Consider the following 229,351-nt stretch of genomic DNA (forward strand, 5'->3'; position numbering starts at 1 on the left):
TTCGAGCACTAGTCCAACAGCCTGGTGAGGTCCTCATGGTACCAGTTTCCAAGATGGCCCCAAGGATCCCCACCTTCTGACCTTCACAGCCTCCATAGTCCTTCCAACATTAAATAGGGTTGGCCTGGGTAACCACTAGGATACTGCAGAAATGACAGCAGGGGTCTTCCAGGCTAGGTCATCCAAGTCATTGTGACTTCCACCTTGTCTCTGCTCTCAGATCAGTCACTCTGGGGGAAGCCAGCTGCCATGTGGGGAAAGCACTCAAGCAGCTCTAGGGAGAGGTCTGTGTAAAGAGGTGCTGAGGCCTCCTGCCAAAGCCTTGTGAATGAGCTATATTAGGTACGGATCCCCCATCCGTACCTCCAGCCCCCATCAGGCCTTCAAAGGGGAGCCACCCTGACCACAGCTTAACTGAGACCTGGAGGGAGAACCTGGCCAGAACACCAGCTTAGCCACACCAAAATAGATGTTGGACTGAGTGTTTGTGCCCTCCCTCACAACATCTATGAAGTAGATTTCATGATTCCCCCAAGCTACACAAAAGGAAACTGAGGCACAGACAGGACATGGCTAAGGTGAGATACAACAAAGCCGTCTCTTCAAGAATTAGGCTGGGAAAGCTTGCCTAGCTCTGCTCACCTGTATGCACCTCAGAGATTCCCTGTTCTATGCCACCTGCTAGAAGCTTCCACATCACTCAAGAGTGGGCCCGAGGAGAAATTCTGACACCACCCCACCCCACCACACCCCGGCTCACTAAATCTGCATCTGCACAGAACCCTGCTTGTGCCCTCATCCCCTGCCTGGCAACCCACTCTCCAAGTCTCATCAACAAACCCAGACAGTTCCTGGGCTGCGCAGGTGCACCTGAAGGCTGTATTTCCAGGAACAGTGATGCTTTGTTGGAAACAAAGGCACCCGGGGCATGATGCAACAGCCCCCGGGGGACTGTCCCCTTCCCCAGGCAGCCCCGGAGAAGTCCCCATAGCAGCAAGTCCCATTAACAGCTATTGCCAGCGACACCATCTGCGGCCGGGTTTCTCCTGGGGCTTTAGGCTTATGCAACTTTTCCTCAGATTTAATATCCTTTCTCTTTCTGGTCTGTATGTTCATTATTATTTCTGGATCTGAATGGATTTTGCGCCGCTCACACAGCTAAACAACTGGGGAGGTGGGGGGCAGAGGACGTGGGGCAGGCAGCCACCATTCCTTTAAAAACTCTTGGCTTTCAAATTGCTTTCTAGGAAGGGAATCACTTTATCAAGGGAAACAAAAGCAGGAACCACTGAAGCCTTTGGTGGGGGAGGCAGAAACCCCACCAGACTCCCGGGGGGCAGCCCCTGAGGCATCTTTGCAGAGGACTTTGCACATTTTCAGGTGGAACCCACCTTGCCACCACCCCACCACCCTCCCTCCCGTGCCTGGCAGCACACCAGAGCTGATTTCCAGCACCCTGGCATCCATCAAAGCTCTTGACCTATTTCTATACCATCCAGATTAGGTGTAGCTACAAGTGGCAGAAAACCCTACATAACAGAAGTTTGAACAAGATGGGCATTTCTTTTTCTCTCCAGTAAATGAAGCTCAGAGGGAATAACCAGTGATCCAGGCTCAGGTGATTCAGACTCAGGACAGTCTGAGTCACCTGGAGTCAAGGTGTCAGCACCGTCCAGTCCTATGTGATCCTCAGCCCGTGGCTGCACTTTGCAGGTCCAAAGCTGGCTGCTGTCCCACTCCCATGCTAGCCAGGAGGAAGGAGGAAGGGATGAGGAATGTGAGGTGACCAACTCTCCTGGTTCACCCAGGACTCAGGGACTTGCTGGGACATGGGACTCTCGGGGCTAAAATCAGGAGCGTCTCAGGCAAACCAGGAGTTGGTCATCCTAGAGGAAGGGCACAGATCCTCCCTTAAGGGTACTTTTTGGAAGTCATGCAACCTGTCTCTTTCATCTCATTGACCAAAACAGTCACATGACCTCATCTAGCTGCAAGGGAGGCCAGGAAATGTTGATTTTATTCTGGGGGGGTGTGGGGGCATATATTTAGTGAAATGCTAATTATAACAAAAGAGGAGGAAGCAGTTATTGGGATGAACAAGCAGTCTCTGCTGGGTTCCCTCTGTCATCCAAACCGGCTCCTGTCCCCAGAGCGTTTCCTGCTTCTGCTGCACCTACTACACGCGGGCTTTTCACTCGGCTGTGACCTTTATTTTTCTGCTTGGCTGTAGTTGAAATTTCCCTCCAGCAATGCAACTTCCAACTCTCTTGGGTATCTACACCCAGGCCTGTCCTAAGTCCAGAACAGAAGACTTCTAGGAAATAGTTTCTTTAACCACCCAACCAAACTGCCATCTAGCCACGGCACTGGGCTTCCTCATTGAGGCGCTTCAAAGGCAAGGAAATCTAAAGGCTGGTGGGCAACACCAAGAGGGCGACAACAACCTTCCCTATCCTCCCCACCACTCCCCCTCCTCCCTTCTCCCTTCTCCTTCTCCTTTCCTCTTCAGACACACCACATACCGGAGATACCATTGATTAGCAAAATGGGCACAGTTCCTGTATCCAAGAGCTTACAGTCTAGCTGAGGGGCCAGACAATTAAACAATCCTGTACAACAGGTATGGAAAGGACCAAGACAGGAAATCAAGGAGCTATGGGAGGCCTGGAACAGATTCCTAGTCCAGACTCGAGGATTCAGAGGGCTTCCTAGAGCTGGGTCCTGAGGGATGAGTAGGAGTTGGGTCCCAAGAGATAAGTAGAATGAGCCAAGCGAGAGGAAGGCATGTTAGACTATATGGAGCAGCCTGTAGAAGAGCCATAGGCAGGAGAGAAGGTGACTCCTTCATGGGCCTGGAAGCAGCTCAGTGGGGTTGGAGCTGGGTGAGGGGAGGGGATAGTGCTGGGGAGTGGCTAGAGATGAAATGAGGGGTATCATCAGGGGCCAAATTGGAACCATCCTCATGAGCTGTGATGAGGAGCTGGCATTTGCATAAAAGTACTAACTGGGTCATCTGCTTCTTAACCACTCAAATGCCCTTCCCCAGCCAGGCTGTCGTCTGGAGTGGTGTTGGGTGGGTCCCACCATCAATCTCTCTGGTGTGCAGCAGCTGAGAAAGACGAGGCTATAGCTGGGCCCCTGGGAAGCTGTCCTGCCTGGTCATACCAGAGTTGAAGATGAGCCAGCCTGCTCACTGCTACGTTGTGAGGCGACAGGCCACTTGGTGAAAGGATGTCCCAGCCCATGCCACATGCCCATCATCGGATACATACCTCCTCCCCCAGCTTCCAGAACTAGGTTCCTGCTTCCCTACCTCCCTCTGGCCAGGAAATGCTCTAATGGCCCATTCGAGCAGGACCTCAGGATAAAGGACTTGGGAGGCCTCCACCAGGGGAACACAAGTGGTGGACACCCACTCCTGGATGGAGGATGCATATCACTCCAGACCCTGGGTGACATGGAGCATCCCGTGCTGGTGGTGGCTGTTTGCTTGCTGGCAGGCCTGGGAGGGAGCTGTGTGGTTTAGGGGCTGCCTGAGCCATCGCAAAGCTGTCGTGGTTTGGCATATTTCTTTATTTTCTCTAATTCAATTGAAATCTGACTCCAGGCTACTATCCCACTGAGCTAGCAAGAAATTCAATCTCGGGCATATCACTGGGCTTCCCTCCCTCAACCTCAGTGTTTGGTCAAGGTCCCAAAGCCTGGACAATTCAGCCTCCCAGCCCTCATGCCCCTCAGGCTCTGGGGCTTGGCTGGTTAGGAGGGTGTAGGAATTGTGGGGGAGAGGTGTGAGCCCTGTGTCTCCCGTCCACCGTCCCTGAGTGTACCTGGCAGCCACTCCCTCCAAGGCCTTGTCACCTCCTGGACACTGCCTAGTGGATACTGCCTAGCAGAGACAGTGGAGACTGCCTAGCCTGTCCCCACCCTTGCCTCTTGTGTTACACGCTGCCCTCTTCCCTTCTCCGTGAAAACCTCTCCCTCTCCTTCCTGGCTCTTCTCAAAGGCCCACCCTTTCTTCCTTTTTCCGGAATATGTCCCAGAGTCTCCATAAAGAGTCCAGGTTATTGCAAAAGGCTAAAACAACCACCGACTTCCAGAAGCTCCAGTGCTCTGGCCACTAAAATACTCAAGGCAAGGAATATTCAAAGGACTGGATCCCTGCTCGGAAGAGCCAGAGGGAAGAGAAATACAAAGCCAGTGAGCGCCATTAAATATCTCAGTCATCGTGATGAAGAATATAGTTCTTGATGTAACGGGCACTGGAGTTGTCCATCTCCCTCACTGCCGGGCTCCCTCACCTGCTGGCTTTATCTGGCTCAAGCTCCCCTCACCCAACATCTCCCTGGGAATGGATCCCCCCCCCCCCCGAGATGCTGCTGTAAGAGAGACAAACTCAGAATCTTAGTGACTCACAACCACTGAGATTCATCTTCCACTCACAGCATAAGTCGGCTTGGGGGTTGCTCTGTTCCATGTGTCTTCTCCATCCTCAGGTCCAGGCTGGAAGCAAAGCTCCCCTGTGACTCCTGCTGTTCTCTAGGGAGGCCAGCTGGTTCAGCGGTTCAGAGCATGGCCTTGCACTCAGGCCCAGGAGGAAATCCCCGCGTCATCAGACTTAGTGCTTACAACACCTGTGTGAGTTAAGAAGCACTATTGCTCTCATTTTACCAATGAGAAATATGAAGCTCAGAGAGGTCAATTATCTTGCCCAAGGTCACACAGGGATGTGAAGAAATAGAACTAGAACTCGAGCGTGGATCTGTCTGGCTCCAGAGCCCATGCTCTTCCTTCGCTCTGCCATTCTCACCCTACAAAGGAGACTCATGCTCTGCCAGTTAACTGTGGTGGGCTGAGCACAGGCTTGCAGTACTCTTTTCTCTCCAAACCCCATGGAAAAGAGAGTAGAGAAATAAAATATTTATCAAACAAAAAGGACAAAGAGAATGAGAACAGCAACAATAGAGATGAGAGATGTTAACAAAGGTTTGGAAGATAAGAAGCAAGAGGGGCACCTGGGTGGCTCAGTTGTTTAAGGGTCTGTCTTTGGCTCAGGTCATGATCCCGGGGTCCTGGGATCAAGTCCTGTGTCGGGCTTCCTGCTCCTTGGGGAGCCTGCTTCTCCCTCTGCTTCTCTCTCTCTTTCTCTCTCTGTCTCTCATGAATAAATAAATGAAATCTTAATTTAAAAAAAAGAGAGAGAGAGAGAAATAGAGGAGGAAGACAGCCAATGCCAAGAAAGCTCAACACTGAGGAATCAGAAGAATCAGTTACTGCACAAGATGGGGCGGAGGTGGGATTCAAGACAGGAAGCTAGGTTGAAGGCCTGGAGTTAGCACCACCCCCACCCCTGGCCAGGTGACTGCCCCCCTCCCCATTCCAGGAAAGAGCCCTTTATTCTGAGATTGAATCAGAGAAATAGGCAGGTGGAGGGGAAGAGGCACTGTTTTTTTTATTTTTATTGTTTTTGTTTGTTTTGTGTTTATTTTATGCAGAACTAACTCCCAGACCATAAGTTTTTGTCTTTTCAGTTTCTTCTGGGATATCTTTTCCTGCTATGCAACCTCCTCTTCTGGTTTAGGAACAATCTGCTCTCTTTCAGTGAGGATCATCTTGATGCAGCAGGGAGAGCTCATGTAAGGGTGAATCTGACCTGGAGCCCTGTGAGTTCTATGCTGCATCTTGGGGCTTTGGTCACCTGGATGTGCTCAATGTGCAGAGGCTCTCCACCTAAACCCTTCCATTCAGCATTACTCTCCATTTTTAAAAAAGATTTTATTTATTTATTTATGAGAGACAGAGAGAGAGAGAGGCAGAGACACAGGCAGAGGGAGAAGCAGGCTCCATGCAGGGAGCCCGACGTGGGACTCGATCCCAGGACCCCAGGATCACACCCTCGGCTGAAGGTGGCGCTAAACCGCTGGGCCACCAGGGCTGCCCTTACTCTGCATTTTTAAGCATGTGCAGTAAGGTTCAGCGCTGTTGTGGGGCCACCCACCCGGTGTCCAGCCTGCTGTTTGGCCTGGCCACACCTGCCAGCTCCACCTCTGTAGCGACAGAATGGCACGCACTGCTTCTGCCAAGTGACAGCCTTCAGATACTCGATGGTTTTTTGGATATGCATACCCTTGATGGCCTGGGCAGTTTCGGGTGTGTTCTTGACATGAACACAAAGATATGAACCTCCTGATTTGCATGATTGTGTAGGGTTTTCTGGGTGTCAAGCAAATAGCGAACCATTTTCAGAGGTCACCTTGGGCTGCTTAGGGAAAGAGCAAGGCACTGTATTTGAACAGAGGGATTCAGTGTAAGTTTATACACTGAAGGCTGAGAACCACCTCTTCCCACTTTGTGTTGTTCTATTCCCAGTATTCTCCCCACCTTGGACCATTCCTGGACCTGGACCTCCCTGCCCTGGACCTGGAAACTAGACCATTGCTCTCTAGAGAAACATAATATCTCCCCTACCCCCCAAAAAAGAGATCTCTAAGTACTGTTGTTTGGGCATTGGGCATTCCCAAATGTGTGATCCTGGCTCAGTTACCCCACAGTCAGACCCATGCCTCATCCCTCGAAGCCCCCAGTATTCAAACAACTTTTCAGAGCCTCTTTGTTATGAATGAAGGAAAAACAAGGGATCACTCGATATCTGAGGAAAGCACCCAATATGGAAGACAGAAGTAAAAAGAAAAAAAAAAAAACAAAACATAACAAAAAAGAGTGGAAGGCCCAGAGACAAGGCAGATGGGCAGAGAAAAATGATGCCTGAAAACCATTAATGTCCTTACTGGCAGGGGCAACAATATTGCATCCCAGAAACAGAAAGATGTTAAAGATGAAGACAATCTCATCATAAGGAAAAAGCTTTTTAAATTTAAATTATGATGGAGAGAAAAAGTTGATAGAGCAGTTGGAAGATAAGCTTATGGGACAATTTCCAGAAGGGAACAAAACCACAAGGAAGAAAGGTGAGAAAAGTAGAAGGTAAACCCAGAAGGTCCAACATTTGAATAATAGGTCCAGAAAGAGAAGAGAGGAAGTGACCCAAGAAATTAATTAAAACTTCCCAGAACTCGGGGGAGGGGCAAGATGGCGGAAGAGCAGGGTCCCCAAATCACCTGTCCCCACCAAATTACCTAGATAACCTTCAAACCATCCTGAAAATTTACGAATTTGGCCTGAGATGTAAAGAGAGACCAGCTGGAGTGCTACAGTGAGAGGAGTTCGCGCTTCTATCAAGGTAGGAAGACGGGGAAAAAGAAATAAAGAAACAAAAGGCCTCCGAGGGGGAGGGGCCCCGTGAGGAGCCGGGCTGAGGCCGGGGCGAGTGTCCCCAGGACAGGAGAGCCCCGTCCCGGAGGAGCAGGAGCTGCACCAACCTTCCCGGACGGGCGGAAAGGGGCTCGCAGGGAGTTGGAGCAGGACCCGGGAGGGCGGGGATGCCCTCGGGCTCCCGGGGACACTAACAGACACCTGCGCCCCGGGAGAGTGCGCTGAGCTCCCTAAGGGCTGCAGCGAGCACGGCGGGGCCGGAGCAGCTCGGAGGGGCTCGGGCGGCGGCTCTGCGGAGGGAGCTGCGGGGCGGGAGCGCGAATCCCACAGCGCAGGCCCCGGAGCACAGGGCGCCGGGACACAGCCCAGGATCCGGCCTCCCCCGGGACAGGCAGAGGCCGGGAGGGCCCAGGACAGCGAGGACGCTCCTGCCCCGAGCTGAGCAGATCAGCGGCCCCGCCCCGGAGCCTCCAGGCCCTGCAGACGGGGAGAGCCGAGAGCCCCGAGCCCCGTAGTTCCTGCGGAGGCTGAATCCAGGCTTCCAGAGTTGCCATAGCAACTGCGACTGTTCCTCCTGGGGCCCCACGGGGTAAACAACCCCCGCTGAGCCCGGCAGCAGGCAGGGGCAGAGCAGCTCCCCCAAGTGCTAACACCTGAAAATCAGCACAGCAGGCCCCTCCCCCAGAAGACCAGCTAGACGGACCAGTGATACTCCCCCGTGTTCCAATACAACTTGTTTTTGGCCACTCTGCACTGAGCAAAATGACTAGAAGGAAAACCTCACCTCAAAAGAAAGAATCAGAAACAGCCCTCTCTCCCACAGAGTTACAAAATCTGGATTACACTTCAATGTCAGAAAGCCAATTCAGAAGCACTATTCTACAGCTACTGGTGGCTCTAGAAAAAAGCATTAAGGCCTCACGAGACTTCATGACTGCAGAATTTAGATCCAATCAGGCAGAAATTAAAAATCAATTGAATGAGATGCAATCCAAACTAGAAGTCCTAACGACGAGGGTTAACGAGGTGGAAGAACGAGTGAGTGACATAGAAGACAAGTTAATGGCAAAGAGGGAAACTGAGGAAAAAAGAGACAATCAATTAAGGGACCATGAAGACAGATTAAGGGAAATAAATGACAACCTAAGGAAGAAAAACCTACGCTTAATTGGGGTTCCCGAGGGCGCCGAAAGGGACAGAGGGCCAGAATATGTATTTGAACAAATCCTAGATGAAAACTTTCCCAATCTGGGAAGGGAAACAGGCATTCAGATCCAGGAAATAGAGAGATCCCCCCCTAAAATCAATAAAAACCGTTCAACACCTCGACATCTAATAGTGAAGCTTGCAAATTCCAAAGATAAAGAGAAGATCCTTAAAGCAGCAAGAGACAAGAAGTCCCTGACTTTCATGGGGAGGAATATTAGGGTAACAGCAGACCTCTCCACAGAGACGTGGCAGGCCAGAAAGGGCTGGCAGGATATATTCAGGGTCCTAAATGAGAAGAACCTGCAGCCAAGAATACTTTATCCAGCAAGGCTCTCATTCAAAATGGAAGGAGAGATAAAGAGCTTCCAAGACAGGCAGGAACTGAAAGAATATGTGACCTCCAAACCAGCTCTGCAAGAAATTTTAAGGGGGACTCTTAAAACTCCCCTTTAAGAAGAAGTTCAGTGGAACAATCCACAAAAACAAGGACTAAATAGATATCATGATGACACTAAACTCATATCTGTCAATAGTAACTCTGAACGTGAACGGGCTTAATGACCCCATCAAAAGGCGCAGGGTTTCAGACTGGATAAAAAAGCAGGACCCATCTATTTGCTGTCTACAAGAGACTCATTTTAGACAGAAGGACACCTACAACCTGAAAATAAAAGGTTGGAGAACCATTTACCATTCAAATGGTTCTCAAAATATACCCTAAAAACTATAGAACACTTCTGAAAGAAATTGAGGAAGACACAAAGAGATGGAAAAATATTCCATGCTCATGGATTGGCAGAATTAATATTGTGAAAATGTCAATGTTACCCAGGGCAATTTACACGTATAATGCAATCCCTATCAAAATACCATGGACTTTCTTCAGAGACTTAGAACAAATTATTTTAAGATTTGTGTGGAATCAGAAAAGACCCCAAACAGCCAGGGGAATTTTAAAAAAGAAAACCATATCTGGGGGCATCACAATGCCAGATTTCAGGTTGTACTACAAAGCTGTGTTCATCAAGACAGTGTGGTACTGGCACAAAAACAGACATATAGATCAATGGAACAGAACAGAGAACCCAGAAGTGGACCCTGAACTTTATGGTCAACTAATATACGATAAAGGAGGAAAGACGATCCACTGGAAGAAAGACACTCTCTTCAATAAATGGTGCTGGGAAAATTGGACATCCACATGCAGAAGAATGAAACTGGACCACTCTCTTGCACCATACACAAAGATAAACTCAAAATAGATGAAAGATCTAAATGTGAGACAAGATTCCATCAAAACCCCAGAGGAGAACTCAGGCAACACCCTTTTTGAACTTGGCCACAGTAACCGGAGAAGGACAAACAGTGTATGTTCTCATTCATTTGGGGAATATGAATAATAGTGAAAGGGAATATAAGGGAAGGGAGAAGAAATGTGTGAGAAATATCAGAAAGGGAGATAGAACATAAAGACTTCTAACTCTGGGAAATGAACTAGGGGTGGTGGAGGGGGAGGAGGGCGGGGGGTGGGGGTGAATGGGTGACGGGCACTGAGGGGTACACTTGACGGGATGAGCACTGGGTGTTATTCTGTATGTTGGTAAATTGAACACCAATAAAATTAATTTATAAAATTAAAAAAAAAACTTCCCAGAACTCAATGACATGGAATTGCAGATCCAAAGTCCCACCTAGAGCACCTGGGTGGCTCAGTGGTTGAACATTTGCTTTGGCTCAGGTCGTGATCCTGGAGTTCTGGGATCGAGTCCCATGTCAGGATCCCTACAGGGAGCTGCTTCTCCCTCTGCCTATGTCTCTGCCTCTCTCTGTGTGTCTTTCATGAGTAAATAAATAAAATCTTAAAAAAAAGTCCCACATAATTCCCAGCACAATGAATGTAAAAGAAATCCATTATGATATTAGAACACCAAGGATGAAGAAATTATCTAAAAGCTTCCAGAAAGGAAAAAACAGTCCATGCACAAGTGGCCAAGAATCAGAATGAATGGCATCAGATTTCTCAGTACCAACGCTGAAAGCTGGAACACAGATGCATAGTCTTCAAAACGGTAAAAGACAATGATTTCCAAAAGTAAATTCTATTCCCTGACAAACTAGCAACCCAGAGTAATGATAGAATAGAGACATTTTCAGATATGCAATGCTTTGGGAAAATTTTATCTCCTCCAAAGGGAGTAAACCAAGAAAAAGAAAGATAGGGAATCCAAAAGTAGGGGATCCAGGCAGGCAAACAGTGCAGGAAAGCTCTGGGAGCAGCCGTGCAGCAGATTGGAGGGGGAGGGGAGGGGAGGAGCGGGGAGGGGGGCTCTAGGAGGAACATCTCCAGGAAAAATGTGAATCAGACATGGGGTCTGAGCGTTTGAACCCACAGAAACTAGGTTTCTAGGTTTAGGATTTCTTTTTAAGATTTTATTTTTATTTATTCATGAGAGACACACAGAGAGGAGAGAGAGAGAGGCAGAGACACAGGCAGAGGGAGAAGCAGACTCCTTGCAGGGAGCCTGACATGGGACTCGATTCCAGGACTCCAGGATCACACCCTGGACTGAAGGCGGAGCTAATCCACTGAGCCACCTGGGCTGCCCTAGGATTTTTTTTTAGAAAAGAATAATATTCTTTAAACATTTGGGGAATGGGGTGCCTGGGTGGCTCAATGGTTAAACATCTGCCTTCAGCTCAGGTCATGATCTCAGGGTCCTGGGAATGAGTCCCATGTTGGGCTCCATGCTCAGGGGGGAGCCTGCTTCTCCCTCCCCCCTTCTCCCCTGCTCATGCTCTCTATCTCTCTGTGTGTGTCTCTCAGCTGATTAATAAATAAAATATATATTTTTTTAACTTTCAAAAAATTAAATCATGGAAGGGGAGGTGGACGGGGGGTGAGGGTGACTGGGTGATGGGCACTGAGGGGGGCACTTGTTGGGATGAGCACTGGGTGTTATTCTATATGTTGGCAAATTGAACACCAATAAAAAACAAATTTATAAATTAAAAAAAATTAAATCATGTGCATGTAGAAAGCTGATTTGAATGGAAGGAAAAAGGAAGTAAGTGAAGGTGGGAGGCAGTGAATCAGGGAAACTTCCCCCCACCCCTCGCCCAGCCATTCCAGCCCTGTTGGGGGCAATGACCCTTTCTGACATCTGATGCAATGGGAAAATGAGCAGTGCTAAAGAGAGGAGTCCCATTCTGGGGAGGACACCTTCCTGTGATGGCACAGTTGATAGGACCAGGATTATTTTGTTTTCAGGTCCTACCTTCCCTTTGAGCCCCTGTTCTCCTTGAAAGAAGGAGGCCCCCAGCAGCAGCAACACCCAGTCCCTCCTGGGGATCCGCTTTCTGCAGCCTTGGATCCCAGGATCCAGGCTGTGCTGGGGCCCTTCCCCTTTGAGCTGAGCCAGCTGCCTAGGTTACTCACTGCCCCTGGGAAAGGCTGAGAAGGAGCAGCCAAGGCATCCACCCCACCTGGTGGAGGAAGGCAGATTGCAGTCTGAAGTGTCTGGACTTTGGCCACCACTTCCCTGTTGGGAAGCATCACTATTTGCTACTTGGTGAATGTAGGACAGTCCTCAATTTTATCTTCCTCTTACTTCAACTGCTCCATGACTAGGTACCTTTGATTCCTACCCTGGAGCTCTTCCAGTTGTTCCCTGCTGTGTCATAAGCCATCCCAGACCTAGTTGCATCAACTAGGTTTGTTGATGCCACCATCTGTTATGGTCTAGGAGTCAGTGTGCCAGGGATTTGGATGGGGTACTGTAGGGCTGGCTTGTCTCTGTCCCACAACGTCGGAAGCCTCAGTGGGGAAGGCTCACGTGGCTAGGGGCTAGAACCAGCTGGAGGCTTTTCCATGCCTATCTAGCATTTTGGTTGGGATGACAAGAATGTGCCTCTCCACATGGCTCATGCTTCCTCAGAATAGTGGGACCTATGGTGGTAGATCAGAGTGTCAAGAGCAAGTATCCCAGTGAACAAGGCCAAACTGCCTGGCCTTTTATGACCTAGTACCACAGACTTGGATGGCTGTGTCCTCCCGAAGTTCATGTATTGAGATATTAATCCCCAGTGCGGTGGTATTTAGTTGTGGAGACTTTGAGAAGTAATTAGGCTTAAAGATTTTATCTATTCAATTTGAGAGAGAGAGAGAGAATGAGTCGGGGGAGAGGCAGAAAGAGAGAGTCCCAAGCAGACTCTGCTGAGTACAGAGCCAGACACAGGGCTGGATCTCATAACATTGAGATCAAGACCTGAGCTGAAATCAGATGCTCAAGGCGGAGCCACCCAGGCACCTTTGGGAGGTGATTAGGGTTAGATGAGGTCATGAGAGTGGGGCCCTCATGATGATATTGGTGCCCTTATAAGAAGACAAAGAGACCAGAGCTTTTTCTCTCCCTGTCGTGGGAGGACACAGCCAGAAGGCAGTCAGCCATCTGCAAAGACACCAAAGTCCTTGCCTTGGACTTAGCAGCTCTGGAACTGTGATAAATAAACATTTGTCATTTAAGCCAGTCTGTGGTGTTTGGTGATAGCAGCCCCAGTTGACTGGGACACCTGGACTCAGAAGGCCCATAGCACCATTTCACCAGACTCTATTGGTCTGAGTGGTCATGAGCCTACCTGAGAAAGAAGGAGGACACACGCTGGCCTCTGGATGGGAGCAGCGTGACAGAACGTGGAGCCGTCTTGTAAGACTCCTGCAGACACTCAATACTATTAGAATCAGAAAGATTTACTTAAAGTACTTTATACATATAACTGTTCACTAAGTAGATGAATGAGGAAACCAATGTATCATGATGGTTAAGAGTCTAAGATTAAGGGGCTCCTGGATAGCTCAGTTGGTTGAGCCTCTGACTCTCAATTTCAGCTCAGGTCACAATCTCAGGGTTGTGAGATTGAGCCCCCTGCTGGGCTCCACACTCAGTGGGGACTCTGCTTAGGATTCTCTCTCTCTCTCTCTCTCCCTCTGCCCCGCCCTGCCCTGTCTGCAAGTGCGCACACACATACTCTCTCTCTCTCTCTCTCTCTCTCTCTCTCAAAAAAAAAAAAAAGAGTCTAAAATTAAAATCAAACAGAACCAGGCTCAAACCCTCGTTCAGCCACTGAGCTGTGTGTCCTGGAACAGACACCTCACCTCTCCACATCTCAGTTTCTTTGCTGGCAAAATGAGAATAATAATACTTACCTTATAGGGCTTGGGTATGGGTTTTTGTTTTTGTTTTTCCTTGAGGATTACACAGGACAGCATATGTGAAGAATTTGTGCCACAGTAGGCATTCAGAAAATGGTAGTCTCTTTTTCCAAAGTTATTTCTGAAGATAAATTTCCCTTATTTCTCTTACCTCAGACTTACTTAGGTATATTACAACAGCACATTTTTACAGATAGATGGAAAGAATAGCTGCCTTTCAGGGGACAACACCCACATTCTTTGGGGGGAATGGCTCGTCCCCCTGCTGCCAACCAATGCGTCTAAATGGAAAATGCCATCTTCTGCCTCCCAGTCACAGTGATTGCTCAAGGAGTTGATAAAAGAGTCAGACTGGAGTAATCACATCCCACCTTCCATCTTCATGATTGGTCTGGAGAAGGGCACTGACCCCAGAATATCAATCATACCCTTGGAGATGTGCCCCTTTATTGTCAACTAGCTGTTAGGGAAGCAAGCTGCCATGTGAATCCATGACTTTCTGACAGCCACCATCCCAGCCATAGGGAGAAACCAATCCAGCAGAAAGAGGTCACCATGCAGCAAGACACAAACTCAATGAGAAGCAGGGATGAGAGGTAAACCGAGAGTGCTGGTGGCAGGAAGTCCCAGGGCCCAGTGCCCACACCTGTCTGCCTGCACCTTTCTGGTGACAGAGCCCATTCCTTCTATTGGTTTTCTGTCACTTGCAACCACAAGAATTCTGAGTCATATACAACTCTGATTCATATTTTTTTATTAGAAAGATAAATTGTTCATAAACCTCCATACTTCACTGATACAAGGAAACAATGTCATGACTCTGACACACCTTACAATGGATAAGAGCGTAGAGAGCTTACAGGATGGTACTGTCATCTGTTGAAAAAAAAATCTGTGTATAAGTAGGCTCCTATAGTTCAAATCCATGTTGTGCAAGGGTCAACTTTGATATATAAATATATATATCTTGGGACGCCTGGGTGACTCAGGGGTTGAGCATCTGCCTTTGGCTCAGGGTGTGATCCTGCGTCCTGGGATCAAGTCCTACATTGGGCTCCCTGCGGGGAGTCTGCTTCTCCGTCTACCTCTGTCTCTGCCTCTCTCTCTGTCTTTCATGAATAAATAAAATCTTAAATATATGTGTGTGTGTGTGTGTGTCTCAAGTCACTATATTGTATACCTTAAACTTATACAATATTATATGTCAATTATATCTCAATAAAACTGGGGGAAAATTGCAAAGTAATTTTGATACATTAAAAAAAAAAAAGGCAAGAGCTGCCCACCACCTTGAGCTTCCTGAACACTCTTTACAGCTCCAGTAGCTGAACATAATTCAGTGAGCAAGGAAACTCTTGCCCTTTTCAGGCTTTCTCACCTCTGGGCTCTGTCCTAACAGGATGACCCTGGGCCCAACTTGCAGCTTGGCCACCCTGCACTCAGGGCTGCTGTCCAGAACAGCACTGTCCCCTCCCTCCGGTGCCCCATCCCAGGCTCAAAGAAGATTTGAGGAGATTAGACAGGCGTACCCTCAGGGCACTGCCCAGAAAAGATCCCTTGAAAGCCCTGAGCTTTGATACAGTTCATTTCTCCTCTAATAGAGGCGTTGACTTTGGGGGAAAAAAAAGTTTGGTTAGAATATAAACAACCAATGTCTCTAAAAGTAGAAAAGAATCTTATTCAGAAGCTAAGCTTCAGAAGATAAAAGCAATCTTTAGTTTATAAAGTGAGTTTCCCATCCCATCCCTAAGTGACTTTTCTCTTTTTAATGGAAAGAAAAACAGAAAGGGTTTCCTTGGGGAAAACTGTGTCCTTGGTCAGCTGGAGCCCAAAGGCAGGAGCAGCCTCCTGTTAGAGCCCCTGGCTCACTCAGCTCGCTTCCGGGGCTCAGGGCAGGCAGTAGGGCCCTCCCCACCACGTGTTTCCTGACACCCAGCAGAGTTTTTGACATTCTGTATGCAGTCCGGGGAGCAGCTGTGACCTGTGCCTGTTCCCTGTCTCACTTCCAGGTGAGACACCTGTGCCACCTTGAAAAGATATGGAAAGCGTCTGTCCCAAAAGAAGGCAGAGAGCAACATAAGCCTGCAGAAGGAGGTGGGATCTGTTCCACAGTCTTTATGGGATGACCTCTGCCTTTTTCTTTTTTATGCTGTGAATATAATTTGTAATGTGTGGCGTGTGAACGGTGTTGGGGAGCTGGCTGGAGATGGGAAGAATGTCCTTCTAGCTCCATCATGCTGTTCTCCAAGAGGAGGGGATCAAGATCCATCTGGGCAGAGGCTGCATTTCAGCTGGAGCCACATTTACCGGTGGGCCAGGCTGTGAAACTCGGACAGGTTCCATGCGGCTCATCAGCCTCTTTCCTCTTTCCTGTTTCTGTGGGCCTGAGATGTGTTGATGCGACCCTATCTTGCTCCTTCCCTCCTTCTTTCTCTGGCTGGTGCTTTCTTGCCCTGAAGCTGTGAAAATTAACAGAGGGAGACCTCAGGAGAACAAGGGAGTCAGGGGGTGGGCACGGGGAGCTCTCATGCAAATCCAACAGCAAGAGAGGTACCTGGCTCACCTTGCACCCAGTTACTACTTTGTTGCTGCCCCAGCAGGAGGAAGAAAGGCTCTCCTCATCCCCCAGCCACAGCTCAGTCAATGACAAGCCTCCATACATCCACATCCCAGTCTACGCTGATGGACTTTGGTGTTTCAGCAGCCTTTCCTCTATAAAAGAACCTACTACCTCTCCTTTGTTCTTGCTGGTCCCGGATTGCAATTCTCTGCGCCTCTCAAATAAACCCATCTTCTGCTGGTAAAATAACTGGTGGTTTTATTTATAAGGTTGACAAAGCTAATTTGGAAAATTTTGCAGCTTGGCCACGTGGCTCTCTCTCCAGTTCCCTCTCACGTGTATTAGGACTCTCCTTCTTCTAAGTCTTGGTGGCAGGTGGGTGGTACATTCCAGATTTGGACTTTGTCGGAGGGAGCAGTCCTATTTAGGGCTCCAGTGGAATGCACCAGCTCCAAATTGCCAAAGAATCAGGAATGCTGGGGATTATTAGCACCTGGCTAATAATATCTTGTTTCCCATTTGTTCATCAGGAACCCCATGGGGAAGAGGCAAACTTGCTCTTTCTTCCCGCCTGCTTTGTTCTTCTTGTCCATTGGTAGGGTGTGTGTAATGAAGACACCAGGTGATGATGTAAACAAGAGAAACATCATTCTTGGACCACAGGGGGTCTGCACTGTCATGGCAGCCCCGCTCTACAAGGACACTAGAGACCCATATGCTTTCTAACCTGTGGCTGCCCCATCTTTAAGGATTGGAATTCGTCTCCATCTAAGTGGGCTCATCTTCCCATCTGTATTCCAAATGCTGTGGAGCAAAACTGAAACACACTGGGGACGTGGAAGATGAGCCCCTTCATCTAAGGCAGGGGTCAGCCAACTATAGACTTTGGGTTGACCAACTCTTTGTAAGCCCAGTTTGATCCAAGCATAGCCACTCTCATTTGCTCATTGCCTAATGGCTACTTTCAAACTACAAGGACAGAGTTGAGTAGTTGCAAGAGAGATACTATGGACCACAAAACCTAAAATATTTACTCTCTGGCCCTTTCAGAAAGTCTTCTGACCCTTTTTCTAACACACGATCCAGAGGCTGCCTACTTGACTCACATGCAGTTGACTAGATCCTAGTCCTGTGGCCACACCTAGTTGCAAGCAAAGCTGAGAAATGTAGTCTTTATGCTAGCTGTCCATTTGCCCAGCTAGACCTTTAGTGATTTCTAAAGGAAAACGTGGGGAGAAGAACTATGGGAGGACCACCAGCTATATTGCATATGCTGGGTCATGTGTCCTTTGGTCAGATCTTGGTGCCTCTTATTTTAATATTCTGAGCTTATAAACCGGGTTCCTGCTACTCATTCATGTTTGTGTTTGTTTCTTTTGTTATCTGTCTCCCTTTCTCATTGGGACATCTCCTACGGCAGAACCAGAGTTCCATTCAAGAGCCGACTTTCCTCTCAGAATCTTCTTCCAGAACGCCTTTATCTCCAAGTGTGGACTGAGTGCCTGGCCGTGCCAGCCCCCACTTCACTTTACATCACAAAGTCTCTGCTGCCATGGTTCCTCCCACTTCACCATTACACATCTTTGTCAGAACTTGGTCCAAAGCAGCAATTTCTGGGGCACCTGGCTGGTGCTGGCTCAGTCAGCAGAGCCCACAACTCTTGATCTGGGTTATAAGTTCAAGCCTCATATTGGGTGCAGAGATCACTTAAAAATAAAAATCTGGGGACTCCTGGGTGGCTCAGTGGTTGAGTATCTGCCTTTGGCTCAGGGTGTGATCCTGGGGTCCTGGGATCAAGTCCTGCATCGGGCTCCCTGCAGTGAGCCTAATTCTCCCTCTGCCTCTCTTTGTGTGTCTCTCGTGAATAAATAAAATTTTAAAATAAATAAAAACCTTTAAAAAAAGCAACAATTCCCTTTACCTCTGGGGATGGAAATCACCCCCCAGGCAAGTTATAAACTTGTTGTACCCTTGATGGTAGGCAAGTAGGAGTCCTAACAGATGTCCCAAGAGATCAGATCCCACCCACCCCATTCCTAGCCTATCTCTGGTCCCATCTGTGCTCTGGGACAGGACTTTCTCCTCTTCTCTCCCTCCTGACATTTCACCCTCAACACACAAAAGCCCTCAGCTTGGAGTGTTTCTGAAGCAGGCATGTAGATTCTTAACACTCTCCTCATAGGTCCGCCTCTTTTAAATATGCTCGCTAGGCTACATCCAATCTCTAATCCCATCACATCATCTTGGTTACACCCATGAGATCACATTTATCACCCGGTGTTCTGGCTTCAATATGAAACTTGCTCTTGACTCAACACTGTCTGCATATGAAGGTAGAACAGCTAAGAATCAGGTCTGGGGCAAATTTGTGTGCAAGGTGAGAAACAAATAAAAGGACTAAAGGTCCCAGCTCAGAAAAGGGAAGACTGGATGCTTGCCATCTTCAAACAGTTGAAGACCTGACATATGGAAAAGGGATTAGAACACGTCTATAAGGTTTTTATAAGATTTGACTTTTTAAGGCCTGTAAGCAAGTATTCCTTTGGTAAATAAATCTAAAATTAAACACATAAACAACCAACTAACCAACAATAAAGAGGTATCCATGAGATGGGACTTGTTCTGAATGGCCCAGAATGGCAAAACTGGGATCAAAGGGAAATACTTTTTGATGCAAAATCAAAAAGGGCCTTGTAAGAAGTGGAGCTGTCCAAATGGGTTGCTTGGACAGGTAGTGAGAGTCTGGTTTTGATGGTATCCAAGCAATAATAACCACTTGACTCCAAGCAGAATGAGGAGCTAAGCAAAGTGGCTGTCCTCCTGGGCAGTATCCTTTTTGATGACAAAGTAAAAGGAACCCTCTCACATTAGCTCAGGTTAGAGGGCACTTTTGTAAAGAATTCAGCTCTCATCAACTGTGAGGCAGAGCTGAGCAACTAGGCTCCAAGAGGTACAGGAATGAGATCAGCTCGGAGCCAGCCCCACTGTGGTGACTCAGCTCCTAGTTCTGTTTCTAGATTTCTTTCTTTTTTTTTTTTTTAGTTCAAATTCTTTCCTTGGAATCTGAAGGGTCATTGGCAAGACTATGGGTTTGGCTTCCCCCTGAGTCCGGTGTCCAGTCCTGGTTCAATCAGAGGTGGTCACAAGAGTGGAGTCTCATGATTTGAACATAAAATCATAGTGACAGAGACCATTCATGCACAGGGTGTAAAAATTCTCAGAAAAGTTGGGAAGGCAGACAGCCTCAAAGTGATCTTTAGGTTTCTGTCCAAACTCAGCATTCACAGATTCTGAGTCAAAAGTAATTCCAAGAAGATGATGTTCTTTATGCAGACTGTAAAGAGGGTGGGACTAATTCATCTTCAGCCAGAGCCATGAGCCGCAACCACAGTGAGGGGGGTGGCAGAGGTGACAGCAGGGCCTCGGGGAGAAGGGGTGGAAAAGGAAGAAATGCCCATGGTCACCTCGGTGACTTGGGTGGGCTGCCTGCTGGGATATGTATCATCCAGATTAGAGCCGCCCGCAGGCTGAATTACAAATCACCTTGCACTTGTGTCAATGCTGTCCTTAAAAGAAACCTATAAATGTTTAGAATGATTTTAGGTGGATAGAGGCTGCACAAACAGTACAGAACCCCCATGTAACCACTCCTCAGTTTCCCTCTTTCATTACTACAGTACATGGTCACAACTCATGAGCTGAGATTGATGTGTTTTTATCTAAACTCTGTACTCGATTTGGATTTCATTAGTTTTTCTCTAATGTCATTTTTCTGCTCTAGGATTCCATCCAAGACACCTGTATTTGTTTCTTGGTGCTGCCACAACAAATCACTGCAAACCTGGTAGCTTAAAACAACAGCAATGTATTCTCACGGTTCTGGAGGCCAGAAGTCCTAAATCTGTAGGGTGTGAGTACTCTGAAGGCTCCAAGGAAGAATCCTCACTGCTTCTTCTAGTTTCTGGTGGCTCAAGGTCATCCTTAGCTGGTCATCATGGTGGGGGTTGTGTCTTAGTATGATGACCCCAATCTCCACCTGCATCTTCACAAGGACTTCTTGGTGTATTTCAAATTTCCCTCTCCTTTCTCTTATGAAGACACCAGTCATTGGATTTAGGGCCCATCCTAAATTCAGGATGATCTCCTCTTGAGATCTTTTCATTATACCTGTAAGACCCTATTTCCCCTGGGGTCACATTCACAGGTTCTGGAAGTTGGGACTTGGACATATCTTTTGGTGGGGGGACATGATTTATCCACTACAATTCCACATTACACTGAGTCATCATGTCTCCTTAGGCTTCTTGGGACTGTGGCAGTTTCTCGGACTTTCCTTGCTTCTCATGACCCTGACAGCTTTGAGGATTACTGATCAGGTGTTCTGTAGACTGTTTCTCAATTTGAGTTTGTCTGATGTCTTTCTTATGGTTAGAGAGGGGTTCTGGGCCTTGGGGAGAAAGACCACAGACATGAAATGTTCCCAACATGTCAAGGGCATATGTTATCACCTGGATTTGTCACTGATGATGTTAACCATGATCACCTGGCTAAGGAAGCATTTATCAGGTTTCTCTAGAGCAAAGTTACTTTCTTACTCCCCTCATTTCCATACTCTTTGGAAGCAAGTCACTAAGCATAGCCCACACTTAAGGGGTAAGAAGCCCTGCTCCATCTCTTGAAGGGAGTATTTGTATAAATTATTTGAAATTCTTCTACTGTCCATGCAATTTTTCTCTTGTATGAAAGACAGGTGTCCTGGATTCCAACCAGAGTCCTGCTGCTTTTTCCCCAGGAGGAGTTGACATGCAGGACAGATCATCTGAGTAGATAATGGCAAGCTTTCATTAACAGAAAATACTAGAGGACAATGTTATTCAGAGTGTGGCTCACATGTGTTCCTCAGTCTGTAATCATGTAACAGATGCTGAAAGTGGCATAGAAGCTTCATAGCAACTTGACAGAGTAATTGTATGTTTGCTGAAGCTAACAATAAAGAACCAGGGTGTGGATGTCATGCGCCTTTAATTTGATGATGATTTTCCTAGTAGGTAACTTTTAGTGTCTTTTACCACAAGATTAGTCCAGGATGGATTGGGTGAGATGATCTCCAGCAGAGTGTGGGCTCTGGTGCTCCGGGCTGCTCCCTTCTCACTCACATCTGCTTGCTCCCCAGATGTGAGGCAGAGGCCAGGGCCCACCACTGGCCCACTGTCCAGATCTTATGCCACTGACCTCATGGTGTGACCTCTCCCTGTGGAGCATACTGTTCCTTCCTGCCCCCCCAACCCCCAGGCCGGACAGCCCCTCTGTGGCTCCCCAGGGATAGCATTTCCCTGTCTGCTCAGCCCCACTTGTTCCATCTGGGAGAGGTCTGCTCTCACCATGCTCTGGGCCTCAGACCTTTCCATGACTGAAGCCCATTCAATTCCTTTTGCTGGTGGTCAGGCACATGCAGGGGGCAGCAGGAGGACAGGAGGGTTTCCAATACAAACTTCTTTTCTTTTTTTTCCCCAGTGTAGACTTCTGGTGACATCTCCAAATTAGGTCATTCATATAGTCATGTTAGTGAAACAAGTTCATGAGGAGAGCCCCCCACCAGGACTTAGTTTAAAATAATAAGTATATCTTACATGTTGATTGTTCTTACACTTAATACAGAAGAGCACAGATTCTACATATTTCAAGAAACCTAATGCATAAAAACATGCAATCACAGTGCAATTTTTGATATTAATAAAAATGGCTTCTTATTCAATATGGGCTTTACTTGAAAATAAATCCTGTCATTAATCTTGTGAAGAACCCAATATTATAGTATATTCTATTAAAATATGACAATATAAAACACAATCTGTGTAATCCTATTCTGGCATATTTTCACTTTCTAATATACTAAAAGCCAAGAAAAATGCCATTGGCCAGGCCACCTATGGATGCCCAAGAAGCTCTGCTGAAGATCTTTTCCCCTTCCCTCCTCTCAATGTCATGTTACTGGGAGCCACCTTCTGTCTCTGGTGGGGCCTCCCTTCCCAGCTAACCTCTTCTTGAAGGTAGATTCCAGTTCTTTAGCTCATCAGATTTGAGTTCACTGATATTCCCTTGTCTAGCTCAGAATTTGGCACATAGTAGGTGTTATAGAATGAACTGTATCCCCCCCCACCCCAAATTTATGTTGAAGCCATCACCTCAAACGTATTTGCACATGGGGCCTCTGGGATGTAAGTAGAGTTACATGAGGTCATGAGGGTGGCATTCCCATGATGGGATTAGTGCCCTTATAAGAAGGAACACCAGAGAGCTCTCTGTCTCTCTCTCTCTCTGTCACATGAGGACACACTGACTGTGGCCATTTACAAGCTAGGAAGAGAGACATCACTAGAAATGGATCATGCTGGCACTCTGATCTTGAGTTTCTGGCCTCCGAAACTATGACAAAATCAATTTCCATTGCTTAAGCCACCCAGTCTGTGGTATATCGTTATGCAGCCCGAGCTGACTAATACTGCAGGTGCTCCATTTATATTCCTTAACTGAATAAATAAGCAGTGCATAATCCTGGAGTGGACAGATCACAGATAACAGGCCTCATTCTTGGAAAGGATCCTTCCCTATTTCAACACCCTTAATTTCCAGAGTCTTTTACAAAAACCCCAGCCCTTCCCAGGCCAGGGACATAAAATCAATGGTAGTTTGGGTTCTTAGTGTCTATTTCTTAGCACAGGGACAGCAAATAATTCTCTCCTGAAAAGGCACCCTGGATCACTTGGTGGTGAGCTCACCCAGCACCACACTGATGGGGATTCTGAACGCTTTTCCAGATCTAGTGCGGGGAACTGTGATTGATTAGCAATGTCTGTCATGGCCATGGAAGGGGCAAGTACAGGTGTCTGTGCCAGTCCTGACTTAGGATCCAGTTGAGCACAGGCATCTGGCCCCAGCATCGGTGACTTCTCTGAGCAGTATATGTCTGCAATCCCACCCTCAAAGGGCTCCCAACTTCTGCAGGTGCCCAATGAGGAGGAAGGCGCAGAGGGGTGGAGGGAAGGTCAATGACCAAAGAGAACTTAATCTGTGCCTGCACTCCGATCAGAGCAGAGAGCATGTGTGTGGGTCCTCAGGGTGCAGCACACACAATGGCACTGGCAGCTCTAAGAGAGCTTGCAGTTCATTTTCACCAGCATGTATTCATCACCTTTCATGGGTCCAGCCCTGTGCTGACTCTCACAGGTGGAGACAGAATCACTGGGAACCCCGTGGCCTAGGAGCTTACGATCTTCTGGGATGAGCGTGCAGGAAGTTCATGGAAGGAGGGTCTCAGTCCAGGTGTGTGTGTGTGGGTGCTCAGGTAGCAACAGGACCCAATGGACAGGCAGGAAAGGGGCTGGGGTCTGCCACATGGAGACAGTGGTGCAGCCCACATCAGAGGGTGGCCTGTGACAGTTTGGGGGAGATGGCACAGGGTAAGTGCTGCAGAGAGCAGGGCAAGAGCCTAGCTGTGGGGTGTGGGGGGTCAAGCCAAGACTCCAGTCTACAGAACGAAAGGAAAGAACTCAGGACCCGAGGAGAGCCTGTGGGGGTCCCAAGGAGCAAGGCCAGTGCCCAGGGAAACCAAACTCTATGACAGAGCAGAGTGCTGACCAGTCTCAGCCCAAGGCTGACTGCAGCTGGGAAGCCTGAGGTGACACAGGTGAGTGAGGGAGCAGCGGCTCGGTGGCCACAGGGACAGGTGCATCGCAAGTCACTCAGCCAAAGCCCCTGGGGAAGTGAGAATGAGGGAGGAGCAGCACAGGCAAAAGAGAGAGAGGGACAGGGCATGCCGGATGACAGGGACACCAGGAACGAAGGCTCAGAGGCAGGTAAAAATCAGAAGCCTGGCCCAGCAGAAGAGCAGGTATGCGCCAGGGAGAAACAGCAGGGGGAGGAGGTCAGGGCAAGTCACCCAACCGAGTTCCTTGAATGCAGGCAGCCTAGCCAAGAGTTAAACAAAGCTTATGAAGCTGCATGACCTGGGTTCAAATCTTGCCTCTTCCTCTTCCTAGTTGTATTACTTTGGGCAAGTTACTTAACTTCTCTGGGCCTCTGATTCCTCAGCCAGGGATAATAATAGTACCTGACTTCATAAGGTTGTTGTCAAGGTTGATTAGAATGTACAAAGTACCCAGAACAGTGCCTGGCACGCAGTGCTATGTAGAGAGTCATGAGAGTTAAAATTATGGAGTTGGAACATTAATCAGTATCTCCCAAATTGTGTTCCACGGGGTCCTCAACTAAGAGAAGCTCCCATCAAAAAGGTTCTTATGGTGGGATAAATTTGGAAAATGTCTCCTATAATCTCTGAATCAAGATTTGAGGAGCCCATAGTAAAACAAAAACAACCACAAAAGCAAAGCCCTTCTAAGTTTATTTAGCCCTTGTTTTCCAAGCCTGGTGAGTCATGGAATCTTCCAAACACCTTGTGGAGACAGTGTTCCATGGGATACCAGTTTGGGAAGTGCGGTGGGCAAAGGCAGCAGGGGAACCTCCAAAGAGGGTTCCCAGGAGAACCCATCTGACCAGGGCAAGCCAGGGCAAGATTCAAGTGCCAGCAGAAGAAGGGGGAGGCAGCTGCAAAGCCCAGGGGGAGGGACCCCATAACTGGAGGGAAGGGTGCATAGGAGAGATGCACAGTGGGGAGACAGAGAAGACCAGGGTGCTGTGGGGATGTGGAGGGGAGAGAAGAGGAGGCTGAGGTGGCTCCGAGAATTCATATTTCCAGAAGGAGCAGGAAGGGGGCAAGGATTGGGGGGCATCCCTCACTTCTCACCTGCCCGCTCACCCCATCACTCCTTTCCAACTGTATGACCGAGGGGAGTCTAAGTCCCGTGGCTTCCCCCAGGACAGGCCTGTAGAGAGAAAGGTGGGGACGGCCCCCAGAAGGCCAAAGACGGGCTGTCCCCGCTACGCACAGATCGTGTGGTTGTAAAATCGACAGCAGATGTCCAGAGCCCCTCGGCTGACCTCTGGGCTGGTGCTGAAAGGAAGCGAAGGTGGTCTGGGCTCCCGGCCCGGCTCTGCTGGCCACTGAGGGCTGTGCAGCCCTAGGAACCTTGCTCTGGGACTCCGATCCGCCCTCCTCCCCATGTCTGGTCGTCCAGCCCCGTGTCAGCCACAGCCGCGACACATCTAGCCCTTGCCTCGGAGCCAGAGGCAGCCATGGGGCACTTAGACCTTCCGCACCCCGTCACTCTCAGGGCCCCAGAGCCCCCCGGCCCGGGCTTCACCTCTGGAAGGCCTGGCGGCAGCACTGATACACCTCAAAGCTGCTGTTACTGAGGGTCGCGTTCAGGAGGGTCCTGCAATCAGCTGCAATCCACCGGGGCACATAGAGGATCCCTGTGCACAGAAGCCAGCGGTGGCAAGGTCCGTCCCCCTGACTCCCCACCCCCGGGAACTTCCAGAGGGGTCAGAGCCCTGGTTTCCAGCCCTGGATGGAGCTAGAAAATCAGGACTCACCTGCCACGCAGGCATTCACCAGGGACACACAGGTCCCCGTGCAGAGTGCCCGGAGCACTATTTGGGAGAAGTCGCTCTTCCGTCGGGGGGCCATGGAGGCTGCAAGAGGACAGGGTGCTGAAGGCCAGGAAGCCATCGGTCCTTCTGCCCAAACTCTGCACCCCTGGGTGCATCTGCTAACTATCCCCTTCCTCTTCTGGGCAGCGAGAGGGACAGATGGTGTCCTCCTGACTGCTTACTGAGTTTGGGAGTCCACCTTGGCCTGACCTGGGCCCCCAGGGAGTGCCCCACACCTGCCACCAGTGGAGGCAGATGTAGGAAAAGAAGGTGAGTTTGCTGTCGGGCAGACCTGGATTCAACACAGGCTCAGCCGCCAACTAGCAAGTGACTGGGGCCATAACTCCACTTCTCCAAGACTCTGTTTCTTTCTCTGTGAAATGGGATGGTTACAGCACCAGGCAGGGGGACTGGGAGGGGTGGACATGAGAGCTTGAAACTGTGCGAGGCCCTCCTCCCTAGGCCTTATAGGGCCACCAGTTCACTGTGGGTATAGGAGCCAGCAGTCCAAGGCCTCAGGGGACAGGCCAGTGCCTCACCTTCCGTCCCTCCCCAGACCCCTAAGCCAAGGTTGGCCTGCAAAGGCCACGATGCTGACTCTGGGCCACCCCCAGCAGCAGAGAAGTCCTTTGTCTGGGAGGGACCTCCTGAGCCATCTTGCTGAGGCCTTGCCCTGGACATACTGGGGAGTGGATCCCAGAAGTTGTTCCAGAGCCACGCCCCCAACTGCCCAGGATGCTGGGGAGGCCCCCAGGACTCACTCAGGCCTCCCAGCATGATCCCAATGGAACTGAAGTTGGCAAATCCACAGAGGGCGAACGTTGTGAGGATTTCTGCTCTGACCTGAAGATACAGAAGATGAGTGACAAAGGGGGTCATGGGCCCCCTTGCATGGGCGGGGCACCCCCACATCACCCTGGCTCCCTGGCCCTACTTTGACTCACTACTAGTATGTCTTTGGACACACTTATTTTGACCCCCCACTCACTCCTCCCCCCCCGCCCCAGGCCTCCTACACCTGAGCTAAGTCAGCTTAGCCTGCACCCCTGAGCAACAGCTTCCCTCCCATTGCCTTCAGCCCCCCCCCTTTTTTTTTTTAGATTTTACTTATTTATTCATGAGAGACACAGAGACAGAGGCAGAGACAGAGGCAGAGGGAGAAGCAGGCTTCCTGCAGGGAGCCCGATGTGGGACTCGATCCCAGGATCCGGGGATCACCCTCTGAGCCAAGGCAGATGCTCAACGACTGAGCTACACAGGCGTCCCCAGCACCAGCCTTTCCCGGTTTGATTCATGCTTGCCCTGCCCTCTGGCATTGGCCCTACTACGCTCTGTGCCCCGGGGGCACTTGGTGAATGGCCCTTCCCAACACGGCAGATCTGAGCCTGTTCCCTTCAGGGCTCTCAGGCATAGCCTCCTGAGGACAGTGAAGAACTGGGAGCCCAGCCAGCTGGGCTCCAGGCGTGTTCCCACCTATGACCAGATTGAGCAAGTCAATAGCCTCTTTCAGTGTTAGTTTCTCCATCTGCAATGTGGGAATAACAGTATCTGCCCAAGGTCACACACTCCAGGTGGAGAACCAGGCAGAGACTAGGTACTTAAGCAAAGTAAATCCCCTTCCCTTCACAATTAAACAGTTGTTTAATTTCCCAGAAAGTGGTGTTAAGAGCCAAATGGAACAATTTGGAATTAAAAAAGTGGCTTAGGTCATACCTCACACCGTAAAAAAAAATCAATCCTAGAGCTTTGAAGCAGATAAATACTGATATTTTAAACATCAAATAATAGAAAATATAGGAAAATAGTAATTATACTGATATGGTAGCATTATTACTCTTATTTTGGAGAGAAGCAAACAGAGGGTCAGAGAGGTTAAGTAATTGAGGAAGTTCACACAGCAAGAAGGTGGCTGTGTCAGAATTGGAATTCAGTTCCATCTGACCACAAAACTCATGCTTTTCAATATTTTACCATATTGTTCCAGGAATTTAACACTTACCAGATTTCTGGAATGGAGATAACTTTCTAAGTTTAGAAATAATAGAAGAAATCACAAAGGAAATGATTTGGTTAAAAGAAAAATCCCCAAATACAAAGTGAAGGGGAAAAAAGACTAGGAAATATATATGCATAAAATATAATAGAAAAAGGTTAACGTCTTTATAACATAAAGGGTTTATACAAATGGATGGAAAAATATTAAGGTTTCTGCATCCTGCTCGCTCACCTACAATCACCCTCTATACGGCAGCTCATGTAATCTTAAAACGTCAAATGTCAAATCTTTGAGAACTTTCTATGGCTCTTCGGCCTGTGCCAGTCTCTTCCACAATTACCACCTGCTCTAACTGTGCTTCTTTCAGGTCTCCAAAGAAGTGCTTTTCAACCTCAGGGCCTTTGCACCTGTCTTTTCTTTGTCTGGAATGCTCGTCCCAGCTGCACCTGGTCCCTTCTCCTTCCTCCAGGTCTTGGCCTGTTATACCTCAGGGGGCCTTTTCTGACTAGCCTGACCAAGGAAGACTCCTCTGTTTCTTCCTCTTGTTTCCTTTGTAGAACTTAATTCAAATTGTGGTTACTTTTTCTTCCTTCACTTTCTTGTGCTTTTCAGCAGGCCTAAATTTCATGACCCCAGGGACCATGTCTGTCTGCTTCGCCTTTCAATTTCTGGTGCCTAGCAGGGTGCCTAGCCGAGTGCCTGGCACCCTAGAGATCTCAAGCAATACTTGCTACAGGAATCAAGTTCTTAAAAAGGATCCTAGAGGAGCATTCCACCCATTATCTCTAGAGGAGCAACTGAGCCTGGGGGTGAGGGCAAGGAATAAGGGGGAAATCTGTGCTTTTGATATCACACAAACTTTTTTTAAAAACTGAAGGCTACATTCCCTTACAATTTAAAGCATAATTTAAAAGAGAAGAAAAAAAATATTTCCCCTTTCAAATACCTAGTAACCCCAGAAAGGCAAATTAAACAATGAGCTAGGGACGCCTGGGTGGCTCAGTGGTTGAGCATCTGCCTTCAGCTCAGGGCATTATCCCAGAGTCCCAGGATTGAGTCCTGTGTCGGGCTCCCTGCATGGAGCCTGCTTCTCCTCCCTCTGCCTATGTCTCTGCCTCTCTCTCTGTGTATCTTGTGAATAAATGAATAAAATCTTTTAAAAAATAAACAACGAGCTATTATTTGCCTGTGAAAGTAGCACAACTTTTTAAAAGGAGGCTGCTCAGTGCTGTTTAGTGTGTGGTGAAATCAGCGCTCACAGCACAGCCGGGGGTGATTGCAGTCCCTGCTACCCTTTGGGAAAAGTTAGTGGGATGCATGCAACCACACCAGGATGCATGCCATGTGATTCGGTCATCCCACATCTGGGAAAGCTCCCAAGGAAATGATCCGAGAGGAGGGAGAAGTTCTGTGCGCAGAGCTATTCATTTAGCAGCGTGTAAAATAGCCAAACGATGCAATTAACCCGATGAGCCCAACAGCAAGGGATTGGTTAAATATGTCAGAACTTGTACATCAAAAACAATGTTTCTGTCACTAGGTACGGAGAAAGCTGGCTCTGATACAGGGTGGATCTCCGTGATGACTACTGGAAACTCCGTCTTAAAGAAAGAATGGGAGAAAATGCATAAAACACCCCTAGCTGCTATTTTTGGATGGTAAGGGGACAGGTAATGGTTTTATTCTCAGTGATGCTATGTAGAGCTTTGATGTGTTTAGAAACATTCATTTTACAGAGCTTTTAGAGTTTTGTTTTGTTTTTTTAAGAGTGAGAGAGACAGAGCATACATGCTCGCAGGGTGGGGAGGAGCCTAGGGAGACAAAGAATCCCAACCAGACTCCCCGCTGAGCCAGAAGCCCAACACAGGACTTGATCTCACGACCCTGAGATCATGAACCAAGCAGAAACCAAGAGTCAGACCCTTAACTGATGGAGCCACCCAGGTGCCCCTAATTGTTAGAAATAGATTTTCACAGAAAAAGCCACCTCCTGAGCTGAATGCAGTATACTGGCAGTGAATGTGGTGGGGCCTCCCCATCTCGCTCCCTCTGCTCACTGGATGCTCACACGTGTCGCTCTAAGCGCAGCTGTGGCACGGATCACACTGGTTTCCAGTTAGGAGAGGCAAGGCGCCATGGCCGTCCCAAAGCCACACAGCATGGTGGCCCATCCAAAGTGAGATTGCAGGTCTCCCCAACAAACGAGGCCCTTTCCTTGCTGCTCAGCCTTCTAACAGGGCTTCGGGCAGGAAGCCTCCTAACAAGGCTTCGGTCTGTCTTGTCGCCCAGGGCAGTAGGACTGGGGGGCTGGGCACCACCTCGGTGTGTCCCCTGCCTATCTGGGAGCCCGGACAGCAGCTGCCAGGGGGCTCAGGAGCAGCTGCATCAAGCCCCAGGGGAAGGGACTGGGACACTCACAGAGATCCACTGCTTCTTGGGGCCGACCCACTCCTCAGCTCCAGAGAGGCGGCGCTGCTTGTACTGGGAGAGCCCCTGGTAGGCCACGAACTCGTTCAGGAACAGTTTGATTCCCAGCAGCTCAGCCACCACCGGGCAGTCCTCCCAGGCCACACCCATTAAGAAGGCCACAGGCCGCAGGGCGTAGGAGCAGATGAGCTGAGGCACAAGGCAAGGGCAGCTGCTGGGACCAGGGCCGCCCGGGGCTCTGTGGGGTGTCCACCCACCCCACCCCACACACCCCTCAAGGGCTACAGGGCAGCCCCGCTATACCTGGAAACTGAGCTCCTGGACACCCACCATGGCTCCCAGCCAAGAGAGGGCCGCATTGATGAAGGCCAGCAACGCCAGGAAGGCAATCAGGTTGGCTCCAATGTTGGCCACCAGCTTCACAGAGACAGCAGCTCCACTGCTGGCTGCTTCTAGGAGGTTCTGAGAATCTCTGTTTGGGGGGCCAAGAAGTACCATGATTGGCCTGTCTCCACAAACAGTGGGGCTCCTCATCCCATAGGCTCAGAGAGGACCCTTGAACAAAGTGTTTTGGAGCAGAGGGTCCTTGTTTTCTTTCTGAGACCCAGGGGGAGAAGGGGGCTGGTCCCAGCACTAGGATGAGACCTGGACTGCTGGCGCGCAGCTGTGTCCACACATAGGAGCCACCAGCCACATGTGGCTTCGGAGCACTTGAAAGGTGGCTGGATTGGATGGTGTTGAAGTATTATAAGTATAAACACTGACCAGATTTCAGAGATCGAGTACCAAAAAAAAAAAAAAAAAAAAAAAGAACATGAAATAGCTCGTTAATAATGTTTTATATTGATTACATGTTGAAATGATAGTTTGGACACACTGGATTAAAAATATTTTATTAAAATCGACCTGTTTCTTTTGACTTTTTAAAAGAACAACTAGCAGGGGCCACCTGGGTGGCTCAGTCGGTGAAGAGTCTGCCTTTGGCTCTAATTGTGATCCAGGGATCCCAGGTGGAGCTCACATGGGGGGGGGGGTCCTTGCTCAGCATGGTGCCTACTTCTCCCTCTGCCCCTCCCCCACCACTCCTCTCGTTCACTTTCTCAAATAAAAAATAAATAAAATCTTTAAAAACACAACTACTAGAAAATGTACAATTATGGATGTGGCTCACATTAGAGCTCTACAGGGCAGTGCTGCTGTAGACCTCCAGGAATTTGTGAGGTTGGGGCTACTCATCACATCCCCAAGCACATTTGTCAAAAGTGGTGCCTTTTCAACATTTCTAATGCTGTAAATGCCGCACAGTGGTTAAGGCTGCGAAGAAGAGGTGTTAGCAGTGCATGAGATCCAGGACCGTGCTGGGTCAGCGGGGGCCTGACACCCTGGTGGTGGGAGCTCAAGGCTCAGGGAACAGGTGGCCTGGAGCCTTCTCAGGACCCTTCCCAGGGCCCACGCAACAGGCTGCATCCCCAACCAGGGTGTCCCCCCTGGTCCCAGACTGGAAATTAAGATGCAGGACAGGAGTCCGAGTGTTTTGTGACTGAAGCCACAAGTGGGGCAGTGAACCAGGAGAGAGTCTGGGGCTGGATAGAGAGAAGCTGCGGTGCCGGTGCCGCCTGCCCGGGGCTCTGCTCCTGCTTCACCGTCTCCTGCTCCCTCCACGCCCACCACCGCCTTCCCCTTCCCCACCTCTCTCCCTCCCTCCCTCCCCCTCTGCTCCCCCAGACTCTCCTCCTGCTCTCCCCCAACCTCCCCCCTCCACTTCCTCTCCCCTCCCTACTTTCCCTCCCCCTTCCCCTGCCCTCCCCCCGCCCTTCTGTTTCCCCCTTCCCCCTCCCCCCTTCTACTGCCCTCCTCCCACCCCCATCCCCCTCCTCCCCCCCCACAGGCCGCAGCCCGCGGTGCTCACCCGCAGGTCAGTTCCACCCCTTCGGGGCTCCTGAACTTGGACTCCTCTACCTCGGGGTAGACCAGCTTGGAGAGGGCCAGGGCGCAAGGGGCAGCCATGACGGAGGCGGCAATCAGGGAGGCGGCATCGATCTGCAGGGTGGGAACAGGCCTCCTTACCCTCCCCTCCGGAGCCCGGACAGGGACACCGCAGGAGGGCGGCCCAGGGCAGGGGGGCCTCGTGTCGCCCTGACCACGGTCAGAATAACCTCTGCGTAAAGGGTCACGGGCTGTGCGCTGGGAACCTCGTGTTTCCCTCCAGCACCTTCTGTAAGTGAGCAGAGCAAGCAGTGTTACCCCACAGGGGTGAGTGTGACCTGCCCGAAGTGAAGACAGAGAAGGAATTAGAGTCTTTGGGCTCCAAGGCCAAAGTCCTTCCTTCCCTCCTGGGCTGCCTCTGTCGACAGTCATCTGGAGGCTGGTCCACCAGCGGCCAAAGGGTTTGTGATGGTTCCAGACAAAGCTCACAAAACAAGGGTTGGGATGGAGCCCAGACGTGACCTAATTTGACCTCATAATATAGGAATGTCTTTCCTCTATAGGATTCCTGTCTTGAACACTTACTGTGACAGGGAGCTCACCACTTCAAGGCAGCCCATCATCCCTCTCCTGTGGTCAGAGAGCTCTTAGGAAATCTGCTGCCTAGGACAGCCATCCTCTGGCCCTGGGTCTGTCTCTGGGAGCCATGCTGTAGAAGACCCTCCCAGCAGAGGACACAGCAACCTAGGTGAGCCCCTGGAACTCTTCCTTCCTGAATTTTTTTTTAAGATTTTATTTATTTATTTATTTATTTATTTATTTATTTATTTATTTATTTATTTATTTTATTTATGATAGTCACACACAGAGAGAGAGAGAGAGAGAGAGACAGACAGAGAGAGAGAGGGGCAGAGACACAGGCAGAGGGAGAAGCAGGCTCCATGCACTGGGAGCCCAACGTGGGATTCGATCCCGGGTCTCCAGGGTCGCGCCCTGGGCCAAAGGCAGGCGCTAAACTGCTGTGCCTCCTAGGGATCCCAAGATTTTATTTATTTTATTTGACAGAGAGAACAAGAGAGCACAAGCAAGTGGAGTAGTAGAGGGGGAGGGAAAAGCAGGCTCTTGGATGAGCGGGGAGCCAACATGGGGCTCCATCCCAGGACCCTGGGATCATGACTTGAGCCAAAGGCAGACGCTTCATGGACTGAGCCACCCAGGCGTACCCCCCCCTTCCTGAATTTTTATCCTCACTGTGGCCTCAAACCCTTTGCTTCCCTGTTTTCTTCCCCAGAGATAAATGGGACATTTTCCAACACCATCTTATTTATCAAGGGGAAAAATTAGAACCAACCCAAACATTTAACAAGGGAACAGCTAAGCATTGTCACACTGTCATCCAAAATGATGATCACCAAGGCTTTGTGATAACGTGGGGGTCTATTCACAAAATTACATGTAGAGCATAAACACAATGATAGGGAAGGGGGAGAAAACCCCCTCCAAAACTATGCATGAGAAGACCAGAAAGAAACACACCAAAATGTCAACCAGTTGTCTGTCCCTGGATCATGGGACCAGGGTGATTTTCTCTTCTTTCTGCTCTTTGGTGTAATTCTAAATGTCCACAATACTATGTGTCACTATTATTATAGGCAGAAAAATAAAATAGACTTTTTCCTCCCTAAAGTTTGTAACAAATCAACTATAGTTCTTTAATTTTATCTAAAAAGGGGGAAAGAAAGGAGAGGAGTTAAGTTAAAGCTACACGTTCAGGCTAATAAAAGCAGAGAGCCAAAGAAGCCCGTGGAGGTGCCAGGGACTGATGACGAGGAGCCAGGCCTGGGAGACCCTCTAAGGCTCTGAAACAGTGTGATGTCTGTCCTCCTTCCTGTTCTTTTCAACTTTCTTTGTTTCTTCTCAATGGGGAGTAGACACTCCTAAATATGAGTATCAGCACCAACACCCACCTCCTGCACACCCCATCCCAGATCCTGGGTGGGAGGCTCTGCTCCTTGTGGGAAGAGACCAGCCTCAGGGCTGGTGTCCTCTCTGGATGTTCTGGGCTGGGCTTTGGGACATCACTGGCCTCCTCGGGGCTGCCCAGTCCCCACATGGGACTCTGCCATACCTGGAATCTTGGGCTTTCCTCCTCTGTCAGGCAAGACCCTCCCCCTTCCTCTGCTTTGGAGGTTTGCCAACTTGAGCAGGGAATGCATCCTGCAGTTGTCACATTCCTGAGCACCATCTGAGTGGGCCAGTCATGGCCATAGCCTCAGATGTTCCAGCTGGTCACTTCAGCTTGTAAGGGGCTGAGTTCTGCCCAGGCTGGCCTCCCTGGGGCGCTGGGTCAGTCCACACACACCTCCTCACTGCCAGCTACTCCTCAGGCTGTGACACCCCCGGTCCTGCTTACAGGCATACAGTCAGGAATGCCTTCTGTCCCAGTATTGGGACATTGGGCTATTGCTGCTCTACCCAAAGGTGTCCCATGTGGAGAGGGATAGAGGGTATGAGCCCTCCATCAAAAGCAATTTTACTGGGGCACCTGGGTGGCTCAGTGGTTGAGCGTCTGCCTTTGGCTCAGGTCGTGATCCCGGAGTCCTGGGATGAAGTCCCACTTTGTGCTCCCCGCAGGGAGCCTGCTTCTTCCTCTGCCTATGTCTTTCTCTGTGTGTGTCTCTCATGAAAAAATAAAAAAATAAAATCTTAAAAAAAAACCTTTACGGAAAAAGGAAGAAGAAATCCATACAACTACAAAGCATAAAATGGACCAGTTTCAGAAGGATGGATTTCAGATCCTAATATGTCAGAGAAAGAACTCCCACTTTTTCAACACTGTGCTCTTTCCTCTTACTGCGTTTAATTCTTAAACTTCCATGAGGTGGGCAGTAATTCTGCCCATTTTACAGATGTGGAAACTAAGTAGTAGACTCTCGGGTGGCCCTGCTCAGAACCTCACAGACCCTATCCTAGGGGCCCTTGCTCTTGCCCTATTCTTTGAAGAGCATCAGTGGCTGATTCCCTCAGTGTGACCCTGCCTAGCCTGTGTTCACAGCTCCTCTCACAAGGGCCCCTGAGCCAAAGGGATGGGTAGAGAGACCAGTTTCTGGGGTTAGTGGAGAGGGCTGGGGCCTGCTTTAGAGTTTTGGGGAACTATGGTGAAAAGGCCGATGTATATGGAGATCACAGTGAAAGAATTCAGTGGAGCCCCGAGGCCTCAGAGCAGGGGAGGTCGAGACCAGTGTTGTCCAATACAAATATACTGAGAACCATGTCTATGACTTTAAATTCTCTAGTAGCCAATTAAAAAAGTAAAGAGAAACAGGTGAAATTATTTTTGGTAATGCGTTTTACTTAACATATTCAAAATATTATCTTTCCACTCATGTAATCGATATAAAACTTATTAATGAAATATACCCATTTTCTTCCATACGAAGTCTCATAGCACATCTCATTTCAGACTAGATATATTTCCAGGGCTCAGTAGCCACACATGGCTAGTGGTCACTGTATCGGACAGTACAGGTCTAGAAATATCCAGCAGGAGGAGTGCAGGGCAAAGGGAGCCGGTTGAGCAACAAAGAGGAGTGTGCAAGAGGGATCTTTCTGGAATTCAAGGGCTGAGGGCTGAGTCAGAGGTACAGTGAGGAGCTGCCTGAGGGAGGGAGTAAAAGGAAGGGGAGAGAGTGGGAAGCCCCCCCATTGCCCCCGAGAGCCCTGGGGCTGCAGTGGCAGCCAATAGCCAGGTGGGGGCAGAAGAGAGCTTCTCTGATACCAGATTAAAGGCCAGGGAGGGAAGGAGGGAAGGAAGGTCTTTAGGGTGCTTTTCACCTGGGGGGGCCATGGGGGGGCCATGGGGACTGGAGCTTCGTACCAGAGCCTGTGCATGGAGATCTGGTGGCTTCTGCACATTCTGTTGAGCTAAAGGGAAGTGGGCACCCAGGTCCCTTCAGGGGAGGCCTGACTACCTGGCCTGGCTGGGCCTGGACTCTGGCGTGAGACAAGAAGGAAAGGAAGCTAAGTTGCAAGGCAAATTGTGGAATAGGGAGAGTTCGCCCAGGATTTGATTTGATATTTTATTTATTTTATTTATTTTATTTTATTTTATTTTATTTTATTTATTTTTTTTACTATTTTTTTTTCTCCCAGGATTTTAGTCTTAAGTAATGGTACCAAGGGTTATGCAGTGGAGTGAATACCATTCTTTAAACTGGCTGTGGAGGGGCACCTGGGTGGCTCAGTGGTTGAGTATCTGCCTTGGGCTCAGGTCATGATCCTGGGGATCCTAGGATCAAGTCCCACATTGGGGTCCCTGCAGAGAACCTGCTTCTCCCTCTGTGTATGTCCCTGCCTTTCTCTCTGTGTTTTGAATGAATGAATGAATGAATGAATGAATGAATGAATGAATAAATAAATAAATAAATAAATAAATAAAATCTTTTAAAAAATAAAAAAATAAACTGAGCAACCCAGAGCAATGTCAAGACATGTAAAGGTGCTAAGTCCCAACAACACTATGGGACCTCTTCCCCCAACACACCACCATGAAAAAAGTTTCAGGAACAGAGTTTTGAGTTTCCATTTTTGAAATATCAAATTCCTTCCAAAATCAATTTGGGGTGGGGGTGGGGGCTGAGGCGGGGCACCAGCCCTGATGGGCTCTCTCCATGCCTTCGTGGTATAAGTGGGAACCAGACAATCTCTAAAATTCTGGTTGGGGGAATGCCAAGTGGAGAAGACCCAGAGCAGGAGGGGCCTTTTGGAAAAGTCACACAGCATCCACTCTGCTGGGGGCTGAGCAGCTCTGTATGTATCTGCAGCTGAGCTTAGCTGTGTGACCCCTGTGCCGAAGGAAGAAGGGACTTAGGGCAGGTTGGCTCAACTCCTTGCCCACTCCTGAGAACAGAAATGAAAAAGACAGGTAGGATTTGGGACCAGAGGAGGGGACAGTGTGGGTTATTCTAGCATCACTCCCCCCTACGCACACACAGGTGCATGCACGCACATACATACACACACACACACACAGAGCATCCCTCAGGAGACCCTGCAGACAGTGAAAAACAGTCCTCATTCTCCATCTGACCAAGGAGGCCCACCTCACTCTAGAGGGTGAGTGATGGTACATGATATGGATGTCACTTAGGTTGTTGCTCTTTCTTTCCTTTTTTGTTTGTTATTGCAAATAATGCTGGAATTTAACATTTTTTGACCACTTATAAAAATATTTCTTTTTTAAACAATATTTTATTTATTTATTTGACACAGAGAGCAAGAGCACAGGCAGGGGGAGCAGCAGGCAGAGGCAGAGGGAGAAGCAGACTCCCCACTGAGCATGGAGCCCTAGGTGGGACTTGATCCCAGGACCCTGAGATCATGACCTGATCTGAAGGCAAACGCCCAACTGACTGAGCCACCCAGGTGCCCCTGAAAATATTTCTGTATCATAATATTCCTAACTGGATCAAAGGGAAAGAGTTTTGTTTTTTTAAAGATTTTCTTTATCTACTTGAAAGAGAGAGAGAGAGCACAACCTGGGGTGGGGGGTGGGGGGAGGGTGCAGGAGGAGAAGGAGAAGCAGGCTCCCTGCCAAGCAGGAGAACCAATCCTGGGACCCCAGGATCACGACCTGAACCAAAGTTAGATGCTTAATTGACCGAGCCAGGGTATCCCTGGGTGGCTCAGCGGTTTGGCACCTGCCTTTGGCCCAGGGCGTGATCCTGGAGTCCTGGGATCGAGTCCCGTGTTGGGCTCCCGGCATGGAGCCTGCTTCTCCCTCCTCCTGTGTCTCTGCCTCTCTCTCTCTCTCTCTCTCTCTCTCTGTCTCATAAAAAAAAATCTTTAATTGAGTGAGCCACCCAGGTGCCCTGGGAAAGAGTATTTTAAAACTGACAGATGTTCTCCCAAAAGGTGACACGCATTACACTCCTGTCAAGAGTGTAAGGCCCCCATAGCCTTGCCATTTAGTGGCATATAAAATAATGCATATCTTCTAGAAGAAACAGAAGTCACTATTGTTTTAGTTTCTTTGAACTATCAGTGAGCTGGAATATCTTTTTATGATTTATGAACTATTTTCACCTGATCAATCTCAATCATTTAAACTTATTAAAAATTGTGACTTTCACCATACAGATATTTTTCATTTTTATTAGTAACTCTGTCAACCTTTTCCTTATACTTCTGGATTTTGTGCCATGCTCAGAATTTTGCAAGAAAAAGGCAAACTGCCTAAAAGCATTGGTAGAATTATCTCATTTTGAGTAAAAAAAGCAAAAGCAAATATGTGTGTATTCAGGTACATATACTTAAATGACTACACAGAAAGATCAAGAATGATGTATTTTAAGTCAGTGATTCTCATCTGAAGGCTTGTTGTAATACAGGATATGGGCCCCATCCCCAGCATTTCGGATTCAGCCAATTTAGGGTGGGGCCCAAGAATTTGCATTTCTAACAAGCTCCCAGTTAGAGACCTACCGTTCTAATCTTCTAATCTGGTAAAAGCAGTTCCCTTGAGAAGTGGATTTGAAGTGTTTTTTTTTTTCCTTTTTACTTCACTTCTGCAAGAAGCAAATATTTCTTTGATAGTTATGAAAAACAGTAAGGTCTTTAAAGATTTGCGTGTGATTGGGATCCCTGGGTGGCGCAGCGGTTTGGCGCCTGCCTTTGGCCCAGGGCGCCATCCTGGAGACCCGGGATCGAATCGCACGTCAGGCTCCCAGTGCATGGAGCCTGCTTCTCCCTCTGCCTATGTCTCTGCCTCTCTCTCTCTCTCTCTCTCTCTCTGTGTGTGTGTGTGACTATCATAAATAAATAAAAATTAAAAAAAAGATTTGTGTGTGAAAGTACAAAAAGTACAGAGCTTTAACAAATGCAGAGGCTATTACCAGGCACTTTGCAGGAGACACATTGGAAGATTCATCTCTGCTTGCCACGCAGTATTGGAATTGGTGTAAGGGCTCGAGTCACACCATTGGAATTTGACCTAGAAATGTATTGCGCTCAAAAGCTGCACAAGCAATTATTTTGGAACTGAGGGCGGATTTGTACCCAGCAAAGGCGTGGGGAAGCGGAGGGTAGAAGGAGTAGAACAGAGCTTCAGGAACAGCCCAGATGAGTGACTGTGTGTGTGTCTTACAGTCAGACAGATGTGGGCTCGAATCCTGGCTGGGGCATCTCACTTGTTCTCTGAGCCTCAACTTTCTCATCTGTAAAATGTGGATGCTGAGATACCAAGCAGTTTCCTGGTCCATAAGAAGTGTTCAGTAGGTGGAACACTGGGAACCCTTGCCCTCACTGGCCCACATGAGAACCCCGAAGGGTCCAGCTCACCTAGCTGGCCTTATTCGGGAGCATCACCACAGCCCAGGTTCCAGACAACCCAGGAGAGAAGACTCTAGGCTGCCTCTAGCCATGGGCTATGTGGGGCTCCCACAAAGGAGGGTTATGGGTTCTTGAGGTTTTCAGCAAGCAAAGGGAGAGCTCTCCATACCCCAAAGGAGATGTAGGCACCCAGCAGACTCCCAGCAATGGTGGCGTAGCCTCCGGTCATGACAGCATGGATTTCAGAGAGCGTCATGTCTGCCAAGTAGGGCTGGATCAGCAGAGGAGCCTCGGTCTGCAAACAGGAAAGATATTAGACAACCAAGAGCTGGCCAGGCCAGTGCGGGCACCAGAGTGTCCTCCCTCCCCCCAGGAGTGGGCATGTCACTGTGGGTCCTGGGGATCTCAGGGGCAGGGACAGCAAGGTGGGTTTGGGACCGTGGTCTGTGCTTGGTTGGGCCTCCCTGAACCTCGGCATTCATCTACCTCTATGGAAGGACCCCCAGCCCTTCCTGTTGGCCTGATGATGCTCCCCTGTGTCAAGTACTCACTACATCCTGCACCCCCACGAAGTACCCTGCATTCATCACTCATGACCTTCTGGGAAAGAAGTGGTCACCCCCATTTCCCGGGAGAGCAAGCAGAGAATTAGAGAGGTTCAGAGAATCACTCCTGTTCACGCAAAGGGCCAGAAGCAGATGTAACTCTGGGCCTGCGCTTTCAGTAAAGCCATGGGTTTGCCAGAAAGGGAATGGGCATTAGGTGATGTGTTTACTCCAGGGCATCTGAGGAAGCCTGGAGCCACTCATTTATCCACTTAATAAAATTATTGAGCACCTCCCGTGTTCCAGAATGTTCTATGGAATAGAGATGGTGGGGGTAAACAAGACAGAGCCCCTGTCCTCAAGGAGTTTTTATCCTGGGAGCTGTGGAGGACGGTGGGTTGTAGGAAGAAACAGATAATCAACAGGAACCAAGTAGATAAATAGCATATCTTTGTGCTAAAAGCTATGGAGATATGTGCAGGCGAATACCTAGTGGTTGCAGGGTATTTAGAACTGAGTAACAAGCAAAGACCTTCCTAGGAGGTGACATTAGAGCTGAGACCACAGGCGCCAGCTGTTGAGTTTGGTAGCACAGCAAGGGCCCTGTGGCAGATTTGAGCTGGGCAGTTTTGAGGACCTGGGAGCAGGCCAGTATGGAGTATGGCTGAAGCTGGGGGAAGAAGGGCAGGTGGGCCAGCCAGGGTAGGGAGTGCCCTTGCCTGGGAAGGAGTGGCATGATCTGGCTTGTGGGTTTTTAAAAACTTATTTATTTATATTTTAAATACTTTATTTATTTGACAGAGAGAGAGAGAGAGAGAGCCCAAGCAGGGGGAGCGGCAGAGGGAGAGAGAAGCAGACTCCCTGCTGAGCAGGGAGCCCAATGCAGGGCTTGATCCCAGGACCCTGGAATCATGACCTGAGCCAAAGGCAGACACTTAACCACTGAGGCACCCAGGTGCCCCTATTTTGCCTCATTTTAAACATCATAAGGGATTCAAGACAATTTAACTAAGAGCACATCTGTCTTAAATGGCTTAAAAAAAAAACCCTTTGAAAGCAACACACTGGTACTATAGCCAAAAAAGATGTAAATTTTCTCCAGTTTCCTAAACTGTCCAGTGAAATACGACATCCCTGGGGCAAGGATGTCTTTTGATGACTCCAGTGTTGGTCCCATGGGCTAGGTCCCCGGAATGGGCTTGGGAGTCTCACCCCTAGGAGGGCTGGGCCTTCTGAAAGGGGCTCAGGACTGACAGGTGCCTTCAGAGTCACATTTGCTTTGGAAAGTACATTTCAGAAAGAGGCGGGGGGAAAAAAGAAGATAATATGATGTCGTGTAAGGAACTCCGACCAGGAAGGGGAAAAGCTGGATTCTGAGTCCAGGCTTACATTGTGGGGTCCTGGCAAGTTCCTCCTGCCCTCAAGCCTGTTTCTATGGGAAGGCAGGAAGGTGGGGGCCACCTATAGGATTTATGAGTCTCTAAGCTGACCAGACCTCCGAGGCCTAGAGCCGTAGGAGGCACCACACAGAGGCCCGTCCTCCCTGGCATGACCCAGGCAGACGGTGCACCCCCACACAGAGCATCCCCGGTGGCCACCTTTGGTGATCCTGGCGGAATGTCTAAGCATCTCTTCCACAGACTGAATCAGAGCTCCGGGGACCCAGAACACCCGCCCTCTCTGGGGCTGATGCTGAGAGCAGGAGGGCAGGAGGCCGCAGTACCCACCTGGCTCACAAAGATGTTCCCCGCCACACTCAGGGTCTCAGTGGCCGTGGTGCCCATGGTGGTCTGCATCAGCCAGCTGATCTAGGAGGCAGAGTGGGATCAGCAGACCCTGAGTCGGAGAGGGTCGGAGTGGGTTGCAAGTGCTTGACAATCTTCCTTCCAACTTCCAGCCCAGCAGAGGAAACCCTCGCCTATGTGTTTCCTTCCACACCTCCATTTATGGGGGTTTACCACGTCCCAAGGCCACCCACTCCGCCTTAGGGTAGCTCTATTCATTATAGCAGCGCCTCTAAAATAGCACATCCTCTGTTTCCATACAGATGAATTCCAAAGGATTCCCTAGCCCAGTATACTTGAGAATTGCTGTACACACACCTCGGAGGTTACCAAATACTTATCAGCTTAGTAAAGGCTCTGAGAAGTCCTGCATACACACAAAATTGTTTAAATTTGTCTAGCCCAGCTTCCCAAAGCTATTTGACCACAGGATCCCTTTACCTAGTAACATGTGTTAACCCACTATGGAGCTGGAGTTTTGTGAAAAAGGCTTTGGGAAACATTGTATTAGAAAGTTCATCATTTCAATCAAGATGAAGTCGGCTTCCCTGGAATTTTTCCCCACTGCAGGAATGTCTCTAGCTGCCCTTTCACTAACCTTCCTTCTATACGAATTTGGAGACAGCTCTCCTACCCTAACCTCTTCTGCCCTAGCCTTCTTTTCCAGGCTCGCCAGCCCTCCTTCCTCCAACCATTCTGTGGAGAGCATGGTGTCTGGGCCTGTCATTGTTCCCCTGGTGCCTCAGTTGTCATAGCCCCTGGGCTAAACACATCCTCCAGATTTGGTGAGAGCTGCCTCCCTCCTGCCCTGCACTGTGCACTCTCACCATAACACAGGTGGTTTTTGCATTTCTGGCAGCCACCCGCTGCTTCTGGGTTATTCTGAGCTCAATCAGCTAAAACCTGACTCGCTCACTGCCAGGTCCAGTTGGCGTCCAGTGCTGCCTCCTGCATCTTGGATTTGTGCGGCAGTTTTATGAACATAAGCACAGGGTTTGACATTTATACCAGCTTAGTCTAGCCAACGTGGCCCACTGATCCAGTCTCTCAAGATCTTTCTGGTATAAGTGATTTTTTTCCCTGACATTCCTTCTCAAGGCAACCTCATTTCTGCAAACTTCCCTCACACAAACACCACATTGGATTTGGTGCCGTTTCTCCTGAGTTTCGTGACAAGAGACGCTGCGAAGGATGTTTGGCTAATGGTAGACTCTGAGTGGGAGGGTGTGGGCCTTTGTAGCAGGATTCTGGGAAGGTGCAGGCTCTAGGGGCCAGGGTGTTAGGGAAGGTTCGGGCTCTGGGTCCAAGGCCTCTGGGAGAGCATGAGCACCATGAGGAGGTAGGTCCTGGAGAGCCCAGGCCGTGGCTTTGGGGACTCACCTTCTGAATCACCCACTGCATGAGGCCCACATAGTACAGAACTGACATGACACAGCTGAAGAAGATGACAATGGGCAGAACCTGCCAGGGGGGAGAGCACAGGCGCTGGGGTTAGAGGCAGATCCCCGCATGGGACTCAGGGCCTAGGGGTCCTCAGGCAGCCCACTTTGTCCATGGCCTTGCCACTTGGAGATCTGACAGGGTCAAGGAAAAAGCTTCTCAGTTCTCAGGACCAATGAGCCAAGAACTAGACTCACAGGGGGCCTGTGGTCCTGTTACCCCGCTTCCAGTTACCAGGCTCGTCTCTGCCTCCTCCAGGCCTCATCTGTTCTTCCTTCATAACTTCCTTCATGTCCCTTCGCTCCCCACCAGTGGCCTGGCACCACCCCACTGCATCTCTGCTGCAGTCTGATTTATAATAGCAAGGATTGCCAACCCAGGGATGTCTGTCAGCAGAGGACTGGTTTCATAACCGCATGACCATGCAGCAGGGGACCAAGAGTCTGGAAACAAGAATGAGGAGGCTCTCCATGGGCAGTTAGGGAAGAATTTCCAAGACGGCATCTCATATGGGAAAGGGGAAGGTGTAAACAGGGTGTACGCTGTGCTGTTCTATGTGTAAGGAAGGCAGGGGGTGGTACTGTGCATGTGCTTGTGCTGCACGCAGTATCATTGAAATACATGCAAAGGAGGGAGTTGCCTTGGGGAGGGAATAGGTGTTGGTAGGGGAGGCAGACTTGCTTTTCACTACATCCTCTTTTGTACTGTTAGAATGCGTTATCTGTTCCAAACTTTTTTTTTAATTTTTATGTTTTTAAAGAATTTATTTATTTGAGAGAGAGAGAGAGAGAGAGCACAAGCAGGGGAGCAGCAGGCAGAGGGAGAGGAGGAAGCAGGCTCCCCGATAAGCAGGGAGCCCAATGCAGGACTGGATCCCAGGACCCTGGGATCAGGACCTGAGCCAAAGGCAGCTGCTTCACCGACTGAGCCACCAGGTGCCCCTCCAGTTTTAAAATAAGTTATGCAGAATCAATGATAGCAGGTGCATTCTTAAGCTAAAATGTTAAGTGGGGAAACTAGATATTAAAAGCATAGAAAGGCTGGAAGTCAGTACCTCCAAACAGTGAGTAGCTGCTGTGTGTGCTGGGACTATGGAAATTTGTTTTTTTTCTCTGTATTTCCAATTTCTCATCTGCTCCTGTCATTTTCTGTAATAGATGGACATCTCTCAAGGGAAGGAACATGGGTAGAGAGGAGGTTTGGGGAAGCTCATCAGTTGGGTTTTGAACTTGCTGGGTGTGAGATGCCTGGGGAACAGCCAGGGGGAGTTCTCAGTGGGCAGGCAGATAAAAGGGTCAGGAGCTCAGAGGAGAGGTCTGGGCCAGGCCTGGGTTGGGACTCTTGTGCACCAAAGCGTAGATTGGAGACCTTGGGACAGATGTACCTCTCTGAGGGAATCACCCTGAGTGAGCAGAGCAGTGAGGAAGGACAGGGCCCTGGGGTCATGTCACTGAAGGCTAATAGAGGAAGGCAGGGCATAGGGAGGGGACAGAGAAGATACAGAGAGGGGGGAGGACACCCAGGCCAGCAGTGTGATGGAAACTGAGGACAGGGATCCCTGGGTGGCGCAGCGGTTTGGCACGTGCCTTTGGCTCAGGGTGCGATCCTGGAGACCTGGGATCGAATCCCATATCAGGCTCCCGGTGCATGGAGCCTGCTTCTCCCTCTGCCTATGTCTCTGCCTCTCTCTCTCTCTCTGTGACTATCATAAATAAATAAATTTAAAAAAAATTAAAAAGAAACTGAGGACAGCTCTTCAAGTAGGAGGGCGAGTCAGCAGTGCCAGATGCATCAGAGCATTCCAGGAAATGCTGACAGCTAGGAAATCGGGGGTCCCTGGTGGAGACAACAGGAACAGGCAGCTCCCTGGAGAAGCTTAGCTCTGCCAGAAGGTAGGCCCTCAGAAGACGTAAGGGGTGATGGAAGAGCTGTTTTTGTGTTTAATAAGGGGAGTCTTGTGTGATCCCATTCAGGCTCCCCTTCAAAATGGATTGGGGCTGCAGGATGGCTCCAGACAACGACAGAGCCTCTGACCCAGGCAGCACCACCAGGGAGGAGAAGCAGGCCCTGCTGGGGTGTTTCCCGTCCCTGCCCAGCTGGACACTGCGGCTTCATCTGGACTGGCTCCGCTCCACGTCCCTGACCACCCCCGCAAGCCTCCCTGCGGGGGCGGGGGCTGCGCGGGGAGAAGCCCTCCTCCTGCCCCGTGACTGCGCTGGCTGCCTGGCGCCGGCACGCCCCCAACACGAGGTGCTGACGTCATCCGCCCTCCCTCGCAGCGAGACCCAGCGACAATCACGTACTGTCTAGACGGCTTGTCCAATTTATCACGAGAGTCACTGCCCGGCGGCGGCCTGGCAGGGCTGCAGACATGGCCCAGACCCGGGAGCAGAGAGCCCCGGCCGGCGGGACCTGGCTGCAGATCTGGGACTTTCTCCTGGCAGCAGGAGAGTTTCTCCCTGTGAGATGCAGGTTTTTGGTGCAAGGGAACCTGTGTTTTGCTTTAAAGGGTGACTGTCTTGGGAGGGAAGATAGATGGAAGACAAGTGACCTCCAATTTTCTAATGTGGGACATTTCATGCTAATAAGGTCCCTGAGGCCCACATGATCTCCCAGCCTGAGAAACAACCCCCAGGCTTATAGTGAGCGATGGCAAAAGACAGGAGAGGCAGCTGAAGACAGTGTTGCTGTAGTCGGGGAAAAGGATGCACCATTAAGTCCTACTATGTGTCTATATGCAGCCCTGCGTGCGATGTGCCAGTTGCAGTGCCCAGTGTGTGGCAACTCATCGATCCTCAAATCAACTGAGGTAGATGTAAATCCCCTTCACCAGTGGGAATGCTGAGAGTGTGAGGTGTTGCTTACCTGCTCAAGGTCACACACCTGCCAAAAGACAGAGCGCTTCCTAGTTGCTGTGCAGGTTGCCAAGACCCTGCCATGACCCTAAAGAGGTTTGCCCTGTTGCCAGTCCTGGACAGGCATTTCTCTGTCTGAGGAGAAGCATACATCTCCTACAGGAGTGAGCTTCCAGCTGGGAGCAGCCCTAAGTAAGTCCTGACCATTGCACTTCAGAACTTTAGAGCTGGCTGGTCCTAGTACCAATACTCATCAATAACTGTTGGAAGAGGGAATTTCTAGCTTGTCTAGGCCAATGGTTCTCAAAGTATAGTGCCTGGACCAGTAATACCACCTAAGAATTTGCTAGAAATGCAAATGTTGAGCCCCACACCCAGAGTTTCAGATTCAGGAGGTCTGGGGCAGGCCTGAGAATTTGGGCCTTAGAATTGCCAGATGCTGCTGGTGCTGCTGGTCTGGATGCTACACTCTTAGAACCACTGCTCTAGAGTTTAGACCATATACTCTGAGCGAATGTCAACTTTTTACCAGGAAACAGGCTCTAAAAGGCAGGACCAAACCCACTGAGGATGTGGCCCTGATGCTTCCTCTTCATGGAGGAAGCTGAGCCAGCTTTTAATGACTTCCTGATGAAGAACTCCCACACGCCAAGCCCCAAAGGCCTAAACACTCCAGAAAGGGCCCTGTCACCAGCCCCACAAAACCCCATAAAAATTCCAAACCACAAACTCCAAAGTTGGTCAACAGAACACTAAAAGGATCATACACCATCATCATTGGGGATTTATTCTAGGGAAGCAGGGATGGTTCAACATCCATGAGTCAATCAACTTGATATAGACATTAACAAAACAAGTGATAAAAATACATGGCAATCTCAAAGATGGACAGAAAGCATTTGACAAAATTCAACATCCATTCATGATAAGAACTCTCAGCAAAGTGGATGTAGAAGAGATGCACCTCAATATAATAAAGGCCACATATGACAAACCCATAGCTAACATCATACTCATTAATGAAAGGATGAGAACTTTTCCTCTGAGATGAGGAACAAGACAAGGATATCTACTCTCACAACTCCTATTCAATATACTATTGGAAGTCCTAGTCAGAACAATTAGTCAAGAAAAAAAAAAGGTATCCAAATTAGAAAGGAAGAAGTAAAATTGTCATTCTTTGCAGATAACATGATACTGTATATTTAAAAAAATCTAAATCTAAAGACTCTGCCGAACAACCACTAGAACTAATAAATGAATCAGTAAAGTTGCAGGATACAAAATTAACATACATAAATCAGCTGTGTTTCTATACACTAATGAGTTATCAGAAAGAGAAATTAAGGGAAAACAGCCCATTTACAATTGCATCAAAAGACTAAAATACCTAGGAATAAATTTAATCAAGGAGGTGAAAGACCTGTACTCTGAAAATTATAAACACTAGTGAGATGGGGCAGTTGGGTGACTCAGTTGGTGAAGTGTCTGCCTTCGGCTCAGGTCATGATCCCAGGGTCCTGGGATTGAGCCGTGTTGGGTTCCCTACTCAGTGGGGAATCTGCTTCTTCCTCTCCCTTAATCCCTCTCCCCAATTTGTGCTTGATCACTCTGCCTCTCTCAAATAAACTTTTTTTAAAAAGGCATTGGTGAAAGAAATTAAAGGTGACACAAATAAAAGATATCCCATGTGCATGGATTGGAAGAATTAATATTATTAAAATGTCCATACTACCCAAAGCATCAGAATATCAGTGGAATTTTTCATGGAACCAAAACAAATAATCCTAAAATTTATGTAGAACCACAGAAGACCCTGAATAGTCAAAGCAGTCTTGAGAAAGAAGAACAAAGCTGGATGTACCATGCTTCCTGATTTCAAGCTATACCACAAACCTCTAGTTATTACAACAGTCTGGTATTGCTACTAAAACAGACACATAGATCAAAGGAATAGAATAGAGAGCCAGAAATAAGCCCATGTTTGTATGATCAGTTAATTTACAACAAGGAGGCAAAAATATCCAATGGGAAAAAGACAATCTCTTCAGTAAATGGTGCTGAAAAAACTGGAGAGTTACATGCAGAAGAATGAAACTGGACCACTTTCTTACACCATACACAAAAATATATTCCAATGGATTAAAGACTTGAATGTAAAACCTGAAACCATAAACTCCTAGGAGAAAACATAGACAATGAGCTCTCTGACATAAGTGTTAGCGATGTTTTTTTGGATCAGTCCCCTCAGGCAAGGGCAACAAAAGCTAAAATAAACAAATGTGATTACATCCAATTAAAAAGCTTCTGTGCAGTGAAAGAAACCAACAACAAAACAAAGGGACAACCCACTGAATGGGAGAAGATATTTGCTAATCATATATCTGTTAAGGTGTTAACATCAAAAATATATAAAGAACTTAAATAACTAATATCCCCCAAAGGAACTCGATTAACAAATGGGCAGAGGACCTGAATAGACATTTTCCCAAAGAAGACATGCAGATGGCCAACAGATACATGAAAAGATGCTCAACATACAGATCACCAGGGAAATGCAAATCAAAACCACAATGAGAGATCACCTCACATTGGTCAGATTGACTATTATCAAAACCACAAAGGGGATCCCTGGATGGGTCAGTTGGTTTAGCATCTGACTCGATCTCAGCTCAGTCACGATCTCAGGGTCATGAGATAGGGCCCCACGTTGGGCTCCACAATGGGTGTGGAACCTGCTTGAAATAAATAGATAAATAAATAAAATTTTAAAAATTTCAAAAAGTACATAAGTCACAGGAATGCAATGTTCAGCATAGGGAATACAGTTGATAATATTGTAATAACTTTGTACAGCAACAGGTGACTTATAAGAAGACTTATTGTGGGGATCATTTCATAATGTCTAAGAATATCGAAGGACTATGATATATACCTGGAACTAATAGGATATTATGTTGGCTATATTTCAATAAAAATAAAGGGGAAAAAAAGGAGGAAAAAAGAGAGCATGTATGTGTGATACTAACCAAACAGGCACACAAAGCTGGAAGATCCCTCTGGGGGGGTGCCACAATGCCTACTCCACCACTCCCCTTACAGAAAGGCGGAGGGCACTTATTCCAAGGCCACGCCAAGGCCTCCTGACTTCCTGCTGCCACCACCCCTTGCCCTCAGTGCTCTAACCACTCTGCTTCTCATGCCCAACTGCCTGTCAAAGTCTCCTTCAGAGACCTTTGCAGGAATAGAGGGGAAAGGAGAAAAAATGAGTGGGAAATATCAGAAAGGGAGATGAGAGACTCCTAACTCTGGGAAACAAACAAGGGGTAGTGGAAAGGGAGGTGGGCGGAGGGTGGGGGTGACTGGGTGACGGGCACTGAGGGGGGCACTTGATGGGATGAGCACTGGGTGTTATGCTATATGTTGGCAAATTGAACACCAATAAAAAATAAATAAGAAAAAAAAGAGACCTTTGTAGATGCCAGGTTCTCACAAGATCTCTCCCAGTCCAATCACCCTATCCCCCTTCTCCTAGCTCCCCACCCTGGTTTCCACTTACTTCCCACACCTTGGTTTCCACTTCCCACACCCTTCCCTGAAAATCACACTCACTGAGGTTACCAGGGACCCCTTGATTCTTAAATCAACCATGTGCCTTTTAGCCCTTTTCTTATTTGCTTTTATTTTTGGTCAAATGTGGCATCACCAACCATGGGGATGGCTGAGGCTGCAACAGGCAGACACACTGAAACCCTTGGGAGATGAAAACATTTTCTTTCAGCTAGGTGGTCTTCAGGGAGAGAACACTGAGCAGCACTGCTGAGCTTCGTATGTGGGTGCATGTTCCAGAGGCTGGAGCCATGGTGAAGGAACAAGTGAGCATGCGCCACCAGGCCAGCCAGGTCCAGGAAGGATGCAGGAGCCTCGGGGGAGGTGACTATGTGGGTGGGAAATTACCAGAAGGGAGATGGAGCCAAGGTGGAACGATTACTCAAGAAGACACAGTCAAGAGGTGGCTGCCACGTCGACGGCGCTGGACTCCAGGGCAGGAGAGGTGGAGGGACAGAGAAGTCCCAGGCAGAGACTCAATTTCCTGGAGAAGTGATGAGCTGGACATGGCCCAGCAGGAAGCAGCTTGGATTTTGAAAATCTGAGTGAGCTCAGAGGAGACTTCCCCAGGCCATCAAGAGCCAAAGGCCTTGGACTCCATCCATGTGATCCATGGAAAGAAAGCAAAGAAAGCTCCTGAGTCTTCCATTCGACTTGGCGCCAACAAAACCACTCCCATCTTGAGGACCAGTCCCAAGCTTAGCAAGTGCCTGTGTGTGTGTGTGTGTGTGTGTGTGTGTGTGTGCATGTGTGAATGTGTGTGTGATGCAGGGAGGGGCGTGGTGCGGGAGAAGCTAATAGGCAAGTGGGTGAGTGAAATTTTGCAATTAATGAATCTTGTGAAGAAGGAAGTTCCAGGACCATGGGGCATTTGAGTCCTCCCTGATCTGGTCTGTCTTAGGGAAGGAGGCCACCATCTAATACACTAACCATGAGTTTGGCCAGAGGACAGGGCCTCCCAGGGGCCAAAAAAAAAAAAAAAGGTTAGCATTTGACTGGGAAATGCTGAGCCTGGCTAATGATAAACTCACCTCCCTTCTTTTTTCTCTCTTGGCTGAATATTCAAACTCAAAGTCTTTAGCAACCATTTAATAGGTTTTAAATTTAACATTAAATTAAGGTTACCTTTTGATTAAGGTTACCTTTTGAATTTGGAAGGGAGAGGTGATGTCCCTGACTTCAACTTACAGTATGAGAAGAAAACACCGCTTGGCTGGTAGTTCAAACACCCTGTCCTAGCCCTCACTCTGCCCTAACTCACTGGGTGCCTGAGCCACTGTTCCTCTGGAGTGTGGTTTGACCATCTGTAATATTGGGGTGGGGGGCAAAGATCAATGAGCTCCCTTCCAGCCCAACAGTCTTTGAAGCCATGCTTGTACAGGGTGATTTAGGGAGATAGGCAGGTAGCAGGTGTGCACATGTTCTTCCAGAAAGGGAGAAAAGATGGGAAGACACACAACTAACTTTCATAAGATGATGGACACCGCAGCAAGCCAGGGGATTGTTTCAGTGCTGGAATGGGAGAGAAGCAGGGTAGGGACATCCGTGGACTGCTGCTTGGCCTGCCCCCCGAACCCCTTCCCCTGCTGCTTTTGGTAACAAAGCCTTAGTTTTCCTTTGGGAAACCACCCCTCCTCCACTCTCACCCAATCGGCTCCAGGTTTGGTGGACCAAAGCCATTTACCCTCCCTGGCTCCAATTCAGAGATGGCTTGTACTCCAAGCCAGACCAAGAAATAGCCCACTCCTGGATTTCATGCTAGAATTGGTGAAAATCAGGTATGCTCTCTCTCTTTCCCTCCCTCTAGGTAAGGTTGCTCAGTTGTTTGGATGTAAGCCTGGTATCTCTTTGCCACCAGCTCAAAGGGAGCCTACCCAAGACCAAGACTGAGGCCAACATCAAGAACACAGAAGCAAGACATGGAGCAGGTGGATCCCAGGGGATGCTCAATATGTGGATCCAACAGGATCTGAGGCCCCTGGATTTCTCAGTTATAGAACTTAATCTTGATTTTTTTTAGTTCTGTTTTATTTTGGATTTTTTTGGCTTAAGTCAATTTGAGTTGTGTTTCTGTCACTTACCACTAAGTCAGGAGCTAAGCTAAGTCAGGAAGTATGGCCTAGACTCTCAAATGTGGCCCTGAGTTGTGGCCAGGAGGAACCGTCATTGCTGTTTCCCCCAACAGGAATGTTAGCTGTCATCTGGGTCCTGCTCCTATACCAGACCACAAACACTCACTTGGAACACAAGTGCACCCTGGAAATGCAGCAAATCACAGGTCCTATAGGACCTTCTATCACGGAGGAACAGTACTGCCTCTCCTGGGCAATGCTCCTTGGAATGATGAGCTTCTTAGGGCAGCTACCACTCAATCAGAGCATCTGACTCCCTGGCTTTGGGTGGGAGCACAAGACCCCAGTTTTTCCCATTGTAGCATCCCATGCACTGGACTTAGCATTTGGTCCAGAAATGGTCACATGACCTAAAGCAGAGCAATCTGAAGCTTGTCCCAGGATTTTCTTTCTTTCTTTCTTTCTTTCTTTCTTTCTTTCTTTCTTTCTTTCTTTCTTTCTTTCTTTCTTTCTTTCTTCTTTCTTTCTTTCTTTCTCTTTCTTCCTTTTTCCCCCCAGGATTTTCTAACTTGAGTTGGCAGAGAAGAGTTTCCCTCATTCTGGGAGAACATTGCTGTAAGAATGAGCACCTGATGTTGCTGGGGGCCAGGGGAAGATCTGGTATGCAAGAGCGAAGCTAATGTCCTGGCATATGCAGAAGTATGGGGCTGGGGGCCATGAACCTGACAGCCCAGGGTCCAGCCTGCACTAACTGTACCTTGCCTTCCAGTATGCAAGGCAAGAAACAGCCCTCCCCCTCTCCTCCCTTTAAAGCAACTGTTAAATGGGTTTCTGTCACTTGCAACCAAGCAATCCTAAAGAATATTCTTTTCTTCAAAAACAAAGGAAAAACAAACATCTAAGGTCGGGGCCCCTTTGTCACCACTGTCTATCAAGGAAAGTGCTTTGATATCAAGGCACAGAACCTAATAAACAAGAGCTTTGGACCTGGGTTCCAATCTGGATCCCAGCACTCATTAGCTTTGTGGCTTTCTGCAAGTAACAACCACTCTGAACCTCAGTATCCTCCTCTGTGAAAAAGAGGATAATGATAGCATTTCCCTCATGGGTGGTTGTGGAGGCAAAGTGAGTGCCAAGCACATGGTTCTTGCTCCACACCTAGGAGCTGTTATTATTTCCTTCTCCCTGTGCTTTTCTTCTCTGCTCCATCAAGATCTCAGATCTAGAGGTGGACAAAATGGTTTATGGCGGCCCTGGAACTTGCTGCAAAGATGCTGTGTAGCTCTTGGCTCCAGAGGGTTGGGAAGCTATGGGCTCTGCTGGGGAGGTTTGGAGAAGGAAGAGTTCAGCACTGGTCTTGGGCCAAAGGGAAAGCTGCTCAGGACCACACAGTCATGGGAATGACGGCCCAGCCAGGAAGAGGAGCCCAACCCACAGCCGTGGCTCACAAAGTCAGACCTTCCCAGCAGGCACAGAGGGACTTCCCACATGCAGGCACAGAAGAACCACCATTTGTTCCTCAAAGAGCAGTGTCCAGGCGCTGGGCAGGGGTTTGTAGGGCTCAGGGTCAGTTAAGGAACACAAGGATGAGTAAGACCAAGGCCCTGCCCTCAAATGGCTAAATGCAAACACAGCTACAAGATGCGGAACTAAACAATGTGCTTCCTGCAGGCCCCCTTGGCCTCCATTCCCCACAGTGACCTCTCTCCTGCACTGTGGCAGCCTGGTGGCCCCAGGTCACCACATGGGTATGGGGCAGCCTCCTCTGGCCCTCTATTCCAAACATCCCAGCTACAGCCCATCCTACCCACTATTGACATGATTACCGTCCCAAAGCTCCAAACAGTCCTTCCCTGCTCAAAAAATCTTCAATAGCTTCCATTTCCTGGGGACAAAACCCAGGTGCCCCCTCCCGGCATTAGGGCCCTTCCAGGTACTGTCCCACCAAACTTCTGGATTGAGCCCTAGCCTGTGCCTTCCTGCAAATAATTCCCATGCCACCAAAAGGAACTTAGCCCTATACCTGAGACACACCTGTGCTTTCTCACCTGGGTGCTTATCCCATGAACTTCCTCCTCTCGCCTATCTGTGTATCCAAATCTCTCCTGTCCTGCACATCCTGCAGCCCCACGTCAAACACCGCCTCCTTGGGGAGTCATCCTCACTGCCCCTGGCTTAAGCCACGCCTCCCTGCATAGACTCCCCCAGCACTTTCTGTTGTGCCCACTGCACTTGATCTCCCCACTGCCTGGGGAGGTCAAACCACAGAGTGTTGTATGTTTGTCTCTAAAGGAATGAGAAGATGCCGGCTGCTGTCTCTCTGGCGAGCACAAGAAGTCATGCTGGAGCCGGTCTTCCCTGCGTCTCCCTGGAACCTTGGGTGGCCCCCTCTTGCAAATGCCAATGTGAAGGGAGCAGCCCTCCCCCACCCTACAGGGATGGTGTCAGGGGACCTTCAGAGGGGGCTGGCAGAGGCTGCCCCTCCATCCCCCCTCTACACAGAGCTGGTCTGAGAAACGTGATGGACAAGCTCATCCCAGGGCACAAGACCCCTGAGAGGACAGGTCCCCTCCTTCATTCATCCTAGGATTGACATTATTAGAATGACTTGGATAAAGTAGAAGTTTTCCCAAGAGTTGCTGGCACAGACACTGTGACGCCAAAAGGACCTCACCACAAGCTGGTGGCAGGGGAAGTGGAGCTGGAGATGTCTAGACTCATAATCCAGCTCAACATCAGCCCAGAAATGCGCAGCCAAGCCTATGGCTCAGGCTGGAAGCCTCTGGGGCCCAACACCCACCATGGGATGGGAAGGCTCTAGAAATAATGGCCAGAGTAATAAAGAACAGAAACCTCCTGAACCTACACGTGGGATCCAGCACAGCAGTCTCGTGGTGACAGTGGTCTAGGGTGTCCTCCAGGAGGCAGCATGAGTTCCTGTCCATGGTGCCATGGCCACAGTGGCAGGAAGTCTCTCTCTCTACTTGGCATCAGAAGTGGAGCTTATGTCTGGAGGGGGCTTCAGGTTCAGGGTCCTTAGACAGCTTGGGTCAGGGAGGAGGCAGAAGGGAGCCATGCCAGAGGCTCCTTCCTTAGGGAAGGAGGCACGTGGGTGCTCAGGCCACCAACCAGAGAAAGAAGAAATGCAGCTGCACTTCCACTCAGAACAGTGGACAGGCTGCACCATGGCAAACTCAGTGCAGGCTGCACGTTAAAGTCAGGGTAGGGGCCCCGCCACACGCAATAAGGCCTTGGGGTCGGCAGTTTCCCCCATAGCATTTGCACTGCAGGAGGCACATTAAAAACTGGTTGGTTACTGGAAGGAGAGAAGGACAGAGGGAGGGAGGGAGGGAGGGCCTGCAGGCCCAGAAGAGTCCAGAGGAGAGTCATAGCTTGCAGCTGGCCAGCTTCCTGCAGGGGTGGCCCGAGAGGCCCTGGAAGTAGAAGCAGCCTGAGAAGGCCACTTGGGACTAAGGTTCCCTGCAGCATGGTGGGGGCTAAGGCAAAAGCAGGTGCTGGCCCCCTGCCCCCCACTTCTTGTCCTCAGTCTCACGTGATTCTATCATCTGGGGGTTGACTTTTAAGGAAAAGAATACAGACATATCTTACTTGGCAAATTTTACAAAATACACTGAAAACAGCGGCAGAGGAAAACACTGTGGGCTCCACCCCGACTCAGCACCCCAAGGTTTGTTCTTCCCCAGCATCCAGGCCGTGGCTCCCCCAGCAGGAGTCCTCCTGGCCCACCTGTTTGCCCAGACACCCCCCACCCCAGCTGGAGGCGCCCAGTGACCCCGGCTACAGGCCTCATGGGCCAAGAGTCGAGCTGACCTGAAATGCGAAGACACCCTTGACCATCGCCTCCCCAAACACGAAGCTGGAACCGACATCCGTGTAGCTCAGGAAGATCTGAAAGCAAAACACAAAACAAAGTAAAAATCTGGAGGGAGACAAGGAAGCTGGGCCGGGTGAGCTGGGGGGACCTTGCTGGCCACAGGGCTGTCCAGCAGCCCGGGGGTCAGGGGAGAGGGACCGCAGGCCTCCAGGGCGTCGCAGGGCCTGGGTACCACCTGGCACTGCACTCTGTGAAAGCACACTCACGGGTGCTTGCTCCCCTGAGCATATGCTCCCCAAGAGATCTTTTTTCAGTCGCTTCGCTTCACGGGAACACTTGGGGATGGGACCTTGGGAACAGCCCTAAAGAGGCAGTGGAGGAGGAACTCCCAAGACAGACGCACCTGAGGGCTCTCCTAGGTGGTGGCTTGTGTGCCTGCCCACTTCCCTCTGACCAATGACCTATCCCGTCCCATCCCAGGCTGGTGGCCTCATGTCCCTGTGCGACCACCCTTTTGCCAGAGCTGATTTTAGGTCTTGAACTTGCATTGTGACTACAGGGACAAGTCAGTGCTCTTGTCCAGACTCTGTGTTCCCATCTATAAAATGACAGTCATGACCAGAGCAGCAACGCTGTCTTTTCCCCCACAACCCACATGCAAGTGCCCTTGGTGTGGGTTGGGGGTCAGGGGAGAGGGACCGTGGGCCTCCTGGGCATCATGGGCCTGGGTACCATCTGGCACTGCACTCTGTGAAAGCACACTCACAAGTGCTTGCTCCCCTGAGCATATGCTCCCCAAGAGATCTTTTTCTTGGGGCAGGAAGACGGCAGAGCCGTGGGCGTGACATGGGATTTCTCGGCTCCACCCTCAACTTCCCACCAGACAGCACATGGAAATTCCAGACAGTGAGACCGGGGTGAGTGGAGGACTAACCATGTGCCCTCGATAACTTCTATTTTAAGAAGTGACTCGTGACAGTTGCACAACAGTGTGAATGAACTTCATGACACTTAAAAATGGTGAATATAGTAAATTTTGTGCCATGTGTATTTACTACAATAAACAATGGAATAAAAAACATGACTTCAAGAAACTGAACATTATTTGTAAGCATGCATGTACACAAAGTAAATCATTTGTATTTTTTTCTAGCACTTTTAACTATTATAAGTCCTATGTAACTTGTGACTGCCTAGGGCCACATGCCTTGTACCCGGGTATCCCAAGAAGCTTTCTGTCCTGAAATTCCCTTCCACATCATAACAGCCTCTGAAAGGACAGCTCCATCTGGGTAGGTGGTCCCAGGTCTGAGGGACATAGCAGCCACACTGCTTGGCCCCCAGCTGCTTACCCGGTCTGGGACCCAGGGCACACCCACTGCTCTGGTCCCAATCCCCCTCTACGGCCTCACCTCTATGTTCTGGCAACTCAAGACACCCTGGGCAGCTGGATCCTATGCACACACCTGGATCTGGTTGCCCATCCACTGGAATGCAATAAATCCTGGTTCTGTTCTGATGACGAAGAGTCCAAGCACAAACTGTAGTCCAAGGCCCCAGGACACAGCCCTCCAGGACACCTGCCACCGAATAGAAAGGTGCTGGCAAGCTCAGCTCGTTAGGGGACCCACAGGAAACTGCATGGGGTAAGGGCAGAGATCATGGTGCTACTGAGGGGAGGTGGGAGGTTTGGCCCATCTGGAGGAATGAGACTGGACCCAGCCAGAACTCTGGGCCTGTTGCCAATGGTCACAGCCCCCTGGAGTCGTAATAGGACACACACTAGCAGGAACAGGACTGGGGCCGTGGGCAGTGGTGGTGTGAGGTCTAAGGACCCATGCAGGACACCAGCAGCCTCCAGCCTGCCATGGCACTGGGTCCTGGTCATCACTGGGAGGGCATTGTGGCCTCAGGCTCTGGCTTTAGTGTAACCTCCATCTGCCTGGCCCTTCCCCTGCCCACCTCTCTGGGCAGGGCTCCCGACTGCCCCAACCCCACTCCCTTGGTGCCCACATTCCCAACAGAGGGTCACTGATGCCTCTCAGGTGTGCATGAGGATCTCCAGGCTTGACTGGAGGCTGTGGGGAGATGTTAACCACACAGTGAAACAGGGAGGGACCCTGGCTTCAGGGGGTGGTGGCCCTGTCCAGGCCTGACAACTAAGTACTCACTGCATAGTGATGCTTCGAGCAGGCAAAGAGGAGACCGATGAACACGCAAATTCCTGCAAAGGACACTAGCTGCTCAGGTCGCTGGGACGTGTCCAGAATCAGCCACAGGATCAAGCCCAGGAAAGCAGCGAGGGCCAGACCCCTGAAGGAGAGAGACAGAAATCTACCACTCTCAGCATTTCCTCCACCTGCTTCCCACCCCCACAATAGCACCCAGGGCCCCAGGGAAAGGGTACTTGGGGCTGGTGGGAGGAGAGCCATGTGACCTCACACAGACTATGTAGGCTTTCTGAGTTTAGTGCCCCCATTTGGGAGAATGAAGACAAAGACCTGCATGTCTCCAGGCTGCCAAGAGGACTAAATGGGAGAATGTGCGTGCTCAGCTTTACACGGTGCCAAGAACACAGCTCCAGCAAGGGGCAGGAACTCCCACAGCTTTTGGTGATGCTCAGCCCAGCCTCTGACCTTGTCAGGGTGAGGTGGGGCCTGGGTGGCCCAGGACACAGCAGTTGGGACCGTGGGCTCTGAGTCCCAGAGCAATAATGTCACTCTAGGCAGGTGAGCCAAGCGCCTGAGATTGAGGCCTGGAAGAAAGCTTCGAGGCCATGCTTCCCTCTCTGAGGCTGGAATTGGCTTATCCAGGAGGTTTGGGCATTGGGTGCTCGAGGTCTACCCCCAACCTGGTCATCAACTCATCCGGAACAACTGATGACAGCTAATGTTCACTGAAAATCTATCTACTACATGCCAGGAACTACACTGGATGCTGAGAGACATATAGTCACTGCCCTCACTATAGAAGCAAAGAAACTGAGGCACAGTGAGTTTCAATGACTTGCCCATGGCCATCTATTTGAACAGTAGCAGATCTGAGATTTTAACCCAGGCACCCGGGCAGCAAGCATATCCTCTTAACTAGCTCCATGCATGTCCAGCAGCTGGTAAAAGGCAGATCCAGGACCAGAGCTCACGGCTGGAGTTCACCACTTACTTCGGCCCGTGTCTCCAAGCACCTAACACCCCTGGTCCACGGGCACAGTTTCCACCTTGTCTCTGTACCACTCGCCTTACTATTTCTCTTGACATTAACTCACTTTATAAACACTTAAGTGCAGGGACACCTAGCTGTCTTAGTCTGTAGAACCTGTAACTCTTAGTCTCAGGGTCAGGAGTTCAAGCCCCACACTGGGTGTGGAAACAACTTAAAACAAAATAAAAATAACAAGCAAGTACATGTTTTGGGCTGGGTTTTTGTTGTTGTCATTTGTTTTTAACAGCTTTGGAGAGGTACAATTGACATGTAACAAATAGAATATGTTGAAATATACAATTTACAAAATTGAAAAAAAAGAAGGGCATCTGGGTGGCTCAGTCGATTGATATTCAACTCTTGATTTTGGCTCAGATCATTATCTCAGGGTTGTGAAATTGAGCCCCATGTTGGGCTCTGCACTGGGCATGGAGACTGCTTAAGATTCTCTCTCTCTCTCTCCCTCTGCTCCTCAACACCCCGCTTGCACACATGTGTACTCTCTCTAAAAAAAAAAGCATATAATTTGATAAGTTTTGATGTATGTAGGCACCTTGAAACCATCACTACAATTAAGAATTGAACTTATCGGGCAGCCCTGGTGGCACAGCGGTTTAGCACCACCTGCAGCCCAGGGTGTGATCCTGGAGACCCAGGATTGAGTCCCACGTCGGGCTCCCTGCATGGAGCCTGCTTCTCCCTCTGCCTGTGTCTCTGCCTCTCTGTGTATCTCTCATGAATAAATAAATAAAATATTTTTTAAAAAAAGAATTGAACTTATCATATCCATGGCTCCTTGGTAATTCCTGGCCTCCCTCCTTGTCCCCAGGCAACAACTGACCTGCTCTCTGTCACTAGATTAGTTTGCATTTTCTAGAATTTTATATAAATGAGATCATACCATACATATCCTTTATCTGACTTCTTTCACTCAGCATAACTATTTTTGAGATTCCTCCATGTTTTTGCACATATCAGTAACTCAATTATTGCTGAACAGTATTCCCTTGCATGGATGCACCACAATTGGCTTATCTGTTTGCCTGCTGATGGACATTAAGGTTGTTTCCACTGATGACTATGACAGATAAAGCTGCTGTGAACATTGAAACATTCATGTGCAAGTTTTTGTGTGGCTACACACTTTCATTTTCCTTGGGTCAATACTACCTGGGTAATACCTGGGTAAGTGGAATGGGTGGTCATATGGTAGGTCTAACTTTTTAGGAGACTGCCAAACTGTTTTCCAAAGTGACTGTACAATTTTACACTCCCACCAGCGTTCCAGTTCCTCTACATCTTTGCCACACTTCATATGGTCAATCTTTCAAATTCTAGTAATCTAATAGACATGCAGTAGTATTTCTTTGTGGTTTGCATTTCCCTAATAACTAATGATGTTGAGCATCTTTTCATGTGCTTATTCACCACTTGCATTTCTTCTTTAATGAAATGTCTGTTCACATCTTGAGCCCATTCTTCAATTGGGTTGTTTTTCTTATTATTGAGTTTTGAGAGAGCTTAATATACTTTGGATACAAGCTCTTTGTCAAACGTGTGATTTGTAAAACTTTTCTCATAGCCATGCCTTGTTTTTTTTATTCTCTTAACCATGTCTTTTGAAGAGAAGTTCTTAAATCTGCTGAAATTCAATTTGTCCAATTTTTTAATGGATTTTGATTTTGGTTTTGCATCTAAGAAATTTACTTAACTCAAGGTCACAAAGATTTTCTCCTACATTTTCTTATAGACGTTTTATGGTTTTAGGCTTTCAATTTACATTTATGATCTATTTTCAGTTAATTTTCTATAGTGGAAAATTATGTATAATTTTATAATTATAAATTATAATTATACTATAATTATATGAGGCATGAATTATTATACTATTATTTTGTTTCTCTTCTTCCTTTTGACAATGAATATACCATTGTTTTAACATAATATGTTGAGATGATTATTTCTCCATTGAATGGCTTTAGCGCTCTTGTCAAAAGTCAATTGGAGATATATGTGTGTATGTGTTTTTATATATATATAAAAATTCTGGGCTCTCTATTCAATTCTATTTATCTATTTGTCTTTTTTAATGCTGATACCATATTGTCTTGATTACTATAGCTTCACAGTAAGTCTTAAAGACAGATAGTATAAATTAATCATTTGAATTTTAGAATCATCTCATCAGTTTATACACCAAAAGTCTGCTATAATTTTGACTGAGCTATTGTAAGAATCAATAGATTAATTTGAGGAGAATTGATATATTGACAATACTGAGGCTTTTTTTTTTTAATTTACGATAGTCATACAGAGAGAGAGAGAGGCAGAGACACAGGCAGAGGGAGAAGCAGGCTCCATGCACCGGGAGCCTGACGTGGGATTCGATCCCGGGTCTCCAGGATCACGCCCTGGGCCAAAGGCAGGCGCCAAACCGCTGCGCCACCCAGGGATCCCAATACTGAGGCTTTTGATCCAGGAAACTGATTATTGTCCCACTATTTAAGTTTTAATTTCTCTCAGCAGTGTTTTTGCAAGTTTCAATGTACAAGTTTGCATATCTTTTGTCAGATTTTACTTTAAGTATTTTATGTTTCATGCTATTCTAAATGGCATTTACAATTTTAACTTATTACTGCTTATTCTTAGTATACTTAAATATATTTTTTGCCTGTTGATCTTGTATCCTGCAGCTTGTTAAACCCACTTATCAGTTCTATTAGCTTTTGGGGGTAGATTCCATAGGATTTTCTATGTAGACAATCATGTTGTCTGTGAATAAAGACAATTTGACTTCTTCTTTTTCAACCTACATGTCTTTCATTTCTTTTTCTTACCTTATCACACAAGCTAGAACCTCTAGTACAGTGTTGAATAAAAGTGGCGAGAAGGGGTATTCTTATATTCTTGATCTCAGTGGAAAATTATTCAGTTTTTCACAGTTCAGTATGACGTTAGCTGTAGATTTTGCTGTTGTTATTCCTACTCTGCTCAGAATTCTTATCAGGAATAAATGCTGAATTATGTCAAATGCTTTCTCTGAAGTCTATTGGCATTGATCATATGTTTTCTTTTTAGTCTATTAATATGACCTATGACACTTTTTAAATATTAAACCAACTTTGGGTTCCTGGGATAAACCCCATTCACTCATATATTATCCCTTTTGTATACTATTTTTTTTATAAATTAATTTTTATTGGTGTTCAATTTACCAACATACAGAATAACACCCAGTGCTCATCCCGTCAAGTGTACCCCTCAGTGCCCGTCACCCATTCACCCCCACCCCCCACCCTCCTCCCCCTCCACCACCCCCAGTTCATTTCCCAGAGTTAGGAGTCTCTATGTTCTGTCTCCCTTTCTGATATTTCTCACACATTTCTTCTCCCTTCCCTTATATTCCCTTTCACTATTATTCATATTCCCCAAATGAATGAGAACATACACTGTCCTTCTCCGGTTACTGTGGCCAAGTTCAAAAAGGGTGTTGCCTGAGTTCTTCTCTGGGATTTTGATGGAATCTTGTCTCACATTTAGATCTTTCATCTATTTTGAGTTTATCTTTGTGTATGGTGCAAGAGAGTGGTCCAGTTTCATTCTTCTGCATGTGGATGTCCAATTTTCCCAGCACCATTTATTGAAGAGACTGTCTTTCTTCTAGTGGATCGTCTTTCCTCCTTTATCGTATATTAGTTGAGCATAAAGTTCAGGGTCCACTTCTGGGTTCTCTGTTCTGTTCCATTGATCTATATGTCTGTTTTTGTGCCAGTACCACACTGTCTTGATGAACACAGCTTTGTAGTACAACCTGAAATCTGGCATTGTGATGCCCCCAGATATGGTTTTCTTTTTTTAAAATTCCCCTGGCTGTTTGGGGTCTTTTCTGATTCCACACAAATCTTAAAATAATTTGTTCTAAGTCTCTGAAGAAAGTCCATGGTATTTTGATAGGGATTGCATTATACGTGTAAATTGCCCTGGGTAACATTGACATTTTCACAATATTAATTCTGCCAATCCATGAGCATGGAATATTTTTCCAACTCTTTGTGTCTTCCTCAATTTCTTTCAGAAGTGTTCTGTAGTTTTTAGGGTATATTTTGAGAACCATTTGAATGGTAAATGGTTCTCCAACCTTTTATTTTCAGGTTGTAGGTGTCCTTCTGTCTAAAATGAGTCTCTTGTAGACAGCAAATAGATGGGTCCTGTTTTTTTATCCAGTCTGAAACTCTGCGCCTTTTGATGGGGTCATTAAGCCCATTCACGTTCAGAGTTACTTGAACTTCTTCTTAAAGGGGAGTTTTAAGAGTCCCCCTTAAAATTTCTTGCAGAGCTGGTTTGGAGGTCACATATTCTTTCAGTTCCTGCCTGTCTTGGAAGCTCTTTATCTCTCCTTCCATTTTGAATGAGAGCCTTGCTGGATAAAGTATTCTTGGCTGCAGGTTCTTCTCATTTAGGACCCTGAATATATCCTGCCAGCCCTTTCTGGCCTGCCACGTCTCTGTGGAGAGGTCTGCTGTTACCCTAATATTCCTCCCCATGAAAGTCAGGGACTTCTTGTCTCTTGCTGCTTTAAGGATCTTCTCTTTATCTTTGGAATTTGCAAGCTTCACTATTAGATGTCGAGGTGTTGAACGGTTTTTATTGATTTTAGGGGGGGATCTCTCTATTTCCTGGATCTGAATGCCTGTTTCCCTTCCCAGATTGGGAAAGTTTTCAGCTAGGATTTGTTCAAATACATATTCTGGCCCTCTGTCCCTTTCGGCGCCCTCGGGAACCCCAATTAAACGTAGGTTTTTCTTCCTTAGAGTGTCATTTATTTGCCTTAATCTGTCTTCATGGTTCTTTAATTGATTGTCTCTTTTTTCCTCAGTTTCCCTCTTTGCCATTAACTTGTCTTCTATGTCACTCACTCGTTCTTCCACCTCGTTAACCCTCGTCGTTAGGACTTCTAGTTTGGATTGCATCTCATTCAATTGATTTTTAATTTCTGCCTGATTGGATCTAAATTCTGCAGTCATGAAGTCTCGTGAGGCCTTAATGCTTTTTTCTAGAGCCACCAGTAGCTGTATAATAGTGCTTCTGAATTGGCTTTCTGACATTGAAGTGTAATCCAGATTTTGTAACTCTGTGGGAGAGAGGGCTGTTTCTGATTCTTTCTTTTGAGGTGAGGTTTTCCTTCTAGTCATTTTGCTCAGTGCAGAGTGGCCAAAAACAAGTTGTGTTGGAACACGGGGGAGTATCACTGGTCCGTCCAGCTGGTCTTCTGGGGGAGGGGCCTGTTGCGCTGATTCTCAGGTGTTAGCACTTGGGGGAGCTGCTCTGCCCCTGCCTGCTGCCGGGCTCAGCGGGGGTTGTTTACCCCGTGGGGCCCCAGGAGGAACAGTCGCAGTTGCTATGGCAACTCTGGAAGCCTGGATTCAGCCTCCGCAGGAACTACGGGGCTCGGGGCTCTCGGCTCTCCCCGTCTGCAGGGCCTGGAGGCTCCGGGGCGGGGCCGCTGATCTGCTCAGTTCGGGGCAGGAGCGTCCTTGCTGTCCTGGGCCCTCCCGGCCTCTGCCTGTCCCGGGGGGAGGCCGGATCCTGGGCTGTGTCCCGGCGCCCTGTGCTCCGGGGCCTGTGTTGTTGGATTTGCGCTCCCGCCCCGCAGCTCCCTCCCTGGAGCCGCTCCCGAGCCCCTCCGAGCTGCTCCGGTGCGCGCTGCAGCCCTTAGGGAGCTCGGAGCACTCCCCTGCGCTCGCAGGTGTCTGTTAGTGTCCCCGGGAGCCCGAGGGCATCCCCGCTCTCCTGGGTCCTGCTCCAACTCCCTGCGAGCCCCTTTCCGCCCGCCCGGGAAGGTTGGTGCAGCTCCTGCTCCTCCGGGACGGGGCTCTCCTGTCCTGGGGACACTCGCCCCGGCCTCAGCCCGGCTCCTCGCGGGCCCCTCCCCCTCGGAGGCCTTTTGTTCTTTATTTCTTTTTCCCCGTCTTCCTACCTTGATAGAAGCGCGGACTTTTCTCACTGTAGCATTCCAGCTGTTCTCTCTTTACATCTCAGGCCGAATTCGTAAATTTTCAGGATGGTTTGAAGGTTATCTAGGTAATTTGGTGGGGACAGGTGATTTGGGGACCCTGCTCTTCCGCCATCTTGCCCCTCCCCCCTTCCTTTTGTATACTATTGCACTTGGTTTTCTAACATTTTGTTAATAATTTTTACATCTTTATTCATGAAAGATACTGGTCTGTACACTTAATGTGATTATTGGTTCTGGAGGAAGGTTGTGTCTACCATCTTGCTATTTATTTTCTATTTGTCCCATCTGTTCTTCATTCCTCTTTTCCTATTTTTCTACCTTCTTTCAGACTATTTAAAAATGATTCTCCTTTATCTCTCTTACCTTTTTTTAAACTTGTTAGCTACAACACCCTTTCATGTTATTTTAGTAGTTGCTTTAGCATTTATAATATACATCTTTAACTTATCACAATCTACCTTTAAGTCATATTATACTACTTCATGCTCAGTATAAAAACTTTACAGCAATATAATTTCATTTCTTCCCTCCCAACTCTTGTTCTTCACTTCTACATATAAATTCCACAATATAATGTTATTCTTGCTTTATATATGGATTACCTTTGAAAGATATTTAAATGAAAATAGTCATTATATTTACCCATTCAATGCCCTTTACTCTTTTGTATAGATCTAGATTTCCCCCTCATATCAGTTTTCTTCTGGTTGAAGAATTTCCTTCAACATTTCTTGTAGTGCAGGTCTGCTTTTTATGTCTGAAAACTTCTTCCAGCTTTTGTATATCTAAAATAGTCCTGTTTCACCTTTTTGGAAGGATGTTTCACTGGTAAAGAACTCTAGATTTACACACTTTTGTTTTTATTGTTCCATTGCCTTTTCATTTGTATTGTTTTTAAGAAGAAATCTGCTGTCATCTGTATCTTTGTTCCTCTGCATAGGTTTTCTTCTCTAGTTGTTTTTAGAATTTTCTGTTTTATCACCAGTTTTAAGCAATTTGGTTATGATGTGTTTTGGTGTGGTTTTCTTCTTGTTTCTTGTACTGGAGGTCTGTGGAGTTTCTTTGGATTTATAATTTGCAACAAATTTGTTTTTTGGACATAAGTTCTTCAAGTATTTTTTTCTTCCCTCTTTCTCCTCTGGAGACTTCAGGTACATATACCAACTTAAAGTTTGGCCATGATTAATTGACATTTTGTTTGACTCAAGTTTTTTTTTTTCAAGATTTGCTATGCAGAGTCTGAGGAGGTTTTATTCTATGGTTAGTTTTTCTCTACTATTGACCCAAGATCTTTAGTACTCTAAATAATGCCCTGTGAAGTTATGAAGTTTCCACTCTATTGAGAATAAACACTATTTCTGGTCCCGTGTAGTTTCCAGGCACCGTTCCCTCTAATCCTTTCAGACGGGTCTTTCCTATGCTTTGGATGGTTTTCTCATTTACATTCACTGATCAAAACTCAATTACATAGTGAAAGAGGACCCTCTGTGAATTTCTGGAGTTTTCTCTCTCTGCCAACATTTTCTCTCATACTCTGCATTGTGAACGCTCACCACTTTGGCCTCCCTGCTTTCCAGCTCTATATTCTCAAGCTAGGAAATCCACTGGCCCACGTTGGCTCCCTTCGCCTGCACTGCAGCCTGGAAACTCTCTCAATGTGGTATGGGGGATGGCAACCATAGGGCTCATCTCCTTTGTTTCCTGTTTCTCCAGGATCACTGTCTTCTGGTACCTGATGTCAAATATTTTAAGAGCTATTGTTTCAAAAATTTATTCCAGTTCTTTAGTTGTTTCAGGTGGTCTCTGTTACCCCATCTTGATTGGAAGCCAATATCAAATAATGTATTTTTTAAATCAAGACAAAATTCACTACCATACATTTGCCCATTTAAAGTATACAGTGTAATGATCCTCAGTATATTCACAGATGTGTGTGACCATCACTATAATCAATTTTAGAATATCTTGCCAGTCCAAAGAATAACCTAGCACATCTAGCCATCACCCCCAGTCCTGCCATCTTCTCCCCTCAATCTTAGTTAATCACTAATCTACTGTCTCTATAGATTTGCCAATTTGGACATTTCATATAAATGGTTCCTTGTGGCTAGTTTCTTTCACTTAGCATAATGTTTTCTTTTTTTTTTCATTTTAAACAAGAAGTTTATTTAAACAACAAGACACTTGACTTGAAGGGAAAACTATCTAGGATTCATTTATTTTAGAGTAATTTATCCCTCCCTAAAGACAGATTGCCCTACATGTAATAGCTATGTACAAAAAAGCATAATGTTTTCAAGCTTTGTTATTATTCTAATATGTAGCTTTCCTTTTTGTGGCCAAATAGGATCCCATTATATGGATATACATATTTGAGTTATTCTCTTATCAGTTCATGGACACTTGGGTTGTTTCCACTTTTTGGCTATTATAAATAATGTTACTATGAACATTTGTGTACAAGTTTTTGAATGGACATATGTTTTCCTTTCTCTTAAGTATATACACTTCAGAGTGGAATTGCTATGTATGGTAACACCAGTTACTATGTAGTAACTCCATGTATAGTATTTTGAGGAACTGTTTTCTTTTTAAAGACTTATGAGAGAGAAAGAGAACACAAGGGGGGTGAGAGGGAAAGGGGAGAGGGAGAAGAAGACTCTCTGCTGAGCAGGAAGCCTGATGTGGAGCTCAATCTCAGGACCCCAGGATCATGACCTGAGCTGAAGGCAGCCATGTAACTGAGCTACCTAGGCCCCCCGGAACTAACTTTTCTAAAGCAACTGCACCATTGCACATTTCTACCCACAGTGGATGAGCGCTTCAAGTCTTCCACATCTGAGCCAAGTCTTGTTATCATCTATCTTTTTTGCTATTATCCCTGTAAATGTGAAGTAGTATCTCATGTGGTTTCGATTTGCATTTTTATGATGCTAATGATGTTAAGCATGTTTTCATGTACTTACTGGCTATTCATATATCTTTGGAGAAATGTCTATTCAAACCCTTTTCCCATTCTTCAATTAAGTTGTCTTTTAATTGTTAAGTTGTAATTCTAGAAGCAAGTCCTTCATCAAAATAAATAAATATTTTCTCCCATTCTGTGGGTTTTCTTTTTACTTTCTTGATGGTGTCCTTTGAATCAAAAAGTTTGCTTTTCATAAAGTCTAATTAATCTGCATATATTTTTTAAAGGAAACTTTGTATCAATACCTCAAAGGAAAGCCAGTATCAATGATTTGTCACAAATAGATTATTGTAAAAATAAATCCTTTTACAAATCTATTTAATTCTTTTTCTACTATTTAAGTGACACACTTTTGTGGGTTTTTTTTTTTTTTTAGTTTCTTAGCTGCTCCAGGGATTACAACGTGCATTTTATCATATCACAATCTACTTAGACTACTAATCTACTTAATACTGTGCTAGTTTAATAAAAGTCTAGCTGCAAAAAAAAACTATTTATAAATTTAATTACAAATTATAAATTTTTGGGCAGCCCCAGTGGCCCAGCAGTTTAGCGATGACTTCAGCCCAGGGTGTGATCCTGAAGACCTGGGATTGAGTCCCACTTCGGGCTCCCTACATGAAGCCTGCTTCTCCCTCTGACTATGTCTCTGCCTCTCTCTCCCTCTCTCTGTGTCTCTCATGAATAAATAAATAAAATCTTAAAAAAAAGGCCCTGCCTTTCAAAAAAATTATAAATTTTTAAATCTTACTCAAAGTTTATATAATTTTTTTTAAATTTTTTATTCAATGTATTTAAAATTATAAATTATAATTATGAATAATTATTCATTATATATTTATTTATAAATAAAATGAAAACAACGTGCTCACACATAGGCCTGCTCAAATCATTTTGCTGTAGTACCTCCCTAGCTCAGTCACTGGATATCCTTGAGCATCAGTTTCTTTATCAACAAAACGGAGTCCTAAAATAGACTGGGGGTCTTCAGAACTTTTTTAAGGCACAGAAACTTTTTTTTTCCTCAGTTAATTGTTTATTTTCATTTTAATTTTTTGCAAACCTCAGTTTATAAAACAGATTCAATAGAGCTTCCTGGTTGAAATGGAGATTTGGGGCAGGGTTTCTGATGCTCCCCCTCCAATCCCTCTCTCCTGCCCTATGGCACCTCCAAGGTTTCCAGACCTCTAAGGAAGCCAGTTTGAAAACCAGGGAATCACAAACTGTTGTCCAGGAACACGGCTGGCTGCACGAGAATCCCCTAGGGGCTACCTAAATGCATGGACACCTGGCCCCCAATGTGGCCTGCTGACTGAGTGCAGGGGTGGTCTGTCCCCTGTAACTGTCTGTCTGTCATACCCCAGGTGATCTGATAAGAGGCACTGACACAGGTCCTCCCTGTCTGAATGGGCTGGAACCTCTGAGCTCAGGAAACTGTGGAGTCCTGTTCTCAGATCATAGACACCTCCTATCACTGGGGCAGAGAACCAGAGATAGCTGCGGCCATCCAAGCCACCTGCCCCGGGGTTCCTGAGAGGCAAGCAGAGGGGAGTGGGTCCCACAGCCCAGGAACCCCCTGGTGGGACAGGGACAGAGGCCTTCCTCACCCAGGCCTGGTGGTGACCCTGGAGCTGACTCAGAGGCCTCCGCCGATGGCCTCCCCACCCTGCCTGGGGCTATAAGTTCACTCACCTCTCAACCCAGAAGCTCAGGCGGCAGTGCCGCAGGGGCTTGACACACCTCAGCAGTCGGGGCCCTAGCAGCCTCTTCAGCAGGCTATGGGCCAGGAAGGTAAGGACCACACAGGTAAGGACAAAGAGCGCCAGGGCCCTCTGGAAATCCAGGAGGCCAGCAGTCAGCAGGAAGGCAGCGAACGCTGGGAGTGGGTGGGAATGAAACACAGGAAAGGGATCACTGACAATGACAGGGGCCTGCCTCCCTGGCCTCCAGCTCCACCTTGTCCCATCCAAAGCACAGAGGATAGGACTGTTACTCAACCTCTCTGAGCCTCAACTTCTTCCTCTGGAGCTGGGGACAGTCATCCCTACTGTGCTGGAGGGTGGTTCTGGCGTAACAAGGAAGGTGTGCGGAGGGGCTTTGCACATCGTGGATGCACTGACCAGCTGTGAGGGATGAGGGTGTGGAGGAGGGGGCCAGACAACAGGAGTCTCTGAGCATCAGCACAGGGCCTGCTATGTCCCAGACGGCACAAGGTTCCATGGCGGGTGGAGGTGGACAGATCAGTCACTCCAGGGAGGAGTTCACTCTTGTGTGCAGGATCCTACTCTGAAAATACGGACCATTCTCTCCCTAGAATCTTTCTCCCCGCCTCCTCCTCTCCTCTTCGAGCAGCTGAGCCAATCTGTGTTCTGCCTCAAGAAAGGAAGATGACCGTGGATAGCAGAGGGGGAAATGTCTCTCCCTGCCTTGTGAACTTCAGAAGCCAGGGCCCTTGAAGGATGGAAATGACTTACAGCTTTTCCACTGGGTAAAAATGTGGGCTGTGACACTGAACAAGTGAAAGTCCTACCCTACCCCTCTGCTGTCAGACTAGTTAGAGGATACTCATTGGAGGACAGACTAGTTAAAGGACAGACTAACTGGAGGACAGACTAGCTGAAAGACACGGATGGGTTCCTGGGAACAGAGGAGCCTGGCCCCGGGAGGCAGCAAGATTTCAAAGACAGGAGCACCCGGGCACTTTGGGCAGTCAGAGCCACAGGAAGTTTCTGAGGTTCTACACACCAAAGCAGGCACCGAGGTGACAGGAGTGATCTCTGTGAGTATCTGGGAAGAGGATGGGGGAAGGAGAGCAGAATGAGGGGCCTCCATGGTGACCTGCCAGGATGGAGAACGGGGGCACCCGCAGAAGCGGGCAGGTGGGTACACTGCTGAGAATGGGGAGTGGACACGCCCCCTTGGGGACACTGGGAAAAAGGGTAATGGGATGTTCTCTATTGACAGAAACTCAGTCTCTATCACTCTTGGGCTGATGAAATTGAAAAAGGATATGAGTGGAGTTATATGAAATCAAGCTACCTTTCTCTCCCACATAAGTCTCAGGGCTGGCGTCCCAGAGGCATGCAGGGTGGCTCTGCAGGGCAGGGACCATGACACAGGCACAGGGTGCGGGAGGGGTGCTGTGCGGGAGGGGAGCTGTGCTCAGCACCTCTCAGCCCCGGCGGGGTTATTGCTCGGACCACCCACAGCTGGGTCTGTGCTGATCCCCATCTAGAGATGAGGCACCTGAGGCCAGCGAAGCATGATGACTCACAAGGGGAGGAAATTGAGCTAAAATCCCTACCCACATCTGTCTCTCCCGGGGCCGTGACTCAGGAGGTACTGGCATACGGTGCAGGAGAGGAGGCAGTGTGGACACGTCCCCCAGACGGGGCATGGAGAAACGTGTCTTGGGAATGATTTGTGTTCTTTGAGGATCTGTCCACCCCTCTGGTGACCGGACTTGTCTTTTCCTTTTGGGCACCTGCCACTCTCAACCCATATGGTCCTGCAGTATCCGGCCCACTTTAGCAGTGATAGGCACATGACCCAATCAAAGACCTCCCGCAACTTGGCCAGAAATATGGGTCTTCTTCTGAGACTGGGGACACCAAGGCCCTCTGCTGGTCAGTGACCAGGGTGATCTTTGCACCCTCGGAGAAAGGCCAAGTAAGGTGAGGACACCATTGCTACAGCTCAGGCACAAAGTGCTGAGAATGTGGGCTTTATTTCTCTACTGTGCCTACTCCCAGAAGCACATGAGGGGTCTCCCCATAGGAGACATGAAAGGAAAAGTTAGTAAAGAGCTGAAGGAGGGGTGCCTGGGTGGCTCAGTCAGTTAAGCATCTGCCTTTGGCTCAGGTCATGATCCTACCATCCTGGGATCGAGCCCTATGTTGGGCTCCCTGTTGAGCAGGGAGCCTGCTTCTCCCTCTGCCTGCTTGTGCTATCAAATAAATAATGTATTTTTTAAAAGAGCTGAAGGAAAGCAAGATCATGCAAACATGGAGAAAATGGAGATTGGCTATTATAAAGGATAACTCACTGACTACGTGGATGATTTACACCATGACAAAGTTGGAGATAGGATGAGATAGGTAATTTTCATGATCTATTGCAATCATTTCTTTTTGTTTTTAAGATTTATTTGAGAGAGAGAGAAAGTGGGCAAGATGGGCAGAGGCAGAGGGAGAATCTCAAGTGGACTCTGCATTGAGTGCTGAGTAGGACCGGGGCTCAATCTCACGACCCTGAGATCATGACCAGAGCTGAAACCAAGACTGAGCCGCCCAGGTGCTCCTACTTCAATCACTTCTTCAGGAGAAATCGGTCTGAGTGAGGGTGGAAGCATGGGGGCACGGAGAAGGCCTGGGCTCAGAACCTGCCAAAGGACTACTTCAGTGTCTCAGGCATCTCTAGAAGGAAGCAGCTCCGAGGGCCGTGAACCAGCCCATTTCAGCAGACCACCTCGCTTCTTTCACTATCCACATGGAGACCGGGGCCATTGCCATCATGGCGCTCACCGTCCTCTCCCTGCCTCGCCCCCTGTGGGGCAGGGTGCTCTGCAGCCACAGCCACACACCCCTCATCCCTCCCTCTCCTACCTGCAGGACAAGAGGACCCGCCCCTCCACCTGGCCCTTTGCCCCCCTTTCTCTGGCCTCCTCTGCCTCCTCATCTCTCTCCTTCTTTCCGTAACCCCCACGCCCTACCCCAGCTCACAAACATGGCCCAAGTGCTCCTGTCAGCAGCACACCCCTTCCTTGACACTGTCACACCCTCCTGGTTAATATTCCCACCTGTCCTCATAAAAAATCCCTCCAAAGAGCTGTCTACACTTGCTGTCTATACTGCCTCACCTCCCATTCAGTCCAATCCAGCCCCCCACCCCCAGGCCCTAGTGATGTTTGTCACTAAATCCCCTGTTCCACGGTTCCCCTCACTGCAGAGATGCTATTACCTCTCTTGAACCCCCTGCTCCCCCAATCTCCCGACCCCCCCATCTCCATGCCTCCTTGGGTTCACTCTGCGGCTTCCTCTGCCAGCACCCTCTGTGCAGCTGGTCCCAGGCTGCTGTCACTGAACCCACTTCTCAAATCATTCTTGGGGTGTCCCTGGGAACCCTCCTCAACGGCCTGGCTGTGGTACCTCCACCACCTTGTCCCAAACAACTGGCCATCCCTCTCTCTCCCAAGGGCTCTTCCTCCTGTGCTCCCTAGCCATGGAGGCCCCATCATGCACCCTAAGCAGATCCCCGAGGCACCCCAGATTCCAGGGTGTCCTTCCTCCTATACACTCACTGGGCTCCCAAGTTTGTGGGAGAAGTTTCCCGAAGGTCTCTCCTATCTGTGCCTTTCCATCCCCTACACTTTGTCTCTTCACACGTGTACTGCCACCCTCACCATCTCCTTGTCATCCTGCCTGCCCCCCCGCCCCCAGGCTTCCACAGTGTGCATTCAGCCCCAACGCTTGCCTGTTAAATCCTCCAATAGCTCTCTCCGGCTTTGAGGGTAAAATTCCAATCCCTGAGCTGCCTGCTCACATCTGCACCATGCCAGCTTCACCTTTACTCCTGGGGTTCCTGCATGGAGTTCCTTCTCACCCCTTATTGTCGTGCTGCTTTACCTGGCTAGCTCCTGCTCGACCTATGAGGCCTGAATGTCACCTCCTCCTGGAAGTCCTCCCTGATCACTCCCATCCTTCCTTGGTGTTCCTAGATGGCCGGCTGCATCATGTGGGAATACTAGGTCTCCTCTCTCTTACTGATCAGAGACTGTCTTGGGGATAAGACCTTATCTGGCTTCATTCTAATGTTCCAGCTTCTGGCACGGAGCTGGCCCTGAGTCGGTTGTTGAATCATTGGATATGTGAATGCCCTGAGACACGGATGGCTGGGGTGGAGGTGGCTGGGGGGAGGGGGCGGCACGCTGGGGTGGGAACAGCTGTCTCCCAGGTGGGGCTGGGCCCCTGGCTCACCAGTAGAGAGCAGGCCTGTGCAGATCCATTGAAACAGCTGTGCGTGCTCCCTGCAGAAGCGTCTGGTGGCCCTCAGGGCTGGCTGCAGGCTCCTCCTGCGGAGAGTACCAGCCTGGTCCATGAGTGGCCCCAGATTCCCACTGTCAGCACGTCAGGTAGAAGCCATTCAGGTGCATCCCCAGGAAAATGGAGACATGGGGCAAGCCCGACGCTGGCCCTGACACCACAGGACTGGGCAACCCCAAGCCAGAGCAGGCTAAGTGGCTCGGGCCCGCCAGGCCTGGAGAAGCACCACCGCCCTCCTGATACTTCTGTTCTCGGGCCTGGGAAGCAGTTAATTGAGCCAATAAGGAGGAGCCTGTGCCCGCACAGAGCGCCAACCCTGCCTCCCCCCCATCCACCTCCACCTGTCTGCGGAGCCAGGTGCAGAGGCTCCCAGCTCTGCATGCTTCCCCGGGGCGAGACTCACCCGCCGAGCCAGCAGCCCCTCCCGGCTTGTGGACAGCCTGCCCCACGCCCGCAGCACCCCCCTTCCCACCCCGCGCAGATGCCACTTCTCACCCGGCCGTCGGGCCACGTGCCTATCCCTGGAGGAAAAGCTGGCACCAGGACAGCCTTGGGGGCCCCATGGGCTCAGCTCATAGGAGGTGCTCACTGGGCACAGATCCAGCCACCGGCTGTTTTAGGGCGCCCCTCCCCTCGAGGTCCCCCCTCCTGCTTCCCATGGGAGGCATTCTTCCCCAACCTCCCACCCAAGGCAGACAGATGGACTCCCTCGCCTCCATCAGCCCTACTCTTCATGCTCTCGCGGCTCAGGATCTGGCCAGTGGGGCCCTGGTGAGCCCAGCCGTCGAGAGACCGAGTTCTAGGCTCATACTTGCTGCCTGTGTGACCAGGGCCTCTCTTCCTCTGGGGCTTCAGCCTTCCCGTGGGAAATGAGGGGACCACCGCAGTCCAGGGGTTTTCAAACTCAGCCTCGAGGTTCCCTGGGGTGCCCCCAGAGACTGAAAGGGGTAGAAGGCAGATGGGGAAGTTGAGGGAGGGTCAGGCTTGTTCAGTCAGAACAGCCCCACAGTAAATACTGAGGTTCCTGAGGGATTTCGTTTTGGCCACTTCAGAGCAGGTGGGAACCCCTGGCCTGGCTCAGCCCCAGGGTAGCACCCAACAGTGCCCATTTGTGGGCTAAAGCATATCTGCTCCTTTCTTCCACAAGAGAGGCCCCTACCCCTTGTCAGGAGGCCCGGTTCCCTGTCCCTGCTCCCCATGGTCGCCTCCTCCCCAGGCCAACCCTCGTCCCTGCTGGAGACCACCTACCATCCGGAGAAGGGCTCTGGGCTGGCCTCGTTCCGGCTGTCCCCACCCTCTTCGGGGCCTGAGTCATGGCCAGGGATCCGGCCTTCCTCCTAAAGCCACCAGAGAGTGACCAGAGTGTGAGTGGAGAGAGACCCCAGCTGCCAGCTGTGTGCACAGGCAGTAACTAGAGGACAACTTAATTACATTCTGCAAAGCACACCTGGAATGCCCACTGTGTGCGGGACTCAGTGCTAGACGCATCCTGCCCTCGGGGAGCTCATGGTCTGTGGGTGGAAGAGACACTGAGCCTCCGCTGTGACTGCTTGGGGGAGATCATTGTATGGCTCCAGGACACCACTTGCCCTCCATCTGTCCATGGAGTTGTGTTTCAGTGGCTGAGGGATGGTTGTTCTTGCAGATGACAGTGTGAAAGGCACACCCTGGGGTTGGGCAGTGAGGTGAAGGGGCAGGGGGCTTTGTCAGGGGAGGTTGGGAGGGCAAACGATGTCATATCAGGCTCCAAAGTTCTGATTGCTGGGCGTCTACTTGGCCATCCCAGAGCAAGGACAGGATGGCAGCTCCTTAAAGGCTGAGACTTCCCCAGAGATCCACCCCCATCCACCGCCAATCACTCCCTCTCTCCTTGTTTTTCAGATCTCGGCCTTTCTGACTAGGGGAGGCTATCGTGGCTCATCATAGGTGCCCAACACATGGTTAAGGAGCGAAATAAAGGGGCTGCTCTGCATTGAGGAGGCCAACATGTTGGGGAGTTTCCTAATTTTTCAAGCAAAGGGATAGGGAGGGTGCAGGAAGATGGTGAACGAAGGGCCCTCCCCGCAGGGGGCCAAAATGGGGAACTGACCAGGCTTTCCAAGAGCTCAACCCCCTTGTTCTCCAGACCATTGGCCACAAATGTGAGAGAGATGGACTCTCTTCGTCTGGGTGCGTCGTCCTCCATGTGCTGCACCTTCCGGCTGAAAGACAGAGTCAGAGCCCAAAGCTGAAAGCAGAAGGTGAGGCAGGACCCAGGCGAGGGGCCCAGAGAGGGCTAGAAGCGGGGAGCAGAAACTGGCGCAGCTTTCGTCATTCCAGGACTCAACCCTCCTTGTGCCTGGGGGCCACGGAGGAAGGTGCCACTTCCTGCACTCACTCCTGAATTTGTGGGACGCAAGTCCCTGCAAATCTGGGAGGCCAGCAGGAACAGGGCAAATTCTACCCACCTCAGAGGGAGGGCAAGATAGGGAATTATGTACAGCATGTGTATGTGTCTCATAGAGGCATTTTTCTGAAAAGAGGCTCTAGCTTTCCCAACTCTGAAAGAGGGAAAAACAATATCCCAAAGACTCTTCAGTCCCTGGATCCAACTAGACCTGAAGCCAGCACTGCCCCTGAACTTTTCAATTCTGAGAACCAATAGTCCTTTTTTTGCTAAAGTTCATAGGCCTAGCTCATCTGAATAAGAGCCCTAAGACCCCATCTCTCCCCACTCCTATTACTTCTCTGCTTCTTTCCCTTGGGGAGCACCCTACTCTATCCAGACTTGGCCTGGCTAAGCTCACATGTTCAGCAGCAGATACACGTGTGCACATGGGAGCAAGGAGACGTGTAGCAGTATACACACGGGCAGAGCCCAGGAATGCCTAGCTACCTGTGTGCACACACACACACACACAACTGCACAGAGAGAGGCGGGACCCCCTTCTTACTCACATCTTTGTGGTGAACGAGTTACTCTCAGGGATGGACAGAAGCGCGTTGTTTCCACGGGGACCGAATGAATTCAACCTGCTTGCACTTTGGCCTGTCTTCTCTTTTTAGTGCAAATTCCTGGGCAGAGTCCAGAGCCCGAGTAGGCTGGGCTTCCCCCCTCCAGCTCCGTCCAGCCCCCCTTCTAGAGTCCAGGACCACAGCCGGCACAGGGACCCCAACTCCTCTCAGGGAAAACAGGGCCAGTGGGCTCCTGCCTTAGAATGGGCCTTCCTCCTCCGAGAAGCCCTCCTCTCGCTTCTCCCCTGCTCCTACACAGGCCCACCTCTTCCAGGAAGCCCGTCTTTACTATTCTTACCCTATGTTATCCCCACCCCGGCCTCGCCCTGGAGGCTCCCCAGGCTGTAGGATCATTTTGCATCTTACCAGCCTCCCTGCCTCATGGAATCAGTGATTATGACAGCAGCCTGTTTTCCCCGTGCTGGAAGGTAAGGAAAGCAGAGTAGCTGTCATGAACCGCCACGGCCTTTCAAGTCTAAGCCTCAATAAAGTCAGAACAACAGAATAAAATCACTAGGTCTGCCTCCCTCCCTCCCTTCCTTCCTGCCTTTCTTTTCTTTTTTCTTTCTTCCATTTATCTTTTTATTTCAAGGTTTTGTTTAAATTCCACTTAGTTAACATACCGTGTAATAGTTTTTTTTTCCTCCCTCCCTCCCTTCCTTCCTGCCTTTCTTTTCTTTTTTCTTTCTTCCATTTATCTTTTTATTTCAAGGTTTTGTTTAAATTCCACTTAGTTAACATACCGTGTAATAGTTTTTTTTTATTATTTTTTTAACTGACACCTAAGCAACAGTGTGCAAAGTCAAGGGACAAATACTTGAGTTTCAGTCCTCCAACTAAACATTAAACTATTCTGACAGGGTGGACGACAACTCTTTAATAATTAATCACACGCGCTCAGGACAAAACCCCGAATGATGCATAAACATTTCTTGGGAACACAGGCTGTGGGATTACCTGCGTACACTGGTTGTTCTAGAAGTTTGGAGAGGTTGATGGATGGAGAGTGGGGGTGCCCTTCGCCCTTGAAAACTTTTTTTGTCCATCCCTCTGATTATGAAAGCCTTACACCTGCTTCCTGAAACATTGTGTACAGATACACAGAACACTGCGAGTTAAAAATCCCTCTGGGGGATCCCTGGGTGGCTCAGTGGTTTCCCACCTGCCTTTGGCCCAGGGTGCAATCCTGGAGTCCCGGGATCAAGTCCTGCATCAGGCTCCTGGCATGGAGCCTGCTTCTCCCTCTGCCTGTGTCTCTGCCTCTCTTTCTATGTCTATCATAAATAAAAAATAAATAAATAAATAAATCTTTAAAAAAAAAACCCTCTGGACAGCGCCCCCGGGAGTCAAGCACTGAGTTTGCAGACTGTTCCACAGACTTTTCCTTTATGTTACACATTTTACAAAGGAGGCTCATGCTACACCAGCTTTTTTGCAAAATGGGGCAGAGATCCGCACCCTGCACCGCTCACTCTGCCAGGACCCTGTGCTTCCTTGATCGTAAACTCAACGTCGGTCTGTGGTGTCACCTGGCTTATCCTAAGGGATGGCCCACCTCTGTGGGCAGCCCCCTCCTCCACCCAGGGGTGGGCTTGGAGCCGTCCTGGCAGAGGGCCTTGTCAAGCTGCAGTGAGGTTGCACCTGCTTCTCTGCTTTTGCCCGCTCCTAGTCTCTTCCCCTCCCCCTCTGCCTCCCCCTTTCCCCTCCCTCCTTGCCTGTGCCCTCCTCTCTTGGTTTCTTTGGTGCCAAGAGGGAAGGGGGGGAGGAAACAGCACACCCAGCAGCAGCCAAGTTTGCTTCAGAACATTCCCTATGTTGCACCGGAAGCCCTTGATGTTTTTGTGTGCCCTGATCTAAGAAACGGGTTTCATAGGCTGCATGTCATGGTTTAAACACTGAGCTAGAGCTTAAAGGTCTAGATTCAGTTCTGACTCTGCAAGTTAACTTGTTTCTTTCAAGTTGACAAGGTAGATAATAGTATCTACCCCGTCAATAAATATTTGTGAGGGATTCAATGAACTAAAGCAGGTGAAGTTTTTGGCAGAGAGCATGGCACGGCCAGGCTGGCAGGTGTCACCACTGTCATAGGGCCCATCTTGGGGATATCTTGATACTGCTCTCCTCTGAGTTTCTCCCCTGCTGCTCCCCTCAAGGAGAGACCCCAGATCCCTCAAGTGATCCTGGATCCCAGAAGCCAAATCAAATGCTTGGTGGAATTTGACTGAGAGCCACAGAATGGTGGTTGGGAGGCTGGATAGATTGGGATGAGCACCCCCACCCCTCTCCTCCACCCCAGAGAAAGACCTGGAGTGGAAGGACCTTGGGGATCCTGGCTGTATGCCATCTAGCTGAGTGACCTCAGCTATCCCCTGACCCTCTGTGTGCCTGTTTCCTGAGGAGATGGTCTCTGAGGCCTGTCCCACCCACAGGGTTGGTGGAGAGAGACCCAGGACTAAGCTGGGATAGGGGTGGGGCACTGGGTCCAAGGCAGAGGTGAGGACCATATCTATCTCATCTATCTGCTTTCTCATATCAGTGTGTATATGTATATATGCGTGTGTGTGTGGATATGTGTATGTGTGTGTATATCTCCTTTCCAATCGAAACAAAATAGCACTTAAAAGGATTTATAATGGGGTATCTGGGTGGCTCAGTGGTTGAGCGTCTGCCTTAGGCTCAGGTTGTGATCCTGGGTCCTGGGATTGAGTCCCGAATCGGGCTCCCTGCGAGGAGCCTGCTTCTCCCTCTACCTATGTCTCCACTCTCTGTGTCTCTCATGAATAAATACATAAAATCTTGAAGAAGGAGAAGGAGAAGAGGAGGAGGAAGAGGGGGAGGAAGAAGAAAAAGAAGAAGGATTTATAATGAAGAACCTGCTCCACCTCTCCCACCCCTGTTCCACTCCTCAGAGGCAACCACACACCTGTTTCTGGTTTCAGTTCTCTGGGGCCACTTCCTGTTTCAGGGGAATTCTTGGCCCCAGAGTAGAAGAGAATCCCTTCTCCTTGCCAGGCGCTGAGAGAATAAAGAGAATGTTTGTAGAGGTGGTGAGCGAACCATTCGGAACTGTCAGAGGCAGATATTATCAGAAGGGATGTTCAACAATCTCTTTACTTTCTTCACATGATTTTGCTCACACCTGTTCTCAGCTCTTTGCAGATGAGTCTCTTCTGTGGCTCGGTTTCCTGTGTGCAAGCAGTAGACAAAAAGAGAGGCTCTTGCTGGCAGGTTCCATAAACATGAGCTTATCATACTTTTCTCCTAAACCTGCTTCTGTCACTTAAACCTTGGCCAATTGACAGAAAGGACATCCACTAATCCAAAACGATGTTTCCTTTCTTATTTGGGTCATTGAAAGATGGGCTTCCTCTAGTCATAGCAGAAATATTCTAAACTCAAAAGCACATACAAATTCTGATGACATAGGGCAAAATACAAAAGCTGAAGAAATAGCTTAGGCTTTTATTTTCTTTAGTTATAACTCATATAAGTTTTATAAATTTAGGAATGGACTCTCCCAAGACTTACAGCACAGTGTTCTTCCTAGCACCTGTAAAGCAAGTCCAGGTGTTCCCAAGGGAAAGAGCAATCCAATGCCCCAAAGACCAAAACCCTTCCCCCTGACCATCCTGACCCACCACTACCCTAACTGGCTTGGCATGACCCTCCAAGGGCCCCCTGATATAGTCCACGCCTTGCCCCTGGCTATTCATTGGGAACAGATGGGCACAAATGGCCATTATCCAACAAAAAACAAAAGGATGACTCTGGAGCTCCTCTGTCTCAGCCACCATAAAGGGCAGGTAAGAGGACACCTGGTCCCACACCCAGGCTGGCCCAAGGCCACCAGGCAGGGGGACATTTCCCTAAACAGTGAAGAGATTACGGTCTCCAAATATTGAACTGGTTGCTCCTTTGTGAAGTCTGTTTCCCTTGTTGTTTTACGTTCTCTCCCTCTTGCCCTCCATCTCGTATCAGCTTCTTACATAATGAGAGACTGAGATGTTTCCTTTTCATTTGGATCCAAGTCAAGATTTAGATGTTCTACAGACCAAGCTAGGTAATAATTAATGTCATCCAGTTGGGTTTAAAGATGAATGTCCCTGGCTTTGGTGGGTTTTATACCAAAGGCTATATCCTCCCTCTGAGGTTTCCATGAGCCATTGGCAGGGGCTGGGGGGGTGCTAATAATTAGGATCTGCATTGCCTTGTTAGCCCAGAGCTGATACTGAGTCACAGTTGAGAAGCTAATTACATAGGCAAAAATAAGTCCTTTGTTGTTGTCTCCTCTCCCCATCAGAGAAGTGGTCCAATGTGACATCCACCGAGCTTCAGAGAAAAACCTGATTAAAAAAAGAAAAGATTTTTAATTTATTTATTTGAGAGAGAGCAGGGAGTGGGGGTGCAGAAGGAGAGGGAGAGAGAGGGACAAGCAGACTCCCCTCTGAGTGTGAAGCCTGACATGGGGCTCCATCCCAGGACCCTGAGATCATGACCTGAGCCAAAATCAAAAGTTAGATGCTTAACCAATTTGAGCCACCCAGGTGCCCCAAGGCTGATATTTTTATAGAAGTTTCCACGAGGAGGACTTTATGCCTTCTGGGAGCAGCCAATGAAATGAATCTACCACAGACTAGTAGTGTCTGTAGGAAAGGTATTGATCAGTGAGTAATCATAAATTACATACAATTGTTAGGAAGACTAAAACTGAACACCTCTGAGTGTCACATCTAGACATTGAAACTTTCCAGGCATATCTTGTCTCCCTCAACCCAGGTGAGTTTCCACCGATAACATGGAACTATAGAATGAAAGATATAGCCTCATTTCTGACTCTCCTCTGACTTGCACCAACCGTTCTTCCTGTGTAGACCTGCCAGTTACACACCATGACTCATTTTGAAACATTTCCTTTCCACTTCACTATGCCTGTAGAAGCAAGTTTCATTATTCCAAAGGCTGTGTCCAATTGTCTTCGCTCCATTACCACGGGGGTTTGTGGATAGCCTGACCCCATCACAAGAGCTGAACATCATGGGACACCTGGATGGCTCAGTGGTTGAGTGTCTGCCTTTGGCCCAGGGCATGATCCTGGGATCCGGGATCTAGTCCCACATCAGGCTCCTTGTGGGGAGCCTGCTTCTCCCTCTGCCTGTGTCTCTGTCTCTCTCTGTGTGTCTCTCATGAATAAATAAATTAAAAAAAAAAAGAGCTGAACATCATCCAGCTTGTGGGTCAGGAGGCAGTGCTGACTGTCTCCCATGGGATGAGAGTTGGAAAGATGGTTGTCAGGGGTAGGGGTAGGGATTTTGTGTTAGCTACCCCATCTTGAGGGAAGGGGGAAACACCAGGGTCTCCTACCTGGGAGAAGATCAGCATGTGAGTGGCCCTGAGATGGATCCTATAGTTTGAAGCGATGGTGACAATAATAGTACCAGCTGAAAGCTACACATCTAAGAGCTTGGCATGTCCCAGGCTGTGCTAAGAGCTCTACCTGCATGGTCTCAATTAACGGCTACAATGACCCAAGGAGGTAGGTACTGGTCACCATTTCCCTCCAGCTGTCCTCCATGGAGGTGTATGATGGAGGAACCAATGCTGTAAATAGAGCAACCATTGAGAAGTTGAACAGCCCGAAGTAGAACCATGGACCACTATGCTACTTGTTCGTATTTAGGAGTTCTGGGCTGGTACTCAAGCTGTCCACCCCATGTTTCCACCTCACCAGCTACTTGGCAGACAGATGATGGATTCTGGACCCACACTTAAACCTGATGGCTGTGAATTGTATGTTCTCTGGTTCAGACCCATGAAATCTGGGATACTGTGTCTCTGAGCAACTTCCTGAGTAGGACCCAAATTCTGCGGGAGCTGATCTACTGAGCAATCACCTGTATAATCTGAGTAATTTGACTCCAACTGCCCCAAGAACATACATTTTGCCCTGATAGAAAGGAAGAGCACCAATGAAATTCTTCTTGCAATGACAGAGTCTATACAGCAGGACACCTGAGTGTCAGGTACATTCATTCCTTAGCCTGAGATGGAGATTCTTGTTCAGGTGATTTATGAGGATAGGGGGTGCTCTTGGTAGAAGGGAAGTAAGGGATACAGAATAAGGCAGGGGTGAAAAGCAAGAGTGTGGTCTTAACTAGAGTCTGGCTTTCGGTGGATTCCACAGGAAAATTCTGGAACACAAACTTGCCCATAGGTTAGTCATACCTTGAGGCCAGGCCAGTCAGTCATGGGCTAAGGACTGGCAAAGGGATTAGGAGATGTTTTACCTCCCCAGGTGAAGCGGCTTCCACTTGACTCAGGACAATTCTTCGGATAAGAGGCAGCCGTGAGCTAACTAACTCACAGAACTTGGGAGATGGGGCCCCACAGTAAAGGGGGCCAGAACAGGACACCAGAAGCATCCACTGCAAAGCCATTAGCTCTGTTGGCCCTCCTCACTCCCACCTGCTGGATGCAGGGTGCAGGCTACTGGGGATTACTCCAGCCATGGGACCATGCCAAAACAGAGTCTCTTTTCCATAGGTACTCTGCCTGACTCAGAGGGGTCTCAGGACCCTGGGTTTGTCTGCAGCCTCGATCCAATTAGCATTCTCATGGGGGTTTGTTGGAACCAAGGAGATTTAGTATGAAACCAGGGTGTTTAGTTTGGTCAACAATGACAACAGCCAGTTGAATCCTCAGGGGCACATCTCATACTGGACCTGGATGTACTTACCATTCAAGTCATTAAAAAAGCCAGCTGCCAGAGCAGTTGACTAGACCATGACGTCAGGCCAGGAATCCATAGACTCATCTCCTGCTATAACTCTACCATCTGGGTATGTGCTACAAGTGCCAGGAGCGTCCCTTCATCAGCATGTGTGCCATGTCCCCTGAGGCCAAGTGTATAACAGCTGCTGCTCCTTAGTACCTTTTGGAAATAATAGGAAAGAGCCATTTGCGGGCCATATCCGTTCTGAGGCCAGAGGACGGGGCCTCCTGAGTTCCAGGACCTCATGCCCTGAGCTGGCTCCAGCCATACAACCAAACCTCCTGAAGATAGATACTCCTGAAGGCTGAATTCCATCAACCTCATATTTGCCATTGTAAATAAACAATGGAGCTCAAATTTGCCTGGTTGAATGGGATATGACCCAATTTCTGATAGCTGGTTCCTGAAGCAGAAGGAGTGGGTGTCCTTCTGTAGTAATTTTTGTTTCAAGTAAGAACCACATAAATGACCAATAAAGGAAATCTAAAGGAAAATTACCCTGGACAGTCTCAGGGAGACCAGAGCCAGGAAACCCAGAGACCAGCCCCACCCATACCCCATCTACAGACAGACTCTTCTTGTTATTCACTTCTGGTAGCAATCTCCATAAATAAAATAGATGAGTGATAGATAAATGGCTGGATAGATGGGTGGATGGATAGATAGAGGATTGATAGATAAAAACATATAGACACTATTTTTTATTTTCAACTTTTGGCATTCTCTGTTGACTCTACTATCTATATACAGTGAAGATTCAGCTCTGTGTTGTTTGACAGTGGTTTTATAAGGCAGACTACCATTCTTGACGTTGCACTTGGGGTCAGTTGCTACCACTTGGGTTAGCAGGGCAGAGCAGAGATCCAGAAGAGCCTTGGCTTTGACAATATCCTAGAGCTGCCATGTCAGCCCTCGGTGGGCCATGTCCAGATTTCCTAATGCCTACAGACTTCTTCCTGTGGAAGAAATAACCCTGTCTCCTTAACACTATTGTCATATGAGCGCTTCTCTATTATTTTTTCCAGTAACAGCTGATCCTAACTGATGCACCACTGCTCTTGGGGTTCAGTGCAAACGTCCTTCCAAGGTCTAGCCCTGCGCATCTCTGAACCTCGTATTGCAATGCCACAGTCTTATTTACCATGCACTATGCACCTGAGCGTTCATTCCGTCCCTCAGTTACAACCTAACACAGAACCCTTGCATGGATTGTTTCCTCTGCCTGGTACACTCTTCCTCTTCCCCGTTCTCTGGCCAACACCCTTCAGATCTCAGCTCAAGTATCAATGCCCTCAGATTGGCTCCTGAGAGCCCCAGTCTAATCTGGGTCCCACGCCCTGCTGGTATTCTCTTCCATTCTTCTGCTTTTGTGGTACTTAACATATATATTTGCCATTATGCATTTATTGGTGTATTTGTTTAATGTTCATTCCTCCTACTAGACTGTAAGCTCTTTGGGGGAGGAATCTATGTCTGTTTTGTTCACTATTGTGTACCTAGAACATATAATTGTCACATATGATAAGCGGTCTATAAGTACTAATAAAAGGATTTAAGCAACAATGAGGCAGCTCAGCTCAGGGAATTTAAGCAACAAGCTCCAACTCCTCTGGCTAGGAAAGCTGGATTTGCACTGAAGTTTGTTTCACTTGTTTTAAGCTTGCCAAACAACTTCTGGGTCATTTGGTTTCCCTTGAATTTTTCCTTCTAGAAGGATAAGGGAAGAATTTGCTTTTTAGTCTCCTGGATGGTTAAATGTCTCATTAAAAATTAGTGAGGTGGGGTTTTGGTGCCCAAACCCCATTTTCTCATAAGTAAATGAGAGAACCTTCCTGAGTTTTATAGCTCAAGGGTACTGACAGCATCAAGTTACAAAATTGAGACACAGACCCTGTCCCACATAACACTGTTGAGCTGCCAATAACCAGAATCCATACTCAACATAGCTCAGGAGCAGAATCAGACCAGGAAAAAGAGTTACACTTGGAAGAAACTGTATGCACTAGCTGATACACATTGTTAAAAACTATAGGGAAAATTTATGGAAACTTTTTAAAGGCTGTTTGACCAAAATAGGTGGAATATAATTGCTTCAAGTGATATTTATTAATGTTTGCTCACCAGAGAGTCTATATCTAATGCAGAAGCTCAAACAGCTAGGTACAGTTTTTATCATTGAGTGGGGGTGAATAATACAAACCTAGACCAAATGTTGACCCATGCTAAATTATATTAAAAAGACCATATATCCAAGAAAGCAGGAACTCACAGATTTCAGGAGAAAAGAATGCTTTATTGGGTCCCTTGCATGCATCCAGTCCCTCCACCCTCTTACTGTCCTCTGACAGGACCCAGAAGATGGTCTTACTCCTTGCCATGAGAAATAAATGGGTGAGGCTCTGCTGGCTTTCCTCTCTAGGCCTGGAATGCTGGTTGGAAGAGGGGCTATGAAAATAAGCAACCTGATCTCAGCAGCAGAGGAGTCATCAAAATAGTCATGGAAGGAGTCATTTCCATAGAGGCATGGAAACCAGACCTCTAGCTGTGGCTAATTAATCACTGGGTCCCAGGAATGAAGAAGGCCAGACAGTCCCTAAGATATTACCTAGTTATAACCATAACTAAAGACTTCTGGTTGGGCATCAGGTCTGTCTCAAGCTGCCAAGGTGGAGTCAACATCTCCCACTAATTTCCAGACCCTTGATAAAGAGAAAGTCAAATGTCTTTGAAAGGAAACCTTATTTTAATACTTAATATATAGGGTGAACCTTCCTTGGCCTTCCCCAAAGGGATCCATGTCCGTTTATCTGGGAATTATATAAGGAAAAGAAAAATATCCAAACATGGGGAGAGGAGATCTGTAGGATACTGGCTCCAAGTTAAGTCCAATTTCTGGGGACAATAGAAAAGCAAGCAATCTGCCAACCAATGGGGATGATTAATAGATCAAATTTGTACCACAGTAGACACAGTGGAATCTCAAAGCCAACCAAGGATTATTTTGAGTGAATAGCTGAAATGGATATATTTTGAAAGAGGCATCCTTCCCACAATGACGCTCTGAAATGTGGGATAGAAGGGACCATAGTAGGATAGGACAAGTACAAGCCATTAGGGAGGGCGGTGCCCTCCCCACCAAAATGGTAAATCAAAAGTAGAACCGTATTTCTAGGGGGAATGTAGAAATTAGTGTAACTATCAAAGACTTGGGAGTGAAGTCATGGTGATTCCTACCACAGCTCAGTTTGGCCAGTGCAAAACACCAGGTCTCTGGATTGCTGTTTTAAAAAGTGATATCTGGGATCCCTGGGTGGCGTAGCGGTTTAGCGCCTGCCTTTGGCCCAGGGCGCGATCCTGGAGACCCGGGATCGAATCCCACGTTGGGCTCCCGGTGCATGGAGCCTGCTTCTCCCTCTGCCTGTGTCTCTGCCTCTCTCTCTCTGTGTGTGTGCCTATCATAAATAAATAAAAATTTAAAAAAAAAGAAAAAAAACGTTTAAAAAAAAGTGATATCTCCAATTGCAGGTGCTGTTCCAGAGATGATCTCCTTGCTAAAGCAAATTCATCCAGCTCCTCACACTTGGTATGAATGCTTTGATCTAGTGAACTCATTTTTTTCTTCTATTTTGATGAGAGAAAAAACTTCAGAAACAGTTCATCTTCACCTGGCCTGCAGCAGTATAGAGTGTCTTAGCTGTCCAGCTCTGTGCCACAACCTGGCTCACAGGACACTACACTCCCTTACCACCACAGTGTTCCCTCACACTGATGGCATCATGCTTATAGAGCCTGGAGTCAGCACCTTCCCTAGATGCCTTGATAAGACATATATGAGTCAGAGGTGGGAAATAAATCATGTGAAAATGCAAAAAAAAAAAAAAAAGGTCTTGATAAAGTTCCTAGAGGTTGAAGGGTCTGATCAGGTCAGAATATTTCCTCCATAATGTAGAACAAATTACCACATTTTGAGTCCCTTACCACTAAGACCCAATTCCAGGCAAAAATGTAATTTTAAGGATTAAAATCCTTGTTCCAACCCATATACTGACTGACCTAGAAGGCCACCAGTTTGGGGTTGAGCCTAGAGCAAGTGAGGGTACTCCAGTTGGAAGAACCTTTAATACAAATGGTTCTCCTACCAGTCCCCATGATCTGCCAGATCTTCAAGGGGATGCTCCAGGGTAGGCCTCTGAAGTCACAGGCAGGCCATGTGTGTGAGTTCTTCATTCTTCCATGCTGCCTCCTCCTGCCCTGTGGCTGAGGCTCCCCTCAGCCTACACCTATCACTTAAAGAGAGCAGGAATCTGTCTTAACCACTATGGCCCTTCATCCAGATTTGGATTTGCTCTCCTTACCCATCATGCCTCTCCCACCATCAATATCCATGGACTTATCATATGCTGTACACATCACTGTGGTATCCCCACATAGTGCATCCAACCAAAGAATGCACTCTACAGCAAAAGTAAAGTAATGTGTTGACGCCTATGACATTTACTCATCTTGCCAGGATCCCCACAGTCCAGTAGCAGTCAGCTCCATAATATGGTGCAAGGGTTTGCTGAAAACTCAGTGAGGGTGTTAGCTGAGAAACAGCACCTTGACAGGTTGGGTCAGAGCCACAGGCTGTAGCACAAGCTCTGAACTGCAAACATCTTATGGTGCTCATTTGCCCTTACCAGCTGGAGTGCACGTTGGAGAGGGGCGTGCTATCACTACATCTCAATGCCTTTCACACATCTAAGGCCGGGGACCAGGCTGATACAAAGGTTTTAGTCTCCAAGGAGACACATCTTCAAAATGTCATGGTAATAAGTGAATTGGAAGCTGAGGCACACCTGGCTACTTCAGGCTCCTTATAGCTCTGAGCATCACACAGCAAGAGGACATGGGAGTGGCAGGATGATTAACCCTATCCAGGGAAAATATGATTGCTGTTGCATAGAAAGGGGGACAAGAGTTGGGGGATTCCAAGAGTGCTTCCTGTGCTTCCATGTCCTGTGGTAAATAAACACCCACCACCTAGGCAGGGCCATTGAGGAGCTGGGCTTTAGGACAGAAGCATGGGGTCACTCCAACAGACAAGTCCCTAGTCATAAACACTAGTCCTTGTGACCTGTTCTGGAAATGGACTCCAGCCTATACCCATACTTCCTTTCTTGCTGGGTTCAAGAATTGTGGTTGAATATAGTTAATTTTAATTCACAGGTTGCAGAATTTCACAATAGGATTGTGATAGAAGAGGGAAGAGTGTCACTAGTGACACTGGACTTTGGAGAATGGTAGCCCTGGTCACTACCCCTGGACTTAGTCATTGGACATGACCCTGAATGGTCTTCCCAAGCAGAGAGGAATTTGCTTTTCGGTGTAGGCAGGAGAGTTGTAATACATCAGGTGGGAATAACAGTGTGTATGTGTGTGTGTGTGTGCGTGCGTGCGTGCATGCGTGTGTGTATCTTCATTGTTGCCACCAAGTTCTTTCCACCCTCCACCTCTCCTCCATTCTTCTGGTAAGAATCTTCATCCTTTGGGAAAGCACCTCTGTCCCACTCCAAGATGCCCTGAGCTCTAGGACAGGAATTTGAATCTTGAGCGAAGGGCTTCCCACTGGAACCAGTGGCTGGTTGGTGTTGACCTGCCTGGAGGCAAGCTCTGGATCTGCCCTGGCTCCCACTCATCTCAAGGCCAATCATTCAGCTATTTCTTTGGTTCTAGGAGCTGCCCCAACACCCTTCCCACGAACCTTTTCTCCTTGCTCAAGTGGGTCTGAGTCCATTTCTGTTGCTCAAAACCCAAGAAACCTAATGGGAAGTCTCTTTTGAGACTACCTCATATAATTTTGCCTCCAAAAGCTGTCAACACGGGGTCTGGCATAAAGGAGGTGCTCAGTATATATCTGCCGAATAGATGGATGAATGAACAGATAATATTCCAACTCTCAGTTCACCAAGGCAGTCTGGATATGCAGACTGAGAGTTGGGGGCACACGGGAGCAGGAAGAAAAAGTGGGGGAGTCACCTGAGCACAAGAGGAGGTAGAGAAGTCTGAAATGTCAGAATGGAAGGGCATAAATGTCAGGCAAGGAAAGACCCCAGGGGGTGACACAGGTTGTTGAGAAGCCTCTGCAGCATGGGAAGAAGGAAACAGCCAGTGAGTAGCTGGGAGGCACACTCTGGCTGTCCCCAGGGCCAGCCTTGCTGCAATGGAGAGAACCAGAGACACTGGATATCTCTTCAGAGCCTCTAGCTCTGCTCTTCCTCCCTGGGTTCCCTCCTTTGTCTTCCTCTTCTGAAGGCCTAAGTCCCCAGATCCCTTCTGCAGGCACACAGGCCATCAGCCCCACTGTACAAGCAGCACAGACTGTGTACCTGTGGCCACAAAGGCTGAGACTGAATGTCCATCCAGGAGCCAAAGCCTGGATTTATTGTTGTGGTGGGCCCAGGGGCTAGAGGATGCCCCCAGAGAACCTGCCTGGGAAGGGGGAACCCTGGCTCCATATATCTACAACCACACCAGATGAATGGAGGGCAAGCAGGGTACACAGTGGCTGCCTTTATTGCATTCCAAGGGGAGCAGGCTAGCACCAGGCCCATCCCATCCCAGGCCTCAAGGAGGATCTCAGGAAGGACCCAGGGTGCTGGGCCGAGCACAGCAGTTCCTTGGGAGCCCATAGGTGAAGCCCCAGAGCTGGAGCCCCAGGATCAAGAGCTAATGGCTGGGCCAGGTCCTAATTCCCAGGCACAGAGACACACTCACCCCAGCACATGGGTGGGCTGCATCCTTCCTAGAACTCCCCTGTGCCTTCCCCTAGGCCCCCATCCGCAGGCTGGAGGGGATGTGAACTTCACTGTGACTGTACCTCCTTCTGTTATGAAACACAAGGTCCCTCAGAGTCAACATCTGCTCTCAGGCCACAGCTGCTGACACAACCCTCACCCACCTCTTGTCTCATGGGCAGAGAGCCTGAGAGAGGCAGGGGAGGGGTGGACTGGTGGGTAGGGTACAGAATCCAGCCAGGGAAGTGCCTCGGCAAGGGAATAAGCATGGAAGCAGCAAAGGAAAGGCAGCTCACTGGGGATGGGAGATGGGAAGCAGGTGAGTGAGTGCCTGCGTGCTGGGGGAAGGAGGTATGAACACACGTCACCAAAGACCACCACACAAGGACATGACAGGCTCTGGAAGGGCCCTGAGCCCCATCTGGGCTCAGTGACAGGTTAGTTGCAGGACAAGCCAGGATGTGTGAGGCCAAGTAGCCGGAAAGAAAAGGCTCCCTGAGAGTCACCAGGCCAGACACAGCACAAGAAGCCTGGAGCCCCGAGGACAGGGAAAGATCAGGGCTGAGCAAAGGGAAAGAGGGTAACGCTGGCTTGTGTGCCCCCAGGGTCTGGCAGGGCGAGGGGCTGGGTGCAGAGCTCATGCAGAGGACTTGGGGAGCCTCCAGCAGTGGCCAGTGTAAACTTCAAGGAGGGCCTAGGCCGCCAGGTACATGGATTGGGCCCTGGGAGCCCCGGCTGACAGTGGCACCAGGAAGGGTCATGCAGTGCCATGCACAAGAGCCATCTGATGAGGAGTGGATTGAAAAGAGGCCACTCAGAGAGGCCCCCAAGTGGCGCCTCCTCAGCGCACCTTCTCTGGTTAGTTCTGTAGTATCAGGAAAGTCTCCATCATTTCGAGCTGCTTCCTTGTTGGTCTGCTGCTGAGTGGAGGCCCCCAGCTTCTCGTGGGGGCTACCGCAGGCCCTGGGCCTTGGGGCCACCCTCTTGGGTGGGAGGCTGTCCCAATAACTGGGTAGCGACTGCCTCTGAGGCCTGAGGGGTGGCCTTGGAGCTTGGAGTACTCTTCCGGGTGCCCTGGGGACTGGGGAGGCCTTTCTTCTGGGGCTGAGGACTCAGCTGGCCACCCTTCCTGCCAGTAGATGGACTCTTAGAGCCTTTGGCCTTGGCTTGAGGGTGGGCAGCCTCAGGGCCCTTGAGCGGCTTGAGCCCCAGCATCTCACAGAAGGTGTTGCACTGGTGGGAAGAGGCAAACTGGTCCAGCAGGGCAGGGAAGCAGCTCTCCTTGAGGCCCTGGTACCTGCAGCCAAACAGTGAGAGCTGAGCAGGAGTCCCGCCCAGAGGGAGAGTCCTCAGGGAGCCTACTGTGGGGTGGTCATGGCCAGAGTGTCACGCCCTACCCTTTCGGGGATGCTGGGGAGTCCAGCTGGGCACTACCTCAGGTGGCAGCACCCCGAACCTCAATTCTAAACTGTGGCCTCAGGGGATCCCTGGGTGGCGCAGCGGTTTGGCGCCTGCCTTTGGCCCAGAGCGCGATCCTGGAGACCCGGGATCGAATCCCACGTCGGGCTCCCGGTGCATGGAGCCTGCTTCTCCCTCTGCCTGTGTCTCTGCCTCTCTCTCTCTCTGTGTGTGACTATCATAAATAAAAGTTAAAAAAAAAAATAAAATAAACTGTGGCCTCAGGCGACTGGAGGGCTCAGTCAGTTAAGCATGTGCCTTCAGCTCAGGTCATAAACCCAGGATCCTGGAATCGAGCCCCACACTGGGTTCCCTGCTCAGCAGGGAGCCTGCTTCTCTCTCTCCCTCTGCCTGCTGTTCCCCTCCACCTCTCTATCAAATAAATATATAAAATCTTTTAAAAACTAAAAAATAGGGATGTCTGGGTGGCTCAGTGGTTGAGCCTTTGACTCAGGGCATGATCCTGGGGTCCCGGATCAAGTCCCGCATTGGGCTCCTGCAGGGAGCCTACTGCTCCCTCTGCCTGTGTCTCTGCCTCTCTCTCATTCTCTCTCTCTCTCTCTCTCTCTCTCGAATAAATAAATAAATAAAATCTTAAAAAAAAATAAAATAAAAATTAATAAAAAATAAACTGAGGCCTCATTACACAGTGATGCAGGAATTCATCATGCCCGCATTCACTGGTGTGAGAATGATCTGCCTTGTTAGTATAAATTAGAGCAGCCTCCACGTCCCCACTTTATTCCCAGGGCCCTTCCTCATCTGCATCATGATGAGTTTCCTTCTCATGCAAGAAGGAAGAGGAGTCCAGGGTTGCAATGATCCTGTGTGGAGGTGTCAGTATTGCTGGTCCAGACCTGGGGTCAGGGGCACAGTGGATGGGGGTCAGTGGCCCCCCAGGACGTGGCTAAATGGCCACCAGTGCAACTGGGACCATCTGGCAACAGGCCCAATACCTTAGGGATGGAGAACCAGAAGAACTTGGACAACCCAAGAAGATTCTCAGAGGGCCCCTGTCCCTGAGAGCCACTCACCCTCGCAGTTTGGTAGCAATCTGCACATCCGTCATCTTCCAATCAACCCCTGGAAAGAGACAAAGCTGGAAGCTGAGGCGGCCGGGGCCAGCTTCAGGGCCCCACCTCTCCAAAACAGGTATATCACTAGACGGGAGCTTGTCAGGCAGGGTTCAGAGCATGTGGTTACTTCCAACCTGGCTCACAGGCAGTGCAGGCATCTCTGTGTTGTTAGTAGTAATAATAACCCATTTTTGCAGGCAAGGAGACAGGCTCAGAGGTAAGGGGCGAGCATAGTCACATTGATTCATTCATTTGCTAACTGAGCACTGACTATGTTCAGTGGTCACAGTGAGTCAAAGTTCAGTTGTTCTTACTGCTAGATCCTAAACTCTCCCAGCTGGGCAATCCTGCCTCTGCTAGATGACATTAGGCCATGGACTGGACTGGCCTCTGGCTTTGAGCTAGCATTTGCTCCTTCCTCTTACCAGGGGCCTATGTAGACAAGGGAGAGCAGGTGGGAATGCAAACATAAATCAGGCTGGACCAACAGAAAGAGACTTAAGACTGGCTTCCACATGCTCACACAGGCAGCAGGTGCGCACCCCAAGAAGCCGAGACTAGGGGAAGGTGTTGGGAGAACAGAGCCTGGCAAAATGGGCACAGGAGAGTGGCCTCTCCACCCTGGCTGGTCCACCCCAGCATCCCAGCATCCCAGCATTAGAATGGGACCCTTTCTCCCCACTTCCACAATGTCCGGTCACATCCTTCTGGAACCTGCCTTTCACCATCAGGGCTCAGTGTCGTGTATGACAGAAGGGGGCATGCATGGGCTTGAGATCAGGCACACCTGGGCTGATTTTGGTCCAGCCTTTCTGGAGCTAGAGCTGTGAGGACCAACTCTGGTCCTTAGCTCTCAGAGTAGGGTAACGCTGCCCACCTGACTTGCAGGGGGACTGGGAGCATCACAGGATGTGCTCAGTGTCTGAGGCCCAGTGGTCACGCAGTAGACCTTAATCCCTGTCATCTCTTGCTCAGGGTTGCCATCCTTCACTCTGTAACCCAGTAACTGTGGCCTCTTACGTTTGCACAGAATTTTAGTTTGCAGGAGGCACTCACGGCCACAGCCTTGCTGGGTCCTCACAGCCAGTCTGGGCGTAGGGATGATACTGTCACCCCTCAGGTGGGAGAGGGTGCAGAGCTCAGAGAGATGCAGGGAATCGCCCTGTCCAATTCCCTGAGTTTACAGAGACCAGCTGGAAGGCCAGGAGATGTAGACTGAAGCCGAATTTCTTTGAGTCTCAGGTCTTTCTACTGCATCACATTATCCTCTCATTCTAGAAACTGGCACACTTCTCACAGCTTCTTGAGGACAGTGAGCATTCCTGATTCACCTTTTTACCTTCCCAATATTGGGTAAATATTGAATGGATGGAGCCAACAATCAGAAGGAATGACATGGGTTTAATGTGCTACCAGCTTCCCCCTAATATATGGGGTCATATATATCATATTTATTGCCTGGTCCACCCCAATGAAAAGCACATTTACAGCAGTTCTCTATCTCTGGCCCTTGGTTTTCTCACTAATTCACATCGGGGACCAGATTAATGTCTGATAGTCCCAAAGTTCCTCTCCTCCCACTGCAGAAAAAATCTCCTTTCCTCCACCCTGTCCGGCTCTGGTTAGAGAGTAGGCCTGGGAAGGACTGATCAGAGAAAGGAGGAAGTTTCCTGCTTGCTGGCCTTTGTTGGGGGGAAATCTGAGGAGTGGGAGAGAGAGAAATAAGAAGTCACAGAGACTAAGTTGGTTTACATAATAAAAAGCTAACAAAAATGGAGGAGGAGGAGGAGGGTTGGGGGGAGGGGGAGGAGGAAGAGGAGGAAGAAGAGGAAAGGGGAAGGGAGGAGGGAAAAGGGGCTGTAAAGCCAGTAAGCTAGGATGAAGGGAGAGTCTGGGAAGTATGAAAAGGAGCAAAGTCCAGAGCAAAGCTGCCAGGAAGGAAGGAAGGGAGATTTTGAAAAGATTTTGGTTGTGGGTGTTTAGCTCCCATGTAATATTTTTTGAAATAAATTCCTTTTCAATTTTAACTGGGGCCTAGATTGTGCTCCTATAGATGCCACTGCGTTCTGGCCGAGGCTGGTGAGGCCGGTGTATATTAATGGCACCTGCCGGGTCCACCTGCCCAAGTTCCTGGGAAAAGCAAAGGAGAGGAAACACAAGAGCTCAGTGCAGACTAGCAAGCAAGCATCTGGGCTCCGCTCCCTCAGCCTGCTCTTATGCACACGTACTTGCGCACCCGCACACCCTTGTACCTGCCAAATCTGTGACAAGGAAGCTGCCATTTGTCCACAGGTACAGCCAGTGCTGGAAGGTCTGGCATTTCTGCCTGATCTCGGAGTTGCTAGATGCCTCCGGAGCCACAGCGCAGCCCCACTCCCGCGAACAGTAAGGCTGCAGGGGCTTGCCCAGGTCCTCCTCCAGGGTAGCATAGGGGATGTTGTTTGCAGGCCGGTAGATGAGATACAGTGGGAGGATCCTAAACACAGTTCCACTCAGCTGTGAGCAGGAAGTGCGGCCCCAGAGAGCCCCTCCCTCCATCTCAATTCTACACACTTGGATTGGAAAGGAGGGCCGTTCCAAGAATGGAATTCTCAGCTCTGAGACCCAAGGACAGAAAGGGAGGTGAGCTCCCCTCTGAGCTCAGGAAAGGAAATGGAGGCCATTGGCTTCAGAGTCCTGTCCATTTTCTGAGGTCAGTGGGATGAGAACTGAATGGTGCTATAGCCCCAGCAGGACCCTGCGTTTGGGTGAAGGGCCCAGACCAGTATGTGCCAAACAGAAAGAAACACTAGAGAGGATTTGGCCAGACCATGCTTAGTGCCAACCAGACCCCTTTGTTCAAGAGTTGAGAGCTCAGGTCTCCACATGGAAACAACTATCATTTATAATTGACTCCTACAAAAACTGACACAGACACTGGGGAAGAGTGTCCTGCTAGAGAAGAGTCCTAGCTGGTTGGCCTAGAAGTTTAGCCTCCCCATCACCTTCAGAGAGCCCGAGAATCTGCTGTGCTGCAAACACTGAGTTCAGGCGTGGGGAGTTAGGGGCGGAGCCTGCAGAGTGCCGAGGCTTTTCTAAAGTGGCCAGTTTATTTGGAGGTTTTTATGTCTAGATTTTGTGGGACCACTGAGCCAAGCTGTGGGCCCATGTACACATGGCCTTAACTCAGGATGCCCCTGATAGACCATGAGATCACTGTTCTTGGCAGGACTCAGTCAACTCAGAAGAACTTAAGTCAACAGGTCTGCACAGCACACGTCCCCCTTTCTGCACACTTACTCCGGCACCTCCCCAAAGCCGGGTGCCGCCTGGGCTTCAGCTGCAAAGATTTTGCAGTATTCCCGACTCATGTTCTGGATCTTGCATCCCTGTGGATTAAAGAGAACCAAGTCTGATCAGCAAGGAAGCTCCGCTGCTCTCCATCATGTCCAGCTTTAAGTGGGAGGGCAGTTTGCCAGGGGACTGCAAGGAGGATTCTGGGTCTGGGAAAGGTGGGGTTCACTCCTTCCCTGCTCCCTACTCTGCACCTGAGTTTTCTCATTTGCAAAACAAGAGGCTTTGGACTTGTTTTGTTTCTGTTTTTTAAAGATTTTATTTATTTATTCATGAGAGACACACAGAGAGAGAGGCAGAGGGAGAAGCAGGCTCTGCTGTGGGGAGCCTGATGAGGGACTAGACCCCGGAACCCTGGGATTATGACCTGAGCCGAAGGCAGACACTCAATTACTGAGCCACCCAGGCATCCCTGGACTTGTTTTCAAAGTAGTTTCCAAACTGTGTTTCCTGGAGCCCAGGTGGCAGCGCCCTGGGGGCCATACTCACCGTGGGGAGCAAGGGAGACACCGAGTAGGGGGAACACAGACCATCCACCCCACCTAGTCATTCTTCTTTTATTTCATACAGAGGCTCTGCACAAGATATGTGTGAGAGCAACAGGAAAGATTTCTGCTATAAAAATATGCTTTGAGAACTATGGCCCCGAAGACATAGCCAGGCTCTCCTCCAGACAGTTCCAGGAGCCTCATGAGGTGGACACAGACAACCTCTGCCTCCACACCAGGCTTCCTAGGTGGAGGACCCATGCTGCAGAAGGAGGGGAGGAGACAGAGTGGAAAGAGGGACTGGGGAGGGGACACAGTACCTGAATGGTGACGTCGTAGTTTCTACCCAGGAGAGAAGTCTCGCTGCTGGGCCCAAACACAAGTAGGCTGGACACCTTGATGATGCATGTGCGGCCTGACTCGAAGATGGGCTCCAGCCCATAGATGACCTTGGCCTGGGAGGCCTTCCGAAGGCCATACCCATGTCCACCCCCTCGTAGCTCCTCGCTCACCAGGCGCCCAAAGAGCTTGTCCCCCCAGCAGCCAGAGTCAGCCAGACCCTTAGCAAACACCATGGGCGTCATCTCAATCTCCTCTCCAACTGAAACGGAACAGGAAAGACATGGAAAACCAGAAGTTCCTGCCCCACTATGTGGGTCTGTTGGGCAGAAGAGTGGAGTGGTCTCCCACCCATAACTCTGGTGAGCTCATTCTCTGTCCAGGGCTGCTTTTTGGGTAGATGTACACCGCGGGTCCCAAACCAGCCAATGAGCTCTCCAGGATAGAACCAAGTCTGACATAAGCCCTGGTGTTTAACAGTGCCTGAGTGTGCCCACCACACAGCACAGACATAGTATCTATGCAAGCCAGGGCTTTTCTGTGGAAGCAGCAATAAGTACACGACGCCAGAATCACTTTGCTTCGGAATTAGGTTTTTCAATCAAATGAATAAATGTCTCCATCTCAACCAACATATTTGAGTGAAACAAAGAAGTCTGCAGGACCAATCTAGTAGCAGGGAGCTACCCTAGTGCTCAGATTGTGATCCCTAAAAACCATGTCCCTCTAAAAGGACCTGGAGCTCCCTAAAGAAACAGCTGATTCCAAGTCTGGGGCAGGAAGTGTATTCCATGGACTGGAAACATTGTGTCTGAGCAGAAAGCAAAGAAACTACAAATATGCCCAGAGGCTTGTCAGAAGGATGCAGGAGCCAACCTTCTGAAGGGGCTTCCAGTGGCCAAAATCAGACAATCTCATGCCCAAAATAATATGGTGAACATACAAAATATGTTTTAAAAATTACATTCATAATTGTAGTTGGAAAAAACTCACTCCTCCCTCCCAAAACAGAAACAAAAACAAAAACCCCAAACCTCACTGGTGACCTTTAGAAGATGCTAGGGACCAACTCAAGAAGAAATGACCACTTCTCTACAGAAGAAATTCAACTGATGAAGAAATGACAGAATCAAAATGCTCTGATTGTAAACTCTAATGAAATCATGGATTTAGGCAACAACTGGTAGCTGCTAAAATCCCTAGGTAACAGGTATCGGATACAGTTTTTAAACTTTTCCAAAGGATAGATTGGGCAGAAAACAACTGAATGAATGCAGGGACCACTCTTAACATTACTAATCAGACATCAGGTGCCCCCAAATAGGATGCTAAAGGGAAGACATAGCACACCTGTGAATTTCTCGCCTGCCCTACCCTCTAGAATTGCACCTAAATCTGACCAAGCCTCTCCATCTAATTACCAGTTTAGGGGAAGCACACAAGTAGAAGAACATGCTAAAAGGAGCTAAATCAACAAAATCTAGAGTGTAAGAAATTCTACGTATCAAGCGACTTCAACAAATAAAAAGGATAAACAATGACCAGGAAGAGTTACATACTAGAGAGACTTGAGATCAATCAGCCCACAGCAATGACTGGTTCCTAATCCAAGTAAACCAACACTTACCAGACAGTGGGTGGGAGGACGACTGGATGTTTGAGCGGATTACAGATCTACTACTCAGTGTTTAGATGTGAGGTTCTATTTGATACCAATTACATTTGACAACTGAATAAGAGACACTTGTTGAAGGACAGGGAGTGATTGAATGAGCAAATGAATGAATGGATGAAAAAATGCATTAGTTGGCAGTGAAGCTCTAAAAATCTATCACCAGCTGCCTTCACAGTCCTAATCCCTAGTGTGTTTCCTACAGAAGCAGCACAGGCTCTTCCTGTAATGTTCGGGAAATACCTTACGATTTGGGAATATCACAATCACCAGAGAGCCTACTACAAATGCAGTTGTTCTGGGTCCTTCCCCAGATGTTGTGATTGAGGATATCTATAGCGGGGCCCGAGAAACTGCATTTTTAGCAAGCTTGCTGTGTGAATCTGATGCAGGAACCCACAGCGCCCTGTGAGAGACTCTGAGAAGGGAGCTGGCAGGATAGGGTGTGCTCTAGTGGCCAGTCCTGCCCTTGACCAAGGGCTCTCTGACACAGGCCAGGGACACAAGGCTCAGTTAACTTCTTATGGAGGGGCCTCTTGGCCACTCCTTTCCCCACAATCTTCCACAATAGCAGTCCTCCCCATCCTCCATCCCAAGCCCAACCCTAAACTAGGAGGCAAAATATAGCTGGGTGTGGAGGTAAACAGGGCATTTGCAATGGATCCCACGTCCTTAAAGTAGGTCCATCCCTAAGATGGCAGGAATAGGGATGAAGGCCCACCCGCTCCTCCCCCAGAGGGGCATCATACCTTCACCTTCTTCTCTGGAGATAAATCCTGACAAAACTGTGGAGGAAAAGAAGCAGCTGCTCTCAGGCTGGCCTGCCTGGAAAGAGCACCATCTCTGCAGAGATGACCACTGCCCTCCCTCAGGAGCTGGGCTGGGCAGAGCGCCTGGGGGGTGGGGGGTGCACACTCACCCTCAGGGCTGAGGCAAAAGTCAGTAGAGGCGGAGCCGTGCTCATTGTGGATGGTGCATCGATACATGCCACAGTCTACAGGGGATGCCTGCACGATGGCCAAGGCCGCCGGCCCCTCGTCCCCTGCACTGCAGAGAAGAGAGACCCTCTCCGTGAGGGCCATTGCCATGCACAGCCCAGGGCCAGACTGTGGTCCTGAGGATCATCACACCCTTCCCTCAGAGGCTGCTGTGGACCCCTAGGAGCTTGGGCAGGTGGTGAGATGTACTGTGGTCAAGAGCTGGTCCTAGATCACACAGGCCTGGTTTGCTGTCCTGACACTCACTAGCAGTGTGACTCTGGCAAGTGATTTAATACCTCTGAGCTTCAACTTTCTCCTCTCTACTAAGGAAATACTAGAATGTCCCTCATAGGATTACTGTGAGCATTACATGAGGCCATAGATCCAAAGTGGGAGGACTATGCCCCACATTATTATTGCTGTCATTAGGCAACCAAGGGCAGGTGCAGGTGGTATCCAGCCGGCTTACCTCCTGCCCACCTCTCCCACTGGGCGCTGATCCTTGGCCCAAGTCAAGACTGAATCACTAAGAATGTTGAAAAACTGGCACCAGAGCTTCAGGCTGCCCGAGGCATCAGGAAACTGCTCTACCCGAATCTTCCGGATCACCTGTGGGGCTGAGAGCAGGGGCCTGGTTAAGAGGAGCAAGTCACCTCCCCACTACCTTGTGCCCTCCCTGTCCCCACCCCTGCTTCCCTGGGTGTTCTTGGCTGAGAGGAAAGAGGATTCTAGCCTCTGCACAAACCCACTGCTTCCTGGCCCCCTGCTGAAGCCCCCCTGTATCTCTGAGGCATTTGCTCAGATTCCAAAGCACACACCCTAGCTGGAAAGACCCCACCCTTGTGCCCCCACTGGGACCTGGGAGAGCTTCAGAGCCAAAGACACAGAGGGCAGCTAAGAGAGGTCAGGTGCACTTGTGGGGAGCACAGCATAATGTATATACTTGTTGAAAGACTTCAGGGTACACCTGGAACTAATGTAACATTGTGTTACATTATATTACACCCTAGTATCTATCTATCTATCTATCTACCTACCTATCTATCTATATACATATATATGTATACACTTTGTATTATATATACACTTTATATTACATTATTATACATTATATTACAACTATACTCAAAAAAGTTTTAAAACAAAATTTATGAGAGATTAAATGCATACATAGGAAAAAGAAACAATACAAATGACTAAAATCAGAAATTCCTAAGCTCAGGGCAGAACTTTCAGATTAAATGTATCACAGAGGACACTCTGGTAAATAATACCCTCCACATTTGTTTTACAGATGAAAAGGGAGAATTCACTGGATGCTGCTGGCTCGGAAAGAAGAAACAAATAACATGAATGGCCTCACATCGATTAAAAGAACTGAGTTCAGGTCGCCTGGGTGGCTCAGTGGTTGAGCATCTGCCCTTGGCTCAGGGTGTGATCCCAGGGTCCTGGGTTCGAGTCCCACATTGGGCTCCTGCATGGAGCCTGCTACTCCCTCTGCCTGTGTCTCTGCCTCTCTCCCTGTGTCTCTCATGAATAAATAAATAAAATCTTAAAAAAAGAAAGAAAGAAAGAAAGAAAGAGAAAGAAAGAAGAAAGAAAGAAAGAAGAAAGAAAGAAAGAAAGAAAGAAAGAAAGAAAGAAAGAAAGAAACTGAGCTCACTAAAAACAACAAACCTAAAGCTTTTCCTCAAATAAAATACAAGGCTCTTATGGCATAAAAGGGGGGCAGGGGTGGGGGGAGAAGGGAGGGAGAACCTCAGTTTGGGTTCTAGGCCCTAACTCCAAGAACCTGTGTCTGAATCTGACCCTGCTGCTGTCTCCTTGGGGGACAGGTCTGTGTGGAGTGACAAAAGAGTTGGTGGCGCCAGCCCTAGGACACTATGGGACACTATGGAAGCCAGCGCCGCGCTAAGGGCCTGATGTCCTCCGTTCCACTTCACTCTCACTGGTACACGGGTGCCGTTCCACTTCACTCTGACTGGTACACGGGTGTACTATTCCCAACAGAGCCCAGAAGGGGACCAGGCCCTCTGATGCCACAGTCCGTGGGGTCCTCACACAGGAATGCCTGCAGGAGGTGCTCTTCCAGGCAGCCCTCTCCTGGGAAGCCCTCCCTGCCCTCCCCGCCTTCCCTGTGGCTCACCTTTTAGCAAGTCTTTGGCTTTCCTGGGTTTGGCGGGAGTGTCCTGCTTGCCCTCGTCTGGGGCCAGCTCTGCGTCCACACTGCCGGCCTTGGGACTTGAGCCCAGGTCTCCTGCTGCCGGTTCCTCCTCCGCCCGGGGCACCTCCAGCATCCCTGCCTTTCTGCCCTGAGTTGGGGAGCGTTTCTCCCGCCCAGGAGTCCCCGGGGACCCGGGTGCAAGGCCCTTCCTGGGCCCCCGAGGGGAGACAGTGGGGCTCTCCCTTTCTTCAGCCTTGGCCGCCTCCCCGTCGCCCGCTGCTCTGACCTTGGGTAGAAATCTCTTCCTCCGGGCCCCCAGAGCTAGCTCCTCAGGGGTTGCTGCTGGCAGGCCTATCAGAGCCTCCCCGGGGGCCTCCTCCTGTTGGAAGGAGTCCTGGGCCCTCCTGTCTGCTGAGACTGGTCCCTGACCAGAGGCTGTCTGTCCACCTGCCTCCCCCAATGGCCCACCCACACTGCCCTCCTGGGATATCCCTGGGAACCCAGGCCCCTCGGTGGACGCCTCAGCCTCAGCCTCACCCTCACTGGATCCTCCCAAGGCCAGCCCAGGGCCCTCCTCCTCGCCCACCACAATGGCAGGAACGGTGAGGGTGCAGGGCCCAGGGCCCCGGGCTGCAGCCAGGGCCTGGCGGCCAGCCTGCACCTCACGATCCAGGAGGCCGGTGAGGCGGCGGGAAGTACAGGGGCTCAGCAGGAGGCTCTGTGCACTCTGCACCAGATGGTTGTTCTCCACACGCTCCAGGATGCGCCGGGATGTCCGGGGACTCAGACCAGCCACTTCCACGTTGGGGACCAAGGTAGGTGAGGGCCCCGGGGCCCCCGGGGCAGCTCGCTCCTGGGACTCTGCCCCTCCGCCCCCTGTTTCTGTGCTGGAGAGCTTCAGCAGCAGAAGCAGGTAGTTCTTCAGGGAGTCTATGAGGCCAGGGTCACAGCTCCGGGGGCCTGGGGGCCTCCCCTCCACATCCCGGCCCTGGGCACAGGCCCCCTCACCATCGCCTGCTGTGGTTGCTGATAGGTGATTCTGGGTAGGGGTCCCTGGCCCCAGGTGCGGTGGGGGCACCGACCTCAGAAAGGCCTGGTCCCCAGAGGGCAGGAAAGTAGCAGCACTCATGTGCTGAGAGGGCGGAGAGCTGGGCAGTGCCTCCCTGGAGCTCTTGGGCAGGCCCGGCCCAGGGAGCGAGGGCAGGATGGGCCTCTCGGGGCTCCAGCTGGCTGGGGGACAGCCACCCAGATCCATGGACAGCACTGTCCCCAGCTGCTCCTCCTTGGGGCATGGGATCAGGCCATCCTCCGGCTTGTCCTCGACCAGACCGAACCACTCAGACCCTTGGGATCTTGCCCCTCCCTGCTGCCCTGAACCATGACAGGGAGGCTGGGGTCCTGGAGGTGTGGGGCCACCAGCCGGGGCATCCAGCATAGCTGTCAGAGAGCTCCTGGGAACTGGCACTGCCGCCTCCTCAGATGTGAGCAGAAAACCAGATTCTTCTGGGACAGAGGACCCTTCTGGGGTCTGCTCAAAACACTCAATAGTCTGAGGAGACTGAGGACCCTCTGCAGGTAGCCGTTCAGGGACTCTGGACTGTGGGCTGAGGCTGGCCACGGATCCCTTCTCTGACTGACCTTTTGTGGCTATGCTCCCCTCTGACCGTGTCCCTCTGTCCTCCTGGATCCTTCCATCTTCCTGCATCCTCTCGTCTGTCTGTGTCCTTTCTGCCTGTGTCACTGCCCTTCCCTGTGCCACCACATTCTCCTGGGGACTCCTAGCTGATGCTGGACTCTCACTTTCTTTGGGCACAATGTCCACCTGTGTCTTCCTATCCACCTGTGTCCTCTGTGTTGTTTGTGTCCTGCCTCCCTGGGTCCTCCTATCCACCTGCGTCTTCCCATCTGCCTCTGTATTCTTGTTGCCTCCAGGTTTCTGGTCAGCAGATGTCCTCCGATCTTCCTGGGTGTCTGTATCCATGGGCTCAATGACACCCTGGCCTCTGGAGTTGCTGCATCCAGCAGAGACCGTATCAGCACTGTTGCTGGCCAACACAGTAGAAGCCAGGGTTGCCTGGGATTCCAGGACCTGAGAACATATGAACAAAAGCAAGAACTTGGCTACATGTACCTTAGGATCTCTTTCAACCTGGCATCCCAGGCGACTCTGACCTCATGCAGAAGTGCCCTGACGGGAATCCTGCCACCAGGTTTTCCAGGCCTGCCAGGGGTTGGGAGGCAAAGGACATGTGACAAAATCCCAAGCCCACCCATCCCAATCCCTGGTCCCACAGTCTAGATGAAGGAACATCCAGAATCCAGGTCTAGCTCTAGCCCTCTCACCTCTCCCTGAAGAAAACCTACCTTTCCTGAAAGATTCTGCTCATGTGTCATCCCACCATTTACCCCTGCCATTTGGAGGAAGGTGTCCTCTCTCCAGGGCTTCTGAGCAATAGATCTGTACCCACCCCCTTTTTTTTGGCTCTACCTACCACCAGATAGAATTATGGGTGAAATGGGAGAGAGCCAAAGAGCCTCCTGAAAATGGCCTCCATGATAGCATCCACCATTAACATTGAGTGAGTGGTAGTAATGTTATCCGATCCAAATGGAGAAGGTTAAAGTAATTAGTAATTCCACCAGTGCTGGAAAAATCAATGAAACATTACACTGTCACTCTTTTGAATACACACTAATTTGCAAAGCTCTATGCTAGGCCCCTATTTATCATACATACACTGCCTCACTTATACCTCACAACATGAAATAGTTGTGAACATTCTCTGCATTTTAGAGATAAGAATACCAGGGCACCTGGCTGGCACAGCCAGTAGAGTGTGCAACTCTTGATCTTGGGGTTGTGACTTCAAGTCCCCCATTGGGTGTAGAGATTATGTAAAAACAAAAATATTTTTTAAAAATGTTTAAAGTAATCTTAGAGATAAGAACACACCAATGTGGTCAAAAGAGAAATGCGATCATCCACTGTCACACAGTAAGTGGTATAGGTTAGCTCAGAAGCCACGTGTGTCTAGCTTCAAATCCTAGGCTCTCTGCCGTTACACTAGATGCCACCCAATCAAACATAATGAAAAGGACTTCCGGTCTAAACACAGTGGCACAAGATAGCAAGCTGCCTCTTTTTCTCCTGAACATAAACAAAACCAACAAAGTAAACAAAAATAAAAAAAAGGCAAACTCCATTATGAATGAAACTGGAGGCATAGAAAACCTACAGTCTCAAAAAAAAAAAAAGTAAAAGAAAAAACAAACACGCTGTCACAAGCAGATAGCTGAGCCCTGGGGAGCTGCTCAGGATTAAAAGCTGTGGGGAAGAGAAAAACAGTGAAACAGCTTGGCAGGTCTCAGAACACGACCGCCAAACACAGTTACTGTAGATGCAGGACTCATCCCAGTGTGATGACCCACCAAGTCCACATCTTACAAGAGCTATGGGATCATGGAGAGTCAGGTGGAAATCACACTGAAGACATTTCAGGTGGACATCCAGCGGATGCAGCCAGAGGAGAGTGCATCAGCCCATGGGCAGCATATCTCAGAAAACACTAGCAAACATATGCTACTGAAGAAACTTCCTGGGGGCAACTGGGTGGCTAAGTGGTTGAGTGTCTGCCTTCAGCTCAAATTGTGATCCTGGGGTCCCAGGATAGACTCCTGCATCAGGCTCCCCACAGGGAGCCTGCTTCTTCCTCTCCCTGTGTCTCTGCCTCTCTCTCTGTCTGTCATGAATAAATTTAAAAAAGAAAAAGAAACTTCCTGAAAATCTCTAAACTAGGAACACTGTTTCTGAACTTACAAGAATTTAGGGAATATCATTCCCATGAGCCCCACTTGAGGAAACTTCTGGAGAACATACTATGGTCAACCAAAAAGATGATTAGGGAAACCACAGCAAAATTCAAGCCAAGCATTAAATATGTATTAATTAAATAATCAAGACTAGAATCATGAGATGCCTGGGTGGCTCAGCGGTTGGGCATCTGCCTTTGACTCAGGGCGTGATCCTGGAGTCCTGGGATTGAGTTCTGCATCGGGCTCCCTGCATGGAGCCTGCTTCTCCCTCTACCTGTGTCTCTGCCTCTCTCTCTCTGTATCTCTCATGAATAAATAAATAAAATATTTTTTAAATTTTTTTTATTTACGATAGTCACAGAGAGACAGGCAGAGGGAGAAGCAGGCTCCATGCACCAGGAGCCCGACGTGGGATTCGATCCTGGGTCTCCAGGATCACGCCCTGGGCCAAAGGCAGGCGCTAAACCGCTGCGCCACCCAGGGATCCCAAATAAAATGTTTTTAAAAAGAAGACTAGAATCAAAAGGGTTTAGGGTAGCAGAGCAAAAATGTCAGTGTCCTGTGTACTGACCAGGCAGAAATGACACAACTCATACAAAAGGGGAAGGAGGTAGAAGGTGGCAAGTGGTCTAAATTCCTTGACTGTATCACCTATGCAAGCCAGGAATCAAAGATTTACTCAAAACTGAAAAACCAGGTAATAGAAATACAGGATATTGAACTACACAGAGATTATCACCTAGAAATAAAATATGGAGCTAATATGAGATAGAAAATGACAGTGGGAAAGGGGTAGTGGAAACACTGCATCATAGCCCATCATAAAAAATTAAGACATTGAACAGAGGAAATACTTAATGGTATCATATGAAACATAAAATATATATTATAAATTACCACGTACAAATATTCCCAGTTATCAGAAGAACCACATACAAAACCAAAGGAAACACATCATATAAAGAAAGACCTTAAAATATATATAATTAAGCTACATTTTAATTAAGTACAGAATTTAAAGTTACTGAATATGGAGTTTTAAATGAATGATGCCATTTATTCAAATATGGGAAAAATAAAAGTGTGGTGATGCTCAGAAGCCATCAAATAAAAGCCTGACTGGTCAAAGAATTTACTAAAAATGCTTCTCCAACATCTCTGACGACCAGTAAGATACTCTAACAGACAAAAAACCCTTGGAACCAACAAACAGCAATTAGAAATATAATAGAACACTTCTGTTAACTCCTGGTATTCTAGGATTAGGAAGCGTTAACATGGGCGTGAAATCTATAAGTTGACAAGGAAAATGCTGATTTTGCACAAGACTCATAAGAACAGAGATTTTTTGCCTTTTTTAAGATGTTATTTTTAAGTCATCTCAACACCCAACGTGCAGCTCAAACTTACAACCCAGAGATCAAGAGTCACATGCTCTACTGACTGAGCCAGCCAGGCGCCCCTAGAGCCTTTGATTAAAGGTATCTTCTCTCCCCCAACCCCAAGCCCAATCAGTCCCTGAGTCCTATCAAACCTACTTCCTCAGTGTCTCAATATCTATTCCCTTCTCTATTTCCACTGCCAACTGTCTAAACCAGGCTGCCAACAATTCTGTCTCTCCTGGACTGCTGTAAAGCCTCCCGACTGGCATCCATGACTCCAGCCTTTGCCTCTGCGTGACACTTACCCTCACTGCAGCCCAAGTGATCTTACTGAAATACAAATCCACTTGTGACACTCCCCTGCTTAAAAACCTCTCCAGGGCTTATCATCATTTACAGGATAAAGCCTAAAAGCCCAAGCCTCAAAGAGCAAAAAATTTAAAAACATTGCTGGCCAGAGTATGGGGAAACAGGTTGTCAGCACAGCCTCTATGGACGGCAGTTTGGCATATTTTAATAAAACTAAAAACACTTATACTCTTTGACCTAATAGTTCCAATACGAGGAATTTGTCCTCTAGATATATTTCCACGTGTAAATGGACTTACATACAAGGATAGTCACTGCAGCACAGTTTATAACAGTGAAAGACTAGAAATTACCCAAATTCTATCAACACAGAATTGATCCAGTGAATTACAGTACATCCATATTCCAAATAAATAAAATAAATATCCAAATAGGAAAGCAACGTGTGGATAGAAAGTATAACATGCAACCTTTGTGTAGCAAATATACAGACACACACATATTTCCAAACAAAGGGAAACTAGTTTTGGAAGTATGCCCAAGAAACTAGTTCTGGCAACTGATTTCAGGAGGAGAAATTGGGTTCAGGAGGAGGGTGCAGTTGAGGAAGACAATATTCTCCATATACCTTTTCTACTTTTTAAATTTTATACCATGTGCACATGACATATACCAACAATTTTCAATTTAAAGTGAAAATAAGTAATTTAAATCTTGTGTGATCAACAAAGCCCATCCTTCAACAAGGGTCCCAGGTCTCTCTTTCCAGGTTCACCTCTTGGGTTCCTCTGTCCACCCCCACTAAGTTACTATAGTGACCACTATGTTATTTTATTACTACTCTGTTATTTTCTCTCTGCTGGACAGTCTCAGCCTTCTCCTTGGTCAACTGAAAGACTCCTTCTCATCTTTGAGGATCTCACCCATGTTTTCTTCTTTTCTTGGAAAAGTTCTGAGTCTCCTTCACCCCCCACCCAAAAACATTAGTGGCTTCCTACCCTATGCACCCACAGCAAATGTACCTACCTGTATTGGTAAACACTCATTCTGTGTGGTAGTTATTTGTCTCATGCATGTGGCACCTCCTAATGTGTAAACTCTTCTCCTCCAAAGAGGTGGACCTAACACAGATCCAGGGTTAAAGGTGGTACTAGGTAACTACATGGTGAATGATCAATTGAGTACTTTCCATACACTTCTGTAAAGGCTGACCTCTCTAAACACTCTGGTGTGTGTGTATGTCTACATCAGGAACTGCGTGGAGATATGAGGACGGCCAAGTATTTCTTTAAAATAACCATGGTGCGAGCAGGGGTGAACCCTGCTGGTTCAGTGTGAGTTTCTTTCTTTCTTTCTTTCTTTCTTTCTTTCTTTCTTTCTTTCTTTCTTTCTTTCTTCTTCTTTCTTTCTTTCTTTCTTTCTTTCTCTTTCTTTCTTTCTTTCTTTCTTTCTTTCTTTCTTTCTTTCTTTCTTTCTTTCTTTCTTTCTTTCTTTCTTTCTTTCTTTCTTCTTCTTTTTCCCAGTGTGAGCTTTTTCACCACAAAGAACAGCAATATATTTAATTTTCCATCCTGTCTTACTGTCTTCCTCATAAATTCTCAGAGACTAAGAACACAGTCTGATTCACCTTTGCATCCTGCACAGGCCTGAGCACATAGATTCCAGGAATCAACTACTGACTGACAAGTACTATGGCTTCTAACTCTCAAGGCGGGACATGGTCCTGGAGTGTTGCTTTGGGAAACCAGGGGACAAAACCAGGAGTTTAACAGGAATGGTGAGGACAGTGCCTAGGACCTGGAATCTCCTTCCTCTGAAACCCAGACCCAGGGCTGATACGGAGGCTCTATTATCTTTAAATGTTTGGTAGAATTGTCAATAAAACTATCTGGCCAGAAAGATTTCCTTTGTGGATGATTTTTAACTACAAATTTTATTTCTGTAACAACTATAGGATTATTCAATTTATCTCATTGTTTGCAAGAGTTTGGTACTTTGTAGTTTTTAAAGAATTGGCCTATTTCATCTAAGTTGTTGAACTAAATGCATAGTTTTTCATGATGGTCCTTTATTACCCTTTTAATACTTGCAGAGTCTCTAGCGATATTATCTTTCATTCCTTTTTTTAAAAAATCTTTTTTAAAAGATTTATTTATTGGGACACCTGGGTGATTCAGTGGTTGAGCGTCACCCTTTGGCTCAGGTCATGATCCCGGGGTCCGAGTATCGAGTCCCACTTTGGGCTCCTTACAGGGATCCTGCTTCTCCCTCTGCCTATATCTCTGCCTCTCTCTTTCTGTGTCTCTCCTGGACAAATAAAATATTTTAATAAATAAATAAAAATAAAATATTTATTTGTTTGTTTCAGAGGGTTAAGAGAGAAAGCACAAGTAGGAGGGAGGGACAGGGGGGAAGAATCTTCAAGCAGACCCCCCATTGAGTGCAGAGCCAGCCACAGGGCTTGATTCCACGACCCAGGAGATCATGAACTGAGCCAAAACCAAGAGTCAGACATCCGACTGAGCTACCCAGGCACCTCTAAAAATCTTTCTTGAGGTATAATTGACAAAAATTGTATAATTTAAGGTTTACAACTTGATGTTTTGATATACCTATGTATACTGTGAAATCATCAACATGATTAAGCCCTTCTTTCATCCTTAATGCTAGTCATTTGTGTCTTGTCTCATTTTTTTTCCTTTGAGTCTTGCTAGGGGTTAATCAATATTACTGATTTCTTTTTTCAAATAACCAGATTTCAATTTAATTTGCGTTCTCCATAGTTTTTCTGTTCTCAGTGTCATTGTTTTCTGCTCTTTTCATTATTATGTCCTTCCTTCTCCTTGTTTTGGATTTATTTTGCTCTTTCCTTTTCTGGTTTCTCAACATGGGAGCTTAGATTATGGACTTCAGACCTTTCTTCTTTTTTTTTTTTTTTAATTTTTATTTATTTATGATAGTCACACAGAGAGAGAGAGAGAGGCAGAGACACAGGCAGAGGGAGAAGCAGGCTCCATGCACCGGGAGCCCGACGTGGGATTCAATCCCAGGTCTCCAGGATCGCGCCCTGGGCCAAAGGCAGGCGCCAAACCGCTGCGCCACCCAGGGATCCCCTTTCTTCTTTTTTTAATATAAATATTTTAATGCTATAACTTTTATTCAAAATATTTATCAGCATCCAAAATTTTGATGTGTTGTATTTTAATTTTCATTTAGTTAAAAATATTTTCCAACTGCCCTTAAGACTTTCCTCTTTGACCTATCAGAGAGTATTATAAATATTTTAAAGTATTTGGAGACTTTCCTATTATATTTTTTCATGAATTTGTAGCTTAAGTCCATTTTGGTCAGAAAACATACTTCGTGTAATTTCAATTATTTTATGTTTTTTAAAATTTGTTTATGACCTAAGATATTATCTCTTTTGGTGAATGTTTTACACGCACTTGAAAAGAACAAGTATTCTGGGGTTGTTACATGGAGTATCCTATGCATGTGTTAGGCCCAGTTGGTTGATAATGCTGTTTAGCTCTTTTCTATTCTTATTCTTACTGATTTTCAGTTTATTAGCTCAAGATGTTACTGAAAGAATGTCAAAGTGTCCAGCTATAATGGCTGATTTGTCTGTTTCTCCTTCCAGTTCTTCATCTATTTTGAAGCTCGTTGTTAGAGGCAAACACATTTTTTTTATTATGTTTTCTTAAGTGGATCCTTTTCTTATTATATAATTCACAATTTTGCGCTGGTAATTTTCTTTGCCCTGGAGTCTACATTGTCTGAAATTAATATGGTCACTCCAGTTTTCAATTGAATAGCGTTTGTATAGTGTATATTTTCTATCACTTTACTTTTGACCTACCTATAATATCATAGTTGAAATCAATTTCTTATAAAAAGCATAGAGTTAAGAATGGTTTTTGAATCATTATCACAATCTCTTTTTTTTTAAGATTTTATTTATTTATTCACGAGAGACACAGAGAGAGAAGTAGAGACATAGGCAAAAGAAGTGTCCTCTCAGGGAGCCCGATGTGGGACTCGATCCCTAGATCTGGGATCGGGACCCCAGATGAAGGCAGACGCTCAACTGCTGAGCCACCCAGGCATCCCCATCCCCACACTCACAATCTCTTGTGTGTTCAGACCATTTATATTTAATATAATTATTTATATGTTTGCATTTAGGTCAATTATTTTATTATTTGTTTTCTATTCGTTTCCTGTTTTTTCCTTCCTCTGTTTCCCCTTTCCTATCTTCTTTTAGTTTATTTGAACATTTTTAGTATTCCATTTTAATCTATATATTGTGATTTTTATTATATTTCTTTGTATAGTACTTTAATTGTTGCTTGAGGGCTTACTATATATACTTAACTTCCTGCAGTCTATTTGGAGTCAATATTTTACCTCTTCAACTGAAACATAGTAATTTTAGGTCTCTTTATCCTCTCCCCTTTATGTTGCATGTTTACCAAGATATTTACCATCTCTGTAGTTCTTCCTTCATTCCTGATGATACAAGTTCCCTTCTGGTATCATTTCCCTTCTAGAGGAAAAATGTACTTTAGCAATTCTTTCAGAACAGGTCTGCCAGTGATTTATCCTGAGTTTTCCTTTATCTGGTAATGTCTTTACTTCACCTTCATTACTGAAAGGCATTTTTGCTGAATGTAGACTTATAGATTGAAAGATCTTTTCTGTTAGCATGTCTATTATTCCACTTCCTTTTGACCTCCATTGTTTTGAATGAGAAATCTGCAGTCATTTGAATCATTGCTTTCCTATAATGTATTGTCACTGACTATTTTCAAGAGTTTTGTGTTGTCTTTAGTTCTCAGCAATTTGATTATTGTTTTTTGGCATGAAATTCTGCAGCCATATCTTATTTGGGATTGCTGAATTTCTTGTCTGTAGGTTTGTGTCTTTTGCCAATTTTGAGAAGTTTTCAGCCATTATTTATTTATATATTGTTTTCTGCATCATACTCTTCTCTACTTCTGGGTCTCCAATGACACAAACATTTGATATTTTGATTCTATACCACAGGTCCCTGAAGCTCTGTTTATTTATTTTTCCTAATTTTTTATTTTCCCTTATTCTGATTGAATAATTTCTATTGATCTATCTTTAAGTTTACTGACATTTTCCTGTCACCTTCATTCTGCTATTGTGCCTAGCCAGGAAGTGTTTTTATTTCAATTATTGCATTTTTCAGTTCTGAAATTAAAATTTAATTCTTTATGGGATCCCTGGGTGGTGCAGCGGTTTGGCGCCTGCCTTTGGCCCAGGGCGCGATCCTGGAGACCCGGGATCGAATCCCACGTCGGGCTCCCGGTGCATGGAGCCTGCTTCTCCCTCTGCCTATGTCTCTGCCTCTCTCTCTTTCTCTCTCTGTGACTATCATAAATAAATAAAAATTTAAAAAAATTTAATTCTTTATATTTTGCATTTCTTTGCAGAGACTTTCTATGTTTCCATTTATTTCCAGAGTGTTTACCCTTACATTTTAAAAAAGATTTTGTTTATTTATTTGAGAGACAGAGAGAGTGAGCATGGAGGGGCAGAGGGAGGAGAGCAGACCCCCCCATGGAGCAGGAAGCCTGAGGCAGAGTTTGATCACAGGACCTGGAGATCATGACCTGAACCAAATGCAGACACGCAAATTACTGAGCCACTCAGACACCCTTACCCTTATATTTTCTCACATTTTTATAGTATCTGATTTTAAGCCAGGTAATTCCAACATCTTTAGCTATTTTCCCATACAAGTTGAGATTTCCTGATTTTTCACATGTTAGGTAATTATTATTGTATCTAGACCTTTTGAATATCATGAGGTCACTTTTCAAAGACTTTGCAGTGCTATTCATATCTGTCCAGTGTATATGCACCCATGGGCCAGTCTGGGACCTAGAGGATGGTCTTTAAATTCCATTCTCAAATTTTTTGATACACTGTGCAGAACCAGATCCATGCATGCATGAATAGCTTCAAAACAAGCCCAGGAATTTATAAATAGCTTAGGAAGTCACTTTCTCAAATGTTCCTTCTCCATGATCTCCCCTGTACTTTCTGGGTTCATAGGACTCCCTTCTTCAGTCCTCTGCCCAGATAGCTGGGGTTTCATACTCTGTAACATACTTTCACACATGAACCTGTGTCCTAAGCCAAGGAAGAGACCCAAAAGAGAGAAAATTTTGAAAGTAACAGGAATTCATCCTACCCTCTTGGGGACCACAACTTCTCTGAATGGAGGGAAAGATTCCCCATCCTCAAAGTTTGACACCTGTGGACATTGCTGCCAACACCAGAAGATTCCTTTCCTTGTCCTCAAGTCTGATGTAGAGTAGAAGACTTCTTCTGAAGTAAAGCCAATGCTTACTTCTGAATTTCTGATTACATTAAGACCAGCCCAATAGAATATTAGATCTAAAAAACAAACAAACTGGTAAACACTCCTGGTTCTGGGGTACTTTGAAGTCTGGTCTTCTTCCCCAGTCTGCCTACTATTTGCTTATCAAAGTCATCAAATAGCTGCACCATGCATTTTGCCCAAGTTTTTAGCTGCATTCAATGAGAGATATAGGGTGAGTGGTTTTGCCCCATCTTATCCAGAACTGAAAATGTTATAACCATAACAACTAGCTTCATACTGCCTATTGTATTTTTCAGTTCTAGAGTTCCAGTTGGTTGATTTTTAAGTCTATCTCACTTTCTATAGCTTCTAGTTCTCTGAAATTTTCAATCTTTTTACTTTCTTTGAATACAGGAAAGTTTAGTTTTCATACTTCCAAAGGTGGAACCCCTAAGGACACATTTATATTGTCTGCTGTTTTGTTACTTCTTTTTCATGTTTTCCTCTCAGAGCGCTTCTTATCTTCACTTGAATGCCAAATATTATATTTGAAATGCTTTTTAAAAATTATTTGAAGGTTAAAGTCATGTTATCATCCTCCAGATGATTTTTGCTTCTTCCAGGTGCTTGGGGCACCAAGTATCTTGAATCACCTTAACCTAACTTCAGGGACTGAGATATTTCTTAGTCATCCGGGCAACTCAAGATAAGCCTCAGTCCCAGGGTACTTTGCTTCTGGCTCACTACTTCTTCAGGATCCCAACCTGAAGATCAGGGGTTTACCAGGGCTACTACTCTTAGACCATAGACTCCAATCTTTGCTCCCTAGTCCCACAAGGCTATCTAAAACACTGCTGAGTCTCTCATTCTCCTCTTCTGGAGTAGCAAATAGACACAGGATAAAAGTTATGCCAAATATTGGGCTCACCATTCTGGATTTCCATCTCCTTCCATATTCTGGACTAATAACTCTTCACCTTGTCCTTTACTAGTTGTCCTCTATAGGAAGTTGGTCTGAACAACCTAACCTAGCACTACTGGAAGCTTATATTCAATAAATGTTAGTTCTCCCCCCTTTCTGTCTCACCCCCAAGCCTGGATGATGTTACAGTTAATGCTAAACAAACCAAAGCAGAGCACAAGATATGGAAGAGAAGAAAAAGTGTTAAGAAGCTTTAAGAGCATCTGGGCATTACGACTAGGACAGGTAGGTTTGCATTCCTCGTCTAGCCCAACACCTTACTTTTGCTTCATGCTCCGTGTCCTTCCCAGAATGTTTTCCTTCCTCTCTACCACCTATTTTTCAAACTGGGGATATTATGGGCATTTTTCTATATTAAAACAACAATAATAATTTCTATTTGATGTTTTTCTACTATGATATTTCCAGTAATGAATCCTGTACATGCTACCAGCCAGTCTGGCCACTTCCCAGATCCCTTCCCTAGCAACTATGGACCACCCTACTCTCTTTCCCTGGAAACCTACAGCAGTAAACATTCACCACACCCTCTCTGTACTTAGGGTTTGGTGTAAGTCTAATCTCCTAGATTCACTATATAATTCCCTAAGGATCATGTCTCTCCTCAAGCCCTCTTCCCTTCAACAGCTCTCAGAAAATGCTTATATTCATGTGTTCTCTGAAAACAGAAGATCCCTTATTTGGGAGTGGAGTTACCAAATGGCAGGATGATCATCCTCAAGACTTATAGGTTTTCCCAAGAAGAGACACTCAGAGGTCTCAAGGCATTCAGCGGAGCTCTCTCATGTGTACACTGTCCCCCGCAAGGATGTGGGTGGATGGGGCATTCCACCATGTCCCCACAGTTGTACCTTAGCTCCAGAGATCTGAGCCAGTCTCAGAGAAGATCTTGGCCTAGAGCACTAAAAGCAGCATTTGAGGGCACTGATGGCCAGTTCCCCACTCATTAAGTACCTTCAGGGAAGATCACTTCTGCCCAGGGAGAGAGCTGTCTGCACAACATTTCTGGGCTTAAGAGGGGAGGAGGGTGTCTGGATATTCTCAACAACCCCAACATCTGCTCCTCATCCATAGCCAATATGGAAGCCTAATTTGAACTGCTGGAGACATCCATTATTTCCAGGAAAGGAAATCAAGACAGAGTCGAAGAGCAGCGGCATCATGTCCCACAGGCAGAGATACTTCAAGTACTGGACACTAAAAAGAGACGTGCTGGGCCCATATAAAAAAACAACAAGAACTTAAAAAGAGATATGAAAGGAGGATTAAATAATAGAAATGAATACCATGCTGTCAGACAAGAAAGCTAAATATTAAGATATGGGTTTTTCCAAATTAATTCTTATACTTATTCTAATCCTAACCAGAACACCAGTGATATAGAGACAGCACATTAGTGGTTGTCTGGGTCTGGGTGGGAATAAGGATGAACTGCAAAAAGGAACACGGATCTTTCTAGGGTGATGGAAATGTTCAAAAACTAGATTTTGGTAATGCCTGAATAACTCTAAATTGTGTACATTAAATTGCACATTTGAAAGAGGTGAATGTTATGGTATATATATAATATATACATATATAATATGTATATATATTATGCCTCCATAAAACTGTTTAAAACATATATCTAGCAAGTTTTACTAAAATATCATTCCAAATACAAATCGGACTTCAGTTTTCCATGAAAATATTTAACAGGTGTATGATCTTATTAAAAATAGCTTACCACTTTTTTTTTAATGTGATTTTTTAAAGTGGTAAATAGGGCAGCCCAGGTGGCTCAGCGGTTTAGCACCGCCTTCAGCCCAGGGCCTGATCTTGGAGACCCGGGATCAAGTCCCACGTTGGGCTCCCTGCATGGAGCCTGCCTCTCCCTCTACCTCTCTCTCTCTCTCTCTCTCTCTCTCTCTGTGTGTGTGTGTGTGTCTCTCTTGGATGAATGAATAAAATCTTTTTAAAAAGTAAAAAATAAAGTGGTAAATATAAAGGTACAAGGTAAACAAAACAAAACAGTGATATCTAAAAGTTTAAAGAATTTCAAACAATGATTTTTAAATTTCCCTACAAAAAATTTTTTTAAATAAAGTTTCCCTACAGGAATAAACAAGAGAAAATAGCAAAGAAAAATTTTAAAAGAAGCCTAAGAGGATTGGTCTGCCAGAAATTAAACTACAGTCATTAAAACAAGGTTATTCTGTTGTAAGAATCAATAAAATCAGATTAATGGATTATGATGGGTATACATAGGAACTAAAATAGGCTTCAGTGTGCCTCTGGACCTCGTGGTGGGCAGAGGGAAGGGGTGCTTCACAGACCATAGGGAGGGGCTGCCTTTTCCACGGAGAGAATTTCCATGGTAAAATTAGTATATAAAGAAAGAATCACAAACTAATATCTAAGAGTTAAATATTCCACAAATGATTTTGAAGGAAATTACCTACTTAATTAACCAAAAATTGAGCTGGAAACTAATGCTATACTATCTACTCAAATCAATTTCAGGTTAATTTTAAAGTCAAATTAAGAAAATCAAATAACAAAAATTTATTTTAAAAATGTAGATTAAGACTTAACAACCCTTAGAATAGGGAAGGATAGCATAAACTATGGAAGGAATGGTTAAAATATACATATTGGGGCACCTTATACAACTATTAAAGTTAATTTTTAGAAACTACAAGAAAATGCTCATGAAATAATGAGAAGTGAAGAAAGTAGGATATCAAAACTGAATCAGAAGCACTGCACACACACTAAATTTTTAAAATAATAAAACTGCATATACAGAAAGATTGGTAGACACTTCACAATGCTTTTCGATGCTAGAATTATAGGTGAACTGCTACTTTCCCCCACTGAATTGTTTAGGGTTACCCCCCATATTTTTCACCATGAGCATGGGTTTCTTTCATCATCAGAAAAATAGGATTTTTTTAAACATGTAGTAGAATGAGAATATGAAAAATCAACAAAATTCAGCCACTAACAAGCAGCAGCTTCAACATACACATAGATGTTAAATGCATTGTTCACATAAGTGATCTCTTTCCCAATCTTCTAAGTAGAGGAATATAAAAGCCACACCAGCATCTTGTAGGACTGGTGGAACTATGCAGGCAGCCTCTCCTGCGCCTGCCCGCCCTCCCCCGCCACCAGAGGCAAGGAGGGCCCTGCCAGGAAGCAGGCGAAGCAGTCGGCTGTCTGTCCCCACTGCTGTGGGCACTGAGGCCACCATCATCAGACTTGGCTGCTGGCCCAGTCACTTCCCAAATGGGCTCCCTTGGGGCCCCCGAAGGCCATCCCCGCAGCAAGGGACGTCCCCCTTCTGTCCAGGCTGTGGGCCGTCAGGCACACAGAGCGGCCCTGTCTGGGCCATGGGGAGCTCAGCACACCAGCTGCCAACACCTCCAGAGACCAAACTGGAGGGGTGAGTCACCCACTCCCAAACCCTCTGAACTACTGTCCCCACAGACTAACTCAGCACTACCTTGGAAATTGGTCTCTCCCTCCTTCTCCGACAGAGGTTCTCTCCGTGGAAAAGGCAGCCCCTCCCTGTGGTCTGTGAAGCACCCCTTCCCTCTGCCCACCGCGAGGTCCAGAGGCAGGCAGTTTGTCCCTTCCGCTTTCTGCCCCCACTCTTGAAATACTTTTCCTTTCTGCCATTCATAAGAAATACTGCCATTCTTCTGCCCACCATAAAACCGACTCCCAAAACTCCTGTGAAACACGACCTGCCCTCTTGGCTCAGCTGGTTAAGTGTCTGAATCTTGATTTTGGCTCAGGTCATGGTCTCAGGGTCCTGGGATCCAGTCCCCCTTGTTGAGACTTGCGTCAAATATGGAGCTCCCTGCTCAGCAGGGAGTCTGGTTCTCCCTCTCCCTCTGCTCTTCCCCCTGCTGATGTTCTCTCTCTCCCTCTAATAAATTGAAAAAATAAAAATAAAATACTTCCTACTCTCTGCCCCTGAGACATGCAGCACTGACCAAAGGGAACAACCTGTTTCCCTTTGTCACTCCTCTCAATCCTGTTCCTCCCTCCCTGCTTCCCAAATTCAATGCTGTCGCCCACCTCTTTTTTGAAAAGTGGATACCCTCATCCCTACCTTCACACAAAGCATCACCTCCCTGCTGTTGGCCACCAGACCCCCAGAAAATGATGGCATCCCTGCTCCCAGTAGATGGTTAGCCTCTACCTCTCACCATAGTAATGATCTTCTACCTCCTGCCATTTATTTAGTTCTTCATATGAACCAGGCCCTGTGCTGACTGCATATCCTATGGAGTAGGTAGTATTTTTATTCTGATTTTTACCACTTGCCCAAATCACAAAATGTTAAGCAGAGTCAGATTTGCACATAGGTATACCTGACCTCAAAATCTTAGACAAAAACTCAGATGAAGCCAGAATTTCCTGGAGAGTGGGATACTCTTAAAAATCTGATAAGCATCCAGGTCAAGACCCACCACACACTATAGCTCACCCCCACTCCTCAGTCTCCCCATGAAACACTGTTGCCTCAGTATAGCCCAAGAAATCCCTCCACTGGCTCTTTCCTCCCCCAGAGGACATTGTCTTCCTCCACCTCCCTCTGGGGCACTTTTCCCTTGGCCATGAGCTCCCAGGCTATCAGAGGATAGGGTCACAGTCAGGCTGTGCTGCCCTCATGCCTGGCATCTAGAGATTGGCTGGGGCAAAGGCCGAGCCTGTGGTCCCCTGCTCCTGGCTGGCACTCCATCACCACCTCATCCCCTTCTATAAATAGCCCACTGCTCACTGGCTACCGAGCTGTTAGAGCAAGAGTTTCCATGAGGTCAGCTTCCCAGAGCAGCCTCCAGGAACCCAACACCCACACTTACCTCTCCTGAAGTCCTGTGGCCTGCTTGCCCCTGTAGGGGGCTGTCCCGGGTGGTGTGTCTCCGCCGGGCAGGGGGTGTGGGCACCTGGGCAGAGGCCTGAGACGGGGCCTTCCCTAAGCTCTGGACCCCTGGTTCTGAGGCTTGGCTCAGGGAAGCATCAGGCTTGCTATTGGCAGTGGGCTCCCCTTTGGGCTTCGGAGGGGCAAATCTCTTCCTGTTGAAAGGCCTAGATGGCTGGGGGGCTGAGGACATGGACTGGCCAGGGGCAACAGGACTCCTTTCACCTCCAGCCTCACTGGATACCTTCCCTGAGGACATCTCTCCAGGTGCCCTGCCACTTGGTGCCTGGGACCCCTCCTCCCCCTTAGGCCTGCCTGCCCGGGTACTCTCCAGATACATGTCCTTCAGGGAGAAATACACCTGCTGGTCTGGGCCTGGAACAGGGCCTGGGGCAGGGGCTTTCTGGGCCTGGTCTTGAGTGCCCACAGCTGAAGCTGGCTTCCTGGTGCTATCGACTCCAGAGGACCCAGGCCCCCGTGCAGCCCTACCTCTGGGCCGGGCCTGGACCTGTTCCATGTCTGTGGGCCCCTGTGTCCCACAGGAGTCAGGCTGGTCTGAACTGGGGGCCCGGTTTTCAGAAGAATGGTGGCTTCGAGCTGCCTTCTCTAACTCTGGCTTCCGCAGACCTTGCTTCGATTCCTCATCTTTCTTTTTCTTCTTGGCCCCAGACTCCTTTTTGGGGGGTCTCTGAGGCCCCCGCTCCATGGCCTCACAGATGTATGTCAACAGGCCATGCTCCCCATCCTCCCCATTCTCAGGGGCAGCTTCCCCATTGGTGGTCACATCTCCAGGAGCAAAACTGTTGATCAGACCCAACCCTGGGTGCTGACCAGTCTCAGTCTCATCTTCTTGCCAAGCCGCTGGGGTCTCAGCCTCAGCCTCCTCAGTAGGGGCCAAGGGGGCTGACACCTCATCCCCACTCAGCCTCCGCTTCCGCTGGAAGCGGTCGGGGCTGAGCTTGCGCAGGGTGTCGACATCTCCCACCACCTCCTTCCTGGGCTTCCAGTTCTGCTCAATCTCTCGCATCTTTGCCGCAGCCTTGCGCTTCAGTTTGGCGAACCAGCGCTGGTGGATCTTGTACTCGGTCATAGTGCCCACCTCCAGGACCCCCGAGCAGGACACGATGCCCTTGGTATTGCGGGCAGAGGCCTGGTAGATGGCCGCATCTTCTTCTTGACACCTAAGTGTAGGAGCACAAGATGCAAATTCTCCCCTCAGGCAAGAATCTCCCCCAGTGGAGGATGCTGCCCTGCTCCCTGAGAGTCCTGCCCCAAGTGCCACACCCCACCTCAGACATCACCACATCCAACCATCCTGTTACAGTTGGGGAAACTGAGGCTGGCAACAGGGAGGGAGCTGGCCCAGGTTGTACTGTTCCAGAAGGGATTAGATCAGACTTGAGGCCCGGGAGAGCCTTCAGAAGCAGGTGACCCACACAGCCCCTTGTGAAGTAAGGATGACACAGGAGCTTTTTTCCGTAGCTGACCTCATGGAAAATGTTTCTATGGGGCAGGACCTCCTCTGGTTGTGCTTTACTCTCTGGCTGTCTGAAATACTCCCACCCTGGTCTTAGGAGATCTCAGACACCGGCAGCCAGATAGTTCACCAGCAGGTTCCACTCAGCAGCAGAAACCCATCCTCCGCCCCTAGATCCTGCCTGGACATCTGCATCCAACTGAGCCCATCTCTGTTGGGGCCACAGGACACACAGGAGAGCAGAGAGATCAGGACAGGCTGCTTTCCCCACCTGTAAAGCTGCAGTGTGTGGCGGTTGCCCTGGTGAGTGATCTCATACTTTGGTAAACCACAGTAGCGGTCCAACTCTATGTCATCCTTGTACCAGGTTACCTCTGGCTCTGGATATCCTAAGAAGGAAGCAGGAAATTGGGTTGTAGGAAGACCAGATTCCAAAATAGTGGAAGGAGAGAACAGGATGCCATGGCTTCCCCATACCACCTGCCCCCCTCGCTGGAAGCAAAGGGTTATCATTTGGCTCAGCTTATTTTTAGAAGCTAGTTCATGTCAAGGCTGAAAACAGTTTCCCTTTAGCATTTGGAAAGCAAATATGGAGTAGCAACTTCCCAGCTTCCTGGTAAGAAGGGAAACAAGAAGTTTCCAGAAAGCCCCATAGTAATAAGCCTCCTTCCTTCAGTGTTCTAATCTATATTCTCAACTGTGGTAACAGCTGTATCCGCAGAGGTCTCCCCACCAATACCCCAACTTAGAGGTCCCCCCAGTACCCCAAGGAGGAAGAGAACTTCTTCTTTTATCCCAGGTTGCTGAGCTGCTGGTATTATTTGGTGATACAGCTAAAATATCCATCCATCCATCCACCCATCCACCCACCCATTCATCCATCCATCCACCCACTCATCCATCCATCCATCCATCCACCCACTCATCCATTCATCCATCCACCCACAGACCAATCCATCCACCCATCTATCCATCCAACCATCCATTGACCCATCCATCCATCCATCCATCCATCCATCCATCCACCGACCGACCAATCCATCCACCCATCTATTCATCCATCCATCCACTCACCCATCCATCCATCATCCATCCATCCACAACTCCCTTACCCACTCATTCACTGCTGTGAGCTTGACCAAGGTGTCTCCCAGTACCTTCTCTCTGGGGACTTCCAGCCCTACCCACAAGGAGAGCTTCCAACTTTAAAGATTCTTTTAAATTTATTTATTCATGGGGGGGGGCACAGGCACAGGCAGAGGGAGAAGCAGGCTCCATGCAGGGAGCCTGACATGGGACTCGATCCTAGGTCTCCAGGATCAGGCCCTGGGCTGAAGGCGGCACTAAACCACTGAGCCACCCAGGCTGCCCAGCTTCCAACTTTAGAGTCATGTGTCCCTGGCTCCATCCCCACAAGGCTGATGGGTCCAGTAATGGACATCCTCAGTTAATCAAATCCAGTTATTTGACTGAGTTTAGGAATCAGGACCTAGAGACAGTCTACCCTTAGGCCTGGAGCTATAACTTCAAAGGGAGTGCAGCCCTGTTCTCCACATAGACTGGCCTGCAGAGAGATAGAAAAACGAAGTTGATATGCAGGATATCCTATCCTATTCAGATAGGAGACAGACAGTCCCAAAATCCTTCCAAACACTGCTCCATTCCTTGCCTGGGCACAGAGGCACTCCTACTCATCAGTTGCACAAGAAGCCCAGCTTCTTTCCAGTGAATGCCACTTCATTCCTTAAGCTGACTCCAAAAGGTCTCTGCTGTTTATCAGAATTCAAGGACCCCTTGTACACATTCCCTCCAACATATATATTAAGTGTGTGCTGAGTGCTGAGACAGGATTATAAAGCTCTAGAAGCCTGAATGGCAGAGTGTCTGCTCTCAAGGAACCCAGTGTACAGGAGAAAAGGTAAAACAGGTAGCACCTGCTCCACCTTTCCTGTGTCTGCAGATACCCTGCCCACATGCTTCACCAAAGCTGTACTGACTGGATCCCATCTACTCTTGCCTCATCAAGGACGTCTCTCCAACAATTATTCCTGCTCTCTCTTGTATCAGCAAACGGTTCCCCTCTGTTCTCTCATTACTATTGGCACACAAGCCTGCTGTATGAATTTTACAGGAAAGTTTTCTGCAAGAGCTGTCTGCACTCTGTCTTCATCTCCTCCCCTCCAATCAGGCTTTTGCACACACACAGCCCCAGAATCATGCCTGTGGAGGTCACTCATGACTCACATGTCACCAAATCTACTGGTGATACTTATACCTCATTTACTCAACCTGTTGGGTGTTGATGCCCACTCCTGGAACCATCTCCTTACTCCTTTGGAGGGCTCTTCCCACATCATGGGCCACTCCTTCTAATCTCCTTCATCTATCCCCCTCACACCAGGGCCTGTGAGTGTTTTTGTGCCCCAGGGCTCAGGCCCCAGAACCAATTCCCACGCTCTATCCAAATAACCCAAGGACCTGATCCTCCTTGGCTTTTAAAGATCTATATGCTCATAACCCCCACATTATTCAGCCCAACCTCCCCCTTGAACTCCTGGTTCCTAATTCTGACTGTGTGTCTGATGCCTCCACTTGGAGATCTACTAGGTCTCAGACTTATCATGCCCCAAGCCACGCTCCTCATTCCCCTCCAGGACAGTTCATACATACATAGCTCAATAAATGGCAACTTTATCCTTCTAAGTTGGTTCTGGGCCCAAATCTGGGGGTACTCCTTTATTCTTTTCTTTTTCTCATGTCCACTCCATCAGACAATCCCATGGGCCCTCCTTTCAGAATATATCCAGAACTCCAGCACTTCTTGCCACCTCCCACCACCAGCCAGTTCCCACCACCATCTCACACCTCAATTTCTGTAATTACCTCTCCTCTGACCTCACTACTTCCAGTCTGGCTTTGGTTCAGCCCATTGTCAGCAGACAGCCAGAGTGAATCTTTTAAAATCAAGTCAGGGCATGGCACTCCCCTGCCCCAAACACCCCAGAGCCCCCATTTCATGCAGGCCCTCCTGATCTGGAGTCTGCACCCCACTGCCTCCTCTCTCACCACTCAGGGCCCCGCTGTTTCCACACCAGCCATGGGTCCTCCCAGCTCACCTCTAACACACCGTGTGAGCAACACACCCCTCTATCCTCATGCTACCTCCTCAGAAGAGCCTTCTCTCCTGCCCTGCGTAAAACATAACTCTCCCTCCCCGTACCTCTGTCCCTCCCACCATGTTTAGTTTATAGAATGTATCACCATTGGACACATTATATACTTGGGAATTTGTTAGATTATGTCCATCCTCTCCAACCCCCCCAGTTGAATATCAGGTCCGTGACTTATCTGTGTTATTCACTGTTACGTCCTCAGCTCCTAGAATAGTGCCTGGTCTGGAATCAACACTCATTAAATATTTATAGATGAATCCACTAAGTGCTCAGGTGCCAAGAAGGGAGCAAGCCCTTCTGGCCAAGATATCAGGAAAGGCTTTGTGGCAGGAGTGGCATTTGAACTGGCCATGAACGGTGGGCAGAATTTCAGAAAATTCTGAAATCTTCAGGAGCAGTGCCTTCAGTTCCCCCTCCACAGCACTCATCATGCTACTAGAATTAAGTATTTCCCTGTCTGTCTCTTCTCCTAGATTCCCTGTCCTCTGTGGGCAGGAATTGTATCTTCTTTACTGTTACATCCCCAGCACCTAAGACAGAGGAATGCATAGTAGTGGTGCATAGTAGTGGCACATGGTAGTTACTTAATAAAACCCTGATGGCGGGGCACATGGGGGCTCAGTGTTTGAGCATCTGCCTTTGGCTCAGGGCATGATCCTGGGGTCTTGGGATCGAGTCCCGCATAGGGTTCCCCACAGGGGGTCTGCTTCTCTCTTTGCCTATGTCTCTGCCTCTCTCTGTGTCTCTCATGAATAAATAAATAAATAAAATCTTTAAAAAACAAAAACAAAAAACCCTGATGGATGAGTGAGTAAAGGAATAAGGAAATGAGCAAACAATCAAGGACAGGCTTGACACAGGAACCGTAACAGTAGAGAGTAGGGGTGGAAAGTAAAGGGCACGCTGGGGAACTGTGTACAGGAGCTGGGAGCAAGGGAGGCAACACTACAACTGAGCCGGCCAGGAACAAACTTTGGGCAGCCCCAACTGTAAAGCGAGCCCCATGTTTCCACTGTGAGCTAAAGCCCCTGGTTACATCACCGCATGTGGCCAGGGCCAGCACAGGTGTCCTCACCATCCTGTGTGATGATCTCATCCCTACAAGAGCCCAGCTCAGAGCCTCCCTGCCCCACAATCTGCCCAGTAGGGCCTCCATCTCCAGGGCCTCTGAATCCAGTCAACCTAGTGCAAGGAAGGAGATGTTGAATGGACCCCACTAACTCCAAGGCTAAGTCCTCAGCCCCCCATGCCATCCTCTGGTGCCTCTTCACAGAGTGGCAGCCAACCTGACAGCTCAGGGCTCCATGGCAACAATGGGCTTTAGAAACAGTTTGATTTGGACGGAAAACATTTCCGTGTGCCTTAGATAATACGAACTGAATTCTAAAACACACAAAAGCAAGAAAGGTCCTTCCCTCTCAGCTGCACACACATGCTGGCCCATGTGTGAATGTCCACCAGCAGGCATGCACACACATTCAGCTCTGGCCAGGAGAGCCCACAGTGGTCTCACAGCCTGTGGCTGCCACCTTTCCTCCTTCTGCCCTGAGACCTCTGCTCCACAGCCAGCAGGCTCGAGTCTGGAACCCAGCTTGGAGACTCAGAGCCAATCAACCCATTTGAGAAGCTCAGATGGAAGAGATCCATAATGATGAATATCAATGTAGACTTTTCAAAGAGCTTCAAATATAGTTTCATTTGAGGAACCTGGGTGGCTTAGTGGTTGAGCATCTGCCTTTGGCTCCTAGGATCCTGGGATCGAGTCCCCCATCCGGGCCCCCTGCATGGAGCCTGCTTCTCCCTCTGCCTATGTCTCTGCCTCTCTCTGTGTGTCTCTCATAAATGAATAAATAAAATCTTTAAAGAAAAAAACAAGCAAACAAAGCTGGCACCTGGCCTCCTTTTCCTTGTACAATTCTCTTTCTGATGAGGTTTCAGGGACCAATATGTAAGTTTCTATTCCCCTCATTCGTTATATTAAACTTATTTCTCTAAGAAAGGTGTTTCTCAGGAACTTGGTTCTGTCTAAAGGCTCAGTTGCTCTGTCCAGTGGCTTCCTGCATCTTCCTCCTCCCACCCCAACGTATATCCACACCTACACACACACTCCAACACAGATCCACAACGAGTTGAGGAGAGTGGAGGAATGGGGCCACCATGCTAGATGAAGCCAGGCAACCTCAGAGAGGGCAGTAGCATTCTGGCCAAGAGGAGCCCCTTGGGGAGACAGCAGCCAGAAGGCTGAGTCAAGGCCTGCTACCCACCCCATGCACCCATTCCAATAGGGAAGAGCCACAGGTTGTATATCCCCTCTCCAAGACCCCAAGTGCTTCCCTCAGAGCTCAGCCCTCAGGAGACTCAGTACAGACTCCATTCACTCATGTGGTCAATGTTCTGACCCATCAGAAAGCATCACCTGCTCCTGGCCAGGCCCTGATGGGGTTGACTCATCGATCTAGTTTAAGGAAGGCTACCAGCAGGGTGGGAGGAAGACAGATGTGTGGTCATTTTTATCTCCACAGACACTAGTTGGGATCACCATGGGAGTCTCCCATGGAGGTCAGTCTCAGCCATAGATCTCTCTACCATCTACATCTCCAGATCAGGAGATCCACCTCCTGTTTCCTTTGTTCTCTGGTTTCTCTGCATCCCTCTTCCCCTCCCCCTGTCTTCCTCATACAGTTTACATTCTCTCCTTGCTAATTGGAAATAGCTTATTTACAGTGTACCATGGTGAACCCAGAGACCTCCTCCTTAATCTGCTACATAAAACTCAAGTGACTTGAGTTTTTTATGTGTGTGGGGAGCAAGAAGTGGGGAAGGGGGGTTAGGTACAATAGGGGACTCAGGTATGGATGTTAGCAATACATAGAGCCCTGGAAATCTTCTAGCCCCAAGTGGGAGTGTTGCACACCTGAGCATGGCAGGTGCTCCTGAGCAGAATGAAGACCATGGCCCTGGTTGGTCATCACGAGACATGGATATTATTTCACTGAGAGGATAAAAGTTTGCTCCTTTGGGTTGGGCTTTAAACAGGGCAAAACTTCAGGATGACATTAGAGGTATTGAATAAAATGTCCCGAGATTCTGTAAGCCAGACTCCTGTCTGGCTTCTCCAACATTGCTCTCAGAGTCTATGGCTATAAAGGGCAGAATGGAAGAGGGACAGAGGGGTGAGCCATCCCTGTGCCTGACCCTTGCAGGTGGCCCAAGGCCTCAGCAGCAGCTGCAGCTGAAAGAAACAAGCATTTGACAAGTAGGTACTGAGTGCCTCCTTTGCGCTCGCTCCAGAGAGACACAATGTGCCAGGTTTGTGCTCTATCCTCACAGATCTCATCATCTTCCTGGAGGAAGAGATGTATGAATAGAGAAACAGATACAGCAAGAGCTTTCCGTGGAAGTGCTGGAGATGATGTCCTAGAGGATAAGCCATTTGGGCTTGGCTTTGAAAGATGAGAAGAAATTTTCCAGCAAAGGAGTAGGCTTCTAGGTAAAAAGATAGAATAAGCATATCACCTGTTTCCACTCTCTCCCCAGTACAAGTATACTCAAGAGATTTTTTTTAATTAAAAGATAGAAAACCACAGGGAAAGGAAGAACAGATGAGGCAACAGTTTGAAAGTTGGAAACTGAACGGACAAGTGGAAACACTCTCCAGACCCAGGATAGCTGAACCATAGGGTAGCAGTGGAGGAACTGAGAACTACCCTTTGAACACTGGATAGTCCCCCAAAGGGCATCATTGCTGGCAACCACTTGAGGGAAAGAGAAGGAGGAGATGTTATAATTTGTGTGAAAAACCATCAAATCTGTGGATCCCTTCACCCCCTCCACATCACTAGGTAACTATTCCTTCCCACCCTGCCCCCACAGCCAAAGGTGAGGATGATTATCTGGAAAAGTAAAACTTTACCCTGAGTATAAGCCAGCAGAGATGAGGGCATGACTACTCTATGGGAAACAGAAAAAAATGTAGTAACTGTGTGCATAAAATAAATGCTCTCTGATGAGAGCCCACCCAACCTATAATCTGTATAACTCCTGGAAAAATCTATACCATCCAGGCAAGATATGGGAAAAGTATTCCCTAGGGACTCTAGCTTGTCCAAAATGAAGGAATTAAAGAAACTTAGTCCCAACAGTGGCTGCCAGATCACCCTACAACGAAGCCCCAAGTTTTTGGGCCCCTCCTGCTGGCTCGGAACTGACAATGAGCTTTTTGGTCTTCACTCTTAACCATTATCTGACAGCCAAAGATCCCTAGGTGTCTGAAGGAAGCCTATACATAGAAGATTAAGGATCAAAACAATTATTTTAAAAAAAGAAAAAGAAAAAGCAAATTGGAAGGAACTCAAACTTTGCAGGGAGAAGGAAACTTCTAGAAAACTATCATTACTAGTCTCAGATAAGAGAAGATATTACATTCATGAAAAGAACAGGGTGCCACAGGAAAAATAAATTAAGGAGCTCTTAGAAAATAAAAACCCGGGATCCCTGGGTGGCGCAGCGGTTTGGCACCTGCCTTTGGCCCAGGGCGTGATCCTGGAGACCCGGGATCGAATCCCACGTCGGGCTCCCGGTGCATGGGGCCTGCTTCTCCCTCTGCCTGTGTCTCTGCCTCTCTCTCTCTCTCTCTCTGTGTGACTATCATAAATAAAAATTAAAAAAAAAGAAATTAAAAACCCAGTGGAAGAGAGGAAAGATAACACTGAGGAAATCTCCCAGAAAGTAGAGTGAAAAGACAGACAGAAGGGGAAGAAAGGAAAATAAGACGATGAGTCCAGGGGAGCAGACATCAACATAACTAGGGTTCCAGAAAGAGCAGAGTAAATAGGAGGAACAAACCAACATCAAAATAATCTCAAATTTCCCAGAACTAGAGGCCATCAGTTACCAGACTGAAAGAGTCCAAGCACGCCTCAGGATGAAAAGACACCCATATCAAGATACATCATTATGAAACATCAGAACATTCTTATAAGCTTCCAGAGAGAATGAGGAGTCAAACCATCTTCCTGCTTTGAACACTAACATTGGGAGCAAGAAGGCAATGAGCAATGTCTTCAAAATTCTCAAGGATAATTGTTTTCGACTTAGAATTCTATACTCAATCAAACACTCCATCAAGAGTAAAATAGAAAGAAAACCAAACCAAGTCAAATCAAAACAAAACAAAAACATTTTCAGACATAACATTTGCTTCCCATGTACTCTGCCTAGGAAGCTACCAAAACAAGAATGTAAATCAAGAAAAAGAAATATGTGGAATATAGAAACCAAGAAATCCAACACAGGTAAAGGGAATGTATAGGATGATGGTAAAGGGAGATCCCAAAACTCCAACCGTCCATCAGATGCATAGAAAAACTAAATCCCACTGGAGCTGAAAGGCTCAAAGGAGAGACAGATGGAGAGCTTGTCATCACAGTGCTTCTTATTGTCGCACCATCTCTGGCAGAATGTCTTTTTCACATGATGACACTACTGAAGAATGTAGTTCAGTAAAGCCAGAGAATAAACCAAGAAAAAGGACCACATGAGATCCAGGAAAGTGAATTAAACCCAAGAGAAAGGCAAAGGGAAACCCCAGGAATTGGGCGTAAAAGACCACCAGTTCAGACAGAAGAACAGAGATCTCCAAGAGACATGTCTCCAAGGAAAGCAGTTGACAGGAACACTGCTGGCAGTGACCTTGTAGAAAATTGTATTAAGAGGCTATTGGATGGGGATAAGAAAATTTTGAAGATGTGGTTTATGTATACAATGGAATATTGCTCAGTCATTAGAAATGACAAATACCCACCATTTGCTTCAACGTGGATGGAACTGGAGGGTATTATGCTGAGTGAAATAAGTCAATTGGAGAAGGACAAACATTATATGTTCTCATTCATTTGGGGAATATAAATAATAGTGAAAGGGAATAGAAGGGAAGGGAGAAGAAAGGGGTAGGAAATACCAGAAAGGGAGACCGAACATGAAGACTCAACTCTGGGAAACGAACTAGGGGTGGTGGAAGGGGAGGAGGGCGGGGAGTGGGGGTGAATGGGTGATGGGCACTGAGGGGGGCACTTGGCAGGATGAGCACTGGGTGTTATTCTGTATGATGGCAAATTGAACACCAATAAAAAATAAATTTATTATTAAAAAAAAGAAAATCTAGCAATGGATAGCAAAAAAAAATCAATTAAATGAAAAATTAGTACTAATTTGAGTAAAAACAGAAGAAAGAAATAGAATCACAGTATACTACAATCTTCAATTCTGAATAATATTGCATTGAAATAGGTAAACAGTAAATATGGATTTAAACAAAAATTATGATATAACCATACTGAGAAGATAAGTGAGGAGAAACAGAGAAAATGAAGATAAAGACAGCTAATTCCTTATCGACCATAACAGGAGGACCAGCTAGCATGAAAACCCGAAGTCCTAAAAGTTACCAACAGTCACATTATTACTCAGTATTGTGGAAATTTATACACCAGAAGAAATAGCTAAACGGTGAAAACAGTTGCTTCTGGAAAGACAAATTGGTGGGAGGGGTGAACTGCTGTATTTTGATACATGCCTTTTAGTATGGCTTGAAAACTTACATTATATGCATGCATTAATTTGATCAAATAAAAATTAATTCCCTTTAAAAAGAAGAATTAAGGACTTTCTATATAGGGAAAACAGTGTACATAAAAGCACAGATTTGTGAAAGAGCCAGGTTTTTCCAGAAAACTGTTAGTGTCATGGTCACAAAGTAGGGGTAAGCAAGCAGCATCAGATGCTATAGAGAGCAGAAGTAGTATCTCCTCCTCACCAGTGTTGTGGACTTTGGCAAGTCACCTAACCTATTTTGGTTTCCTTCTCCGTAAAATTTGACTAATAATAGCACTTACTTCACGAGGTTTTATAAGAATCCAATGACAATGGAAACAGATGAATGTTGCAAAATGTGTTACGCTGCACAAAAGTAAGAGATACACACACATGTCTGTGTGCCCTGGAACAGACAGGATTCTCAGCCTGGAGCTCAGAGGGTTCTGGTAAGGGTGAGAACTGTCCAGGGGAACACAGTTCCTGAAAAGCTATTTAGATGGCTTAGCAGACAGGTCCTCAAGAATCAGGATGTGTCAAAGCTAGAAACCACCAATGCCCTTATTTACTGGGAAAATAAGGGGTTCTTGGAAGGAGGCTTGACCTAGGCCCCTTGGTCTAGTGGCTGCATGGCTGGGTGGCAGTCTGGCAGGGCCACAAGCAGGTCATACTGGTGCAACAGGAGGTCTAAAGGAGAGGCAATGTTCAGGGCACCTTTCCAGTATTCTCACTGCACCATCCTTCCCTTCCAAGGACTATCACTCTGCTTCCTATTCTGCTAAACTCCTCCATGGACCTCAGGGAAATGCAAATAATAATAGCCTTATTTCTAACACTTATATGGTGCTAACTGTATGCTGGGCACTATTCCAAATGTTTTGCAAGTTTGATGCATTTGGTCTCACAATAATCCTAAGGGGTTCATACTATTATTATCCCCACTTTACAGATGAGGCGCTGCGAGGTCATGCAAGGTTATACAACCTCTTCTGTATCACATAACTGGAAAGGGGATGAATCAGCACTCCAGCCAGGCAGTCTGTCTCCAGAATCTACAGTTGGAATCACTATACATCACTGTCTCTCAGGCTTGACACTCAGAAGCCTCAAACCACTCAGCTCTAAAATGGGGATATTTAAATAAATAAATAAATAAATAAGTAAACAAATAAGTAAATAAATAAATAAAATGGGGATATTTAAGGAGATGGTTTCAAAAACCTCTTTCAAACAAAACAAAAACCTCTTTCAACTGAAGAGCCTCTTTCCTTGCAACTAAGATTCATTAGTCATATATGTATGCCTGAGGGTAAAGAACCTTTAGTGAAGATAGGTTTTGAAGAAGAGTAGGGTGTGTATGTGGCTCCAGAATGGGAGGAGAAGGGGACTTCAACCTACACAGGGAGATTAAACTGGAGAGAAAGCTAAGGAAACAAGGGTGAACTTGCACAGTTTTGTGCATACAGCTGACCCCTTCCATGCCTGTCCCCACAGTCCCCTGGACCCTCCCATGTGCCGTGACCCTGGTGTGGATCGTACAGAGGGCTTCATTACCTGTGACGATGCAGGTGAACCTGGCGTCGCTGTCCTCGGACACAGCCCGGGACTTGAGCGTGGTCTCAAATAGCGGCTGGGTCTCCTCTGTTAGCTGAGCAATGATGGAGCAGAAGGTGCTCCTAGGAGAGGCAAAGAACTATTCAGAGCAGCCTTCCCCCCGCCAAGATATGTGGTATTGCCCAGGTTGAACTGGTGTTGTCCAAAGCAACTTAAATCTTACCGTATCCATCCATCATCCTGTGGCCATGGCTCCAGTACCTGAGCAAGTCTTTCTTCAAGGGAGCCAGGTCTCTTGGCCAGGTTAGGGGCAGGGATGGTACCAAAGGGCTGAATGGAATCTTGACCCAGACCCATTGTAATAGGAAGGCTTCTGACCATGGGCCGGGCTCCTAAGCATGCCAAACCACCAGCCCTGGTGTCCCCTTCCCATCCTTATTGGAGTGCCTGGCTCTACCCTCTACATTATCTCCAGGAAAGCTCGTGCATGGGAGTGACACACATATGGATAGGTCCAGCCTCAGAGATACAGACCCCAGCACAGCAGAGCTTCCATTCATGCCAAAGAGGGGAAAGCCAATCAACCCTCAAGGATACACAGTTCAGGGGCCTCTCCTAAAGTCTGGGCTCACAAGAAAAGCCTCTGAATTTATGAGCACAGACCATAGTAGACAAAGAATAAGCCAGCCAATGCCAGGGGTCTAGACACAAAGGTAGACTCTAATTCATAGGGATATCAGAAAAGAGAGTCTACTCTTGGATCATCCCTGGATACCACATGCTCAAATGAATACATGGCTGCCAGCTCCAAGACCAACCAGCAGGACTGCCAAATCATAAATAGATCCATCCCTGCAAAAGCCAGGACTTTTAGCTCCATTGTGACAGTCTGCCTCCCAGAATTCAAGGGCATTTGCAGGTTTGCTGAGTCCAGCACAGACTCACCGACACTGTTTAGCATGTACAGTCCTCTCCTTCCTGGGCACAGGAAGCAAACCACCATGCCAAACCCTTTCATGGGCCAGCAGAGACACAATGCTTCCCTAGGCGTGAAGCGTAACCACACAGCCAGGTTGTGTGGTGCATAAGCCGTGCCCAGCCCTCCTCCCCCTCTGCACTCACACACCCCATTGTGAGAAGCAGTGAGCACCGTGAAGAGAGGAGTGAAGAGAGAAGCAGGAGCATCTGCCTTTCTCTGTGCCTCGGAGTAGGGGCCGTCACCCAGGCAATGCATGTCTGCTTGTAACCTCTCTGCCAGGGGCAGGGAAGGGTCTGTGGAAGCATAGCAACAAGGAACTACAACCCTGTGTTTTGTGGGGAGAGCTTCCACACCCAACTCGTCATTGCTGTGGATATCATTCTGGACTTGAGTTTGAGAAGAAATGTTCTATCCCAGGAAGGGCATCTGGAATCAGGTAAGACTTTTGAACCAACAGGGGTCCAGCCATAGTGTTTCCACAGGAATGCAGATGCCTGGGCCTTTGGGGCATTGACAGGAGCCCTCTCCAGCAAAGACTACCCAGAAAGGGGCCCCTAACCTCTCACACACTGAACGCTTGAACTGGGTCTGCACTTAGGCTTCCAGAACATTCCCTGTGATACACTCATCTAGAACTCCTCTCTCATACATGACTTTTTTTTTAACCTGCTCAGAAATAGAAGGTTCTTCATTCCCTGACACTCAGGAATACATCTGAAAATGTTTCTTGTTGTTCTCACACCAACAGCAAATTTCTGACTCTGGGGCATATGAAATCACAACCAAGAGTTTCCAGAGGAGACTGCTGTGCCAAAAGGAATTGGATTTCCAAGATTTTGCAGCTAATTCAAAACATTCCTAATTCTGTCCTCCCTCCATAACTTGAATCCTCTCTTACTCATGAACATGAGCCTGGATCCAATATTCGGCTCAGGCTCGTAAGGATGAAGCTGCTTGGACAAATCTAAGGAAATAAGCTACTGGAAATGCACTACCGTGAGAAAGCAGGAAAATTCTATTTCGAGGAAATTTTTAGACAGTGCTCTTACTAGATATTCAGCAAAAGGGGGTTATTTTATATCATTACCGATTTTGAATCGGAAAGAACACCTATCTTCTCGAACTTCTCACACTAGGTTCTAAGCTGTATTATAGAAAATGTTTATATTGGAAAATCATACATAAACTGTTAAAAGGCATGGCTGGCTAAAAGCCCTGTGGGAAGTTGGTCTGGGGTGCATTAGGGGAGACAGGGAGAGTCACTGCGTACGCTGTCACAGTCTGCTGAATGTCACCTACTTCCTGTCCCCATCCTCCAGACCACTGGGAGGGACTCTAAGCGTGCTGCTTCCAGGATCCTGGAAAGCAAAAAGTCCACACATCTGGAAACGGTCTGGTCCCACCCTGACACCTCCAAATCTTTCCAATTCTGTGACTTTATAAGGATATCACAGCCTAATTGTGTATTTCTAAAGAACACCAGAATCCCTGGCTTTCATGGTGTTCAAAGGAACCTAACTCTGCCTTTAGATTTGGTTCTTTACCTTGCTTTAAATAAACTTCCAAGATCCTGTCTCTTTTAGCACTTACCACTCCTCTCTGAGTTGACTGTGATGCCCTCTCTCCTACCCCTCCAGACCATGAACTAGCCCAGAACAAGGCTCCTCAGTGCTCTCCTCTATCAAAGGAAATGTACTCGGTAGGTCCTAGTCATATCTGTAGACATTATGAGCTATTCAGGGACTGCTTGGCTACTCAGGAATCTTTCAGTGTGTAAAGAAACTGTAGGCAACTCTCCCCAAGTCTACCGGAGTCTGGGATGAGGCCCAGTGGTGGGAGATAGCCAGGAAATGTTCCCACTCTGATTATAAAAGTCAGCTCAGCCAGTGGTAAAAAGCTGTCCCCAGTTCAGGAGGCAAGAGAACAGGCATTCCACTGGCAAAGCGCAGCTATGGGCCCGCTCAGGTCCTGCCCTCACTCAGGTCTAACCCATCCAGAGAACAAGCTAATGCAGGAACACACTAATATGTTATTCCCTGACCTCAAAGACTTCACAGTCCTGCAGGGGTGGAGAGCCAAAAGAGAGGGGAATCAGAGAAAGGGGTGGTAGAATAATGAAAGGGATTGGGGGGAAAGAAATGTAAGGCAGGAACCATGGTCAGGAGACAGATGCCACGGTGACCTAGGACTGGGAAGGGGGTCATGTGACCGGTGCCTCTCCTGGGGGCACAGAGACACAGTAGTAACAGGCACCTTGGGAAGCCTTGCCTATTTCTGGGTCCCTGGAAGTCTTTCAGTGGTCCATGCAGTCATCACCTCTGCCCCCGTGAGCCCCGTGCCCTCACACTTCCCCCTGCCCGCCCTCCAGCCCTCCCCACCCCACCCCATGCAGCCCGGTTAGTGCACAAGCTGTCACCCGGAGGCCCTTTTAGGCCCAGACCCAAGAAAAAAAAAAGCAGTCAGAGAAATGTAATGCAATGTGCATTTACCTTCCAGAGCTGGGGTGAGAGAACCGGTTGCTTGATAAGCTAAGCGAAAACAGCAAATGGAATCATTAGGCCAAAAAAGCAAGGAAAGGAGGCAAAACCAACAACATTCTGCAGAGTATTAATTGGCCACCATCTGGGGCCCAGAGGCCTTTCTATTAAAAGGGACCAGCTGTCTTAGTTGGCTTGCTCCAGTTAGCAAGTGGTCTCACCACCAGACACCACTGTATCTGAAACGGAGAGCTCGTTAAAGGCAGCAGAGTCCAGGGGAATGGTTAGGCAGAAAGGAGGCCCCTCAGGGTTGCGCTTTGAGAAAAATGTGTTCCAGGCACTTGGGTCACTGGCCCCCCGAGAGGGGCTCAGGGCTGACTGGCACACTTCCCCACCCAGCAGCACACCAGCCTGGAGGCAGCTCCTGCTTCAACCCTCGGCCTTTTGGGGAAGAAGAGCCCCCATTCCTAGAAACCTAACAGGCTGGGAAGGAGACAGGTGGCTTGGAGAACGCCCATTAATAGGTTAAAGTACGGTTAAAGGGGCCACACAAGGCAAACCAGCTGGAAGAGAGAAGAAGGGAAAAACAAAGCAGTTAATTCAGCAGGATCCAGGAGGCGCCCAGCTCTGTCAGCCCAGCACAAGGCCCATTATGCCTACAGGCCCTGATCACCCCTCCTGCCTGGGGCAGCTAAAAGTAGACACTAGCCAGGGGCTGTGCAGGCCACTGGGGGATGAGGACCCATGCAGGGAGACCACCTGCTTGCCTCTACCTCCACCTTTGCCAACACAAACACCTCCAGGGGAGTCTAGGGCCACTGTCCCACAGCCTCGAGAGACCTCAGGATTACCCCCTCCACATTGACCCCCTCCAGCTGTTCCCACCAGGATAGCTCTCCCTTTGTTCCCAGTGGCCCAGCCTGCTCTGTGGTACTTGTGTCTGCATCTCTAGCCACAAGAAGATGGACAGCCTGTCCATGGACAGTCTGTCCCTTTATAACCAAACCCCCAAACTCATCCTCTACCCCAAAAGCACAGCTATCACTCCAGCGCTCCTGGATCTGTGGCCACCTCCAGCATCCTCCCAAACTCCAAACTGCAAATCTGTCATTTGGGGCTCCTCCCTCTCCTCCAGCTCCCGAGTCCAGTCAGTTAACAGTTCTTGGACCTTCTTTCTCCCTTTCTCTCTACTCCTGCTGTTGTGTCCTGATCTATATGCTCACAACTCCATATCTGATGACCACCTCACCCTCACCCTCTTCTTCACCCCCTATATCACACCACTGAGTCTCAACTCCTTAACCGAGCACTTAAGGTCCTCCCTGATCTGCCCACCCCCCACTACCACCAGGGTTCTCGACTTCCCAACACCCATGGTCCACTGTGACTGGACCTGTCCCTAACTGGCACGTTTGAACCCATACATCCATCCTCCCTGCTTGGAAAGCCCTCCCTCCTTCCTTCTGCTCAACTAACCCCTGTCCACCCTGCCTTCAGACCTAGCCCTTTCTGTAGCCTCCATACTCCCCACACAGTGCTCAGCAGACAGCGGGCATTCAACAGCTGTTTTATGGAAGGGAGGACAGAGAGAGAAAGAAGGAAGACAGAGGGGAACACAAATGCATCTTTCAAACAGGAAGGGTGCTGCCCCCCAGAGGGAGCTGCTGCTCCAGAGAAGATGGGAAGAGCAAGGATGCAGCTGCCTTTGCTCAGAGCTTTAAAAATCCTCTGGAGGCCGTGTGGGCAGAACCTCCCATGGTTCCAAGACACTGGCCAACTCCATCCTTTCCTGACCATGAACTTCCTTTGCCTTTTTCCTCGTAATTGAGAGATTTCTCCTCTGTTGGGTCTGGATTTCTTCCCTGGGAAGGAGAGGGGAGAGAATCAGCTCTCTAATTCCAAGAGGAACATGACCGGTGCCACCTGCAAGTAGACAGGGACTGAACCGGGACAGTAACCTCTCCCTGGCACTCTGTAGGGTTGCTTGGGCTGCTCTGTTCCCTGCCCTGCTTCCTCTAGGCCTCACCCATATGCTGTGAGCCAGGTCAGGAGGAGTCCTGTGCCACCGAGGCACCTTGTCCTCGGAAGGTGGGAGTTTTCTGCCTGTGCCCTGCTGACCAGGCCAGAGCAAGGCTTAGGGCCTCACCTTGGCAGGAGCCCCTCCCTTAACTGACAGTGAGGGGGTCAGAATCTAGGGGCATCAAATATTGGTGCAGAAAAGCCTAAAAGAGTTCTTAATGTCATTGTCATTTTATAGAATGCAAATTCAGGGCATAGGAAGGAAAGGTATCTAAACAAGAAAAGCGAGCCTGGAGGTAGCCAGGTCTCACTGTAGAAGCCAGGGCCTCCCATTCTTCCTGGATTTTATATATTCTGGGACAAAAAGGGCCCTTGGAAAGTAGCCTGATGCCTCAGTTTCTCTGAAAGCCTGAGACAACCTGCCTGACCCAAGCAGAACAGAAGAGGTATTCCCAATCTGTCTGTGGTAAACATCATAGGTTCTGGGGCTCCTCTGAGCCCATGTGGGCCAAGGTTTCCAAGAAATGAGGGGGCGGGGACATCTGGAACTTCTGAGTGTCCCTCAGAATGTAGTGAGTCCTAATTCCATCCACCTGACTGTAGTTCCTTAACCCACTCTAGTACCCATGCCCCACCTTCTGATGGGGATGAGGTCCAAGAGGGTGGCTGTCCTAGGAGTCTTGACCTATAGGTTTGCTGGGACTATCTTCATGCCCAGGGGGCACCGGAAACATCCTTGAGCTGGCTACAGACTGGAAGCCACCTGAGGGTCATGGGGTTAAGTGAGGGAGCCAGGTTCTAGACCTGGGCCAAGGCTTCTGGTGGCCAGCCCCCAGTCCCACTGTCTATCAGCTCCCAGGGGCAGCCCACCCTCACAGGGCCCATGAGGATGATGCCTCGTGAGCTCCATGCAGAGAGGGAGACCCAGAAAATGTTGGAGCTAAGCCTCTCAGTCAAGGCTTAGCTCAGTCAAGGTCCAAGAGGACTCTTGGACCGTCAGGGTTCATATGGGCTGGTGCCAAGGACAGCTGGCAAAGTCCTCAAGGGACCCTCTTTCTCCTTCATTTCTTGGGCCCTCTTCCCATCCCCACAGGCAGCCAGGCCGTTGTGGGGGACAGAAGACTATATGGTTGTCTGCTCTAACACCAGTGTCAGGCCTTGCTAGGGGACTGGGAACTGTCACCCACTCCACTCCCCAACGCAGTCCATTCACATTCGCATTCTCCCCTCTTCTCCAGAGGCGAGGCAAATCTGTCCCTCCTTCCTCCTTGTCCCTGATGACCTGCAGGTGGTCTACAGCCAGATGGCAGGGGTAAAACAGAGCCCTTGCTCCCCCTGCCCCAGCCCTGCCTTCTCCAAATGCTTGATAGAAAGAATGTCCTTTGAAGAGCATTCTCATTTAGGTCCAAGGGAACTTGGACTGGCCACTTCTATGCCACCTGCAATTCTCTGGCTGGCACACTGCTCTGTGCTCATCGGGTAGGCAATAAAAATTTATCTACCATACACCTGCTCAGCCAGGTAGCTGTCCACCTTCCAGCTTTTTCTCTACCAGTCCAGATCCACTACCTTGCCCATTCTGCCTGGTTTTCAAGCCACTCCTGCTTCCCTCCCTCCATTGCTGCATCTCTTCTGTTTGTTCTGCTGGTATTGACAAAGGCCAGATGCAGGAGGCAAGACCCAGGGAAGTCACTGTGACAAGTGTGAGACAAGTGTGAGGCTCCTACCAGACAGTCAGCTCCATCACAGGCTGGAATAAATGCCCAACGTTCATTCCAGTTTTTCCATAGAGCCAATGGTTCGGGGGAAGGGGCATTCTTTCCTGGCAGCCAGGGGCCCTGTCCAGTCTGACTCAGTCACTAACACCAGCCCTCAGCCCTGCCCCAGACATGTGACACCATTTGACGAGTTTTATGCAGAAACCGGTTCCGGTTACATTTGAACTTTCCCAACTCCAAGGTCAACAGAACTCAGCCAATTCACGAGGAAGTGCCTGGGACTTTTCCTGAATGTCCTTGATGCCTGTTTTTGTGCCGTTTTAGGAATGGAGAACAAGAGGTCCCCACACGGCTTCTCAGATGAGTGGCTGTTTTCCGTAGAACCTACAATAAGCCAAGTCCTGGGCCTGTGACACCACCGCTGTCCCCATAGCCAACCATCACAATTCCCTTTGGAAAACAGGCTCCAGAGTTGGAGAGAGACGGAGCTGCCAGGGGCGAGCAGGAAATGTCCGTCTCCGTCGCAGCGCACATGTCCCTGGGTGTCTTGAGTGCCTCTGAGTGCCTGTATGCGTCTCTACTGACTATCTGTGTGTCTTTCCTATCTGCGGGCAATCCAGCTCCTCCAACAAAGCAACCACACCTCTAATTCTTGGCAAAGAGTAAAGGGCTCCGCAATAGGACCCCTCCCGTGGCATCCCAGTCCCCCAGACTGGGCAGGGCAATGGCTCCCTCAGAACCGCAAGCTCTGATTGTCCAGAGAGGGCCAACCAGCACCTCAGCCCACCCCTCACCTCCAGCCCCTACCGAGATCCTGGGGCCCACCACAGCTCTGGGCCCGAGAAAGAACCTTGTCTGCACAGAAATAAGGGCCTTATTTCTTTCTGGCGACGCCCCCCATCACGGCCCTGAGCTAAGGAGCCCCCACTCCGGCTGGTCCCCCAGCGTCCGCCCCCCACTCCCACTAAGCACCTACCCCGCCCTCCCAGCCCGGGAGGAATTTCAGCCGCGCTGGCTTCCCTTATCGCTCCCTGTGGAATCCGAGGCCAGGGAGTAGCTGGGTACGGGTGAGGGTGCTGAGGGGAAGAGGGGCCGGGGGGCGAGGCAGGGGAGATACGGAAGGCCTGCGGGCCCCTGTAAAGTCCCCCCGGGGCGGGGGGGCCCTTCCCGTCCCTTGGGCCCCGCGGGCCCTGAGGGGTCAGGAGGAGCGTGGAGGGGCCGGAGGGCCACCGCGCTCGCCCGGCCTCGGGCCTCGGCCTCGGGCCTCGGGCCTCGGGCCCCGGGCCCGGGGAAGAGGGCGCCAGGGTGCCCTCGAGGCATCCGCCCGCCGCCCTGCCGGGCCCCAGGGCGCGCCGCTCACCTGGTCTCGGGCCTCACGCTGAGCAGGTAGCTGCGGCTGGCCGGGCTGGGGATCCACACGGGCCCGTCGTCCTCGCCGTCGCCCCCCGCCCCCGCCCGCCCGCCCGCACCCCCGCCGCGCCCCGGGGCCCTGCGCGACCCCATCCCGCCGCCGCCGCCGCCGCCGCGCGCCCTCGCCAGGCCCCTGCCCCGCCGCTGCTCCCGCCCGCGCCTGACGCGCGCCCCTATTTATAGCCCCGAGGCCGGGCGCCGTCACCTGCTGCTGTCCCTCCCCCGGCCCCCGGCCCCGGCCCGGCCCGGCCGGCCCGGCCCCGGCCCCGCCGACCAGCGCGGCCGACCAGGCGCCGGGGGGCGCCGAGCCTCCCCCGAGGGGCCGACCCCGCCCGGAGCCCCCGGGGCGTCGGGGCCCTGCCCCGGAGGCCTCCCGCCGCACCCCGCTACCAGGCCGGGCCACCCCCGCCCCCCAACCCCCAACCCTCCAACCCCGCTTCCTGCCAGCCTGCCTTCCCCGCTCCCGCCCGCTTCGCAACCGTGGAGCGCGGCCGGCCGGTGGCCCTGGCTCAGCGCAAAGAGCAGGGGCCCCCCGGAGCTGGTGGGGCGGCCCGGCCGGGCCAGGGGACATCCAGGGGCTCGGAGCCCGGGCTCCGCCAGAGACCGGCCCCCCTTCCCGGCAGCAGCCCCATCCCCGGCTGACCCTCACCTTGCACTGCAGCTGGTCCGCCACTGAGACAAACCCACGCGTCTCCGTGGAGCTCCTTTGGACGTGTCTCGTGTTCTCTTCCATTATCTAGCATAGATTAAGGGCTCAAAAAACACTTGTAGAATATCTGGGCCTCTTACTCCACCCAGCCTGTTTCTCAGCACCTGAGAAGGAAATGGTGGAGTCCCAGTGCCCAGAAAACAATTCAACCATGCAACAATTTCTATGAGTGAGATTGTAAGCACTGCCTAAACCTGGTTCTAAATGTTGGGAGTGACCAATACTTATCCATTCTTTTTTCCCCCCTATATCCTTGAAAGCATCCGAGAGTGCCATGAGGTGGATGGCTACAATCATTAGGAAGTTAGAGCAAAGGAGCTCCATGCCTCTGTCCAAGATGCTGCACTCGTGTACCTTTCCACTCCATTTGGAAATGGCTCTAACCCCCCACCCTCACGGTGCAGTCCCCATGGCAACTGTCTCATTCCTACATGACCCCATCGCTGGCCTCAGTTGTTCATGGCATCCATCTCCCTGACCACAGAGGTAAGCGTCACGCCCAAGCTATGCCAATGGAAGTCCTTTACCAAAAATGTTTTTTTAACTGGAATTAGGAGAGAAAAGCAGTCTCTCTGTGCTGGAAAGCAATGAGCTGTGAGGTCTCTGCTTTCAGCAGGCATGTTTCCTGCCTGGTGGAGGAAGCCAGTCTGCAGTGAGGAAGAAGGAAGCTGACACAGACAGAAGCAAAAGCAAGGCACTCAGAGTCCTGATAGCTTCCAGGTACATCGCTGTAGGTGTTCCTGAAATCCAGCTTTATCCATGACTTTCTTGCAAGTTGGCAGTTCAATCATTTTGTTGAATCTGTGTACCAAAAAAGTTCTCCCTTTGCTCAACCTGTTTTGTTTTGTTTTTAAAAAGATTTATTTATTTATGATAGAGAGAGAGGGATCCCTGGGTGGCTTAGCGGTTTGGCGCTTGCCTTTGGCTCAGGGCGCGGTCCTGGAGACCCGGGATTGAATCCCATATCCGGCTCCCGGTGCATGGAGCCTGCTTCTCCCTCTGCCTGTGTCTCTGCCTCTCTCTCTCTGTGTGACTATCATAAATAAATAAATTTAAAAAATATGATAGAGAGAGAGAGAGAGAGAGAGAGAGAGAGGCAGAGACACAGGAGGAAGGAGAAGCAGGCTTCAGGCCAGGGGCCCGAGGTGGGACTCGATCCCGGGACTCCAGGATCGTGCCCTGGGCCAAAGGCAGGCGCCAAACCGCTAAGCCACCCAGGGATCCCCTCAACCTGTTTTGAATTAGGCTTCCATTGGTAAAATGTGAGTCTTGACCAGAAGCTAAGGAAGCTTCTCCCACTGAGCCCAAATCCATCTCCTGACCACATGCCCCCATGTATTTTGTCACTGGCTCTCTGGAGGTACACGTACTAAAATCTCTTCAGTCATCTACAGGACAGTCCTCCAAATATTTGAAGGCTTGCTTGAAGTTTTGGTTCATTTGTTTAAGTCATATGAACACCCATGGATCATGCTAGGCAGGAGTCACGGGATCTGTGCTTTCAAGAAACTTTTATCCAATAGGAGAGACTGGGATATAAGCAAAATACAATGAAGGTGAAATGCACAATTATAAAACTGAGAAGGGGAGCACAAAAATGTAGAGAAAAGAGTGGATGGCCTGGGGTTTTGGTTAGGTTGGTTTACAGAGCAGTAAACTTGACAAGGATTTTAAAAATTGCATGAGTGCTCATCAAGTAGACTGATGGACTAGGAAGGACAGGATAGATAGAATATTCCAGATGGAGGGAATAGTGTGGGCAGAGATGCAGAGATACAGAATAACATGGTGGGCGTGTTGTTCAAGTGTAAAGATGGGGAAATAGACAATTAGGACCATATCCAGAAGGATTTGTCTGGTACACAGGGAACCTAGACTTCCCTTTAAGGCCATCTCTCATATAACCACAGATACAGTAACGTTCATCATCCTAGTGACCCTCTAATTTATCAATTTCCTTTTGAAAATGTGACTCACACAGAGGCTGCCCCATAGCAGCCTGCAAACGAATTTGGACCTCTCTGGGTTTGGGCCCCGATCGTTAGCAACAGCTTTTTTACAGCCAGATTATTTCATAGGACTTGAGCCTGTGTATGTTCAGCATGAACCACTGTTCAACTGTCTTTCCCACTCCTGCTTGTAAAGTCTTTTTTATCCTCAGAGCAAACTTTGTACCTTTTTCCTTTTTTTTTTAACTTAAAGCTCCTCTTCTTGGGGCACCTGGGTAGCTCAGTGGTTGAGCATCTGCCTTTGGCTCAAGTCGTGATCCCAGAGTCCTGGGATCAAGTCCTGAATCAGGCTCAACATGGGGAGCCTGTTTCTCCCTCTCCCTATGTCTCTGCCTCTCTCCCTGTGTCTCTCATGAATAAATAAAATCTTTAAAAAAAAAAAAAGCTTCTCTTCTTAATCTCGCACTCCCTTTTCTTCATAAACATTTATGAGTTCTGCTCCTGTCACCTAGTGTGTGGTCTGTCCCTCCAGCAACTTCATAAGCAGACTGGCAAGCATAGAGACAGAGTGGAGAATGAAATGCCAAAGTGCTCAGGGAGGAAAAGGCCAGAAAGGCAGCCTCTTTCCTCTCTCAGCTTATAGTCTAGCAGGAGAAAGAGGACACGGTGAGTGGTGTCCCCTCAGCTGGGAGACCAGAGACTCAAGTTCTAATTCTCCTTTCCCACTGAGTGTGCCCTTGGGCAAATGGCTCCCCAAGTGTTAGCTTTCTCCTTTGGAAATACAAGGGAGGCATTCCCTTTAGGATCCTGTAGGTCATGGCTGTTCATTCAGCAAATGTTTATTAAGGAATTGCTAACGACTGCACGTCAGGCATTTTGCCAGGTGTTAAGGGTACAGAAGTGAATGTTATTATAGTCTGTACCTTGTAGAACCTCTCCAGCCCAAAAGAAAGATAGAACCTCTGTTAGAAGTTTGTGTGTGGTGCTGAAAGAACATGGACAAGTTCATGCTGTGGATCTGCATTTGGAAATAACCATAATCCAAGGTTTGCTAGTAGAGATGCGTACTGATGAAGCATTTTAGGAATTTGTTAAGTGGTGTTAGGATCCCCTCTCCCAGATGTTTCAAATTTCCCGGGGTCCTGGAGTAACTGGGTGCTCGTGGTAGGAAAATCTTGAGTAACTGGTAATTAACATACTTCCCCAGCTCAGCTGGGGAAGCTGGTACCCATCCTGGAATGGCAGGAGCTCCTGGGACCCTCTGGCCGAACCACCTGAGCCCCTCGAGTCGAGGTCTAGATGAGTTTGAACATGCCTTGTGTTTCCACTCAGTTTCATCTCTTCCCCTTCCATTCTTCTTGCTGTTACCCAACATTTACTAGCTGTCAGGACACCATTCCACGTGCCTCACCATCCTCCCAGTGAATTTGCTGAGTTCAGGCCACTGCACAGTGAGTGCCACTGGGTACCAGGCTCTGGCCCCCTGCCATCATCCCTGCCTTTCTAAGAACTCAGTCTACACACTGGCAGCAGGTCCACTGATCTCACCCTCTCAAAGACCTTCACGCCCACTTCCCTTTAGCAACCAAACCAAAAGCCCATCACTTGAACCTCGTCTGAAGAATTCTTCTACCTCTAAAGTACCATTTTGTTATCCTTCCACCTACTAAGCCTGGACTCTGCTTTAAGGCAACTCCACAGCCCTAACTTATCCACTCATGGGTTTCTCCTTCACTTCTTTATCCACCTCACTCCATCCCCATCTGGACACAGGCACAGTGGGGGGGGGCAGACAATAACCCCATCTCCAACTATACTTTCCTCAGAGGTCTTGTCTCACTTGACCCTTGACCTTCTACTAAATTTGCCTTGCTCATTCCTGACCTAGAATCTGGCTTCTGGCTCCAAGGCTGACCAACTCTGGTTTCTAACCTGAGTCTGGTCTCAGGCAGCTTGGCAATCATTTCCCAATCCCCCAAGCTGATCTTTTCTTTTCCCTATAGCAACTACTCCAAACAAGATTGCAACCTCCCCTTTGCCCTCCTCCCTTGCAATCATCCATGACTCCTTCAAAACACAGAGAAAAGTGAGACCGTATGACAAGAGCTTTGACTTTGAAGGAGGACAGGCTATCTAGCATCTCTGAGTCATACTAACCTCTGCTTCAAAACATACATTGTTCTTTAGAAGGCTCTCAAACTTCTGCTGTCAACCATCCCTGCCCTCCCCCACACAGCCTCCTTCCTCACCACCTGTGAGGATGACTATTTGCTTTTCCCTGACATATTTACTCCTTCTTTCCCTTCCTTCACTACCTCTGCTTCTCAAAAGAGCTCAAAGGAAATCAGTCACATTACCAAGCAGTAATGAATTACCAGAATTAGGTTATAAAGTGCAAACTTTGACCTTCTGAACAAGACAGAAGCAGCCCAATGACCAGAGCTGAAGCGGAGGTCAGAACCAGACCCACCCGGTAAAAGTGACCAGGTGCCAATCCCTGAGTGGTACAGTGGAGCTCCTAGGGGTCAGAACTGGTTCCCTGGCCCAGAGCAGGGAGAGGTCTGAATGGAAGAGCATGTGCCCCAGCTGTGTGGAAGGGAGGAAATGAGGGGGTGGGTATTGGCAGGGAGCAGGAACCACTCAGGGTTGGCAGGAAGGGGATTTGGTCATCGTGTAGCACTCCCTCCACCTCTCAATGGGAATAATACTCCTTTTAAATTTTTTTTATGATAGTCACAGAGAGAGAGAGAGAGAGGCAGAGACACAGGCAGAGGGAGAAGCAGGCTCCATGCACCGGGAGCCTGACATGGGATTCGATCCCGGGTCTCCAGGATCGTGCCCTGGGCCAAAGGCAGGCACCAAACCGCTGTGCCACCCAGGGATCCTCTTTTTTTATAAAAATTATTTTTTATTTTTTATTTATGGAATAATACTCCTTTAGGAAGCCCATTTCATTTCCAGGAAGACTTTCCTTTTATTGAGGCTAATTCTGTTCTGTCTTCTGAAGCCACACAGAGGAAAAGTCTAGAGTGGAAGTCTTTTTGATAGAATAGCCCTGTAAAGGTATGAAAATATGGATCACAGAACACCTCATTTCTTGATGAATTATCAAGTTCCTGCAATAGGTCCTTGGGTGAGATGGCATGGAAAGCCCTACACCATGCTGGATGCTCCCCCTGGGACCAAATCCACTTTGCCAATGCCCACCTTAAGCTGCTGTGCCGTGAACATCACGTTGCACATGTGAGCTCTTCCAGGCACAGTACAACTGTGATCAATGTCATTCTGGTCAATAGACTCAAGATCTTATTTTGCTTCTTGGCATCTGTGTAGACTCAGACTGAGGTAGCCTTTTTCCAGAAGCTATGGTGTAGGAATTGAGTTCAGAGGTCAGTGAGACCTTCCTGATGAAGCAACATCAGCTTCCACTCCACTCTTCAAAGCCCCCCAGCCTGTGGCCCATCTCAGGACAAGTCATTAGTAGCAGGGTATGTTAGTCAAACACGTGTCCACCCCTCCAGTTTCTTCTTTTGGTCTTTCCTTTTGATTCCACTCATTGAACCCTGAGCTCAACAAAGCCCTCGATTTCTGTTGGTCTTGCCCTCCCATGAGGACCTACTACTTTTTGCTGCAAGCTGCCTTTCCTGCTAGTGAATTTGCAGCACTCTGGAGTGCTTATGCGATCACCCTCCAAGGGTCCCCAGAGCTCCCAGCTCATGCAGCTGAGCCCCTGACCCTGGAGGGTGGAAACTCCAGGTCCTGCCACTCTGGGATGGGCTGGCCATTCTGGCACTCCAGGGACTGAAGATGTGGCCACATCTGTGCTGGGGTAAGTGAACACCTATTAAAGGATTATTGGCTGTAAGGAGCCACTCCTGATTCTGGTTTGATTGGAAGGGGAATTAGGGACTCAATTGCCCTAGCCAGGTGCCCTCCCCAATGTACCTACTATGATTCCACATCAGATTGGAGGAGTCAGGAATTTCAGCCACAACTGTAGGCCCCATCCAAAACAAAGCAATCATGAGATGAGAGGATGACTCTGCTGTCAGGGGACAGAGTTGTCACTCAGGCTCAGGACACAAGCTCCACACCCTCAGAGAGACCTGGGAAAGGCCCCTCTCAGCCCAGACCTTTCCTGATCTTCTTGTAGGGAGAACCAGTCCTTTTCCTCCCCTTCAGGTCTTTCTCTACCTCAGCCAGCCCTTCTTCCACAACAGCTACATCTTCTCATTTTTTTTTTTGCAACTGTTACTACCTCTCAGCAACAGCAGCTACAACCAGTCCCAATGACTGCTTACCCAAGGGGCACCACCAACAGATCATTTCCAAGCTTGCTGGCACCCACCATGCTTCCTCCTAATGTACTGCTCCTAGTAAGCCCAGCACCACCACCACCACCACCCACCCAAAAAGTCAAGTGCTATCCCAGGCTCTAAACCATCTACCTGTCAAAACTCTCCTGCCTGTCCTCTACAACTTTCTACCCTTTCTTTGCTGTCCCTTCCCCACTCCCCACCTGGTCTGTCACACCTTTTCCCTGTTTGGAAATCACATTCCAGACCAGCCTCCTGTAGAAATGCGAAACCTCCATCTCAAGCAAAGCAAAGTAGAACCTACCCTCCCTCTCAGATACAAAAAATATTTGGCCTTGTCTATGCACCATAGGTTCTAGGGAGAAATTCCAAGCAAATTGGTCCAAGAATCAGAATATTCCAGAGGAAAATAGGAATTGTATACAGTGCCCTGGGCTATATCTGAAAAAGGGAGGTGAGAAACAGTGGATTTTCTCAGTTTAATGAATGAACACCCCACCGGAGAATAGCTTAACAACTCTTCAAACATGAAAGACGTGATCAACTATCCCCATCTTCACAGAAAGTAGAGGCAAAAGGTGTGGGCCTAAGTTGTAGAAGTAAAGTCTAGTAGATTTTAGATTATCACTATGTATATAGAAATACCATTCCCACCCATGATGTGAGACGATGCTGCTGGCCTTCTTGAGGGCTCACTAAGATGGGGACTCTTCCCAGTTAGAACTGACTTAAATGGCATTATCATATCCTTTTGCCCCACTTTCCAGTTACATATATATTGACTTTCTTTTCTAGTATTCACTAAAAATTCAACTTCAATTTGCGATAATAAATATAAAAAATAAGAGCAGGGGCACCTGGGTGGCTCAGTTGGTTGAGCATTTGTCTTCAGTTCAACTCATGATCCCAGGGTCCTGGGATCAAGCCCCTCGTTAGGCTCCCTGCTCAGCAGGGAGTCTGCTTCTCCCTCTGCCCACTCCCCCAACCCGCTTATGCTGTCTCTCCCTCTCTCTCTGCCTCAAATGAATGGGTAAAATCTTTTTAAAATAATAATAAATAAGAGCATTTTAAAAGGCCAGTGCATGACACAATGAACTAGCTCAAGAATTCATCTGGACCCAGGTCCCTATTGAAAAGATGGATCTGAAGATGCTTTTGAATTATCAAGTCAACAGATAGTTCAAACTTGGAAAGGCCTGACAAAAGCCAAAAGAAATAGGAGCCATAACTCCATCTGAAAAAGCATAAATCTGATGCAAATGAAAGTGATACTGCCTTGGGGGGAGGAGGCAGAGAGGCAGAGAGGGATGTTTCTATTTCTGCATATGGTTAGACCAAAAGTCAATAAATAAAACAATTAATAGAAGAAGAAATCCGATTATAAGAGTGCTTGCCTCTAGGGAGGTCTCTTCTTCTCTTTTGTCATAAACATAAGGAACGAGAAGATAAAATCTAGCCAGGCTCAAGATCCCCAGAAATTTAAGCCAATACCCCTCCCCCATTTGACAGATGGGAGTCCTGAGGCCAAGAAAGATCAAACAACTTAGTTACAGAGTCCAGACTGAAACCCAGGGCCTCTGATTTCTAGTCACTGGCTTTCTTCATTCTATCACATTGCCAGGGAGTTCAGTCAAGAAAAATAGGGTTAACATCCTGAGGAAATAATTCTGCAGAAGCAAAAAGCTGTATGCCCAGGACTCTTCACTGTACTGATGAAGTGGGAAATTTGAATGTTAAACAGGAAATGGTTAAGTAAATTATGTTGCTTTGAAAGTGATTACAGTGATTGAAAATGAGGATTTAGGAGGCTTTGTAGAGACATAATGTCCAGATATAATGTTAAGTAGAAAAAAGTAGGGTACAAAATCAGAGGCAGGATAGTGCTAGTCACACCTGAGTGAATCTCAGTTCTGCCCCTTATGAGCTCTGTGGCCTCAGGGAAATTACTCAACTATTCTGAATCTCCAGAAGAATAGTAGTATCCATCTCATAGGATTGTTTTGCACCACCATAAGGGAATGAATGTGAGAATCACGTCTTCATATAGAAATGTTCGATTTCTGTTATCATAATCATATATTCAGCTTTGAACTGAACAAGAGTCCATTTGGAAAAGCAGTTGGAAAGGACTGGAAGCTGATAAACAAAAATGAAAACAACCGCAAAAGTAGAATGGGATTATAAATATGCATGTTTTTTATTTTCTCTAATAATGTGATAACCATTTTCCAATAAAAAGAAACACATTTTAAATAGGGACCTCAAAAAAAAAATCCCATTCTTGGGACCTGGCTCTTTTAGTCTGTTCTTTCCTCCAGAGGCACCCTAGATTCCCAGCACCTAGCTTCCTAAGATTGCTGTGGTATCTGTTGGTGGACAAGGTCAAGAAGGGCCTGGATCCCTTGGAAAAGGCAAGGTGGGGTGGGGTGGAGGGGTGACAGCACAACCCATTCTAGAATCTAGAATGCTTTGCTCAGACCAGACCCTGAGAGAACTTTGTAGCTACTAGTTGAATCAGATTCTTTCATTCACGTGTGCATACATGCATGCATTCACTCACTCATTCGAACACTCTTTGGGACCACTGCTGTATGCAAGGAACTGTGCTAGGGGCTTTTAAAGAATTAGACTGACCCACTGGATGAATTTGGAACAATCTCCATTACACAAGTGAAAAAAGCAAGCTTCAGAACACTGTGCATAGAATGCTACCATTTGTATTAAAAATAGATATATAAATATACATATTTATAAACTTGTAAATGCATAGAATTGCTCAGAAAGGGTACACAAGATCTAGATAACAGTGATTAATTCTGGAGGTGGGCTGGGGAGCTGAAGGCTGACCTCCGATAGGAAGCTTACTTTGCACTGTATATTCTTTTGTATTGTTTGGATGTCTTACCATGTATATGTATTAATTTTTTAAGAAAAACAACAAAATTTTTTTTAAAAAAACAAGGAAAAGAAAGTGCGCCCAGAGCTGAGTATACAGTGGTGAGCAGGGCAGGCAGGGGGTTCCTCTGTCTCGGGGAAGGCAAAGTGTGTCAAACTTGCTAAGCCACGACCATTAAGTTTTCAAAACCAGACTGTTTACATAAGTTAAGGGAACAGTTCTTTCTACACCAATTATAGTAATTCGGCACATCGTTTTACAGAGATAAAGCAGTTGGAAAATAAATACTAGTCATCTGTCAGGCCTTAGAGTGTATTAAGTTGTAGTTTCTACAAGGATGGGGAGCTTATCTGTTTAACTTGATCAGTAGAGCATTCACTCCAGCTAACATGTACATAAGCGCTTGTTACAGCATTTGCTGATGATAACAAATGATAATGATAGCACACTCATTAAAAACATCTTTAAAAAGAAAAGATCAGAAGATATTGGACCCTGAGGGAACCATACTTTCTGGGATGCCCCCCCCCCCAAAATGATGGTCTTCAAAGGCAAAACCCCAGTGTAAATGAAAGGTCATGGAAACACTGCCTGTGCTTCAGAACGTCACACACAGAGGTTTTGCACAAGGTTCTCCTTGGGATGACTAGGCACAGATGGACTCCAAGGAGAACCTGGCACCCCAACCACAGGAGAGGTAGGAAAGCAGGTGTCTGGATGGCTACAAAGTGCTGACATACTGGGAGCTGGCCAGAGCAGCCGGGTCACTAAGGCAGCACAGGGGTTGACGTTGTGGACTTTAGAACCAGAAGGCCTTGACTCAGCAGCAGCCCTTACAGGTGGCCCAGCAGGTTATTTTACCTCTCTGAGCCTCAGTTTTCTCTTGGGAAATGGAAGGGGGGGTAAGCTGTGAGAACCCTGTGGTTATGAAAATCACTGTGAAGTATTTAGCAAGATGACGTGCTAGAATTGTCACTACTGCTACACAGTGAATAGGTGTCCCAGATCAATAGTAACTGCTCACTCACGGGGATCCAAGTCTGATGGCAGGGGAGGTGCACTCCACTCTCCACACCTTGAAGGCAAGAATCTGTCACATTTATATAATTTCTCACAAACGGGGTGGGAGGAGCTTCCACCCTCACCATCTCACAAAGCCCATGAAGCGAGTGGGAAGGGAATTACTAGGACTATTTGGAGGGGAGGCGCGAAGTGAGGGGGTTTGTTAAGAGCTGGTTAAGGGCAGAATCCAGGTTGTGGGTCCCCCCTCTGCCCCCAGCGGGTTCCTGGTGAATAGCTTGGCACTCTTTCCACTCTGCATTCCCAGGAAGGAGAGGTAGATCCGGGTCAGGACAGGTGGTCGAGCCTGCAAGTTTACCTTCCCTTACCCACTACCCCCAACTCCAGCAACCACTGCTGGCAAGCAGGAAGTGATCCAACAATCCATTTCAAACCCTTCCCAGAGCCTCCTTGATAGTGTTTCTGTGAGTGGACCACAGGTTGGGGTGGGCACCTGTAGTGGAATTAGGAAAGGGCCAACAGCCAAGAGGGCATGAACTCAGGCTTTGCACATGGCCTCACTGCCTGCTTGGGAAAGTGGGACACAGTGGCCTTGCCAAGTGCAGCAATTCTTAAACAGCAGATTCTCTGAAACTGGGGCAAGCACTAACTGTTCCCGGTGCCATTAGCATCTCACTAAAAATCTGGCATTTGACAGAAAATGTACTTTTTCTTCTGTTGTGAAAAGGTCAGGTGTATTTATCTGACTTAACAACTTACAAGTGATATTCAATGACTTCCTTGAAAGAGCACCTCTAAGAACTCAGCCAGCACCCACTTGCCTTTGCTGCGCTAGATCCTGCTGAGCCCAGCCCCACACCCCTGGCCCTGCAGGGCTGTATCAGAGGCGTGGGCCAGAGGTCAGAGGGCACGCCCACACAGCCTGCCCCTGGTGCTTGGTCAGGCCCTAACTCTGCCACCAGTGAAGACAGCCCAACCTCCCGTCTAATCCTGAGAGTTCCCTGCAGCAGCAGCAGCAGTACCAAGGCATCTTGAATTCGGCAAGATATCACAGAATTCCTCCCCTCTATCCCTTCCCCCACCCACCACCACCAGTAAAGGGTTCTCTTAGGTGGAAAATCCATCTGTAGGAAAGAGGGAGGTGCCTGAAACATTTCAATAGGCCCTAATGCCAACTCTGCTAGCCCCAGGGAGACCTGGCAGGTGACCCTTGACCCTTCCCTCACGCCCTCAGAAGGTCTCTAGAAGGCTGAGGACCGAGCTCCTGGTTTCCTAACTACAGCTCCGGAATCTAGAGAGGACCTTTCTGGGACAGTAGGAACGTTGCTCTCCCTCAGAGATGGGACAGGAAGGGAAGTCTGGGAGAGACTCTCCAGGGGAGCAGGGTAGGGCCAGGCTCACTTGAAGAGGAATACAAGAGCCTACCTGCATGGTAAGAAGATTTTTTTTATTTGAAATATAGTCTGAGCAACATGAGTGTAGCCGAGAGGAGGAGGGGCTGGCCTGCCTGGGGCAGCAGCCTCTCTAATGGCACAGGAGAGAAAGAGTCCAAATATTCCAATGTCTGTGTACCCCCAACCTCACTCATCAGGAAAGGCAGAACAGCAGCAGAACAAAGACGCACAGCTCCTTCTGAAGGGTCTGCCTGCCCTGGCTGTATCTCCTGCTCTCCTGGGCTCCAGAGGTGTGCTGCAGAACCTTCTCCCACCCACACAGACAAGAGGAGCCAGTGTGACAATTAATTCTCCAGGACTACTTTTTGGGGAAAAGAATCAGAGAAGACAGGAAGGAAGGGCGAGGCGATTGAGGGCCCTCACCAAGCCAGCCTGGGCCCAGCTCTCTAAGAGGGACCGTGCCAGCACCCTCATCCCCCTTCTCCGGCTCTGCTGGCAGGAAGGAGAGCTGCTGTCTGCAGGCCAGGAGAGCTCCGAGGAGACCCCTGGCTGAAGGCAGCAAGCAGGAACCTTCCGGAAGTGCACAGCGCTGGGGGGGGGGCCTCAAGCCGAGTGGCCAGCATTGGGGCTGGGCCACTTAAGCAGCCTGGGGTTGGAAGGACACAGATAAGAGTTGGGGTAGCAAGAAGCAGCACAAAGCCATAAATAACAGAAGCAGATTTAGAACTGTGAGGGTCCTGGGTGATCGCACATTTTCTGGGGCCGGGGGACACCCAGCACCCCGCAGCTCGGGGCAGACACTGCTCCAGGGCATAGCTGGCCACACTCACACCGGGGCAGAGCCTTTTATTTCCCACTGTCCAAACAGCAGACGGAGGACGCTGTGGCATCACCCGGACACACGCACTGTAGAGCCTCTGGTCACAACTGAGGGGATGGTGCATGGCTGTCCTGGTCCTGAGAGGCCTGTGGTTGACTCTGAGCATCTTGGGTACCGTCCTCCTCAGAAGCTGGGCCTAGTGATCTCGCCTCTGGGTCACCCAACAAAGGCTCTCCAGCACATTCTTCTAGTCCGTTCTCCCTGGTCTCCATGGACACCTCCTCCCCGGAGCCCTCCTCTGGCTCTGCTGCCTCCACAGCCACCTCTGCTGCCTCCTCCTCCTCCTCCTCCTCCTCCTCCTGGTCTCTCACCTTGTGGACGATAAAGAGGTGGCGGCTGAGGGAGCTGGCAGAGGTGTAGCACAGGCCACAGAGGAGGCACTGAGCTGTGGAGTTGTCCGCTTGGTGCTGAGGTATGTGGCTCTGAAACTCGAGCCCTGAGTCTGTGGCAAAGCTACATTTCGCACACTGGAACAGGGACTTGTGCCTTTTGGTGGAAGAGACGGTTGTGCCATTGCTGGTGCCTGGAGTGTCCCCAGCTCCGCTGCCTGGTCTTTTCAGATGGCTCACCTGGAAAGGAAGATGGTGTGAGTCGGGGCCGAGCCCCAGACTGGACTCCCACACCTGCAGTGTGGCCCACGGACTTGCAGAATCACCACCCAGGCCAGGCTGCTTGCCCCAGCCCTGAACCATGGGTTTATATTTGGCTTCTTTCAGGTTTTTCAGTTTGCTTTTGTTTTTTTCTGATGTAAGATGTGTCACCACAATCTGAAGATATGGGAAGGATAGAAAGAAGACCAAGTCCCTCCTACCCCACTCCCCAGGCTGCTCTCCAGAGAACACCCTATCACCTAGGTTCTGTGGCTCCTCCTTTTTGCACGCACAAAGATAAAATTGCTGCCTTTTAAAAAATGATAGCATTACATGCACACTTTTCTTCACCCTGCTTTTCCTACTTAATGACATGTACTGGCTGTCGTTTCCATGAGGACATACAGACACTTCGTTCTCCTAATAGTTGCACACCGACTCGTCACAGGGGTGAATGGTCCCCACTGGCAGACGTTTAGGTGCGTCCTTCATTATTTGCTGGGCACAGCCCTGCAGTACAGTCCAAGTGAATCCTTGCGCATACCTTTTCATGCCCGAGGCCAAAGATATAGGACAGATAAATCCTAGGGACAGAATTGCTGGATCAAAAGGCATGTATGTTTGGAGGGTGGGGGTGTGCATTTTAATCACAGATGTTGCCAAAACGTCAACTGACAACCCACCTGCTATGTGTGAAAGGGCTTCTGCTGACCAACGCCCTTTTCTGAGTAGCCAAGAAGGAATGCCCTGAACTCCAGGCAGCTCTCAGAATTTCCCAGACATGTCTGACCCTCTGAGGAGCAGCTCTCCCTACCAGGGGGAGCCTACTGTGAGGAGGGAACTATGCTGTTTCAGAAGTTCACCAGAAATGGGAATAGGGCATGGAATAGGGATAAGGTAAAAAAAAAAAAAAAAAAAAAAAAGAGGGTCCAGGGTAGCAGGAATCTAGGCTGGCTCCACTCATAATGAGAGACAGAGAGAGAGAGCGTTTGTGTGTGTGTGTGTGTGTGTGTGTGTGTGTGTGTGTGTGTGTAAGAGAGAGAGCGCGCCACATGGCTAAGGAACATCACAGTGACAGGGAAGCCACAGGAACAAAAGACTACTGGGCAGTCTCCCGGGTCTCTGTCCCTGTCCTTTACCTGTGCACAGTCCCCAGGAGGGTCATGCCAGACTAGAGAATGACCACATCGAGGGAAGCTGTCAGTGCTGGTTGCTCCATGACCACCATTACCAGTGGGCTCCCTGTAACCCTCCTGCTGCCCCTCCAGCTCAAGGGGCTCACTGAACAAGCTATGCCAGTGGCAGGGCCCACACTCACCTGAGGGGAATGTCCACCCGGAGGTCTGACTTTGGACGTCTGGCTCAAATCAGGGTTTCTGATACCATGCATAAGGCTGATGTGGCTCTCTAGGAGGGAGGGCCGAGGAAAGCTAGGGCTGTCCTCTGTGCAGTACCTGCAGAGTACAGCCCCAGAGACATTGTGTAAGACGACAGGCTCCAGGGAGCCCAGTGCACACCTGGCAGGGAGGCAAAGTGGGAGTGGCTTCTGGCTCCAGAATAGAGTCTGGGGCAGGCAGAGAGCTGGCTGGGTGGTCATCAAGCTGGCTGAGTAGTGCTGGGCACTCCCCAGAGAAGTTTAGCTGACAAGGTGGCAGACAACAGCAAGTCAGAATATTTGTGCTGGTCCTAAGCCATGATCTTACTCTCCACTCCCTGATATCACTGCCCAGAAGTCCAGGTGATGCGCTAGTGGTCAGCAAGGAAGAGGTCAGGGTATGTCCTGAAGCAGAGACATGATGTCAAAGCCTCTTGGCCAGAGAGGACACATGGTCCCATCATCACCACACCTCCTAAACCTCAGAGCCCGTCACACTGACTAGCAGTGCAACCCACGGTGAGGGAGGTGGGAAAAGACTCAGGAGCTACCAGGTTCTAGAAGCTGGTTCCCAACCAGCCCTGCCTTCTGACGTAGCCACACCATCTTTCCATTAGAAACTTGCTTATCTCTTGCTTCCGACCCTTAATCTCCCAGCAGAGAAAAGCCCCAGTGATGCCATGAGCAGTCTCTGAATTTCAGGCTTCCTGGCTCCCATCTCCAGAGACTCACCCACAAGTGTAGACTTTCTTCACTGTGTCATGGTTGTTGCGGATGTGTTTGCGCAGGCTGTTGGGGGTGTGGAAGGACTGTTCACACTGCCGACATGGGTACCGCTTCAGCGTCTAGAGGAGATGACAGGATGCAAAGCATCAGAACTATAAAACAGGTCTGGGTGTATCTTTCTACTCAGGTGATGTAGGCAGAGAGGAGGATGCCCCCAAAGATCTCAAGAACTGTGGTACCCACCCTGCCCAGGCACCGGGAACCCTAAGGGGTCAGCCACACAGGGGGGCTCTGACCCCACAGGAGGCAAGTCCAGAGAATCTGGCACCGCACTGACTGTGTGAGGACACTTACCCGACCGTGGCTCTTTTTCATGTGGGACACATAGTTCTCCCGGTCAGGAACCCACTCCTGGCACTCCTGGCAGGTCCAGCCAGCGTTCCGCAGCCGGGGCCTGGCTTCAGCCCTGCGATGGGCCTCGGGCCGGCCCCAGCGGCTCGAGGGCAGGGAGCTGCCCCGAGCAGCCACACTTGTGGCCGGGGGCTCGGTGGGAACCCGAGAGCCAGGGCGGGTCGAGGACGTGTCCGATGAAGACTGGAGGCTTGACAGCTCGTCCACATTTCGGGGAACACCGTGAGTGCTCTGGGGATGGGGAGAGCGATTACTGACTGGGCAAGGGGAAAGATGCACAGAGTCAGACCCCCGACCTGAGGCATGTGCCCTCCTCCCCAGCCTCCTTCCCCTGGGCAGCCCACCTTGACATGCTGCATCAACTCTGGCTTCTGCAGGAACAAGAGTGGGCACTCGGGGCACTTGAAGACGCCCACCTGCGTCTTGCTAGCATTCTGGTAAAAATGCTGCTGAATGTGCCTCTTCTTGTTGAAGACCATTTCACAGGAGCACTTATAAATGAGCCTGATGAGACAAGCCCCAGGGAGTGAGATGGCCAGGCCCCCTGGGCAGAACCTCCACCCCATCTGTGCTCTCTCTGAACCAGGGTCAGGTCTGGGGAAGCACTACTCAGAGCCGATGTGTATACTCCCCTGGCTCAGGACGTCTTCAGTGAACCCTGGGCACCTCCACCACCAGCCCCAGCTCCCTGGTCCATCCCAACACCTCCCCCTATAGCACCCAGACCACTTAGCTCAAGCCCACAGGCCTGCTGGCCCTGGAGCTTCACTCACTGGGAGGGTTTGTGAGGTTGGGTGGGGTGCTGAGTGGCACTGTGGTCTGCAGTACTGCTCGCAGTCTTGAAGGCCATGGGACAGAATGCACATTTGTGGAAAACCTGGCAGTGTCGCTCCTGGATGTGGCTTTTCAGCAAGGCCAGGGTCAGATGGACAACCCCGCAGTGGATGCACCTGGATGATAGGAGTGGCAGGGTGTGGAAGGCATGTCAGACCCAGAAGTAGTGGTGGAAAAGGAGGGATGGAGGTCAAGAACAGAGCCATCTTGGGGACACCCTCTCCCTCTCCCTTGAGCACTCTATCCTCCACACATACATTCTGAGCTCCTGCTGCCATCTGGCATAGTGGGGTCACCCAGGCTCCCCAAGCCCAAGGCTATGCCTGGTATAGAAGGGGGAAGAAACCCACCCCAGTCCCACCCCACTCCTCAGTGAAACCAAAAATCTGAGCCCAGCTAAGAGAAGCTGGTGGGGAAGGCGGGGGGGGGGGGGTGATGTCCAAAATGACATAAACAGCATCCTTTGAAAGCCTGTGCCTTCCCACAGGCTGGTACCAAATGGGCAGCAATGGCCACTTAATAAAAGTGCTGTCAGGAAACACTGCGCTCACCATAGCAGGCCTTAAAGCCCAAGAAGGAATCCTCTGAAGCAGCGCTATCCAGTGGAACCTGTGGTAGCAGCTGGAATGTTCTATACTGTACTGGCCATGTGGCAATTTAGATTTAATAATATACAATGCAATAGCCAGTCATACTGGCCACATTTCAAGTGCTCAGCAGCCCAATGTGGTCGGTACAGCTTTGGATCACATAGCTCATAAGTGTTGGGAGGGTCTCCCTGCTGGCATTGTGTATAACTTTTTGCTTCTTTTTCTACCAAGTTGTATTTTTCAAGCTTTGTTTGGTGAATATACCACTTGCATGATGTAGGAACTGTCTTAAAGAATTTCTTCTGAAACTGAGGCATGTTGAACTCTTCTGCTGACTTCACAATCTCTAAGAATCTGGCCCTCTCCTTCCTCAGACTCATAGGCCTCCATGATCTCCATGCCATCCTCCATCCCTTCCAGGACCCAGACCACCCCCTCACGCGTTCCTTCTTTCCTCCTATCTACATCCTCCCCCACCCCACCCCCATCTCCCCTCCATGAGGAAACACCTTCCCTGTGCCCAGCCATTCCTCTCAGGACAACTCTGGTCTCCCTTTGGTTGCAATATTGCCTGACCCCATTACCCCGAATTCCCAGTAAACACTAGAAGAGGGGCTGTTGCTTCACTGAAAAAAGGCACATCTTCACTTAAAAATTCTTTGACTCCCAAATAGAAGCCTTCAATTCAGTACATTAGCCTGTTTTCACAGTCCACACACATCATCACAGAATCCTATCTGGTCCTTTTCGTTTTTCTTCCTTTTCTGTGTGTTGGGAGGGGTGGGAGATGGAACTACCTCTGCAAACTTAATTAGCAACAAGGAGCAACCCACAAAACCAGAAAGCTGTTTGCAATGATCTCTGATGTGCAATCATTACTAAATTTGTACATTCTCTAGAGCTTCTATACAAGCTACTGAATTATATTTTCTTTTCTCTCCTGCTGAACAAAATAGTGACCAACTTCTAGTACACAGAAGTACTGCCACACCACAATGTATTGTGAGGAGAAAAAAAAGTCCACATATTTCCAAATTCGTCCAAAGTGGCCAAGTACACCTGATATGTATAAAGAATCTTAAAGTGTCCATATTTGTGTAGTGTGACCAAACTTCAGCAGGAGCAACATACACCCTTCAAAAATGTGCCTAAAAATCCATTCCATTTACCGAATGGACATTCTTCAAAGAAGCATAAAAGGGGTATAAGAAAGTAGAGCATAAAGGGGTAAAAGAACACACACCAACCTCAGTGAAAGACTAAGTATGGCTTACAAATTGATGAAAAAAGGTGCAGAAGAGAAATCTGAACCCACAATACAACTTCTTTACCAATTAAGAGAAAATACACAATAATAGAATCATAAGCTATGAAATACGTAAAGTTTTAGAACAGACACAGTGGTATAATATTTAATTGTCCCAATAATCCCAAATAAGAAAAAAATGACATATCATTAAGAATAACTGAAACTTGCTCCATTGTGACATCACTTGCCACTCTCCAAATTTTCAACAAAGAGTAGAATAATTCATACAATTCTAAAGTATGTGTATAATGTATATACATATTTTATATGAAACACATATACATAAAACATATATATAATGTACAGGCTTTTGACAATGTCTTCAAGAAAAAGCAAAAATAACACAAAACAAAATACTACTGTAAGACTCTGTAGTACAACTCAATGAAATGGAGCATAGGTACACTTTCAGGAATCACTAAAAAATATAATACCCACAGAATGGGAGGAAATATTTGCATATCATGTATCTGACAAGGGACTTAAATCTAGAATATACAAAGAACTCTTACAACTCAATAGTAAGATAATAAATAACCCAATTTAAAACCAAGCAAATATACATTTCTCCAAAGAAGATACACAAATATCAAACAGAAAAGATGCTCAACACTATGAGCCACTGGGAAAATGTAAATCAAAATCATAACAAGATGCCACCTTGCACCCACAGGGATGGGTCAGCAGAAGTCAGACAATAACATGTGCCAGCAAGGATGTAGAGAAATCAAAAATCTCATGCCTGCTGGTAGGAATATAGAAATGGTACAACTACTTTTGAAAATAGCCTGACAGTTCCTCAAAAAGTTAAACATAGAGTTATCAGTTGAACCATCTACTCTACTCCCAGGTATCCACCCAAAAAAATGTAAAAGATATGTCTACACAACAACTGATGCATGAAATGTTCATCAGTGGTATTATTCATAATGGCCAAAAGGTGGAAACCCAAGTGTCTGTCAACTGGTCATAAACAGATGACCAAATTGTGGTATATACAGACAGTGGAGTATCATTCAGCCATAAAAAAGGAATGAAATGCTGACATATTACAATATGGATGAATCTTGGCTAAAACTACATATTCTATGATTCCATTTCTATGAAATGTCCAAAATAACCAAATATATGAGGCAGAAAAGAAATGAGTGGTAGCTAAGGGATGGGGGTGGGGGATGGAAGAGTTATGAATACAGAGTTTCTTTCTGAGTGATGAAAATGTTCCAAAACTGGTTGTGACTGAACAACCCAGTAAATATACTAGAAACCATTGAATTGTACACACTACATGGCTGAATTATATGTTGTGTCTAAATAAAGCTGATACAAAAAATATGTGAATATCTGAAGATATTTTTTTTAAGATTTTATTTATTTATTCATGAGAGACACAGAGAGAGAGAGAGGCAGAGACACAGGCAGAGGGAGAAGCAGGCTCCATGCAGGGAGCCCGATGTGGGACTTGATCCTGGGTCTCCAGGATCACGCCCTGGGCTGAAGGCGATGCTAAACCGCTGAGCCACCGGGGCTGCCCAATATCTGAAGATCTTAAGTGCAACCAATAGTGTACTAGTGTATACATCTTCTGAGTTCAACCACGGGTCACTGAAGATTTTAATGTCAAGATCTCCAGTAAGCCCTCTGGCTGAATCACATTACACTTTTCCTTACAAAAAGGCTTGACAGGGACACCTGGGTGGCTCAGCAGTTGAGCATCTATCTGCCTTTGACTCAGGGCCTGATTCCAGGCCTAAGATCGAGTCCCACATCAGGCTCCTGCTGAGAGCCTGCTTCTTCCTCTGCTTATGTCTCTGCTTCTCTCTGTTTCTCATGAATAAATAAATAAAATCTTAAAAAGAAAAAAAGGCTTGACAAACTGAATTGCTTTTGAGACACTGTTTCTTCTTACTCTTGCAGATGAAAGGAAAGTAAAATATTGAGTTAAAAGACCAAGGGGGAAAAAAAAAGACCAAAAAAAGAATGCTATGAATCTGTGTCATCAGAAATTCTTTGACTTCAAAATTCAAAGATAAAAATTTAAGTACGGCTTGAATTTTTAGTGGATTGGACTTGATCTTGGAACAAGAAACAGCACACATGTAAATCAAAGTGAATGGTATTTCACTTTGATTTATAAATGTTACACAGTACTGTAAAAACACACATTCAGGTGTTTGGTTTAAAAATGTGGCTGATGGCATGGGGAGGGGGGGGGAGGGGAGGGGTGGGGAGAGGCACCCACCTGGCTCAGTTGGTGGAGTGTGGGACTCCTGATCTCAGGGTTGTGAGTTTGAGCCCCAAGTGGGCGATATAGAATACGTAAATAAAAAACAACAACAACAAAAGTGACCTGGGATGCTGCCAAGCAATGCTGTTCTGCAACATGGTGGCAAGGGCTCTGTATAACTTATCTCTGGTTTGTCTGCTTCTCCTGCACTTTAGGGGACCCATCTCCCATAACACACAAAAGCAGCCAGTCTACATTTGGAAGTGCTTACATGGGGACTGAAGCCTCAGAGCCCACACAGCCCCTCTCCACCCCTCTGCCCTGTCTGTGAGCTACCATCAAACTCAAATGCTTCTGCTCCCTAAAGCTCTCCAAGATCTACCTTCTCTGCATCCCTACAGTGGCTGTGCCTCTGCCCGAGCCCCCAGCCTCTTACCTGGACCATCACACTTGCCTCTCAACCAGTCTCTGGGTTCTGCCCTAACACACAAGTAAGCTTCCCAGAGCAATCTTCCTGAAGCACGGGTTTAGCCAGACCACTTCCCGGCTACAGATCCATCTGGAGCCCCTCACTGTCCATTGGAAAAAGTCTAAGTGTCTGCCAAGGAATACAAGGTCTCACCTGGGCCTGGCCCGACTGATGCTCTGGTCTCATTTCTCACCCATTCCCCAGTTCCTCTTGACCCCCTTTCCACCAAAATGTCCATCATTCCTGTAACCTATCAGGTATACTGGCATCCCTGCTCATACCCTTGTCAGACATGCTCTCCCCCTTTCGTTTGCCTGAAAACCTCCTAATATCCCTCTGACCCTTCCCCTACTGTGGGCCTCACCACCCCGAGTTATGATTACATGTATAGGTCTGTGACCTACCACACTGATAGCAGGGGCTGTGTCTTGATGCCCTCTGCATCCTCAGTGTCTGGCATAGCGCTGACGACAGTAATAAGTACTCGAAAAGGAAGTTAAGAAATGAACTAAATCAATCTTTTTTTAATTCCAAAGAGAAGAAAACCTTACTAAATTTGGACAAAATTAATTTTCTGGTGTGAAAGTGATACCATAAAAACATCAGAAGATGAAACTCCCAAATGCAGCATATCAGAAAAGGGGGCCTCACTGAGTTGATGTAAATGTTAGAGATCAATCAGTATGTTTGGAAGGTGTTTTCTTCCCCATTTTGATCTTTTTCCTGAAAATGACTTCTTGTCTATATTTATTTGACATGTGGAGAAGATTCAGTTTAAAATAGTTTTCTTGGTTTTACTATGAGGCTCATCATTTTTCCATTTTCAGGTTGTGCTTGTTTCTCACAAACTGACAAAAACTAATCAATGTGAAGCTACAAGAGCCCTTTGCATTTGGCTCCAAACTTTGCATTGTAGTTCCATCTGTTAGTGGAAACTGAGAACATCTAAAAGTACTGCAATTAGTACATTTATTATTGAAATGGGACTTTAAATTTAATATGCCAAACACAGTAACTCTGTGATCAGATTAACTTTATATACTTTTAAAAACCAATCTATTCTCCCTAAACTGTCCCTTCAAAGCTCCTTTTTCATGTTTTAGTTCCTTTTAACTCCTTGTTCTTGTCCCTCTCACTCTTCTTGCACTCCACAAAATAAAAAGACCTATCTGAATACCAACTAACATTACTGTCTTAGTATCCTGGAGCCCAGGCCCCTTAAAACTAAAGCTCATACTGAAATGAGTTCTGGCCCCAGAAAAGGACCAGCCATCAGGCCAGCCCAGGACAGCAAGCCAGGCAGCACCCACCTGTAGCCCACCTTGCGGGCATAGTGCAAGCAATTTTCCTTCACGTGGGTCTGGAAGTAGGCGGAGCGGCAGAGGGCTCCACACTCCGGGCAGCAATAGGGGGACTTGTGGGCGTGGATCCGCTGGTGGGCACAGAAACTGCACTGGTTGGGCAGCAGCATCTGGCACACCTGGCAAGTCTAGGAAAAAACACCGAGAAAGTAATTCAGCCAGATGCCACAGCTGCCGCAGGCTCGTGGCTCTCCAACCACAGCGGTCCAGCTTTCCTAGAACACAGGTCAGAATAGCCGCTCACCACACATGCTCTCCTCCAACCCTCCCAGGATACTTGGCACCCCCAGGCCTCAACAGAAGTGCTGATACACCCAAGCAAGCTTTGCCTCTCTCCTTATTCATCAGAGACAGAACTGATGCTATGTTTCCAAAGATCATACTGCTTCTAGGACTGTGAGCGCTCCTTCCCTCAGGCTTCTCCGAAGACCACCTTTTCCTTACCAGAGGCCAAAGGCACTTCTTGAAGTCTCAGAACTCACTACACTGCCAGACCCCCCAGGGCCTCTGTCCCCACTCATCAGAGGCAGTTCCTGCTCAGCATCTCTAGTCTGATGGCTCGGGGACTTCCAGAGCAGATCCGATTGGCTCCCAGAAGACCCCAGTGCAGGTGTGGACTGAGTAGTCTTGCCAGTGTCCACTCCCTCAGGCCTGTTTGCCCACTCGGGGGTGTCCTGAGCAACAGGCTGACCACATATGACCACAAAGAAGAGCAGAGTGGGCAACAGCTCCTTCACTCCCAGACTCAGGAGAGAACCGGGGCAGCAGGGTGGATAGTACAACCACTGCTGCTCTAGCGGGCACAGAGCACACAGCCTAGAGGAAGCAGCAGACTGTGCTGGTGCCTGCATCCGCAGAGCCCCCTCTAGGTCAAAAGGGGACCACAGTGCTCACTTTTCACCACAGGGGCCACTGACCCAGGCCCAGAGGAGGTTGCTTAGAGGAAGAATCATTAGGGACAACAGGAAAAGCAAAATCCAGAATATGGAGCCTCTACAGGACATACAACCCAGGTTTCTCAAAAAGTAGGCTTCAAGGGAAAAACAGAGAGAAAAAGGAAATTTATAGATTAAAAGAAGTTTAAGAGAACTTTTCACATTGCAGTGTATAGCACTTATTTGGACCCTGATTCAAGCAAGTCAACTGTAGAGAGAAATGAGACAATCAGAAATATTTGAACACTAACTTGATGATATTGGGACATCTGACACTTGGCATTAAGCTTTGATAATAAAAAGAAATTATCGTTATTATTAATTTTGAGATGCAATGATATTATGTTCATTTTCTTGCCAAGGAAAACCTGTATATTTTACAGATACATTCTGAACTATTATAGATATGGTGACGCTGGGATCTATTTAGAAATAACGCATGAGAGGGGGAGGGATGAGTGAGAAAATATGTAAAACGGGATGGCCAGGAGTTAGTAATTGTAAAAGAAGAGTTCATTATACCATCCTGTCCACTTTTACATATGTTTGGGACATTCCATAATAAAAAGGCTTTTTTAAAAAAAAAGATTACTCTAGGGGGAGCTGGGGTGGCTCAGTTAAGTGTCTGCCTTTGGCTCAGGTTGTGATATCACGGTTGTGAGATGGAGCCCACATCATGCTCTGAGCTCAACAGGGAGTCTAAGACTCTCTTTTCCTCTCCCTCTGCCCCTTCTGCCTCAGTGCTTGCGTGCAAATGAGCTCTCTCTCTCTCTCTCAAATAAACCTTTATATACATATAATATTAAACTAGAAAAACAAAAACATTCCCTGAAAATTGAAAAATAGAAACTAAATAGCCTAACAATGTATCAAGCTGGTGACATAACCATATAGAAAGAAGACTTGTTCCCAGTGACCTTTAAAATGCAGTATTTTGACTTATACATCCTTAATGTGATCTATTCTAAGAGTAGAAAGAACTGCAAATATACCTTTGACTTTATGCAGTTATCCTAATGTTTGAAATGATATTGGTATTGATATTTCAAAATTTTGCACATATATATGCATATTTATATATGGTAGGAAAGCCTTAGGAACCAAGATTTTCAGTATAAAATCAGTTACATAAAAACTATAATTTTACATTTGAATACCAGCATACTCATGATTTTTCTTTTTTTTAAAGTAGGCTCTATGCCTAATGTGGGGCTCATACAACCCCAAGATCAAGAGTTGTGTGCTCCACCGCCCCCCCTTTCTTCTTTTTAGAAACATATACTTCTAGGACACCTAAGTAGCTCAGTCGGTTAAGCATATGCCCTCAGCTCAGGTGGTGATCCCAGGATCCAGGGATCAAGTCCCATAGCTAAGCTCTCTGCTCAACAAGGAATCTCCTTCTCCCTCTCCCTCTCCCCATTTGTGGTCTTGCTCACTTGTTCTTTTTCAAATACATAAATAAAATCATTACCAAAACAATACATATACTTCTTGGGGTCCCTGGCTGGCTCAGTCAGAAGAACATGCAACTCTCAATCTTGGGGTCATGAGTCTGAGCCCCACATTGGGTGTAGAGATGACTTAAATAAGTAAAACTTTTTCAATAAACAAATAAATACAATAAAAACATATGCTTCTTAGCTCTGGCCACTCCAAAGGCCTAGTCGCAGATACACCCAGCAAGCATCTCTGATAGCCAGGACATGACATCTAAATACCATTCCTTAGGCAAGAAACCTGGCTCCTCCGAAGGATGGCCAATCGCCAAGTTTAGCACAAGAAATGTGCCCAGGACATCTTGTTGGGGCAGTAAGTAAGTGAGGAAGTTTCTCAGGCATCATGAGTTCACGTCCAGAGGACACAGGAGCCAGCTGGACGGCATTCCACAACTGAAGACAAAGCAGCCTGATCACGGAAAAGTGACTGAGCCCAACATACAAAACAGGTGAAAACCAATGAGTTCATTGTAACAGCCATAGAAAAGGCTGCCTCATACACATCAGGGTGCCTAAAGACAAAGTCAAACAGACAGACGAAACAGCAAATGACAGGTGCTGGTGGGAATGTGGAGACACTAGAACCCTTGTGCACTGTTGGCAGGAGTGTAAAATGGTGCAGCCACTGTGGAAAACAGTGTGTGTGTGGGCTCCTCAAAAGATTAAAAATAGAGTTACCATATGATCTAGACATTTCAACTCTGCGTACATACCTGAAAGAACTGAAAGCAGGAGCTCCAAAATATATTTGTACACCATGCTCATAGCAGCATTATTCAAGCAATACCCAAGAGGTGGAAGCAACCCAATGTCCCATCAATGGAGGAATGGATAAACAAAATGTGGTACAAACATGCAATGGAATATTATTCAGCCTTAAAAAGGAAGGAAACCCTGTCACATGCTACAACATAGGTGAGCCCTGAGGACATGATGCTAAACAGAACAAACCAGTCAGTCACAAGAAACAAATACTACATGATTCCACTCATGAGGTACACGGAGTAGTCAAATTCACAGAAACAGCGAGCAGGAGGGTGGTGGCCAGGGGCAGGGGGGGAGGGGAAACTGTTGAATGGGTATAGGGTTTCAGTTTTGCAAGATGAAAAGAGTTCTGGAAATTGATTGCACAACAGTGTGAATGTACTTAACACTACTGAAATGTACACTTAAAAAAATGGCTAAGGTGGTAAACTTTATGCTATATGTATTTTACCATAATTTTTTAAAATAACAGAGCCGGGCCTCTTAATACACTATTTGAGACTCAGGATATCAACTCACTACTGTAAATACTGTTAACTAAGGGAAACAAAGTAAGTAAATATCCCATTTTCCAATATAAACTATATTTTATTTCAAGGTAACCAAATAGCCCTCATCAAAGAAGGAAAGACATTTTATACAGAACTCCAGCTAATAACTGAGAAACAAATAATAATATTACAAAACACCTTTCTTCAACTCCTAATAAAACTAGTGACTCAAAGAGCAATCATTAATGAATACTAAAATAATTAGGTGAAGGGGAACTTTACGGCAAAGGGATCAGAACATCACCACCTAAACTCACTGATCATTTAGTATCATTACAAGTGAGACAATCAAGGACTCTGTGCCTCTCTGAAGTCACGAAATATGAAGAACATGATACTCCCCTCTGCAAAACTGCCTATTTCTAGTCTCTATCACCAATAAAATATGGGGTACTTAAGAACAAATTAATTGTATAAGGAAGCATCAGTCAAACCCATAATTGTCCTGAAAAATTGCAGAACACATGAACTAGTTTCTTCAACGAAGCAATGACATGATAAAAAAAGGTTGGGAAGGGCATCTGGTGGTGGAGGAGGAAGTGGTACTGTTCTAGACTGAGGAATTTAAGAGATAAACAAATGCTAACATGTGGGACACCTGGGTGGCTCAGTGGTTGAGCACCTGCCTTCGGCTCAGGGCATGATCCCAGGGTCCTGGGATCAAGTCCTGCATTGGGCTCCCCAGAGGGAGCCTTTTTCTCCCTCTGCCTATGTCTCTGCCTCTCTCTCTGTGTCTCTCATGAATAAATAAATAAAATCTTTAATAACAAAAACAAAAAACACATGCTAACATATGGTCCATGTTTGGATCCCAATTCAAAACAAGCCCAACTACAGAAAGATCATTTTTGACATGAAAGGAAAATCTAAATGTGAACTTGTCTTAGATAACATTTTTAAAAATATTTATTTATTCATGAGAGACACACAGAGGGGGGGGCGGCGGGGGGCGGGCAGACACAGGCAGAGGGAGAAGCAGGCTCCATGCAGGGAACCTGATGTGGGACTAGATCCCAGGACTCCAGGACCACGCCCTGGGCTGAAGGCAGGCGCTAAACCGCTGAGCCACCCAGGGATCCCTGTCTTAGATAACATTAAGGAATTGTTCATTTTGTTAGAGGTGACAATGACATTAGAGCTAAATAAAAGCTTAAGACAGAAGAAAGAGTCTCTCTATGCTGATGTCCTGCCCAGCATGGTGGCTGGGAATGTGAGAAGGACATTCCTCCAGCCCGGGCAGGGGGAGACTCCCAGGGAGAAGCCAAAGGCCTGTGCCCGCTCTCCTGCAGCCCCTACACCAACCTGAGTGAAGCCTAACCCCACCCTATCCATCTATCCCTTCCCTCGGTGTGGCCTAAAGCCTGGGTACCATCCCAGGAAACAAGTCCACTAGCTAGCAAGGTAAGGTTTTGATCCCAGACCTCAAGCCTGATCCTTTCCCTGAGATTCTGAGACCACATCTATCAGTGGGAGATTTTGTGAGAGATTTGAGCTGGGCTGAGAAAACCCTGACAGCCTTCCTGGGTACCCTCTCCCTTCTTGTCTGAGGGCTCTTGCCCAGCTCCTACTAGAGGAAAAGATGCAGGATGGGAGGGGTGTCAGCTGGTGAGGAACAGTGTGGAAAAACACCAAGTGTCAGACCTCCACTGACAATGCTTCTGATCACATGACCTAGAAGGAGCATTGAGTTCTGCAGGGACAGCTCTTCAGGGGACAGCAGGAAGGCTGAAGCCTCAGGGCAAAGGGCAGGGGTCACCACACTCCATCTGACTCATTGCAAACTGAGGAGAGAAGGTGAAGATGAGAGGGGACAGCGAGCATATGGCACCTTGCAGAAGGTCCACAGGCCACCAATCTTGCCTCATGTCTCCACCCCGATGCCCCCCAGGCTCCTCAAGTGCACTTGGCATTTTCCCGCACTTCTGTTCCCTACACCTGGAACATGCTTGTCCGTCCCCCGCCCCTACATTCCCTTTGCAGGTCCCACTCAAAAGTCCCGTCCATACAGCACCTGCCCTCTGCCCGGAGTCACCATGAGCGAGTCCCTGCAAGGCACTCTGTGCAGCCATGTTCACAAGGCTTTTAGCCCCAAACTTCATCTGCTTCACACTGGAGCAGCTGTGTAGCGAGCCCTGTCTCTGCTGGGCTGCAAGAGCTGACCAGGGAGCCTCCCAACACAGCGCTCACTTGGAAGGCTTTGCGCCAAGCTCATGGGCCAGCTGACTAGGAATGACCCAGGCCTCTGCTGAACCGGTGTGAAAAGGGCTGCTCTGTTTCCCTCCCAGGCATCTGCAGCCCTGTTCGAGGACAGGGGGCTCAGGGAGGGGGTGGGCTCTGGTCTCAGCTGGGTGGAAAAGAGTCCCCTGGAGGAGGAAGAAGAGAGACTTCTGGAGGCATGTCAGGAGGCCTGCTTTCACAGGACCTTGCAAACACAGACAGCCACCGACACAGAGGTGCCAATGGGTATTTTCAGCACAGACTGTCTTCAAAAAAAAAAACAAAAACAAAATCCAATCTCATCAGCATAACCAAAAATTGGAACAAGCTGATGAGCGTGGTGGCCTCCCTAAAGTGGTGGGGACACAGATGAAAGAGGTCCTGAAGGCCTGTGCCACAGCACGTGTGCCAGTCCAGTCTCCTTCCTCGGTCCTACCTCGGCACTACCTCGGCCTAATGCAGTGTCCCCACAGGGAACTGCCCCAACAACACACAGTGCCGAGGGTACAGACTTAGGTGTGGGGCAGGGACACACCTCCCCATCCCCAAACTCTCTGGGCACATGACGAGACCATACTGACACCTCCCAGAGACCAGCCCAGGCCAGACAAGGGGCCCTGCTCACCCAGCAGAGTGGGAGCTGAGCAGAATGTGGGGCATGGCCACAGACACAGCTGGTAAATCTTCAGAGTGCCCCCCCAAGCTGGGGGCAGGACCCTTTCCCCAACCAACACCAAGCACTACACATTCAGGAGGGTCACTAACCAGCAAGCCAGACGTCTTCTTCTAAGACTCCTAAGATGCCACCAGTGCCCCCGCACCAGGGAGCTTTCCTCCACGCCCAAGCATGGAGCCGAGTACACCCGGGGGCCGACAGCCATCGCAGGAAGGCTCTGCTTACCAGCCCCTCGCTCTCCTCCGCCGTCCTCTGGAAATGTGCAGCCATAGCCACGTAGTCGCGTATCTGCCTGTGACATTCGAGACACTTGATCCCGTGCCGGATGAGCCTCACGGGGTCTGGATAGAGCGGCAAAGCCGGAAGGCTTGGGCTGGCACTGCCTGACGTGAGGCCACATTTGGGGGATGATGGGGGGACTGGGACTGCAGGGGCCGGGGAGGTCCCCGGGGCCGACACAAACATCTGGTCCACAGAGATGGGCTTCACGAGCAGCTGAGAACACTGCATGACGAGCCCCTTGCTCTTGTGGTCACGGGCATGCCGGAGCAGGCTGCACTTGTTGTAGAAGAGCAGTGTCTGCGAGCACAGTGTGCACAGCACCTCGATGTGGACACTCCGCCGGCCATAGTGCTGGCTCAGGCTCTTCTCTAAGGCAAACGCATCCCCACACTCCAGGCAACAGTACCCACTGGCCGGTACGTGGATCCTGCTGTCCGCAGGTGGGCTGAGATTTGGCGCATAGAGGGGCACGGGGTTGGAGCTGTGCAGGACCCTGTTGAAGACCTCCACAACCAGTGGGGCAGCCTTCTTCACCTGGTGGACCAGGGGCACCGACATCTGCGGCAGCTGTGGCTGGCTGCGCCTCTGTGCCGAGGACTTGGCCGTCACCGACGCGGCAACACTGTGGGGGACGAGGTTCAGGTTGGCCAGGTGCACAGCCTTGGGCAGGAGGTTGGCAGGCGCCAGGGCAGAGGCCTGCAGCGCTGTGCTCTGCTGCTGCTTCTTGCCTGTCTGTGAGCTGGGGATAGCCCCCTTTGGAATCCGGGACCCTGAGCTGCAGCAGGGAGATGCCGAGTCAGTGGCCTTCGGTGCGCTCTCATCCCCTTTCTTGTCACCCAGGGGGCTCCCGGAATTTGTGCCTACCTCCGGAGAGTGCGCCACTGCCGGCAAGGCAGTGACCTCGTCCTCTGGCACCTCACTTGGGGCCTCGGTAATGGCACTCCCTAGAGGTGATCCAACGGGGGACTTGCTGGGATCATCAGGGTCTGGCAGGATCCTTGTGACGGTCCGTTTGATTTCCCCCGATGATGTCTTAATGGTTTTGATTCTGACTTTGGGAATTGCTGGTGGGGAGCTGGCAGCCACCGAAGGGGAGCCTTTGCTGCTGCTGTCACTGCAGATGCTCCGAGGGCTGTCTGATGGCTTGATATTCTTTCTGGTGGCCTCCAGAGGGCTCCGGGGACTCTTTGGTGACTTGGGCATTTTGGGGCTGCCTTTGGAGCCCTCTTTTGTGGGCCCTGAGGGATCCTTTGTGTGGCCAGGCTGGTCCTCCTTGGTGACACTGGCCACTCTTTTGGCCTGCAGCGCCACCAAGGCTGCAACACAAGAGGAAAGCTTAGAATGAGCTGGCTTCAGACGCTGCCGAGGGGGGACTGATGAGCAGGTACCAAGCTCCAGGGTGAGCCCCTTAGGCTCTCCAGTACTGTTGCTGGGGTGGCTGTTGAATTCCAGAGCTTCCCCAAAGAATCGACTGGCATCCAGCTCCTTGTGAGGTTCCCCCACCTTCTGCCCACCTCTTTCGTGCTCCCCCAACGGCAGAGGCTCTGGCTTGGGCTCCTTCTTACAGAAGTGATCAAACATGTGGAGCTCTGGGACTGGAAACTTAGCCAGAGCCTCCAGGACTGGGCCCCCCACAGACCCACACCCAGGAGGGGGTGGGAAATAACCGTCTGAGTGCTTGGGCTTCATTCCAAACCCATTATCTTTGATGGCATCCTCAGGTTCTGGGCTGGAGATTGGACTGAACTGGTTAAAGGTCGGTAACGGCTCTGACTTGGAAGGTTCTAGCTTGCCAGAGAAACTCCTAGTACTGTCTCCATTCATGAAAGTGGAATCAAACTTCCCACAGTTGTGGCCCAGGCTGTGGGGATCTGGAGGCAGGTCCGAGCCCCGGAAACCATTGTGTAGGAGGCTGGGAGCAATGTGGTCTTTCTCCGCTTCAAATGACTCCTGGCGGCTGGTGTTCTTGACAATGACACTCACAGCCGGCACATCTGAGGATGAACCTGAGTGAGACAAGGACACACTCTCATCCATACACATGCCTGGAGGTTTGAGGGGACTCTCATTCTCCTCACTGGGGGTCTGGATGGCCTCCTTGGCATCAAGGCTGGTGGGGTCTGGGATGTCAAAGGCAGCCAGAAGGTCATCGAAATCTGGAGTTTTCATATCCCCCATGGCTGGATGCTGGCAAGGGCTACAACAGAAACAGAACAGAATCAGTGATTCCCAGGATCCCACTGGACTCCATCCAGCATCATCTTCATCACACTGTCACACATGCACACAGCCAGGATGCACATAGGCAAACCCCCAGATTCTGGGAAATCACACACCTGGCTTTTACCCCAACAGGTTTCCAAAATGCTGGGGGTATTGGGGGAGGGGTGGAAAGAGAAGTTTATATGCAGTGACGCCTGGCCAGACCTAAGCATCAATACCTGGAAATTCCTGGCTGGTTCCATAGCCAAAAAGAGAGAGCACTCATACCATACTCCCTCAATTTCTCAGGGACTATTATCACCCCCTAACCACATGCACTAGTGAAAAATCAATCATTGAGACGAAAGAAAGAAAGAAAGAAAGAAAGAAAGAAAGAAAGAAAGAAAGAAAGAAAGAAAGAAAGAAAGAAAGAAAGAAAGAAAGAAAGAAAGAAAGAAAGAAAGAAAGAAAGAAAGAAAGAAAGAAAAAGAGAAGGAAAGGGAAGGAAAGGAAAGGAAAAGAAAAAGAAAAAGAAAAAGAAAAAAAGAAAAGAAAAGAAAAGAAAAGAAGAGAGAGAAAGAACGAATGAACCATGGCTCAGCATCTCTTTTCTTTGGAAAACTTCTGATTCATAGATGAGACATGGCTATAACTTCTGCTAATTAAACTCCTAATATTAAATCATTAATTTTGTCATTTTGGTTTCTTGCTGCTACATGAATTCAATCAAATCCAAGATGATTTGCTATTGCCAGGATTAATGTTAACTGTCTCATAAATAAACTCCAGCAAATTATATCATCTCCTAGGCCTTTTTTTTTCTCCCTAGTCAGTGTCTGCTTGATTCCTTTTCATCTACAACTGTGATTGGCTGGCAAACAGACAGCTAAACATGAGGGGCAGAGCGACTCTCAAGTGCCACATGGTCATCAAATGGGCCAGGGAATAGTGTCAGGGAAGCCCCAAATTGTATTTCAACTTAATACAAAAGAAAGGAAACCCCAGCTGTTTCCTTCATGCTCCAGAGAAGGAGAACTATAGCAGTCCTGGGATAGGGGAGAGCCAGAGTACTAGGAAAGAGGCCTTCTGTCAGGAAATCACTGTCACATTCACATTCAGATGAAATATGGAGCTAGCTGGCTCCAACCTGCTGGAAAGAGGAAGAAAAACCCCACCAACTCCCTTGCTCAGCCCACGGATCCAGCATCTTCTTCGGCATCCCAGAGCCTCACTCTCTTGCCTATTTCTTACACCACACTTATACTGAAAACCTGTCTGGATATAGAATGACACGACTCTTTCAGAAAGCAGCACTGTGGCTGCACAGAACCAAACATGGTAAATCCTTGGGTCCAGGAAGCCCAAGGCTTATCCTAAGAACAAAAATTCCCAAAAGCTATATACAGAAGGAAATACCCTTATTAAAACAACACAAAAGACAGAGACACACACACAAAGAATCTAAATGTCCAAGAAAAGGGATTGATTAAATAATTGATAGACTAGGGGATCCCTGGGTGGCTCAGCAGTTTGGCGCCTGCCTTTGGCCCAGGGCGCAATCCTGGAGTCCCAGGATCAAGTCCCGTGTCGGGCTCCCGGCATGGAGCCTGCTTCTCCCTCTGCCTGTGTCTCTGCCTCTCTCTCTCTCTATCATGAATAAGTAAGTAAATAAATAAATAAATCTTTTAAAAAATAATAATAATTGATAGGCTATTATGTAGCCATTAAAAATCTTAATTATGACATTTACACAGCAACATGGAAAATTACTTATAGTGCTAGGGCTCCTGGCTGACTCTTGTCAGTGGGGGATGTGACTCTTGATTCAAGGTTGGGAGTTCCAGCCCTATGCTGGGGGTAGAGATTACTTAAGAAAAATCTTTTAAAAAAAAAATCACTTATAGGGGATCCCTGGGTGGCTCAGCGGTTTGGCACCTGCCTTCAGCCCAGGGCATGATCCTGGAGTCCCAGGATCAAGTCCCACATCGGTCTCCCTGCATGGAGCCTGTTTCTCCCTCTGCCTGTGTCTCTGCCTCTCTCTGTGTGTCTCTCATGAATAAATAAACAAAAATCTAAAAAAAAAAAAAGAAAGAAAAAAAATCACTTAGAGTGCTAAGTTAAAAAAATATGAAAAATGTCAGACTATAACAATGTAAAGCTAAATATGTATTTGAGCCAAAATTAAAAGAAAGAGAAAAATAATGATGCAGGGTGGTGGGATTACTGGTGGTTATTTTTTTCAAAACTCTTTTTGTGGTGATAGATTGCTTTTATAATTTTAAAAGGGGTAAATAAAGGGGGAAAAAACCCACTTAGGGAAAGGTCGCCTGGGTGGCTCAGTCAGTTGAACTTACTTAATTTCAGCTGAGGTCATGATCTCAGTCTCCTGGGATCCAGCCCTGCATTCATTGGGCTCCACACTCAGAGGGGAGTCTGCTTGAGGATTCTTTCTCCCTCTCCCCACTCATGTTCTCTCTCAAACAAATAAATCTCTTAAAAAAAAAAACCCACATGGAAGCAGGTGGCATAGCAGAGATATATCTATCACCACCCGTGGGATCAACAAGTTTGCAGGGTTGGTTTTTTGCTCCGTCCCAACTCCCCAAAAAACACATCTGCCTGCTGAAGAGTTCTCAAAGAAAATGAAAAATATCTCCTAATGGGAATATATCTAATTATGGTAGATAATAATAAAGTGAAATACCAATTATCTAAACTAAATACAATTGGCAGGATATCTCTTTGAAATGAGATGTTAAGTTCCTGGACACAAATAACTGTCCCCTGGAATAGGAGCTCATAATCAAGGGGAATATTCTGGCCATTGGTGAGAGCACTAATAGCCCAAAACCAAGTAAACCACTAGATAGGTGGATCCTAACTTTAAGGAAATGCCTCTGTGATATATGCTGGGTACGTTTGTTTCTTTCCCTACCCCCCCCCCACTTTTTTTTTACCATCTAGGGAAAAAAAAGATTGAGGGAAATAGAGTAGATTGGTCTTTTTAAGGAGCTGAAAAAACATGTGAGGGAAGAGAGGCAGTAGTTGGTGGTATGTGCAAGGATTAGTGGGGAACCTACTACTGTCCAACGTGAAGTCACAGGAGCTTAGAGTAGAGAGATATTACATCAGAAGAAAGTAATGCTCTCCACACAGGGAAATCTCAGGGATTGTCTGAGAATGGTCAGAGATAAGGTAAGGTATGTTTTTGCAAGGAAATTCAGAGCAGGGATACAGTGTAACAGCTTAATATCAACAGCAGGAAAATCTTTATAACCTTTGGATCTTAAATACCAAAGCTGACGCTTTTAAAAGCCAAAGATCAAGTCCTGTTTTCTGTTTACTCATAGTAAGGAAGAACAAAAACAGCAGCAAACAATAGACATGAACAAGAGACTTTTGGTGTATCTGCTTGTATGTCTTCAAAACTTGCTCTGAAGTATCACACTGCTTATAGGTAGAAAAGAGAAATTAGGGATCCCTGGGGGGCGCAGCGGTTTAGCGCCTGCCTTTGGCCCAGGGCGCGATCCTGGAGACCCGGGATCAAATCCCACGTCGGGCTCCCGGTGCATGGAGCCTGCTTCTCCCTCTGCCTGTCTCTCTCTCTCTCTCTCTCTCTCTCTCTCTCTCTGTGATGACTATCATAAATAAATAAAAATTAAAAAAAAAGAAAAGAGAAATTAATCAAAATGTACCCTGTTATAAAAGCAAAGAAAGAAACTATAAAGAAAAAGACTACCAATAATAAGTTCTAGTCGTCAAAAACCTGCCAGCACAAAGTTAGCAGGCAAACAACAAACTGACAGGAATATCTGCAAGGAGACAGTTACCATCATTAATGTCTTTATTATAGAAAAAGCCTTTATGAAGCAGTCCAAGATAAGCAGCCCACTAGGAAAATAAGCAAAGGTACTGAGCACACAATTTAGAAAAGAAACAAAAGTGGACAGCAAATACAGAAAAACACAGTTGCTACCTCTCAAGGAATTAGAGAAATACAATTTAAACAATGAGAAGCCATTTTGGGCTTACCAAATTGACCAAGATTTTCAAAAAGTAACTCCTGGTGTTGGTGAAGATGTGGTCAAGCATTTCATTTCCTTCTGTTTTTTTGTTTTTGTTTTAGGTAGGCTACACACCTAAAACCCTGAGATCAAGACCTGAGCGGAGATCAAGAGTGGACACTTAACCGACTGAGTCACCCAGGCACCCCTGATAAAACCTATGTTAACATCAATTTAGCAATGCATACATGAGGCCCAATAATTCCACTTCCAGAAATTTATCCTAATACAGATGCATGTGACAACGATAATCACTGCATACTTATTTATAGCAAACTTCCTTCATAACAAAAAATAAGACACAACCAAAGTCCCAAGAGAAAATTGGTTCAATAAATTATGGTATAGAGGATCCCTGGGTGGTGCAGCGGTTTGGCACCTGCCTTTGGCCCAGGGCGCGATCCTGGAGACCCAGGATTGAATCCCACATCGGGCTCCCGGTGCATGGAGCCTGCTTCTCCCTCTGCCTGTGTCTCTGCCTCTCTCTCTCTCTGTGACTATCATAAATAAATAAATAAATAAATAAATAAATAAATAAATAAATAAATAATAAATTATGGTATAATAACACAATTAAATAATAGGCATCTTATAATACAATATTTACAGCTATGAGAAATGCTCCTGATACAAAGTGGGAAGGGAAGGATACTGTAATGTGTATATATATATATATATATATATATAGTAAAATCTCTATTTAAAACAAAAATTTTTATTATATACAGTGTTTATGAAAAGGGCTAGAAGAACATTCTAAAATATTTTTTAATTTTTATTTATTTATGATAGTCACACACAGAGAGAGAGAGGCAGAGACACAGGCAGAGGGAGAAGCAGGCTCCATGCACCGGAAGCCCAACGTGGGATTCGATCCCGGATCTCCAGGATTGCGCCCTGCGCCAAAGGCAGGCGCTAAACCACTGCGCCACCCAGGGATCCCGAACATTCTAAAATCTTAAAGGTATCTCAACATATGAGATTATTTTCTTTCTTTTATCTGCATTTTCAAATTATTTATTCAAACTATTTAAGTTATACTGCTTACATAATTTTATTAAATTATATTTTTAATACACAAAAAGAAGAAGAAATTAGGAAGCTTTTTACACAGGACTCCAAAAATCACTAATATAAAATTCTTGAAGCACATCTGGCATGACTCAGCAGACGACGTCAGCTAGAAAATCAGTGAACTAAAGTTAATTGAAATAAAAAGTGTAGTCAAAATAAAAAGCTTCAGCCTGCCAGTGTCTCCAACCTGTTGTAGGCTGGGAAGCGCAAACCTCATACAGCTGCTAGTTTAGGCAGGGACAGCACTTGGGACCAGAGCCTGGGTATGGCCTCTACCCCATGTCCACAAATACCAGCCTAGAAACCTGGCTCACCCTGCAGAACACACAGCAGGGTGCACTCCGAAGCACCTGAACAGACCAGATCAGGCCTGGTGAGCTCACCAAGTGATCTAGAGTGGCCTAGTCAATAGGCAAGGCAGGCTCACCAGTTCTCTGCGGCCTAGGCTAACCATGGTACAACATGAGCCACCCTCATGGGGATAAGGAGCAATTCCATGACTGTTCAGAGTGACACCGTACTCTTTCTAGGTAAGTTTCTCTTCAGGGAAGATATAAAAACTTAAAAATATATAGATATCCCTATTTTTTATTACAGGATCTACTACTTGCCCAAGAAATTTTATCAAACACTTAAGTAAACATATCAACAGATGAAGGAGAAGGAACACCTTAATTCTAAAAAGACTTTATCACCAAAAAAAAAAAAAAAAAAGACTTTATCAGGCCTGATTAGCCTATTAGAATTCTTTGAGGGGGTAGAAACAATATGATTATGGCAGCACTAGTAAGAATCTCCACAGACTCTAAATGTTTAAATTCCACCAAAAAATAATTTTAAAAAACTGAAACCTGGGTGAATGTATGTTGTATGTATGTGTGAGTGTGATTGTCATTTATGAAGAACCACGAGGAGTGGAGTTCTGAACCCATGGACCAGGTCTGGACTCGAGCTTAATACTTTCATAAATCGTAGTTCCCAACCCATAAGAATACCCAACTTCATATACACATATGTGGTCCCAGTGACCAGACATTAAAAACACCACTACTAACTCAGTTGAGAGTCCCACTTTTTTTTTTTTTAAAGATTTTGTACTGGGGGGATACCTGGGTGGCTCAGTGGTTTAGCGCCTGCCTTTGGCCCAGGGCATGATCCTGGAGTCCCCGGATCGAGTCCCACATCAGGCTCCCGGCATGGAGCCCGCTTCTCCCTCTGCCTGTGTCTCTGCCCTCCCCTCTCTATATCATGAATAAATAAAATATTTTAAAAAATAAAAAATAAAAAAATAAAGATTTTGTATTTATTTATTCATAGAGACACAGAGAGAGAATGAGAGGCAGAGACACAGGCAGAGGGAGAAGCACGCTCCATGCAGAGAGCCTGACGCGGGACTCGATCCAGGGTCTCCAGGATCACGCCCTGAGCTGCAGGCAGCGCTAAACTGCTGCGCCACCGGGGCTGCCTGAGAGTCCCACTCTTGATTTTGATTCAGGCCATAATCTCGAGGTCATGGGATCGAGCCCCACGTTGGGCTCTGCACTGGGCAAGGAGTCTCCTTGTCTCTCTCCCTTTGCTCCTCCCCCACTCATGGGCTCGCTCTCTCTCTCAAATAAATAAAAAAAATCTTTAAAACAAAACAAAACAAACCATACCACTACTGGGGCAACTGGGTGGCTCAGTAGGCTGAGCATCTATCTCTTGATTTCAGCTCACGTCATGATCTCAGGGTTGTGGAATCCAGCTCTGCATCAGGCTTCACATTGGGTGAGGATCCCACTGGGGATTCTCTCTGCCCCTCCCTCACCCTCTCAAAAAACAAAACAAGAACAAAAACCATCATTACTGGGGCACCTGGGTGGCTCAGTCAGTTAAGCATCCTACTCTTGATCTCAGCTCAGGTCTTGATCTCAAGGTCGTAGAGTTCAGTCCCCATACAGGGCTCCATGCTAGGCATGGAGCCTACAATCAATCAATCAATCAATCAATCAATCAATAAATAAATAAATAAATGCATATGTATTACATACATACCACTACTGAATGAGAGCCTGTGAAAACATTAATTTAAAAAGGAGATCTCATATTCAAAATGCTGGGATCCCTGGGTGGCACAGCGGTTTGGCGCCTGCCTTTGGCTCAGGGCGCGATCCTGGAGACCCGGGATCGAATCCCATATCGGGCTCCCGGTGCATGGAGCCTGCTTCTCCCTCTGCCTGTGTCTCTGCCTCTCTCTCTCTCTCTGTGTGTGACTATCATAAATAAATAAATTAAAAAAAATTCAAAATGCTTTGAGAACCAATGATCTAGCAGAATATTAGGCTGTAAGTTTCATGAGGGAAGAGGCTTATCTGTCTCATTCATCACTGCATTCTCCATTAAGTACTCAATAAATACACCATCAAGCAATAAAGTGAAATCTTCAAGACTGCAAATGGCCTTAAAACTGTTGCAGAAATCAAAATACAAAATTAAAAGACAACAAGTTCTCAAGAGGCTATATGAATGGATGAAATTATGGCAAAGGAACACCAGTGGAGGCCAATGTGAAGGAACATTGAGGGAAAAGCAATCCTAATGACACTTTTACAGTAATGGGTTCTCAGCTACACTGTTCAATAAAGAGGCTTGGCCATCAGCCAATATTGCATGTTTCATCCCAAAAGACTCAGATAACACTTGGCATTATCAGAAAGAATACTGGAAATGAAATACAGTTTGTGATACTGCCCTTAATCAAAACCACCCAGTGTCCGCAGCCAGATATGCTGTCCAGTTTTGGTTCGCTGTAGCTTAAGAAAGACATACCAGAGAAGGAAGAGGCCCTAAGAAATAAGACTAAAGTTATAAAGTAGATGGAAGAGCTTTCTAATAAGAGCTTAAAAATTAGAACTCTTTTATTCTGGAGAGACAAAGGTTTGGGGGAGAGGGGGAGAATAACTGACATATACTTTTGTTAATTGAACCTCAAAATACTAAAGAAGAAAGGGAAGCATTCTGAAATTTGAAATAAAAGATGCAGACAAATAAGAGATTACTCATTAGTCAGAAAATACACTGAAGTTGTCACAGGTAAAATACATAAATGTAGTAACATCCACACTTATTTAAATCCAGAAATTTAAAAGAGGGAGGGGGCTCTGAGGAGCTAGGAACAAGGAACTATCACTAAACCTATGAGCCTCCTTTCCCTCAGCATTGAAGCCTCTGAACTTCGAATAACATTAAACTTGGTCATCTGTTTCTCTTAACAGTATCAAGTTCAATAACAGTAGATTAATGTAAGTTCAGACAGGACATCAAGGGGACAGAGGCACTCCGAAAACATTAAGAAAAATCTGATCTCTACTCAGTATATTGTTTAATAAGACAAGGAAGCAAACAACACATTATGGATTTAAACTACGAAAGTTAAAGGCAGCAAGATTCAAGGAACACTGGACTGGTCAACCATAAAATTCAGTTTCCTTGAATTTACTATTTTTTGTTGGAGAAGGACTCGAAGGATGGATGTGTATATATTTTACACCCTGTGGGTAAACTCTTTGCCCGGCTCCCCACATGACTGAATACAGCTTACATGTTGATAAAATCTGTGTTCAATTATTGTTATAACTGTTAAGAGTTTACAAAGGGGTAAGTGGAAGTTACCCTCAGCTTTCTATTTTAGAAGGAGCATTCCAGAGGAAAATAGAGCAAATAATAATTCAAGCTGTATGATACACAGACAGAGCAAGCAGGCATGAGACGAGTGCTTGCTTAAAAAGTGAGAGCAGAAGAAAATGCCTGAGCTGGTGGCCAGGTGGGGGAACTTCTGTCCCAGAAATGGAAGCTATACAAGGGGAAAGACAGAGCAAAGGAGCACAAGTGAGAGCAAGCTGCTGCTCCTGTGACTTGTAGGAGCTTCAGTCTGGACTCTGGCTGAACAATAAGAGAAAGACATTGAGCCCGTGAGTGGTAGAGAAGGTAGCTCAATGAAATCAAAGGACATAGATAAAGTCCCATGTTCCCAGACATAGAATGAAGCCCCAGGCCAGGGAACAGTAGAGCAAAAAGAGTAAGAAACAGTGAAGTGCAAGAATGGCTTTCGCCCATATGCTGTCATCAATTACCTATGAGGAGATCTTGAGCAGGCGTCAGTGAAGGATCTCTGTTCCTTGAACAGGCGAGGCTACAACGGCTGGGCAAGTTAACCTAAAACTATGGATTTCTACATAAAACTTCACACCTGAAGTGACAAGGAGATTCTCTCCCTTAGGCCAAGCACTGCCCTCCTGAGCACACCTGAGGCCTGCTTGTGGGTCCTAGGGGGCCCCGAGACACAGGTGTTCTGAGCTGGTCAGGAGCGGTGCTTCATTTCACGAGGCACCTGGTACTCTAATCATCAGCAAGGGCAGCCCAAAGAGACGCTCAACAGGACAAGAAAGCAGGTGCCCCAGTGGACGACGGACCCACGTAAAACAGTAAAGCTTCTCACTCATCTTCTCCTCCATCTCGTTTTAGCCCCTTCCAACGCACACTCTCCTATCGTGGGTGCTGTAAAACATCTATCTAATCACAGAGATGTCCTGCTTAAGATGCCCATCCTGGGGCAGCCCAGGTCGCCCAGCGGTTTAGCGCCACCTTCAGCCCAGGGCGTGATCCTGGAGATCCAGGATCGAGTCCCACGTCGGGCTCCCTGCGTGGAGGCTGCTTCTCCCTCTGCCTGTGTCTCTGCCTCTCTCACTCTGTGTCTCTCATGAATAAATAAATAAAATCTCTTAAAAAAATGCCCACCCTCTTCAGGAGACACCTCAAGTCTCCACCCAGTGTGGAGAGCCCCTCCTCATCTGGTCTCTGCCCACCTCTCTCACCACTTCCCAAGGGTGCCTTTCATTCACTAGTGGTTCTCACAGACTTCCCCTGTGTCAGGGCCTGGGTAGTTCCTCCCGACTAACCCAATCCATTGGCCCCAACCCGCAACACAGATTTGCCCGAGAATTCCTCGGCCCCAAGGTCCTGCTCCAGGGCCCCTTCTCCTCATACCTCCTGAGTGCTGTGACACAGGTCCCCTGCCCTCTTTCTGCTCCCCCTCCCTTCCACTATGGTGTACTTCCTACAGAGTGAAGGGATCCTGAGTTTTCTCATCAGCCCATAAGCCTCTCCAAAGTTCAGGTCATGTCCTTTACCTCTGTTCCTGAGAGCTAACACACTGGGATCCCCAAGGCAAGCTGGTGCTCACTGCTCATGCTCCCACCCACCCCCAACCAGGGCTGAGAGCCTTGCCCATTCTTCCCGCCAGAGGTGCCCTTTGCCCAGAGGCAGTTCCTCCTCTCCCCCTCCCCGCTCTCCTACCCCCACCAAAAACCCCACTGCCCAGGAAGAGAATTATGCTGCAAACATTCTAATGAGACTCACAGGATGTTAGAGCTGAAGGGGAACTCAGAAATGATCTGGTCCAGCGGCTTCCAAATCGACGTCTGCAGACTGCTCCGGGACCGACTGCAAAAGAATACCATGGGGAGTGACTTGAAAGTACAGAACCCCAGGTTCCTGCTAGGAAATTGTGACTCAACAAGTCTGGGATAGATCCCCACTTTTTTTTTTTTAACTCTCCCAGTTGATTCCAGTGCACTGGCCGAGTCCAACCTCTTCATTTGGAAACACATGGACACCTTAGGCTCAGAAAGCAGGTCAGGGGCACCTGGCTGACTCAGTTGGTGAAGTGTACCACTCCTGATCTCAGGATTAGGAATCTGAGTCCCACATTGGGTGTAGGGATTACTTAAAATTAAGATAGATAGATAGATAGATAGATAGATAGATAGATAGATAGATAAGAAAGAAAAAGAAAGAAAGGAAGGAAGGAAGGAAGGAGAAAAGGAAAGGAAAGGAAAGGAAAGGAAGGAAAGGAAGGAAGGAAGGAAAGGAAGGAAAGAAGAAGGAAGGAAGGAAGGAAGGAAGGAAGGAAGGAAGGAAGGAAGGAAGGAAAAAGAAAGAATTAAAGAAGAAAATCTCCTGTCAAACATTTACCAAATGACAAGACTTACATCTGGCAGAGAACATAAAGGGAAGGCCCAGCCACTATTCTCAAGCACCCACACACTCACACACCCTACCCCGCTGGAAACACACAGCAGCCACACACTTGAGGTGCCATGGAAGGCTCACCAAGGGCCCTGACTTCCAACAGAAAAGGGGGATGGACCTTCTGACTGGGTCACCCCAGTGACCTCCCTGGTGTTTCCCTCACTCCTTTCAGGGCATAATTTTCACTTTTTTTGCTGGAGTTATTTCAGTAAAATATTCTCTTCTATTTCATTAGCCCCACTATAGGTACCCCCTAAATTATTGAACTGGTATTCTCCTCAATTCTAGGTTTGGGATTCCACTTGGACAGGCATCTCAGACAGCTTAGGTCCAGAATCTAACTCTCAATGTCCCTGTACAGCAGGTGACCACTCTGTCCTTCCAGTTGCTTAGGCCAGTCTCGACACCCTTCAGGGCTCTCTTGCCTTCATACCCCAATTCCCATTGAAGAGCAAATCCTGTCAAGTGCTCCTTCAAAATATTTCCATATGCAACCATTTCCCACCACCTCCACCATCATCATCTCTCTTTTGGGTCCCTGCAGATGCCTGCTGCCCCACTCATTCTCAACACAGCAGCCAGAGTGCTGGTCTTACGACACCCATCGATCACACTCCTCTCCTCGGACATGGTCCCGTCTCACGCAGGGCAGCCTTCATGGCTGGGAGGCTCTAAGTACCCTCCGCCTCCAAATCCTCTCTCTGCCACTCGGTCCACTCCAGGTACACTCAGGCTTCTGCCTTGTTCTTCAAACACACTCCTGCTCTAAGCCTTTGAGTCCACTGTTCCGTCTGCCTGGAACGTCCTTCCCCTCAGACCTGCAGGGGCTCACTCCTCGCTGCCACCAGGTCTTGATACAAACATCCCTTTTCCAGAAGAAATGTGTGGGAGATATCAGAAAGGGAGACAGAACATAAAGACTTCTAACTCTGGGAAATGAACTAGGGGTGGTGGAAGGGGAGGAGGGCGGGGGGTGGGGGTGAATGGGTGACGGGCACGGAGGGGGACACTTGACGGGATGAGCACTGGGTGTTATTCTGTATGTTGGTAAATTGAACACCAATAAAAATTAATTTATTAAAAAAAAAAACCAAACATCCCTTTTCCAGTCTTCCATGACCAGGGTATGTAATGTGCCCATCCTCATCCTCACCCTCAATCTCAGTCCTGTACCTGCTGCTTCTTCAAAGCCCTTCCCACCACCTGGTATGTCATATAATCACTTGTGTCTCCACTGTCTCTGTACAAAGGGTGTTTACTGAAAGGTAATCCACTGTTAGAAAGGGGAATGATTTGACAGGCTCATCTGTCCAGAACTAAGATTGCTCAAGGACAGTCAGATTCCTAAGCAGGTTTATTACTAGTCAAATAGTTGGCAAGTTTGCAACATATTTTGTGTTTCACTTTTTAAAACTTGCCATAAACGAGAGAACTTGAGTGGTGATGGGGCCTGGCCAGCAAGAGGGGTCTGCTCGAAGCAGCAGTCATCTGTGAGTCCTGGGCTTCTGGGGATTAAGTTCAGTACTGGATGGTGCCAAGAGCCTACTGGCCAACATCCCCACAATAAGGTCATCCATCTTGAGGATGGGATTAGTGTGACACCAGCAGAGAAGGAGGGTCACCTCAGAGAACCAAAGGGAAGAACAGGGCACAGAGTAGTCTTCAGTCTTAAAAGGGAATATGACTCTGGGAATATACTAAAAACCACTGAATTGTGTGCTTTAAATGGGTGAGTTGCATGATAATATCAATTTTATCTCAACAAAGCTGTTATTTTTAAAGATAAAAAGAAGAGGAGATAAAAGCGGAGGGAGCTGGGATTAGGCAGCCCTGGTCAGCCAACTGAGATGACACTCAGAGAAAGTAGATATAGGCAACAAAGTTTAAACAAAGCTGAGAACCAACACAAAACTGATACTCTGTAACCTCTACCGCCTCTCCCTTTCCTTACTTGAAAACAGATCTCAGTACTAACCAGGCACTGCATTTTGTTAGAAAGAGACAGAACCCAGAGACTAAGAAGGGAGAGAGACAGGACTCCTCTCTTTGTTCACACAGCATCGTCAAGGAATTCTGTAAAAGCATCATCTCCTGGCAGTAGGGATGCCCAAATTTAAGCAAAAAGCCAGTGGCCTCAGACCTGCTGGGAACCAAGCCTCCATTCCCCAAACAAAAGTGCCCCAGAAAACAAAAAGTACTCATTCTACTTTTTCCCCATTTCGAGTACCCATGTTTTTGGTGGCTCTCCATGTGTCACCAGTCCCATCTACCACAGGGAAACTATAGTCCCAAAGATTCCAAAAGCAAAGGTTTTCTGGGGGCGGGGAGGAGGGGGCAAGGAACATGCTTTTGGGGTATCTTCATCACTCTCTCACACACGTTCTTCCTCATCCTTTCTTCCTCCCTCTTCTGTCTCCTCCCTCTCAACAGAGACTGGATGGGCTCTTTCACCACTGCTACTCAGACCTAAGGGCAGTCAGCCTTCTTCAGGAAAGCAAGGCACCAGTCAAGGCAGCTTTTCACCAACAACACGGTATAGCAACAGATCCAACATCAGGTGTCCACATGTGTGCCCACTGGATGCTCCCAGGGAATGAAAGAGAATAAGAAACACCCCTATATGCCCTTCTACTATCAGACAAAATGGAATATAGAAATTCCTTAGCTTTTTAAGACACAAAGTGAAATATTTACATGTAAAATGATATTGAGACACCTGGGTAGCTTAGTCGATTAAGTATCTGACTCTTGATTTTCAGCTCAGGTCACAATCTCAGGGTCATGAGACTGAGTCCCGTGTCAGGATCCACAGGCAGCATGGAGTCTGCTTTCGATTCTCTCTCTCTCCCTTGGCCTCTCCCCCCACTTGTGCGTGTGCGCGCGCGCACACACACACACACACACACTCTCTCAAATACATAAATAAAATCTTTAAAAATCAATCAATAAATAATAAAAATGATGAGATGTCTGGGATTTGCCTCAAAATGATACCGAGCAGGAGGAAGAGATCAGGGAGGATATTTATAAATGAAAAAAGATCAGCCAAGAATTAATAACTCTTGGATGTGGGTGAGGAGTACACGGAGGTTTATCCCACTATTTTCTCTACATGTGTATATTTCAGCACTCTCAGGACTGGGCGCTTGGTTGGCGCACTCTTGAGTCCAACTAGATGAGCAAAGGTCACACCCATTAGGATAGCTATTATAAACAACAACACTCAGGAAATAACAAGTGTTGGTGAAGATGTGGATTTCTCCTTGTGTGCTGCTGATAGGAATACACATGGTGCAGCCACTATGGAAAACCATATGGCAGTTCCTAATGAAAACTAAACATACAATCACCATATAATCTAGCAATTCTGCTTCTGAGTATACACCCAAAAGAACTGAAAGAAGGGTCTCAAAGAGGAATTTTTACACACATGTTCATTGCAGCAGTATGCACAATACCCAAAAGATGAAAGCAACCCAGTTTCCACCAACAAATGATGGATAAACAAAATGTGATATAAATAAACAATGGAATATCATTCAGCCTTAAAAAGGCACCAAGTTCTGATACACGCTAGAGCATGGATGAACCTTGAGGACATTATGCTAAGTGAAATATGCCAGGTGTAAAAGGACAAGTCCTGTAGGATTCCACCTAGCAACCTAGGCACCTGAGCAGTTACATTCATGGAGACAGAAAGTAAAACTGTGCTTACAAGGGTCATGGGGGAGAGAGGACAGGGAGTTGGTGTTTAATGGGCACAGAGTTTCAGTTTGGAGTGATGAAAAGATTCTGGATGGTGGTGATGGTTTTACAATTGTGCATGTATGAACAGTACACTTAAAAATGGTTAAAACGGTCAATTTTGTTATGTATATTTTGCCACAATTAAAAAAAAAGCCACCAAAGAACATAAAGACATCACTTGTGTCTTCTCAAGGCCAGCTCAGGTCAGCCTAGACATCATACCTCAGAGAGGTTCTCAAAACAAGGGTGTGGTGAGCGCTGCTGGGGGTGTAGAGCTATGGAGAAAGGAATAACATATACCTAGGCACATGGTCTAGTTTCCAAACACCACCTAAGGAAAGAAGAAAAATAAAATGTTTTTTAATAGACCTGAAGGTAAATGTGTAAGTCAGTAAGGTAATAATCACAATAATAAAAGTAGACATCAAACCTTGAGAAAAATCTCCAAACATAAATTCAAAGCCCCAGATTCAAAGGTAAGACTTGTGCAGGCCCCAGAACATCTCTCCTGCCCGTCACAGTTTGGTGGTTCAGAGCACAGGCCCTACATGGGTTCAACTCCCAGCTCTACTACTCCCTAGCCAGTTGACCTTATGGAGGTTTCCTCAGCTCTCTGTTTCCCAATATGAAAAAGGGGGCTGTGGTAGAGATTCAATGAATGAATATTTGTAAACTTATGACACTGACTTCAACATAGCAAAGGCACATGTTAAGTATTATGTCACCAACCTCAATGGCCAGCAAGCTTGACCTCATAGTTTTCCAGGGGGCCCCAGCAGGCTGCTGAATCCCTAAATGTAGGCTTGTCGGAAGCATGCACAGGGGGCAGAGACAAGGGTACCCTCCACGCAGCTCAGGAAGCCTGCCAACACGGAGGATGCAGAGGGCTTGGGAGTGGGCAGGGGCCCACATCAGATAAGCTGGGGAAAGTCACAGGAGGGGAGAGGCAGGAAACGGACAAGCACTGTGCAAGGGATAAGAATGCGAGAAGTTACAGAAAAGCTGAACCCATTTTTTAAAGCTAGGTGATCTTCACTGCAGTTGAGCACCAGCATCACCTCAGGAACTTTGGAAAACTACTCACGCTTGGCCACAGGGGCCTGAGAATCGGGTTTAATTGGCCAGTGTAGAGAAACTGGTTCGCAGCCCATCAGGTCTGCATGCCCACAATGATAGAATGAAAAGTTGCATTTCAAATTCTGCTCATGCTTATTCCAATTCCGCATTCCCTCATTTGACTTCACTTTTATCTTAACTTTGAGAGACCAGCATTTAGTTTGGATTCTTTATTTTATTTTATTTTAGTTTAGTTTGAATTCTAAGTACAGATATAGACAACATTAATGGAAAAATTTTAAATGGGTGGGAGGAAAACTCATTATCCCAATTCCCCAGAAGAGAACCAGAAAAACTTTTTTTCCCCTAAACTTTTTCTTATCATTGGATCATCACATTTCAAAACATAAACTACGAAGCAGACACTGTGCTGTCCCAGTGAGGACAAAATCAGAGAGGTGGGTGCCAGGCAGAGGGGTGCTTTATGCCCCCTGTGCTAAGTGTGTGAGTTCTGAGGTGCTCCAATGAATGTGCCTGGTTATTCACTGCAGGTTAACCCTAGTTCCTGCAGCCACTGGATGCTGTCAGGTTACTCAAACTATCTCTTGTCCCTAGTAACACAGCTTGGCTTTTGAGAGGGGCTGGCAAACCTGAGCATCGGGTTTCACTGACCCAGGCTGGCTGCTTCTTTCTGGCCACCCTATCATGTTTGGATTTATAGAAGCTTTACAGTTTATAAAACACAATTCCCACTTCACAAGGAACTCACCAGTGAGTGACAAAACCAAGACGAACACCCAGGCTCCCACCTGCCTCCAAGGACCAAGCCAGGAGTTCCACTAGGAACTGTGAACCAGGAAGGTCAGATTGCACATTTCAGCTTTCCGACACCCTCACCCTCCTAAGGTGCTACTGAAGATGGCACACACCTCCCTTCAATTTGCTACTGAGACATTCGCTGCAATCCCCTGCCATAATTATGAGGCACTTTAGAGCGTTTTAAGACCAACATCAGAAAATAGTGTCCCAGAACACTAGATTAGAGGTTCTGATTAGAGGTTCTTCCAACACCAGAAAGATTAAGAACTGTCAGAACCAAAGAGACTCTAGGAAACCATTAAATTTAAGCCACTGACTCTACAAGCAAGCAAGGAAATGGAGGCCCAGAGAAGTGAGGTAGTCAAATGAGATAAAACATTACTGGGAAAGATTCCTGTTATTCCTGGCTAGGTGACCTGCCCTGCCTTTGCCTTCCCACAGGGGCAGAATTAAGTCTCTTAGAGTTACCCATTCAAACGTCCCCATGAACTAACAGGTATGAAGCTTATTTAATCCTTAGATGAGTGATTCTAGCCCTGGATGCACATTAGGAACAGTCCAGGACCAACACTAATGCTGAACCCCCACTTGGACCAATTAAATCAGAATCTTTTGCGAGTACAGCCAGGCATTTTTTAAAACCCCCACAGATGATGGATATTTCTGGGGCTAAGAATCATGGTCTATAGACCAAAGTGTGGTCCAGGGACCACTGGTCTCACAATTCACCCAAAAAGCTTGTTAACACGGCAGACTTCTGGGCTTCCCTGGAAACTAACTACATGGCAGTGGGGTGAGCCCTGGCATCCGAAGCTGTGACAGTTACCTGGCGGTTACAGAACAATGGCATTGGCACTGAATGAGTCCCAGAAGTGGCACCTGTGCTCCAGGTAACACTGGAGGCCTGGATGGCCCAAGAGACTGGCCCAGGAGAGGCTCCCAGATGATTCAGACTCCCAGGCCCAATCTCACCCAAGAGTGGCTGCAGAAGCCCCTTGGCTTCCATGCCAACAGCCAAGGTATCTCTCTCAGGAAGGAGGCAGAGCAACCAGGGGCTTCCCATCTCATTCAGGTCCCACTAGGACTTACAAGCCCAGCGGGACCACTCAGGCCTCCTCTCCTATACGTCCCCCATCTCACTCCCACCCCAGCCACACTGACTTCCTTGCTGTTCTCAAAACTCCTCAAGCTTTCTCTAGCTTCAAGGACTTTGTCTCTTGCTTTTCTCTCCACCCTGATGGCTTTTCCCTCGGATATCTGCATGGCTCCTCCTCTCCTGTAGATCTCTCCTTAAGGGTCTTTTTATCAATGAGACTTCCCTGACTTCCATACTTAAAACAGAAAACCTGCCTCCCCACCAAACCTCCCTACCCTCCACCCCTGCTTTGTTTTTCTCCATCATACTTGACACCATCTCTCATACTTCATACCATACACTATATTGTGAGTCCCCATGAAGGTAAGATTTTTGTTTGTTTCCTGTTATATTCCCTGTGCCTACAATGGTGTGTGGCATACAGCAAGCACTCAAATACTTATTCTAGGAATGAATACATCAGAAACACCGATCTCAACGTATAGCTTATACCAAAAGATCACAAAGATGTTGATTATACCCAAATCACAGTTCCACTGATCTCATTTCGGCAAAAGCCTTTTTAAAAACAGGGTAGAAGCCTAATGAAACAAACTTTTTTTTTTTCAGAAACTCTTTAGAAATAAGTATTTCCAGTCAATTAATCCAATCCAAATGGGTTTGTGAGTCAAAGACAATTTGTTTTGAGAAACAGATAAAACTACGGAGACAGAAAATGAAGTTGAAAGAAGGTGATCGAACAAATGGATTTCAGATGCTGCCCTGGTATATATGTAGGTTCAGAGGAAAACCCAGGAGCACTGACAGCTATTCTCAGCAGGAACAGTTTTCAGCAGACCAGAAAGAAGAGAAAGCCTCCGATTCTGGGTTACAGTCTGTGAGCACTGGACATGAGCACACACTTACCACCAGACCCGCCAACATGATAAACCTAAGAATGACCCTTCCTTTTCCCCTTTCTCCTACTTATACTCAAAACTCATCGGAACCCACGGACAATACTTGAGCTCTACCAAGTTGGAAGCGCTGGAAGCCTCTGTTGAGGCAGCCGCACAAAAGTTGGGGAGTACCCTGCCATGACCCAGTCTCACTGATGTCATCTGTTCCACGTCCTTAACCTTGCCACTGCTCTCTCTCCTCCCCACCTCAGTCTCTCCCTCACGGCCACCCTATGTGTCTCCCAGAGACCAGTCCTCCCCAAACACCACTTTCATCAGGTTACTCACTTTTCTCAACAACTTCAAGTGGTTTCCTATCACCTTCCACAGCTCCCACCCTAGGGCCAGGCTTCTGAGAACCTCCATACTATAGACCCAGACCAAGTCCACTGATTTTATATTTCTGCAGGTGCTTCTATGCCTGCCTTAAAGACCAAGTCACTGCCTTCCCCTTCACCGCACCAGTAGGAGATAAGATTGTAGAGGCTGGAACACATTGGACCATGTCTCCACTCTCCATTCCTGCTGAGATCGTCCCCACTCTCCACACCCTCCATACTCACTCTTTCCCCCTCCAGCTTCTAGCCACTGTCCTTTCCTGCTCCATTTTCACAATACACACACTGCGCTCACACATGCATGTGTAGTCATTCATTAATAGTAACTGAGCACCTATTGTGGGCCAGGTCCCTGCCCATGCAGTGCTGACACTCCACTGGATAGAGACACACAAACACAAACAAGTAGATTTATGACAAGTCATACTGCCTTCCTCAACAGGAGCTCCTCAATTAAAATCAGAAATTAGAATGACTGTATTTTCAATTCTGAGCAAATGAGAGAGCAAGCCATGTGAATGTGGGGGACTAGAGGTTTTAGGCAGAGGGAAGAGCAAGTGGAAAGGTTGTGAAGCAGGAAAGTACTTGGTGCACTCAAAGAACTCAAACCAAAGTAGAGGGAGTCAGAGGAGACAGGGTAGGAGGCAGAAAATGGAGGGTCACCAAAAGGACTGACTTCTACTCTTTGACAGAAGGCTTCAGGAGGACTTGGGGAGTGGAGTGACACCCTCTGACTTATACTATAGAAGAATCAATTCCCCCCGCCTGTGCGTTTTAGCCATCTATCATGAGGTATACAATTATGAGGAATTTTTCTTCTTGAATATGCCAAAAATTTTCCAAAGTAAGCATATATTTTTTAAATGAAGGAAAAAAACAATCTTCCCAACCCTTTGACTCAGCCCTAATTCCACCTCTGCCTCAAAGCCTACTGGGCCAGGGCTAGGACTATGCTCCAGCCAGCAGGACCACCAGGGCGACCCCACAGAGGTAGCAGGCAGGAGTTGCCTGCAGCAACTAATATGCATGAAAATGTCTTCTGCTGCCCTCACTCCTCACCTGCCCTGCAGGAGCGTGTCCCTTCAGGCACTCTTGCCCCCAAGTGCCTGTCTGGGTTCCAGTCTTTCTCTCAGTTGACTTAATTAATTCCTGGTAATTAAAGCTACTATTTGGTGATGAATCGCTAAGAGTCTGACCTCTCCCGGGGGAGGCGGGGGGGGGGGGGTGTAAATATTTTAAAAGGGGAGTCTAAGTGGAAACATGAAAGCCTTAGACTTAGAGAACTGGAGCTAGAATGGTAGAATGACAGGCACTGGGTTCATATTTTGTGGGTTGCTGGCTACCTCCTCCTAAAGGGTTCAGGTGCTTAGAGAGCAGTGTCACAGGGAGACAAGCGAAGAAATGAAAGACGAGATGACATCATTGCCACCACCTCCCTTCTCCCAAAGGGCCATTCAATCCATTCTGGGTACCAGAGAATGTTCCCCAGAGGTAAGCCCAGCCATCTCAGAGGGATGACCCGTCTATAAGTAACTACCACCCTCTGCAAGAAAAGCCCCCTTAAGGCACGTCTGGTCTGGAAGCAAATCGCTCTCTAATTGCTTTCAGTGGGGGAACTCCTTGAGGGCAAAGTTCATCTCACCTGATTCCTTTAAGCTCCACAAAGCACCCAGCTCTGGGCTGGGCCCAGGGTAGGCGGTTCAGAAGCAACAGCAGATTCCTGATCAATGATGGCCCAGTTTGCAGGGAGCCCAAAAAGGCTCCACAGGATTTTAAATACAAGTAAACATTCTAATTAAGGCTAACGGTAGAATGAATCACACATCTAATTTTTTTTAAGATTTTATTTATTTATTTATTCATGAGAGACACAGAGAGAGGCAGAGACACAGGCAGAGGGAGAAGCGGGCTCCATGCCGAGAGCCTGATGCGGGACTTGATCCCGGGACTCCAGGATCATGCCCTGGGCCGAAGGCAGATGCCAAACCACTGAGCCACCCAGGGATCCCACACATCTAATATTTTTAAGGGCCTGAAGATTTATAGCCTTAATGAAATCTCAGACAGTGAAGCAGTTTTTACAACTTCAGTCAGTTCGGCTCAGGTCTGGAGAGTCTATCCAACAAGGGGAGGCAGAGGGCAGCCCTTGCTGGTAGAGACCAGAGCCTGAGCTGGGTGGGCCCAGCCCCACAAGAATCTGAACAGCTGGGCAGCCCGGGTGGCTCAGGGGTTTAGCGCCGCCTTCAGCCCAGGGCGTGATCCTGGAGACCCGGGATGGAGTCCCACGTCAGGCTCCCTGCATGGAACCTGCTTCTCCCTCTGCCTCTCTCTCTCATTCTCTCTCTCTCTCTCTCTCTGTGTGTGTGTGTGTGTGTCTCATGAATGAATGAATGAATGAATGAATGAATGATGGATGAATAAATAAAATAAATAAAATAAAATAAAATAAAATAATCTGAACAGCTGCTCACTGCCCACCCCCGGGCTCCCTTCTCCTCTGAAGATGCCAAACCTCTGCCTCAGATGTGTTTTCAGGCCCTGGAACAGCCCTGAGAGGCTTGCAGTTACAACAGACACCTGTCTTTGAAACCTCTCTCTCTGGCCTCACTCTGCCCTTTGGCTTGCTCAGGAACAACTTCAACTTGAGAAGCTGAATGGGCAGATGGGAGTAGAATGCCGGATTCTAAAGCAGACTATGGGAACGCAAGTGGGGCCAGCGCCCACTCCACTGGCTCATGTTCAGCTCCAGCTTGCCAAGGGCAGTGTGCATAAGAGGTTCCTCAGCCCCAAGACTGGATGGAAATGAGGAAGACGTAACCACCCCACTCCCACCTCACAACCAGAATGAGCTGAACCCCCAGAAGGAGGGAAATCCTCAGAACACATGTGAGGCTTATGCCCAGGAACCCCTCTGTTTACAGTCCCCTGACCCCCAGCTTGTAACACCAAGGCTTCTAGCATCCCCCACATTGACCTGCAGGAGACGAGGAGCCTGTGGTCCTCGAGAGAAGGCCCAGGGCCACACCCAGAGGGAATGACTTCTTCAAAAGCACTCCTGAAGAAAACACCCACAGAATTTAAAGCTAGAAGACAAGTCACACTCTAATCACTCCTGAGATGGTGCAGCCTAGGACCTCAGAATTCAGGGCCTCATCCAGTCAGAAGCCAAGCCTAATTCACCTCACATCTAACAAAGACATCTTCCCCTGAGATATGAAGGAGGGGTGGCCAGCTCCAGCATCCTGCCTCTTCTGTAGGGACATATTCCTGAGCAGTTTGAGTTTTTGCCTTATGGCATTCAAATTTATCTCCAAAATGAAAATAGACTAACTGGTTATTTTATTTTTGTAAAGATGATATATAAACCTAGAGAAAACTCAAGTGACAGGCAAACATATAAACAAAAGTAAAAACCACCTAATACCACCATTTAGAGGAAAGGAGATCTCACAGTAAACTCTGTTCTGCAGAGAGGAGGTGAGTCCATTCTGAGTTACATCTAGAGGGTAGTAGGGCTTGATTCTCTGAATAAGCCTGAAGACTTAGGGTTTTTTTTGTTGTTGTTTTTTTTTTTTTGTTTTGTTTTTGGTTTTGGTTTTTTTGAAGACTTAGTTTTGCATAAGACCCCAGATGCCACCTCTGGACTATCCAGAGCATTTTTTCAGGGAGATCCAGTAATTGTGGAGCTCTCATCAACATACACAACAAAGTTATACAGATCCCATAAATAAAATCTTTTTTTTTTCATAAATAAAATCTTAAAAAAGAAAAAGGGCAGCCCGGTGGCTCAGCGGTTTAGCCCAGGGCGTGATCCTAGAGACCCAGGATGAGTCCCACGTCAGGCTCTCTGCATGAAGCCTGCTTCTACCTCTGCCTGTCTCTGTCTCTCTCTGTCTCTCTCTCTCTCTCTGGAAAATAAATAAATAAATAAATAAATAAATAAATAAATAAATAAATAAATAAATGAAATCTTAAAAAAAAAGTTAAACAGATCCCCTCCCCACACACACAACACACACTGCCTGGACGCCAGGAGTTAATCTGTTCAACATATGCACTCCTTTTTTTCACTCAACATTGTGGCACCCTTTCCACAATCAATCACAAGTATAGACATCATCAGTCTTTTTATCTCCTGGAGTGTGGTAATGACAGAATAGGGGCTACCATTTCCTCTTGATCCAACACCTTCAGAATCTAAAAGGACTTACCCAAAGTCACACATTGAACAGAGGACAGCCCAGAAGTGCAGTTGGGCTTGAGGAATGACTGTGTGTGACAACAAACTTGAAAGGTGTTCATTAACTTTTCTTTGAGTCATAAAAAGGATCAGATATGTTAGTTATTTCAACATACACACTTTGCACTTCAAATAAAAGTAAATAGTTGGCTGGACTAGCACTCTGATCTCCTAAAACATTTCTCAAAATTAATTAGCTGATAGATACAACAATCCTACACTCCTAGAACACAAAGGGGGAGAATACTGGACCAGATACCCAGAAATAGAAACATATACAGACTTTGAGTACATGCAATCACTCCACCTCATAGATGTCAGAATTCTCTCCTATTCAGGATGTTCCTTTTGTAGGAAAAGGGAAAGGTTAATACAAAGTTACATACAAAGATAGAGCTGGAGCTAAAGATCTAACACAAACACTAAATATTAAAACGTTAACAGTAGCTCTAGGTTATAGAATTTATCAGTCAGTTTTATTTCCTTTGCATACTTATCTGCAGTCCCTAAATCTTCTATATAAATATTCTTGTGTAATTCTCCTCAGAGTTTTAAAAGAAAAATAATTTGTCCACAATCTAGGTTGGTCTATTTGGATTTTATTTTTCACTATAGAGAAACAGACTCAAAACTCTAGAAGATCCACAACTCTTCCCAATTTTGCAAAAGCAGAAGTATTACAATAAATCTCAAGCCCCACGGAAGATTCCAATCCAGTAGGAAAGCTTTCCATGACCAGACTGAGTAGAGGACAGGGGTTACAACTTTCTTTTCTGTCTCCAATGTGTAAGGAAGATGAAAATTCTAAACCAATCTCTCCTTCAAATGCAATCAAAAGCTCCCCACCCCCTCCAAGAGTTCACGCACCTCTGTTCCCAGAACAATCTCCAATGCATCTGTCTATAACCACCCTTTAGCTACAAGACTATCCCAATCACTTAGATGCTGGATACCGATTCTGAGGAATCCCCTTTTCCAGTATTTTATTTCCAAACAGTTGGTCCTCCTCTTCCTTAAGATTCACAAGCATATGAGCCAACCCACACCATACAGAATCATGCGTTCTATCAATTAATAATCATAGTTGGCCACACTGTATAGAGCTTAAGTAAAGAGTATGTTAATAAAAAGGATGAGTTTTCATGGGCCTGAGAAAAACAAACAGAAATTGAGGAGCAAGAGTTTGTTAATACGTCCCAGCCCTGGCCAGAAAGGGTGGAGGTGGGGAGGGTGGAGGTGGGAGGAATGGCCAGAGGACAGAACATCTGTCATTCTGCAGTTTCATTTCTCATGGCCAGTTAATACCCCGAGTTTATGCATCAGTCTCTTCCAAGTTTGGTTAGTGAGTCAGTCTGCCTGGATCCAATCAGCTCTGAGTGCCCTACAAAACTGAATTTCAGGACTATGAAACTGAGAACCAGATCCTGAAACACAGTGATCCCGCCAAAATAAAGCCACCCCCAGGATGACATCTGTCTCCACTCTCTAACTCCAACACCCACCATGGTATGTAGTTGGTGTATCTAATACTATCTGATGTATCTAATACTCATCTAATACTCTGCAGCTTGTAGAATAAAATTCAAACTTGACCTGCCTTTTACAGCTCCAACTCAGCTTTCCAGCCTGCTGCCCATACACACCAAGCCTCTCAAAGCTCCATGTTTTCACAACATAGCTCTCTCTAGCTAGACTGTCCTTTGCCCAGTCCTACTTGTTGTAAAACTCCTATTCTTCCTCCAAAGCCCAGTTTAAAAGTCACTTCCACCCTGAAGTCTTCCCTACTTCCCCAGGCATTTAGTTTCTACTGCTCCCAACAGCTAACTACAGATGCACCAGAGAACTTGTTATGTACCTTGTAGTGCATCTGTATAAATACTTGACCTCCCCCTGGATACCCTGAGGTTCTGAAGGGAAGAAAGTCACATTGTATCCATAAGTTCTAACACAGTGTCAAGAATGAAATCCGAGATCAATGTTGAATGATTGATCACATGGAATACTGGCATTAAGTTATTTAAAGGAAAGGGGAGGGTGTTATGTTCACTTAGAAAGAAAGAAAGAAAGAAAGAAAGAAAGAAAGAAAGAAAGAAAGAAAGAAAGAAAGAAAAAAAGGGAGGGGGAAAAAGAGCCTCACAGACTCCAAGAATTATCTATATATTTAGTTTCACCTGACATGATCAATATAGCTAAGAGCATGAAAGTTTTAACAATTTAAATAATAATAACAGCTAACATTAGAGGTAAGTGCTACAACATTTACATGGCTTGATTAATCTGATATGCACAACCGCCCTCTGAGGTAGGTCCTTTTATCTGTATTTACTAACCCTATGAGATAGGTACTTTTATCTGCACTGAAGCTGGGGAAGAGCTTGAGGCCTTTCCCAATGAGATACTGAGGCACATAAGAAATTAAACTCAAAATCCTTCTGTTAGCAAGTGGCAGAAGCAAGATGCAAAATCCAATAAGTCTGGTTCCAGAGCCAGTGAGCTCTGGGATCAAGGAGACCTGGGTTTGAATCCAGATGATGTTACAAATGTTTTGGATAAATCATCTATCTCCTCTGGCCTCGTATCTGTAAAAAGGGCAGGATGAGCCTTTTCTTTTAATTTGTAGAGGGGATGAAGTTAAATATGATGTTTGCAAAAGTCTCTCAAATGGATTCTCCCATCTAGCAGGCACTCCATAAACTCTAATTCATCTTCATTTCCCTTCCTAAAAGCTGCGCAAAACACTTGGAGGAAAAGAATCTCCCTCAGACTGCTCGAGGCTTTTCTGAGCAGATCCAATAGTTAGGCCACTCAACACACAAAGCCTCGCCTTACCTGCTTATCTCAAAGTCCATTCCCCATACAGAGAGGCCAGAGACCTTTTAAAATGTAAATGTCATCATGTCAATCACTAGAAACCCTTCAAAGGTTCCTAATTTCACTGAGGATACAAACCAAAGCAGAGGGAGGGGTGGGGGAGGAAGGCACTCTGTCCCCAAGGCCCCCTGTGATCTAACTGACCTCTCTACAGACTCATCTCCCCTCTCCCTCTCCCCCTCCAGCCACAGAGGCCTCTTTCACTTCCTCCAACTTGCCAGGCTCCGTGCTGCTCCACACATGGTTAACTCTTAACCCTCCTTCAGCTCTCAGCCTGGACGTCACTTCCTCAGGGAAGCCTTCCTTAAGCCCCCAAATCAAATCAGGGCCCATCACTCTCAGCACTCTGCTCATCTTTCCTTTCTCGAACTCAGCACAGTTTGAAATGATTAGCTTACCACTTCCTTCAAAGTTTTATTGAAAAGCTACCTTCTTAGAAGACCTTCCCAGGCCACTTGAATGTAAATTCAACCCCCACTCAATATCTCAAATCCTCCTTCCCTATCTTCTTTTTCTTCCTAGCATTTAGCCCCATAGTCCCTTTTTAGAGGCTTTTTCACTATATACTCCATTTTACTGTCACACACACACACACACACACACACACACACACACTACCAGTAGACTGAGAGCTCCACAAGGGCAGTTATTTTTGCTTGCCTTCTTCACAGCACCTAAAACAATGCCTGGCCCATATTTGTTGGCAAATATTTGATGTGAAATGAAATTTCAAGATTATTTATTATTGGGCTTTCCCACTAGGCTGGCTCCAGGCTCAAGCTAACACATGTCCTTCTGGTTTACCACCATCCTCCCAGCACCTAGTCCAGGGCTCAACACATAATAAGTGCTCAGTAAAAAGTTACGGGGGGGGGGGGGGCGGAATCAAAGCCATGACCATTGGAAAAATTGTCAAAATACGTGTGCTAGCACCAGACTCCCTCCTCCCTTTCACTGTGTCATGTACCTGTTAGTTTGAGGAAACCGACCCACGAAATCCCAGCAAGCACCCACCAGGCCAGGCATCTGTCTGTCCACATCCTGTATGCTCAGCCACACTGTACACACCACTAGATGCACCCTACAGGCCCTACACGAACACAGAGCTGAAGGCAAGTGGGTCAGTCAGAGGCCAAATACTGTCTTACCCCCAAGTCCCATTCTCCTGCTGCCAGTCCTATTCTAGGCTAGTCCTGGGTGCCAGGCATGCTTCCCTGGGTGGGCCCGTGGATTTGTTCCAACCCAGGACTTTTAATGCCACCTCTGGCCTACTCCAAGAAACAAAAAGTTAAAAATCCCTGAGCAGCTCCCACAATCCCGGGGATCTCAGGAACAGGCATACCTAAGGTCGTCTGGACCCCTCCCCCTCACCCCCGCTGATCCAAGGCCAGGAGGCCATCTGCCCAGCAGACGCTCCCCTGTCCTCCCTCGGGTCACATTGAGCGCCCCCCCCCGCCCCAACCCAGGTTGGCAGGAAGAGCCCCTGCAGAGAGAGCCTTTCCACCCCGATCAACAGGCCTGGTCACCCCCTGAAGACCCCAGCTCCGGAGCAGGAATACCTGTCTGCTCCCGAAGAAACCTCCCCCGGGGTCAGAACTTGGGCGGAGGCGGGGGAGGGCCCGAGGGGCGCCCAGGAGGGTCGACCCCCGAAGTGTCGGCCCAGGACGGCGCCAGCGCTCGGCGCGGCGGGGACCGCAGGGCTGACAGGGCGCCCCGGCCGGGAGACGCGGCACCGTTATCCGCCGCCGGGCGGGGGGCCGCGGGGCTGGGGCGGCCGCCTGTCCCGCGCGGGGAGGACGCGGCGGCGGCGGCGGCGGCGGCGGCGGCGGCGGCGGCGGCGGCGGGCGGCGGGCGGCGGCGGGGGCGGGCGGCCCGGCGGGCGGGCGGGCGGCCGGGGGCGGGGTGGGGTGGCAGCCGCGGCCCGCCAGGCGGCGGTCGGGGGAAGTGGCTGCCGCCTCGCCTCGGGCGGCGCGCAGGGTCCGCCCGGCTGCAGGGCCGCGGCGCGGGCGCGGACTCGGCCCCGGCTCGGCGCGGCCCCGGGCCGCGGGCTGAGGCGGGCGGAGGCGGGCGGAGGCGGGCGGAGGCGGCCTCGGCGGCAGCGGCGGCCGCGACCTCGGGCTCCCCGCCCCGGCCCGGCCCGCGGGGGGGCGCTTACCTGGCGGCGGCGGCGGCTGCAGGCCCCGGGCTCGGCCGCGCGCGTCCCCAGCGCTGGCTGCGGGAGCCACAACATGGCGACGGCGGTGGCGGGCGGGGCTGCGGCTCCGGGGGCGGAGCGGGGGCGGGAGCCGGCCTGGCGGCGGGACCCGGCTGGGGCCGCGGGCGGGGGGGGGGGTGAGGGCGGGGCGGGCGGAAGGCGACTCGGACCTGGGCGCCCGCCCAGAGCGGCTCGGCGGAGGGGCTGCCCGGCCTGGGCCGGGCCTCGGGCCTCCCGCTCCCGCTCCCGCTCCCGCTCCCGCCCCGAGGCTGGCTACGCTGCGCGGGCCCGACGGCGGCGGCGGCGGCGGCGGCGGCGGCGGCGGCGGCGGCCGGGCGGGCGGGGCTGGGGCGGCGCCGCGCAGGGCTGGACCCCCGACCCCGCGCGCCCCGGCCGGACCCCGCCGCGCCCCCCGGCCGAGGGCCCGGGGCAAGGGCCGCCGTCTCCCGCTAGGGGGACCCCGGCGGACGGGCAGGGCGGGTGCCTCCGCACCGGGACAGCGTCCTCGGCCCTTGGACCCGGCACGTAGCGGGGCCTAGCTAGAGGCTGCCAGGTGCAGGGAGCCCGCGCTCGGCGGGCGCGCCCTCGCTGTGCGGTCACTGCGGCCTCGGGGACTCGCCCGCCGGCTCGGAGGCGGGGGGCGCTCCGACGCGAGGCCCGCGGCGAGCGGCGGTGAGGACGCGCGGGCTGAGAGCTCTCTGAGCGATGGGGGAGCTCTGTGCGCGGGGAGACCTCAGAGAGGCCCGCGAACGGCCCGGAGGGGGGCCGCCAGGTCAGGCCCTGCGGTCTGACAGTGGGCGCCCACCGCTGGCCGCGGGGAAACTCCTGAAGACCCGGGAAGGAGATGCCAACTTGCAAGAGGGGTGGAACGAACTTTCGGCCAGGGCCCGCGGCGCGCCTGCCAGGCAGTGAGCCCTCGGATAAGGAGCTCGGGAATCAATGAGCGCAGGCAAGGGTGATCCTCCCAAGAAGTTTGGCAGTGAGGCGGAGAGGCCTGTAGCTCCGGGGGGAGTACGAGCAAAGGAGAGAGGTGATTTCTTTATTCCCCGCCCCTACCTCAGTATGAGGTGGAGCTCTCATAATAAAGGAGCAGAGGGGAGAGAGTAAGAGATAAGAGATGGGATAATTAATGGTGGAAGATCCCAGAAAAGGAAAATGAGATAGGGCTGGTGGAGGCAGAGGAAGGAATCAAGGAGGCAGACCTCTTCCTACAAGATTTAAAGGATGCATGAAGATAGAAATATTTTGAGGTGAGAAAACATACATACTGAGTCCTCTGTGTTTCCATGGATCAGCTACCTAGATGACCCCCAAAGTCACCCATAGGCCTTCTGGGGTTACTGTCCTTTAAAACTTAAGTGCAATTGGCTCAAACCCCTATTCCTCTTAAAGTGAGAAACCCAACATACCCGCTGATATTCCCAAAGATTCATAGGGGAACTTATATTTCCCCTAATTATCCTATTGGCCCTAATTGTCTATTCCCAATATTCTATTGTGCTATTATAGGAAATTTCTCATTGTACCCTGGATACCACCCCATTTCTACTCCCCCCCCAAAGTATAGCACCGTATGTGAAAAACAAAGTAACCCAATGTCATGATTGTTAAATACATTATAGTTTATTTGTAGCCATTAAAAATCATGTTGAAGGAAAAGATTAATGACATGGAAATATTAGTAATTGAAAAGGACATCACAAGATGATATAAAACTAGCTTGTAATATATAAAAATACTATGCGTATCACACATCATGCCTAGATAAATGGGATTTTTATTTTCTTTTGTGACTTCTTAATTTTCTTATTTTTACAGCACATTAATATTTCTCTTCAAATCAGGAAAAGTGATATTTTTTAAGTATTTTTAAGAAAGGAATTTTTTAAGAGATCTTTATGGACTTGAAAAAGATATTAGGAATGAAGAAAGGAAAAAAATAAAATAAAGAAAAGAAAAAAAGAAAGGAAGGGCTCCTGGCGGGCTCAGTTGGTAGAGCATGCAACTCAATTTCAGGGTCTTGAGTTAAAGCCCCACATTGGGCATGGAGCCTCCTTTAAAAAAAAAATGTGGGTTGTTTGTTTTTTGTTTTAAAGATTTATGTATTTATTCATATCAGACACACACAGAGAGAGAGAGGCAGAGACACAAGCAGAGGGAGAAGCAGGCTCCCTGCAAGAGCCCAATGCTGGATTCAATCCTGGTTCCGGGATCCCAGGATCACACCCTGAACCTAAAGCAGAGGCTCAACAGCTAAGCCACCCAGACATAAAAAAAAAATAAAAAAAATAAAATTAAAAAGGAATCAAAAAGAAAGGAAATTGCAAATGGATCTTTGAATGATGGAAGGAACTTAGGTTAGCAGAGCTGGGCTAGTTGGGGAGACTGCCCTCACCAGAAGGAATACTGTAACCAAGGACACAAAATAAGAAATGGGTGGAGTGTTCAGGGAACACCAATGGAGCAGTTTGCTTGAAGCAACTGCTTCAACTAGGATTCAAGGTGGAGAGAAGTTAGAACATTCAGCTCAGAAACATAAGATGGGACCATGGCCCCAAATGCCAAGCTGAACCCTTTGGAATTTGCCGCTAAGAACCCCCAGCGCTTGAACTGGGCAGGTGATAAATTTTAAAGTAAACTTTCCTGTAACCTCTTACTTATAATGAGGTTCTGGATCTCAGCCTTTCTATCTTAATGATATTTGGATATTTGATTGACTCAGAGCAGTGAGGTAGAAGCAGCAGTTTTTGCATTCCAACTATTTACAGAATGAGAATTGGCCCTTGCTTCTCTGCCTGTTGATTACTATAATTTTAATTCACAAGGCACCAGAGTTTCAGAGAGAACAGATTAGCAAAGACCGAGGATGAGAGGAAGAAGAAATGTTCACCTTAAACCAGTGCTTTTTTTTTTTTTTACAACTTTCTATGAGTTTGGCTTTTTTTAGATTCCACAGATGAGTGAGGTCATACAGTATTTGTCTTTCTCTGACTTATTTCACTTAGCATAATGCCCTCAAGATTCATCCATATTGTCAAAAATGGCAGGATTTCCTTCTTTTTTTTATTGCTGAATAATATTTTTGGCTAACATTTTTAACTCTGGCCCTCTATGCAAAATATACTGCACATCTCAACCCAGAATATACACATGCATGTACACAAATATACCTCTGAGACAGAAGTTTCATGAAATATTACTCTTAGGCACTGCTGGCTGATATTTTTAACTTGATTTTTTTTCTTTTTTTTCAAAGACTTTATTTTTCCATGAGACACAGAGAGAGAGAGCCAGAGACATAGGCAGAGTGTGAAGCAGGTTCCCTCCAGGGAGAGCCTGATGCGGGACTCAATCCCAGGACTCCAGATCACATCCTGAGCCAAAGGCAGATGCTCAACCACTGAGCCACCCAGGTGTCCCTCAACTTGATTATTTTTATTTCTTTTTAAATACTGGTCAGGACCTACTACATTGATCTTATGACCCACTATAGGGTTCAAAATGCCTCAAAGAACATTGAAAAGAGGCTAGGGATATTCCCTTCTGTGTTTACCAGTCTCATTTAAATAGCCATACAGATAGTGACCTTAAGTTTGCCATGTTTACAGGTCCCAGAAATCAACAGGACAGTCAAGCCTCTCTCAGGATATGGTGGGGGCGGGGACAAAAGAATTGGCACAAGCCATGTTTGGGTTTCTCTTCCCTTCTTAGCAAATATTACCTGATACCAGTATTTCTCGGGAGCTATAAATGCTTTCTTCTTTGTGTAGCTTGAGATACAGATTGAACTTCAGACAAGGCTAGACCACCACCTGTAAACCAGCGACAACTTTTCATTTGCATGAACAGAATCACAGACTAAAATAAAAGGGAGGGATCCCTCGTGGCTCAGCGGTTTAGCACCTGCCTTCGGCCCAGGGCGTGATCAAGTCCCACATCAGGCTCCCTGCATGGAGCCTGCTCTTCTCCCTCTGTGTCTCTGCCTCTCTCTCTCTCTCTCTCTCCCTCCCTCTCTCTCTCTCACTGTGTGTGTCTCTCATGAGTAAATAAAATCTTAAAAAATAAAAGGTAAAATAATGTATCTTGATTGTGACAGTACACAGAAGCTATCTTATCCACCACTGTTGGAATATGATAGGGACAGTAAGTACCATCCCTTTCTTCTAAGTCCAGACCCAATGAGAAGATGAAATTACAACTCTATCACCAATAGAGCTGAACTCAAGAAGGTGGGTTGGCTGATTACCAGTATGCTTTTTAATATTCCCTGAATTAAAATGATCTCCCCCAGAATTCCACTCTCCCCCTTGAGGGGGCCTAGCATTTTCACTATGTCTGATTAGATCTGATTAGAGAAGCTTGCACTCTCTCTGAGGGCAGGCAGATCCAAATTCACCAGTTAGGTAAGTCCAGGACAAATTCTCTCCTACCTGCCCTCCTATGAAAACAAATCAAAGTCAGGGAATAAGGACCTATCCTTGCCCAAACAAATTAGATCTGACCCAGTAGTTAGTTGAACAGAAAAGTATATTAATCAGTGAATTATTTTTAAAATGGCAAATCCATACCTTTACATCTCATTGTCACATAAAACCTATAATGAACAGGGGCGCCTGGGCAGCTCATGGTTGAACATCTGCCTTTGGATCAGGTCATGATTCTGGGGTCCTTGGATCGAGTTCCACATCAGGCTCCCCACAGGGAGCCTGCTTCTCCTTCTGCCTATGTCTCTGCCTCTCTCTGTATCTCTCAAGAATAAATAAATAAAATCTTAAAAAAAAAAACACACAAGGAACACCCATTTGCCAATCTTTTGATGTGAGGCCAAACCTTTTCTTTGAGCAAGATTGCTGACTAGAGTGTTCTTGAGCCCTTTCTTAAATAAATCCTATCCACAGTGTATTTTCTGTGCTTTCCAATTTGTTTCTTTAAAGTTGACTAAGAACTTAAAATTTCTTGCAAAGCAATGTAAGTGAAGGCTTCTCCTTTAAAAAAAAAATCCTCTGTAATTGTTTCACCCACATCTGGTTTGACAGTAATTTTCAACTGGTTGTTAGCTAATATATCCAAAGCATTCAACTGACATTTCATAGAAACAACTCTTTCTTTTCATGCTTATGTTTCATCAGTTTGTGTAACTTAAATTAATTACGCTTGGGATACATCTGTCATAAGGAGGTTTGGGACCAAACACAACAGACTCTTGTTAGGCATCTAATTCAACTGATAGGGAGAAGTGTGTAGGAATTCCAGAGATGAAAGCATTCAATAGGTCATGGATAGTAGTCAATATGTTTAATTGGAGGAATGGAAAGTGTTGATTCCAAAGAGTCCATTAAAAGAGAGCCATTAATGCTCCTAGACCAGTATGACCAATTCTGTGTAATTTATCTTAACATTCTTCCATCATTTATCCATTTAATAATCCTCCCCAAGATCACTGTCCCTGCATTCCCATATAGCTAAACACGGCTTTAAATGGCTCAGGGTTGGTATAGCTATCAAAGAAATTCAAACGGTAATATCACATACTACATTGCCAAAATATACATGCCTTCTACACTATTCAGTTCGAATAAGATGATGTAACTGGTACATTCAGAGAAAGCTGTGGCAATGTGAATTGGTATCATCCTTTTAAGAAGCAATTTACTTTATTTCTGAAGAGCCTTAAAAGAGATGTAGGCCCTTTGACTCATACCACTCCTGGAAACTTTTCCTCAGGGAAATAACCCTCCCCAAAGAAGAGAATGGCCACATGTACAATATTTACTATAGCCTTATTTGTGATGTAAAAGTTGGAGTAACTTAACTATGTATAAAATTGTGTAACTTACCACTGAGTAAGCAGAAAGGAGTAACTTGGAAAACATTTGATTACATATTATTTGGGAAAAGATACAATTTGTTCTACTCTACTAGGAACCTGAAACTGAACTGTATACTTTAAAAGGGTGAATTTCGTGAATCATATTTCAACTTTTCAAAAAAGATAGAATTCTGTATTTTTGCTTTTGTATCCTCCAAGATCAGCAGGAAACAGATGGCCTGCTCAAAATGTATAACTGAAGAGAGCTAATGAAGGGACCATATACAAAGATGCGGGCAGGGTTGAGGGAAACCAACAAGGGATAGTAAAGCAACCCGGGACTGGCATCTGCTGAGAAGCCATTATCAGCCAGAGGCCTGAAACTAGTGCTTCGTGAGAACAATAGCTGAAGGAAAGAGAGACGATAGGAACTTACAGAAATGCAGCCCTACCTCTCTCTCTTGCCCTCAGGTCTCCTATGGTACCTCCCCCACTGGCTAAATCCAAGTGGGAGCCTAAGGGTAAGTGAGCCCAGATGACAGGCCAGCCTCTGGAAAAGAACAGTGTGGATCTAGAAAGACAAAGGCAGAGTATCTAGCAGGTATGTGATCGTATAACAATGTGAGAACTCATTGGGGCACCTGGGTGGCTCAGTGGTTGAGCATCTGCCCTTGGCTCAGCATGATCCCAGCCAGGGTCCTGGGATCGAGTCCCACATCAGGTACCCCACCGGGAGCCTGCTTCTCCCTCTGCCTATGTCTCTGTGTCTCTCATAAATAAATAAAAATCTTTTTAGGGATGCCTGAGTGGCTCAGCGGTTGAGCTGCCTTCCGCTCAGGGCAAGATCCCGGGATCCTGGGATCAAGTCCCGCATCAGGCTCCCTTCTCCCTCTGCCTGTGTCTCTGCCTCTCTCTCTCTCTCATGAGTAAACAAATAAAATCTTTAAAAAATAAAATAATATAAAAATAAAAATAAAAATCTTTTTTAAAAATATGAAAACTGTCTAAGCATCTGGCCAAGGATCTTAAGGGAATCCAGAAAACCAGGGTTTCTACAGAGGAAAAAGTAGAGGTAGCTGGAGGGCAGGTAGGGAATGTAGACGGAACAGGAAAGATTGTTAGCTCAGGCTGAGACAAGGACGAGAGGCAGAAGCAGACACATTTTATTTTGGGGGCAAACACTTAACTGGAGACTGAGCTCTGGAAGAGATTAATAGGAGATACAGGAGCTAAATTAGACTAGAGTTTGGAAATCTTCCCCTACTGGCTATTACCCTATATTTCTCCTTCCTAGCTAAACTGTATGCCTTCAACAAATAATTGTTTAGTACCTATCATGTGCCAGGAACTGTTAGGCCCTGGGGATTGAGTAGGGAACAAAATTAATATCCTTGCTCTCCTGCAATTTACATCCTGGTGGGGGGAGACAGACCATAGATAAGTAAATATGTCAAGAAATGATAAGTGTTATAAAGATATGGGAAAGCAGGAAAATAAAATTCTGCCCATTCTATGTCTTAAAAACCTCTTAATTTAGAGGTCCTCCGCCCCGCGCGCGCGCACACGCGCGCACACACACACACACACACACACACACACACACACACCAGGGCTCCTGAGTAAATTAGGCCATGTGTATCTCTCACCTGGACAAAGATCACAATACCTTACTTCCTCCAGCACCCTCCAACTAGTCCTCCACTCTGTGGTGAGAGTCTTCCTGAAATGAATCATGTCAGTACCCTGCTTAAAATCCTCCAAAGCTCTTGTTTGCTTACAATGTGGAATAATGTCTAACCCCTTTATCATGCACCTTTTCTTATCTTTTCTGCCCATTACTCACAACCTAGAGAACAAGAATCACATGCTTCATCAACTAAACCAGCCAGGTGCCCCTAATTTTACTAATTCTTGGGCGATTACAGGTTTTTTTTCCTCTTGGCATTCAAGTGTCAGAATTGAGTGAATCACAGTCTTTACCTGTTAAGACTTTTTTCCTGGTTACAAAATTAATGCATGCTTGTTATAAAAGAAATGTATAAAGAATACAGACACATCTAGCTTAGAGAAAGCCTCCTTTATGTCAGACCCTCCCCACCTCCAAGCAGGAATAACTCCCATGAGTTTGTCTTCCCAACCAACTTGGGGATTTTGCTTTCACATATGTCTCCCAGATTAGTTTCTCAAAAGTAAGGACTGTATAGTAATCATCCTCGTATTATCAGCCCCAGAAGAAGTCCAGGCTTAGATCAAGAATCTAACACAGGGATCCCTGGGTGGCGCAGCGGTTTGGCGCCTGCCTTTGGCCCGGGGCGCGATCCTGGAGACCCGGGATCGAATCCCACATCGGGCTCCCGGTGCATGGAGCCTGCTTCTCCCTCTGCCTGTGTCTCTGCCTCTCTCTCTCTCACTGTGTGCCTGTCATAAATAAAATAAATAAATAAATAAAATAAAATAAAAATAATCTAACACATTGCTACGGAAGGAACTACTGAAATGTGGGTCAGAACAGACGTTTCAAAGGCACAAGACTTCAGTTGGACTGGAACAGAAGATTCAAGCAGGGGGAAAATGAAGGATAGTACTGGTAAAAAGTTCTGGGGCTTGATAACTCAAAGTCTTAGCCATTGCACCAAAGTGTTTGATTTTTATCTTGGAGGCAGCCAGCCGATGAGGCACTCAGAGCTACTTTTGGTACAGGGGGGTTATTTGTTCTTACATTTTTACCAGCGACAGAATTAAATTAAAACGCTGATATAAAAAAATATAAATAAATAAATAAATAAATAAATAAATAAATAAATATGCTGACAATCTAGTCATTTAATGGCAGTGTACAGGTTGTAAGGGAGGAGGATGGGGAAACTAAAACCAAAGAGAGAGAAATGAATGAATCAAGAAGTTATTAACCTTTGGGGGGGCATTAATGAAAATGAAGCCTTCTTTCAGAAAAATATACATAAACCTCAGCCCCTTCACTTTTTAAAAAAGATTTTATTTATTTATTCATGAGAGACAGAGGGGGTGGGCAGAAACACAGGCAAAGGGAGAAGTAGGCTCCATGCAGGGAGCCCAACGCGGGACTCGATCTCGGGACTCCAGGATCACAACATGAGCCGAAGGCAGCGCTAAACCGCCGAGCCACCCAGGCTGCCCTGCCCCTACACTTTTTAAGCTTTTTATTTTTTTAGTTTTATTTATTTAAGTCATTTCTAAACCCACTGTGGGGCTCAAACTTATGGCCCCAAGATCAAGAGTCATATGCTCCACCAATCGACCGAGTCAGCCAGGAGCCTTTGCCCCTGCAATTTTTAAGAACCTTTGATCAGTGGGTTATTCTAACAGCAAGAGACAAAGAACCGTGGTGGCAGTATGAGTTCATTCACTCAGACATGTTGGTGCATTTCCTACTATATGCAAAGCACTGTGCCGAGGGCTGGGCACAGACACCATTCAGTTTGAAGCACCGAGTACAGTGTGGCATGGTGGTCAACAAACAGCACAGACTCTAAGCCCAACTGGCTAGTTTCAAACCCTTGCCAGATGACCTTGGCTAGTTTGCAAAATCCATTTGCACTCTGCAGGTGTTTCACAGAGACAGGACTATTACCACCCTCATTTTTAAGGGAATCCTACATCCCAATAAAGCACTTGGAATTCAAGGCATGGAGGGAGCCCTTGGCAGAGCCTTAAGGCAGAAACCAGAGTGGAAAGCAAAAGGAGGAAGCAGAGAGCATGGGCTTGATTTCAAGAGCTTTGGCTAAAATGGAGGAGGGGAGAGAAGGCAGTAACTAGAGGGGGAAGTGAGGGCAAAGAAAAAATATAATTTTTTAAAGATGAATGAGATCCCTGGGGCATCTGGGTGGCTCTGTAAGTTGAGTATCTGCCTCTGGCTCAGGTCATGATATCAGGGTCCTGAGACTGAGTCCTTCTTTGGGCTCCCTGCTTAGCAGAGTCTACTTCTCCCTCTCCCCTCCCAACTACTTGTATGCGCGCTCTCTCACTCGGTTGCTCCCTCTCTCTCTTCTCTGTCAAATAAATAAATAAAATCTTTAAAACAAATTTTTAAAAATAAAGATGGATGAGATCCTAAATGCTGCTGGGAGGACATAGTGGAGTGGGAAAGGCTGAAGGTAAATCACTAATGATCTGTCCTTTTCCCTAAAGGTGCCCAGAAGGCCTAAGGGAGGGCTCTAGGGCAGAGATGGAGGGTCTTGCTTTAGCTGGGAAGCCACTTCCGCTTGTGAGCTGGAGGGGAGGAGTTGGCTGTGGTGTGGCTGCAGGTGCCGGCTCCTAGTAACCACAGGCCAATAAGAAGGAATGTCACCCGTGGGGGAGGGGCAGGGAACAGGGGCTGGTGGAAGGTCTGAAGACAGAGGGCTAGTCTCAAGTCTCCAGCAACTTAGCATTTTAAAGAGCGGATAGCCAGTAGAGGAGGTGAGATTACAACGGATCACTCAGTGTCCATGAGTTTATAGGGACACTGATCTGTCTGGGAAATTTCTGGTGGTCGTTAGAACTACAGGACAAGAAAACCATCTCAAGAAGGGGCAGTGAGCACTGAGTGAAGTCAGGAAGCACAGGGATGGACAGGGTACCACTGGGGTTGCCAACCGACTGGTCACTGCTGAAGTGGTATCTTGAGGATCACGCTAGTGCCAGAGCAGATGATACATGGTTGGGAAGAAGGGAAAGAAAGAACAGACAGCAGTAAGCTATTCACCTTCTAAGATCTGACTATGGAATGAGGAAGAAAGTAAGGCATTAACCAAAAAGAGTCAAGTGGGGCATATTTTTCTTTCTAAAAGTCAGGAAAGATACATATGTGTATACATATGATTATATATAATTTTTTAAAGATTTTATTTATTTATTCATGAGAGACACAGAGAGAGAGGCAGAGACATAGGCAGAGGGAGAAGCAGGCTCCCTGCAGGAAGCCCAATGCCAGACCCTATTGATCCCAGGACCTCAGGATCACATCCTGAGCCGAAGGTAGACACTCAACCACTGAGCCACTCAGGTACCCCGATACATATAATTTTTTAAGCCAAAGGCAGCTGTGGTAGATGTTAGCAGGAAAGGGAGGAGTGAGGCCCCAGGACAGTGGCTAATAATGTAATAAACAGCTCCTCTGGGCCATGTGTTTTCCATGAGATGATGTTATCCCCAATATATAGAGGAGAAGACTGAGGCTTAGAGAAGTCCAATGACTTGCCCCAAATCACACTGCTAGTGTGTGACAGAACCAGGATTTAAACCTAGGTCATTAGTCAGCAGGGGTGGCTCAGCAGTTTGGCGCCGCCTTCAGCCCTTGGCCTGATCCTGGAGACCTGGGATAGAGTCCCACATCAGGCCCCCTGCACGGAGCCTGCTTCTCCCTCTGCCTGTGTCTCTGCCGCTCTCTCTCTCTCTCTCTCTCTCTCTCTCTCTCTCTCTCTGTGTGTGTGTGTCTCTGTCTCTCATTAACAAATGAATAAAATCTTTAAAAGAAAGAAAAAAAAAAAACCTAGGTCCTATCACTCCAAAGCACCAATGCTTACTGGCCCGTATACCACAGGCAGGCAGAAAAGTTAATGGTAACGAGGAGGAGAAATACTTCCCTTGGCACCCAGGTAAAGATTTGGAAGACACAATTGTGCTTAAAATTTTGTGTTTATTTAGAGTTATTCTCCTTCCCACTCACATGTATAAGCATAAGGACTTTTAAAGTTGGCATGATTGGGAAAGCCTAACTTGACATAGAAAGTTAATTCGAAAAAAAAAATTAAAAAAAAAAAAAAGAAAGTAAGTAAGTTCAAGCCAGAGGACTGAGCTGACCTTTGTGAAGTGAAAGAACTCATTGGACATGGCTGAGAAAGTTAGCTGAAGACTCAGAACAGTTATGTGGTCCAACTGATTCACTCAACCCTCTACCCAAATGGTTGCTTTGTGGGAGAATCAATCTTCGTGAACTCAAGAGAACGGAGGGGAAACAGTTTGTATATGTTGACAAGTTATTTATTATAATGATCAACTTGCAGCATTTTATACTATATTTTTCATCTATCGATATTTTCCAATAGATGATTTCAAAATAACTGCCTGAAGAACAGATTTCGTTTCTTTTTGCCAAACTCCCACATGCAGGGAACACAGAGAAAACCACAACCAAACCAGAGCCCAAAGGGAACTGCGTAGTGTTACGGTCAGGTCACAGGCCAGGGCCAGAGACAAAAACTGAGGGCTGTGGTAAGTAATTGGGCAAACAGGACCCAAGGTCAGGACACATGGAGCAGACCCTATTGCCACACCAAAGTCCCAGCCCTGGAGGTCACACCAAAGGCAGTGAAGAAAATGCCAGGGTTCAAGCGCAACCAGCAGACCAGGAAAGGACTGGAAAAAAAAATAGCAGCTCTGAGCAGAATGGAGGTAACCACCTGACCCCGCTTGCAAACTAACCTCTACGTGCTCACAAATGCCTTTTTGTTTTTTTAAAGATTTTATTTATTCATGAGAGACACAGAGAGAGAGGCAGAGACACAGGCAGAGGGAGAAGCAGGCTCCCTGTGGGGAGCCTGATGCAGGACTTGATTTCAGGACCCTGGGATTTTGACCTGAGCCAAAGGGAGACACTCAGCCACTGAGTCACCCAGGTGCCCCTCAAATGCCATTTTAAGTTATCTAGTAGCCCTATTAAAAACAATGAAGGGGATCCCTGGGTGGCGCAGCGGTTTGGCGCCTGCCTTTGGCCCAGGGCGCGATCCTGGAGACCCGGGATCGAATCCCACGTCGGGCTCCCGGTGCATGGAGCCTGCTTCTCCCTCTGCCTGTGTCTCTGCCGATCTCTCTCTCTCTCTCTCTCTGTGACTATCATAAATAAATAAAAAATTAAAAAAAAATAAAAACAATGAAGAGAAACAAGTGGAATCAAATTGAGTGTGTTTTATATAACTGAATATACCAGAAGTACTACTAGGGCACCTGGCTAGCTCAGTCAGTGAAGCATGAGATTCTTTTTTTTTTTTAATTTTATTTATTTACTTGAGAGAGAGAGACAGAGATAGTGAGAGAGAGAGCACAAGTGGGAAGGAGAGGGAGAAGCAGGCTCCCTGCTGTGCAGGGACTCCCAACATGGGACTCAATCCCAGGACCCTGGGATCATGATCTGAGCCGAAGGCAGACATTTAACCCACTGAGCCATGCAGGCTCATGCATGGCCGAGCATGTTCCTCTTGATCCTGAAGTAGTGAGTTCAAGCCCCTTTCTGGTCATGGTGCCTACTAATTAATTAAAAAAGAAGTAGTAGAAGAAGAAGAACAACAACAACAACAACTATCATTTCAACTTATAATCTTATGACTACAATATGACCAATAGTTTAAATTCTTTTTTTCATGTTATGCCTTCAAGATCTAAAATGTGGGGATCCCTGGGTGGCGCAGTGGTTTGGCGCCTGCCTTTGGCCCAGGGCGGGATCCTGGAGACTCCGGATCGAGTCCCACGTCGGGCTCCCGGTGCATGGAGCCTGCTTCTCCCTCTGCCTGTGACTCTGCTTCTCTCTCTCTGTGACTATCATAAATAAATAAAAATTAAAAAAAAAATTAAAAAAAAAAAGATCTAAAATGTGTCTTGCACTTGCAGTACATGTCAACCTGAACTAGCCTCCTTTGGAGTGGTCAGTGGCCTTTCTGGCTAGTGGCCTCTGTGTCAGTCAACATAGACTTAGAGAGAACCATACTTAACATTCTGACCTTAAAGAATTTTGTCTATATATATTTTTTCTTTTACTTTCTCTCTCTCTTTTTTTTTAAGATTTTATTTATTTATTCATGAGAGACACAGAGACAGAGAGAGGCAGAGACACAGGCAGAGGGAGAAGCAGGCTCCAAGTAGGGAGCCCGACATGGGACTCAATCCTGGGCCTCCAGAATTATACCCTGGGCTGAAGGCGGTGCTAAACCAGGGCTGCCCAATTTTTTTTCTCTTAAAACATGTTGAATTGAAAAGGGCTGGATTTTGAAGGGAGTGGGAGAAAACTTTCAGATGCTGAGAGTCTTTAGTTTGTAATCCTAAATGTTTCAGGTATTGGTCTCCTGATCAATTTTCTTCCTTTCCTTGAGAGATGCTGAGGATTTCTTTTTCTTTTTCTTTTTCTTTTCTTTTCTTTTTTCTTTTTTTTTTAAAGCCACACAGTGCACAGAATCACTTGGAAAGATAAAAAGACAATGACACAGGTGGGTGCCTGCTACCAAGCATTTACTCCTTCTGTTCATTCACTCATTCATTCACATTTGCTCCTAGCACCAGTTACTACACATCACCTATAGGTCAGGGACTGTGCCTAGGGTTAGTCTTCTAGCCACAGTCCCTGGCTTGTGAAACCTGCAATTTAGCAGAAAAGCCAGAGAAATTGTTACTATAAAATGTAGTAAGTGTCGTGAATGGGCCACCATGAGGAGCTGAGCGGCCACCTGGGAAAATAATGGAATCTATCTTAGGAGATCAGAAAAGAGAGGGGAAGATGGAAGGAAGAGCCACTAAGCAAAAGGGAGAAGGGAGAGCTGGAAAATGCTGGAGGCAGAAAGAGCCATGGTAAGGAAGGCCCAGAAGCCTTTTGTGGAACTGAAAGCAGTTCCCTGTGGTTAGTCTCCCAGCCAAGAAGAAATGCTGGTATCAGGCATCATTCTCCAGGCAGCCCAGTCAATAGTGCGGGCTGGGAGGCAGGATGTTGACAAATGGGTTATAGGCAGGGCCAGGACAGGAAGCACTCCACCCTGAAAATATTCCTTCACCAGTTCAGTCCAAGTTCACTAGTGACACACTCAGATGAGTTAATGAGCTACTCTTTTTTCTTTTGTTTTGTTTTGTTTTTCTCTCTCTTTCTCTTTTTAATTCCAGTATAGTTAACATGCAGTGTGATAGTAGCTTCAGGTGTACAGTATAGTGATTGAACACATCCAAATATTACTCAGTGCTCATCATGGTAAGTGTATGCTTGAACTCCATCACCTACTTCTCCCATTCATCCCACCCATCTCCCCTCTGGCCACCAGCACTGTGTTCTCTGTAGGGAGGAGTCTGTTCTTTGGTAAGCCATCTTCTAGACAAGCAAGAAGTTCTCCTATAGTGATTACTCTCTTTTCCGATCATGTCAGGCCCTGAAGACTTCTTTTTGATTCAGAAATTTGAATGCAATCAAACTTCTATGTAATAAAGGTCATATAAAAGTACATATAAAATACAGGAGTAAAAAAAAATACAGGAGTAGAACTAATGAACAGATGTTAACTCTGCCTTGGGGGAGGTCTGTGTGGCCTTCCCACTGAAACAGAATCTGACAAAAGTAGGATTGTCAGGCCTCCAAATGGAAGGACATTCTGATGATAATGATGATCATTATTTACTAAGTGTCAGGCTCTAGTCTCATAGTTTATATTCTAAGCTCACTTTATCTCCATAGAAGCCCCTAGGTCCCACAATGCCTGTTTACAGGTAAAGAAATGGAGGTGCAGAGAGGTTAAGTCACTTTAAAGTGACTTGTCTAGAATCAAACAGTTTGGAAGGAGTAGAGCAGCTTGGCTTCAGAGCTCACTTGATTAGCCCCTTTGTCATATCTTGGGGCTGCAAGTGTTTGCAAATGCCTGAATTGTAGGATGAGGGATTAGCAAGGAATGTCAGATCAAACGAATTGAGGGAAGCAGTGGCCAAATCATGCAGTTTCAGCCACCAGCACCTAGAAGACAGGCTACATAGCAGCCTTTAGGTAAGTGGTTTTTTTTGACTTGAGTGCATGCATAAATGATCACTAATGATCCTATTTTTTAATGCAGTTGCATTAGGAGAACATTATATTCAAATCCAGATTTACACAAACCACATTTCCAGTGGTGATTTACTGCCTCAACAGATTCCCAAAAAGATCCTTTAAACTATTAAGTTGGAGGCAGGCCAGATCTGAGGACCCAGAGGGGGTCCTGTAGGACCAGCCAAAAGGGTCTCTGGCTACGTGCAGGATAGAATTCAAACAGAAGCCAGGAGGAAGTGAGAACGGAGTTTACTGAATAGCGTAAGTGATAGATATAGCAGAGAGAGTGTCTGGGAGAGTCAGGAAAAGTGAGTGAGTCTCTTCCTCCCTTGGGTTCAGGAATTTACACTGGAAAGGGGTTCAGGGTACGTGTTCCTTCAGGAATCCAGGCTAGGGTCTGATCGAAGGCAAGTGTCAGGTGAACAATAGGTGTTATTTCATAAATGATTGAAGGTAGAGGGTGTTGATGCCAGTATCAGATGAGTTTTGTTCGAAGCTAATGTCCTGGAACATGTTTGGGATCCAGTACTTTTTAGATGTTATCAGGTGTTTGGGGGCCTAGGACGAAACTCAGAAAATGATTAACTTTCTTGCTTCCCCCTTGGAGTGGGAAGGTAGGTTCTTTGGTTTATTCGGATGCAAGGTGAAATATAGAACAGAAGTAAATGGGACGTGGCAAAAACAAAACAAAACAAAAAACAGCAGAGATGAGCCTTTCTAGAAGGCTTCAGTTTCTCTATTATTTACTATAAAATGCAAGAGGTCAAAAGGCAAATTCATCAGTGATGGAGAAGATATAAGCCCTGGTCAGAGGAGAGCCTAAAATCAGCCCCACGATTGATCCTTCCCCCACAAGACCTCCACATTCACAACATACTCTCTCCTCTCTAAGAACCTATAGAACAAAACAGAGTCCCTTTCTGCTTTTAGCTAAAGCATAATGGCCAAACAGGAAATTGGTGTCTCCCCACCCCCACTGTATATACACACACACCAACTCAGAAGGCTGTTCCTGCAGCTGTCCAGGACTTTTTAAGAGAGCTCCCCAGAAACCTCCCAGGAAGATTTGAGTGACTTCTAGTAATCTCTCTGCATAGAAGGCACCTTTAATTTAGGAGAATGAGATTTCTGCCTGACACCCACTGTTAACACAGAGTTGTTGCATCTTTTAAAAATCAGACTCTCTGATGTCCATGGCCATTGGGTTAGTAGGCAGAAAGTCTCATCTCTTTTGCCCCTGACCTGAGCTAAGGGAGGCTGGGATGGATGTGTCCTCCCAGCAAATGCACACAGGATCCTTTTGGAAGGTGGTATCAGGGAAGAACTAGGCTTTCAGTGTGACCCGCGCACTGGTTTGCCTTGATGCTCCTGGGTCACTTCCCTTCCTAGCAGGGTTATACAGGAACCTTCCCCTTCCACCCACCACTTCCTTCATTGGGAAGGTCAAGGAGAAAATATTAACATCCTGGTTATTTTGAATAGGGTTTTTTTAAAGAATGGAGTCAACTTTGCTTCGGGGGGTAGACACATTTGATTCATATAGAAGTGATGAACCAGGGTTCAGCTATAATGACAGATTGACTTTCCGTGCATTTGGACATCAGTTTGAACCCACTTCTTGTTTTTAATAATTATTAACATTCATTGTCCACTTACCATTTGTCATCCAACAGCCTCATTAACATGTTTAATAGTCAAATGATGAAAATGATCTTCTAGTCCACTTTACACCCAGAAAACTGAGGATTAAAAAAAAAAAGAGTTAACTTAGAGGAGCCTGAGTGGCTCAGTCAGTTAAGCATCCGACCCTTGATTTTGGCTCAGGTCAGGATCTCAGGGTCATGAGATTGAGCCCCATGTGGGGCTCCACACTCAGCACAGAGTCTGCTCAAGATTCTTATCTCCCTCTACCCTCCCCACCATTCTCTCTCTCTCAAATACACAAATAAGTAAATAAATAAAATATTTTTTAAAATATGACAAAGTTTTTAAAAAGAGTTAACTTGGGGCAACTGGCTGGCTCAGTCTGAAGAGCATGAGGCTCTTGATCTTAGGGTTATGAACTTAAGCTGCACATTGGGTATAGAGATTACTTAAACAAATAAAAATAAACTTAAAAAAAAAAAGAGTTAACCCATTGGCCCAAGATCATGCAGCTAGTGAGTGGTTGATCTCTGAAAAACCAAGTGAAGGTGGCAGCCGGGGAAGGGGGGTGGGGGCGCTCAGCGGTTTAGCGCCACCTTCAGCCCAGGGCCTGATTCTGGAGTCCTGGGATTGAGTCCCACATTGGGCTCCCTGCATGGAGCCTGTTCTCTCTCTGCCTGTGTCTCTGCCTCTCTCTCTCTTTCTCTGTGTCTCTCATGAATAAATAAAATCTTTCAAATAAATAAAGCCAAGTGAATCTGACTTAATCTCTATAAAAAGATGTTTCCTTCAGGCAGACCACCAGGCTATGTACGAAAGAAAATATAAGACATGCCATAGTGATGGGGTGGGGTCTAAAGAGTTATATGTCGGGAAGGTTGGCAGTCCCGTGAGCAGAGAAGATAGCATGTCAGAGTCCCACATTTGGGAAATGTAATGCCTTAGGCTTTATGTCTTTACCTAGAATCTGGAATCACTACATATCTGAATTATTTTCATAAGACACTGTTTTCGCTCCAGAACTGCAGGGGAACTTCATTAAGCCTTTCCAGATCGACTCAGCTTATATTAATTTCTCTAGGTCCTATTCCTTCCTACCAGATTCTTTTCTTTTTCTACCAGATTCTTTTCATCCCAGTTATTTCTTGCTCAGTCTGTCTGTTCCTCAAGACTGTAAGCTCACAGGAAGAAAGCACTCCACACCTAACCCCATTTCTAGTTTGTGCTGGACATTATGTTTCCTCTTTCACATTGCCACGCCGGCCCAGCTGTGGTCCAACATCCCTCAGAAGTCTCCTTTGATAAAAAGGAGAAAGTGTCCTTTGACAGAGCCTGAAAGACTCTTCCTCCTCTCTTGAGTTTCTATAGGCTGACAGTTATACCTTAACTATTTGTTTCCTTTCACTAAGATAGCTTCTATTTTTTTTTCCTGCTGCAAATGATACCAAAAATTCTTCAAGGACTAGGGCTAGGTCTTCTGCTCTTTACTTTGATAAATCCTGTTTCAGCCTTGAGCACATATTCTGGGCCACCAGAATGTGGCCAAGATTTGAATGAAGACAATCTTATCCTTAGAGTTTGGCTTGATCCACCTGTCTCTGGGCAGGCTAAGCCTCCCGGGCCTTAATATCTCCATTCATTCATTTAACAACTTTCTTTGAGTGTTTCTTTCATGTAATATTCTGGGAGTAAAAAGATAAGTAAGACGGACCTTGCCCCCAGGAAACTCATAGTCTGGTGAGAGCGACAGATACATAATTAGATGGCAAAACTGCAAGTAGAAGTGCAGTGGAGGCTTCCCAGAGGACCTGATGCATGAGCTTAATTTGAAAGGCAAGGAGAAATAAAAGGTGTTGGAGTGAGATGGAGAACTCTTTTTTTTTAAGATTTTATTTATTTATTCATGACAGACACACAGAGAGGGAGAGAGAGAGGCAGAGACACAGGCAAAGGGAGAAGTAGGCTCCACATAGGGAGCCCGATGTGGGACTCGATCCCAGGTCTCCAGGATCCAGCCCTGGGCTGAAGGCAGCGCCAAACCGCTGAGCCACCAGGGTTGCCCTGGAGAACTCTTCAGGCAGTGGAAGAAGCTTACACAAAAGCAAGAGCATGGAGCATTCAGGGAACTACGTACTCTCAAACATGAGGAGAGTAAGAACAGCAGGAGAGGTACGCAGGGGCCAGAACACAAAATACCTTTTGTAGCATGCTAAAGAATTTGGCCATTATCCTGAAAGTCAGGAACACCTACTGAAAAGTTTTATGTAAGGAAGTAACATCATCAAATTTATGGTTTGAGGGGGATCCCTGGGTGGCTAGCGGTTTGGCACCTGCCTTTGGCCCAGGGCGCAATCCTGGAGTCCCGGGATCGAGTCCCATGTCGGGCTCCCAGCATGGACCCTGCTTCTCCCTCCTCCTGTGTCTCAGCCTCTCTCTCTCTCTCTCTATCATGAATAAATAAATAAATAATTCAAAAAATTTATGGTTTGAATAAATCACTCAGGCTGCAGTATGGAGAAGTGTTTGGAGTGAGACAAGACATGGGAGAAAGACTACAGGTTGAAGGCCTGGTTAGGAGTTCATTGCAACAATTAGCATAAGTAGCATGAACCAAGGTAGTGACAGTGGGGTTGGAGAAAGTGGATGAATAAGAGAGATATTAAGAAAGTAGAATAACAAGATTGGTGACTAATTGGATTTGGCAAGTGAGAAGGAAGAATCAAGAATAACAATTAGATCTCTTATTTTTGTGATTGGATGGTGCCTTTTATACAGATTTGGAACATAAGAGAAAGAACAAGTCTTTAATGGGGAGTAGTGAGGATGGGGAGATGTGACATTTGGGACACAGTAAGTTTGAGATGTCTGCTGGACATCCAAGTGGAGATGTCCAGAAGCAGTTAACATAAAAGTCGACATCCAGGAGGAGATCAGAGCTATAGATATTAGAGAGGCACAGAGAGGGTAGTTGAAGTCATGAAAACAGATAAAGTCACCCAGAGACACTGTAGAATGAGAAGTAGTGTGGGATTCCTCCATTTAAGGAGTAAGCTAAAGAGTTCATGATGGAGACTGAGAACCACAAGCCAGAGAGGCAGGCAGCAAACTGAAAAGGGGACCCAAAGGCTGTAAAGGGATTTTAAGAGGCTATTTTATAGCTTTCAGCCATGGGTTGGGGATAGAAACCAGTTTTCAGTGAATTGAAAAAGAATATAGGTGATAAATGACTATGTCTATCTTTTGAAATTCATTGAGCTCTATACACCCTACTTCTACATTTTACTATATGTAAATTATACCTCCATAAAACAGCATAAAAATTTTGTAAGATATATTTGAACATGATTATATGCTAGGAAAAAAAGTTAAGGGGAAGAAAATTTTTTTAATAAATTAATTTTTATTGGTGTTCAATTTACCAACATACAGAATAACACCCAGTGCTCATCCCGTCAAGTGCCCCCCCTCAGTGCCCGTCACCCATTCACCCCCACCCCCCGCCCTCCTCCCCCTCCACCACCCCTAGTTCATTTCCCAGAGTTAGAAGTCTTTATGTTCTGTCTCCCTTTCTGATATTTCCCACACATTTCTTCTCCCTTCCCTTATATTCCCTTTCACTATTATTCATATTCCCCAAATGAATGAGAACATACACTGTTTGTCCTTCTCCGATTGACTTACTTCACTCAGCATAATACCCTCCAGTTCCATCCACATTGAAGCAAATGGTGGGTATTTGTCGTTTCTAATGGCTGAGTAATATTCCATTGTATACATAAACCACAGCTTCTTTATCCATTCATCTTTCGATGGACACTGAGGCTCCATCCACAGTTTGGCTATTGTGGACATGGCTGCTAGAAACATCGGGGTGCAGGTGTCCCGGCATTTCATTGCATCTGAATCTTTGGGGTAAATCCCTAACAGTGCAATTGCTGGGTCATAGGGCAGGTCTATTTTTAATTCTTTGAGGAACCTCCACACAGTTTTCCAGAGTGGCTGCACCAGTTCACATTCTAAGGGGAAGAAATTGAGGGAGAGAAGAAATGAGAGATTTTCTGCCTGAGCTTTTTTATGTCCTTTTTTTTTTTAAAGATTTTATTTATTTATTCATGAGAGACAGAGAGAGAGAGAGAAAGGCAGAGACACAGGCAGAGGGAGAAACGGGCTCCATGTAGGGATCTTGATGTGGAACTCGATCCCAGGACTCCAGGATCACACCCTGGGCCGAAGGCAGGCGGTAATCCACTGACCCACCCAGGGATCTCCCTGATAACCCTATTCTTAAACTGATTCTTTCTCTCTTTGATCATTCACTCTGATGGAAGATAGCTGCCCGAAAGAGAGGCCCACATGGCACAAAACTGAAGGAGACCTGGAGTTAATAGCCAGCTAGAAACTGAGGCTTAAATCCAGTAGTCCAGGAATAATTGAGACCTACCAACAGTCACATGAGTGGAGCTTGGAAGTTGATCCTTCAGTTAAGCCTTCAGATAAGACTGCAGCCCCTCCAGACAGTTTGACTATAACTTCATGAAAAACGTTGAGCCCAAGCCACCCAGCTATGATGGTCCCAAATTTCTGGCCCATAGACATTGTGAGATAATGTTTGTTGTGTTAATTTTCTAAGTTTGGGGGTAATTTGTTATGCAAAAATAGGCAACTAATTCATCAGATCAATGAAAATGAAGGGAAAGTGGTGAGATAGGTTTCCAGGGCCCAGCATGATTGGATGACTTTCTCCAGCAGCCCCCGACAACTCCAAACAATGTGCTCATCCACTTTGTATGCCATTGATTCTATGCAATGTCCAACAGTATCTTTTATTTTTTTAACAATATCTTTTGGGGGATCCCTGGGTGGCACAGCGGTTTGGCGCCTGCCTTTGGCCCAGGGCACGATCCTGGAGACCCGGGATCGAATCCCACATCAGGCTCCCAGTGCATGGAGTCTGCTTCTCCCTCTGCCTATGTCTCTGCCTCTCTCTCTCTCTCTCTCTCTCTGTGTGACTATCATAAATAAATAAAAATTTAAAAAAATTAAAAAAAAAACAATATCTTTTGGGATGCCTGGGTGGCTCAGCAGTTGAGCGTCTGCCTTTGGCTCAGGGTGTGATCCCAGTCCAAGGATTGAAGTCCACATTGGGCTCCCGGTGGGGAGCCTGCTTCTCCCTCTATGTTTCTGCTTCTCTCTGTGTCTGTCAGGAATAAATAAATAAAATCTTAAAAAATATATATCTTTTGATAAAGGAATTTTGCCAAAAACTTATTTAGCTTTCTTACCGGGCATATTTATCATTAATGTTATGATTGATTTAAAAATTTATGATTTATTCTTGTCAAGAATATGACCTGTCACTGTTTTGGCTTTGAAAAGTGCAACTTTAAAGGATGTCTCTATAGTTTTGACCACTTCTCGTATCTTTAGGGGTGAATATTATCAATGTCTTTTTAGGAAACATTATTTTGTGGGCTCATCTCCCTCTAGAAAAATTTGTTTTGATTATCTGATTGGCCACTGAACTTTTCTTAAAAATGGCACTAAGGCTTCATTGGCTTTCTGCCACCATTTGGCCAAGTTTCATAACCTAATGTACTGGAACCGGGAGAAAATAGATTACCAGTTTAATAAAACATATGTCCTAGAGGCTCATTATATTTCATAGTAGGCCTTTTCTTTTTCAGCTGCTCTCATAATTCATCATGCTTGTGGATTGCCCCGCCTCAGCACAGTCAGAGTCATACTCTATTGTTATCTGTGCTGGACTCCTGGCCAATGTTCCCTTGCAACTTTTTTTTTCGAAGTTTGAAAATATTCAGGAAAAAAAAAAAAGAACATACTCAGTATCCTGATTTAATTAACTTTCAACTAATTGAATTATTGATCTATTTTTGTGAATCTAAGATAAAATGTAACAAATGAAATTTCACATTGAACATACAAACAATAACACATATAGTAAAACAACACATTAGTTTAGATTAACTACACCCTACTAATTAAACCTCAGCTGAGATAAAATATAGAGCCAACATAACCAACACCTTACAAACAAAATGACTATTAAGGGTATAACATGATTTCTGAGAAAATCATATTTAATCTGAAATCTAAAATTTGTGAAGTAGGTGTGAATAAAGCTTCTGACTCTAATAAAATAGCCTGTAGACACTTGAGAGGTCACCAGTCCAGAGACCATGTGTTGGAAGAAGGCTGATAGACTGGGAGAAAAATTGTAGTCATGTGACCAGAGGACTTACTGGAATGGAAAAAGGTATACGAATGAAGAGCAAAAACTGATAGGAAATGTACAGTGTGACTCCACTTACATAAAAAAGTGAGTCAGTTAAGCATCTGCCTTTGGCTCAAGTCATGATCCCAGGGTCCTAGGATTGAGCCCCATATTGGGCTCCCTGCTCCACAGGAAGCCTGTTTCTCCCTCCCCTTCCCCTGCCCCACTGCTCGTGCTCTATTTTAAATAAATAAATAAATAAATAAATAAATAAATAAATAAATAAATAAACAAACAAATAAATAAATAAATAAAATCTTTTTTTAAAAAGTGAGTGTAAATTTTAAGTACATAGGAAGAAAGCATTAGGAGAAAAAACTGTTAAAAGAGGTGTACAGCCCAAGGAGGGGAGAGACTAAGAGAACAATGGGAACTTTCATATTCTACTCTCTATATGCCCATCTTTTTTATTTCAAATTGTGGTCACACACACATAACACAAACAAAACTTACCATCTTAACTATCTTTAAAAAAAAAAAAAAGGAGATAGCTTACTGAATACACTGCAGGGAAGCGGTGGGCAGGACAACAAAACAGAGACTGTTCCTATCTTAACTGTCTTTCAGTGCTGAGTTCTGTGGTCTTAAGTATATTCACATTGTTGTGCAACCAATCTCCAGAACTCTATCATCTGGAAAAGCTGAAGCTGAAGCTCCAATTAAACAAGAACTTCCCATTTTCTTCTTCTCAAACCCCCAGTACTATTCTACTTCCTGTCTCTATGAATTTGACTATTCTCGGTATCTCATATGAGTGGTGCCCTTACATTATTTGACCTTTTGTATCTGGCTTATTTCACTTAGTATAACATCTTCAAGGTTCGTTCATGTAGTAGCATTTATCAGAAATTCATTTCTCGGGGCACCTGGGTGGTTCAGTCAGTTAAGTGTCTCTCTTCAGCTCAGGTCCTGATCTTGGGGTCCTGGGATCCAGCCCTACATCATGCTCCCTGTTCAGTGGGGAGTCTGCTCCTCCCTCTCCCTCTGCCCCTCCCCCTGCTTGTGCTCTCTTTTTAATAAGTAAAATAAAATCTTTCTTAAAAATTTCATTTCTTTTTAAGATTGAATACTATTCCATGGTTTGTTTCTATCACATTTTGTTCATTCATTCATTTTTTGAAAAGATTTATTTATTTATTCATGAGAGACACAGAGAGAGGCAGAGACACAGGCAGAGGGAGAAGCAGGCTTCATGCAGGGAGCCCAATGTGGGACTCGATCCTGGGACTCCAGGATCATGCCCTGAGCCAAAGATAAATGCTCAACCACTGAGCCACCCAGGTGTCCCTTTTCATTCATTCATTGATGGACAGTTCGGTTACTTCCACCTTTTGGATATTGTGAATAACCGCTATTAACATGGATGTGCAATTATTTCCTTAAGACCCTCCTTTTTTTTTTAAGTATTTACTTAAGTAATATCTACACTCAACACAGGGTTCAAATTCATGACCCTGAGATCAAGAGGTTGCTTGCTCTTCTGAGCCAGCCAGATGCCCCTAAGACGCTGCTTTCAATTCTTTTAGGTATGTACCTAGAAGCACTGGATTGCTTGTCTTGTTTTAATCTTTCATGATGAGAATGTGCTCATGTATTATTTGTATAATTTAAAATATACAAAGGAATAAGAAAGAAGTAACTATTAGAAACTGGCTTATGGGCATATAAAATTACAGATGTAGAGCAGTACCTGAATGTGGCCATAAGGAGAAATTATGTAAATCCAACAAATGACATCTTAGGGTTCCTCAAATTTCCTCAGTGACAAAAGAACACCTACAGACTCAACTAGCCCTGTTCCTTAAGCTATGGGCAAAGTTGGAGAATCAAATTGGATTTCCCAAATATCTTTTCCAATTTTCTGCCCCTATACTTTTATTGCTACAATTCTCTCCATTGATATCCTTTTCACCTGCCAACTTGATCCACATATCAAATAAATTTTACCTGTATATCACATGTTCTCTGCCTTCTGAAGCCTCTTTGAACATCCCGAACTACTAGACTCTTGCTACATCTGAAGCCCCGGGAACTTCATGCCTCTCTTAGGGCTCTTTTCTTCACAATATGAAGACTGACTGAGGCTCATACCTATCTAAATGGTTATGGAACCTCATCTTTAGATTTGAATTCAACATTAGCAAGCATAGGCCAAACACTCTATCAGCCAGAATTTAGGTTAGAATCCACAGTCAACATTTATTAACAAATACTTATTGAGTTTTTGCTATGAGTTTGGCACTATTATGAGAGCTGGGGACAGAAGGATGGACATGGTCCCTGCCCTCATGGAGTTTATGTGTATTTTCCTCCACAGGCCTTCCTCATTTGGAAAAATCAGGAATTCATTTTTCAACACAGGAAGTATGGGGTGCCTATAGGCAGCAATTGGAGATCACCACACATATACACATACACACATTTTAAATTCAACAAATATTTATTGGGTACCTAATATATGCCAAGTTGTGTGTTCACCACTGGAAATTTAACAGTGAACAAGACATCAATGTTTTTTCTTTCTTTTCTTTTTTCTTTAAAAGATTTTATTCACTTATTCATGAGAGACACAGAGAGAGAGAGGCAGAGACACAGGCAGAGGGAGAAGCAGGCTCCATTCCATGGAGGGAGCCTGACTCAGGACTCGATACTGGGTCTCTAGGATCACAGCCCAGGCTGAAGGTGGTGCTAAACCGCTGAGCCACCTGGACTGCCCTCTTTTCTTTAAAAAAAAAAAAATTTTTTTTTTTAAGTATTTATTTGAGAGAGGAAAAGCAGGGGGAGCCCAGAGGGAGACGGAGAAGCAGGCTCCCTGCTCAGCAGAGAACCTGACATGGGGCTCGACCCCAGGATCATGACCTGAACCAAAGGTCAACTCAACCAACTGAGCCACCCAGGCGCCCCTTTTTCCTTCTTTTTCTTTTTCATGACAGCTTATTGTGATATAAGTTGTATACTATACAGTTCACCGATTTAAAGTGTACAATTCAGCCACCTGGGTGGCTCAGTGTTGAGCAACTGCCTTTAGCTCAGGGCATGATCCTGGGGTCCTGGAATCCAGTATTGGATCGGGCTCCCCACAGGGAGCCTGCTTCTCCCTCTGCCTATGTCTATGCCTCTGTGTCTCTCACGAATAAATAAAATCTTAAAAAAAAATAAAGTGTACAATTCAGTGCTTTTTAGTATATTCACAAAGTAGTACAATTATCACCTCAATTTTAGAACATTATTTTCAACACCCCTTAAAAGAAACCCCTATAATCAGTAGCAGTCACTCTCCATTTCTCCCAACCCTTCCAGGCCTAGGCAACCACTTCATTCTATCTCTATCAATTTGCCTATCCTGGACATTTTATATAAATGGAATCATACATTATGTGATCTTTTATGACTGACTTTTTTTCACTAAGCTTAATGTTATCAAGGTTCAATCTATGTTATGCATTTCTCTTAATTTTAATTGACAAATCATATACCATTGTACAGCCATACTGCATTTTGCTTATCCTTTCATCAGTTAATGCACAGTCGGGTTATTTGTCCATTTCGGCTGTTATGGAAAACACTGACACAAACATTCACCTACAAGTTTCTGTGTGGCCATAAAGCTTTCAATTCTTTTGGACATATACCTAGCCCTGAGAATTGCTGGTTAATATGGAGAATTGCTGGTTAATATGGAGAATTGCTGGTTAATATGGTTAATATAATAGCTCTATGTTTAACCTTTTGAGGAACTACCAGTCCACTTTCCAAAATGGCTGTCCCATTTCACATTCCCACCAGAAGCCTACAGGCTTCTATCCTCCCCCAAACTTATTATCTTTTTCATTATAGCCATCCTCCAAAATATTTTTTTTATTTTGAGATCATTTTCTTTTCTTTCTTAAAGATTTTATGTATTTATTCTTGAGAGACACAGAGGCAGAGACACAGGCAATGGGAGAAGCAGGCTCCCTGCGGGGAGCCTGATGCTGGGCTCAATCCCAGGACCTCGGGATCACCACCTGAGCCAAAGGCAGACGCTCAACCACTGAGCCACCCAGGTGCCCTTTGAGTTCATTTTCCATGTAAAGAATTGCAAAGTTGG

At 47.4% G+C, this 229,351-nt stretch overlaps 3 protein-coding genes across 8 annotated transcripts; all 3 read right to left on the reverse strand.

The window, feature by feature from the left end:
- Positions 1-14,431: 14,431 nt before the first annotated feature.
- On the reverse strand, positions 14,432-76,911 carry SLC28A1 (solute carrier family 28 member 1). Of its 3 annotated transcripts, none has more exons than XM_055326542.1 (18): positions 76,778-76,911; positions 75,930-76,041; positions 75,089-75,177; positions 73,775-73,869; positions 69,492-69,675; positions 57,786-57,927; positions 57,081-57,194; positions 55,611-55,688; positions 43,184-43,264; positions 41,747-41,827; positions 39,644-39,769; positions 32,129-32,259; positions 30,550-30,691; positions 30,211-30,408; positions 26,558-26,639; positions 25,740-25,838; positions 25,508-25,619; positions 14,432-25,257 (listed from the first exon to the last, which is right to left on the reverse strand). In XM_055326542.1, exons 2-18 carry the CDS (start codon positions 76,023-76,025, stop codon positions 25,185-25,187), a joined length of 1,923 nt encoding a protein of 640 aa, XP_055182517.1. In that variant the 5' UTR covers positions 76,026-76,041; positions 76,778-76,911; the 3' UTR covers positions 14,432-25,184. The 3 variants fall into 3 exon arrangements, with proteins under 3 accessions (XP_055182517.1, XP_055182515.1, XP_055182518.1); XM_055326540.1 differs by having other exon boundaries at positions 30,523-30,691; XM_055326543.1 differs by lacking the exon at positions 75,089-75,177 and having other exon boundaries at positions 30,523-30,691.
- An 8,885-nt stretch (positions 76,912-85,796) lies between these two features.
- Positions 85,797-141,151, reverse strand: ALPK3 (alpha kinase 3). Its single transcript, XM_055326609.1, has 14 exons — positions 140,994-141,151; positions 135,909-135,947; positions 132,441-132,562; positions 121,394-121,511; positions 119,587-120,826; positions 101,872-103,978; positions 100,195-100,342; positions 99,665-99,792; positions 99,495-99,530; positions 97,055-97,335; positions 96,193-96,281; positions 95,166-95,389; positions 92,872-92,920; positions 85,797-91,676 (listed from the first exon to the last, which is right to left on the reverse strand). The coding sequence occupies exons 1-14, from the start codon at positions 141,134-141,136 to the stop codon at positions 91,331-91,333; spliced, it is 5,070 nt and encodes a 1,689-aa protein (XP_055182584.1). The 5' UTR covers positions 141,137-141,151; the 3' UTR covers positions 85,797-91,330.
- A 9,054-nt stretch (positions 141,152-150,205) lies between these two features.
- ZNF592 (zinc finger protein 592) lies at positions 150,206-201,824 on the reverse strand. Of its 4 annotated transcripts, none has more exons than XM_055326449.1 (11): positions 201,691-201,749; positions 188,478-188,508; positions 183,759-183,842; positions 170,965-173,218; positions 164,049-164,227; positions 158,083-158,259; positions 157,654-157,813; positions 157,253-157,540; positions 156,905-157,017; positions 156,116-156,251; positions 150,206-154,776 (listed from the first exon to the last, which is right to left on the reverse strand). In XM_055326449.1, exons 4-11 carry the CDS (start codon positions 173,197-173,199, stop codon positions 154,249-154,251), a joined length of 3,816 nt encoding a protein of 1,271 aa, XP_055182424.1. In that variant the 5' UTR covers positions 173,200-173,218; positions 183,759-183,842; positions 188,478-188,508; positions 201,691-201,749; the 3' UTR covers positions 150,206-154,248. The 4 variants fall into 4 exon arrangements, with proteins under 4 accessions (XP_055182424.1, XP_055182421.1, XP_055182422.1 ...); XM_055326446.1 differs by lacking the exon at positions 201,691-201,749 and adding an exon at positions 200,503-200,673; XM_055326447.1 differs by lacking the exon at positions 188,478-188,508 and having other exon boundaries at positions 201,691-201,824.
- Positions 201,825-229,351: the final 27,527 nt, after the last annotated feature.

The sequence above is a fragment of the Nyctereutes procyonoides genome, unplaced genomic scaffold, assembly GCF_905146905.1.
Source record: "Nyctereutes procyonoides isolate TBG_1078 unplaced genomic scaffold, NYPRO_anot_genome, whole genome shotgun sequence".
NCBI lineage: Eukaryota > Metazoa > Chordata > Mammalia > Carnivora > Canidae > Nyctereutes > Nyctereutes procyonoides.

Coding starts and splice junctions, on each gene's coding strand:
- SLC28A1 (XM_055326540.1), bottom strand. CDS start 76,025: ATGGAGGACGACGCACCCAGACGAAGAGAGTCCATCTCTCTCACATTT. Junction 41,828..43,183: donor TGCAGTGGGTGATTCAGAAG/GTGAGTCCCCAA, acceptor TCTGCCTCCTAG/ATCAGCTGGCTGATGCAGAC. Junction 25,258..25,507: donor TGCCGCCAGGCCTTCCAGAG/GTGAAGCCCGGG, acceptor GCTTCCTTTCAG/CACCAGCCCAGAGGTCAGCC.
- ALPK3 (XM_055326609.1), bottom strand. CDS start 141,136: ATGGGGTCGCGCAGGGCCCCGGGGCGCGGCGGGGGTGCGGGCGGGCGG. Junction 135,948..140,993: donor AGCGTGAGGCCCGAGACCAG/GTGAGCGGCGCG, acceptor GTTTTCGCTTAG/CTTATCAAGCAACCGGTTCT. Junction 96,282..97,054: donor ACTACGACGTCACCATTCAG/GTACTGTGTCCC, acceptor TTTAATCCACAG/GGATGCAAGATCCAGAACAT.
- ZNF592 (XM_055326446.1), bottom strand. CDS start 200,575: ATGTGGACAGACAGATGCCTGGCCTGGTGGGTGCTTGCTGGGATTTCG. Junction 173,219..183,758: donor CCCTTCAGCTCTAACATCCT/GTGAGTCTCATT, acceptor TTTCTGTTGTAG/CCCTTGCCAGCATCCAGCCA. Junction 157,018..157,252: donor TGAAAAAGAGCCACGGTCGG/GTAAGTGTCCTC, acceptor CATCTCCTCTAG/ACGCTGAAGCGGTACCCATG.